Below are 288,358 nucleotides of genomic sequence, written 5' to 3' on the forward strand. Positions count from 1 at the left end.
TTTTGAGTTGTTGGCTGAAGTCTGCAGTCATATTCATAGTCAGCTTGTTGACATGGGATGTTTTCACTAGAAGGATGTGGGACTTTATGTTACTTGTTAATGTATTTTGCCTGTTGTGGTTTTTTTTTGTGTGTGTTTCAAGTTGTATAACTGATGAAAAATATTTGAAGGTTTTGAATCAGACAAATCTAGATTTCACATCTTTTAATAATTTAGGAGCCAACCAGAAATTACAGTTATTCAAGACTGTTGTGTTTTCACTTTTGTAGCTATATAAGTGAATGCCGAGTAAATCTGGCATACTCCCATCTATCTTTATCTGACTAATCACTATGAGAAAACATCCCCATCTGAGATGACAATGACAGATTAACTCTAGCCCTCTAGAAGAAGCTGGACAGTGGCACAGCTCCCTTCCTCATCCCACAGAAAAGAAACCAGAGTTTGTCTTTGTAAGCTCCTAGTGGCCAGGCAATAGGCGGTGGGAACAGAGACATTAATCCTACTCCTCCCTGAGGTTATAGGCAGAAAATAGAGCAAATCTCCATGCCTGAGCCCATGTTAGTTCATGCAGAGTAGTGATGGGAGCCAGTCCTAGTCCCCCATGCACGGGGTGGGGGGCTCACAGTTCTGTGCAACAGGGGTACCCTGTCCTGCCCTGGCTTCCCAAAAGGCTGGCTGCATGGCATGCTCCATCACTGAAACTGGACACAAGCTCAGAGCTTTATAGGGAGACATGGAAAGGACTTTATTCAAAAAGACACAGGGCTGAAGAGAGTACAGGAATGAGCTCCTTGACATTTAACTCAGTCATTAGAAGAGTGATTAAAATAAGAAACAGGGAGATATAAGGAGTCTTTACCTGTAAGAGTTACATTATACACTAATTTTACAGTGCAGCCATTCTATTTTTCAAATATTCAAAAATATTTCAGTACTCATTGTAGAATTTTTTTTTTATGTGTAAATTACCTCAGCATTTTAAATTTAGAATATTTTTAAAGTGTGCTTTAATACGAATTTTTTGATCTTGCAAATGTGTAGATGTTATACCTGAAGTAATGTATGTACAACATCCATTAATCGATCTTGTCCTATGCAGCTGATGGCAGAAACCATCAACCATGTCCTGCAAACAGTCAAGTAACAGTACAACTTTAACCACAGTACAATCTTGCTTGACTGCAGAAAGACTAGTCAATTAAAGTCACATTGCTGACATAAGATATATTGGAAAGCTCCTGGGCACTGAAGTGAGCAGTGCAGACTGTTTTCCTTTCCTGATATGTGATTTATAACGTCCCAGACTTTGCAAGAGGACCATGCAGTTTGGATGATAAAGAAGGGGAATTATGCAGCTTGCTCCTCACAACTTGAATAGTTTTGAATGACTGTTTCACATGATTTACTTGGAGCCTTTTTCTCATTCTCTTAATGAAGGAATTGAGACAGAAATGGATATATTTAAGTATCAAAAACATCTCCATGCTTTTCAGAAACAGAGAAACAAGGAAATCAGCAAAACCTATAATTTTCTCTGTCAACATTTAGAATGCACTGCAACTCAATAAACTGCAAACCGTATTAAAGGTATGACAAATTTTGTGCAAGGCCATTATTTTCCCTTAGTAAAATTTTTTGATCATCTCAGAATAAGTGGCATAATGTAGCTCTCAATATGTTTGGTGTTATATTTAAAAGATTTCATTTGTTAAAATTTTCATGTGTTACTAAAGTCAATGCTTGGATGTGGTATAGTTTGTATTAAAGGATAATATTTGAACTAAACATACAGCTTTTTAACAGATGTTTAATTACAGCAGCTTCTCAAACTCAGAAATCATTTGTGGATCCCAGTTATTTCAGAAGAAACTACTTATATACAAATGTGTGCTACTTTGCCCCATTATCTTTTCACTATCATGGGGCAAGACATAGTTGGTAGCATTTTTACCTAAAGAGAGTACCAATTCCTCTTTGCTGGTTCCAAGACAACCTGACCAAAAAACTCTAAAACAAACAAGTAACAGATAAGAAAACTTATTGTTCTTCTAAATTCTTTTAACAAAATACCATCAATAAAAATGGTAACTTCAGAACTCACCTCTTGCTTATATTGTAGTCTTAACTTTCTCACTGTTTGCATTCTCCAACAAGTTGCCTAAGTCTGATTTACTTTTTTATAAATATACAGGAATGCAGTTATTTATTGTCCAACTGCTGCTTTGTTACAGAAGAGTCTTGTTCTCACACTCATAACTATCCACTGGAAAGATTCAGGTTTGAATAGAGATAGAAGTCTTGATTAACAAATACAAAACTGGTTCCTATTAATAATCCTGTATGGACTGAAAGGCAGTTTTGTTATGTTATTAGAGCTCTGAAAGCAGACTTTGTACATTTTGACAATGTCACAATGTTGCAATACTAACTCTTCTCCATCTCCCTGAGAAAGGTGAAACCTGCTACTTTTTGAACCAATCAAGGTCATTCATGATGTAAAAGACAGATACACTGAATGCTTCTCTCACCCTTGGCAAAATTTGTCCCTTTGTGAGGAAGAACCCTATGATACTCGGCAGTACCTTAAGAAGCATGCTGGGCTGGTGCTGCCCCTCTGCAGAGGGACTAATTTAATTTCCACAGTGATACTTGTGCTGCCTTCACTGTGACTGAACACTAAACGTATATTTTACACCACCAACTTGCTTCTTGAAGTCCAGTTTCTGTAAAAAAAGTTAATAAAAGTGAAGATCAAGGAATGAGAAATAGACACATGAAAGGTTTCTAATAACACACACTAAAGATTTTAAATAAATATTTTAATTCTATTATTGGCATTTACAAGTAGAAAGCATACAGTATGTTACAAATTTTATCAAAATGTGAAAAATATGGATGTTACATAAGTAACAAATGTAAAAAAGGTATTTTTCTTACCTTCCCTGAAAGTAAGAAAACTATTCAGCATAGGAAAATATCGATATAAAAACACAGCTTAGGTAAAAAAAAAAAAATTGAAGTTTTTACACAGTACGATAGGTTCATCAGATCTGCATGAAGATGTAGGGACTTTGTGAAGTACTACTTATCCTAAAACCTTAGGGAATTTGGGTCAAACAGTAAGCTACATTAATGAGTCTACAAGTAGTTTTCCCTCATATCCGCTCCAAAATGCTAGAGTGCAGTAATTTTCTATACAATAAATAATTCTTCAAAGTTTTCATCATAGAAAATCATATAATGCAGAAAATGCCACTCCAAAGGTCACAAAGGCTAGGCAGTGCTTTAATAATAATTATGATAATACTTATTATAGTGCTTTATAATGTCTAAGCACTTCAGATGAGTTAACTAATTAGTCCTCACAACACCCCTGTGAGGTAGGTGAGTGTTACTACTACCTTTCCAGAGTACAGATGGGACAATGGGATCTGGGGAGGAGCGCAGGCTGCAGCAGCTGCACAGCTACAATGAGAGGTCAAGAGATGTGGAAATGGAGTTTCTTTCCTCGTTCCCCTTGATCATGATGCTGTGAGCCAGGCAACCTGGCTGTGCTGTGCTGACATATGCTGAGCACTGCCCTCCCACTGGAAGCACTGAGGGGGGGCAGGCAAGGAACAGGGTTGAGCATCCCCAAATATTTTACAGAGATTCAGAAGCTCTCACACAACTTTGTCAATTAAAAAAAATAAAAAACAAAATCCCCAAAAGAAGACAGAAAAGCCCCCAAACAAACAAATTAACAAGCTGAAAAGAACAATATCTCCTAAAGTGCTGACCAGCTTGAGCTGCTTCTAGCACCTCTTGTATGGAATAAGACTTACAGCACTGTTGCCAGCAATTACTCAAGCTGATTTCTTCCATAATCTTTACAGGTGAGCAACTGCAGGATACGGTAACTACGTTTTCTGAGACACCTTGCTACTGTAATTCCTTCATTCATCATCCTTCTTCCATGCACTTCTTAAGGAAAATTAAATCCTCAATACTTTTGCATTGTAAAACACGTTAGTAGCTGGAGACAATATGCACATCCTTCACAATTAAAAAAAATTTAGTTCATTTTCAGAACAAAGCATTATTAATTTAAGAATCACAAACCAAACAACGGTAAATAGGAAACCCTTTTAAAAAGCTGCATGCCAAATATCTTGTTTCGAAATATGCATGCAGGAGAAATAAATTCATCCGAGCATAATTAAATTAAAAATGTTTTAAGTCTCTTTCAGCAGCATAATGGTTATTATTTTCAAAGTCTCCTCCAACCAAACTGGCCTGGGGTGCGAATGCTGACCTTTCCTTTCCTACAACCATACAATGGTCTGATTGTTCCATGGCCTTGCCCTGTGGCAATACCCAGAGACAAAGCCTATACGTACTGTTCTGCTTCCCCCTCCTTGGAAACAGCCTTCGTTGTACCACCTTTGCTGTCTTCACTCGCTGCTGCTGCTGCTGTTTTTTCAGGAAGTGATGCCAAATCCTTGAAAACATCCACATAATGCCCGAAGCCCGGGCCCCAGTTCAAGAGGTTGTCCCAGTTGAAGCTTCCCGCCTGCTGCCCCAGCTTCATGGGCAAGGAGCTCTCCCCGGTGCTGGCCGCCTGTGCCCCCACAGGCCCTCCCTCCCCTCGGCGGCCGGGGTACCGCCGGGGCTTCAGCCTTGCACCATAGTTGTCCTCGTCATCCGCGTCAGACTCGTTGACCTGGGATAATTTGGGCATCCTGGAGGTGTAGGCTATGGGCTTATCCCTGTCGTACTCCATCTCGGAGCATGTGAAGGACTCGTGGGAGTCACTGTCGGAGGAGGATTCGGGTGCGGGAATGCCGTCGGCTGGGTTCCTCGTCCGGGACAGGGGCCTTCTGCAGTCCTCCTCGGAAGAGGACCGGCCGTGGTCGGCACTGCAGATGCTGGGGTTTCTGGGGCGAGGGGTGTTCAGTCTCTCCACCTCTTCGATGGACAGCCCCACCGGAGGAGCAGACTCCAGAGGGATCTGCCCGATGGGCTGCTTCAGGCGGCTGCCCGGTCGGGAGCCGTGGCTCGCCATGGTCTGTGGACTCTTACTTCTTCTCCCCAGCCGAGTGGCGTAGTTGAAAATGCCGGGCTGGCAGACGTCGTTGTGCATCTCCAGCGGGCTCCCTTCCCTTATGGCGAGGTGCAGCTCCCTGGCTGGGCTGTGCCTGTAGAAAGTCGATGACTTGGAGAAGGGTGCGGGGCTGTGCCGAGACAGGGGGTTGGGAGTAGGGCAGGCCGAGTGGCTTAAAGGCGTCGTCCTCAAGCCCTGCCCATAGGACGGCTGGTACGTCAGGCTGCTGGCTCCCAGGGGCATGGGGGACTGCCGGGCAAAGCCCAGCGGGCTGTGCCTCTGGATGGAGAACTTGGGCGTGTGGCTCCGAAACTGCTTGTAGTGCTGGATGATGTCCGCGTCCGAAGGGGCGATGCTGCTGGCATTGTCGATGTCGTAGTGCTCTATTTCGGGCTCGGGGGAGGCCAGAGGGGCGCTGGGGATGGTCTCTGTGGCGTGAGGGATGTCGGTCTCGTCGTAGATGAGATAGGGGTTTTCCCTTTCAATGATATCAGGTTTTGGGTTCCCTTCGGGCTGCTTCCTGACCGTCATGTCATCGCCGTAGGGCGGGATGTTGTCAGGGTCATCGAACGCCACGTTCTCACTCCCTTTTTTCTTCTTCTCCTTTGTTTTCTTCTCCTCCTTCGGGGCTTTTGACTTCTTCCCTCGGCACTGGTTGCAGAGGATGAGGCTGAGGACCAGCAGTGCCAGCACCGTTGCACAGCTGCCCACGATGGCTGGCACGGCCCAGAGGGGCAGGGACAGCTCAGCAGGGTGAGGGGATGGCAGGCACATGTGGCCACCACTGAGCCCCGCTCTGCAGACATGGCCAGGGCCGCAGGAGACCCCCAGGCACGCCACCACCGTCTCACACCTTCGCCCTGCATACGCCTCGGGGCAGCTGCAGGTGAAGCCAGCGTGCAGCCCAGGCTCGCAGCTGCCTCCATTTTGGCAGGGGTTGGAGGCGCAGGCGCCCGGTGGGACACACTGGTAGGCGTACCACTGGTTGATGCACATCAGCTCGCCCCAGCAGGGACTGCTGGCACAGACGTTGGGGCCGCGGCAGCCGATCTTAACTGAGGGGTCTGTTTTGGAGAGGGTGGCGAGGCTGTGCTTGCCAGCGAAGGGGAGGCTCTCCTCGCCATACTTGATGTAGGAAATGCAGCCATCGAAGCCTAGGAAAGAAAGCAGTAGTCACTTTGGGATCTGGAGACTGAGCATGCACTGTCAGAAGATGCAGAAGAAACTCTGAGCATTGATGCCATGCTAAAGGGAAAGCCTGCTATTGATCAGCAGATTAGAAGCTCTGCAGTATGTATTTTACCCCCCTGGAATGAAAGGTAAAACAAACACACAAGCAACAAACTGCAAAACTCAAGGCCATGATGGAGATGGCAGCTTTCTTTTGTGATGCTGTATTAAACAGAATGTGGTGCAAATTGTGCTGTTAGTTACTACATAAAGCCTCCTTATTTTCACAAACACATCTTGGGTGTACTAAGATTATGGTTGCTTCTCCACAGTTTTACCTTCCATTGTAATTAATGTAGAAATATCTGTGATATTAATGACATTGGTGTAATTTTGAGTAACTCCACTTGTTTCACCTGAAGGACGGATTGTTCAGATGTTTCACTATCTAACAACCTGTGTTGAATCATTTAGAGTATGGTGTACGAAATGTTTTCTTGCTTTCTTTAAATGTTTCCTCTTAGTTGTAATGGTTATTTTGTTCATAAACTTTTGACGGTTTTGGGGGGTACATATTAGACAGGAGCTGAAATCTGCTTCTAAGCAAGAGAAGGTTAAGTAAAGGCTGCTCATACCTGGAGCTTCTGATGTAACTTTTATACCTTACAAAAAACACTTTTACTTATTGTAAGTCTGCCAAATCAGAATTCAAAGACGTCAAGGCTTTTAACTTCAATACTAAGATTTCAAAGCAACAGAAGTATTCTTATGTGAATAAACAAAATGTATTCAAATCTGCAGTTAAGAAACTGAAATAAACAAATCATGTTTTCTAGAAGCCCTGCAAAACATTTTGCAATTCCACTGCTTTGAAAGAACAGGCAAATGTTAGCAGAAGCCTACATACAATTCAAAATGTTGCTCTGGCTTTTAAAAATTAGCTAAGCTGCACAGGAGAAGGAACTACTGCCTGAGTACTAAATATGTACCTCAAGTTTGGAAACTGGCAGTATAGTTCAAATGAAGGAAAAACATAATATGAAATTAAATGAAAAAATGTGTTTTGGGTGAAAACAATTTGCCCACGCATAAACTCAACTTTGTCACTTGCTGAGCAGATTAGATTTGAGCTTTGCAATGCAAATAGCTACTTTGGTGCCTGTAGCTTGCCTTTCTTACAAATAGGCTCATCAAAGGAAGTCTGAAGAACATTCTCAGATCTTTATTACAAAGTAGTTTCCTCTTAGAGCAAAATTATCTTGCTAAAATATTAAGTAACCATTTTGCCAAAATACTAAGCAATAAGATCTTTGGATTTTGCAGAAACGCTATATTTTCTAAAACTATATCATTAAAGTAACTCAATTAATTTTCAATTCATAGACCCATTTCATTCAAGCTAAATGAATGGCTCCACTTATTTCAGTAAATAAGCCAAGAATTCAAATGGTTACTATAGAAATATCTATTCTAATAGTATTTAATATCTTTCAAACGAATTTTAACAAATATTTCCTCTAATGACTTCATTCAATATATGTGAATGTTTTCCTTTTCTAATTTTCCCATATTTCTATAACTTCTTATCATCCACATGTAGAGAAACCTGTTCACAGCTGGCTTGGCTGTGCTAACAAAAAACATTAGGTATGATTTCCCTTGTGTTCTTTCCAATTTACCCTTTCAGAGCTGAAGTTGCCTGTTGTGCTTCAGCTAAGCCTCCTGTCTTACAGTGCTAAGGAAGGGCGCTGCTCATGGCAATACTTGTATGCCTCTGAATCAAAAGGGAGCTTTTCCCAAACTTCCCATAGCTTATTTGTAGTCCTACCCTGCCAGAGGTGACACAGAGTTTCAGCGCCGCAATAGCCCACAGAGATGGATTATCCCTGGCTTTTGTGCAGTTGTGTGTGAAGTCTTTTTCCAGCCTAATAATTCTCTGTGTTCCTAAGAGTTAATCCTTTCTGCAAGGGTTTTAGAATAGTACAACCTAACGCTGACCTCTGCTCAGAGCTGTGACAATATGGTATGCACAGATTTGACTGCAAATTATACTCCCAGGTATAACATGTGTGATTGCTGTAAGAAACATGTTTCTTTCTCCTTAACTGCTGAGGGATGGTCCTTGGGATACTATTCACAGTGCCAGGTTTACAGGTAAGTAATATTTAAGACCAAATTTATCAGCTATTATGCTTCAGAAATAATCTACAAGGAGCAGGAAAGTGCCGCTACTCAGTTCTGAAGCACTGCACTTGAGTGAAACAATAAAAAGGAGCAAATATTCCATGCATCATTAGTGTCAGAGGAAGTTTAATTTCTGCAAAAGTACTTCGTGAATGAGAGAATAGCCACTATGAATAGTAAGTTCATGAATAGTTGTGGAAATCTCCATAAAAATAGCTAATGCAGAGTTAAAAGTTATGAATATTGACTGTCTTGAAAAAGCAAATATACTCGAGTTGTATGAGGTGCTGTTATGGATTTACAAGCTTCAAAGGATGTTGTTTTAAAATTTGAACGCTTTCTGATGTCAGAAATGAAATATGAGTGGGTATCAACGTCAAATAAGTTTTGCTCAGAGATGCAAGTCATATAGTGTAAAGGGACATGAAAGTCCAAGGACTTTTTTGTAAGCAAGCGTGTTATTTCTGTATTATTTCCATTTTGAAAGAGCTGTATTTTCTTTCAGCATTACTTATATTTTCATTTTCTCCTGTTTTCACATTCCCAAATAAAGAGGAAATTGAGGATTTAGGTTCACTTTGAAGACCAAGCAAAATGGAGGATTAGCTTGCCTTGTGCTTGGTGGTCTCTTTCAGCAGTGATGTGACACACAGCAACTGAGATTTTGTCAGGTCTACCCAGGTTTGAAAACATTGGATATCCCAGCTTCACAGCCCTGGAATCGTCACCCATGTATGTTTTTGTCTGCCTTTAACAGTGCTTCAGATATTTTTGATCATCTGAGTTCATGCAGAGTTTTATGTCTCCCCCTTGTAAATCCTTGGTATGTCATACACATTGTAATCCAGTATTAAAAAAAACATCATATGAATATGAGATTTTGGATTATACTATCATAGTGGAAGGCAGACAATCATAACTTGTCTGCTGCTGCATTTGACAGTGAGAACTTAGTGTCCTCAATTTTCTTTGTTCCAGCTTTCTTAAAAGCCTCTTTGGCTTTTCCATGCATACACTGCTCATAAAACATACATGTAAAAAGGGTAAAGGTAAGCATAGCATTCATATGATTTCATACCACATTTCAAACCAGTTCACAATACACAAATGTGAAGTGTGAATTTGCAGCTTTCAAAGTTACTTTATCTGGTCGCATTTCTTATAGTCAGGACAATCTTTTAATATAAAAAACTTTGTGAAACCTATGTCTGCATTGTCTGGAATATCTCACAGTTTCTAGCTAAAATCACTTCCATCTTTACTTATTACTGGGGGAATAATATCAAATATATGTTATCTGCATCTTTTGCCAGGGTCTAAGACAGTTGCTTTAACTCTTAAGGGAGACTGATTTACTGATTTTACAGCTAAATGCTGGTCAGAGGGTGGTTCTTTATTGTCCTTGGTTTCTGTTGCTCAGAAATAAATCCTATTCTTCATCTGACAGCAGGATAAAGGAGGAGGAAGTTGGAGTTTCAGAAAATATTTTAATCATATTAATAACAGGGTAAATCCTGCAGTATTTACCAAACCCCTGCAGAGACAAAGTTCTCATTTAGAATTTTTGCCTCAGTAGGTTTGCCTTGATTTTCCAGATTCTGACCCAGGTAGAGAATAGGTCCTTTCTTCTCCATTAACATAACAAAATCATTACAACTCATTTGCAGACAAGCAAGCAAACCCTAACCCTGCCTCCAACAAGATCTGCAGATGGAATGCCGTCTTTTCAAAATAACAAGGCTGCAGTGTATATTAAAGGAACAAAAATTTGCAATCCTTACTCATTCAAATTGCAATTTTCCTGGCAAAGTGTGGAAGTATATTAGTTACTGATAAAGAATTACAGTACTTTCTGCAACCTTTAAGCAAACAGACACCCTTTGTCTGCTCATATGTGCTCATGTGCACTATATTTAAAAAAGAATTAAAAATAATAATACCTGCAACTGTGCTCTTGAAAGGTTGGCTTGGTGGGATTCCTCCCAAAGAAATTGTAAGAACATTTAGTCCACCAAAATCTTGTGTGGTATGGAGAATGTCTCGGCTATGAGTCTTGTCAACCGACAGGATAGTGATAGAGCCATTCTTCTCAATGAGTACAGAATGCCACTGGCCATCCGCAGTGTACACTTCTGGGATATTTCTCTCCACTTTCCCAGCAATTCCAGCATCAGATACGTAATGCACCTTCCCACTTTTTATCTGGTCAGAAAAAAAAGCAAAATGCATCATTTTAAAAGATAGTTACAGACTACTTTCTGCCCCCATATACACATAAGCAACATAATGCCTACTTAGTACAGTTACACATGGCTTTGGTTCTAGTAAGAAGCTCGGGTGTATTTTTCCCCAAACAACCGTTTTATATTAAAAATGCATTAGTTATTTAGCACTAAAAATTTGGCTGCAATTAATTTCATTACTGCATCTGTAGAAAACTTAGAATTGCCATCCACTCAGTCTTTAGCTACTCTCGTAAGAGGAGAACCTATTGAGAACCCAGCTGTAGGGCGTGCGCGTGACAAAACATTTTAATCAATAAAAGACAAACTCTTCCTTCTCCATCAATGCAAGTGGAGAAAATGCTCTGCAGAATGAACAGATGCTGTCCTTGTCCCAAAAGCTTGCATCTAGTTTTCATTATGACACAATAGGAATATGTATATCAGGATTCGAGCAAGATTCCAATTTCCTAACTGTTTGCTGCTAACTTGCATTTTGCAGAAAAATATTTGTGTTTTAAAAATATTTCTAAAGAGTTGTAAAGTATATTATTTTGTGTGCATTTTCAAATGGCTCTTTCTCAGGCAAACTGATTTTAAACTTGCGAGCTATTAGAAGAAAAAAACACATTATTATATCCATGATTTTTTTTTTTTTTGCTTTTTCTTTGCAAAAAAATCCACACTTGTGTGGCAGGATTTTAAACCTCTTATCAGTTCAGTACTAAACGATCCCAAAATGAGATTTAAGATAAAGGAGTGAAAAAACCCACAAGTTTCTCAAATACTGTCTAAGAGTTGGGCATGTCAGCTGACCTCCTAAGGGCTGTACAAGCTTGTAAGCTTTATGCAAGTTCATAAGATGGCTCTGCAACTTGTTGCAGATTTTCTTTCATACTCATCTCTGTTACTCTGCACATTGCTCGTAAGTGTTAAATAAGACAACTCCTTTCCCTTCTGCGTTCCTCACTGTGATCTGCAACAAGAGCGTGCAGAACGTGCACATGCATTGTCCAGGAGAGGTCAGAGACAGTGGTTTGTTGAAAGCTCTATAAGCCTTGCACGCTTTGTTCCAGGAAAAATAATGTTCACCTGGGAAGAACTGTGAGGTGACACACCAACTACAAGAATGCTCTTCTAGCTTCCAGAAACTGTTAAATGCTCTGGATTTAATTCTTTAGTGATGCAACCTTTGTTCATACAGATTAGCTTTAAGATGGATGTAAGACCACGCTCATGTCCTGGCCAAATGTATCTAGCACGTATTCCGTTTGGATCAAGAAAAGCAATGGTTAATATGTGCACGCACTGTGCTTATACCTGCCATAATTTGGTTTATTTGAAGATGGACTATTTGGGAACTCACTGATAAAATTCCCTTTCAAAGACAAGATGCTTTTTGGTATTAGCAAACAGAGGTGGCAGACATCTAAATTATCACACAGCCCAAAGAAAACCCTGTATTTGGAAATGCAGTCACACAGACGATCATTATATTTTAAATACCATTTGCCATAATCATAAGTATTTATAAAAAGACTAACTGGGAAGAATATATACATATATTTATGTTTGCAACAGTTAATTGGCTTGTTAGTTTTATTTTGTCTTTTTCGCTCCATAAAAGTACTGTCTTGTATCATATCAGACAATATCCTCTAAGCTTACGGAAGGACGAAGCACAGACTAATATCTTTTAATTCCATATTAGAGAAGAATTGTATTACTATTTACCTGCCACCAACTGATAATTTCCATACTGATTTATGACTTTAAAGTGCTATTTCTGTTTCTTTCAAACTGCATGTGACTAATGCTCATAAATATTATAGTAGTGGTTTTTACAAAATAAAATTTCCAGAGACAAGACTGGTCCATGTCTTCTTTGACAGGGAAAAAATAATGAATGTTCTTCTTGGTTCCTTGAAGTACAAAGTATTTCTAGATTTGAAACAAATTCTGATGCTGACAATATTGAATAACACTCATTTCTAGGTTTTATTTAAATGGCTGAGCAACTAGTAAGTAGGCTATAATGAAAAGAAGAGCCACTAAAGAGAACGTATTTCTAACTATAAGAATGATTCAACTTTACTAATATTCTGAAACTCCTGTACTGAGCAAATTGCTTCTTATTTGTCTTAAATCTGAGCCTTTACAGATTTATAGCCCACTGGATAAGATATTGTTGAAATGAGCTACGTTCTGATTTATTTCTGCAACTCAATATGTGCATATGGCATATTGCATGCATAGGCAATGTGTAATCCACATTCTCTATTCATACAATTCATAGATCTTAGAGGTACATTACGTGAATCCAGTCTGATTTTAGATGCGATTTTCAGCCAGGTAATTTCACTTTTAACCAGCTGTATTTTTGCCCTTATTTCTAATTGAATTAGTTGTAGCATGCATTATTTGTTAGAAAATATGCTGTGACAAAGAGCTTTACTAATAAAGAAACCCCTGCCTCTTTCCTTTTTGTGCTTTTTTGAGGGGCACTTTCCATCTGAATTTGACTATTGCTTAATTTAATCTGCTAGTTTTTTCATTTTTCCTAGATTAAGGAGCTCTTTATATCATAAATAAGACCCCTTTTCTCCAGGTTGAGGTTTTTTTAGAGGGAGGTTACATGCATCATTTAATGAATCAGTTGCTTGCAATCTCAGTGGTTCTAATTTATTACCATTTCTCTAATTTTATCCCAATCCCAGCTGTACCAAACTCAGCTGACTACAGATAAAAAACGTGAAGGCATGGAGGTAGTCACAGAGTGTATAGCTTTTCTCTAGCTCAATTTTATATTAAAACCACATGCAGGTTTTCTCTGAACGCTTAAACTTTGGATAACAAGCATATTAAAATACTCCAAAATCAGGTTAAGAAACTGTCTGTTTTGAAGCTGGACAAAAGAGTTATAAACAGAAGTTCCTAAAACTCATCTTCTGCACTGGGAGTATATTGAGATGCTAGGGAGACCTATGTATGGGCTGGCTTCGCTGACATCCTGGGCCACCACCACGGGAAGCCCTGGGTGTGAGCAGTGGTGCAGGAGCTGTACTGTACTAACTACAGTGAAACAGACCTTCTGTTTTATTAACTAGCATCATCTGGGAACTTTTTGGCAACAGGCGGTACACTGAAGTTACCTCTCCTTCCTTAAAGGACTGCATCTGTTACTAGGCGAACCTCTGCTCTTTGCCTTTGTGCAGCTGGGGCTAGGACTTGACACTCTCCACTTGCTTGTATAACTACACCAGTATTAACAATAATAAGAGTGTTTGCATAAACACACCAATAGCGCTTTTAGCCAGGAAAGGCAACTCTCTTTTTCTCTCTCTTGTTTTTTGTTTTGTTTTGTTTTTAATTAAAGCTTGAGAGCTGACATGGCAAAGTCTACTACAGAGAAAAAGGTAGTATTTGTGTTCTTTATTTTTAACTCCAGAACACAAAATAATTAGATATTATCAGCTAATATGACTGTGGCACAAACTTCCTATCAAATGACATGGTAAAAGCATATGCCATTGAACTACAGGAGACTTGCTTCTTAAAAGCAGACAGTGTGACAGAAAAGCTCTGTACCTCTGATCAGCACAAGATTTGGGCAGGTGGACAATATCAACGGGGCTGAAGCTTAGAAAGTGTGAATTTCTGTATGAGTTTCTTTAAAAGTCAGGGAAAAAAAAACTTGGAAAGCATTGCAGCAGTCAAGGAAACTTGGAGCTTACACCAACCCAATAAAGGGGCTTGCCAACATCACTGCTGTACTCATTTAGAGTTATGAGTAAATGGACTGAGTCATAGCCAGGAACTGAACCATCTCTTTCTCTTGAGAAAGGTAACTTCTGCAGCAATAAACTCTTGGGAAAGAAAACTGTGTGGCATTTGAAGCATTAATTCAGCTACGTATCTCAAAATAATTTGATATTGACATTGCTCTGTGGGTAACCTCATGAATTCGAGTTATCCCTTACTTCCTAGTTTGATAAGCATGAGCCACATTAGTAGGAATTCATGAAAACTTTTTGGCAATTGTTTGCTAGCTTAAGGAGGGTCCGAGTTTGAGGTTTGAAAAATCAGAAGATAAAAGGCCAATAATGAAACGATTTGATCTGTAGAGTGTAACTTAATGATGATAACAAATATGGCAATATGTAGCATTCCTGCTGCCTTAAAACAGTCACTATTTGGAGTCTGGACAAAACTGATTAGATACAAAGCCATCAAGATCTTCTGATACCTTGGCAAATAGCAAGGGAATTGTTGAGAAGATTAATGATACTGGAGCAGTGCCTAGCTTTAGTTAAAGACCTAGTATTTTAGAAAGGAAACAGCAAGAGTAATGGAAAAATGTGATTTTGATCACTATGCACGAGGCAGTCCAATCAAATCAAACTCAGCATTAGCTGTAATCTTACCTTCACGGTAGTGAAGTTGCTGCTTTCCTGGATGTGAACTAAAATCCCATTCTCGCTTCTTGTCCTGAATTTCACTTCCAAGCGGTCCACATTCAGGGGTTGTGGGCTGGCACCTCTAGCACTGTGTCTCATCATGTATTCACGCTTCTTATTTGGGCTCATGTGGTAGTCAAGCCGTCCTTTGCCTTCCAGCGATAAGGCAGTGTCGGCAGTAATATCTGGGACAAGGACAGGGAAACACTGAGTATGCAGCTCATTGCAGCTATAGTACAGTGATCATCTTCCTGATAACAACCATTTTCTTCAGGGAGGAGATCAAGTTCAGAGCAGGTCAGTGGGAAGAGCAGGAGTGAATGGCAATTTCACCCCCTCTATTCTTTGGCTTGAACCAGAATGTGTGTTTGAGAGTGGGAGTGTGCTAGTAATTTACTGCTGGTATCAGTCAATAGTAAATTAAAACTCACTAGGGAACAAGTGAGGGAGTAGGGAAAAAAATTTGGCTCTTGGAATTGTAATTCCTTCCCAGGGATGTTACTATTTCCATTATTGCAAGCAGGGTTTCATGATATATTGAACTCTAAGCTCTTCAGGGCAGAGATAATGACTTTCTATTTGTGGTGGCATAAAACAAATAAAAAATGGCAGAGCATTGACTACCAAATGCTGTTAAAATTATGGTAAAATTCTTTTGTAAACTGGCACAATAAAAGAACATAAATCAGCTAAACAATAATGGGACATGTGAGAAAACAAAGCCCAGCCATTATATTACAACTATACGGAAATAAATCACTTTGCTCTCCTAGACAATCCTGTACTGATTTACAGAGCTATCCATACTGAAGTTAATAATCCCATTGCATTTACTTACATTTGCCATACTTTCATGCACATAATCTGACAGTCATTTGATAAAAAGGCCTACAGTTCAGAGGAGCCATAAGCACATAGTGTTTATGCAAAGGTAAGACTTCTCCCTTACCCTCTTACCTCCCCACAAAACACAAATCCCTCCCTATGGGCTAGCTGTATTTTGGTTAGTGATTACACCCTATTGGAAGCAGTAGTTTTAAATGAGTGCAAGTTATCTGAAATGTGATATACAGACATGTACAGACATGGAAACATAATATATGCAACTTGATGCTATTTTTAACTCATGAAAGGACAATAGTTCGTTGTGGAATTTTCCTTCATAATTATTTAAGAGGCAGGCATGTTACTTGTTTTCATGATTTCATAAAATTCATTACCCTGTGCCCCTGAACAGAAACTCTTAACAGCAATCAGTTCAACCATATAGTTAGGTGTAGATTAAAAAGAAAGAGTGAAACCCTCTCCATACATTTTTCACAGTGCTTTCCCGTCAGTCCATCTTTGCAGTGGCACTGCTGCCATGACCAGTGATCAACGCAAGTGCCACCATGTTGGCAGGGGCTAGTTGTACAAGCACCTTCTAACCGGGGACATCTGAAACAAATCAGAGAAGAAGATACTGAAGTACATGCATACAAACAAGCAGAGCAAGTGTGCTGGAAAGGGTCATGTGTTTGAATGATATTCCCATTCTTTCCCCCAGAGGTGCAAAAACTGAGAGGCTTTTCTCCCCGGACAGCTGACGTTTCTAAACAGATCCCAACTTTCAGCATCAAGTTATAACAGCCTTATGAAAGAGAAAGGAATTTAGAGACAGTAAAATTCCTATCTTCCGTTATGCAAGAGATGAATAAACTCTTTTAGGTGCTTTTTACACTGCAGACTTCCGGAGACTTCATATCACAAAGAACAGTGCAAACTTGGGGGTCAAAAGAGGAAGGGTGAGCCAGTGAATTTGGATATAAGACTGACATTATTGCTACAACTGTGGCTTTGAATAGTGAGACGGAAAAACAATAGAATTGAATAGTTGATCATTTCCGAAAGACCACTCAGAGGATATGAGGGAAATTCAGTGATACTTGAGAGGCAAAGTGATAGAACAGACATTGTGAATTAAAAAGAAATAAGAGGGAGTAGAGGCTCAGTGAACTACATGAGTACTGTCAAACCCAGGTGGAATTTATAAAGAAATCCAATAACAGGGCTACTCGATTTCAGCCTGCAAAGCAACATTAATAATAATCAGCAACAGAAATGTAATTATGTTGCTTTTTTGAAGTTTCTATAATCTTTTGTGAATTTTTCATCCAAATTCAGTTTCTTCATAAACTTTTCACATTTTATAATAAATTCTACAGCCATTTTTTCACAAGAAATATCTGACGGTGTTTGAATGGAATAGGGCCTGACTTTCATGCTGGCTTCCTATATCGTAAATGCTGTCTATTTGATACCATATATAGCAGACGTACTGATCTAAGATTCCTTGAGCTGCCAAAGCCTGGCTGGGCTCCAGGGGACGTCCGTTGACTGCAAACTCCATTATACAGCCCACAAAATCATGGCTTTCCACCTGTCCTCTTCTTTGAAGGATGGGCTCAACTGACCTGATGCCACCAACGGTAACTCGATTTGGTTGTACATCAAGAGTCCTACAAAAGAGGCAAAAATAAAAGTTTGGCAATACCAGACATAAGACAACAATGACAACAAAGGAGCTGTAACTATTAGCTAAGGTCCGTGGCTAAAGTCCCACTTTTAAAATTTGCATTTTATCTTTAGAAGGGGAGACAGAGAGATGTCTCTATGACATTTAAATTCACAATCAGTTATTGAATGTCAAAATTTCTATTCACTTGACTAAGCAGTGTGCTTGAAAACAAAATGAATAACGATTTTCACTCAATTATGGTCTAAATTATAGATGATATCTAAACAGCTGGAAGATGGATTCATTATTTTACAAATATATAACTCTTTTGCTAGTGGGGAAGCCACCTGTGTCAGGAAATATGACTGTGACTACTGTAAGAAATTAGCAACAATGGTTGGGATTAAAGTTTTTGCTACCTGTAAAGAGGATCTAAAGAAGTGAAGTGCTTCTGAAAAAGGAGCTTTTGAGTTAGTTATGGTAAATAACAAAAAAAAAAAAGTTTGCTTTCTGTACTGGCTGATGTTTAAGAAATGAAAGTTGTAAAAAAAGAAATCTGGAAAGTACTAAAAAAAATTGTCAAAGCAATATATATATATATATTTTAAAGAAAACAGTAATCAGGTAATGCTATTTCTTACACCTTCATGAGAAATTATAGGTATATTTTTAAAAAAGAAGACCTAAAATGAACAACACCAGAGTGAAATATACATGCTACTACAGTAATAGCATTTTGAGTCTAAGACTGTTCTGGCAAGGTAGTTAGGGTTCCAAAAGTAAAAGTGGAGTAGGTTTTGTTAAATATTTGTAGCACTAAATATTGTAGAATTTCAAACTGTCTAAGAGCAGTAATGTATATTTAAAAGCAATTTCATTATAATGAATAAATTTATGTTTTACTCTCTAATTAAGATTTACAAGTTATCAGTAATTACACATGCCTGATATTCTGCTTTGTTAACTTTGTCTGGATTCTGATGTGAAATCTCATACCATTAGGCAAAATGTCTTACCCCCATTTATATCACAGCTTGGACTACCCACAGCTTCTTATGTGGGCTTTTTATGTGTGCCCACAGCCTGGGGACAGAGATGGAGTAGAGAATTGAGAATTTTTGATTAAACTCCTTGTGATGAATAAATCCCATGCACATGGGAATGTGTCCGAGTTGGCAACCAGCAGGACACATAGAAAATATAAATTGCTTCTACAATGATGGGAGACATTTCAGACCTTTGCACACCTCCTGAAGGTGTGAAGCTTAGGCATCTATCCCTTCCCACAGACTAAGCTAAGGGCATGTATATTATTCCAAACTTCTGATTTTAGAGTGTGATTTTTCATTTTACAGAACTAAACCCCACAAATTGAAGAATTATTTACCAGTCAGTGGAAACAGCCACATTGCTAACAGTGCAATAGCCTGGCTCCTGATCCTCAGAGCAGGAATCCACTGTCAGTGATGCTGCCTGCAAAAGCCACACACAAATATGTTGTTTATTGCAAGAGTGTAGTTCCCAATCACATTAAATATTTATGAATAAATATATTATATCAAGAACTTGGCTAGAATGAGCACTTGAGCACAAGAGCACTTGTATATTACCATGTCACTCAGGATCACAAGGTGCTTCAGAAACACTGACCAACTCCGTTCTGCATCACCACAGGGAATACTAAGACATGGATACTAGTGGAGAAGGAGTTAAGTGACTAGGTCATACAGAGAGAGTTAAACACAAAATTTTAGTTTTGGATTTCTTCTCATTTGCTTGTTTTACTCCTTGAAGCTGCAGTTATTTTGGCTCATCCAGTACCCTACTTCTGATCTTAACAGAGAGCTGCTCCCTGCAAACACAAAGGGCATTCTTTCAGGCGCTTGACCATGATACTATACATATTGATCCTGAACTTAACAAAAATGTGCCTTACAAGAGCTGGGAGTACAAATACTAAGATCACTGGTTAAAATAATAACCCAACTGGACCACACTGATAACAGTGAAACATGCAAATACTGCTTGGTGAGCGGGACCAAGCTGACATTCAAAAAAGTGCTGGACATCATTGCTACTGAGAGCAGTCTTCATCTTTAACTTATTATTGTCTCAAAGCTGTCAATCCCAAGAGAACGGCGTTGTTTTTTTTTACCAGTCATTTACACTAAAGCCAATCACAGCACTTTTAATTGTAATTTCTGTACTAAGAGCCTAACCAAAGCTTTCACTAAAATCATGAAGTAACGCCTGTTAATTTAAAAAGGAGTTTTTATTTTATTCCTTATTTAGCAAAGAATTTTCCTCATGGTGATTTATTAATAACAGATGCACTGCAAAAAAACCCTGAAGGTTAGTTATTCCTTAAATCAAATTTTTCAGAAAAATAAACATAATCTCCAAGTTGTACATATCAGCTTCTCACGTTTCCACTAGATGTGTGGTACAGTTTTATGGCAAATTTAAATCAAACATTACTTTTTAAAATGCCTGGGTTTCTATTTTGGTTTAGGTTACTCTACAGGAGCTGAGCAAACAGCAATAGCTATCAGTATGCCATTATTGTGCAATGCCTTCTTCTCCTGCCTGCAATGAAGTTCACAAACAACATCTTGCTGGAATCCCAACAGATTCTCCATGCTATTTCCAAATACATACCGCAAGCTGACGCACTGTATTGACCAAATGCATTTATAGCTCTCAGCCCTAAATAATGTTCTGCAGTATGCCTAAATTGTTCAATTTGCTTTTTTTAATGAAAGCTTATCTTGAATTTCTTTCCATACATAATAAGCAAACTGCTTCTGAGAAATGTCAGTCTGCAGTTCCAAAGCAGATTATGTGCCCTGTATAAATGAAACAATTCATAGGAAGAATAATAAGCTGACTGGTCTGTATGCCATCATATGCATACGTATTTTCCTTCAGAGTTTCAACAACAAAAAATGAAATGAGTTTTTTGTTCTTAGCTCAGTCAGTGTAATCTCCCTAACTTACATCGCTATGCACTGTGAAAGCCAAGCTGCAACCCCAGCTGAAGAGCTAGATATTTGAGAATATATTTTACTTGGACCAGAGTTCATACAATTTATTTTCTAATGTTAGTCAAATGTTCCTGCTTGTTACTTAAGCATTACTCTACGGTTACCGTGCTGCATTATGAGACTTTCTATCCTGTCACTCTGCAATATCTCAGGACTGACAACTTAATGATTTTACCAGTTTCCGATAAAATCCCACTGTGCTGTAGGAAATGACAGATCTGGAACACTGATGGGGGGCTATTTTATACTGTTTTGGACACCTGGGAGACATTTTTCCTGCAGCAGAAATATCTAAGACAAAGGTGATTCTACCTGCATATTGTGTTTGTAAACAGCTGACATTAATGGGATGGTTTAAACTTAAAACTCACACAGAAGTATAGGTTGTCTTAAATGCTTGCTTTCAGTCTGAAACATTCATAACTGAAATTTTCTTTAAACAGTCTTTTTCATGTTCTCTTTTCTTCTGTAGTCTAGCCCTCTGGCATATCCACAAGTAAAATATTTTTTCTGCTTGATTTTTTTTTCTTAAATGTATTTCATTTATTTGTTGCAATTTTTAAGGTGGGCTTCTATGCTTAGCCATGTCAATCATATTGATAGATATACCACATTAATGTAGTTGCTAAAAGGTGAATCTGGTGCCTTTCAAGATTTAAGTGCATCTTTGAGTATAACCATTTGGAAGCTGAGAGGCAAATTATTAAGTATCTGATATTAAGGTACATTAAAACAACATCATAACTCAACATCACAATTATCTTTCATCTTATTTGGATATATAATTCTGGCTTGACATATAAAACAAAACGTGAGCCCCAACCATATATTATTCTTATGTGACTTTAATTTCAAAGATGGGAAGAATATGAGATTCCATATATGTTGGCCATATCTGCTTGAAAAGGGAGCTGTTGGGCAAGAGCTACTGATTACGGATGGCAAATATATTTTGTTTCATTTCTAACTCAAACACTGTGGAGTCAAAAAGTTTGGCTTGAACTCAAGGAGCATTTGGTTTATGTTCTGCTTTGGAAATATTAAAAAATGAGAAAAGAAAAATAGAAAATATTTAATGGAAAAATACAAAGGCAGTCGAAGGGTCAAGGTGCCAGACATATGGCAATCGATTGTCCCTGTACAGTTTTGGGCAAAATTCATTCCCTCTGGGAGGACTGGAGTGAAGTAATTCCTTTATTTTCTCTCAGAAAAACCCTCACAATGTAACAACTTTGAAATCTTTGCATTTATTTTACAGGGTTTAAAGAAAGAAAAAAAAAAAAAGGCTTTTAGTCTGATGAGATTTGCAAAATTTCTGAACTAGCTTAAGGAGGTCAGAGATGGAATTTTATGTTCGCCTGTTTCTACTAACCAAATGTTAAGGTAATTTTGAGGGGTTTTGTAGTTACTATAGTTAATTAGCTTTCCCTAATATCATTCCTGTAATCTGCATCAGTTAATTAGCCTCATGTGCAGTAATTTACTTCATTAATTATTCCTGGTTCTCATTTTTCACATTTAGAATGCAGGGCATTGCACATGTTTTTTTAATTATTTTTTATTATCATGATACTAAACAAACCATTATAGGCCTTTGAGTCAGTTGGAGTAAGACAGAAATGAGGGATTTTTATTTTTTCCCCAAAGTTGGGGGTTCTGCTAGCAAATGCAACGTTACTAATTTTATGTTCCTCTGAGTTCATGTGGAAGCCAAAGTGACTTGGCTGAACCTGTCTTAAATACCCATTTTAGCATTTCTTACCATTCCTGCCCTCCGGGCAATAACTGTGTGAAATTGTCCATCAGACACCTTCTTAGTTGTGGTAAGCTTGTATGTGCCGCTGCCAAGATTGTAGGAGAATCTCATCCTTCCTTCTGTTATTTCCAGAGCCAGAAATTCTGCCCGCTCTCCAGTTTGGTTATCATAGTTATATAACATTAAGGCATTACTTTTTATAGTGGAAAACTTTATATAGATGTAATTATTGTTTGGATCCATACTGGGAAACTCCATATATGACAGCTCTTCAAATCCATAACTATTTAGCTCACAATGATTCCCAAAAACACCTGTAAAATAAAAAATAAAATCTGGTAGCAGGTAGCTTTTTTTTTTTTTTTTCCTTCCAAGCATACTCCCAGAAACAAAGTATTAATGTGCTCTAGACAGGATTATAATACACGGGCTCTTTAAAAAGCCTCTAATGTATAATTAAAAATATGCTACCTGAACAGAAGAGTCTTATTACCCATAGGTAGGTGTTGAAGTTTACTTGTTTAAACTTAATAATTAACTTACAAATGACAACTAAGTGTATTGAAAAACAAGATACACTACACTGAGCCTCTACGGTTTCTTAAGAAAGTAGAGGAAAAAAAGTTTGATAACTATATCAAAAAGAGTTATTAATTATCATCAGGCATTTGTTAACCCAAATACAGAAACAAATTTTCAACTTGCGCTGATTTTTCTCTGTGTAGATGTTATATGAACTATTTCTCAATCAACAATTCTAACTTAAGCCATCCATTTCTGATACTTATGATATAAACATATACGTGATAAAAACGTTATGCCTTCTCAGTATCTTTGTTGATCTGAATATTTATATATTTCTTTTCAGATCTCTCTGTCACAATTTCCCTTGACTTTTTTTTTTACTTCAGTGACAATGAGAAAACAATTTATGAATATTAGTTGTATTTACAATGGACTATGACTATAAATATAGGAAATGAATAAACTCCAAAAAATGTAAAACATGGAAAGTAGAATGAAGAATTTATTCTACATGTTAGTAGAAAACCATATTCAAAGCTATTTACAATGTGTATGCTTTTCTATACGAACAATGACAATTCTGGGTGAATTTGTATTCAGAACCAGTCTTGCTGCAATTACATCAAGATACCTTAAAATATCAATGTTGTTTTATGTCTTTATTGGGTTCATTCCACAAAACAAATCTGGGATAATTAAATTCTAATAATTATTGAACTATTTTGGCAGTACTACATGCTTCTCCAGTTCTCGGAATTGTATGCTTGTTTTGGAACTCAAAACTTTATTAACATGCAATAAAGTGAATGGGCAAGTACTTATGTGGACTAATAAAGCTGTTCTGACTGAGTCAAGTTCTCTTAATGTAAACAGGACAGGGATCCATATACACATATCCATCAGTTTCATATAGGTAAACATAAATAGCATGCTTGAGAATTATTAATAGGGGAAGGGAAGATAAAGAAGAGCAAGAGCATACTCACCAAAGGGGCAATGGCAGTAGTACCCCTCCACACTGCTCTGGCAGGACCCACCATTGAAACAGGGGTTGCATTCACAGTAATTGACAGTGGAGTCACACGTTTTCCCTGTGATCAAGGAACAAAAGCAATTTCCAGGTCAGAAGAATCAGGTCAATAGCAAAGCAAGGGTTGTATTAGAGTAACGAAAGGAGGGATCATTTGGGGTTTAGGGAGGGATGGAGAAATGGAAACACAGACATTGTCCCAGCCATGTCATGGGCATACTGACCAACCCAGAGAAATTTTCAAGTGTTTCACTGTAATTATCTCATATAGGTATTGTATTGCTTTTTATTAACTGGTGTCCATACAAGAGACATCATGAAATGAAAAGAGATGCTGTACTAAAACAAAAAGTGTTGTGTTTTTTTTCCCCCCTCATTGAATGCAATGTACTCAGCGTGAAGGGGATCGAGGGTAAGGACAGCCCTTGCTGGAACCTGTATGAACACAGCAGGGCAAACACAGGCTGCTATTGTACATTATATGATATTTCTTTTTCCTCATCAATTACAACCTCCTTCCTGACTTAGAGGGACCACAGTCCTCTGGAGCTAAAACATGTTACCCTGGATACACGTGCCTTTTCTAAGCAGGCATTGTCACATGTGGTAGATATTATTCACTAGAGAATATACTGAAATCACATAATTCATTTCAACAAGGAAGGGAACCAAGAGAAGAAGTGAAGATTTTAACAGATGCTGAATACTGACAAGGGGATTCTTTGTACAAAACTAAGATTTTCTTTGTCTGGAAACATTAACTACAAAAGTGTTTTGTCTTCACTTCTCAGTTTTTCATTGCTCAGCTTTTACCAGTTTGGCAGCACTTCCACTATATGCCACCCTTGGTACCTGCTTTGCTTTCTGCCTGCACTGCCAGCCTTCACCACCTATTCAGCAAAAACTTGAAAGTGTTGTCATGTTTTTCATTCATATTTCTCTGCAAAAATTTGTAAAATCAGATGTGCTTTTTTAAATCTCTCCTTGAACTTCATTTAGGCCCGCTTTACAAAGGGTAAGACTTCTGTATGCTTCTTCTTGCATAGGCAATTAATTATTTTATTCCTTGCACCATACAAGCATAAAGTATGTTTAAGTTAGAAGTACCACATGAACTTGCATAGAGGCTGTCCATCCTTTTGTGTCACATATATTTTATAATTCTTAAACGGCACATGACAGCAATGCACAGTATTATGCAGTCCTCAGGCTTTAGAAGATTGCTGGTCTCTAAAACTGAAGAAAAATAGGACTGTGCTATATTAACTCTGCTGGCGTTTTTAGCCTTATCTCCTAATTAGAAAACCTCCTTTTTCTGTACTTTTCTGTTTAAGCTAAAGAAGTTTAGAGACTGTTCTTTCGTGTGAACGGGAGCCCTCCCTGTGTGACTGCAAACAGGACGGAAACGGAGCATTGGAGGATTCCTGTGGTTAACATGTAACTCGTAGATTCACCATAAATCCGGGAAACATTTCCAGTGTCTGTATCTAATTATGCTCTGGGGGTATTTATTTGTATTTTATTGTCTAATGGGCATGACTGAAGGATGAGCTAACTTTTTATGTTAGATTTTGATATTTTCTTTATTTAAAATTCATGACACATAACATTGATCTTTGACTTAGCGAAGAGAACACTAGCAAGAATGAGACTGAGATGCTTAAATTAGCTCAATGACGTTTCTTAGTTTTCAGAAAAAAAATCTAAGATAGCTAATAGGGCTTACTCAGTCTTTTATAATTTGCCCTAAGTCCTCTTCTTTGTAACAGCTCTCTTAAAGCCAGCATATTTGCTGAGTCAGGAACATAGCATGGATGTTTATTTTATCTGCACATATTTTAACCAGTGAATAACAACATCTTTTTCATATTAAACAATTGTTTGAATAATTCATAAAACTAATAAAAGTGTGTTTGCATTTATTCCAACTGTTTTGACACAGGAGAAGACAAATACTCTGATTAAACAATTCATCAGAGCTATTAAAACTAATATTTATTTAAAATGAAGAAGAAATTTTGGCTATTCTCTGCCATTCACTGAAGTGCTAAAGACCTGGGAAAAAATGTATCTATTTATATTTGGAATAGTGATCCAGCAAAAGATGTCTCTGAAGCTCACTTTTTGTCTTTAAATGCATGTTAAACATGCTTATTCCAGGAAGCAAGAGTCCTTCAGCCAGATAGCACTATGGCTGTACCATACGAGGATTTAAACTAAATGTCTGATAAAGCAAGATTATTAGAAAAACATGGTAAATAGATTATGGGAGTTTTAAACTAGAAACTGATAAGTAAGTTAGTAGGTAAACAGTACGATATAATGCCACATATGTACCAGAAGAACAGCAACTTATTTCTATTCAGTATGCAACTCATTCTCATCCAAAAAGATCCTGATATGACCACCCAAAGCTCTTTAGACAGCTGTATTTTTTAATATGGCCTTAAGATAATTTTCAGTTATACTTTTTCTTTCAAAATCCCAACTCTCCTGAATTTCTTTTCCTATGTGCATCCCTCTCCAGGTTAACCTTATCAACCAACTGCCTTATGTCAGCTTCTTCTAAAGACAGCTGCTGCTAGAAGGCTTCATTTTCTCTTTTCTTCAAAATCCTGAACTTTATCAATTCATTCAAACTTCCTTCTACCTTCAGATCTTCAGTCAGTTCCTCCTCAGACTCCTCTGAGACAGAAACTCTGGTGCTTCCTTTAAGAAAAGGTCTCCATATGTCAAGCTATTATTGGCAGCCTGCATTGGTTAGTCTGCTGAGACTGAGAGTTTCTACCAATTTCTGGTTTTTGGATGGTCCACCAGTGTTCAAATTGCACCTTCTTACTCTTCCATTTTAATCTAAACTATGTTCCTCCTACATTTTTCCCACTGTTATCTTTGCCCAGACTTGATTGGTAGAAGTGGATCTTTCTGGACGTCTGAACAAGGACAAAAGCTCCAGAAATATGGAAAAGTTTAGGCTGGAGGGACCCCAGAGGTCATGATGTCCAACCCCTATTTAAAGCAAGGCAACCTTCCAAGTTAGATCAGGTTACTCAGGGCTTTACCCAGCAGGGTTTTTCGCTTGTTTGGCATTTATTCACTGTTGGGATTCCTCCAGGAAAGTTGCTGTGATACTAGTTAAATTGTACTTGGTCCTGCAAACGTCTACTAAATTTCTACTTTTTTCTTTTAACACCTTGTTCTTCTAGCTCGTACAGCCATCTAAGGTGGGAACATGTCCTACCACTTTCAGTTATCTCCCTTACTGCATGCTTTGTTGGCTTTCCAGTATCTTAGTACAAGCACTGTAGAAGATATTCCTGTTTAATATCCTAGAACTCCATTGAACACAACTGTGAACAGTTGATTTGAAAAGTATACTTATTCAAGTTTGACCTGGTTGCCTATTTCATGAGTTACAAACACAATAAGGTGTGTAATAAAGGTAAAGGTTTGGGGGGAAAAACTAGCTTGCGCATCTATTGCTTTTCCTGTTCTACCTAAGGTATTATGCTTCTATTTAGATATGATTTTTTCTGGAGAGGGAAACAAACAAACAAACAAAAAAACAAAAATGACTTTCAGAGAAATATGTTTTTCTTGAGAATTGACAGAAACACTAGTTAGTTTGAAGTTTCTCCCCCACAGATAAAGTAAATCATTCAAGAAACCGTGCTGTATTGAAGAGGATAAGAAACTGGCAGTATGCACAAAAGCATCTTCACTTGAACCCAAACTTGAAGTTTTACTACTTTGCAAAAAGATGAAGCCAATGATTTTTGTTAAAATCTCACACAACTAGAGCAGTTTTGGATTATGCAGGTCATTTTCCACAGCAGTCTGCTGATTTAAGGTTTACAACATGAATTTAAGAGTACTGTTCTGATAGACCTTTGTCTCACTAAAGCAACGTGCTTTGAAAAATTATGAGGTTTACAAGTTTTCATGGCTTATGTGAGTTAATTTTCTAGAAGTATTTTCACAGAGTTGGATTATTATGCACTTCTCAACTGGGGAATTGTTTCATTAGGACAGCATAAAGAACAAGGCTAATCATATAAGCTTTATTAGTATTTCAGGTTATTGAATCCAATGAGGGGAAGGAAACAGACAATGTTTTGTGAACCAGAGACTCCAAACCTGAGCCGTCTCTGGAACTCCAGTTCAGGTAAGTGATGTGGTTAGATGAGTGTGGAGATTTCTTCTCAAACAAAGTATCGAAAGATTCAGGGTATTCATCTTTGTGTCACAAAGGCCTTTCTTGAAGAACACGAATTTTAGGATAACACAGGATAATTGATAACGGACTATCACTTATCATCCATCACCTCAAACTGATGATATCACATGCACAAGCTTATACAAAAATCAAACTTCCTGAGAACAGGTTTTTTTTTTTTTTTTAATTGAAAAATGTAAGAGGAACAGATACCAACTGAATGCTCTGGGATTACATTTCAGCTGATTTGAGAGTTTTACTTTTTGTGGTTCTCTATGTCCATCTTTTAAAATGGTTCTGGTATTTTAATCTTGCATTTGAAACAATTTCACAAACCTAAATTCCTTCATCTTAATGAGTCCTGGAAAACAGGAAATGAAGTGTTCAAAGGAAGGGCAGACAACTACTGTAAATCACAAAGTATATTCCTTCTAGAAAGTGATTATTTTAAAAACAAAACCTGATCATGATTAAGAGATGTAATTATAACAGATTGTTCAAAACCCTAATGATGTTGCTCTGAGGTAATTGGTCTTCATAATCCTATTCAGTGAAATGAACTAAATTACCTTTGCAGTGTGATGAAGTGAAATGCAGCTGACAAAACATAATAAATCAAGTAAAGAAACTCTCAATTTTCAGGTAAGCCGTTATAAGGGTCTATAGCTCAGGTACTCAAATTTACAGTGAACAAAGTATATCTCAGAAAATACTAATTTCTAATTGTATGCAATATCATGTTTTGTTTTGTTTTTTACAGAACATGCAAATTCAATTATGAGACTATTTTCATTCCAAGAGAAGCAGCAAAACTATGTATATGATATACTGAATTAAAAATCTGCTATTTTGGCTGTCTCTTTTTTTGTTGAGGCACTCAGGGATTATATTCATAAAGAAACAGTTCCTAGCTTTATTATTACATTCACTATGGCTATCTTTAATCATATATGAATCATGATTAAAATCCCAAACAGCTGTGAAATTTTTCTGTTGGTAGTATAATAATGACATAACATTCTCTCTGACATTCTCAATCTGTATTCTGATATTTGCAGAACCCATTGAATATTAAATTTGCAGCATATCAAATACATTTCTGCAGACATAAGATGTCTAAATATACTGAATATTAATTGTGATCTTATTAGATAAGCTCTACTGATATTCAACTCCAAAGATATTTTGGTTTTTAATTACACACTTTGGCGCCATTTGTTTTCTGTCTTGACCAATTAATCCCAAGACACTTAAATAATTCTTGATTCTGCAATGACCAACTGATTTTAAAAAGATCTGACTCCCAAATATAAACAGCTGCCTCAGTCATACTCTATTTCAAAATTATTTGTGTTGACAAGTAGTTTAAGGAAGCTCATATCAGATGCCAGATTTAATTCATACCATGAAAGAAATCAAACACTTCAAATTGTAAGAGTCTCTCACCATATTTTCTTAGTTAAAACATCTTTTTTTTTTTTTCTTCAAGTGTTTGTCACATGTAGAGCTTTATTTTTAGCTGACATAAGGGGTGAACATTAAGCTTTAATACCAGAAAAAATGACCTGGACATTTCTTTAATGCTTCAAATTGTAGGCTAGAGGCATATATTACAGTATGCTGCTAGAGTTAATGAAGTGTTTTGCTTAGTTGCAATATCAAACATATGTCCATTTAACCTCTGGTCTTAATGACCTAAAGAGTTACAGGGGATAGGCACCCTAGAATTATTTTGCCATGCTCCTGGCAAAATAATTGGATGTACTAATACAACATAAAATAAACTCCTGGATCAGTAACTTAATTAGAACTGCTTGACGATTAACAACAATTGCTCCTGGCCTGAGGCTCAGTAGTACATTTGTAAGGTTCACACAAAAGATCACATCAGCATCCTCTATATCATGAGACCTTTTACATCGAACACGTATCAACTGCTGTAGTTGTGCCTTAAATGACATAGTCATGCCTTTGTTTGAAATAGATTAATATTCTTTGCAATGAAGTAGATGATATCTCCTGTTCTAATCTGGCTTAAGAAAAAAAACAAATCAAAACAAAAACAAAAAAAGCCAATCCCCCGATTGCTCCACTGGTTACAGACAAGTTTGGGGGGCAATAGTGGCGAGCCCAAATATCCACACTGTAATGAGCACAGCTGTTGTAACCTGGGCTGCCCCAGGGCATCTGAGATACAGAAATACACCTTAGAAGAGGTAATGGAAGCTTTATTGTATCTTCTCTAGTTAGGCTCTTTATTATGTCTCTAAAAATTGGCCATAAGCAACGATTAAAATTGTTCAGACCTTTCTTACAGAACGTACTCACACAAAAAATGTTTTAATTTCTTTTGCTGTTATTTGCTGAGGGTGCTCTAAGCACGATAGGAATGGCTGAATGAGATGACCCTCTACCTAAATAAAGTTTAATTGTAAATTGTGTTTTTTATTTGTGTTTGTTTTCTATGCACACAATGAACAGATGATAGAAAGACCATGCTACAACTTGCATTTTATCCAAAGGTTATGCACAAAAAGGCTGAAGCCTTGCAGTAGTACACCCATTTTGCAACTGGGGTGCTTTACTGCAGTAGTAAGGCTAGATGCAACCTTGCACCAAGATCCAATTGCAAAGTCACTGTCTCTTTTTGGTTTGAGAAACTGTCATTCAGAAATTATAATTACAGACTGGGAGTTCATCCCCTGATCAAATCTTTTTGAGGGTGATCTGAATTTCTCTTGAAGATCTGTTGACAGAAGAGAGATCTCCACCAACTATAGCGGGAACCTATGTGCCTCTCCCACAGCCATAGCCACCTACTAACGTGGCTCAGACACCTGAAGGCTGGTGAGGGGAATACCACCAGAATATATGACAGACTGTATCAGCCTATAAAGTGATGATTTTTCTAGAGAAAGTATATATGATTCACATACCGTAGTAAACACATTTGAGTTTTTTAATGTTTTTTTTTCTTGAATGTGCCTCGCATTCAATGCTAATAGCTAAAGTATTGCACAACTTTCTAATACACACAGGAACCGCAGATGGAGGAAGACCCAAGCAGACAAAGATTATGCCAGAAAAAAAAAAAAAAAAACAATTATGTATATGAACTTAAGTTTACAGGCTACTTGGCATAGGGCTGTTTTCCCAAATCTCACCCTGAGCAATAAATGAAGACTAAGGCTGGAAGGCAGTCATGCTAGAATAATTTCAAGCAGGCAAATTCAGCAGGCCAAAGTTCTGATGGTATAATTAGTCATGACAACCAAGTAGTTTTCTTCTGCTAGAAAAGGACTTCTCTGTATTTTCATCCAACCCCTAACACTATATATGTTACAGTGACTGTAGTGGTTTAAGAGAATTTGCAATCTCAATCTGTTGATACTTATCTTAAAATAACTGAAAGCATCCAGAACCCTTACATGAGGATCCAGAAATTTAATTTAATATAATTTAATTAATAAATGTGTCCTTTGATGACTGCAAATGAAATACACGTAGTTTCCACATGACACTATACACTAGAGCCTTGTTACCGTGAAAGCCAAGTCTACTTTTCTAGGAATAATATGTAACAAATATTAGAGAAAAATACTCAGAAGAGGTAGGAATGCTGAAGCCATTTCTGTTATATATATATACATGTTTGATCATTTTGCTTGAGTTTTGTTTTCTTTCCCATATTCTTCATCTGCTTTCTGTCCTGTACAACTGTAAACAATTTGGGGCAGAGGCTGATTTTCTTGCTTGGAACACTCTTAACAGACTCAAAATACTACTACAGTATGCATAACAATAACAAGAACAGAAAAAGTCATACTTAAGCACTGGAAATGATTTCTACATATTTAATAAATTAAAATAGCTCCTGAAAAATCCTTCTGCTCTAATACAAATCAGGTAAGTGAGATTTGCTGGAGGACAGAGCTAAAATGAAATAATCATAGAATCATTTCGATTGGAAAAGACCTCTAAGATCATCTGGTCCAACCTTTAACCTAGCACTACCTACTCCATCATTAAACCATGTCACTAAGCTTTACATCTACACATTTTTTGAAGACCTCTAGGGATGGTGACTCAACTTCTTCTCTGGGCAGCCTGTTCCAATACTTCACAACCCCTTTCAGTGAAGAAATAATACTGCAGGCACCTCGTCTTCTCAGTTTTCATAACTACAAATACTTTCTTCTGCATGACCTCTTCACCTACTGGAAATGCACGTATTCAGATAATTGCAGCTGGAATTTATCATGGGCTAAAAAGGAACGTTTCTGCCCTTTTTCTAATTCTTCTTCACTATAAGATGAAGAGAAGTGAAAGCGTACCTGTATATCCAGTTTTGCAAACGCAGTTGAAGCTTCCGGGGAAGTTCTGGCAGGCAGCACCGTTTTTGCACGGGTTGGAAAGGCACTCGTTGACATCCCTCTCGCAGGCCATGCCGGTGAAACCCTCTGGGCAACTGCACGAGAAGCCCCCCACCAAATTGTGGCAAGTCCCATCGTTGTGGCAGGGGGACGGGAGGCACTCGTCGATGTCAGTCCTCGCACAGGCTCCCCTCATATCCTGGCATGCACCTGCACACGAAGGACCGGAGGGGCTCGTTGGCTACGATGATGACGGGGACACTCTCGTGGGTCCTTAGAGCTGGGCTCACAGCCAGCCTCCTCGCGCAGCTCCCTCCATTCTGGCATGGGTTCTGCAGGCATGAGTCATGATCCACAGACTCGACTCGCACCCCGCTCTGGCGGAAGAGGATGTCTTTGATGCTCTCGAAGAAGGTGGCCACACCGTTGGGATTCACGTACTGGTTGCCGCTGCGTTTGAACGGCCGCCATGAGGAAGGTCTGGTTGCTCTCCTCGTACAGCCCATAGAGCTGCACAGCTGTGCCCAGCCCCGTCAGCTGCGAGCTGGCGATTCGCAGGAAGTGCAGATAGTGGTTCGTCAGGAAATCCCTCACGGTGTGGATGCTCAAGCGGAGGAGGATGCTGTTGTCAATGGTGGCGTTACTGAAGCCCGCAAAGAAAATCCGGACGCTGCTCGTGACAGCGCCGTGCAACCCATCGTTGCTGAGGACGGCCAGGTCAAACACTCCATCCGTGGACCTTGCCTGCGAGTGCAGCTCACAGGTGCCCCCAGGAATACTGAAGAGGCTGGTGACTCCTGAGGTGAGGGAGCACTGGAAGCTGTCTAACACATCCGGATCCTGCGGCTTTACGTTGCCCAAAATTCCACCTGGGAAGAGGTTGCCATAATAGTGAACAAAGATTTCTACCGTTCTGGGCTGAGACGGGTTGTCGTTTTGGTCTATTACCTTTATCTGCACAGTTCCCGTGGAAGACATCTGAGGAACCCCAGAGTCTCTCGTAATCACCGACAGGTAGAAATCGCTGATTTGCTCCCTGTCAATCTCCCTTGTTGTGGTCAGAACACCAGTGGTGCTAAGGCTGAAGTAACTGGTTGCAGGGCCAGTGCTGAGCAGGTAGTACGTGAAAGGACCTTGGTTTGGAGGGAGATCGGGATCTGACGATTGAAGCATCATCACGAGAGTTCCTGCACGATTATTCTCCATGACTTCTCCTTGGCTGGTGGACAAGGTGGGGCCATTATCGTTGATATCTTCCAAAGTTACCAATAAGAGGCGCTGCCTGTAGCAGACGGCGTTCCCGAATCAATGGCCAGCACGGAAAGATTGTACACAGGCAGCGTTTCTCGATCCAGTTCTGCAGTGACAGTGACCTGTCCTGTCTGAGGGTTGATGGAAAAGGCACTGTTGTCGTTGCCAGACCCAATGAAATAGGAAAACCTGCTCCAGCTAGGGACAGAATCTGAATCAAAGGCACTTACAAATGTGACATGGGTTCCCGGAGGAACACCCTCGCTGATTTGTATGTTGTAGGTTGCTAAAGTGAAAACAGGGGGATCATTGGCATCCAGTACAGTAATATTAACTGTTACTTCATCTATATCCGCACCACGAATGCTTCCAAAATTTTTTGCAAGAACTTTCAAAGAGATTCGTTCTTCTTTTTCTCTGTCAAGAGGTCCTGAAACATAGATCTGGCCACTTTTCTCATCTATCTGGAAGCCTTTCTTTCTGCTGTTGCCAAAGATAAGGTAATGGACTTCTCCATCAGTTCCCATATCACGATCACTTGCAAAAACTTCACCCACAATGGTACCTTTGGGGGCTGCCTCAGAAACTTCAAAATAATAAAGCTTGGACACAAAACGGGGTACATATTCATTCGTCCCTTCTAACTGGATGTTGACACTAGCAAAGCTGTACCTCTCTTCATCTGGAACATTAAAAGCCTTTACTGTTAAATGGTAACTTTGCTTTGTTTCATAATCTAAAAACCCCTGGGTGGTGATTGTCCCTGTGTTGGGGTCGATGACAAAGAGGTCACTATCTGAGGACTGAATAGCATATGCAATCACAGCATTAGGTCCAGAATCAGCATCAGTGGCATTTAAACGAATAACAGTTGTCCCACTCGGGGCATTTTCTAATACGTTGGGAAAGTAGTCCTCAGGGCTGAATGCTGGAGAATTATCATTCACATCAACGACATTAATGGTGACACTGCAGTAGCCTGTTCTGGACACCCATCCTCCATCTGTGGCAGTAACAACTAGCTCATGCTTTTGGTGTAACTCAAAATCGAGTGGTTTGGCTAGTGTCAGTGTACCAGTAGTTGTGTTAATAGCAAAGGTGCCAGCCTCATTTCCAGATGAAATGTTATATCTGATTAACCCATTCATGGCGGCATCTCTGTCCCTGGCTGAAACCGTCCTGACCACTGTTCCAACAGAGTGACTCTCCGGGATAGTGACACTCATGCGGCTCTGAGAAAACTCAGGTGTATGGTAGTTTTCCTCTGTTACAACTATTTCAACAGCTACCTCAGATGAGAGTGGAGGATTACCTTTATCCTTTGCTTTTACTTTAAGTAGAAAATTTTTGTTCAAATCAGCCATTAGTGAAGATGACACTGAAATCCAGCCTGTACTCCTGTCCAGTCTGAATTTATTAGTTTTGCTTTCATCAGAAACAAAGTATTCCACTTCAGAATTCAAACCAAAGTCTTTGTCATCCACTGCAGTAACTTTAATTAAATTTGTGCCAACTCTCACGTTCTTAGTAACAGGTGTAAAATATTTAGGAGCGAGGAACAGTGGTGCATTGTCATTACTGTCTACTATGTTAATCGTGACGGTTGTCTCACTCAGCAGCGGAGGACTGCCCCGGTCTGAAGAAGTAACTATGAAGCTGTGCCTATTAATGTTGACATTGCTTGAACCGCTTGAGTTTTGGTACCTTAAATATTGCTTGTTGAAAATTTCCCCTGTGGTTGCGTTGATCCGGAAGAACTCGGACTGGGATTTTATGAAATAGAAGACTTGACCGTTAGATCCTTCATCGGGATCAGTGGCTGAAACCTGGGTGACCTTCAACCCAATCCCAGGAAGCTCGGGACACTCCAAGTAATAGGATGGCTTTGTAAACCGTGGGGCATTGTCATTGACATCTGTGACAAATATGGTGACATCCGTGCTCACTGTCCAGCCAGAGTCATGTGCAGAGACTCTGATTCTGTAGCGATCTGTGTCCTCCCTGTTTAGTGGTCTGCTGACTGTAATATCCCCGGTGCTTGGATTTATGATAAATGGGAGACTTGTATCGCTTATGGAGTACCTGCTGATAGCGTTCACACCAATGTCTTCATCTGAAGTTGTGACTCGGGTTACAGTAAAACCCAGGGGTGCATTTTCAGGCACAGAAGCACTGAATATCTGGGAAAACCTCGGGCATTATCATTTTCATCCAAAATATTAACGATAACTTTGACGGTCGTGCTCTGGAGGGGGGTGCCTTTATCTGAAGCCTTTATGGTTAGTGTGTATTGAGACAATTTCTCCCTGTCCAAGGGCCTGACACTTCTGATCTCACCAGTGGCTCGATTGATACTGAAACTATTTTCCGTATTGCCCTCGATTATTTCATAATTTAACTGTCCATTAACACCACTGTCCCTGTCGACAGCAGCCACCGTCAGTATCTTCCGTGGGGACAGGTTCTCCACTACTTCAGCAATGAAGGGATCTTGCTCAAACTCTGGTGCGTTATCATTGACATCTACCACTGTTACTTCCAATTTCTTATACGAGGAAAAGGGAGGAAAGCCTGTATCTCTGGCCTCAATCCAAACCACGTATTTCTGTATGGCTTCAAAATCCAAAGCCTGACTGACAGAAAGCTGTCCTGTTACCTGATCGACCAGGAAGGTGTTGCCCAGGTTACCACTGGCGATGTAGTAGGACAAGGAGCCTCCTCTGGCTGAAGACCCAGAAACAGTGGTGACAAGTGTACCGACTGCTTGGTTTTCAGGAAACGTGAAAGTTTCCTGTTCAGCTTGGACTCGAGGAAATTCTTCTCTGTTCACAAATCTCACAGTGACAGTTGTTGAGTCTGTCTTGGGGTACCGGCCACCATCCCGCACGTGGACAGAAATGGTGACTTCAGACTCTCCTGCCAGTGCATTAGAAGTTAGGATTGCCCCTCTCTCTGGATCAATGTGGAATTTCTCAGAGTTTTTCCCCACAAGGGAATAATGGAGCTCAGCATTGGAGCCAGCATCAGCATCGGTGACAGTCACTGCAAACACAAATGAACCTGAAATGGAGAACAGAGGCAAGTCAGTTCATGAATAAATGCATGATTGTGGAAAATGAGATACCAGCTTTTCACTTGGAAAAACTTGTGAGGGTAACCCTTCTGATATTCTTCCCTGAGAAGCATGCTCTTTCTTAAACTGCTCTGAAAACGAACTGTTTCACAAAATCTGAAGTTCAACAAGCTGAGTTTGTGAGCCCACAAAACATGCATGTGGCCATAAAATGTGGGTCTGAAAACTAGGTCACTGCATTCAGGGAAATGTCAGTATGGATGTCAGTGTCTGTGCACACATCTGCACTGGCAACTGGACCTACAATTTTTTGGAAGTCTAGCATCCCATTTCTGGAACATTTACATTGCAAAAGCCATAAACCGAGTGAGACTGAATGGGATTTTGATTTTTTTGAGTTACTCATCATTTATTTATCCATGTAAAAAACAAAACAGAACAACAACAAAAAACTTTCTGTAATTCAACAACTATTAAGGTTTGTAAGTGAACGGGCATCACCAGTGGATATTTATTTACCCTAATGTCTCACCTTCCCTTGCAACCTTTTCTTCTTATTTCTCCGATATTCCTCCTTTGTCTCCAATAGTCTAATACTTCTGACTTTTAAGAGTATTGAGAGGACAAAAACTAATGGGACCACATTTTTAAACGCATGCTGATCATCTGAGATAGAAGTGCTGAGTCACACAGGAATGAGGGTGCTAAGTCACATAGAAATAATAATAATAAAAAAAACCCTAGTGCAATAACATCAATATATTATGTTTCAGGTCTTTCACATTTATATTTCCCAATAAGCTTCACTGTACAAGTACTCTATTAGCATTACTATTTGCAAGGAGAATACAGGGTTTTCTTTTTCACTGGATTTTATAGATTTAATACATGGCAAATCTTTTGAATTTAATACTGTCCAGCCAATTTGCAGAACACTCTGTTGATGTTTTACTAGTACTTAAATTTACAAAATACCAATTATGTATAAAAAACAATGTTGTTTTCAACCTCTTAAGGCAAAATCAGTTACACACAGGAATTACTTTGACAGTGTCCTCCTTAAAACTATGCTTGATGTCACTACCTGTCATGTGCAATGATACATACTCCACAGGGAGAAATATTTAGACAAATACAGTATTCAAATTCTTGTGAGAAATGAGATAGGAAATATTAGATTTTTGCTTCAGTTAAAAAAATTGTATTATTAATTACTATTATTAGTTTCTCTTCTTAGCCTTGATTAAAAAATGTTGACAGAAATTAAGCTTTGTTTTCTTTCAAATGATACACTACATATTCTGATTGGAATAAAAGAAAAATCTTGTACAAGTTGTGAGGGTTTGGTGGTGTGGTTTTATTCTTTTATTTTTTTTAAAGCTACATTGCAATAAAGTGTTTTTTTCTAATGCATGCCATGTCTGGTAGTAAAATCATTGTCAACAGCCTTTCAAAATAATTTGAAAAGACATTAACATTTCCTTTTAATGAAAGTAAGCTATCAAATAAGGAATTTGTAAACAAAAGGTGCCTGTATCTCAAGCTTTTTGCTAAGTTAAAAACAGTTAAAGTGGCTTAGGCTTTCTATGCACTTTTAGATATAAGGGGTCTCATACAAAAAGCGTCCAAAACCAGTATTGCCTGAATACATCAGTTAAACATATGTATGCTCCTCATAATCACATTTATGGAAACAACCCAGAAAGAACCATACAAAGGCACTGTGCCATAGTCCGGATACACAAAGACTCACCAATGCAATAATAATATACTTTCATTATGCTGTTCTGGAAACAGGGAAGAAATAAAAACAAATTCATTCTTCCATAAAAAGGAGAAGTATTTGCAATTGTTTAAAATTTAGAAAGACAACCCCAAGACACAGAAATAAGCCTTTTTTTTTTTTTCTTTTAAAGGAAAATTTGTTTTGTAAACCATTTGTCTTGGACTTCTCTCTGTAGGAATCACATATGTATGTATGCAAATGCATGTGAAAATGGACAGCGCTGCTGGCTTCAACAATCAACCACTACAACTGCAGTTTGGTGAATCTGTGGTAATACCATGATCATCTTTATAAATCTTTTACTCTTTTGGGATAGTAGAAGTTTCAATATCAGTCTATTTTAAATCTTGGAAAAATCTTAGTATTAGAATCATTTAATATATTCTCCCTATCTCCCTGCAAATGTGTATGCCAATCTCCTTGCAAATCTCCTTGTAATGCCAATTCTGTAAATAGAAAATATTAGCGTTTTAGACTTACCCATTTCTAATTTCTTTATTTATCAGGCTTGTTTAAACATAAACGGAAATTAATGTCTGCATTGAGTGAAGTAACTGTAACTTAGGTGCATGTTCAACAAAAGGAGGGTTGCTGCTTGGCTTTACTTTTACATTACTTCACCACTTGGCTCAATGAAAGGCAACATAATTAACATCCGAGAAAGAAGATATGGAAGCCTTTTCAGAAGATGTTGACAAAATCCTCTTTAAGAATTACTCAAGGCTGCCAAAAAATATCTACACGCAGAAGGAGACTTTAAGAGGAAAATGACGCTACTGCCTTCCTAACCCTGACAAAACAACTAAATTTGATCACCAGTTTGCCTATCAGATTGAAAGCTGGGTGCTCATTTATACTATGTCCTCTTTACACAACCACCGAGTATAAATGGGATTGGATGGAAGGAACAAACTAAAAAAATTGCTAAAATACAGGTCATATATTCTGCCTTGTATTCATTCCTATGCAACACAAAGATAACAAACCTAGAAAATAGCTGCAGAGGAATATCTCAGAAACGTTTCTTGTGGCATATCTTTGCATTTAGTAAGACATCTATGCAATCTAAGTAAGTATCCTAAGCACTGCCATCTATCAGGTTACCTGAAGTGGTAGGCGATGGGACATGGGTGACATAGGGATGGTGTTGAAATTTTGGAGGATTGTCATTCACGTCGGCAACAGCAACGAGCACGCTGGTGGAACTGGAGAGAGGCCTGGGGTAGCCCCCGTCACTCGCCACCACCACCAAAGTGTAGTTCTCTTTTGTCTCTCGATCGAGTAGAGCGCTGGTGATGATCTGTCCTGTTGATGGGTTGATTGTGAACTGTGAATTGCCACCAGTAAGCCTATAGCTGTTTGAAAGAAAAAATTAGAAAGAAAAATTCAATTAGTATTTCATAAGGCAGCCTACTGCCTTAGGATAACAACAATTTTTTATACTGTTCAGACCACCATGCTGATGGATATTGACATAAAGATGTTCTTCTGCCTATCCATCTGTCTTCACTTTTTTTCTCTTCCATATTTTGAGACCTCTCAGAAATGGCATTTCTGCGGACTTCCAAATGTACTTGCTTAACACTGATAGATTTCTAATAAATGAGGAGCAGACTGAGCCTTTGTACATTTGGAGACACAGCTGGGCATTCTCTCAAAATTGCAAGTGGCCTGCTAGAGGCAGCCTCTAGTACTGATTTCCTTGGGCTAATGCATTAAGTGTTGCTCCAAAGGACTGACATGTTCTTAACTGAAACTGCAGAATACAATTAGAAATAATACTACTTTCTGAAATAAAAGGATGACTTTACGAAATAATATGAGGGTTTATAATTTATAGTTTCCTGATACTGAGCTAAGTTTTGCTATTCAAGATTTCAATTATAATTCACAGCAATTCATAATAAATCAGAGTAAAACAGTAACTGCAGAACTATGCTAATAGCAACTAATTATGAGAAGAATTTGATGACTGATTCGTGTGTATGAATGTGCACATGCCTTTGTGTGAGTGTGCGAAAATGTGGTAAGAACTGATTATGTGCTTACTGTACCTCATTGTACTGTACTTCTGGCTTGTTAGCACAGTGAATTTGTCCTTGCTTTTTGAATGCTTACCCATCTTCTGTTAGTACAGAACAAATCTCAAAGACACCTGGAGCACTAGGTTGTCTTTTTAAAGGTAACTGGTTAACATTAGATTTGTGTTAATTCAGATAATGGGCTTTCTACAAAACACAGGAAACAAAAGCTGGCTAAAATGAACAATTCTCATATCCCATATTACAGCCCTTAAAAAATCAACTCACAATTGTGATTAGCATTGCTTCTTCAGAGAAGCCTGTTATGGCACAGTAGCAACTTTTCTGAAGTACACAATTATACAAAAGATTCAGAAGAAAACTACTGTTATGAAAGAGAGTAACATTCACATCTTCAACTTTTCAAAATCAAAACAGGCTATGACAGAAATAATAACACAGGCCAGAAGCTTTTCCTAGAGGATTGATAGCCAGCCTGTGTAATAGGCTGTGGCAACCTCTCATGCTCAGTCATTAATCTCTACAGAATGCCAGGAGCATATTTTAATTGCTTAATTATGATTCAATATGATGGCCATATGTAATTATTCTCCAGCCAAAGAAAAGTGCATCTAGGGTGGAAGGAATGTGCACAAAGCTTAAAGCACCACTTAAATCTCTCTAAATGCTGGCAGCACGGACACATTTCATCTGTGATTTGCAGTGTTTTAACATTGTGTGAGACAGTCTCTCGTGTACTTCCACGTACAAAGAATGGCTCAGGCATTACTGTTAGAAAGGCACTGTGAGAGACATTTAAAAAGAAATTACATTTGCCATGGGATATTCTGAGTTATAGCTGAGTACAACTTCATGCAACCAAGTGGACAATGCAAGTGTCTGTATTTACGAAAAAAAAAATTTCCAAATGAAGCCAAAAGATAAACACATGAACCTTTGTAATAGTGACAATATAAAAGGAAAGTGACTGAAGTGCTTAAAATCTGGCCTTTTGACTGTGCTGACCCTTCTTATTTATACTGCCTTCAACAATACTATTCAAGCATGCATTACCATCTACAACCTCATCAGCTCCCTGTAATGACTTCATAGGTTATTACCAGAAATAAGAGGAAAAAAGAGTTGGCATATATTGATATGTTACAGTTTTGCAGAAGATTAGCTACTTTTTGCATAATAAAGTTCATTTTTTGACTTTATATGAAAATCTTAACATGGAATTTTACATACCATCTATGGAAATCAAAGATTTTATTTTGGAATGGGGTCTAACAAGACTGAGAAGGAATTTTTGAGTGCTCAGCACCTCTGACAAGAAGGGCTTAAGTATTCTGGTTCCTCTAGCTTTTGTTAGTTCTTTAATACCAGTCATATTTTAAGATTTGCATTATTCTAAACGCTAAACCTGGACAAATTCTGTCAAAGAAAAACAAAGTATGTTTCTGAGTCTAAAAAGTGCAAAACAAAACCTCAAAACAATCTTAAAATAGCTTCTTATGAAAAAATATTTTAATCAACTATTCTACTATGAGGTATTGAGTGAGTGATAAAGACTAATAGCAGAAATATCAAAGCAATTCAAACATAGTAAAGAAATCTTAGAGCACCCTGATAATTTTTGGTTATGGGATGCAATCATTATAATCTTTCATGATTTGTATGGAATTCATTTTTTTTAAAGAAGCTTTCCAGAAATAGTTTCTCTGAGTGAGAGTGAAATGGATTAAAAGCTTCATTGTTTCACAATTTAATAAATGGAAATTTTGGACACTTTTCAAATATTTAAAGATGCCATGACATAAAGTTCCTATTTATGACTTGTAGGTATTTGAAAGAAAATATTACAGTATTTTATATACACTTGCTTCATTATAACATAATTCTGCTTTATTTCCTTTTTTTCTCTTATGAGCACAATGATATTCTTACACACTTTGAAGAATAAATAGAAACTGCAAATAAATAAGCTGCTTTCATATTCTGTGTTTTTTTTTTTTTAAGTTTGGAAACAGACATGGGTGTTTACATTAATAAAAGTTAATTTTGAAGAGATAACCTACATGTTCTTGTGATTTAATAACTAATTAGAATCTGACTTGTATTCCATTACCAATAAACCTGTCCTCAGTGGATAATCTTTGCCTTGTCACTGCCACTTAGCATCTTCATTACTCTTTCCTGTGAACTAGCAATGGCCAGTGTTCGGCCCAGTGGCCAGTTAAGACACAGGGTTGCATCAACTGAGCTGTGCAAACCAGTTGGAATTTAAAGGTAAAAATGTCAAATTTTAACTTTTTGTTGTTTTCCCAACTGGGATACATCTCACTTCTGGTCTTGTATAATTCTGTAAATTGGGCTCTAAACTCAAGACATTAATTGACTGTAGATTTACGTAGGGAACACGATGACTTTAAAAGAAAATTAACCATGTCCTTAATTACAAGTCCTCAGTTCTAAATGCTATGCTAAATATAACGCTAAAGCCTTTAAAAAGGCTAAAAAACCTGACGGTAGTCAATAACACAAAATATTCACAGCCTATGCCACATTTCTTTAGTCAGAGAATGTATATGTAAGGACTGCCAGCTTAATTTCTTAATCCATTTATTATATTTGAGTTGTTGTTTTTTTTGTCTATACTTAGCAAGAAATTTAGCCCATCAACAACAACGCTTAGGTGTGAGTTAGACTCCCATTTGCTTTTAATGTAGTAAAAAATTAAAAAACAGTACTGCAACTTTCCTTGACCTTAATACATTTCTAAAAGCTTACTTAAAAAAAATAAAAAAAAGTCAGATTTGCTGAAAGAATTGAGCTGCACACTGTCCTTTTGTGCCTTAAAGCTTTATATCTTGTTGATGATGGACACTATGAAAAAAAAATCTTCAGGCGAGGTACGAGACAGGACTGCACTCAGTGGTGCTAAACGACCTACCTAATAACGGCATTTGTAGAAGCATCAGCGTCCGAGGAGTTTACTAGCAAAATATCTGTCCCTGTAGGTGCATCCTCAGGAACAATGGCAGAATACACATTAAAGGCGAATGTGGGCACGTTGTCGTTGACATCATCCACTGTGACAGCGATGGTTCCAGTGCCAGTGAGGGCAGGAGATCCTGCGGGAAAGTGGGATAGAGAATGCCAGAGGTTACAAATACCACAGTGTTAATCTGAGGTCTGCCATCCCCGATTTAAAGCCTAATGATTGAATATGTCACAGCTCACAAAGCGAGAAAGCCAATTCAACATACGGGACAAGGTCAGATTTGTTTCAAAGGCATCTTGACATTAAGTACAAGCTGCAAAAGAAAAAGAAAAAACAAACAAAAAAACCTTTTTTTTTTTTACTCATTTCATCTAATTCCAGCAACATTTTGTAATACAAGCTCAGCGGAAAAAGATGGTCTTGGAACCACTCAGAAGCCTTCCTGTAACAATTAGGACCAATTTGAACATGTGGTTGCCTTTGAGAAGTCATTCAAAGGTGGCACACTGACAGCCGTGAAGACTCCAGCCTTCAATTTACTTATCCGCAGAACAAATAGAGTGGAAACAGTGGCAAACCCCAGCTTTCCGCACAGTACTTCCACTGCCGGTCACACCCTGACCTAGAGAAACCTTCCCTGAACGGGTGAGAAGGTTGCATTGTCTCCAGACTCACGCAGCTTTGATTTCCCCATAGAAGCAAGCATCTCTAGCGGCAAGGAACGCTGCAGCACACTGCTTGCCCTGATGGGATATTGCTGGCTTACAGGAAATCGGACTAATTTAACCTCCAGCTTTCCTTCTTATCCTGATACTTAACTCTGGAGAGCACAAACAAGTGAGAAATGGCATGCATATTCACGTGCAGTCTCTCAGTATTTATTCCCTTTAAACTTTTCCTTTGTCAAAACCAGAAAAAAAAAAAAGAAAAAAAACACCAAAAAATTTTACAAGTTCATGCTGTGTTTGATAGTTTATTGCTCTTGTTTTGAGCCAACAATCATCAAGACACCTTCTGCTAACCAAATTCTTCACTGAGGGTCCCTGAAAAAATGGGATCCTGTTATTCTTTTAATACCTAGCAAAAGTGTGTGTGTGGAGGTGGGGGGGAATAAGAGAGAGAGAAGAGCTCAAAACTCCCATCATACAGCACTTTTACTCAAAAGACAGATGATGACCATGCCTGGTTTACCCAAGATTGGATTCCTTTCCCCCTCAATCTCAAAGACACACAATAATTCACTATTGGCTGGACTGGGGAAAAAGCAATGCTAATGCAATGCTTTGGGCCAGCACCCCGGAGATCGGTTTGAGCTCTTGCTGAAAGGCAAGTTTATTACACTGAGCTGTCACTTGATAAAACACAGGCAGTCCCTGTGTGACTGCCCTAATCCCTCCGTCCCAGCAGATGATCAGGTCGCTGCTGCACAAGGTTACTGCTGGGCCTCAGCATCTCTGCACTTGGGTCTCACGCGGTCCTGGCAAAGGCTCCAGACATTGAGCTTTTGTAGGAAAGAGCAACTGATGACCCGTTTTTCCCAGTTTTAACCCCTGCAGGCTGAAGGAGCATCACACCATCTGAGGGAGGAGCTGGGAGCAGCTGCTGCTGCAGGGGAAGGAGGTTTCCCATCGCGAAATACTTTGAAGTAACTCAGCATAATGTGCAAACAAACCGAACGAATGAGTGTCCAGTGGAGACATGCTATAAATCTTGCAGGGCTCACTTCGAAGCCAGCTGATGGGACAGGCTGGACCACGATGCTGAGGAAAGAACATGAGAGCCAGAGAGGATAGGTTTCACGCCATGGCCGCGCACAATGGAGCCCTTTCTCTGCTCTGTTCTGAGGTAATTCATTCTGCCAATTAATATACTTTCAGCCACGAAGGTTACATTAAGTCACTGACTCATTTTTTTTTACTTTTTTTTTTCTTTTTTCTCTATTTTGTCATTTAGCCAAACACTTATAGATAGAAAGGGCTGCAAAAGCGTTCCTGATTGCTGAAATATTGCCCATGGAGCGTTTATTATTACTGCATTAAACGAAATGGAGTCCTCAGTGGTATTCGCTGCGTGTGTCATCAAGCTCTGGCCTTCCAAACACATTTAATCGACATCCATCTCACAGCTAATGAAATGAAAAGCCGAAAGTTGTTAAGTTTCACAGGTGATAAAACAAATTATGCATAATTCAGAGATTAATATTAGGTAAGTCCCATTCAAAGAGCATCAGTAATGCAATGCAGCCTGGAAAAGAAAGCTAACTTGCAGCTAAGCCCCAAAACTCATTGTTTTAGATGTAATTGCTGACTCAAAAAGCCAACGCTGGAAAATTCAATCTGTGAAGTTTCTTCACAAAATGAACCGCAGTGGCAGCTTCTCCAGAAGGTGCCATGAGATGTAACCCAACGCTAGGGAGGTGGGATGAGCTCAGGCACATACTGGCGGGGTGCTCTGCAGGCTGAAAGGGGCTGGGGCTCGGTGCCACGCCAGCTGCATTCACAAGACTTCCCATCAGCATGGGGAAAAGGAAGAGGATGCCTATGTCTGCTGGCACAGTACTGCAGGGACACACACACACAACAAGCAACATGCTGCGATGGGTTGTGTTTTTCTCCTGCATGGCTATTAAGTCCTTGATCCCGTAATGGAAAGAGATGCCAGATGTAGTATTTGCTTATGGGCTATGGATATTTTCCTGCTCAGAGTTACACTGATAACAGCAGCTTTTGATTCACCATTTGCCTCCAGCCAGCCTCAGTCCGCTATCCTCTGTGAGCAACATGAATTTGTAGGGTACACCAAGCAGGTGCTCCAAGGGTCAGATCCCAGTCCTGCTGAAAGCCATGGAAACTTAGCTGCAGACAACCATCAGGCCTGGTATTTCACTCTTCATCATACTTTTAAGTTTAGACATATCCAATAATCTTCAAAGTTTCTATTTGGCTACTTCACTGTTCTGTTGTTTTACATGGACCATTGAGAGCAGGCGATAATGCAATGCAGAGGAAGAAAAAGGACAGATTTTTTTTTTTTTAGCCCTGTACTCTCTTTTTGTTCATTTATGGCCTCACTCCACAAGTATTACCTGTCTATATATTCCTTACCAATGCAACACACTTGTCAAAAGCAGAGCACTTGCATGAATCTGAAGGGCAGTTGGCTCTTCATAAGGCACTTGATGGCCATTACTTCCCCATTGGATGCATCTACAAGGCATAGCACAGGATGGACACATTTGCATTAGCCTTAGAGAAGTGAATATACCAGCCAAGGTTGAGCACCATACTAATAAAATTAGCTAGGGTATTATAAGTAACCCAGATCTCATTCGGTGCTAGCTTGTGGCTCACAGAAGTATCCCAGAAGTCCAGTATTAATTCAGCTGTTTGCAACATCCTAAGTCACCATTCTTCAGTTCAAAACCAAAAATCTTTCTCATTTTACTTAGATGGAAAAACTCACACATCTACGCTGGTTTCCTGTCTATGTAGTTCTCCAAGTGTGCCTTTTTTCCCCTCTAAGTAAAACATCACGTCCACAAATTTACTCCTTTATTCTATTACACTGAAAGATAAAGTTGCAATTTCACAGAGTTCTTAAAGCTTGCATTCACTTGAAATTAAACGACCAGCTCACATTTCTGCAGTTACTGAGAAATATAAGAAGAGGAAATTACAAATGAAGTAATTTTCTATGGAAAAGAAATAGCTTGGGGCCAAACTCTACCGTCCTCAGTGAACTTCCAGTGAAAGTTCTGCTTGCATAAAGACCACAGAATTTGGCCCCTGGTAATAAGTAGGTTTCATAAAATGTAGATGTCATATTTGTGGTGAAAGAAGTACTTTCCATGGTCGGGCTGAGTTCCCAGATTTCTTAGTTTTGCTTCGATAGCAAATCTTCCTCAATCAGTTATTCCAATTATGTTAGAGCATCATCCTTTTTTTTTTTTCCAACTGTGTTTAACATTTTGCATAAATAAGTGTAGTAAATTTTGCGTAAATTCTGCTCTATTAGCCAAACACTCAGGATGCCCCCATTTTGATAAATCAGGCATGTTTACAATCTACGTAAAATTGTTGTACGCAGTCACACAAGACTTTGCATACCCCTACAGACAGCTTGGAGTGCCACAAATGTACTCTTTTCTTTTAGTGAGCTTGCATGAAAATTTCTACCAATTTTTCATAGTATTTTGGACTATTTTTCAGCAGTAGTAGTAATTATTTGTCAGACACCCACCTCTTACTTAGAGCATTTCCCTAGAGCTATACTACTAGCTCCTTCAGATTCCAAAACACAGTCTCTCACAAAGGCTTAAAACATTCATGTTGAAAAAGCATTTTCTAGACAGACGGAGGAATGAAACAGACATCAAATGATTAATAGCCAGAGAACATAAGTTAACTCAGGGAAATAAATGGGAGAGATCAAATTGTCTGTTCAGTGACCATCAGATCTTTAAAACCTAAAAGATGACATTAATATATCATTAATATTATTTTGATTTTCCAATATCTGTGTGCTGTGGTCTGTTTTTATGAACTGAACAGTTAATTTTCTAGGTGACAGCCGTACATATACATTAAGCAGAGAGCCCCGCAAATGTCCACACGTCATTGTTGAAATAAAGATTAACCTGGGATAGTGTCAAAATAGCAACGCTGAGTTCAGGAAGAAAATTGCTTCCCACGGATGTTCTTCCAAAAATTTAAGCTTTTTGCTTACATCTGCAAAGTAAACATGTGTCTGGGGACGGAGAGAAGGAGCAGACCTTGGGAGCCTGCTCCTTGGAGGCCCGCAGTGGAGGACAAGTTGCAGGACGAGGTTATGAGAGGCCACCTCGGGCTCGTCCAGCTGTGGGCCGCAGCTCCCCTCTCTGTAGGGAATGTTTGAGGAGGTGATGTGACAAAATGGCAGCAGGGGACCATGGGGTGGGCAGGGAGCAGCAGAGGGGCAGGAGCTCTCTTCTCTCTTACCCTCCACTTCTGCCTGCTTCAGCAAGGCAGGACTGGCAGGGATCGCCAAGCACGTCTTCCACCCCATCCACTAGTCCTCGTTTGTGGCTGTTGGCCACAAAAAGAGGATGATGCTGCAAATGTGTCAGTATAAAAGTTAGAACTGGCCCTAAAGAGAAGTTAGGGAATAACTAGAAGTTATTTGCTCCAAGAAATTTCAGGAAAAGATGATGTGCTTGGAAATCCTCTCGACAGTGGGGTAGGTACTGTATGGCCTACAGCAAAAATTAGAAATAGGAGACTGTGCTCATAACATTATCCACAAATTGTTTGAAGTTTTAATGGATCCTGGGTTTTGTCTGTGCCATAGTTAGCACAGCAGATAGTAAAACTATTATTCCTTTCAGAAACCAGGAAGTCGAAGTTTTTGCCAGCATTAAAATATCAAAATTAGGTGCTAGAAAACTAACAATAAACTTAGTAAAAAACTAGAGATACATTTTACTTAAAAAAAAAAAAGATTAAAATTAAATAAAATGAATGTAAACAACTAATCCAAACTCATACTGCAGGCAGTTTACCATGCTTTGTGGTAAATTAAACACATCATTATCCTGAAAATTGGAAAGCGATTTAACAGAAGTGGAATTTTTGCCTCACTGAAACGTGTTGCTTTGCAACAAAGCGGATTTCACTTCTGCAGTCAAACACTCAGTGAATGAGTCCCAGGGCTAGAAGCTGTATGTGTTATTACAGAGCACTAACTTTTTCACTCAAGTAAACAAGGCCTGTCTCATAATAAAGCAGCCAATCTTTCTAAATGCATTTAAATGCAGATAGAGTGTGCTGAGTCTCACACAAGCAAAGAATTTTAAAATAAACATGCAAATAAAGTAAGTTAAAATGCAACTAGTTGATTTTCAGTACACAAGGAGCTTGATTTGAAACATGGATAAGCTTAAATTAATTTACCTGGAATACAAAAGAGAGTGCATACGCAAATGAGCAAAATAAGTAGTTAGTTTTACAAGACTGCACCACAAATATTCACCCTGGCTGGATATACAGACTGTACTTTGCTTTCCTCTTACTCGTTTTTCATACATGCTTTCCTATTAAATCTTAAAAAGCAAAAGCTGAAATAAGTAGTTAATAAACATGTGTAATAAGAAGCTTAGAAGCTACCCCTACTTTCAGTCACTTCAACAGGTGAATGGCAAATGAAACCACGCATGTGCCCAGATTTCACAAATTTCTGAAAGTGTCAGATCTGAATTTTAAGACAGATAAGTTGGTACAAAGCAGCAGCACTCACACCTCAAGCTTCCCAAAGCTGATTTAACTGAACTTTCATTTCATGAGAACAAGGGAGTCCCTGGGATAGCTCTAGGATCACCTGATGAGAAAAAGAGACTTTCCTTTACTGCATCTGATATTAGAAACCTCAACATCTTCCTTCATCCTCCTAGACTAAAGAAGCTGTGAACAAACAGACCTAAATTTGTGAATACATCCATCATTTCAAGTCATCAAATACATATATTATATATATGTATATATATATGTATATATAATCTTCACAAGACAGAGCACAGGCTTTTTCAGGCAATTACAAGTCCAGCCCCACTTAGATATATGCATGTGCACACATCCTCATGAATGTTTTGACAACATCTTTATCTCTCTGCAAAAGAAATCTCTGTCCCAAATAGTGATGCATTACAGGCTCCCTCAACTGCTTTTATCTACCCAATTTTTACATTTTGATAATTCCCTATTTGAATGACTGCACTCTATGGATTCTCTAACCTTTGTAGTTTCACAAACGGGGCAACACTGAACTGCAATATGCTATTCAGCTACTCAATAGCTAATTATACTATCAAAAGAGTGGGACTTGCGTGCACACAGTTTTAAGTTCCTCGGTGTATACACACCTTCCCCTGTCCCTTCTCTTATCCTCTGACCTGCTCATCAGAACAAGTTACATGCAGCTGTTTACCAAGAGAGAAAAAATGCTATTACAGAAGCAGACCCAGCAGAACGGAAATAAAGACTGAAAATAAAACCTACACAATAAACCAAAAGTACAGTATACCCCGACTTCAAACTGTTCCATGTAACAACCTCTTTCTATACCCATCCACATTATTATAAATGTATCACTTATTCAGCTGAAAAACAGTAGCTGTTATATTCCTCCAGTTTAGCATTTTTCCCCCATTGCTACTTTTGTTTAGCAAACTTTAAAGTGATGAAGGAAAGGCTGAAAGATTCTGGCTGCAGAATGCAGATGGATGCTGGGCTTCTGATATAAGCAGATGTCAGCAACTCGTGGCTGTCAGGTTTTGCTTTCCTTTCACAAAAGCCACAACCATTTATCTCATGTGCTGTACAACCCTCGACAAACACTTGTAATCTGTTAACGTCTAAGTTACAGGTCACTCACTGGGGATGGTGCCTAGAAAAGATCCATGAAGCTACCACAGGTTTTTTTGCAAGAACTGCATTTAATTCCACAGCAAAAAATTGCCTTCTTCCAAGTAAGTTTCACAAGAAAAAGGCCAATTTCTCGCAACTTAATATAATGCTTGTAACAAAAACTGGTAAAAGACTGCTTTTAGGGTGCATCTCCATGTTTCCACGGTGCACGCAGTTCTCCAAGGGGAGGCATGATGGTACACACCACCAGGGCCTCTGGTGACTGTAGCTAGATTTAAAGAACAACTTAAAAGAAAGGCACCGAGATTTAAAAAAAGTATTTTCTTAAAACCGCCAAATTACTTATCCTTATTATAAGTTATTGCTGTAAACAGAAAAAACAGAGAAGCTGGCTCCTGCAGGGACTGCTGACTAAGTCAATTTTTGACTGCTTGTGACTCCTGAATATCCCACAGCAAAATTCCTGTAATGCATGATTTTGAATTATGCTTTAAAAACACCCTTTATAAATAGCAAAGATTAACCAGCAGGATAAGTGTTGAGGCCATATGTGAATGTTTTACTGATTTTATCCTTGTAATTAAGGCTTCCTGAAATTGTAGATTTGTTGTTGAAGAATCAGTTAGCAAACTTTCAATTTGTAAGGTGTTATATTTTATTTAGAAAACGGTTTAAGATAATTATGACTGGAAAAGTCTTACTATTTATCAAAGGCTGAAATTTTTTCCTTCCATGCCATAATGACTACTTTCGTTATCTTACTGTTTTGAAAAAAAAAAATTACATTCAGCAAACTGAGCACATTTGCAGTAGGATTTCATACAACAGTGATGTAAGCAGAAGGGCAAACATTTTACACTAACTTTCATTTAAGAGTTCCAAGCTAATCATAGAGAGATGGATGAATGCATAGATGAGAGGAGTGTAACAGCCTCAGAATTTCTGAACTAACAGTTCTTTTTTTCCTTGAAGTTTTTTATTGACTGCTAAATCCTACAAATTAAGCATTATATTCTTACTCGTTTTCCAGTTTATATAAATGAAACTTTTTTTTTTTTTTCAAACAGATATACCTACTTTTTTCCCCTCTAACTAGCAACAACATTTTAAGAAATAATAATAGTAAAGAAAAAATAGCCAGGAAAACACCGAACGCAGCTTAAATGTCTGACAGTCCTGTTCTCATTCATTTGGATCAATAATGCACAGTATTTTTGTTGTACTGCGCAAAACACAAAGAAAATTAAAATGCCTTGGCATATTTCTGAAGTCCAATTCTCACTTTTTCATCACTGCCCTTCTATACATCCACAACCATTTACTGGTAATCAGCAGACATATTGTATACATGACTGTCCAATATATATATATATAATAAAACTGTACTGCAGTGATGGTGGGGCTGAGAGAAATAGATCTTAAGATCCTACACATGAGATGACACTGAGGATCAGGACAATATCTGGGTTGTTTAATGTACTTCACGCTGATTTGAGCGGGACTGACTGCTGGTCAAGCTGGTAATCCAAAATCCATAAAGCATGGTGGTACTTTCTGTTTGACCAGTGGCAGAAGGAAACCATTGCCATTGGAACTAGATGTGAACTGGGAACATGGTCACAGTAGAAGCACAAATGTAGATGAAATATATTCATGACAGACAACAGCAGCATAAAGTGAGAAAGGGAAAAACAAAGAAATAGAAAGCAAATAAGGAACTGTAAAAAAAAAAAAGTGTATATTAATCTTCTTTGGCTTATGAATAAACATTTCATGCTTGAATCCCATTTGTATTTGCTACATATTACAGTAGGTGTCAATGAATCTTTTGTGAACATGGGCTGACATTCAAGAAACTAACACAAGACACAATTGTACAACTTGAGAAAATAACGGTGTTACAATGAAAGCAAGAAAAGTATTTCACAGCAGTGCGAGCTGTCTAAACAAAAGCATGGATGGAAATAAAGGAGAAGAAACATCCCTACTAAGTAGATAAGCTACCTGAAAAACTGAGTGGTGAGAGTTCTTTGAACTATGTCTTCCACACAATACAGTACATAGTACAGTCGATCCCAGCTTAGCGTAGTTCAACACTTTTATCATTAAAATTTTAAATATTTTGTCATTAATCAGATAAATTTGTAATACTGAGTTAAAGATGATGCTAATTGCTTTTATTAAATGAACCCTTTAAAAAGAAGCAGAAACCAGCTTCAACATTTCATGGCACACACATGCCTGGCAAAGCTGTTATTTGTAGCCATTTATTTCTTTTTTTTTCCTCTGTTACTTTTATTAATAAATATACAAATATTTTATAAATATTTTTGTGATAAGAAATCCTGTATAATGACAAACAACACTGAAATACAGAATATTCCTCTTTCCTTCATTTTTAATGCAATAACCTCATAGAGCAAGCAATAACGTCATCCACACTCATTATTCATTCTTTCTACATGGCATCAAATTATGTTCATTAAGAGATACGGGAATTCTCATCACTATTTTTGATGAACCAAAAGAAGAATATTAACTCTAACCCAACCAAAACCAGAAGACAATGAAATGGAAACCAGTTCATCCAGCAACCTTCAGCCAAAACCAGATTATCTCATTTGAACTAAGCTTGCCAGTGACTTGCTGGGTTCTCCACAATCTCAACACAAGAAATGTTTGAATGGAGAAGCACGTACTTAAACTGAGTATTTTTTCTAAAAGTAGCAAAAGTATGCCTGAACTAAAGAGGATAAAGATTTTAACATGCATTTCTAACTCTGCTTGCCTTGTCCAAATAAAATCCGCCATCAGCTGAAGTTGGTCTCAAAGCTGAAGTTCTGCCTGTGATTTTAACCTAAGTGAAAAAGTAACTTTCCTTCTTTTCATAGGTATTTTAGCTTGTGTTGACCAGCTTGAGCCGCTTGCCAATCCGAACACACACCTCTCCCGCACCCCACCCCAGGGAATACGTACACTTGGATTTAGCCCAGAGACTCTCGCTGAACTATTTTGAAAAAAGTGATCTAATAAGGAAGGTTTAACTCCAAATAAAAGACCGAATCCCTCAAATGGTATTCTGGGTCTGGATTACACATCTTGTAGGGCAGTCCTCTGAAGGGATGGGCTAAAGCCTCATCTCCTCTGGGGAGTAAATATGTCACATCATATAGACATGAATACACTCTCTTCCTTGACAATTACTCCCTGGGGGACATACAACTGACTTTGCCTTACTCCTGCTGCCTAAACATTTTTCTGAGCCTGTTGCCTTCTAGAGAGAAATTAAAACACTGCCAAGAGTTTCTAGGCTCTCAGAAAGGGTAGGATCCTGCTATTAGCCTTCCACAAGTAAAAAAAAGCTGCTATTGATTTCCCTCTCTCCTGATTTTAGATGATGGTAACACAAAATAAATGCTGTAAACTCCCTGATGAGACTGCTGCCAGTTTTCCTCCAGTGTGCTTCAGAAATAAATAAATAAATAAAAAGACATGCTAAACTACTAAAACAATAGCTTTAGTACCAGTAGCACAATAGTAAAAATAATACAACTAGTAAAATAGCAAAACTAGGCTCAAAGTAGATAGTATTGGCATGAGGAAGAGCTTCCCTAACAGCATGGAAATAAATGGGGCTGGGATAGAAACCAACATTCATTGTGGAACAGCTGTGGCATAAAACAGAGCAGAGAAGAGAGCATTCATTATGTAAACTGCTAAGCACCAAGGTAAGCATACGTCAACTTCATTTAGTTCACCAATGGCCGAAGTGATGTGCATATTTAGACATAACATATAAAACATGGAAAACAGGCCACTTCTAAAGGAGATTTTTGAGTTGTTTGTTTGTTTTGAGAGCACCAAGATTTAAAAATAGTTTAATTTGTTTTAAAAATACAACTCATTCTTTTAAGGCAACATCTTTTCACACTGCCTGTTAAGTAGAAACAGTGTATGCTAAGAAAACAGGATAAGTATAAATGTCCTTAAGCCCAGTCATATAAATCTTGCAAAATGTTAACCCTTGAGACTCTTTCTACTACTGGAAAATAAAGAGGCTGAAGTTTTTCTAATACAAAAATACAGTCCTTTACTTGTCACCCCAAACCAGGAAATACTTCAAAACGTGTCAAACGAAAGAGTGAGAAGAACAATACAACTGCATTGTCAGATTTAATTTGATTTTAAGATTGAAGTGAACCAAAAGCATATGTCAAATGAGAATTCCTGAGAAGGATATAACCTCTATGTTTGGTTGCCCTCCTGCATTCTTGAAGGAAAGAATGCGTAAGTTGAGGGCCAACATTTTGTAAAGAAAAAACATATGGTTGTTTTTTTTCCACAGGCCAGGGAGGTATACGACGATCAGCTAACTAAATATATTTATCAGTCCACTGATTCATTTCTTTCAGAACTATTCATCTAAATCAGTAAATAGGTTATTTAACAAAGTAATTAAAAAATGTACAGCAACACAGCTAATTAGAAACATCACATTGTGATTTTGGTTTTATTGTGGCAACATGTCGTTCTGTCCAACCAAAACAGATATGGTGGTTGCAGTTTATTTAAACAGTAGTCCTGGGCAGCTAGCAGGTTTCCAGATGTGCTACTCTACCTCCCTGTGACCAATAAATAAAAGGAGGAGGACTGCTGGAATGCTAACATTTTCTCCAGAAAATGGCTCAAAGAGTTAAAGCCCCCGGATGATAAAAGCGGCTGCACCAGTCCTTGTCACGCTGCCAGGACTGACTGTTTACCCATTGCTGGGTCCCCACCAGATGGGGTGAAAAAAATAATTTAGAAAGTCTCTTTTCTCAACCATTTTGCCATGAAGAAGGGTAGAGCTAAGCAAAACAAATGATTTATGTGGTAGAAACAGTCCTGTAAAGACACATTCAAATAGCTGCACGTAGGTTTCTTGGCGTTTATGTTAGCAGATATTTTGGGGGAGCATGTGCAATTTAAACACTATCATGTTATTCCACAGTCCATCATTTTGCTTGTCACTGTATTTATAATTCACACACTCTGGTCTACAGCTTGTGCTGCAAGAGGGGCTCTAAATTGGGATGGGTGAACTTTGGGGTTGAATTATGTTTTATATCTCAAACAAAGCCACAAGTGTACAGCTCCGGAAGATGCTTTGTAAAACCTTACTGCTTAGAGCAGAAGTCTCCTGAGACCAAACAGTAAGGTGGAAATGCAAAAGTGAGGGAAGAGGCTGAAATCATGAACCTTTGTGCAGGCTGTGTCATGGAAACTGGGCACGAAGCAGACTGCGTGGCCACAACTCACTGTGTCATCTGCCACACTCATCTAAGCACCAGAAAATGTTTTATCAGTTTTTGCCCTCCCCAGAGGAGAGGGAAAACTCTGTAGACCCAAGATCTACCTTGAGGACTAGGTGGAGGATAGCAGTTAAGGTCAAGGAATAGCTGGACCAGAGCCAGGACGATACACAGATCATGACACTCACTTCTGGTCTGAGAATAATCCTCGGGAAAACATTTTTCCGACAAGTGCCCAATTCCCATTGCTGGTGCAAGTTGTCCTGCCAGCAGTCCCTGTCTCACCTGCCCAGCACTCTTACGAGCAGCTCGGCTCAACTCTTAATACTCAGTAACTCATGAACTCTTCTCACATGTCCCTAAATCCAGGCTCCGGGAGAGCATGCCTGCAAGGCATTTTGAAGCCTAGAGGCTCCTCAGCTAGCATGAGCATCCGATCCCACGCAGCCCTGCTAGCTAGCTCATGCTTCACATATGAGGGCTGATGCTTTGCCATGTCGTAATCCTTCATCTGCTACAAATAGACTCAGGGTATGTCCTGCCAATATGTGTTACAAAACACATAAGGTACGGGGTGAAGCAATGTGCATGAGCAAAGTGTCTACGCCTTGTAGAGAGGCCATGGATTGTTTTCAGTATATTAGACTGACACCTCTAGATAAAAATAATTAATTTTTCCATCAACTTCTCAATAAACATTATAAAAGAACTATAAGAACCACAGTCACAAACTGATGAACTGATAATAAACATAAGTAAGAAATCCTTGATTATGTTTAGGGAGATCAGGAAGACATCCAAAAAGTTGAGAATCCCTCAGTCCTTATGTCTAAAGGTGCTTCTAAGCATGTATTGTGTCTGATTCTTTGAAACAAAGGGAAGAGTTGGCATAGACTTCTATAGGAGTAAGGTATCATCCTTGAATGTTTTAAATTAGTCAGTACAGCATATAAAAATTGAGATGTAGATCCTAAAAAGAATGGGAAATGGGCTGGACGCAGAATTTTGCCCTTGATGTACTACCCAGACATTTCCAGAGCTAACTGCATCTGGACGTCTACCATGATTTTTATCTGGAAAAAAAAAAAAAAAAAACTAAATAAGATGCACCATATATGGGCAAGCCTGCTGCTTGGGCTGCTAAAGGCAACCCGAAAGACTGTTTATTACAGCTAATAAAAGCCATACTCAAAGTGCAAAGTAGAATACCTTTCCCTTGATTTATTTTCGGAGATAATACGGATGTGGATGAATTCAGACACGCCTGCTTTCTTCAACATTTTGGCAGGCACTGCTTTCCTCCTGAGGAGCACAGTTCTGTATGTGTGTTTCTCACTGAATTTACTCTATGTAAGATCCTGCTGTCTAGGAACAGAAGCATTATCTAACAAATTCAAGCTAAGATACTAGAAAGAAATAATTACATGAGGCAAAGAACTAGACATGCCTGTGAGAATCTCTTCTATAAATGTTTATCAGCTGCTCAAGAATGTAATACTTGAAACACTTTTCTTACACGTTTCAAGATAGTGTCACTGCCATCATTTTGGTAGTACAGCCAGAACTACCTTATTTAATGAATGCACCAACTAGTAAAGGTCAGTATGTTGGCACCTGGATATCCATCACACACCCATACTGGTAGCTTTTAAAACATTTTGTATATTTTAAAGTAATACATTCTTCTTCTGATAAGCTACAATTTGTTTTAAAAGAGGCTTCCTCCTCCATAATATTTTTCTAACTTGGCTGCCAAATGTCTACGGTACTGCGTATACATTCAACATATGATAATGTAATATATAGTAATATAAAATTCGAGACACAGATAGACAGAGATCTCAGAGTCTGTAGCTTGGTCTGTTTGTTCCACCTTTTTGTGACAACCATCACTCCTTAAGAGGCCTCAAACAAATTATATGCCACAGTGTTCTTTACCACCTAGACTGCTGAACTCAGTATGACTAATTTAAACATAACAGGGATCCCATAGGATTTCCTCAGCATGTAATATATTTAGAGTACTCAGAGTACCTGTTATGACTGTGGTCCGCAACCTGCTTCCATGAAATCAAGGGAAGTTTTGGCATTGACTTCTGCAGGACCAGGAGATTTTCCTGTGGTACTTTAGTTTAGATAAATCATAACTAACAGTTTTAAATGCTTTCTTTGATAGTATGAATTTAGGGTAAGTCTCCAGTCTGATCAAAAGATACCGTCTAACTTTATCCACAGGGTTGGTAAAAACTATAGCAAATCATATGCCTATGCATTAGTCATGTTGTAAACTTTTGCTACTCTAGATAGCATACTATCCCATATTTAATTTTTAATTAATTAATTAAATTAATTAAAACATATTTAACTAAATAAAACAAATACTCTAGAACAGTTAAACTTAACTTTAAGTTACTATTTAGCATCTGGTTTTGAACACTTTTGCTAGCATCTTTTAATATTGACAAGAGGGAGTAATATCTTGTGATTTAGCATTATGATAACATAGCTATTATTTTATATAAAAAATCTTCAAATTATGCTTGATCAGCATAATATCTGTGTTTTTAAACATAGGAACTAATGAAATATGCTGCTATGATAACATAGCTATTATTTTATATAAAAAATCTTCAAATTATGCTTAATCAGCATAATATCTGCGTTTTTAAACATGGGAACTAATGAAATATGTTGCTATTCTTGTCAGCTACTTAAGGCAAAGGCCCCATGCACACTTCATGAACTAAAATCTCCTCTGGACTAGTTGAAAGTCAGAAGTCTCCCAACACAAATAAATATTTTCATTTGCTATGGTTGGGTTAATTTTGGGGGGGATTTCATATTTTTTTAGGAACCAGAGTTTAGGAAAAGATTATGCTATTGTCAAACTTTTGGCTTATACATGGTGCTAGGCACAGGGTGAAACAGATTTCTTGCTCCTTTTTCTGGGAAGAGTAATAATTGTTTTCCACTTGACACATCCCTTATCAGTTCAGACATCATGTATTTTTTGTGTAGGGCTATGTTCTATAGGGTCCTAATTGATGCCCAGTGCTGCTAACTTGGACTGGGACAGTAAACAGGCATCAAGGATCTGCTTTCTCTTATATCCAGCCTCACCTTCTGAAGGAACATAAGGATATTCAAGCCCAAGCACATCCAAGTCACAAGTGAGCACTTTGCAGCTATACTTTACACTGGAAAGCCAGTGTAAAAAAATACAATGCAATATAGTATATCTAGCCAAAGTACAAGACAAATGATACGTCAAGTCCTAAAACTGTTTCACAACTTCAGCTGTGCCCAGACTGTGAAATACCTGAGCACTGCTGCAATAGGAAAATATAAGCCATAGATATTGTCACTGACATAAGATCCTGCACACAATATGGCAGAAAACAAAATTGCATCAACTTGTCAACAAGTTGGGATTGCTTCTATTTTTATTAATAGAAAGTAAGAACAAATTCTGCAATAAATTACACCCCATCAGACTCTGGGGGACTGGAGATCAGTCCAGAATATGATGAAGAATGTCTTTGTTACTAATATTCATACCCAAATCTGCAACCAAATTTTATGCTCAGACACCTAAAGTAAAAATGTGATTAATCTTCATAACAAGAATTCATGTCTGTGTTTTAAACTGAGGGAACTTAGAATACATTCGGGATTTTGGAGCAAACGTAAGACTGGATGCTGAGCAAAGCAGAAAATTAAAATGCTGAAATATAAATTGTCATTACTTTTCACGGGTAACATTTCAGTAAGATTAATTGAGTAGTCCATAGCTGCTTTCTGGCCATTGATTTGACCTGTCTGCACATTTCCAATGACAACATTATACAGTTTTTCATTGCCGTTCATGAGGCTGTCATGACCCAGGTAGGATCACTTACTGCTATGGGGGAAAATAAACCAACCCGCCTAAAGCTGTAGTGAGTCCTAATATCGCACAACTAGACATAAGGATAAAATCCTGATTTCCAGAAACTGAACTCCCTTTGACATCACGCGAGCCCGGATTTCACCCCAGAGATCTAACTGAAACTTGGGTACAAATCTCCATGCAGTACAATTTCAGACCATCGTAAAAGTATTTCTTTTACACCCAGAATACAATGTTTTCAAGTGATACAAGATTTAACCAGAAGAGATTGTGCATTTTACCTGAATCAGCAGCGGTGATGAGTAAAACATACTGCTCCTTTGTCTCTCGGTCCAGGCTCTGCACCAAGCGGAGCTCTCCACTGGCTGAGAGAATAAAGGCTCCTTCTTCATTTCCACCCACGAGAACATACGTAAGCTTGCTGTTTAGGCCTTGATCATCGTCCCTTGCTACAACCTACAAAAGCAACACAAAGATATGGGGAGAAATATCAGTATCTGGTAAGTGCACGGTCTGCACAATTTTATTGGGAAGGAAAAAATATTCTCTATGACATTAATTCAAATTAATGGATTGAATTAAACCCAATGCCTTAAGGGCTATTATAAACTATCAGTAATTGTACAAAGACTTAACACAGTGGTGATGGACTCAAAAGCGTTGTTTGAAAATTTTTAAATAGTTAATTACTTATTTTTCTCAAGCATAAACATAGTAAAGACTGCATTGGGATGTAGTGAAAACCGCAGATGACTTGGTATAGGCTGAGCTGAGTATCAAAGAAAGCACTGCACGTCCTGCCGTCTGAATCCATTTAGTGCTCTTTCAACATTTGGATCAGAGCCTCATCCTATGTAGGCAATGATCAGATGGAGAGATTTGTTGCATCGAAGTTGAGACTGACCTGAGAGAATAGACCAAACTCTTAAAGTCCCAGTGTGCGTAGGAAGATAGGTCAGGTGAAAACAATGACAAAAAAAAGACACTTCAAAGCCTAATATAAAATTTTGGTAAAAAACAACTAAAAAAACAAAAAGGAAAACAAAACATCAACCAATGCATATTAGATTACAGCCAAAAGAGAACTTTTCAATTTTGTCTTTTTTTTTTTTTTTTTTCAATTGTGGAGGAAAGACACTACATATTAACAACATATCGTAAGGCACACTAATAGCTGTAGCAAATACATATTTATTTGCTGAACATACTCACCTGAAGAATGACCTTGGGAAGCATCTCTAAATTCTCAGGGACATTCACGGAGTAGGGAGAAAGCTCAAATGTGGGAACATAATCATTGACATCCTTCAGAATAATATTGACTGCCGTGGTGTCAGTCCTTGGGCTGCTTCCACGATCGGAGGACTGAACTGTCAATGTATAGGAGGGCTTCTTCTCTCTGTCCAAAGGCTTAGCAACTGTTATCACCCCCGTCACAGAGTCGATGCGAAACTCATTATTGGTATCTCCACTCACGATGGCATAGCGGACTTGCCCGTTTGTACCCTCATCTCCATCGGTAGCAAGTACCTGGATTAAATCTGTCCCCGTTAATGTATTTTCTCCCACCTCTACTTTATAAAGCTTTTGTGCAAAAAGGGGATTGTTATCATTAATGTCGAGGACTATAACTACCACATCTGTAGATGAAGAAAGAGATGGCTGACCCTTGTCGGTAGCCACCACGGTCAACGTGTAGTTGGACACAGCTTCTCTGTCGAGCTCCCCGGTTAGCCTGACTTCCCCATCGATAGTGCCAATGCTGAATTTGTTTCCCAGAGGCCTAAGCAGACTGTACTCGATGTAGCTGTTTGGACCGCTGTCGGGGTCAGTTGCCTGTGCTTTGAACACAACCGTATCTATCGGCGTGTTCTCTGGGATGTAGGTCAGCTTCGGAGAGATAAAGCTGGGAGGGCTGTCGTTCACGTCCAGCAGAATAATTGAAACTTGGGCTGTGCTTGTGTACCTGGAGGCCGGGAGAGGGGCCATGTCGTGGACTTGCACGACGAGGCTATAGAAAGATTGGCTTTCCCGATCCAAAGGCTGCTGGAGGCTCAGCACCCCGCTGCTGTCGATGCCAAAGTGTCCTGCACTGTCCCCAGAGGTGATGCTGAAGGACAGCTGCGAGTTGGGGCCTGGTCAGGCAGGAGAAAAAAGATAAGAGCATGACTTAATCTCACTGACCTAGATATAAATGTTTCTAGCCTCATTTCCTATCAAAATGAGGATTATATGATCGTGCTGCCTGTTCAGCTTCCCCATCATCATTTTTGAATCCATCAGCTAATTTCAGGCAAGTTTCATGGTGGAACAGAAGCCTTTGAAATAATTAAATTCTGACATGAGTTGAAGAGAGACAGGGAAGGATGTTGCTAATTAGAGGGAACTAATTAGGGCACTAATTAGTGCCCTACTAGTGCCCACTGAGGGAATGGCCATCAGAGCTTGTCTCTGTACTTCTTTCAGCAGGAGCCTCATGGTGAGAACATGTGTAATTTGTTCCATCTATGATGGTTACGGACAAAGGATTTAAAGCGTTTTCTTTCAGAAACCAAACCTCAAAAGTTCTGCTTCCTACAGAACAGCTTCTTTGTTCCTTTCTTCCCATTTCTAGGCTACAAAGTTATCATTGATTTAATTATTTTATGAATTCTTCCACCCAATTAAAAACAAAAAAAAAAAAACAGAAACTGCCATGCCTAGATGGAGCAGGCCAAGAGTGAATACACTGGAGAGGTATGCTTACCATACATGGAATAGTGTTCAAAAATACGAGATGAACAGCCTTCATCTTATGACTGAAACACAACTAGCAATTATGGTCAGGGAGTGATTTATAATTTTGGTAAGGGAAACGCATTGTGAGTCTTGACAAGGCTACAAAATGTCCCTAAATACGCCATACAGCAAAAAAAATATATTACATATATACACACTTTTAAATATAGTATACATTCATATTATTAATATTTTAATTAATTTTGATTTTTTCTTCTTGTTTTGGGTCATGAAGAATGTGTTTTATGATTAGCAGATTAACAAAGTGTTTGCTACTCATTTACCCCTCAAACTCACATTTTCATGCAAAGAAACCAAGCCGCCTGATTAAGCAGCTGATTACTTCATTGTGCATTTAGTCATTTTTACTCAGGAGCTCTTTTCCCTCCAGCTGAACTGTTTTGATATCAAAATTATCCCTGTATTCGATTTATTAATCAATGATGTTTATTAAGCTCAGACTTAGGAACTCTAGTCCTACTTGCCTTTTCCCCAGTGGCTACTCTAATTGGCATCTTTCTCTTTCTCTTCTTCTCTTGTAGAAACTTAATTAAAAAGTAAATAGAACCAAACATGAAAGACAAAATATTTTAATGCAATTAAAAAAAATAGATTTGTACACCAGATATCAGTGTTTCTATGTTACTTTGACCAAGTGAATTACTGTGAAAATGTAGTACTATTCTATTTTTTGTTCGGCTGTACTTTAAAATGATTAATTATACAGATAGAAGTCTTTGATTTCAGTAAAGTACTTTCTGGCAATTCAAGATTTTGGCGATTGACTTTGGAAATGGGTAGGAATTAGATCTTACAGAAGAAAATTATTTTTTATTATTTTTAAATACGATGTTTTCATTGTTTTCTATGGTGGTGTATTCCTATTAAATTTACTACTTATTCTTTATCTCACCTCTATGTAACTTCTCATTCCTTGTCCTGTATTCTCATAGGTCTTAACATTGCTAATGTTTATATAGATTAAATTGTGGTTCTCCTGAAGCAGAAGGAGATTTTCCTAAATATCACTGGAGCTGGGACTGCCTCTTAATGAACTATTCTGTTTCAAACAGCACACAAATCTGGAATTATGTATCTCATCCACCCTCTCTCTCCAGGTTAGGAGCTGGGTTTTTCTTACGGTGAATGTAGGGGCATCCTCTTTGCTTAGATTTGGGCTTATTTCATTCCAGTGTTAATACAGTAAAACTCTGAGTAACAGCTCAGACATGAAGCCACCGGTTTCCATGATGGTCTTTTAAAGATCTCATTCCTATTTTTCTTTATTTACTGAGACAAAAAAAAAAAATCCTACTTTTTTTTTCTTTTCCATAAATAAAAATACCTATAGTCTATAGGTATGCTATAGAGTCTAACTTCCTAGTCTAACAGGGAAATTTGGCAGGCTTTTGCCATCAGGAAAATTTTAACAAATTGACATATGTTTGCTTTGTCCCAAGAAAATACATTTATTTTTCTGTTAATTAGATATGTAAATATATATATATATATATGAATCTCAAAATGAACGTATTTAAGGAAACTGAGTCATTTATTGTTCTGTAGATGAGCTGATGTTTATTATGGATTTGTATGGTTCAAGCTGACATAAATCCCAGCGGTGCATCAAACAAGAAAATGACAGTGGGAGCTGTTTCACAATCACAGTGAATTTGTTCTTTATCAGTGTTTGTGTACCTAAAGCAACAGGTATACCTCATTAGAAAACAATGTCTTTTCAGAGCTATTTCAAATTTGGGGATCATGTAACGTAAATAATCAATTAAATTATATTTGTGTGCATTGTCTGAATCACATGCAGTGCAGTATAGTACTAGTTATTTCTGTACTCCAGATAAATTCAAGAAAACACAGGATAAAAGGTTTGGGGCTTCAAACAAAAATATAAATAGATGACCACATTTGCTGAAGTTGCAGATCTGTTGGGGAACTCAGCCTGGCATGTTCTTGGAATGAAATTTCTGCCCTATTAAATTTTAAATCCAGCCTGTTAGAAAAGTCAGTGTGACAGAAAATATAAGAGGCAAGATAGATATCTTACTTTTCATGGCATTGCTCCTCAAATGCTCATTTGCTTCCTTCCTAATTGAGTGCATGATGGATGTAAAATGATACGTCAGTGCTATGACAGATCACATCCATTGCATGCAGATGGAAATTAATGTATGAGGTGCAAGAAAAAAGGAAAACAGACCCATAATGGCTAAGTGAAATTAACTGTCAAAAATGTTTGAAGCCAAGCATCATAATCCTATTTTTTTAAAACTTGTTTTTTTTCCCCTTGTTTGGTTGTTAGGGTTTGCAGGTTTTTTTTCCTTCTTCATTTTCTACCCACTTTATATTGTGATGAAACCAAAATTATTTGGACAGGAAAAGACAAACTATAAGAGGGGATAGATGAGACACAAACCCATTTCTCTACATGCCTGAAGGAGCAATCACTTCCCTGGATATGTAGATGCAAGCACAAATTCCTCCTTCAATATATAGTTAGCTTACATAAAAATAGATCTTTGACAAGAGTGGTGAAGAAGAGATCCATACAAGAACAACCAATATCATGAAGGTCTAATTTCTAGCTTGTTGGCTTATCTTATGGAAACTTCTCTCTCTCACTTTCTCAGTTTGATCTCAAAAATAGTTGTACAATCCTTTATCACTGAAAGCACTATCCATCAGCACTTGAATGTTCCCACAAAAATGTCTGAGTTTGAACAAAGCATTTCCTGAGGGAAAAAATGTTTCACTGAACAATCTTGATGAGCTCTGTTGTTATACATACATGACCTGGGGTTCCTTGAAGCACATAGGTGCTTTGTGCTTGAAGCCCACATTTCAGAGTAAGACATTATGGGCTTTCCTGAGCCTCCAGTTGAGAGGAGATAAGTTTGCTTAATTTGTCACAAAATATCCCTCACCTGTAAAGTCAGTGTGAGTGCTATAAATAATTTTGTATTAAGTCACCCTGAGTAATGTCTGCGGACACTTAATGTGCAGTATGCTACGGAATCATTTTTATGTATTTTATGACCATATTCTACAATTATTCTTGTTTGGACATAAATTATATGGCAAAATGCTTAAGCAAGCTATAAAGATCGTATCTTTAGCACTCCAACACATTAACACCTTCTAGATGTCATAACTAATCCCAAGATTAAAGCTTATTTTAAAGAGAAAATTTCCCATGATCTCTTTTAGTCAGTTTTTTAACTCTGCTATCCATACCCTGTAGATCACAATCCTCTTAATGATATACTTAGAAGTTACGGTACAGTTCAGGATACGTGCTGTAATAGTTGCAGATTAAATATCTTATAGCAGAACCTTTCTGAGAATATATCATAAAATTAAAGAAAAAACAAACCTGAAAGTATGTTTAGGTCTAATTTAAATGTGCAACCTGAACACCATGATTTGTCTGCTGGTGCTTAACTCTTGAAACTAGCTCGAGATAAAATGCAGCTCCTCTGCAATTCATTGCCACAACAGCAATATGAAGCCACCCTCCTAAACCTAATGTGAATACGAGAAAAATTACCTCTACTTACACAGCATGCAGTAATTCTAAGCACACAATGGCATCCTAAGGATAGTCCTAATTTGCCCTTTCTACTTGATCTTCTAATACACTGCTAATGTGAAATATGCATTTATCATCAGAATATAAGGAAAAGCCTACCATCATCTGCATCTGTGACGCTGAAGTTGAGAATAGCATATCCTGGAGATAGGTTCTCCATCAAAGACGTGCTGTACGAAGCCATGCTGAATACTGGTGGGTTATCATTTATGTCCAATACATTGAAGTACACTCTGATGGTAGTAGATTGGCCTCCTCCATCTTCCGCACGGACGGTCAGAATATAATACTGCTGTGCTTCGTAGTCCAATGCGCGGGTCAGGTTGAAGACTCCGGTAACAGGGTTCAGGAAGAATGTACCCTCTTCGTCATCTTCACTCACAGTGTAAGTGATTTCTCCATTTATACCAGAGTCATCATCTGTGGCTAGGATGGCCGCCACTAACGAACCTGCACAGCATAAGAAGAGTGCAAAACAAGTCACTCATAAAAGGCACATCACCGATGTGGTCAGACGGTGCTCATTAACAAGCATCTCTGTAGAACAAAAGGTGTTGGCTGGTAAACATTCAAGCCTCAGAATTGTATGCCTAAATTTTGTGACAACTTCTTCAAAGCTGAGAGGAACAATATTCAATATGATGTTTATTTTCAATGGCAACTGAAAAAAATACACCAAGAAATGGTCAGCAATATTTGGTTTTATCTTTAAATAGGAGCATTTCCAGATACCAGCTGGGGCAAAAATAGCTGTTCTCCTTTTCTGTATTTTCTTTCTGCTATTCAAAGGACCTTTTTCTCTCCACAGACAAATACAAGTTCTGAAACCTTCTATATACTTCTAATTAAATGCAGAAACTGAAATGTCAGTACTCACACCAAAAATCCCATCTCTACTTTTTGAAAAAAAAAGTGCCTTAGCAGGGTAACTCTGGTTAGAAAGCCAGAAACCTTATAGGGGTTCATTCTTCAATGTTTTTTGAAATTCAACTCCTTATGAATTTGTGCCATTGTTTTCGTTTCTGCATAGCTGCATTCACATGACTGACCTATCTTACTAAAGTTTGGAAATTCAGTGTCAGTTTTTAGTATATTGAATGCTAATAATAATTGAATATAATTAAGATCAGCTCATTTCCAAGAAAGTTAATCATTTAACTTATTTTTCCTGGAACCAGATGAATTACATTTGCTCTAGCGCAGTTAATTATTTTCGAGCAATGTGACAACAAAAATTGCTTATCATCAGGATGAAGAATAGTGCTACAACTCTGTTTAATCCAGCTGAATATTCTGGTATCTTTTCCATACATTTGATTACCTAATGCTTTTCTGATTGCATGCTAATTGGCAAAAAGGGCTGTTCCAAAGCTGGATCGGATCACCAACCCTCCCGCGAGCCTGCAGCAAAGAAGGATCAGAGCGGTGCTGACCTCTGTGCAGCATGCAGGGGTAGGGAAATGCAGCAAGGAGCCTCTCTGAAGCCTCGGGAAGGTGCAACTTGCAACCACAGCTGCTGGGCTGCAAGGGGAAGGGGGATACTCAGTGTGCATACCCTCTGGGATAGAAAGCAGACCCTCAGAGGGGAAATCTCACACTGTTTCTTCCTTCTGCATCACTTCTAATACAAAGCTGGCCTGTTTCTTCCTTCTGCATCTGCCACCACTGAGCCTGGTATAAGGCACAAATTCACACCCCATACACAATTAAGGAGAGAAGCCTTGTCTCAAGAGGGAGGGGACTATGCTCACCATTTACAGCGTTATTCCTGCTAAAACAAACTGAGCCTCAGGACTAGGAATGGCAAGAGAGAATAGCATAGCTGGGGATCAGCAACCAAACTGCCCAATGCTACACAGATGTCTTGCCTCCATTACTTCCAAATTCCTGAAGCACAGCTGACTGCAGTATACTGCTTTAACACAAAACACCACTGAATTTTGGAACTGTCACTGTGGGACAGAGCGCAGAAGCTGGAGGCATGGGGGTAATCTCCGTTGTCCCAAGCTGAGCCTCCCACGCTCATGAGTCTAAGCCCTAATAAAAGCTTCAAAGCTATCACTATGTCATTTACATCTCCTTTGTTTGTTTATGTTTTAGAAAAAGTTTCTAAGATGCTTCAGTTACTAATAAAGCAGATACTGCTTTTATGCAAGCACTTTGTATAAAATACTGGAAACTATTTATTGAGAGAAATATTAATTTCTCATCTTGAGCCACAATATATAGCACAATTTTGAAAAGTTTTTGTTGTTGTTTGGTTAGTTGGTCTAAATAGTTTCTAGCTTAAAACCTAACTTGTAAACATCAAACCACTATTACAAATGAAACAAGTTTTAAAAGAGGAAAAGAGCAACTCAAAAGGTCTGCAATTAATTCAAGGAATCTAGGAATTAATTATCTAAAGGTTAAATTTTGTACAAAAAGTTGTCAAAACTAGAAGTCAAAGATGATATCATGAAAATATGATGTTAGGGTTAGTAACTGAGTGTGTGTCTGAAATACTATTAAGAAATCAATGTATAAATTATCAGCAGCTCAATGGTAACCAATTTTGTGATCCTACCCTCAATGCATTAAGTATTATAAGTCATATTCACTGAAGATGACTAGCATCACCACTGCATCTTTTCCATAAGAGTACAGTGTTTCCATTCTGTAAGTTTTTCCTTCTATTACTTTCCTGTTTTTATTTATTTATTTATTTCTCTTTGTTTGTTTTAATAGTAACACTCAGAGGTTTCCATTCTGATACAGGCATAATTCCTGTTCTGCATCTAGGAACTAAGGTTTGTTTTTGTGTTTTTGTTTTGATTTGTTTTTTGAGTGGCAACTATTTCTCTCTTTCCCAAAAAGAAATATTACCCTATTGTACTGCACCAGTGATACTGATTTGCTAGCAAGCAGACTTTCAGCATGACATGATTCCCTCTGTCTCTCCATCCCACCTGAGAGATGCCTTTGACCACTGCTGCCTCCTGGACAAGTTAGAGAGGTTTTCTCTCTCCTCCTCAAATCCCTCTGGATTGACAAAAAGAAAATTTCAGTCAGTTTTAGGGTCATTTCCTATTTACCTGGCGTGGTATCTTCTGGGACGTCGAAGGAATACACTGGTTTGGAGAACTTGGGGATATGATCATTAACGTCACTGACAGTGATGTTTATTCTCATGTCTGAGGACTGCAGGCCATCATCAGCACGAACCAGCAAGGAGTACTTGGAGCGGCGCTCTCGGTCCAGGCGCTTGGTGGCTATCAGGTCTCCTGACTCAGGGTCAATGTGGAAGCTATCATCTGCACCGCTGATAATAGTGTATGTGACAAGGGCATTGGCTCCCTAAGCAAAAACAGAAGTGGTCAAATCAAGTTATTTGCCAGGAAAACCACATCATAACTTTCAGTAAGGTAAGAACCGTTCCAGTAACTGCACTTGGCGAAAATTTTCAGAACGGTTTCCTTTAATAAACAGCCTTCCTGCCCAGTCTCAGCGTCAGTCCCCCAATACAGATGCCTACACACAGAGTTTTTATTTATGAGACGTGAAATGACGAGATTGTTCAGATAGTTTTTGCTCCGCTGTTCATAAAAGGGTTGCATCCAACCAAGACCACAAAGCCCTAATACCTGTTTTAATCTCAAGCCAGCATCACCAGGCAATGCAACACCTTCCCTCTACCAGTGATTAATGTTTATTCTTCTTTTAAATTGGAAGGTGAAATTAAACGAGCCTGCTGCCCGTGGGCACAGCTCTTCCCTCCCTCTGTCACAGGAGGTGGGGTGGAAGGAGGAAGACAGGGAGGCATGCAAAGAGGGAGCCAAGCACCAGCTCCAGCAGCTCCTGGTCAGGAGAAACTCATGGGAGCAATGAGTGCGCAGGTGTCATACAGCAGCCCCCAAAAGGTCAATTTATGCAAGGAAATGCATTCATCCCCATGAATAAGCAGCCCCGAAGTGACAAGTCATGTGTCACTGAAATCACAGTTCTGATCTCTTGGGTAGTGCTGCCAGTCCCTGGAAGTCAAAAACATTTGCTTTGGGTTGAACAAAATATCTCATTTGACCGTGTGGAAAAAAAAAAAGAAATGAAATAAAGGGGAAAAAAAAAAGGGATACATGTGCACTTTGAGCATTTTGGTTAAAAAGAAAATGAAGGAAAAGTAATTTTACACAGAAAAATATTTTTTTTCTTTTTCTTTAAGGGTTGAAATTAAAACTTTGGGAAAAAAAAAAAAAACTCTAACTCAAATAGTGACACGATGTGTTTTGCCTTAGCCCTGCCCCATCACAAATGGGCACTGAAGGTTTGGCAGCCTCCAGAATGGCACACTTATGTTCCACGTGCTGGTGATGCCCAGCAGTGTGTTTTGGTGAGCAACGCATGCTGCAGCTGGCCGTTTCCCCCATGCCTTCTGTTTGGGCACCACATACCACCCCAATCAAAGAGATCAGGGAAAAAGAAATTACAGCTGTTTCAAACATGCTTGCCTAAAAAAGCAAATCAACGGAGATAAATACTCACTCGTACCTGTGAGTTGAGAGAAAAGCATTAGTTATCTGGCCTTATGATAGCACCTTGTGCCAAACCTTTTCTCTGGAGTTTTGTTTCAAAGAGCTGGATTGAGCTAACTGATAAAATGAAATTTCAAAAGAAAACACCCTTCTCCAGGTGCCCAGCCTCCAACAGCTGCACGCAGAGCTTCAGTGTACACAGACTCTGTGTGCTCAGGTGTACCTGGGGTATGTAATACGTTTTCCTGTTATTGTGTGGCTTAACAAAAACAGCTGATAATAATTTAAGATTTCAGAACTGACCAAGTTTCTCCACCACTTGTTTTACTAGGCAGCCTTCTCCTAACAGAGCACAGCTAAAACAGCAGCTACACGTGATGCTGGCCTAATCAAATTAGTAACTTTACATCAATTAGGTGAGAAGCAAAGCAAAATAAAAGATTTGTGAAACCTATTACAAAGCTGTATAGAAACTTCCCATCAACAACTGTCTGAAACGAATTTGCAAAGCACTAGAAGCTGTTGTAATTGTTAAAGCCTTTAGTAACATCTATCAGCTAGAGTCTGTCTTTACATCTTCTTTCAGATCTCTACGAAGACTTTATTATTATCGACAAGGGGCTGCAATTTGCTGCCATAATACTATCATTGAAAAATAGTTATGAGGGATTCGTGTACACCGTTCAACCATAATTTTTAAGCATTGTGTCACCCTTTTAAAGTTAAACCTTTGATTCTGAAAGCAGCTGTGCATGTAATAAAGGCAGCATGCTCAGGCACCCGCAATTTACTGAGCTACATACATGGGTTGCACATGTGAAAAAAGAAAACAGAAATGCATAACACAGCAGGAATGGTCACAAAAGAGGCTTGAGCATAATACATTGCTAAAATCTTAGATATCAGTTTGCTGTATCTCAGCAGAAATTGGCCATTTAAGATTTACTTCTTCCTAATCTTAAGATATATAATGTTACAACTTTTGTTACGGTTGCGCACCTTTCCAAAATCCTGCTTTCTGTCTGTACATCAGACTGCTCCCAGAAAACAAAGGAAAGAAGCAGCTCTTATCATTCATACCATTCCTAGGTGTGTTTTAGTGCATCCCTATGTAGAAGCAAGATTCAGTACATCAATTAACAATCACAGAAGGAATAACCAAGCTAACACATAAAAAAAAAAAAAAATCCTCCTGAGGGGGTTGAATTACGTTATTATTTGAATGCAAGAATTACTTGTTGCTGTTAAGTGTAACACTATATTTTAATGACAACACAAGCTTCTTGAATGCTCATACTGACTTTATAGGTCTTTCCCCAGTGTAAAGAAAATCAGTTCAAGTGAAAGAAACAATATGATTAACTTTCTCATAACTTACTTTCCAAAAGTAATGAATACATTAAATTATATTTGGATATACTTGCCTGACACATACAAGAGACTAAAATATCCCACACTAAGCTGACTGGCTGTTTAATATCAGTAGCTCAGCAGGTTTTTGCCGGTTTCTTAACAGCTCCTTAGTTGCAGTGTCCTCAAAGAAATGCATTTCCAGAATTGCATTTTTAGTACAGTTCTTCAAATATGAAACCATGCTCCTACCTCATCAGCATCCATGGCTGTCAGCTGCATTATCTTAGATCCATCTCCTATATTCTCCTCTACAGTCAGATCAAGCATATCTGTGGGGAAAACTGGTGGGTTGTCATTGATATCCTGAAGCGTTATTTCCACCTATAAAGAGGAAGAATCAGAAAAAGTTGTGTGAGCACTGCAAGTTAGATGTTGATTAGACCTGAATGTTACAAATCACATAATTTTGAAAGAAATCAGGTAAATTGTGCCTAATCACATGAATTAGAACATTCCCAAATAACACTGACAACAGGAACAGCCCCTCTGGATGTTAAAATTCCACATTGTTAGAAAATACTCATAGGAAAGCCTCTAGCATAAATAAAGATAATTTGACTTGTTGATAGCGACTGATTTTAAATGGTCCTAGCCTAGTTTATATTGGAAAAGATCCACTGATAGACTGTCATTGTAATCCCCAAAGTTGGCCCCTGGAGGATAGCTGCCAAGTCCCGGGGCAGGGGATCATTCAACCATTAAATGCTGCTTGACATAAAGATGAGGTGGTATAAAATTCTCTCTGAAATGTTTATGCACTGGTAACTCTCAGTTCTGAGGGAGGAAAAAACACCCTTGCACTTTATATTAAAATATCTATATATATATATATATGTTTTTCCCTCTCTCAAAGCTCTCCTCTAATTGCAAACACAAATGTTACTTTAGGAGCAGCCACTAGCATCCACTCTCTTATGTACACCTAAACATACTGTTTTCACATGCTGTATGTGTTTGCCTTCCCAAGTAGTAACAATGGTTTCTGAAAGATTGTGTTATTTATTCAGTTTTTTCATAAGCAGGATTGTTGAATTCTCATAGCTCTGCTGATGGCAATTCAAAAAGCTGTAGGGCTTGATTTTCCTTGATTGCTGGGTATGACATGCAATATTCCAAATATTTTATTGGAATATTTGGCTTTTTTTTTTTTGGGGGGGGGGGAGAAGGGGCTAGTATTGGACTCAAAATATTAAATGGCCACCAAACTCTGAAGAACCTCTAAAGAGAAAATTGAGTAGCTGAAGGAAGCCAATTTGTCTTCCAATTGTTCATCAAGGAATAAAGAAAGGCAGACAGGGCCATGGCACAGGAAGGGTGGCAAAGACATGGATGACTTAAAGAAGATACCTAGATTGACAGGCCAAATATTATTTTGTACTTGCATGTAGTTGCTATGCCATTGTCCAAACCACAAGGTTTTCCTTGTACTTGGTTGAAAACATACAGGCCTGCTCTGGATATGATCAATGCAGATATCCCTGGTGATATGAAGTGTATGATTTTTACTACTTCTAGTCATCTGCCATAGTTGTTTTCCCCATTCAGTTTTCAAGCAGACCAGTAATTGCCAAACCATACTGACAATCACCGGGACGATCCCAAAAAGAAGTGTTAGTGACAGAGGCTCGGTTGTCTGCAGAACAACCGAGTCAGCCAGGCTTGCTGGCAGCATCTCTCCCCAAGATCCCAGTGGCTGCAGCCCAAAGCCATCGACCCTCTGAGGGCTTCCCAAGCCAGGGATCTCAACTTGCTTCTCTGAGGCAGTTTCTAAAGAAGGTTCAGGCATACAGCCTGCCACAGCATTAAAGAGAACTGACACATCTTAAAAAAAAAGAGGATATATTAAATGAATATTAGAGAAATCTGCTGAAAGTGCAGGCGAAACAACAGGCCTACATGCCTTAAATGGCCTTTTATAGGAGGCCATTATTTATTTACACCGTATATAATTCTTTTGATCATTCACAAATGGTACTGTGCTTCATAGACTGAGAAAAATTAACCCAGACGTTTTATTGTGAAATTCACATCTGTGACAACAGAAGTACAAGAAGTGCTAACCATAGCATCACAAACAATGATTCAAACAATCAAATAACCAGACACAAACTTTCAGAGAGTACTGATGGTTTTCATAGTGACTGCTGCACCAGGGTGACGATTAATCACTGAACGGGGAGAAACACAGCAGAAGTGACAGATGAAGGATTTTGTCACCTGCCAAGGACGTCCTCCCCTGGAACTGGCACAACAAACCACACTCCTTGGTGAAAGTATTGCATTTCACCAGGTACAGTTTCAAGCTAAAGCAGCTGCACAGCTATGCAATTTATTTATTAATACCACTGTATGTCATGCACAACTACAATGTTACAGCTATTGGTGATATATCACCACTGGAACCCAATTTCACAATGAGAGATTGCTCTTTGTAAAAAACATATGAAAAATGTATGAGAACTTCTGGGGTTTTGGGTTAGGAGCTCTGCATTGCCTACAGCTTGCATAATGTAAAATAATAAGAATCCAAGGATACAGATGGCTAGGTATGGTTTGTGAGATAAATGAATTAATTATAAAGTCAGATTCTGAAGGACTGTAAGTAAAAAGTAAAAATGATTGATTTTATAGAAGTAGTTTTATTCCGGAAAATCACCTGGCAAGTAAACAAAGACACTATTTATATTAAAGACATGCTTTAAATGTCAGAAAAAATAAAAAATTCTCATATAAGGAGATAAATTTTTAGACAGAGACCGCTATTTTTAAGAGGGCTTACACCATGATTGCTGCTTATTCACAGGCCTTTGATAATACATATTGCTTCATAATTCACTGTTGGCTTGGTCTCATCACCAACCCTGTGTAAAACTTCTTTTTTACTTCTTCAATGCCTTATCACTTCAGTTTACATGTGGCACTGGCAAAACTAAAGAATAAAATCCTAGGATGTGACCATTTACAGAAATTTCATGTAAATAATAGGTTTCTTAGAAAGACTTGAGAAAAATCTTCACAGTCTCCACAAGATAAAAGAGTGAATTGCTGCATTGTAGGCCCAAGGCCTTATTTAAGAAAGGTTAGATCTAAAGCCTAATTTAAGGATGCCAAGATTAAAGGGCAGTCTTCCATTCAGGAGATCGGATATTAATTTCAGTTTGAAATTATTTCAAAAATTCAGACCCCTGGTAGAAGCTCATAGGACAACCATGACCACAAAGTCTTTCAGTGCCACAGGACACTGGAAGGTTTCAGTAAATCTTACCACATCTTTGCCAGGGAAGAATTAAAAAATCCAAAAAGCTTTAAACAAACACCCAAGCCATCTCTCTGCAGCCAAATGCCTCTATCTTTCTAGTCCCACATTACATTTGCATAAAGATACTAGCGTGCATCACTCTGACTCTTGAAATACATGTTTTGATTAATATCATATGCTACCAATTAATAACTGTGTGCAGTTATTAATCTACGTCAGACTTAATCAAGGCAAGACAAGAAGGTCATCTGTACCATCTGTACTGCAGGCGTCATGTTCAGAAAGGTCTACAGAATGCATGCTGTGCTCTCATCTTGCACCCACGGCAGAACACCCTCCAGTGAGAACAGCCAAGTGCAAGAATAAATATCCACTTCAGAAGACCAAAGGCCTCAAACACTGAAATATGCCACAGGAAGAAAGACAGGGAGCTCAAGGGATTTGTCCAACTCTTGGACCCTGAAACAGGAAGCAAATGTGCTGTGAAAGACTGTAGGAAGTGACGTGCCCAGGCTACATGGAAAGTGATCAGCACCCCTCTCCTTCTCTCCTCCTCCAAATCTATCCAACACAGGGAATGTCTCTGCATGACCTCACACCCATAAATCAATGCCTCTGAGGACGCAAGCCAGGCACCGAACAGTCACCTGAGAGCAGCCCTTGGACTTCTCAAAGTAGTGTACTCTGGACAGTCTCTGACCAAACAACTCTTGCAACTTCCCATCCTTCTGACAAATCCTTCATTTCCATTTATACCTATGGTACATTTAGTATAGGAACCAAAGTTTCTTACTCTCTCAGATAAAATAAGGACTCAAATATAATAAAATACAGCAGCAGTAAAAGGAGTGAAGCCTGTTTGCTTGCACCTTTCAGCTCTCTAATGGCTTCTCCTGTTGATGCAGGTTTTGCTCCCCTAAACAGCCTTTAATTTCTGCTGAAGCCATGGAATCACTATGACTATTTAGTCACAGTGACTTCTAAATCGTTCATGAATGTGATGGAAAACTGATGAATAGATTCAAAATATTGCCTTGCTTTATTTGTTCGGGGGGAAGTGGAAAAATCAGACAAGCTTTGTTCTATCCACATGTATGTGTGTAAATCTCCAGAAAATTACTCTGCTTTTCTATAAATTCTAGTGTAATGCTTCCCCTCACACATTTAATGCATCTAGAGAAAAGCCTGAAAATTAAAGCTTTCCCTCGGTTTATTTAGTAAAATAAATAGGTTGCTTATTTGCAAACTATTGCAAAGGTGCATTGTAAAATAAACACAATAATTTTATATATCAAATTCCATGCAAACTACCTTTGGGTTTTGTTTGTGTTTTAATCTAAAATGCAAAAACACAGACATAACACAAACCACAGAGATTAGCAGAAGCAGTGAGTCCTTGCAACAGTGCAATGCCCCTGCCACTATTACAGATGGCCAACCCATCCTCATCTGTGACATCCTGATTGCTGCAGCCTGCTGTCTCATTTTCAAAGCAGAGGAAGTATTAATTACCTTAATCTTGTTGGGATTCTTATTTGCTGCTCAAATTGGTGCTTTTGTGGTTTTTTTCTAAATAAATGCAGAACAAATCGTGCCTTGTGGGAGTGTGCAGCAGTAAGTTTTTGTCAGTACGAGATCAGGCAGCATTCACCTCATATAGATTTTAATAAATTTACCTATTTAAACGTAGATATAAGAATAGTAAGAGTTGTTTTCTCCATTCAGACAAACCTCAGGTGTTAATACATGTAAAGAATCAAACAAGGACCTCAATTCATAAAACATACAGTATTTAAGCGTTTAAGGCATGAACCTGAACACAAGGAAGTAGTAGGAAACTCATTGATTTTGTTGTTTCAAAGGTGGTCTTTACTTTGAATAAAGTAGGTAACACACTCTTTGAATTAACTGAGGGTGTTTATGAAGAGTCTATGTGAACGAGACTACAAAGAGTGATAATGCAGTGTAGTCTTCACACTTTGTGCACAGATCAAGAAATAATACTGGGCCCAAGAAGAAACTCAGTTATGATGGAAAAAAACAAAAATTATTTTTTGTTAACCAAAATGACTGTCTGGGTGCTATAAATAGAGTTTGCATTCAAATAGTCTATTCTGACACTTACTCAAAATAATGTGTTGAATTAAGAAACAGTTACTAGAAGACCAAGTTTAATTTCTTAGACCAAAAGACCCAATCCACTTCAAAAATACTAGTACTCCAGAGAATTACTACTGAACAGGCTAGACAAATTCCATACTCAACATAAAAAGCTTAATATTAGAGTTTTATTTTGGAACAAGAAATTATTCTAGTGACCAAACTTGCTGGGTTTATGAGCTACAAAGGTATGTAAAATAAAACATTGCACTGGGAGGCAACGTGCCAAATTCTATCTGGTTGTAACGCCTTCTATAAACCAATGGATTCATTTGGCCAGAATCTATCCCTCTGTTTTATTGCACATATTAACATTTGTTTTTCTTTTATTTCAAGGTGAGTAGGGTTTATAGACAGAATATTTTTTTTTCTAAAGTTCTTCCATCTAATCAACAAAAATGAGGGAAAAAAGATGCCACAGAAAACTTGAATTAGCTCATGTGGCAGCAGCAAGTTTCACTGGTAGCCCAAAACCACGTGCAGTCATTCCTGCTTGCAGCCACCCTGTCCGTGTTCCACGCTTCATCAGATCTCTCTAGAAGATGATCTAAGAAGAAAGGAAGTCCCAGATGTCTCACACGTTCAATACTCCTTCAAATGTTACAGCTATTTGATTAAAGATCAAACAGAGTGGGAAGGCAACAGCTTTTCTTTCAATTTATATATTGAGTCATTCTTTCCTTTGCTTGCTGCCCTGATATACACTGCATCTCCCGAGAGATACCATCTAATCTAACGGCAGTATTGGCACACACTGCCTGAAGGCTTGTGTTTATGCTTAAGCCATTATATGATCCTTCATATTAAAAAACATAAGGACGTTGTTCTCCTTTGCTGGAGACTGTGGTAGTGCATTATCATAAATAATTTTAGCAGAACAAAAGTGAAAGGATTCTGTTCCCAATCTCCTGTCAAATATTCTAAATAATATTCTTCTAAATAACAAAAAAGAGAAATTCAACTATTAATTTATCACATACATGAAGCTAACACAAGAACGTGGCCAACACTAGTTATTTTTCTCCTGTCTCCATGACTTTAGCCCTGTTGTTCATCTAGCAAGCAATGGTTCACTAATCCTGAACAACACATGTATGTGTACATTCCTTTTTTTTTTTATTGACATGAGTAATCTTATTGGCTACTCACATCAGTGAAGTTAAGGCTGTACTAAGTGTTTGCAGGAGCAGTGCATTTGCTTCCTCCAAACTGTGAAGGCAAAGGAACGGATTAAGAATCAGAGTACTAGCAAGCAAAAATGGGTTTCCAGAGAGAAAAGGAGAAAGAGTAATTTTCTAAAAAACAAAAACCAAAAAAAGCCCACAATCCAATCTTCCTAGGTAATCTCTAAAAAAAAAGAAGAAAAAAATGGCTCTAAGAATAATAAAAACCCATTGGCCGTAGTGAACCAGTATCCCAGCTTGCTCTAATTAAAGGTGACGGTGGATGAGTGGAGCTCTTACTAATACAGATGTATCCATCCAGCTAGGAATCACAGAGAGGTGGCACATAACTCACCTCTGCAGGAGACACGCTAGAGCCTGCAGAGAGGGAAAATACTGGGAAACAGTAAGCCTGGGGGAGAAAAATAAACACATTTTAAATTTACTTGAATAACTACCGATACCAAAGCTCAGGAAGGTGGGAAACGTGAACCACAGACCCTGTATATTTACAATTTCCACAACAGGATGGAAAGCCTACTTCTAAAGAAAATGCCCTGGGACAAGATGATAGCTTTTGCTTAGACAGAGGATGAATGGAGCATCTGAATATTCCATTTTCCAGGAGACAAACAATCCCAGTACATGCTAGTACAATAAAAATCACATTAGGCTATTGTACTGCAGGCCAGCAAACCTGTTATATAGAAATGCAAAGTTGTTACGAATCCCACTATTAACGGTGGGAAGATTGTGGCTGGGAATAAATTAAAAGAAAAAAAATCAAACTAAACAGGCAGTTCTGGAAAAAAGACAAGTTAAAATGTCCAGGGGGCGGCAGCAGCAACCACTTGATTTTTCAGTCTTGGGGTAGCATCTCTGAAAAAAAAAAAATGGTGTACTGAATGTAATCTAAACTCCTCCTAGTAAATTTCAGGCAAAGTCCCTGATTTTAGGTGATGGTGACTCATGCAATAAATGGATGTGTCAAGCCATATACTTGGGATCTCCCCAGAAGGATACCAAGGCACGAGACTTAATTTAGATGTCAAAGCCCTAAGGTCCATTTTCAAAGAGTACCTTAAGGAAAGAGAGGATGTGAAAGCAGTCACAGGGTATGCGATCACCCATTCCAATCACCCCAATGCAGAGTGTGGAAATCAAACATGGACCCAGCAAAAGACAACATTTTGAGCCCATCTCTACCAGGATTTTCTCTTCCCTCACAAAATTAGGAGTTACTATTGATTACCAGCCTTGAAATCATTTGGAAACATAGGTCTCAACACATTTTATCAACATTTCATTTTCTCCTTTAAATAAATGTGCACATAAACATGATGAATAGGATTTATAAGCAATGCTGTAATTTCCCAGGTAATTTTAATCCATGGGCTGCAATTCCAGTATATTAACATTGCATAACTTTCCTGGAGGTGAAATCATACTGTAAAGTACAGTTTAGTAAGGCAATTTGAAGGTTTACAACTAACTCATTTTTATAAAGCATCAATATCTTCTAAAAAACACTGGGAGATCAGAGTGCTTTCACAAACCCAATGATTTAACTGACACTATTGGAAAAATTAGGCGTAAATCTGCTTACATTATTATTTAAAGCTAAAAAAGTCACCTTCTTGTGATGTCCCTAACAAACACTAACCTTAACGCTGCAAAGAAAAGGTGCCATAATTCGTTTCTTCTCTCTCTCTTTTTTTTTTTTTTTTTTTTTTTTTTTTAAGGTGACCACTGGGAGTTGCTCTGCCTGGAGTCTTGATTAAATGTTTCACTGCATCCAGAACACTTCATCATGCGGCATAGCCAAAATCTATTACGGCTTGCAAGTGACTCATACTTTAGCTATGAGAAGACCATAATAAAGAACATTTTACATAAAAATGCCAAAAAGGTTGGTAATTTAATCTTGATTCTAAGTAGGTATGCAAGGTCTCCGACTCCAGCATGTGGCTGCCTATGCAGACAATAAGGCATTGTCTGGAAGCGCGTTACCTGCTGTGGTTACATCTACAAAGCCCAGATGGTACCACCACTGAAAAGAAGTGGCTCATTCTTGTGAGAGAGCTGCAAATACTGCCTTTAGCAGACATGCAGTATGACTGCAGCCCAGAAAGCCAGCCACATCCTGGACTGCATCAACAGAGGTGAGGCCAGCAGGGCAAGGGAGGTGACTGTCCCCCTCTGCTCTGCCCTCGTGAGGCCCCACTTGGAGTCCTGCACACAGCTCTGGGACTCACAGCACAAGGAGGACGTGGAGCTGTTGGAGTGGGTCTAGAGGAGGCCACAAGGATGATCAGAGGGCACCTCTCCTATGAAGACAGGCTGAGAAAGCTGGAGATGTTCAGCCTGGAGAAGCGAAGGCTCTGGGGTGACCTCATTGTGGCCTTCCAGTACCTAGAGGGGGCTTACAAAAAAGATGGAGAGCGACTTTTTACTCAGATAATGATAGTACAAGGGGGAATGGTTTTAAACTTAAAGATGGGAGAGTTAGATTAGATGTTAGGAGCAAGTTCTTCACTCAGAGGGTGGTGAGGCACTGGCACAGGCTGCCCAGAGAAGCTGTGGATGCCCCATCCCTGGAGGTGTTCAAAGCCAGGCTGCATGGGGCCCCGGGCAACCTGGTCTGGTGGGAGGCGTCCCTGCCTATGGCAGGGGAGTTGGAACTGGGTGACCTTCAAGGTCCCTTCCACCCTGAGCCATTCTGTAATTTATCTTTTCATGCTAGGGGTCTGCCGGTACCTGGGCAGGGCATTCATTAAAACCAGAGACATGGGAAACTGCATTATTAGCCCATGAGTAAACATATGTGGCCGATAAATTGTATCCCTCCACATGTTCACGGAAACAGATGAATAAACACTAAGGCAGTATACAGAAATTAACTTCAGAAACTATTATTTGTAGCACTTAATCCTAGCGTGCATACCATAAATCACTGAGGACAAGACAAATCGTATTCTGATACCCCAGTTAATGAAATAAACACTGGATCCAGGCACTCGTCCCAGTCGCTCAGCGACAACACTGGCTTCCTACTCAGAAACTGCAAACAAAGATGCATTCTGTGCTGCCCAAACTTACTGCCTCAACCTCGACCAAGCCACTCGTGTTTGGATACCCTGCCAGGTCAGTCCAGGCAAAGATTTGTCATGATGTGTTCAGCAGCCCAAGGCACAGGGAAAGAAAGTTATATACTCAAATCTAAGCATCACTGCAGCTTTACTCTGGAAAGGGCAAGTAAAGCAAACAGTTAAGGCTATGATTCAATTATTTATTGCTTGGGCGTGCTGTATGCACGCAACCATGACTGATGTTATTCCTCAAGCAAAAGCTACTACTCCCGTCAACCTTGTGCCACACGACATCCTCAGCAGTCAGTGGCCCACGACAGACCCGCGGGAACGGCCACAAGCGAGGACAGGAGCTGAGTGCCTCCGCTCCCCTCCCCAAAATGCCTCGCCGAGTGCAGGGGGATCACACTGAAGAGCAGGGCTTTGGGGGCTGACTCTGCTGTCTGAAAAGCTGGAACAGAAAAAATGTTTTGCTAAAGGCAAAGCAAGCTGTGTTGCCGTTCCCGCTCCCCCTGAAATCAATATTGTTTAAGTAATTGTTTAAGTGCTGCATAATTTACTGCTCTCCAAAAAGAGGCACAGTCTTGCATGTAGCAGAGGGAATTAAGACTGGGCTAAGGAATGCAATACTCAAACCTTGGCTAATTTCAGAAAGCAACAGCACGCTGATTTTAAAACACACATCAAAACACGCATAATTGTATACATGGAAAATCGAAATAATCCAACTTCACAATAAATGAGAGATAAACATCAAAGTGGTACAAGGAATAAAAACGATAAGGAATGCCACAAGCATCCATGTTTTTTTCCCCCTTCACCACCAAGGCCGTAATGAAATACAGGTTATTTTGTCAGTACTGCTAAATGAGTAACTTGTGTAACTCAGTTAATATTCCTATAGTTAAAAAAAATAATAAATTGATTGTTCAAAAAACATTTTTTTGAACATTTCAATAGGATTAGCAAATACACTAGGACCTCTGGATCTGCCCAGAAATGGCAAGATGCTGGAACCAACAGATAGCTGGGCTGGCACTAAGGACCATAAGTGCGAGCGTATGTATGTATGTATATGTAGACACCATATATATCTGTTGAACTGAGAGTCCTGCAGTGCACAGGGCACAGCTTGTAATCTGCTCACTATGGGAAGGCCCAGCCCTGGGGAGCATCACAGGGTTATTCACCTCAGGGACTGCTACCTGTGTAAGAAAGAGCAGTTTGCTACAAAGTGTGTTGAGAGGTGCGACTGCTCTGGGGCACGGTGCATGGGGAGGAGGGCAGCGAGGGCAGAGCCACTCCATCCCTCCCAGCATAGAGGCAGAGGAGAAGCTCCTGCACCCATCCTTTCACTGTCTACCCACTGATGCTGGGACACACACACACATGTGGTCCCATGTCATTTCCCCAGGTAAAACTGGTGATTTTCTTGTAAAGACATTAATTCTTTTGCATCTAGCACTGCCTCTGGTTACAAAACCCATTCCAAATACCTGCCAAACCAATACAAACACTTGGCAAACACTTTCTAGTGAGCTTTTTTTTTTTTTCTTAAATTCTCAAAACATTATACATTTGGGAACCATTTAGTTTATAACTTTGCATTTGATTAAATGAGGTCTACTGCCATTTAATAATAAATGGATTGAATTGGTAAGAGCATTTCAGCCCATGCCAGAAAAAAAAAAAAAAAAAAGAAAAAAAAAAAAACAAACCAACAACATAAAGATAGAAAAAGCAAGCATTAGCAATTCAAGGATGGGAATGTCACACCTCTAAATTAAACAAATCACCTAATTAAACTTGCAGGTGTGACATTTGATAATAATGAGACACATTCAATCATTAGGACAATAGGATAAATCCACCCCATCACTGAAGGTTGCCGAAAGAGTAGAAGAAAAGCTCCCTACCAAGGGCAATGGTAGAAAAAACATTGCTGTAGTCACTTAAGAAACCACAGTTTGATGGTGGGATATTTTTTTTTCTGAGAGTGCAAAGGAATTAAAGCTATAGGACTGAATGCTGACTGATGTCATGCAGAGTTACCAGAGTTTAATAGTGACACTTTTCAGAGAAGAAACACTACAGAAATCTAAATAGATTTTGGTAAATAAAATACAAGTCTGAAGTGCTACTTGGTGGCTTCACATTCAGAAGAACAGGGCCATTTTTCAGAAAGGCCTAAAAGCTTTTCAACCACAACATCAAGAGGCTGCTAATAAGCAACTGCAGGGCTAGAAACTCCAAATATTTTCACGTTCTCCATGTAGGTACACTCTACAAGTTTCAGGGAAATGCCCTCCTCGCCTCACTCCTTGTTCGCAGACTGCCGTTTTCTGAAGCAGCTCACCATCTGCTCCCACTGTGCCTGGGAGGTTCCCTCGCCATGGCCATGGGCCGCTTGTGGCCGGGAAGGCCTCGTTATGTGGCCGCAGATGAACCTTCTCCCTGTGGCTGCCCTCAGCAGATCCAGCTGACCATCAAGGGACAACTGTGTGGTCTCCCCTGCCAGCAGGGCAAGTTACCAGGTGCTCAGAGGATCCCAAAGAAGGCTGTTTGGATGGGTTTGCTTAGTGACAGGAAACCCGCACCTCCTCGCTTGACACTGCAAGTTGGTATGTCCCTGCCTTTCCTCTCTTCTTCAGGGCTGCAACAGCCACTGCTGGTCTTCTCAAACAAACCTACATCACATACAAATGCATCCTTAATCTGAGATCACCTGTCCATGTGAATCGGGCTCTTAAGGGACACTTCTGACTTAAACTCAATTAAAACTTGGGCATTATTAAAAAGGAAAAAAGCAGACAGTTATTTCGCTTCATTTATGGTACTATTTATTCTCTGGAACATTTTGGGGGCAAACTCTCGTCCTGGGAAGGCTAAAACAGATTCATCTTAGATTCATCCAGCTTCATCCCTATTCTCAGGGAAATTTGCCAAGGAGAGAGACAAGGCATCAGCCTAATCAGATTAGGAGAAGTTTAGAAACATGTGGTTTTTATTTGTAGGACCAAGACAACCGTCTCCAACCATCTGTGATGGGGAGCTTTACAACAGCTATAACAGCAAGTAAACCAGAGCTGTTCGGCTCTTCCAAAATGGGAACACATGCACTCAACCAGGGTCCCCTGGCTGCTTTCAATGCAGTGCAACAGGGCCGTGTCCCGAGTCACCACAAACAACGTGAGCATCACTCCACCATGCGGTCAGGCAGCTGAGCACTGGTTGGAAAGGTCCCCTCCTCCTCCCATAGGAAACAACAGGTCCGTGAACACTGTCATCTTGGGAAAAGGACATCAAAATGCAAATCCACGGGATGAGTGCTCGAGAAGGTAAGCCCTTGGACTCCACTGCCATTCCTTGCCCCCTGCTCATCTTGCCCCTTGCCCCCTGGAGGTCTGCCAGGCTCATCAAGGGCTTGCAAATGATGAAAAAGGCTAATCCCTGGGGCTGCAGGTTTGGGGAAACTATCTGCAGCAGTATGTCCTTGTTTCCAAATCTTTGTTTCCAAATCTGCACCTTAAAAGCACACAGTTAGGCTGTTTTCCCTGGCTGACCTCATCAGAATTGAATGAAACAGCCAGGAACTTCAATCTTTTGGACACATCAGCCCTCCTTATTCACTTTTCTCCCATATATCAGTATATTTGTTTAAACAGCTGTATCTTCATGCAAATCTTGTCCCAGTTATCTTCTTGGACAATCATGACCTCTATTTCTAAGTCCTTGCTAACAGCAAACCACTGCAGCACATATTAGATGTACTTGGACAACAAATAAAAGAAAAAAAGCAAAGTCCTGTATGCCTCAGCTTTGTTTTTCTGCACAATAACATTCAACTCATCTACATTACCTCTCCTTAAGAATTTGCTGGTTTTAGTGATGAGGTTTTGTGATAAGAGCCTTCCTGAAGCTGAATAAAGACAACTGTTTTGGATCTTTAGCAAACTGTGAAGATTCAAGTTTATATAACTGCACATTCTGATCTCCAGAATTGTTCAGAACAGCTTAATGACAGATTTTTGTCCCGACAATGCAGAAGGTGGCTGAAACTCACTATATTTTTTTTTCAGGTCAACTACAAATTTCATTTCCTATTCTGATCTTTTGAATTTTCTTACTCACTTTTGAGTTCAGATTTGATATGGAAAAAAATAGAAAACTAATCATTAAGAACCAGTTTCAGTACCCCCGGAAATATACATATGTGAGCTTACACACTGAAGAAAAATAAAGCAAAAGAAAACAGGCATTCACAGAAATAGCTGGAAAAGTGTGTTTGTGTGTGATTCTTACAGTCACCTCAATAAAGAATATGAAGTGTTTTGTGCAAGCATAAATTCAGAGATTTGACTTTTATTGGTTTCTGTAGGTCTGCTACATCTTTCCTTATAGGTAGAAACTACTTTAACCTATGAAGTTACACTCTGTGGCCTCCAGAGTCAATATTGGGAACGTTTAATAGTCCACATCCTATACCAATATTCAAGTGCTATATTACAGCTTTCTCTCCCAGTACCAATAAGTTTGCACCTCTTATTGACTTCAACACGTTCAAAGGTGACAACTTACAGAAAGAGAAAAGAGAAACTGTAGGCATATGTATATACAACACAAGAATAGAATGAACTTATTCAACAGTTTTTGTGGTTAATTCCCCTCTCAAAGGGTTGATTGACATGTATTTCTCTTTTCTAGCTTCAGTGTAGCACAGTTCTGTGCTGTTTGGGTGGAGATGACAGGTTGCATGCGGAGATGACAGGTTGAAGTTACGTGCTGCCCTGCAGCCCTCCTGTGGGACATTCCATGAGTAACCTGGGGATGCTGCACAACCACTTGCTCCCAAAGGATGTTACAAGAACGTGCTTTTATTGTGGCACAGTTCTAAGCAAGCCCTGATTACTGAGTCAGAAATATCATCAGCACTTAACAATTATGCATCAAACACAGCTGCTAGGAGGGCTAGTCAGGCTACTCCAGACAAAGAATGACCAAATCAAAGCCTCCCTTCAATCAAGTCAAAACTAACTTTGAAGTTTGATAATCTTAGTATGCTTTAAAGGAGAAAAAAAAATAAAGAAATATACTGGTATTTCTGCATATCTTAATTTTAGTGTGGCAGGAAGCAGAAATACCACAAAAGAACTGTTCTCATGGTATTTACTGCACAAGTCAAACCAAAGAAGCTTTTCTTGCTCAGGTTCCAGTCGGATGTCCCAACTACAGCAACTCAACTATTCCTTGCATTATAGCACTCGGGTTTTTCAATTGTTATCTCGACTGTGCCAAATCTTTGATCCTCTGAAAGTTCCCCACCACTGGTCATTACTACAAGCCTCCAGGTTTTTAACACAATGTATGGGAAGAATTTTAGCGGTACTGAGAAACAGCTGTTCCCTTCTTAGGACACAACAGATCCTCCAATATATTCAGAAAAAAAAGTCAGAATGGATGTTCAAGTATAACTATGGTATATGGTATATTTAAGCACCCTTATGAATACACGACTAAAAAATATAATTCTGTGAAAGATTTAACCTAAGTTCAATTTATTCATGTTTATCCTTTGTTTTGTTTTGCCATTACTGACAATAAATGTCATGTCTTTAATAAGCTGTTTATGCTGTGGTATACTATAAGTTTTTAAAAATGCATTCATTTTAGTTTTTCTAAGTGAACTTGTAGGTTAAACTGCAACAGCATCAGTCTTGGTGGTTTCTAACTGAATAAAGAAGTTCTACGCTCTGGATGTACAAACTCGCCCACTATCCATGTGGAACAGATTAGAGAATGATCATTCATTGTACTTCTACAATTGGAGCATTTCAATAGTTTTACAAACAATAAGAAAAAAAGTATTTTGAGAACAAAAAATGGAATGACTTACAGTTAAATGACTGCCTTATATTAAAGGGTAGGAGAACAGAGAGAATGTGACCAAAATTAATAAATGAAACCAAAGAAAGTCTTACATTGACTCTTAGTAGGAAAATTACAATGAACCTGGGCATCATGAAGAGGTCTAACAAATAACGCTGCATTACTCCCCCTTTTTGCATTCTTTCCCCAACACCAAAAATCCCAAGTCTCAGCCCAGTTTAATTTGTATGACATTGCTTATTTTTTCTCAGCATAATGTAGAAGAATGCCAGAGCTAAACTTTTATGTGAAAATCAGTTTCCAGCTACAAATGTAATAACCCTTAAAAATTTCTGAGAAAGTCATCAATCAGTGGAGAGAAAGAAAACAAGGCAAGCAAAGAGTTCTGAATAATTAAATGATGGCAGTGACTCAAAGCCTAGGCTACCTCACACAGTTAATGGTGACAACAGCATAATTACCAGTGTAACTTCATAATGAACATTTGCTGAGAGGGAAACTGGGAAAGCATCATGCCTCAAAGACATCCTAGTGTGTTTTATAGGGATTTATTTCTCTTCCTACAAGCAAATACATGGGAGGTAGAGACGGGGATACTCTGTTTTAAAATATTCTATAGCTAAAAATATAAATATATAACTAGGAACATACTGCTTGAAAAACAATATTAGCATTCATAAATGTTTAACATCAATTTTTGAGTTTATCAATAGCCATCTACCACAGACTTTCAGCAGATTTCTCAAACATGATTAAAGGCATCTGTAACAGTAAGATTATTATTGTAGTATTTGTCTTGCAGGAAGAAAACATTAGGAACAAAGAAATAAGGTGATATGATCGGTATCATGCAGTTTATGGCAGACCTGGCTGCTGGCCTAAGCCCTAATCATTCTTCATTTTCACAGTCAGAATGTGACATTATCCAAAAGCTGTATGGACACTGACCACAAACAGAGGAAGGAAGCCTCTCGCAAGAAGTCTGTCCTGTTCTAAGCTGCCCCAAAAGCATGTGTGTAATGCAGCCATTCCTCCTGTGGTGCCCGTGACTGAGTTACAGCCCAGAGAAGCAGAAGCTCCTTTGGAGTTGCCACCAGGGCAGTGGGTAACAAGGTGGGCATGGCTGCAGGATGCTCCTCACCATGCAGGTGGCACCGCCCTGGTGAGGGGCACCCAGGGAGCGGGGCTGGCTCAGGATGCACTCTTCCCCCCCCAGAAAACCATCCTTGCTGTCACCATGGCAAGCAAAAAGGTGCTTGGGGAGAGAGACCCAGGGCTCAACTCTTAGTTGCTGGATGTCCTCTGGTTATTTCCACTGCCAAGCTCTGATGCCGCTACTTTGCAAGCATGCTGATGGGACAAAGCCTAAGTGTCCACCAAGTGCAGTAGCAGAACACTGTACATGCAGGAGTACAGAATTTATTGCAAACTTCTCAGTCTCCTATTTGGAAAAAAGAAATCACTATGTGTATGAAATGTACTTTCTTCTTAACTCCTATAACAAGCTCTTATGAGGAATTTAGCAGGCCAAATCCCATTTCACCATTGCTAACACAAGCCAGCTCCATTAGCCCTCCACATAACAATCCGCATTCACAAAGGGAGAAAAATGCAACAATGACTGATTAGAAGTCTCCAGGTTGCCTTTTTTTTTTTTTTTTTAATATGAAATAAAATTATACACCATGCTTCATTCCAGACATGGGCACAGGAATTAATTAGCGTAACTCAAAGGCCAGATGTTGTGGCCATTAGTGTCAGTGCAAACATTGCTATTGAAGATGAATGAAAATAGAAGACCATAGCAGGGGATGGAAACAGCCCAACGAGGATGAAGTTAACTGGCTAAAGCAGCTCCTGATAAGGCTCCGGAAAGAGCTAAAGATGCAATGCCACTCTAAGTATAATATTTCATTTTTCTTTTCTTACTCCATTTTTACTGCACTCTAACCAGAACTGATATAGCTGACTGCGTTCTGACAGTAATAGCACCTCCTGTAGTGTAGTTATTGTATTTATGACTGAAGGTCAGTTCTATTCTGATTGATAGTTTAAGATTCTAAATAAAATGAAGAAAAAGCATGATTTTTCTCAGGACTTTAATGCTTAACAGAATGGATGTGTCAAATCAGTTGCAGCCCTGAAAATAGTAATACAGAAAATACTTCAAAGGATGGTGAGCTGAACTGTATCCCTATTTTGGATTCCTAAGGTATACCACTGAAAAAAAGACGTGCCACAATTAAAAAAAAAAAAAAGGTTTGCCATCAGCAGAAAGATGAGAAAATAATCATTATTCTTTAATAAGCAATCAATAACTTCAGATCTGTAAAACTACCATGGAAATGTACTGCCACATGCTCAAAGTTTATTCATTGCCTATTGCTACACTGATGACCATCACAGTGAAATAAGCTTAGATATAGGTCTTCCACTCCTCAAGTATACATAAAACTGAACAGACAGCATTTTGTCACGATTTTCTATTCATAGGGAAAAATATTATTCTACTTGTATATGTAATATCTGTCTATTAAACTTATATGCCATTTATTAAACAAATATGTATCATACAGGCGTGCACAACCTCTAATAGACTAAATGTTTTGCAGAGCTTCTCCATTATTTGTTCAGTTCTTATGTGGTCAAATGTCATTTGAAGTCAATGTTAATAAGTCAAGGCAAGAACTCACTAAGTCAAGGCAAGAACTCACTGAGAACTGGCTCAGTTAATCCACTAGCAAAGCTATTTGTACTTTCCTGAACAACATCCAGCATCTTAACAAATCCTACCACCAAGCAAATAACAGTTGGCTTAAACCAGTATACCCCCACTCATAACGGATCTGAATCATTCTATTTTATAGCAATCATTAAAAACAGATACCACTACTTCTACCCATTGCAACTGCATTATGGAAGAAAAACAAAGTGGAGAAGATAATTAATGTTTTTGAAAATTCCTTCTGAATTCAGCATTAAGTGCATTACAACCACTGCTGTGTAACATGACCTGTATTGCAAGCCTAGCTATCAAAACCAGATGAATTAAGGACTGAAGCATTTGAATGAAATAAACTCTTCAATGAGTAAAGGAAAAAGCAGAGCATCTGTTGCCTTTCATTTATTCTTGGATATCTAACTGACATTTAAACCCATAAATCCTGAATAATAGATATCAATAATAATAAAAGCCTTGAAATCAGTAGAAGAATTAGTCCTGTGTAGCAAGATGTAATTTGAAATTTTAACTTATACAGTCAGTGTTGGATTTGCTTTCTTCAACAACAACAAAAAAAAATCAAATAAATTCAAAGCCTAAAAGACAACTTATATGATATTGAATTAAAATGCATTTGATTTTTATTTCAAGTTATTGAATAATAAATTCAGAAGAAAAAAGTGTATCCAGCAACTATTTCACAATCTGCTAATATCGGAAAAGTCTCATTTTTGTTGCTTATCACAGACTTCTGAGCAACTTTAGATGTTGTCTTAAATTAGTAGAAAAACAAGCAAAATCAGACAGCAGAATTTTATTTCAGTTTGGCTTTTAATAATCAAACTGCATCTTATCTTAGATACTCCAGGAGAGTTCTGACAAAAATCATCATGTTTGTGAACTCACCACATCTTGGACAACCTTTTAGCATAATTTTGTTTGCTGCTTATCTCAGGTATCATAAACATTCCTAAATTTGATTGAGTCACCAGTATTTCTACTTGAGATAGGGTCAGTTGCAGTCCTTAGGAGAGGTATAGTAATTTGCTCAAACCTAATGGGCACGATGAAAATCCAAAGTTGTAAATATCTCTGCAAATGTAGCGTGGCAAAAGTTAAGTATATGCCCAGCTGGGGAAAAACTGTGCCTCATCCCCACTATATGATAGTTATATTCATAACTGTTAATGTCTTTATCTTCCAGGTCAATTTGACTTAAAATAACTTGCCCTGGGGATTTTTCAATAGCTACAGATAATGGAGCTAAGAAATGCTGCTCTCTTCCTGAAGTACTGTAGAAATATGAACATCTATTACATTTGCTAGCATGCAGTAAATGCTAGCTGACTATTAAGCAGGCAAGAAATGGAAGGCTTTGAAACTGGAATACACATGGTAAATTTGCCATATGTAGTCTGATCTTGATCCCTCTCATCATTAGCTTTGGGATAGGCTTAATGTGCAATTGACTAGAAACTCATTAGAATGAGACTTAATGATGCAGAAATTAAAAATAGCCAGGAAATTATTTTCTGCAACAGAAGCAAATACTTAAAAGTTGTTTTCATGTATCTGCTGAGGGTGGTGCTTTTAACATCAAAAATGCATTTGTGTTGCCATCTAGGCTTAAAAATATTAATCATAATGCACATTTCTCAACTTCAGATACATTATCTTGCTTTGTGGCTTCTAGCTGCTTATTCTCAGGGGTTTCAGCACATTATCCAAATGCCTTTTCAAAGGCATCAGTGTTTGACGGTGCGATGACTTACCAAAACAACATACAAACACATTTCCAATTACATAATAAAGTACTCTGTGCTCAAATTCAATGAAAAGGTATCCAAAATTAAGTTTTATGAGGAACAAAGCATTTCCATCGTATTTCTTTCCCCTGCCCCATCATCTCACAAGATTCCTAATCAGACTAACCCCATCGTCTGGCTATCAAGGTGAGCTGTGATTCACTCTAAGGAAAAATATCCTTTATGTTGCATGAATCAATGACATGCCTTGCTGTGTGCCATTTGCTGATTTATTTTTTTTTTTCTCAAAATAAGAAGACATTTCTTAAAGTGATTACTTAATGGATTGCTGATATATTCAGAACATCTTTGTGATGTCTATTACCTCTGCATTTATTCCTTTTTTTTCCAAACATCTCTCTTACATAAGCATCACCAAATGGCAAACAACAGCTTTCTTGCTTCTGAAAGTCCAGTATTTCATGAATGCTCTCCAACTAGGCTTGGTAACTCCCCAGTGTCACACATTGTGCCCATCTGCAAAATGCAGCCAGTATTCATAGCGTGTGTCAGGGAGAAAGTTACAGATCATGCATAAAGTAATTCAGGTCAAAGGAATAACAGTAAAAAGAAATGAAGAGAAAACGTTTGTAGCGATGCTAACTGATGACTGGATTCATGTTTTCAGTTACCCCAAAACAAACCCTGAGAGACTCCAGCAAAGTGAATGCCTTTCTTTTCTCATGTTGTGCAGACTCATGTACTTGCTAAATGCTGATGAATTAGTTAAAGTGAGCCTACAACACAGGACAGTTAAAAGGGTTAACTGAAACCTGTTTGTGCATAAATCCAAACCCCTCAAATCTGTCAAAGCTAATGAGAAGGGCAAGAAGAACCACTGCAGCTCTCCTGTCTACCCTGCCAGAACCGACTGCCTGCCTCATGTCAATACATGCTATAGAGAATACATTCCCTTCTCCTAGCTATGGTATTTGTATTTTATAGTCTTGCTTTTTCTAATGCAATAGCGAGGACTTCATTTAACAATGCAGTCTACCACCATTTCAATGATCTTTGCTAACTGACATCCTTTAGGCCACAGCAGAACTCCAAACTTGTTAACTGCTTTGCACAGAAATATGCACAGAAGAGAAATGAACATCCCAATTGGGGCCCAGCCCGCAAATAGGCAACACAACCTCGTGCTCACATTCAAAAGCGGGGCAGAGAGGCTGGGCGACTTCATCCAGCCATACCCTTCTGTTTGCTAGCAAACAGTCACGGGTATTCATTTCAAAACAATGAAACCATGGAAAAAGTTCTCACAGTAAGGAAAGAATGTGCTAACTTGAGAAATTAAAGCTAAGTGGTGCAGTCTTGTTCCCTACGAAGCTCAGTCCTCTTAGGGCCCTTTCTGTCAGTCAGGCCCGAGGCCTCCACTTCCAGGAGGTGGCTTTAAGAAAGCCATTTGTTCCTCTGGGGGTTGATTCAGCTGCGCACCTCTGAGCAAACACAAGATATCCACTACCATACACTGCAGATTTACCCGAGTCAACTGCACATGGACGTCGCCTTGCCTCTTGGCCTTTCCAGCCGCCAGGAAAAGCCAGCTGACATGGAGGCTGCTCCAGCTCAGGGAGCAGGCAGCAGGCAGACAGTACATGAACAATTTTCCACCATTTGGGTCACAACAATGTAACCCTCTGACCTCCTGCATCTTTAGTCTACTGAGGAGTTGGCAAGCACCCTCAGATAACAACGCTCATGTAGGCAGCTGCACTTTTCACAATATGTTTGTCAGAAATGAAGGCTTGGCTCAGAAGTTGTGTTACTCTAATCTCCTATGTTGATGATCAAGAAATTTCAGAACCAGAAAAATATCCCCACTCATACCATATTTAAACTTGCTTAACCTCTCTGCTGAAAGAGTTTGGTACTCTTCTCTGGCATTTCCTACTGACAGCCAGGCTGAGAAATGTGGTTTCCACAGGAGGTTTTCATGACAAGTTACTGTTCTGCCAGCCTCCTCCACCACTCAAAATGAGATGCCACTCACTGATACATTGGGGTGACAATCCAATTTTAATCACACAAATGTTCAGTGTCGTGAATTTTCCAGCCTATTTTATATACTGAAAATGACAAAGTGAATTGAATTGAGAAGAACCAGCCACTTACGACACGTATGAACATGTATCTACTTCACACACAGAGCCACGACGTAAGGCAGCTTCTGCTTCATCCACTGAGAGTTCAAATTCCCTAGGAATTAAATCTGGACTATTAATTATCCTTCTTTTTCACACTACCACCTCTCCCATCTCCTATGACAGCCATCTCCTCATGCACAACATGAACGCAAGTCAATTAACAAGATACACCAGCTTCTTGCAGCCTGTAGTCAATGTAGCCAGCCTCTCCTATTTGAGCCAGTGCTACACTTCCCAAACTTAACAGCTGCCTTTCTAGAGCCCATGGTACCGTAAAGATTCAGGACTGGAATCTGGACAGTTAAAAGCCAAACTCCACAGGAAAAGCTGCATGTTTAGTCAAGATTTTTCCATCTGCACAGAGAAATACTCCGTGCTACTTTTGTTTGTTTGTTTTCTCTTGGGGAAGGAAACTTTAGCTTTCTCCTCCAATTTATGAAGACGACTTCCTGGGAAGGGCTATGGCAAAAGGTTTTTGCAAATTAAAAGCTGCTTAATACCCCTGTAAGTGACATACGTGCACTTGGGTTATTTATTAGAGAAAAAAATTTAGCTACTGTAGCTAACTTTGAAAGAAGGATACATGCAGGACCTAGAAACAAGTCATGCAGAAATACATCTGGTCATAATTAGTTAAATGAGGTAATAAACACTGAAAAGTATAGCTAAATGTGGCCTCTTCTGCTCTCTCCATTTCAAGGAAAATTTGTAGAAAAAAAGGAAAACGTGCATCTACTGAGTTAATGAGAAACTGCTGAATCTTGGATGCCTTGGGTGAGACTGAAAAAAAAATACCCAAAGAACCATATTTTGTGCAAACAATATATAAATGAAACTAAACAAGAAGTAAATCTGGCTTACGAACAGTCATAATAAGTCTCAAAGTCTGTCGAATTACTGCTGGATAAATGTGGAAAAGATTAGGAGCAAATCTATCTCGCTAACTAATCATCACCAAAATAGCCGCATTTGCAGACAAGAGAGCACATAGCAACCTAAACTATTAGAGCTACATGGAAGCTGACATTATAGAAAGGCAAACAAGAAAAAGTTTTGTAAACAGTTTGCTTTCTTGAGATGAATTGAAACCAATAAATACTTGAAATATGCTTTTGTTTAATAGTTTATGCTTTAAGCAATTCACATAGTGTCCACCCACCCACTTCAGTATTTTTTGTAATATCAGGAGTACGTGCTTTGTTAAACATTAAGAAGTAAATTCATAGTAATCACAATAGGTTTTATGAATTCAGAACAACGACTTTCTGTCCTTACTTATTTTGGGGAGTTGAATACCCAATGAAATTAACTTTTATTCCCATCTAAAATTGTTAAAGATGGGTAAGAAGTAGGAGCTTTACTATTTTTTCAGTATTCATTCTGTCCAGTTACTTTTAGCTTTGGTAACCACTGGTGACATTAATCTTGCTGATTTTGTGCAAGAGTTTCAAATCACAGCAAGGAAGGTGGTTTCCAACCAGCTTTTCTGTATGTATTGAAGTGATGCCACAACACCTCTGCGAGCACTCTGTTTAATGTATGGCAGAAAACATTATGTTTCTGAGCCTGCTCTGCTGTGCTGCTGCACAGAGCCATAAAAGCATAGGGAATCCTTGTATTTCTCTGTGCTGGATACTGACATTACCCTCAGACGGGAGGGTGGCTCCAAGCTGCCATCTCGTGCAGGTGGCATAGCCACAAAGCTGCTTTCATCTTCCTGACCCCATCCAGGCCAAAAAGGCCCAACTGCAAGAAAATGACCCCTTCCTTGGCCCTGCAGAGTAGGTCTGACCCACAGCAAAGTAAACTTATTTACCCCACGATCTGCAGACTTCAGAGAGCACTACCTTTCATGTAGAGCCGTGGCAAAGCCACAATTGAGACCTATGATAATTACACCCTACGTTAGTTTTAAAGTTTTTCCCATCTCGGCCCTTAACCACTACAAAGAGTAAAACAAGGGAACAGGGAAAAAAAAAAAAGGGGGGGGGGGGGGGGGGAAAAAGTTCTCCAGACCAAACAAAACCTCACAGAGTGGAACAAGCCTTCCAATGGGACATGACCTCCCGCCAGGCCCAGCAGCACAAGGACAGCAGGCAACTTCAGTGGTGGGCAGCCACGCACAGGACAGGGGACCACGACTACAGAGTCGTTTCTTTTTTTTTTTTCTTTCTTTTTTTTATATTAGTCCCTGGTAAAATACCACTTATGAAGCATGTTACTGTAACTTACTTTGCATGAAAAAAATCTGTAAGAATATGGAATTAGCTTCAAAATTACACATATCTACCAGATTTCACTAAGAGTTGGATGAACTTTCAACTTTTTGTTCTTGTGCTTAGCATATAGTGTTATTTCAATAAATTAGTAATTTGTAGATTCAGAAGGTATACTGCAAAACACAACTTCCAGTACTTAAAGCTATTTAACTCAGGACAAGATACAGCTACAACATTACAAATACATTTCGGAACTAATGAAATCATCAGAGAAATCATATCAAATTCTGCCCAATTTTTTGTACTGAACCATCATTGACCTCACTGGTATTGCATAATTAAGCTTTCTGTACCACACATCCTTCATCCATACTAGCTTATCAGATTTGCTAATTTATGTACAAAGTCAACTCAGATCCTCTGCTTTGTCGGTACATTTACGTGTGCATCTTATTAAGAGCAACTCTGTTAACACCGTAAATTTGATAATCATTTTCACAAATAATATTAACAGGCAACAGAGAAACAGAGCAGCACTTTAATATTTTTTCCAAACTTGAGCTTATTTCCTGGTATTGAAATCATAATTAAATTATACCAAAATTCCTTCTGGTGTAAATGCTCTTGCCTCCAATAGCTAGGCCAGAAAGTGGCCATTACGTTAGTCATCTGCTACAAAACAGAAAACAGCAACCATCTAACAAAATAAGGCCAACTGAAAAGATTTATTTTACTGTTACTACAGGCCCATTTGAATTGTGTAACTCTGTACAATAGCCATGATACAATCTTGTTTCTCTAAAATATGATTCCGAAAAGGTGACTAAGAATTTCAGTCAATGTATTTTTTCCTGTCGGCATAAAACCTTCTTATTTGAACAACTCACACTCCACAGCAACAAAATTTGTGTGTATCTTTTGACATACTGCCAGATAATGCTTGCCAAGTGCCAAATGCTCCAGTAACCTAAATAACTTTCACAGGGCTGATGCACAAGAGAAAAATATGTTGTTACTGCATTGGCCAGCAAATACAGCCTTAAAATCCAGTTGATTCAGGACAGTGCTTCAGAGAGACCCACTGTCACAGCAGACACTGTTGGAAAATGCTTGCATTTTCAAATGTACACTTAAAAAATAATAATAATAATAAAAGGAAAAATCAATTGCCAAAAATTTATCAATGTGTGTATTAAAACCAAGAACAAATTACACCTGTAACTCTGATCACGGTATCTGCAGTTAAACCTGTGCATGCACTTGTACATACCTGCTCAGCAACAACCTTGAAGATAGGGATCTTACAACTTGCTCAAGTCAAGTGAAAAAGCAATCATTATTAAGTTCATGTGGTGGGTATGAATCCAATGCATGGGCTAAGCTACCAATCCACTAGATAAAAGTGCAGCTCAAAAAAAAAAAAAGATTTGGGTAGTAAAACTGGGCTTTATTTTTTCAAAGACAAAAAGATTTGTGTGCAACCAGCAGGACCATCTTCCAGGAACTTACTATCAAAAGAAAATATTCATTGGAGAGCTTCATAAGAAATATTCATTGCGTAGTAATGCTGTTCTACAAATGAAGACCTTAATAAAAATGTTCAGTTAAACATACTTTAGCAAGAAGTCTGCTCAAAACAAAAATTTTATGCTCAGGAAAAGAAAAGCCACAGACTTTAAACCTAACAGAGCTGCTAGCATTAACTCTCTCCAACATTTTAGGGAAGAAAGTTTCAGAGGGTGTAAAATTGACACTTGGTTCAGGGTGAACGTTGACTAGCTGCAGGGGATGTCAGTAGGAGGGATGGACACCTGAGTCATTTCAGTGGGAGTATTGAAAATTGACATACCTCAAAGCTGAAAGCTACAGAAAGTCCTCAAAGCCTAACAAAAACTCTCAGCAAGATCATGTCAAAGAGGGTAAAATACGTTCAGTATTTAAGAGAGACCGCATGTTTATTCTCTGTTGCCAGCTTCACACAGAGCAGTATCCTGCGAGAGTTGCTGCTCCCCTCTGGGTGCCCACTACTGAGATTTATTTCAGGGCTGGCAAATGAGAGCTTTTATCTCAGTTTCAGTCTTGGCTTTGCCAAGAACATGTGAACCAAGTGGAGGAGGTTCAAATATTTTGGTAGACGTGCAATTCGTACCATCTGTGTCCTCATCCTACTGAAGCAGGGGTGGTACATACCCTTGTGGTGTAACTGCTACTTGCTAACCTAACCTTTTTTTTTTTTTTTTTTTTCAAAAATGCCATGAGAGCTCTTCTGTTATTTGTAGCTTGCTCAAAATGCAGCTGCACAGTTGATAAATGGGTTAACATGACTGTGGGTCAGTCTAATACTGCTTTCCTTGGCTGAGCATCCACGTACTTCCACACTGGAATGTGGGATCTGCAGGGCCTACTGCTTCCTCATGGAAGAGAAAAGAAGTGATCACCCAAACCATCGCTTCCAACCTCATCCATGATTCAACCCCTGCTCTCCTAGATGCTACAGGCATTGGTGGTGTCACAGATGGTACATTTTTCCAAAAATCTACCTGCCTACTTCCTTCTGTTGAATCAAGGCACTGCCCCTTCCTAGCCCCACCACTTTTATTTATTTCAATGCCATTAATAGGTATGTCTGTCTCTGTATGGAAAAAGTCTGATTAAATACTAGCGCATCTGCCTTCTAACCATTAAAAAATTAACTAGCTCCCTTAGGCTTTCTTCACTGGCCTTGTTCTCTACCTGCACTCTTTTCATAATTTTCATTGCTCTTCTTCACATGCTTTAACATCTTTCATGAGCTAGCAGGACCAATACAGCAGACGATACTGTGGGCAAAGTCACGTGAAAGCTCTGCCCAGTCAATATAATTTACAGGTGACCTTTCAACATAGGACTCCGACATAGGAGGTCCCTTCCTGAGAGCAGTTATTTCGGCATTGTTTCCATGTCATGACTGAGCACTCCTGGAGAAGAACTGAGGGAGGAAGAAGGAAGGATTACCTGCCCAAGCCACTGGCATAACATTTTACAAAGAAGACTTTTTTTTCTAGAGGAAAGCAAAAGGAGAGATGACAGCTAATCAACCAAAGAAAGGGTTGGTAGCCACCTAAAAGACATGGAGATAAAGAGCAGAAAGCCAACTGTGTCAGACCTAATTTCCTGCAGTGCTGGAACAACAGACCATCCATACTGAGGAAAAGCCACAGATGTCACATCTTTTTTCACATCCGAACATAAGCCAATAACGTGCCTGAGCTGTAGAAAAGGCAAACAACATACCAAGACATAAAAACAGGAGTGCTGGACATGTGGCATGGGAAATGGTCCTTCCACTCTGCTAGTCAGAGACTCACCTTAGCTAGAACACTCTGATCCAAGCTCGGTTCAATAGTGATGTGGATCTGAGATTCAATAGTGGTGTGGGTCCAAAGGAAAGAGCTCAGAAAAGGGGAGCGCCGATGAATACAGTCATTAAATATGACCCACAAACTGCATGGAACTGAAAGAACTGAGGTTTAGTCTAGAAAAAGAAAAAGAAGACTGGGGGAAATGATATGGAAATAGCCTCAGAGCATGAAGAGAAAGAATAAACTGTTCTGCAAGTCTGAAAAACAGAGGACTTAAATAGTAATAAAAGGAATTTTGGTTAGAAACTGGAGGAAACGCTGCAGTGCTGGGAGGGAGAGGCTGGGAAGACCGAACATCGCAGGACAAACCTCTGCCAGGAACAACAAAGGTACACCAGGGCCTGCCTCCGTGCTGGAAAACATGCATGCTCCCCCTCACGGCTCCTCCCAAGCCTTTCTCCTGTGACACCCTAACAGCCCAGGGAACAGTTTAGTTGAAGGGTTGCTACAAACGGTTGATAAGACCATCCTGGTGGCGACCAGAGTGAGAAAACTGAAGGATTTTGAATGGAAATGAAGCTCTGCACTGCTGCATGGCGCTACCTGTGATGGGCAGGATCTTTGTCTACATCCATTCTAAACGCTATTAACACGAGTCTTTATTTAGCGCTGTTTCAGTGTCAACACCACCTTGAGCACTATCACCAATAAAAGTCAAGACTTCATCCAAAAAAACATCTGCATTTGATTTGCTCTTCCTGCTGCTCTGCACATCACCACCACAATTACAAACAGAAGTATTTGGCTCCACGCCTTGCCCTTTTATTACTTTACTATGCTTCACTGCCAATCCTTATGGCAACAGAACTTGCAAAGTCATGGACTCTTATAAAATCGTATAATAGTAGAGCCCTGTACAGTAAGATTCCTCCTACTTTTGGACACTGTGGGGTTTCCAGGTATTGTTTTTGTTCTCATCTCATTTCATATTTAATAGAATAGCCAGAAATATGAGTCAACAATAATAATTTAAAGATTTTTCCCCCAATCGTAGGTATTTCCTTTTTGCTTTCCCCAGTACACTCTGATGATCTTATTTATACTGCAAACTCTGTGGGGCAGAGGCAGCCTGTATTGTGTGTTCTTAATCTCAGTTTGCAGAAAAAAAGTACAATGCTGAACTGTGATTTTAGCTAGACGCCAAACAGGTTTCATCATTTCAGCTAAGGCTGATCCTACAGCCTACCCGAGTCACCAGGTGTCTCTACAACCAACACAGGGCACTTCCCACAGCACCCTACACATACCAGCCAGTTGCCTCTGTCTGCTCAGCACCACCCTTGTGAGCTGCCTGCATGTTGTTTAGCATAAGGTGATGGGAGTAATAACAGCAGTACTTTAACAGATTATAACCACGTTACAAAGTCAAGGGAAAAAAAATAGCTCAAGAGCAAATAGCATCACAATTTAAAAGCTTTCCTTTAAAAGTTTTCCCAGTGCTGCTAAATGAAGAGGGTTGCACTGTATGGTGCTTTCCAGCTCTTCTAATTCTGTGCCATATGTTGTTTACTTTTCAAAACTGTATCTTATTTGTGCAGAAACTGGACTTTGTGGAAAGATTTTTTTTTGTCCTAATTCTTCTATACACAATTACTTAAAATGCTTTTAAATAAATAACAAAAATCCTACAGACAGATCTGTAAGAATTCCAATATTATTCACATTTGTTATTCATGTTAAAGTTCAAAGCTTTTGAGAAATAAGCCATTTAATAAAAAAAAAATCCAACCTCAAATACATGAAAACATCTTGGAGAGCACCCATATTATTATTATTCTTTTTTTCCCTTTCTGTGAACAACAACAGAGGCATAGCTGAGATACAAACCAGCAGTGGTTCTGGGAAAGCCAAGCCACCAGGCTGGACAGGATGGCTGAGAGGAGAGGTCCCAGGGCAAAGTTTCTTATCAGGGCCCACGAACACTCAGCGCTGCCCTTTTCTAGCCCAAATAACCAAACCCTCAAAGGCAGCCATCACTTTTAGCTTTTTCCCTGTAGATAAAATACCATCCCCACAGAGCAGGATTGTTGTCTTTCTGGCCAACATAGAAAGAGGCCTTCAAAAGCGCATACATGTTCCTTCACCCCCCTCATCTACCCTATTTATTTTAGTCATTCTGCTGACTTACGAAAAACGAGCAGGGTTTGGACAAAATTATTTTTACCCCTATTGTTTTTTTGAGACGCAATTTATTTCAGCACTGAGAAACTAATCATCCCTGTTGCCTGAAGTAATTTAAGAAGAAAGTCCGGTAGGTAAATGCTGCCATCTACACATGGCCAACTGAAGGCTTCTGTGCCAGGCCTGGCCATCAAACAGCAGCCTTGAAACAGGCTTTTGATGAAGCTGAAACTGCTGTTACAGGGCAGGAAGATTTAAGTCCCATAAGAAAAGGCACGTATTATCTAAATTTGTGAGCAAAAAGCATCCATAAAATTTGGATTTGTGACTTGTGTCAAAAACACTTGTCCCTGAATTATCACTTTCTTTTCCTGACCTACACACACAGATTACATTCTGCAATATCTCAGCTGTCAATTAGACATTTATATGACGTTCACAATATATTTTAAAATAACATTTCATACAGCAGCTGTGTTTACAGAAGGAAATATTTTTATAGGGCTCTTAGTAACAAATCTCTCCCATTTCTGTAAGTCTGTCCTTCATTCTGATTACCCCCATCACTTTTCTCATGAAATCCGTCCCTGGTAGACAGATTATCATCTGTAAAGTTCAGATAATAGTATTTATCTATTTTGGCATGCCACCTGTAAAGGACATTAAAAAAAAAAATCAGTAAGCTTGAAATCCTAAGGAGTTACATCCATGACAAAACGGTCAAAAAAAAATACAAACCTCCCATATTACAAAAGAACAAAACTATTAAAACTATTTTACATGACAAAGCCTATGAAGGAATATAGCTTTTTCCACTTCTAATCAAAGAAACAGATATTAAAATACAAATAAAAAAAAATACAACCTATTCTCAGTGATTTTTTGAGGCGTTTAAATCTATTTAATGTTTTTACCTAGTATATGTATACATACCTGTACATATTCCAAAAACTCATACGCTTGAGTAGCAAGTATTAAGACTACACAGTAAAAATGTTAACCTATGCATTTGTATAAGGCCAAGTAATGCTGACCAAACCCTGACACCAAAAGAACAGAGATATCCCACCCCAGACTCTACAGATTTTACAAGCAACTTCGTGTTAGCTGAAGGAAGTCTGTGGTTCTCTCAACCTTTACTTAACGGCTACTGCTTCTGGGTGTCTGTCATTTATTTATCCTCACTTTGACCTCTTCAGATGACGTGCCCTCCTTCCTATAGTTACTCCAGTACATCAATATTTTAGCAGCCCTGGGTGTGTATTTACATTGAAGGAGATGACCTGAGAAAGGTAGCCAGCTAGCTGGCTTCTGCCCACTTTTCTGAAATGGTGCCCTTTGGCTATAGCCCCACAGAGCACCACAAATCACAACCCCTTTTTTTCATTGACACTCAGCAGCAGCTGAAGAATTGCAAATGAACACCGAAATATTTATTTGTGCGAAGCTTTCATCATTAACAAAAATTCTGACAAAAAAAAAAGATTCAGAACAGAGGCGCCGGAAAAACACTGCCCTTCCTGACACTGTGAAACACATCCTCTTAGTTGAAAATGGGATGCACAACAAGAAGGCAACTGTGGATAAGAAATGAATCTGAAAACTGAGCACAGTATTGTTTCTGGCAGCCCTTGTTCTTACCAGAACAATGCAATGCCCTGCTCTGCTGAGAAATCACGCTTCTTGGGAGATCACCAGAACATCTTGGGTGAGTTTTTGCTGGAGAAAAACAAATGGTTGAAAGCTAGGGATTGTTTCTTGTCAAATCCAGTCAAGAAAAGGAATGGGGAAAAAAAATCTTCCAACTGCTCCCCCTTAAACATACCGGAAAACTTTACAGGATTAATAGTAGATAGAAAAGGTAAGAAGCCATATAAAACCTTCCTACCACTGACAGCAATATAAGCTCCTTAATGCATTTGCCACTTCAGAATACATTTGTCCTATTTTGGGGCACTGCTGTTTGAATTGCTACTTATTAATTTCACTGTATTTTGGCTTGGCCTAAAATTTTGGTACATCTGAGTTATCCAACCATACTAGGATTAGCAGTTCTAAAAACAGTGCCAAGTTCTTCTGTCCCATGTTACAAATGCAAAAAAATAAGGCTGGAAAAATCTGGAAAACAACTAGCTAGTTCATCCCCATGCCCAAAGAGAGGATCAACTGTACCTGTGGTATTCCAGACAGACACTTCTGTAACCACTCTAAGAAATGCATACTAAAAAACGTTTTACAGAAATCCCTGGACATGCCCTTACAAGGCAGTACTAACTTTGCTATTAAAAAGCTGTCCTAGTGAGTAAGTGATCCCTCCCCTGGTGTGGTAAGCCGATAGCCACTTATTTTGTTGTCCAATAAAGCAATGGAGCTGCAGGAACCACCCGTGTTTCCAAGGGCTGGCACATCTTCCTTCTGTCTTCCCTTCTTCATCATGTAGGTGATGAGCACAGAAATGGTCTCCTCTCCACTAACACGTGTGAAAGTCATTTCTGTTACAACGCAAACAGTCCAGCAAATCTGAACATCGTATTTGAGAAGCACTGATGTGGCTCTTATTTTTAATAGCTGCAAAGATCAAAAGCTCTTCAGCCTGGAGAATAATCAGAGAACAATCATACTGGGTCAGGCCAAAGGTTCGCCAGCTCAGGCCTCCAACAGTGCTGTAAGCAAGAGCCCAGATTCAATTCCATACAGATACTATTTTTGAAATATATGATTTATGAAAAGCATGTATAAAACATTTCTTTAGTAAAAAGTATTTAATTGCTGTTTTTTTGTTTGTTTGTTTGTTTGTTTTGGGTGGGGTTGGTTGGTTGGATTTTTTTTACTCCATAATTTGGGGCTGAAAAAGCAAGTCTAAAACCAAGAAAATAAAAAAAGCACGGGCTTACATATAAGAATAATTGCCTTCACACTTCTCCAGCTTTCAGCCAGCTTCAGTCCAAGCACTTCTCGAGCAGGATGTGGTTTCTATATATTGTCCAATCTCCCCTTGAACCCATGTCAACTGTTAGCTGCACGGTGCTTTTTTGGGGGGAGCTCTGTTGTGTAGCTCCATCAGTTGTGCAGAGAACTACCTCCTCCTACGCCTTTCAGAGATGAAGCAAGTTGCCAGCTCCTTACACCACTTTTTTTTTTTTCTTTAACCCCTGATAATAATAACGTGCTGTTGCAAGCACTGTTCTGACTAACCAAGTAGGCCTACACTTGTCTTGTCCTGAGTCTCAAGACCCGAGAAAATGATTTTGGAAACGGGATCAGTACCTTCACAGACAGTTTGCCAACTCAATACTGGGTTAGGATAACGCAAGACACTCTCTGGGTCTAAGAAGAATGGGTCTGCTAGGTGTGTGACTGTTCATTTCTTATTTCTTGCAATAGCTAACTACCCACTTTCTGACAGGAACCTGACAAAGACACAAACCTACCCAAACTTAGCACGAGTGGAGCAGCACAAGGTGGACGTTGCTCACACTGACCATTAATCAGAGGTCTGGAGGGCAAACCTGGCTCCTCATGGTGGGGAGGACAAAAAGCAATGAAATGGGACAAACCTGATTGCGTTTGCCTCATAATTTGTAGACAGAGCTTTCAATTGCACAGACATCTGTGCAAATCTAGCCCCAAAGCTCTGAATTTTTGTACATCTGCACAGACAGATATGCTCATATCCTTTTTTTTTTTTTTATTGCCTACCTCAAAAAAAAACCCACACTTATTCACAAATTACAATGATTTTAGTTTTCCATTACGAACATACATTTTTCTCTCCCCACACAGGATATTGGTAAGACAGAGGCATACATGAAGAGAACTACTTTCACAGCTCTCTCACACAAAAATGCCACAGATCAATATTCAACTTTTATTTTAAACAAACAGGAAAGGTTAGAAGTGATAACAGCCAGAGCTGGACATATACAAACGACACTAGGCTTTATATTTGGTTGCACTTTGGGTGCTACTTATATCACCTCTGAGCTCTCCTGCTAGTGAAACAAGATCAGCTCTTCAATAAAAAACAGCTGGCTGAAGCCTAACCAAAGCATGTGATAAATTATATTCATATCCATGGCAGAAATATAGCCAACATCATTATAAGGAAAAAATCTACCTCTCCAGAATTAGCATCTAGAGGTTTTCCTTAAAACTATAACCATTTAATGCTCTTAAAATGTGAAAGTACCAGCACTGCATAAAGCCAACTTTTCATCCGCCATTAGTAACTGGGGTGGCCATGCTGATCCTTGTTTGTGGCTTCTGATCTCTGTTTTCCTGCTTCTGACAAAGAAGAGTTATTTTAAAGACACGCTACAATAGGCAACCACGTTTTGTATCAGATACTTGGCGTCAAAGGCCTCACATTATTAGACACTAGCCTTTTTTATCATCAGATTCTTCATGAGTCAGTAACTGCGTCTCACCTTTTTTCCTATGAGACTCTACATTAAAAAAAAAAAAAAAAACACTGAAAGGAGTAAAAATAGGCAAAGTATTTCTATTTATGCTGGAGTTACAGCATTTTAGAAAAGATTAGATATCTTTGGGAGATGCATTTGAATAAGCATCCATAGAAGAACCCTGTGAATGCCAGGGATCAGGCTAGGCATCACAGTGGTCTCTTTGGTCTTGAAGCCTCAAGCTTCAAGCTTCATCGACTAATCTCCTCTCGGTGGCCATGGGAGCAGCAGACCAGAGCTCTGACACTCAGACCCTGCAGAGGTTTGGAAAGCATGGGTACATGCTCGGAGTCCAGCTGACGCTTGGAAAAATTCAAGGGAAAACTCTGAATAAGATACACTGGGGAAGCTTCTCAGAAACACAAGCCGCAACACCAAGGAGAATAAATAGCTGCTTCCAGAAGTTGTTTCAAAGCAGCTATCAAGTAAATTACATTAAAAATCTATGGAGTTGGTAATTAATTTCATAGGTGATGAATAATAAAGGCTACCATCTGTGCATCGAACTTCTGTGCCGCAGCTCTGAGCATTACACAATTCAATGTTTAAAAAGTGTTCCTGGAAAACAATGAATTCGCCGCCTGACCTGCCCAGATAACCTTTTATTTCTTAGCAGCCTGTGCCTATCTCCGTTACACACAGTCAGCAGTGCCCTCAGAAACAAAGTTGACCATTGAATAAAACAGCAAGGTGGGAAGGGTGAATTAGTGAAAGTACACAAGCGGTCTATTTTTTCCGCACAAACAAATTTCTATTCTTTCTATTCTCTGAGACCAAAAATGGTTGCTGCCCCCAGTGCTTTTTAAAGTTATAGCTCTGGGTCTCCAGCCATCAGTCTGCATGTTTCAACAGCCTTTACTTCTGCTTAATAAGTCAACAAAGATTTGCTATTGGCAATCTCTAATTTGAAGGGAAAACTTAGAGCCTGAATTTTATTAAAACTCCGGGGGTGGAATCTCTACTCTTTGACCTTATTGGGGACTTTGCTTTAGGGACAGAAAGTTGGAGATTCAGCTCTGTCCAAAGTTCTGCTCACATGGAAAACAGGCAGTGAAATTGCTGGCCTAAGGGCAGAGATGATGACAAATGCCACGCAGTGACACTGGTCACAGCAGCCTGCCCCACGTGCGTGCCACAATGGGTGGCAAGGGCTGCGCGGATGAAGGGAGCCCACGTTTCCCAGGGCTGAAAGGCCAGAGCAAACTCCAAGGAAAAAATATTTTTGTATGTGATTGCAGATGAGGCTGCGCTTTAAATGTTATCTGGAGGCCAGGTCACGCTGCTTTGTGCTTCAGCAGCTCGTGGCTCTGATCTCACCCACCAAAGATGAACTTGGCCAGTTGCTTGCCGTCATCATTTTCCTTTTCAATACCTACAATTACTAATTTGCTGCTTCAGGTCCAGCAGGAAAATACTGAGAGGCAGGAGGGCAGGCACCACGGCGCTCCGAAACCACACAGCGTGAATCTGCCACTGGCCACAGCCTGGCACAAAACCATGCTGCCCTCCTGCAACCCACATCACCGTCTGACATAAGGGTAAGCCTGCCTTTGCTGCCCCTGCAGCTTTAATGCCAGGGACATTATCCTCCTTTCCTCTGGAAAACTCACTAGATTGGGTCTTTTTTGTTTCTCATTTTTAACCATTAAGCAAAATGTCAACAGTGATGACAGCAGAGCTCTTGGTAAAGAAATCATGCGTTAACTTGTGCTCCCTCTGCTGCTCCTGCTGCAGTATAGCAAACTATAGCGTGATCAAACCTAAAGATCACTGGGTTTCCTTCCAATTACTTTGTTTCAACATTTTTTTTTCCATTCTATTACAAGGAGTACGTTTATAAAAAGTGTGATGAAGTATGCAAACATGAAGGATTTCAACCGAATTTTAAGCAGCTCCAAGTGGAAGCCTCGGCAGCTGGAGACCCCAAAGTACTTCTGGCCCCACGGGAGGGCAGACAGGGGAGGAGGGCAAGCACAGGGGTGTGAGGTGTCCCCTTCCTGGGACAAGGCATAGCCAGTCAGAGGATGCACGAGGGACCTGCACACGCAAACACCCGCTGCTTATCCTTCTCGTGCTGCTGATGCGCCTCAGCTGTCCACAGGCACGGTCCTGCTGGGGCAGTGATGGGGAGCCCAGCGAGCAGTGGGGCAGATGGGAGGGAAAGAGTTGTTTAAAATCTTTAGACTAACGGGAACAATAAAACTAATTACGGTTGTCCAACAAATTGTAAGAATCAGTAACAAAGTCTAAAGAAAGAAACATTTCTTTGGAATTACGGATCATCCAATGCAGCTATAAACAAAGCCCTTCAGGAGATGGTTTGGTCATTTATGGTTAAGCATGCCCTCGGTTTCTACAGCTTAAACAGCACCAAGTAAAACAAGTGGTACTAATTAATTGCTACCAGCATCTCTCAGACCCACAGCAAGACGACTGAAACCAGTAACATTTTCCCCCTATATAATATTTAAAAGTACCCAATTGTGTTTACTGCAAGAAAGAAACTAATTTTAGGAGAAACACTGAAACGGAAACAGGAAGAACGTCCCTGAAGAAGGAAGGCTATGCAAGCATATATACACATTTATTTGCTTTGAAACCTACATCCTGACTGTCTTGGCAAGTTCAAAATTATAAATAGCGTGTGTCTAGTAGGTCTAGCAATGAAGTGTGAACTCTTTATGTGTATAGTTTTGCTTGGTCTGGGGAAAATAATTTACTCACTATCCAGAGTTTTAGGACTGCAGGTTATGCAATTTCCCTTTTTCTGTATTTGTTTGTATTAAAAAAGAAAAAAAAAAAGTAACTCTAAGCTATCTGCATAATTTGTATTTGGGAAGAGTGTTTGTAGGACTCAACACACATTAAAATAAGCAGCAAGAAAAAGATGCACAAGCTATCGATAATGAAATGTTTAATTCATATTCTGCTCCTTCCCGTCCCGGCAAGAAACTGTGCTGGCAGGAAAGCCTGGAGGTTGAGTCTGAAGTTCCCTCATCACCCACTTCTAACTGGACACTGAGGCCTCGCACTGACCTGGTGGTGCTTTATACTTTTAAAAGGGATGTGTATATAAATAATTTCGTTAGAAATCTACTTGACATTCAAAAACAAGGGAAGGAAGCCTATCATTTACTGACCATAGCTTTAAAAAAAGTGGGTGTGTGAACGTATGCTTCTTTGATAAATCTTCCTCCTATGTATACACCCATATCAGCATTTCCTCCTCCTGCCGATTTCAGAACAAAAATGTGCAGTCTAAATGAACTTCTATTTTATGCCACAATAACCTGTAATTTAGTGGTTAACAAAGCCCACTCGGAATTTATTTTTCTAAGAGACAGCCAGCCGATCCCTGCAATTTCAAAAGACTTTCTCCTCATCAAAGCACCACAGGATCACCGATGAGACATTTCAGAGCTCAGCACCCAAGCTGTGGGCATTACTTGCGACACAAAAGTGTTCTGGAAAAGTTAAGTCTCCACTACGACACAGTAGCAGTGATTCAACTTTTTGGCACGCTGCGGTTCTGTGATCATCTGAAAACCATCTGAGATGACCTCCAAAGGAAATGTGCACAAAAGTCTCCACTTCCCTGCTCCTGTTTCTAGTGGCTACCTATCAGACAGGACCACAATACCCAGCAAAGAAAAACAAAGCCTGTTTGACCACAAGAAGGCCAGACACACAAGCACAAGCTCCTCGTTCAAGCCTGAGGGACTCTCACAGCTGGTCGCTGCAACGTCTCCGGAAGGCTGTGATTTCCATCTGCTTTTACCATCTTCATCTTCTGGCTTAGACAATAGCAACAGGTGCAACAATAGCGAGACCTGAGCGGAACAGCCTAAGGAATCTGCCTCTAGGATTTAGGCAATCATAGGGAAGCACTTAATGGGTATTACAGGTCAAAGCCACAGGATGACACACTGCATTCCAACACAGCAATACGTAAAAACAAAAACGTGAACAATAACAGGAATTAAATGCAATTAATGAGTAGCTGAGTTAATGAAGTTCCAGCCACCCTGAAAGGCACTCATTTACCATACGAAGGTCCATGTTGCTCACCAACACCAGTATACCATTCCTGGTTAATTTGTGGATGAATTTGCCTCATCTAGAAGAAAATTGTGTTATTTGCACCAAGCAGCATCTTATTCTGGGAAGACCTCCTTTGACACAAAGGCATTACTCAATAGGAACAAGACTTCTTATCTGTGGTCTTTGGCAAGCAACCAAAATATCATGTTCAGGGTCTGATACTGACCACAGGAAAAATATCTGGGGTGTAGGACCCCACTTGCTGCAGAGTGCTAAGCACTGCTAAAGAAAAACACAGTCTTCAGCTATTTTCCTGCTAGGGGTATCCCACTGCAGGGTAATTTCTCTCCTGCTGTTTTACTTTAGATCTGTAAAATGTCACCTGTTGTCACCACTCTTTCCCCGCTGAAACATCCCTGCCAGAGGACAGGACACTGCTGGCAGCTGGGGCTGGGGTGGCACAACCTTCCACCTTCAGGTTACAACCTGGAGACACTTGCCAGGTGTCAGGTCACTGGGAACACCCCTGACAGCTGGGGACGGGGGACAGCTGTGCCACACCTGGACTTGTGCCCACACAGCATCAAGGGCCAAGAAGGGCAGATGCTGGATCACCCACAATCACTAGGGGTATTTTAATTAAAAAAAAAAATAAAATCAGCTGTGATGAATGTACTGCTCACAAAGCATAGTGAAACATTAAAAAAAAAAAAAAAAGAACGAAAGAAATCAAAACCACATTTTCAAATACAATAAGCTGTCCAAAGACTGCACATGTATGTTTTGCCTCCTTTCTTTTAGGAGGAAAAACCCATCAGGTTCAGCAATAACTCAGTTTCTTTTCAGGAAATAACACTCACGAGAGCAGATACTCGGATACAAGCTCCTTTCTCTGAAATGCAGCAAGTAAAGTTGTTTACACAAATCTAGCTAAGTAAACGACTGTAAAATGTCACCCCAAGCCTTTCCACCACAGAGCCTCTGATGGTCACAGCCACGCTCAGCCCTACACTTCCCCAAAGGGGCCGTGTGGGTTGGGGTCTGCAGGGACCACACTAAGTCCTTGCTTTGTTAGGGTTGTAAGGAACTCTGCTGTACTCGGGGGAACAGCAGAAGACAATGCTTATTTTTCCATAATTCGGTTGGCTAGTTTCTGACGAGCGTTTGTTGCCTCCTCCTGCACCCCGGGCAGAAGGAACGCTTGGGACCCGAACTGAGAGAAGGGCTAGAAAAGCAAACAAAGAGTCATGCTTTGTAATTAAAAACGACGTGATTTCATTCGTATACACACAAGGCTGTTTAGTTATTACTACAACTTTTTCCTCATGCTGAACTTACTTCTTTGTACTTTTTCTTGATTTAGCATATTTCCAAAGGGTATCTAATGAAGAATCTTGCTGAATATTTTCTGTCTCGAATTCCTGAAAGCACACGTTTCTGGTCTTTCCAAACTTTGGTCCCTCCTTAAAAAATGACCTGTACTGAAGGGAGCAGATGCATAAAAGCATGCAGCAATCCAAAGAGAAAAAAGCGCTAATTACCTTAAAAACGACCACACACAAAACACGACACATGGCTTAGAAATCTAGAAGGGATAGCGCTGCCACTCCACTGCGAACTATGAAGAGGACAGTAATTTATCCTACTGGTGATAACGCAGCATCAGACAGAGTAACGACGTCAGGTCCCGACCTCTCATTCCTGACATAGATCTTAATTTGGCAACAGGAACTCGTCCCGTGGTATTGTCCTGCCGACAAAGCTCAGCTTTACACAGGAGGTCTCTGCATTTTTGGCAACCGTTATGAAGACATCATGATTTTTCATTTTTTTAAGTACACTTCCTGGAAACAAACCCAAGCATCAAGCCTTGCTCAGCGACGCCTGCACGCAGACTGGCGTAGGAAAGCTGTCTCTCATCAAACCATCATCCCCTCCAATAGGACTTAACGTGCTCGGTGTGCTTTGTAGGCACGGCTGAACTTCACTTTAACCCCAGAGGGTGTGCTTCGAACTTAAAAGCCAAGTATTCTCTCTGCTGAGTCACAGCCTAAATGACTTCAAAAGAAGCTAATGCTAGCAGATGAAAGGAAACAATCTTACAGATATTCGAGGGGACTAGCTGTTTCTTTGATTACTGCAGGGAAGGAGGTCCCTAGCCCCACCACTTCATTAACATGTGCAATTTAACTGTGTCTAAAGGCCCCCAAAGCACATTCACACCCATCCGACAACAAACTCGGTAGTAAATGACAGCCCCCCCAGGAGGAAGATATATGCCTTTCGAAACCCAAGATGCAAACATATCCACAGGACATAAGCCCTTGGTCTTCTACCGTTTATGTTTTATTTATCGCACCTTCAAATCCCAGCTGCAAAGCTGGAGAGAGAGAGAGATGTAGTTTCTCATTAGTGAGAGCAGTAAAACCTGTGAGAAGGAGCTATAAAATAATGTCCTACATACCTGTGTGTAAAACCCCCAGGACACCACATAAACTAAGACTGGCTGGTATTTCTCATTTAGGTAAATATGAATATGAGTTCTCCTGATCCATCTCACTTGTGCCCTTTTGTTTTACTATCCTGAGTTCATTCCTGTCTCCAAATTCTTTCCCCCTGGGGAAGGTTATAAAACTTAATCCTGGAGTTTGCTTCACACATCATTTGCAGCTTGTCAATGGGTTTTTGAATGTCACCATGTGAGGAATAACATTAGATGGGGGAACGGTCTCAGCATTTCATTTTACTGATGGGAAGAAGAATGACAGTAGTGCTGCAATGCTGCTCAGTATTGCAAGTGGTTGTTGTTTTTTGTTTTTGTTTTTTTTTAACAAATTAATAAAAATATTGTATGATCATATGGTTTTTTTTGCTGCAATGTGACTATAAAAAAACTTTTTCTTCCATGTTTAGTCAATTAGTTTGTTAGTACTTTCGGCCTGTGAGCTGGAGGATAAAAAGTCATTCTTTAAACTAGCTTTTTCCCCCTATTTCTGTCTCAGTCATATGGTAGATTTCCTTCTGGACAAATTACCTTGTAGCTCTGTTAATCACAGATAAAATCAGCAGTGCAGTCTGCAGATACAATCTACCATACTGTGGAAGCCAGCTTCCTTGGAGCTTCAGGTCTCAGGATGTTGTCTGAGGATATCCCTGACTGCAGGCAAACCATTCGCTGGAAGAACTGGGCTCAAGAAACTGATTCTTGCCTAAATCGTCTTCTAGCTACATGATTTAGGTGTTTTTTTCCTGATTTGATTTGAGGACTTTTCTGTGAGCAGCTCAACAGTATATACTATTAAGAAATTTTCATTACAACAATCTGTTCTTTACAAGCATTAAATGCTCAAAGCTGTAATTTCTACATCACAAATGCTTCCTATCAAACAATCATTATTACTATTTTTTTTGCATGCTCTCAGGAACACTTTCATTTATGGGGAGAAATAGAAGTGTCTTCTCAATGCCCTCGACACAAGAATTTAAGGCAGCACACACCAAATCACACAGACCAAAACCACACTGAGCAGCATTCAGCAAAGCTTTGCAATCGCCCAAAGCCAGACACAGCAGCAAAGAGGCTTGTAATCAGCTCACCGCTCAGTGCCCGCCAAGGAGAGCACACAGGGACCTGCTGGGGACAGAAAACCCAGCATGTCGAAAACAGCACGACTACTGCCATCCGGATGCAGCAGTGTCAATCACAGGATGCAGCTGGGATCCAGGCAGCTCTTTACAAAAGCAGCTCGACTGATACCTGCATGCCTCTGCCAATTTTATACAAGTTTACCTTTGCAGGAATAACAAGACCCAAAAATCATTTTGTGCAAAATCTAAAACCTACTTTAATTCCTAAGGAAAGCTATAGCCTGCCGTTATGGGCTAGCCCGGCCTACCTGGCGAGGGTAAAGACCAGGCCAACCGCTACAAATGCTGGTGGCACAGCCACTGCCACGCCAGCAGCTATGCTTTTTTTTTTTTTTTTTTTAAAGTTGTATACACTTTAAAGTAAGCTCATATACTTATTTAAAGCACGCAAATCTTTAGACTGTTGCATGCTGATGCATGCCTCCGGATAGTAGCATCTAAGAGATGAGTTACATGACTTGCTCAGCTTTTCTGTGAAGAAAACTAGGACAAGCCATAGTTTGTTAGCTTCCCCTTATCAATTTTCAAGAAAACAAATTCCCTATGATACAGATTTGTGTGCAGCTTACAGGCAAACTCTGCAGTTACTGCATCAGGACCAAACAGAATCATGTGCAAGCCTGACAGTGACTCATTTTAATCTTGAAAATGAACAGTAAGCAACCGGAACAGTACAGCCTAACTGCAAGGTGACTTTTTTTTTTAAGCTAGAACAGGAATTCTCCAACTAATACTGGACTACACTGTGCCATGGGTCTGCACTGTGTCTTTAGTAAAAAATTAGCCTAAATACAAAACAACAAAATCTAGGTGACAGCAGAGGAGCGAGACTCAGAAGACTCACTTCACTGTGCCTGTATCTTCCCATGTTATGCTTATCTTGTCTACAGTCTGCTCTACCTGAATGGTAGGGCTTCCTGGATGACGGTCTGCACTGTTTTTGACAGGTGGAGAGAAATATCAACACTGGCAAGCCAAAGTTGCCAGTTAGCTTCCTGATGACCAAGTCAAAGCAAATGTAAACGAGCTCTTCCCTATTAAAATACCCAGAGAGCTTGTTTTTTCTTCTTGAAGAGATAACAGCAACCACTTATTCCAATTAACAAAGCACAAAACACGAGTTTGCAATTTTAGGGTGGATGAACTCTAACATTTTATATGGGTTTAGCAAAAGTAAAGTTTGCACTAGATTAAAGGAAACACTTGACATTCATTTTTGCTTAACATGGAACAAAGCAGCATATAGGAATGTATGAAACAGCAGTGGCCGAAAGAAGGGGTGACGTCTATCCCTTGTGAACAAAGTCTTTGCTTGTTTTGAAAGAATGTTATGTTTCTCAATGATATCACTAAATTACTGGCTGTTTTTCCATTTTAAAATTGCTGTGAAGTTGTAGTACTTAAGTAATCACTCTGACTGGCTGCCAAGCCACTTAATCAGTTACATGCATTTTAAATAAAAGCTAACTTACAAGAACTACACCATCTAAATTGTCTATCCCACATTGCAAGTATAAATGTGCCATTATTCTAACTAATGCACACATAAAAAAATAAGAAACTGCTTAGTGAATCAGCCTCCTCTTCAAGATGATGAATTCCTAGTCCGACTAATGGCAACGAGACACTAAAGTTAGGAACACATCAAGTTACATCGTCTGCAATATCCAATCCTGCCACTGCTTGAAGTGCCAAACAACTTGGGAAAACTATCATTAAGAAAAGCTGAAGACAGACAATAGATCTACTCAGGGCTAGATTAATGCAAACAATGGAAGTGATAAATCAGAGATTGCACCCTGTCAGTGGGCAAGAGGTTAGAAAGGGGTTGAGATATGAAATTCTCAGCCTTTCTAAATAGAAAGTTTGGGGTGCGGAAAGGCCCCCAGTAAAGTCTGAAGCCTAGGGGTTGGTAATGAAAATGCTTTTGTGCTTGCTTTTTTGTATTTGTACAGAAATGAATGTGCTATAATACAAGAAATGCACTAAGTAGCAGCTATAGAGCAGCTTTGGAATTAAAATGGTATTTCTGCAGGCACCTGTCACTTAGCAAGAATGATTTTTTTCCTTTTATTGTGCCTTTAGTTCTATACAGATATTGCTGTATTTTAATGCAATATTGCTACACCACATTTGTTCATCTGCAACATACTGCACCATGAGTTGACATGTTAATACAACAGCTCTGAATTCAATGAAAGCAGATTTTTTTGCTTGAACGCATAGCAATAATATGTAGCTCTCCCTGAATCCTCACACACCACCTTCTCACGACCTGATGTTCCTTTTGCAGTCCATTCTTTCCCCTGGTTTAGAGGGGCACTAAGCTTTTTCAGGCAGGAAAAAAGCAGCTACAGAAGTGCTGCAGGCAGCAGTGACCTGACAGCACAGGTTTGCTGGGATGTGCAAGTTGCTGGCCCACAAATCAGCTAAAAACGGATCATCTCCCAGGCATGGTGTAAGACCCCAGATCAGACCAATTACAGTTGGAAGTGCTTTGCAGGACAAACAGATTAAGGCATGGCAGGTCTAAACTGAGGACAGCCATTCGTGGTTAAAAAATAAAGCACTTTAACTTATCCAAACCAATTGCCTACCTCTGCTTTCCCCCCAACCACTTAACACAAAGATAATCTGAAATAAGTATCTTTCCACACAGGCATCCTCAAGGCAATTATTTTGCTGTAGGAATACAGCCAGGAAGAATAATCTCCCTGCTTTCTCTTTGGGAAGGCAGGAACTGAGTGAAGCCTTAAGAAAGCCCATCTTTAAGCTTCCATTCTTCCCACACACATCTCAAATTATCTGCTGCATTTCTTCTGCTCATTTGACTTCTAAAGCTCAAGCAAAGCAGGGATTCAGATAAAAGCCAGTGGTAAAAAAAAAACCAGCCACTTCCTATGGTGATCTTTGTGCAGCACTAACCCCAGGGTTTTTTGGAGGTGGGGGAGCGTGGGTTGGTTTGCTTTCAGTCAGCATCAGAAACTGAGGACTTTACTTTGGATAACTGATATATTCCATTGCAAAGAACAGCTCAAACCAGAGTAACTATGTAAATTGTTTTAGTTACATGTGTAAACAGTACTTCCAGCTTTTTTAAAAGGAAAATACAGTTACTGAATTTTAGAAAAGCTTTTTGTTTTTTTTTTAATAAAAAATAGTTGTACAAGACCAGCTAGTAATTCATGGAAAAACAGATAAAATAATGAAACAGCAATAAGTGTGGCAGTGAGAGAAAAATGAGGCAGCACATTCCAGATGGAATAACTTCTTTAACAAAGTCACAGTTTACGGAAACATCATATATACACCTTAATTAACAAATAAATTTCATATGTTTTCATATCTCGATGCATATACATAAGTCCTCTATGTAGGATTCAAAAGAAGTTGTGAAAATTTGGCTAAGATGTACTTAACTGCTGTCACCTATGAAGTTGCAGCCACTGACAGCGTGGTGATCCTGCAAGGCACACAGAGAAAGGGTCTGATGAATACAGAGAAATATACAAAAATCCAGTTATTCACTTATAAGTCAGACAAAAGTTGATAGCATTGAGCTAGCTATCTGGTTCCCTTCCCTCTGGCCTGAGATGGGAAGGAAAATGCCAGCCACCACCTCTGTGTTTCTGGCCACCCCGCACTCCAGAAGCCCAAAAACAAGTAGACCCCATTCTCTCACAATTTCATCAGTATTTTGGTTTTGAACTTTTGGGAGGTGATTTTTCCACACACAGTGGTGAAACCTTCTGGACTGGGCTCCATGAGCAGGCCTGGGACCCTGGGCAGGGCAAGGGGTCAGTTTGGCTGCTACAAGGGGCATCTATCTTGTAGAGCCCAGATGGCAGCCTGGGCTCAGTACTAACTGGCTCCCTTGGGCTGAAGTACCAAGGTAAATGCCTGAAAAATAGCAAAAGCCTCCCAGGCAGCTCTTAAGTGTAAGACTTGTTTGATTTGGCCCTTGTCATGTTTCCTCTACCTGCAAAATCACATACAATCTGCATATTTGTTTGGTTTAAGCTATTTTACTAGTTCGTGAGATTAGGCTGTGATATATTTTGTCCTAACTGCACCTTCACTGTAAGAGTGGGCCTCTTATCAGAAAAAAAAAAATATTTACTTTGAATAACAATTGTGTATCCCGCATGTAACACTCAAAATGGACCAAAACCTTCCTGGGGAGGAAGTTGGAAAACCCTCTGCATTAGAAGGAAACTTGGCTGGAGGTAGAGCTGCTGGCACTCCGTGAGAGTAGGAAACGACGGATTAAGAGGTAGAGATGAGAAACCAAGAGATTAATTGGGTAAAAGGAGACAAACGATGACCTGAAATAATTGGACCAATCTATGTGAGCACACCTCAGTGTCCAGACAAATTTTAAACACAGTCTACTCACAAAACAGATGCCAGAAAAGCAATCTTTAAAATAATAATTAAAAACCACTTCAGATATTACTCTTTTCTTAATATGTATTAGAGGCTATCTTGGGAAAACACACCTGGATTTCCAGTATCTTTTGCATGAGCTATTCTTCAGCAATGAAGGCAACAGGACTGAAGGAGCATTCCATGCAGTCTCTCATTGTATACAGTGGAGGAACATGGTACAACTTCTTCAGCTTAAGAGCAAGCTCTTCCTCACTTAAGGACAGCCTCTTTAGTTAATACTAATATTTCTCTACCCCAGCTTCTCGAGTCAAAGAGCAACTCTTAGCCAGCACTGACAAGAAGCTGCTCATCAGCCCTGGGACACTGCAACCACTGTTCCCTTTCTGCGCTTTGTTTTACATCTTCCCTTGTTTTTCCCCAACAAGCCATGGCACAATCAATGATCCCCTCCCCACGCTGCAGCTGTCAATACCAGCTCGCTCCGCTTCTGAATCTGCGAGCGCTCCAGAGTCAATCTTCCCATGAAAATCAAGTCAATGACTTGCCTTCCCTGGTTCTTGTGAACCAAAGAGACGACCATAATTTTTCTTCCCCTCAATTCTCACGTGTTGTAAATGTTCACTCGAGTTGTTAGGCAATACAAAATGCATTAATTCCTCCAAAGTGAGTTCGCCATGAAAGATTTAATTGTGGCTGATTAGGCATAGTTCTCTTTTTTTCTTTTTTCCCCCTTCTCTTTTTTTGGGGGGGGTTGGAAGAAAGAGAAGAGGAGAATGCAAAGATATTTTTCACTCAAAGCCTACGTTAGCCTTATTATCTAATCAAGTGGAAAGGCCTTTGTCTGTCCTGGCCCAGCCAAAAAAGTGCAGCAATAAAAACCTTTAAGATTTTTCTCAATCCTTTGTTACCCTAAAAGACCCAAGTTTAGTCAATTGCTGTCACATAGAAGAAAGAAAGAGCAGAGGAAAACAGAAAAGAAAGAGAAAAGACATTGCTGTAGCTGTTTTAAAAAGGCACTTTTTGTAACCCATGAAGAAGTCCGGTATACAAATTTGCACAGTAACTTTTCAAAGATTTGCATTTAAAAGATTGAATACAGGTCGCTTCCCTGTGACCATAGAAACATTAGAAAAGGTGGAAAATTCAGTCTACAGAACTTCAAATGACTTTATTAAAGTGTCACTAATCAGAACCCAAGAACACAAGGTTTTAGTGTTTGGGCTAACAAAGTGAACAACCCCCAAAAGTCAAATGATCTTCTACGAGCATTACTTCTGTACCTTGCCTATTCTTTACATAATAGTACTGCATGCTGCTATGCCTAAGACATTCTGCAGTTGACATTACTATTAGGGTTGAAATTTTCAACATATCTACAAAAAAAGAATGTCTCAAAAATCCATCAGTATGAAAATTCATAAATGCATGAAGCCCGTAAGCAAAGAAATAATTCCTTTCCCTTTACTTATGTATTATGGCATATGTTTAGCTGATACAGGGACACAACAGACCCAGCTGCAATGTTCTGATCTAGGTTCAACCCTTACAATTACACAATACGGTTTAATATTTTCTTCTTTCCACACATGCATGTTCTTATGTTGCTAGGAATGCACACCAAACCATGGTGAAGAAAGAAGTCTAATAAAATGTTGCACATAAGGAATTAATCCGAACACAAATAATTCCGTGCACTTCGCCTTGCTTTATTACACTTGTCATCCCTTTACTGAGTGACTGGATCCATATTCTACACAATTCTCACAAACCTCCATTGCCTTGCAGGTAAAATTTTGTAGGTGGACAAATTTTTAACAAAATATTATACCGTATTATATAGGGAAATTATATGGTTTTATTATGTGAAGTATGACTCCATTTTTTTTTAACTTTCTGTTAATAACCATTTAGCTGCGCAATTAACTAGGTCTCGAATATCAAAACAGCTATCATATGTAACTTCTCCAGAATTAATCTTATGTATTAGAGAGGTATCTGCCACTAATTAAACAAGTCTTAAGTAACTGCAACATAATGAGTAGCTCCAAGCTACTTAATTTCTTAAATGTCAGTGAACAAAGGTGAGTTTTTTCAAACTGACTCGTGTATGCAATCTCAATGGAGATGAAAGCCCTTTGAACACAATTTTTTTATTAGATCACTTTCTTCCTGGTTTGACTTGATGAATATCCTTAATTTGAAGCATTCAGTAATTAGTCCAGACAAGGACAGTACTGCATTCATTATTAACCTTTACTCAGTATGAACTATTTTGATCTAGGAAGGTTTACATTTAAATATTTCTTTTGAAAAGGTAGTATGTTTGTCCCATAAATTGTCCACGTAGAAAAACTAGATACTAAAACTGTTTAACGCTATAATGCTAATTCTAAATTCAGTCCTAAGTAGAACCTCAACAGTGGGATTAATTTAGGAAAATGAAACAAAATAAAAATACAACATATTGTAGGAAAAGAAGTGTAGCTGTTATTGCAACTTGACCGTGCTCACCACCCACCCTCCGAGCGGCCCCAGCAGAGCTCTGCACCAGTATTGCAAGGCTTCAACCCACTCACCGCTGTAGCCAGGCTCCTTGGGCTCACTCTAGGAAATGACTTCTTTTCACAAAACAGAGCTGGATCTGCTTCTTTGATAACCTTAGAGAAACTCTGCCATTTCTAACCCTTGTTTTCATCACACTTACAGCACAGAAACACTACTGTAAGATCAGGCAGAGCCTTCAGGAGCAAAAATTATTCCCTGGTTGGGTTAGGTCAGATATGACAGGCAAAATGAAAGAGGGGAGATGTCTGCCTAAGGACAGAAGTCAGGCAGACATCTCCCAGACAGAAAACAAGAAAAATGTTGAACAAATTTAAAGAGAAATCTTTGGTTCATTATTTGTCCTCCCAGTAGCCAAACACGCTTTTTTTTTTCCTGACTGTACTCTTTTCATGTTAGCAGGACTATACACTGTCCCAACCTGGTTACTTCAGAACTTGAACAGAGCAGTTATGAATGTACCATATAATGGGATAACAGCTAATGCACATAATCCGCAAGTAACAAAATAGGCAGAGTAAGGGAGATCTTTCTGTTCAGCCTCTAAGAAACCGCAGGGATGCATTGCACTGCTTGCGTACCAAAGAGATGCCAGTGAAGTCTTTCTAAGAAAAGATCTTTGATTCTTAAAAAAATTGCACTACTTCAGCAGTATACTCACAATGAAAAGAGAACACTAATTTGCATCAGCTTTAAACATCTATGTTCTAGTACTACAAAGCCTATGGCTGATAAAGTACTCTTTCTCCTTAGCAATAATTGTAATGAAAATGCAAAGATCTGGCAAGATATTTGCTTCTGAAATACTTCTCTATTACCATGGAGAATTTGGAATATCCACCACTGCACTGGAACAAAATGAAGATAAAGGAGCTTGAATGCTACTATTATTGTTAAGATTTCTTTCTTCTTTTAAAAAAGCTCCGTGGATTTAAAAGGGATAAGAATTAATCACAGAAATAAATCAAATACTGCTGCCAGTAACAGAGCAGGAAGAAGTGTTAAATAAAAACAATAAATACAAATGACTACACACTAAAATAAACACACACACATATATGTATGTAAACATATGTATGAAATTTACATTTGGAAATTAACAGAAGAGGAAAGCACCCGTGGGTGCAGACAATGACAGAAAACTGGAGTACAATAGCAAGAAAAAAAACGCATCTTTCTTCTAAACTGAAGGTTTATCTTCGTATTTTTCAGTGATCCTCTTGAGACAAAGCCCGGATTCCTACAGTAGGAATTACCTTACAATGAGTTCACTTTGGGCAAGCGCTCAAGTAAAAAGTTCACAAGACCAAAAAAGTGAGGCAGGCAACATGGGAGTCCGTGGGACAAGCCTCCATCACACCACAGCATCATTGCACACACATGCAGCAAGTCCACTGCCTGCCTGCCTTACCTCCAAAGATTATGCTTTGGAGATGTGGACTGCACGACTTGGAGCAGGGCAAAGAAGGTGGCAAAAAAAAATAGAGGCTGCAATGATGGTTATTTGGAGAAGGGGCTAAACTTCACCTATTCCCCTTGGGAAGGTGATGCGCACAATACATCAACGCATTTTCTAACAGCATGCCATGACCACCCCTCTGCAGCTCTCCTGCCTGATACTGCAAAGGTTCTGTACTCTGAAAGAGGGACACGTGCACTCATCTTCCCCTGCCAGAGGCTCAATAACCAGGAACCCTCTGTGCCTAGGGAAGATCATTTTGCAATTTGTTACGTGCTTCTCCTCATTGACCACTGAAGCCCTGGCTTTGGATGACCTCGACTTAAATGCTGGGCTAGAAGATCTTGGAGCTCTTTTCCAACCTAGATGATTGATTCCACGATTCTGTGACTTCTCCTGGGGCTGCAGCATCCAGCTGCATTCCTTCATTCCACTCATTCCTGTATGCCATTATTCACCCAGGACTGCCTGCATTTGAGATGAGGAAACAGTTGTACTAGTAACTAAATCCTTAGATAGCTTTGTTATTTTCTTTAGCAGACTTGTTGTAAGCCATCGTTAAAACCTGACTTCTACAGCATTTTCAGCTTCAAAATAATAGCAATCAAATCCAAAAGCTAACTATGTTCTGCTTTATTTTTAAAAACTTGTCTATTTGCTAAAGCCAGAAAAAAAGATAAGCCTCAATTAAACATATACATATATATATATATATAAGGACAGAAAATAGGATTTTATAGAAAACAACAAAAAAGAAAATGAACTGAAAACTTAGAACAGAGAAGATTCTGGAGAAAATGATGTTCTCTTCTAAGGCTCCAGTTATCTCAAGTCTATTCAATGCATCCTATCCCATCCAGCGGAGGCACACAAGATATAGGAACCAAGTCCCAGGAGATGCTCCAGAACCCCAAATGCTCCAAACCTATTAAATGCCTGGATGTCAGGACTTAGACGTGAAACTTTCAGCAGTATCAAAATATTCTGTGAGGGGAAAAAATAGCCTATATGATAATATTTTTGGAAACTATCCTGGCTTAAGCCACTGCTAATCCCCCTGCTCTATTGCTAGCCTTTCATCCCCAGTCCCTCACTGCCCCTTACTGTCAGCCAGCACAGGCTCTTGCATCACTAGGCTGTAAAATGGGTTAGGAAAATTGACCTGGCTGAAAAAATAATTATTCTGGGGCTATTTTTCAGCTGGATCAGTTTCCTAAGCCTCTTTATAGCATGCTGAGAACAGCTGTTGGTGCCAAGGCAGCGAGCAAGGGCAGCACTGAGCAGCTGGGGGCAGGAGGTGAGCTGGGGTAGTCACCACGCAGCCCCCACCAGATACCTCCTCAAACTGCCTCTCTGGAGAGCAACATGTAGGCTCTTTTCAAAGGACCCTTAAAAATGCAGTGAAGGCCACTTTCAGAAAAGAATGCCACCGTCATGATAAAAACAAACGAGCCTGGACGAGAATTTATGTCCCTCAAAAGAAATTAAATCGTTGAGATGAGACCAGCCGACCATCGCACCAGTGTGCCACAATCCCACCCATCTTTTAGACAGCAAGCGGAGCCAGGCAAAACTTACCAGCCTGTAACGCAAACAGCACTCCCTCAAAAGTATATATATTAGGCTTGGACTGGAAGTTGTAAATTTTTTAGGCGGCACAATTCACATGCCATAAGAGGCCTAAATCCACCATCCATAAAGGCAAAACTGAATTTCAGATGCTTAGGTGTGTGAAAGCTAGCACCTATGAAACTACCACTGATTGACTATTAGAGGGAAAATGACTTTTAGAGGGCTCATAAAGTAAGGATATTTAGCTGCAAGCTACTGACAGACATCTCTTACGTAAATCCACAATGCCACATTTATAAGGTAGTTTTATGAAGGATGTAACTTTAAAAATATATAAATTAAAGTAACCACATTGAAACTACCCTGCTGTAATTTTCACTTCGATCTATACATAACATGTTAGATTACCAAAACATTACATAAACTTTTGTATTTTAATGATTGTGGTGAATCATATAGCTCAATACTACAATTATTCTCCACATGACTAGGAAAAGAACAAATAAAACCTGCCATTTACAAAGTGCTTTCAGCTAATACAAAGAAAATTCCTCCCCAGAAGAGCAGACTACTTCTCAGTAAGTAAAACAGGGGTCTTGACAAAGATTAAGAACAGAGAAATGCAACTGATCTCACTGAACAGGAGATAAAAATGCGGTGCCCTATGTAACACAGTATCTCAAAAAGTTTCACATCTATTACATACTTCGGGCTGAATCCAATTTGTACAAGATCCTTTGTACCTCTCACTGTCCCATTGCCTCCTGAGTGCACCTCTATTCTAACAGCCCTGTTACATGAAGGAGCTATTCTTATGTAATTTGGAAGAAGATTTGTACAACGTAAAAGCAAACTATTTCCAAAAACATGACAGAATCTCAGCTGCCCTCTCACTATCCTAATGTATCCCTAAAATAATGCCAAATGCCAGTTCAGAGAGTCAAAAAAGAAAGGAAATATTTCAAAATAACAAATATAAATAATATATTTTGCAAAAGCACATGCACAGATCTAATACATTTGTTTGAAAATGTAATTACAAGCGAGTTGAATTTGATGCAAGTAAAAGAACACTGAATATTATGTAGACATCATTCAAGAGATGCTTAATTCTATGTTTCGGCATGCTACCATCATGTCTGGCAGTCACCAACCACCTGGAATTTCAAGTGGAAGATGACAGTCATTGCCAATTGCATTACGATCCCCTTGTTTGTAGAACAAATTCTTTTTCTCCCCAGATGACACCAAAAAAAAATTTACACGTTCACAGCAGGCACATTTCAAGTCTCATTACCTTTCACTAGGTATTTAGAAACGTCAAGCCAGAGCAATGTCATTTGGTTTCGAATTGGTAATAATTTACCAAATTGCCATTTTCAATCGCAATTTTGCAACACACGTAGAGACTACATTGCATAAATTGTTCAATATAGGTGTTACTTTATCTACACCCCAGGGAGAAGGTCAGCTTTGTTCTCTCCAGAAAATATTCAGTGACTCGGAGCATACATTATTATATTCAGAACTTGACAACTATCACATGGAAATTCATGTTTCTGGTTATATAAAATATATTATGAAATATTCAGCTGTGTTTCTATTGTGCACAACAAAAACAACTAAGTGCCTCATTTCTACATTCTTTTATAAGCATTTTATATGCTCAGTGGGAGGGACAGAAAAAGAACTTAGTTAATCATTAAGCTTTTTCTTTTTAAGAGAAAGCCACGCTGACTGTCCCAATTAATCGTCTGTTGGTGTCACGGAGGAAATCTTAAGGCAATGTTTCCCTGTTTCAGAGTCCTTTATTCTAAACCCTAGACTTTTTTTTTTTTAAATGGAGAAGTATAAAGCTACACTGTATAATCATATTAAAATATGCTTTGAATAGTGGAGAAAGATAGTATCTTTCAGCCTACTAATGCAGTTCTTTCTTTCCAATACAACTTTCTCGGCTGAAAATTAAAAAAAACAACAACAACAAAAACTATTAATGAACTGAGCTCCTTCTAAAGAGAAGATTGCCATGTAAGCTTTATTAAACGTTTTTGAGCAATTGAACGCACCGCCCATTTCACACATTTCCATTTGCAGTTGAACATGGGGGCCACAGGAGGTGTGGAAGAAGGAAGAACTGCTACCACCAACCTATTCTCAAATATGCTATAAGTATTTGCTGGTTGCTATTCCCCATGTGAGCAGAAACCTGCACCTGCGATGGGACTCACTACCCAAATTTAGCCACCTTGAATGTAGCGGCCTAGTTCAAGCAAGGCATGCAGATCCCGGCCACACAGGATGGACACTTTGGAAGGAGTCTCCCAGTCATGATAGGTGGGTGCATTCACTCTCTTCATTGCCTCTCACTTTGCTGAGGAGATACCGGAAGCCTCAACGAATGGCTTATTAGTGATGCTATTACAGATCCTAGATGCATCTGGGGAGCCAAACAATGAGATACCTAAACCACGATGTTATAGTTCCCCTGGTAAGCAAATACTGAGAGAGAAAACTTGCAGGGCGCAAGAGCTTGCAGGTGACCCCAAAGCCCACCATCTCCTGAACCAAAAGGACTGCTGGTCCCAATTGCAGTAAAAGAGGAAAACAGCTCAATTCAAGCTTTCTTTAGTGAAGACATCTCTGCAGAGAACAGATGATCATTCCTCAAGGAATTCCCATTTTAGTAAGCAGCCCATTTTATTTAACATAGGAAATACTTTTCTGTAAATTAGGAGATGGCCTATGTCTTGGCACTACCAGAAGGTCAAGCTGCTAGCCCTACACTAGTAGCCCTAGTCTGCAAGAGGAGTGAAGAGAACAGGATTTTATAGCTGGGTCTTGAGTGTGTACACGCATAAAGTTTCTCAATAACTACTTTTTTAAAATCTGAATCTTTCCCCTCTCATAAGAAAGCTATTTTTTCTCCCTTTAACCCTGGCTGGAATAGATCTGATAACGTGTTGGTAATACAATTTTTAGGCTGCCAACATTCCCCTACCAAACTACTTTAGACTTGCCATTCTTTTTACCAGCCTATGTAGATATCCCCATACCAAAATTCGAACTTAGGTCAGAGAAGATATTTTTTGTCTTTTTAAAAACTACGCCACAACAGAAAGCACTCTAATACTAGATAAAGCTCAATTTTATTTTTAAAATTATATGAACAATGACCAAGACACATGTCTAAAAACGTCAATCTAAATTTAAAAATGTCTAAATATCTAAAAATTTCTAGAGTTTGTGTTCTTGACAGTTTCTACAGAACTGTGCTCCATTAAGTTGTCCTGTAACCTTCTTCATACTATAACTGATTGGTAGTTCTTTTCATGGGAGCAATGTGTTAATAGCATTGTCTTATACTCCTCTTTACTACGTTACATCCACGTAAAGTGCCTAATTACAGATTGCAGAATGTCTTGTTTCCCTTATTTCTTTGGTAAAGGCAAGATTTTCCTAGTTGTTTGGTGTTTACCCTGTGTCACTTTCAATATAGATTTTAAATTACACAAATAGGTCTTTCAGATTTACTCAGGGCCTCATTTTCTGCTTGGTTGTACCAATGTAAATGAAGAGGAATTTAATTAAATAAAAATATAATTATAGTGATGGAAAAATTAACATAACTAAATGAAAGAAAAGCCAGTTCACTTTTTTTTTTTTTAAAGGATTCCTTTTATAAATTCCAGATTCCTATGCTCATAAGTCCTTCAGACAGCCAAAGCTGTAATAACAATGATACATTTGCATGGAAAAAAGCAGTTTTTTAATGCTCACAACATATGGCCTTTTTTTTTTTTGTCCTCCCAGGAAGAATGTATCTGCGCTGCATTTATTTTTCTATTTGTATAGTAGTAGCCATAATTAATATTCATAATATTATCCTGTATTTATAGAAGAGACTGTTTGCACATGTGAGACCTCAAGGAATCATAAAAGCTCATTCATTTTATAGCAGCAAATCTTAGAATGAAACACTGTCTCCCTCCAGCAGTTTTGGACGGTGTTACACAACCAAAAAATGTATTTCATTGTTTTAAAAATACAGGTATAGGGGGTGATCAAAGAAGTAGAGAGAGCATTTAGAAGTCAACAGACAAAAACAAAGATGGTTTGGACAAGTTTGGCCTTTTCCTCTGAAAAAAACTGCAATGTTAATTTATTGATAGCAACTGATAAAGACGTTCAAAATGAAATTAAATTGCTCTAGCATGAAGTCTTACTTTCATGCTCACCAGTAGGAACATCCTGTGGCTTTCCAGCTGTCATGAGCAGGAAAACATTACACTTACAAAACAAGAATCTTTCTTAAGGCCTCTTACTGAAGATGCTTGTTCAAGACTGCTTTAAATATATGGAGTGAAAAAAAGGCCTTGTTTCTAGTCCCTCCTCCTCAGCTCTGCACTGATGGATGTTGTTGCTTAAGGGTGTAACGGATCCAATGACTTGGAACAACCACTATGTCTGGTGAAAATGACTCATTTCTGCAAGCAACTTTAAAGTTCAAACAAAGTACTACCTAGATAATGGCGGCTGATTGATTTCTACAACAATAAATAGCAGAAATGCTAAAAAACCTGAACTTTGCTCAGATGAGCAGTGTGTGCGGCTCACTCTTCCCTTACAAGCTCCTCTACACATCCCTGTGCTGCAGTAGATCGTCTTCCTCCTGTGCCAAACAAACTGCAGACAGACTTATGCACTACCTTCCTGCAGGCAAGATATTATTTATACACTCACACATACGCATACAAACACACAGATTGCATACAATAAATGATTGTGATAATGAGTGGTCTGAGCAACAAGGAGGCATGGAGGGTCCGCGCAAGAGGAGCACTAGCATTCGGGCTGGTTACGAGCAGGCCAGGGCGGCCAACGCATTCAGTTCAGTTCTTAGGAGCTGCTTCCAGCACTGCATTGTAATTTTCCTATGAGGAGACAAGAACCAAAGGTCAGACAACAGGACTTGGTAGAACTGCAGTGCAAATCCCTAAGGGCTCGTTATTGTTCATTTGTTACCGAAACCTAAAAGAAAGGCTTAGCTCCAGCATACGGCGTCCTACTGAGCACAGACATACAGGATTATTGAATTTATGCAACTTCTTCTCTATGCTGTAAAATGTATTAAAATAAACATATTCATGTAGTCTTCTTCCTCCCCTCTTACCTCTTTCTCTCACACAAACTCAAAACAGTACTGAGCAGAAAAAACAATAAGAGACACCTTTATCAGCCTCAGCCATCTGTGTTCCTTTAGTCTGATCCAAGTATTTTGGCAGGCATGTGTGCAGCTTTCTCCTACCCAATATCATCCTGCCCTGCAAAGAAAATGTTCACTCCCACTTCCTCCTCTTTCCACCAGCGCACGGCTCAAGCAGCCGTCTAAATCTGTCGATTGCAGGACTTGAAATTAGAAGGCACCGTTGCTTACGTTTAATTAATTACGATCTGAACACGATCACTTAGCCATATTCTGAGTAACTGCAACCCCACTCAATAACACAACGTAGAGAAATAAACAGGTGATAAAAAACTGCAACTTACGGCGCTGATCATAGGACTTATTTGGTGTTAAGAAATGTATATGTAAAAATAAAATAAAAGCTGACTCCTGGAAAGCTAGAAGTACATGAGTTAAGAGGGGTGTTAGAGAGGGAAAAAAACATGGGAAGAAAACCTCTACTTCTTTTAAGATCATCGCTACCATAAATTAGTTTCCAGACAATCTGACATGACCCTGCTGGGGTTAAAATCTGGATTTTCATTAATTTGTTCACTGAAATCATAAAGGCTCAAATTCTTTTCTCAAACCAGACAGACATAAAAATTTTATTTAGCACCTTTCAAAGGGAATAGAAACATGCTCACAAAAAAGTCATTTAAATAAATGCACAAACAAAAATACAGGTCTCTGAAGAATAAGAGTGCAATAAACTACTGAGTTTGTCTTCTGTTTCTAAACAGCCTTGTAATTGCAACATGTCTCCATATTTCAGACAGTGTGACATTTTGATGGATTAAAAAGATTTGTTGTATTGAAAAGCATAAAGAATGTGGAATGGGGAAAAGCCCCAGGAATCCCAGAGTGTAATATGATACAAGAAAACCCCTATGGAAAATACAAGCTTTAAGCACATACACTGCAGACATGTGCCATTGTTCAGGCATTTTATTTTTTCCTCCAAACTATTTCAGCAGAATTCTCTTAATTTATCAAAAACGATCCAAAAGGAGTTGACATGAAAAGCCCTCACCTCAGTTTTCTCTCTAGTTCTCAAAGGAACAATTTACCTCCTGGTACACTGTAAGGGAAACATAATCACATATTTCCCCATATACAGTGCTTGTTGCAAACCTACACCTCTAGCTTGAAATTCCAAGTAGTAAACTTTTTTTTTTCCTATATCCTATGATATGAACTTGGTATTTTCTTTCTCCAGGTGCTATTGGATGCTACACATCAAATTATTGTTTTGATAACCAATTGCTATAGCTGAGTTAAGTTTAGCACTATGTAGATCTGGATGCTATATAAATTAATTTGGCATAACCAGGTTATCAACTCTGTGTACAGGTTAAAAAGGAGACTACAGATTTGGGTAGGTGAAACATCATGTATGCATTCTTTGAATTAACAGCTTTCTCCTGAATTCTATTTCAAGAAATGTTGCAACTACCAAAACCCAAACTTGTATACTGTTCAGTTAAAAACCCAAAGATGAGTAGATGTGTTTGCTTAAAATTGTAAATTACTCAACATTGTAAACTAATATTTTACCTGTGCATATTTTAGACAAAAACACATCTTGAAAATGCTTCAAAGGCTTTAAAAATGAATTTACCTGCAAATGAATCCTGAAGGGAAAAGCCTGAAATGATTTTAAAACTAAAATTACCACTCATTAGCACAACTCACTAAACGAGAATTATCCTTTGTTCATTCCTCGCTTCACAGTAGACATTAAAAGCACATGAGCAGAAGTATCAAAGCAGAGCTGTGCATCAGCTTGGAGCAGCTTCCCCCCTGACACCTGGCAAAAGACCCTTGGCATGATTCCTAACCCAGCTCCCGAGGGCAGGAGGTGCGCCAGGGTACTGCCATGCCCAGCTCTGGTCCTGCTCTGCTCTCCCAAAGTAGGGTCAGGAACGAATCACTCTTCCTTCCCATTAGTGAGGGCAATTGTTACTCTCTGTACTAATAAGCTGTCCCATAAAGCATAGATATCCACCTAAGAATCTGGAAATGAGTCAAAACTCACTTGTAAGACACTGAAAGTTTTCAGCTTATCGGTTTCCTCAATGCTAAATAGAATCAAGCAAGAAGTAGATGGCATCCTTAATCCTCAAAAGTTAAATATAACATAGCAGTGAAAGAGAAAGATTACAGATGTGCAGTATTAAACTACATAGAAACTTTTCAGAAAAACAGTATAGCAGCAAGAAGATACAGGGCCCAGCAGGCTGCGCACTCCAGTAGAGCTTCCACAGGAGGCAGGAGCACTTGACCTCCGGCCAGGCTGGAGCAGTAGGCCCCAAAGGCCCAGAAAGACACCTACCAACATCAACCCTTGAAGCCGGAGCTTTACTGTTCTCTCTCATGCCTTCCATTTATCAAAAACTACCTGAGTTCAGGTTTCTGGGGACGTACTGCACTGCAACGCAGGCCCACATGTGCCTCACCAAAGACAACATACGACAACCTTGGTCTGAACCTTCGTTGTGTATCTTGTACCAGAGGTACTATTACTGAAAAATGTGTCCTTGATTTTTAGGAAATTCAGAAGGTTAGTAATACAAAGATGAGAAACTGGAATATAACCAAGTTGCACTGCCATGTTCCCCTTACCTATTAGACACTTCTGTATTTGTGATGGCAACTTGGGGCTTGACTCTTGCTTGACAGAGGTCTGAAAACAGTACAGGTGGATGATACAGAGAAGACTACAGTGTTGCTTGAGCCAGTTTAGTTGTTTTCTAAGCACCTCCAACTGAGCAGCTGATGAGAGAATTATTTTGACACATGCATGTACATGCATATTTATAGGGGAGTATAGTTAGCTAAGAGACTAGAAAATGTGGATATCTGAAGTCAAGGATGTTAGTTTTGTGTTAATGCTGATGATACTTCACTTACTGGTCATATGGCACATCTCAAATTATTCTCATTTGTTTACTCAATACAGATCCGTGAGAAAAATCCTTTCAGGTTTTATCTTTATAAAAGGATGCTAAACACACCACCCACAAGGAGATAGACACAACCCACCTCTCAGAGATGATCCCACTGTGGCAATCACAGGGGACAGACAGTGAATGCCTTCCATCACATGAGCAACCTGCAGGTGGTAGCCAGTAGACCTTGCTCATTTCCTGGGCACCATCAAAAGGCAACCTTTATATGGACCCCTCTGCCATCAAGTTATCTCCAAGATGCTCTTTGATTTTCCCTCTCCAGACCAACTTCATGGGGGTCTTAGGAGTTAGTTTCCCTCACTTGGCTGCTGCAGGGAACCCAGACTTGGCTGGGGATGCCACCTCCAGGCTAGAGGGTAGAAAGAGGGGGAAGGTGATACACCATTAGAAGATGGTCCACCAGCAGCAGCCCACAAAGCTCCTTCCATTTGTCTGAACCTCATGGGCTGCTGAATGTTTGCAACAGATAACACAAGCACAGTAACCTGTTTGTAGAGCTGGATGTCTCCAGTAAACATAGTAGAACCATGGTATACCAATTCAAGATCGTTATGTCAATACAACAATAAATAGCCTACTAACAGTGTGTACACACATGAAGATTGCAGAATATGAAATATTAAGGCAAATGCTTGTTCTCAATACTTTTTGCATAGCTGTTGGCACATAAATTACCACTTCATAACAGACTCTTTGAAATTCCTTTGCATTAACTAATGTAGCTATATGTATTTTTACAGTATAATCAGAGCTATCAGTTTCCATCTGTTCTACTATCCTTTTGGTATGCTATTGCTCTGAGGAGGTAAACAAAAATAGATCACTACAAAAACAAACCTGGGTGACAGTCTAGACTAAGTGATCTAATTAAATACAAGATTTATTAGAATAGAGAGAAACATCATAGTAAAACAAAGACACAGTTTCCCAACATATCTAGTATTATTCTTGGCAAAGTGAAGTAAGGCTATAAATTTACTGAAACAAATCATACGATGTACCATACTGATCTGGCACCACTTTTCCTGACTAAATGTTAAGAAAAGTCTTTGTTTTACTTCAATTTTCTTCGCAGTAAATTTTGTTTCTAATTAGAACCCTAGAGTATTAGGGCTTGTCCGCACACAGGTTTTGCACAGACATAATTACATGGGTAACAAACCAAACTGAGTTAACGGTAATGCTACTCCCTAGTCTAGACACAGCTAAAACAAACTATACTAGTATAACTATGTCATGCTCCAGAGTTGCTTTGATATACACAAAACAGGCACTTTGTTATGGGGAGGGAAAGAATAGCCCTTGGAGTGGTGTTTTAACAACATTTGGTCCCGACCTATAAAAAAAAAAAAAAAAAAGAGAGAGAGAGAGACCACAAAAACATCTGAAGCCTCTTTCCACCAGTCAAAAGGGTAAAAACCATCCTCTGATGAGGTGCGGCACTTGCTGCTGCTTCAAAGTTCAAGATACACTCAGGAAACAGGCAGAGACAGTAACAAAGATTTAAGGAGCCAACAACAACGTAGTCTTACTGCAGCAAAGCTGGGGATGAGAGCTGGAGACACCAAGAGGGCAGGCATGCTGAGGTGCCTAAATTCTGAAGTTCTCCAAAATGAACAGCCACGGATTGTTTCACAGAACACTAGCATATAGAAAGAAACCTGCACTACATCATGTTGGGGGGTATCATTTTACATGGAAAAGGACTTGCTAATTACCATCACTAGAACCTAAGAATCATTCAGAGATTTGTATGAAGAATTTAACACTTTGCAAAAATAAGCACACGAACGTTTCACACTGGTTGTGAGCCATTATTTCTAATGTTTGCATTAGAGACACATGAAAAATATTTTCCATAATAAAGAATGTTGTTTTTAAAGTCTAGTGATTTTTAACATAAAAATTATGAAGTGACCTCACATGCAAAAACGCCCCAAAGCTGCAAAAATAGCAAAGAAATTAGAAACTCTAGATATTAAGAAAATGTAGAAAGGCAGAATCATTAAAGAAATGAGAGAAGATTAAAAGCTTTGAACTGAAACCCACTAATTGGTTTGGAACAGTTTTCAACATAAGTCACATCCATCTCACACTAGTTCAAGGAGAACTTATAGATCCCTTTTTTAAGATCACTGCAAGTGACAGCAATACCTTTAGTTACAGATTTCTCAGCATCAGTAATACCAGCACTAGGGAAAAAAAAAGGGGGGGGGGGGTTGGAACTTGGACAAGAAGGCAGATTTTCATTGTTTACTCAAATGTTTCATAAGTAGTTTCCTTTGTCAAGCTACAATTAACATGCCACGTATCATTAAAGAATAAAATGACTTATAAATAGTATGAATACAAGGAGTACTCCATTGTTCCCATTTGCACTGGTAACTACAGAGACATGCCAGATAAGACTTATGTAAAATGGTTCAAATTCTCTAAGTTTAAAGCCCTCCATCCTTGGCCAGCTCAGTTATAGAAGTAACACCTTCAATGTTTTGCTTGCCCTACCAATTCACACCTTTCCCTGCCTGGAAGAGAGATTAGGTCTAGGCCACAAGCAACCCTGGCAGTTCCTACACATCTCTGAAGCAGCCCCGAGTCCAAACAGGAGGGAGACAAGAATGTTCCTATGGCTCTGCCTGCATCTTCTCCAATGTATCCTGTCATTCCTGCTTAGCATCACTTTCCTTTCCACTGGGTTTCTGGAGCTCTGCACAAGATGCATGAAACAGAGGAGATGCTTTTGAAGCCCTCCATCTCACTCGAGCAAGGACCCACGTGGTGCTGCAGTGACCCAGAGCTAGCTAAGCCACAGCACCTAGTCTGGGCCGAGTCAAAAGCCGCACAAACTAATTACACTATGCAGCTAGGGTTTTATGGCTGTAGCTGCAGTTCAGAGTCATGGTAAAATGTGCTATGATTTTCTTTCCAGGGGGAGATGGCTACGCATTCTGCCTGCCTCCATTAGTTTCCAGACCTTTACCATGCCAGCAGTCTGCCTTGGCTGAAATCCCCATATCTTGCCTGATAAAAGGACTGAACTAGTTCAACACCCCAACTGTTACCCTCTCACTTGTAACACACATGACAGACACGTTAGCACCACTGGTCCCTAGCCAGCTCATTACTCCTCTCAAGGAAACTGCCCACTTAAGGGTTAACCATGCAAACTAAGATTCTGTCTAATTCTGCTTAATCCTGAGTAACATGGCACAGATAACAGTATTGTCCATAGGTTCCTAACATACACCACACAACTGTTTTGGAAGGCAAAACTCAATATAATCACGTGCTTTTCCAGTGATACCCATATACATTAGTCACTCTGTAACATATATAGGATCATGATGGTGAAACCCTCATCCCCGCTGGAAGAGGTTAAAAGAGATTTTATGTTGGAAAGCCAGGAGAAAGGAGCTAAGCAATTGTTTTTTTCTTTGTTTTTCCAGCACGAGTATGTTAAAAGACATAAAATAGCAAACAGAAGGGCTCCCTTCAGGACACCTACATTATTTTTCTCTCAGAGAAGAGCAATGCACACCTAATAACTAATACAAGTGGGGCAAAAAATAAGATTGACCACAGCATGCTTTCATACAATGTCAAATAATCTGGTTTGTCACTGTAGATTACACAGAAATAGGCTAAGTCAAAATAATAAAGCAGCTTTCAAATTTAATAACTATCCAAAATTACACAAATTGGCTGTAAAATACAATGGAATGAGCATTTGTTTTCCTTGCAAATCTCAAACTATTTAGTACTTTGAACATAAATGTTACCTCATGACCTGCATTTTCCAAAAAACTCACACTTCTCTTTCCATATGGCAATAATGAGCACAGAATTATACACAAATATGAAACCTAAGTGCTAAAAAATCCACAAACTGTAAATCATAGAATCATACAGGTTGGAAAAGACCCTTAAGATCATCAAGTCCAGCCATCAGCTAGCACAACCAAGTCCACCACTAAACCACGTTCCTAAGCGCCACGTCCACATGGCTCTTAAATACCTCCAGAGATGGTGACTCCACCACCTCCCTGGGCAGCCCGTTCCAATGCCTGACCACCCCTCCCGTGAAAAAATTCTTCTCAATATCCAATCTAAACCTCCCCTTGTACAGTTTGACACCATTACTGTATGTCCTGTCACCTCAGAAAAGAAACTGAGATAAACAGTTCTTAGCTTTTTTTAACTGGTTTACTGAAAAGAATGCAAGTCTACACTTTCAGCTGCTTTGTGTTCAGAAGGGGATTCAGCCAATGCATAGCTCTTACCTTGGACCCTCTCTTCAGAAAGGGGTAGAGTACAAACCGGATAGCTATGCAATGAATGGCTCTATAGTGAGATCCTATAGGGAAAACCCCAGGGATGGATGTGAAAGGTGGGAGAGACTTTTTCAGCTGGAGCACTGGGTAAATAATTTCAATATAGTTGATACTACAAAAAAAGAAAGAGATTAATGATAGAACCTAAAAAAAAAAAATCATACCATTTCCCAAGGACAAGGATTCAGTTATAAAATAAGCAGTTTCATGCAGGCCTGCTCTTCTTAGATGATGCCTAGTCACTGCTTTGAAGCTGCAAAAATCTCTATTTCACACCAGGTGTCTGCCACCCAAAACCATTCCTAAAGCCTAAGTTAGAAAAAAGACTGAATAACAACTTGCTGCTGCTGCTTTCTTCCCAGATCTCAACAGGGACGTTCAACACTGAGTGGCTCCAAGTGCTCTCTGGTTCACTCAGATGCCACACTCTAATTAGGATGATGTCTGGCACTGGGGCAAAAGGTGCCACAGGCAGGAAGAATGGGAAGTTGTTAAGCATAACCTATTGCTGCTCCTTCCCTCCTTCTTAACCAGATCCAGCAGCAAAACAACATGCTGTAAGAGAAGGAAGAAAGATAATGCACAACACTCAAGGTTTTTCTCATAACAGCTATCTGCTTAAAAACCGTCAGGTATTGTGATACCAGCCAGACCTATTATGCTTTGTCTATGTGTGTAGAAAAATGCTTTATAACCTGCTTCTCACAGGGGAATCCAAAATTGGTCAGTCCTCATTTTGTCATGTAAATGTCAAAAAAGTTGAAGACATTATGTGTGAAAGAACACTTAGGTTTTGTGGCTTTATAACTTCTACAGGTTCATGCATGTTCAATATCCCTCATCTGTGTTCTGTGAGCCATCACCATAAAAATCAGAACTGAAGGAAAACATTAAAGCTTCTGGATTATAGAACTGATGCATAAAGACTGTAGCATGAGTGCATTTTAAGGTGGGTTTTTAAAGGTAAAAGATACTGGTCATGTACTTGGGTATCGGCTGTTTCTTATAAAAGACTGGCACTAAACTCTAAGACTGTATCGAGCACACCCATTTCATCAAACCACTGTTCCAGTGAGCAAAAAAATTAACATCCATAAGCAACATGGAAAAAAGCTGCGTTGCTTATTCAGCACCCACTGACAGGCAGCTTATGCAAGGAATTTTACTGTAGTAGTGCTTGTTCAAGTGCAGGACAGCAAAAACCACTGCAGAGAAATGAAATCAGTCAAGAGAAATACTGCATATGGTTATGCTTTTTAAGGTTGATAGCTGATTATAATTTATAATATATTTCTAAAGAAGCACTGTACGCTAATTATGTTTGGGAAAAGACGCATTTAAGAAGCTATAAACATGTAAGTAATAATATGAAATCCTAGCTCCCAACCATTGCTTTCAATATTCTTTACAGAATAAAACATTTGTTTTTGATTTCAGGAGTGGTTTGTATTCAACAATGTAAAATTTGTTTAAAGTTTCAATAGTTGTTCTTTTCGCTGCTCACCAAATATTCATATTAAATACTTTTACAATGTGTGAGCCTATTGCAACCATAGGGTCTCCTGTGAGTCCCCCTTCAGTCAAGAAACTCTTTAGTCATGTGGGCAGACTCCAAACTGCAGGATCGCGATCCAAATGCTCACTGACAAAGGCTTAACCCTTAAAATAACTGTCCATCAAGACAAAATATAACTTACTAATAACTCAATTTTTATCGGTTTTTGCTTTTATCTTTTACAAATTGCTAGCAGGGATGCAGGCACCAGTGTGACAGGAATCTTCCCATAAAAACAGCATACTATATAAACCAGCAGCAGCAGTCAAACAGGTCATGTTCAGATACACTTCAAAACAATAATCAACAGCAAACAGCACACATGCTGCTGAGATAAACTCACTCATACACACTGAGAAATCTTTGAGTTCTGCTCAGATTCCCGGTCTGACAACAGTGCTTTACAGAGCATCAATCACTGTCAGGACAGGATAATCAGGTTACGTACCTATACAGACCATACTTATAGTGCAGTAAAAACAACAACAAAGTGACAATTAAGATAAAAAGCTACAGCTGTCAAGCAAGAATTAGAAATATCCCATCTGCTAAAATCAAAAAAAAAACACCTTGGTGGCTCAAGACAAAGACATAATTCTGAAGTGGAAATATAGATGGGATAACACCTGGGACACACGAGGCTATGCAATACTGAGGTAATGGGCTTAGTTGGCGGGGGAAATGGTTGAACCACCGTACTTCCAGCATCCCCCGCTGGCTGACACACTCAGTGGTGCCAGACCCAAACTTCCAGCGAGTGCAAGTTAAATGACTCATAACAAAGCACAGAAGGCATCTCCATAACATGGTGCAAGCTAAACCAAACACAAGGCTCCCTTTCACAACAGGCCTCCCAGTCTTCATGTGCAAGACGGCAAGAATGGTGTAAAATTTCAGCTCTGTGACCCAATTGCCATACTCCGTGGCAATTAAAATACTTGTACTTCACTGCTGATGTCTCAAACCCATTTGCTGTTCAAGCTAGTGATATAGAGCACATCTAAAGACCCTCGAGTCAAGGCCAAAGCAAATTGCTTTCTGATAAGTAAAGGTGCCTGCTAAACTGTTACTCTTTTCAGTCTGTCACACCAGAGAAGAGAAACAAGAGCATTTTCATGCTCATCTGTGCAGGTAAAGAAGTAACGGTAGATTAGAGATGCATGTGGAGATCTGTCTGAGGGGCTTCACCAGGAAAACCACAAGGCAGGGGGAGAATAAGCACATCCAGGCTGGAGACACTAAATGAACTGTTCAGAGAGCAATCCCCTCCTGGCCAATCCTCAACATCTTTCATTACTGTAATCATGACAGTATTTCGGCTGTAACTCACATAGGAATAGAAAGACTTAGAATAATTAATGATTGCTAAAATGAGAAGGCGTGCAAAACTCACAATATGCCTGCAATTAAAGCTTTCAGGACCTAAACCATTCAGTACCCGAAATGTATTTGGCCAATGCTGTGCCCATGGTAGCCAAATTTGAGCACTATGGCAAATCCTCTTTGAAATTCCTAGAGAAGCAACTTCGAGGAAAAAAAAATAAAGTTTGAAGTATACAGGCTGAAAGGTTCTCTCTAATTAATGAATCAGTAGACTTAGCATTCAGGTGTTCTGCTGTGCACTAATATTCATAAAATACTCAACTAAAACCAAATCCATTAAACAGCTTATTTAGAAAGCAAACACATAAATAATAACTGAATAGAAGCTATACCTCTGCTCGCTGTGTGCGGGGCAAAACAGACGATTTTTCAATGGCATAAACATCCACCAAGTAGAGACGTGCTCCTTGCTCCCTGTCCAAAATGGCAGCAGTCTGGATGACACCGGTATGGCGCCCAATGGTGAAGAGGCGCCCCAGGCTCTTGTCTTCGCACCGGACGGACACGATGTAATATTCCACCTGGGCCTCAGAACCCCGCGGACTAGCCGCTTCTATAGATATCACGTTTGTCCCAATAGGCTCGCCTTCTTTTAAGATAGTTATGTATTTTGGCTGTGTGAAAATAGGCCCATCAACCCCTTGCAGAATTATAGTCATTTCAGTGGTAGATTTCCTCCTTTCGGGGCCAAGATCCGTGGCAGAAACTATAAGATTGTATATGAGCTGAGAGGGCACCAAAGCTGATGCTACTCTTAGGTCTCCGCTATAGCGATCCACAATGAAGGTTTCAGTATCTCCATTGATTATTTCATATTCCACCTCTCCATTGGCGCCCTCATCAGGATCTGCAGCAATAATTGTCGTTAGGATTGAACCGATCACAACCGAAGGGTCGGCTGCAAGAGCGTTTTGCGATATGAACACAGGAACATTGTCATTTTGATCCGTCACTAAAATGGTCACGTTCTTCAAGGCAAATCGCCTGGACTCCACAGGAACAGCCTGATCAGTGGCTTTGACTGTTAATTCAAAGAGATTAGCAAACTCCCGATCTATTTCAGCATTGGTAAATATCGTCCCTCTGACTTCATCTATACGGAAATGATTACCTCTTGGCATCTGTTGAATGATTGCATATGTCAACTGCCCATTAATATCCGCATCTGGGTCATGAGCAGTCACAGAAATGACAGAGCTACCAACAGGAATGTTCTCAATAATAGATTTAAAAATGTCCCCTGGAGGAAAATTAGGAGGGTTGTCGTTAAAATCCCTAACATGTATTACCACTGACATCGTAGATGACCGTGGTGGCCTTCCGTGGTCTTTTGCTGTTATATTTAGCTTATACAATGACTGCGTCTCAAAGTCCAATTTCTTTGCAAGAAAAATACTACCAGTGTTGGGACTGATACTAAAGGTCCCGTGATTGTTTGTCCCTGTAATGCTATAATGGAGGTCAGCATTGTCACCAGAATCAGAGTCAGTGGCAGTGACAGAGGAAACAAGTTCACCAACTCTCATGTTTTCCAAGACATCCACTAGCAAAGTTGATTTAGGGAAGGAAGGACTGTTGTCATTCTCATCCAATACATCAATGCTCAACGTGCAAGTTGAACTTAGGGAAACTGCTCCAGAGTCTACTGCTTGGATGACGAGAGAATATGATGCAGTAGCTTCATGATCTAGCTTGCCTACTAAGGTCACCTGGCCTGTGCTACTATCTATTGCAAACTGTTTTTCTTCATTTCCCTTGATTACAGAATAGTGAATCAATCCATTATTCCCTTCATCAACATCTGAGGCGGAAACCCTCAGAACCTGTGTTAGATTTGCTGCCAATTCTGATATAGTAGCTTGGTAGAGATCTTTCAGAAATTTGGGGGCATTATCATTGATATCTTTCATGTAGATTTGTACAGTTGCCTGATCCTTTAGAGGCTTTGGCAACCCCTGATCTGTTGCTATTACTGTAAGACTAAATACCGCAGCTCCCCGCTGTCTCATAAGAGCTTCCCTGTCAAACTGGTGAGTGCTTCTTATTTCTCCAGTTACCGTGTTCAGCTCAAAATCTGGTTGCATATGCTCAAATGAATACCTGACTTCACCATTTGGCCCAAAGTCTTTGTCTACAGCATTTATTTTACCCACATATGAACCACCTCTCTGCTCCTCTTCAAAGTAAAACACATAGTTGGTACTGTTGAACAATGGCCTGTTATCATTTACATCCTCCAGAATTACCGTAACATTCACGGTAGCATTGAGCGGTTCTACCGCCCTATCAGAGGCAACAACCAGTAACACGTATCTTTCCTGAAGCTCACGGTCCAGTTCACTCTTTATGTACAGCTGTCCATCTGGGAAAATGCCAAAGGCATCCCCAGTATTTCCTTCAATTATACTATAAGCTATCTCACCATTCACTCCCGAGTCTTTGTCAGAAGCCTGCACCTTGAAAAACCGGGAATTCACAGGCTCTGACTCCAAAATAGTAATTTCATAGGAAAGCTGGTCAAACACAGGAGGGTTATCATTCACATCATGGACAGAGACAGTCAGGATAAAGTTAGAGGACAGCTGTGGCACTCCCATATCCGAGGCCAGGATTTCAACCTGGTAAGACCCAGCATTTATGTCCAGTGGTCCTATTAAGCTTATGGCACCTGTTTGTTCATTGATTGAAAACAAGCCCTTTGGGTTTTGCTTAAGGCTGTAAAGAACCATGCCATTAACACCTTCATCAGGATCAAGAGCTTTAGCCTGGAATACGGTATGCCCAGCTTTCCAGTTTTCAACCACATTTACACTTTCCACCGCGTGAATGAAATGCGGAGAATTGTCATTTAAATCTTTGACTGTTATATTGACCAGGGTGTCTCCAGTTATCGCCCCACCACTAGCCACCACTTTCAGCTGGTAAAACGCTTGCTCTTCTCTATCAATAATACTGGCTGTGGTGATCTGCCCCGTCACTCTGTTGATGGTGAACATGCCCCTTTGGTCACCTGTTGTAATAAGGTAACTGATATTGGTGTTGAGGTCCATGGTGGAAGCAAAAACAGTACCTACGTGGTAACCCAGGGCAACATTTTCAAATACAACAAAACTGTACATGCCCTGGCTGAAAACAGGTGGATTGTCCTGAGTGTCCAACACAGTGATGGTGACAATGGCCTGGTTCTGTGACTGCAGATGACCACCATCAGTGGCCACAATCTGCAACTGGTACGCAGTTTTCTCCTCCCTGTCAAGAGCTATTTTAGTTGTGATGACCCCTGTCTGGCCATGGACCTGAAACCTGGAAGTATCTCCAGCTGAGATACTGTACTTGACAGTCCCATTGGGTCCCAGATCAGGGTCAGTGGCAGACACTGTGGTTACATAGGTTCCAGCTGGCTCATTTTCCTGGATATGGGCAAAATACTGGACAGGATAAAATACAGGGCTGTTGTCATTCACATCCAGGAGGCTCACGTTAACCCGAGCTACTGAAGAAAGGGGAGGAGAACCCAAATCAGTAGCCAGGACCTGCAGGGAAAAGTGAGCCTGCTCCTCCCTGTCCAGCTGTGAGATGGTGCTGAGCTTGCCCGACACCGGGTCCAAGCGAAAGATCCTGCGAGGGGACACCAGGGGCGGGCCAACCGCTGCCACTGCTGGCTCAGCTTCCTGCAGGGAGAAGCGGACAGTCCCATTATCCCCCAGGTCCCCATCTGTGGCGCTCAGGACCAGCAGCTCAGTTCCTGACGGGGAGTTTTCAGCCAGGGACACCTGGTAGCCCTCAGGCTGGCTGAAGCGAGGCTTGTTGTCATTGACATCCAGGATGGTCACCACCAGCTGCGCGTAGGAGAACTTGGGCTGCACCCCCTGGTCACGCGCACTGATGTTGAGCACCACCTCAGAAGCAGTCTCCCGGTCCAGCCCGACGGAGGGGGACACACCTACAGTGTGCCCAGCGGTGCCACCCTCGGGGCCAGCCGTGGTGACCAGCCCGCTGTGCTCGCTGATGCGGAACCAGCCGAGCTCGTTGCCCGAGACAATGCTGTACTTGAGGTTGGCATTGAGGCCCGAGTCGCGGTCTGTGGCGCTCAGGCCCCGCACGTAGCTGCCCAGCGGCACCTCCTCACTGATGTTCACCCTGTACACCGACTGCCCGAAGACAGGGGGGTGGTCATTAATGTCATTCACAAAGATCACCAGGCTCGCCACCGACGAGCGGCTCACAGGAGCCGCCACCACCCCATCGGAGGAAAGGGAAGAAGTGGGGGACCCCAGGGGTGGCGGCGGGGCCCCGTAGTTATCAGCCACCGCCACCGTCAGGTTATAGGCAGGGATGCGCTCCCGGTCCAGCGCGGCTGCTACCTTGATAAGGCTGAGGTTGGGTACCTTGCTGCTGTGCACCTCAAAGTGCTGCTGCTCGTTGCCCGCCAGGATGGACACGGAGATGTTCCCGTTGGCAGCAGGAGAGTCGGCGTCACTCACCGTCAACAGGGCCACCACAGTGCCAGGGGCTGCATTCTCGTCCACAGAAGCAAAGCGGGAGGTGGCCGGGAAGTAGCGGAACTTCACCCGGGGCTCGTTGTCATTGACGTCCAGCAGGCGGATGAGTGCCTCGGCACGGCCACTCAGCGCGGGCACCCCCCGGTCCGTGGCCTGCACCGTCAGTGAGTACTGCTGGCGTGTCTCGTAATCCAGGCGCTCCCGGATGCGGATCACCCCGCTCTCGGGGTCCACCTCGAACGGGAGGCTGCCAGCCCCCTCCCCACCACCGCCGCCGCCATCACCTCCTTCCAGGCGGTAGCGGATGTCAGCATTGGTGCCTTCATCAGCATCAGTTGCTGCCACCTGGAGAACGCTGGCCCCCACTGGTGCATCCTCAGGAACACGTGCCTGGTAAAGGGTCTGGCTGAAGATGGGCGGGTTGTCATTGATGTCCTGGACGGTGACGTTGACCTGCAGGTACCCACGGCGCCGGGGCTCGCCCTTGTCCTCCACCTGCACCAGCAGTTGGTAGGTGGGGGTGGCCTCACGGTCCAGCCCACCCCTGGAAACCAGGTGCAAGAAAGCTCCTTCGCCGCTGGGGTTGAGGGTGACGTTGAGCCGGAACCGTCCCTCCTCGTTGCCAGCCACGATGCGGTAGGAGCTGTGGTCCACGCCGTTGGTGCCGCTGTCAGCATCAGTGGCCGTGTCGAGGATGAGCTGCCGCCCGCTGCCCGTGTCCTCCTTGAACGTCACCACGATGGAGGGGTCGGGGAAGACGGGCGCGTTGTCGTTGAGGTCGAGCACCAGCACGCGCACCTCGCTGGGGTAGGTGGGCTGGCTGGAGAGCACCACCAGGTCCACCACGGCGCTGGCCAGGCTCTCGCGGTCGATGGTGGCGCGGGTGTGCAGGGCGCCCGACGTGGCGTTGATGGCGAAGAGGGCATGGCGCTCGCTCAGCCGGTAGGTGAAGCCGGGCCGGGTGGCGATAGTGCCCACCCAGGTGCCCGCCGGCTGCTCCTCCAGCACCTGGAAGACCTGCCGGGGCTCGGCGGCGGCGCCCAGCGGCAGCAGCGGCAGCAGCAGCGGCAGCAGCAGCGGCGGGGCCCCGCGGCCGGCGGCGGGGCGGCCCATGGCGACCGGGGGGGCGCCGCTCGGGGCGCCTTCCCTCGCTCCCTCCCCGCGAGGCTCCGCTCGCCCTGCCCGCCCGGCGCCGCGCTCAGGGGCCGCGCCGCTCCTCCTGCGCCCGCCGCCGCCGCTCGGGGGCCGGGGGCCGGCCGGGGGCTGCGCTCCGCATCGCCGCTCAGCAGCGGCCGCCGAAGCTCCTCAGCAGCGGCCGCCCCGCCGCCTCTTCCTCCATGCCCGGCCCGGGCGCCCAGCGGCGGCCCAGGAGACGCTGCCGAGCCCCCGCCGCCCCCCGTCGGCTCCGCAACCCGCGGCCGCGCCGCCCGCTGCCGCTGCCCGGCCCCAACTTTGCGGCGCGTTCATGGACCCCTTCCCTCTTGACGCCCGGGACCGCTCCCCCCCGGCCGCCCATTGGCCGCCAGGCGCCGAGCAACGCCTCCATCCCCGCCCGCTGCCCGCCCGCTGCCCGCCCACCGCACGGCACCTGGGGCAGGCGGGCACCGGCGGGGGGGGGCACGGCACGGGCAGACCCGCCGGGATGGGGAACGGGGGGACCCCGGGACACGGGTGGCGGGGCGGCCGGAAGCGCTCCGGGGCTGCTCGGGGGTCATTTAACTTTGTTTTGCTTTGGGTTTATTTTGTTTTGTTTTATCTTATTTTACTTTATTTTATTTCATTTTGCTTTGTTTTATTTTATTTTTTATTGTTTGTTATTTTTTCTTATTTTTTCTTCTTATTATTTTTTCTTATTATTGTTTTTATTATTATTATTTCCCTTCCCTTCCCTTCCCTTCCCTTCCCTTCCCTTCCCTTCCCTTCCCTTCCCTTCCCTTCCCTTCCCTTCCCTTCCCTTCCCTTCCCTTCCCTTCCCTTCCCTTCCCTTCCCTTCCCTTCCCTTCCCTTCCCTTTCCCCTCTTTCCCCGTCCCACCCCGGTCCCGTCCCGTCTCGGCGGAGCTGGGGGGCGGCGCGGGGGCCGCGCACAACCGCGTTCCCCGAGCGCCCTCTGCTGCCCGCCGGCCGCCCCTGCCCGAAGCAAGGGGAAAGGAAAGGAGAAGGAAAGACAATATACGGGGAGCTAGTTCAAAGCACCAGGTTTATGCTATTCCACACTCTTGCAAATAATGCCCGTCAATGCCAGGTGCTGGAGTAATGGAAGGTGCCTCTTCCATTGCATAAGCACAAACAATAAATGCAAGCTTCTGCAATTATGCACGATATTAAACTAAACAATATCCACGCAGTATTACAGGCCATGCAGTTTAATAGTTGCAATTATGTTGCTGATCTCACATGATGACTTTAAATATCAGCACGTTGTTTCAGAAACGGAATTTGCTTAGGCCTTTTGTGCCTGTGGATGTAAAACTATCCTTGGTGTATCTCTAGATACAAGCCACCCACAACCATTAAAAAAAAAAAAATCTTAAAACATTTCAGCACATCTAAATTTCATAGGATTCAGAAAGTGTTTTTGCAATCAAAATGCTTACAGAAAAAATGGATTAAATTCTGCAGCTGAGTTTTAATTACCAAAACAACTTCAGGCAGAAAACGTTGATAAAGTTCTTATAACAGCTGTATTAGATTTTTAGGAATAGTTTATGTATCCAAAGATTTGAAATGGTTTAAGGGCAATTATTATTATTATTTATTTATTTTTTTAGTTTTAGCAAAAAGTTATTTTAAGGGATAGGAAAAAAAAAGAACTGTTGAAATCGGAGCAGCTATGCTAGATATAAAGCAAAACAAAACTTTCTGTGCTGCCACTGGTACTGTCAGCAGGATGTGTTTTAAAGGAGTTAATGGACCAGCGCAATAAATTCCTTTGGCTCAGTTCTCTCCTCTGTCATTACCCCTAATTTTGCCTCCTGAAAAATGAACAATTTGTTTATACGAAGACTCGGATGTGAATGTTACACACACGCTGTTAATTCTACATGCCATCGGTCGAAAAGACAGCCTGTGACAGAAGGGAAAAGCCGGTGAGAAAAGCTTGTTTGCCAGCCGCAGGATCACAGCCAGCACCTCCCCTGAATGCAGGTCGTGCCGAGCAGCTCGGATGACAACAGTCCCGACAGCACCGAGGACCCCCCAGCTTGCCTTGAGAAAGAGTGGCTATGAGGAACTCGCCAAGGTAGGAAGCAATATAGCAGGAGAGAAATCATTTATTGCCCCTGGTAGCTTTTGTCCCTGTTATTGAGTCTGAAACTAAAACAAACCTATGATTTTGTTGGCATACGAAAGGCGCTAAATAACTGAAGCTCGTGGAAATCACGACCATCTCCTGTGCTACCTGAGCTACTTCAACCAACTCTGCAGTTCTGAGCACTTCAAGAGAGTTTTTTGCTTAACTTGAATAAAGTTGGAGAGAGAAAAAAAAAAAAAAAGTCTTAAATCTCAGCAAAAAATAATAAAAAAACCTTCCCTGAAGCCCAATGCAAGCATTGACCCCTTTTAGATTAAAAAAATAATAATAATTTTAGACACCATTAAGGCTATACTAGGAAGTGTTTCACCACTCATAACCTTGTAAATACAGAAATAAAGTGAAGAAAAGGTCATTTTGCACTTTTCATGTTGCCTACAATACTGTTGATAACACAGCCCAACACTTCATCAGGGTTTCACCTCCAGATGCAGAAAAGCAATCTAATCCCCACACCATCCTGCTCACACTCCCCTGCAAAACCTTAATAGTGCCCTCACAGAGTCCAGTGTCAACAGATCAGCACATCTGGCTGTCACATTTCATGTGTTGCCAATGCTGTGCTGCTGAAAGTGGCCGGTGATACTGCTGAAACGTTGTGCAAGGAGGCACCAAAAGCACGGAAGCTGATGAATGAAATAAAAAGCACTCATATTTTGGAGCAACACATTATAGGGAAGATAGAAAATTAATTTAAATTAAATTTAAAAAATGAAGCATGTTTCCTTCCTGTGTAAGCTAAATGCAAATTGGATCTGCACCTCTTATCACACACAGTCCTAAGAGGCCTCAGGCTTATGATCAGATATTACAGTAAAGACAATTTTATCGTGCAGGCAGAGTAGAAACCAGCTTTGAACTCAGCAGATCTGGTGGATCTGTCTCTGTGTTTTGCACTTGCCGTGCTGAAGACAAGACCACAAAAGGTCTGCCTGTTTGATGCACTGTACTCCTCAGTAACAGGGGACTCGGCACTGGGCATTTCCCCTATTCCTTGCAGGCAGCTGGAATCCCCCCACATTTCCATCCTCTGCATGCCGCAGCTTCATTTATGGCAGGAGGTGTCAGAGATCTTTTCGGAAGGACTCGATCTTCATGCCTGCCTAATGGCATTCCTGCGAGGGTGGGTGACAGAGCTGGAAGCTGTTCAGAGGACGGCCTGGGTCTTCCCAGGAAGCAGTTTCTAGTTTCACTAGTTTCACTCGTATGATATATAAAGGAAAGTTCACCTCACGGCTCCGGGAGGGTATTCCTGTACTCCTACATACAGCAACTGAATCCATTTTCTTATCATCAGCCCTGCACCGGGGACCTTTGTAGTCAGGAAGTGAGGCCGATATCTTTTCCAGCCTTAGTGTGTCCCAGCGATGCACCCACGGCTGTCCTGCCGGTGTGATCGACGCTCCCTGTCCGTATACGTACAGAGTTACACCACACTGAAATGCATGCTGCTCTGAGTTCAGCTCCCCGGTCAGTGAGCATAACCGATAAAGCATCTCATGTGGGGACGCTACCATTCCTTTTATATTTTCGTATGATGTAGGCTATATCTCAGTCAAAAAAACATTCCAGATTGGTCGGAATAACTTACGTAACTGACTTACCATTTGGCTATACCACATATTTTTCTGACATTTTTATCAAAAATAATTCCATTTTCTCACAGACCATTCATAAAGATCTAGAATAGTATTTGACCAAGACTAGATGGTTCCTGACAGAGCTGCCACAAACACCCTAGCAGAACAAGGATACCTTTCTTTTTTTTTTTTTTTTTTTTCTATCCGATCAGTCCACTTAAGTTAGCCTATTGAACACAGTCTGCTCTCTGAGCAGAGCTATTTTATCAGGAGTCATATGGGATTGAGTTAAATGCTGTAAAGAATGCTAGTATCACTACTCACAAAACTAGTATCACACTAAATATTTATGTGATTTTGTTTGTTTGTTTTTTCCTTAGATAAAGTCTATTTCAAAATGTGTCACAAAGCAGCTTGGCATTCATTGCTCAGATTCTGCCCTTGCCCAGCTAAAGAGCCTTCCATGATTATGACAGACAACAGACTAACCAGCTTGTCCTTTCCAGCCTGTCTGAATGTACATTATTGACTGTTTAACTGTCTCTTAGTATTTTACCGATATGTTCAAGGACTTCCTTAAAATGAGCAGTCCAGGTCCTGCATGCCAATACTTATTCTAATATTTTTTTCCCTTTTTTTTTTTTTTTTTAATGCAGCTTTACTGACGTTTGTGTACCTAGTCAAAAGATGCCAGGAAAAGAGACAAGTTATATATATATTGAGTGTACATCAGCTGCCAGGAATGGACACTATCTTTCAGACCATTGAAAGCAGTTAGCAAAAAGATATATATATTTTTTTTTTTCTCAGTATGTATCAGTCATTTCTCCAAGCCATGCTGTCCTATAGGCTTAGTGCTATGTAGGAATTCAATAAGCTTAATTTTATGACCTTGAAATATGGTATAGGCTTCTAAACTAGCACTGGATGTGGGGGTTAAGATTCAAGCTGCATTTGCTGGTCCACATTTGAGGTCGATTGCCTAAGCTCCGTTTATTCTGGGGATGGACCAGGGGAGCGCAGCCTCAGCCACCGTTCACCTGACGCAGTGGTGGGGGTGGTGGCACCTTGCTGGCATCGTGCCCTGGCACCACCACACATGGCCACCGAGCACCATCCTTGCATCATGCTGGCAATTTGGCCTGGCCAGTGAAGACGTCTGCAGGCTTTCTTTAACAATGACCACTCCCTGCAAGAATTAATTTAATTTTGATTTTGTCATGTTGTGGGAGGGAAAGTTTTCAGGCAGTGAAGGGTAGATTTCCAGTTGTAACTCACTAGAGTTTCGTATGTTTTGTCAAGCATTCTGCAGAAGCCAAGCTTACAGTTCTTGACTTGTACTGTAAATATTGTTCTTGTTGTATGTCTCTCTTTTTTTTCTGTGTTTGAAGCAAACAAATGTTTTCTTCATCAGTGTTCCAGAGTGTGTTTTTCCAGAAGCTTTTACCACAGGACCAGCCTTGCCATTACTCACATAAACCAACATTTGATAATTTGTTGTTGTTGTTGTTGAAGCCTATGTTCCACGTCTTAATGACAGTCCAAGACAGCTTGTTTTATTATCCCATAAAACCCCTCCCTCAGAGGTGATATTTCAATGTTCTGGCAGAGCTTTATGGAAGGTGCTATGACAACCAGGTTGCTTGAGAATTGGGAGCATCCTCAAAGGAGCCCAAGAGATCAGTTTTCAGACAGTTTTATCACAGGCACATTTTGGAATCTGTTCCCCCCCCCCCCCCCCCCCCCCCCCCCCTCCCCCGGTGTTATTTCAGGCCCAAGACCAGCATGGTGATAGCAAGTTCTAGGTCTTATAATAAAATTGTGAATTTCCCACTACAGAACTTGATGGCAAAGCTGGGTTCTATTAACTGTGTTGGGATTTTTGTTGTTGTTGTTATTTTAATACACAGTTGCAAAGGACGGTTTCCCACATTCTCTCACCCACTTCTTGTTTAGTTTCATGATTTCCTACCTTTTTATCTGAAACCTTGACACCTTTTTCTTAAGAGGGTGAAGCATCTGCTGATGAATGGGTGAATCTAATCTTCTTCAGTTTTGCTGAGCTTTTTCTTTTGCTTCCTTTGATTAACTGCATGAGAAATTGAAATACCCTTTTGTATTTCAGTCAGGGGCAGATACAGGGGAAAACAGCTTTGCTCCATTGCTTTTGGTTGTGACATAATGTTTTCCTCAGGAAGAAGTTTATCACTAACTGAGGCGGAACAATATTGATTTAAACCAATTGCTATTGATTACAACCTTCTCATTATTACCATTTTGCCAAAAAACAGGAGGAGTCAAAGGTCTGCACACAAATGGCCAAATGTGGACAACAATCTAGGTAGAATTAGCACAAGCCAGCCCGTAGACACGAGCAAGTGAGGAAGAGGTGTCATTGTAGGTAATTTAAACCTCCTGACAAGAGGGTTGTTTCTTCCCTTGCCTTTCATAAGGACTTTCAGATGGCATTCATGGATCTCCTGAGGTCCACTCATTGTTGATTGAAAGAATTAATTAAAATCCATGGATGTGAGTATATGTGATTACTATTACGCCTAGAAAACCCTTGGCTCCTGGGGACTTAGATTGGCATAATCAGCTCCACTCAGACCCTTTTGTAAACACTTTCATGGGGCTCAAAGCTATGACCTCAATGCAGAAAATCTTTCTGGAAACTGATGCAATGTAGGAAATATGGGAAACCCTATCTTCAGTCGTGGGCAAGGTTATTATTCTTGACATGCACACGCGCTTTTCACTGGTTACAAAAACAACTGACAGAAGTCTGCTTTTTCTTCATTTCCTTACCCAGCCACTGCTGTCTTCTCTGCCTTACAAAAAAGGGAAGAATGGCACTTGTGTCCTACCAAGGCTGTAGGGGAGCTTGCAATGGCTCACTTGACACTGTCAGCAGTATGTCCTTAATAAATAAATAAATAAATAAATAAAGGGAAATAGATAATTCATCACAGAGCCTTGTTATTGATGTCCCTGTTTAGTCTCCACAAAACTCAAGTTCTCCTTGCTCTGACACTGAAAATTTTAGGCTGGCGTAGTTCATAATGTGTTTCTGAGGATCATGTCATCTTTGGTGGGGACAGCAGAATCAGCTCTTTTGAGTGATTCAATTCTCAGTTGCCTTCCCAGTCACACTAATGAGAGGTGAATTGGCCTTTTTGATATTTAGCACTTAATAGACCAGCAGTGTTTGGAAAAAAACATTAAAATGTTTTTCCAGCCATGTTTTATAGCCTAGGAATATACTGGTTTGAACCCAGTAGATTTATTTTGCAACATCTGTCTGCAACAGTATATTTTCTTTTTCTTTTAACAGCCAGAGTGCTCAGCAGTGTTCTTAACTGTATATGGTGGCTGTGGCACTGTTGTTTCAAAATTATGTCTTCTTTTTTAATTGCTCATGGCCTGGTTGTTGGTGAAATCTTACTGAAGTCAGCAGCTGCCCCATTTTTAAAGGTTTTTAAAGAGATTCTTACAATCCAGATGCAGAATTCAACACTATTCCTCTCAAAGCCACATTCCCATCAATTGTACCTTCTGACCAGGAAAACAAAACACAAAGCAAAATAAAAGCCATAGAAAAGCCCCAAACGAATAGAAATCCTCTGCTTCCCAGACAGGACACTGGCACTTCCTAAGGACATCTGATTTGGCCAGGAGACAGAAAGGAGTTATCCAGGGTATTACTAATGTTTCTTTACTGTTTTTGTTTTTGTTGTTTTCCTTTAAGTTTTATTGTTCTGATTTCCTTGACACACCATTTTAAAAGTCTAAATAGCAGCTGAAGGTTTGTATCACTCTCTTTTTCTGTTTTCACTGTAAAACTTCCACAGATCAAATTAGAAGTTTGAAAGAGAACGGGAAGATACTGGAATATGTGGGATATGGATGCATCATTGGGTCTCAGAATGTCACAAATGGAAAGCACAAATTACAGAAACGCTTTAGTAGTGTTCTATTCATAGTATGCTGCTTATAAGAAATGGCAATGCTCTCATCAATTTTAGACTGAAAAACTTACTAATGATTTTGATACTGAAACTGTAATTTCCTGGATACCCACCAGATGGTATAGTTCAGCTGTGAAGTAGCATAATCTCCGAGTTACCGTTGCCTATGCCATGAACAGACACTATTGCTAACTAATTAAATAACTAATAATTAATTTTGATAATATCCCAGAAGCTCAATTTCAACTTTTTTTTTTCATAATTTGTGTGAACTTTTGGAGAACTTTTCATTGCTTGTTTAGCCTTGTTATCTATTTTAAAGAAAGAGAATGAGAGCATCTTGTTACTCCTTCAAACAGCTGTATACCACACTGTTTGGATATGGTTCTCTTGTCCGATCTGTTTAGTAACCACTGACAGTTGGACATTGAGAAAACCAACTATTTGTCTTGCATCCAGCAAACCTGCAATCTGTAATACGGTTTAGTGTATCAATTACTGTGAAGCTGCTGGGCTTTTACTCTGTCTTCATAAGAAAAAGCTGCCTTTAAATCAGAAATACAGCCCATCATCCAGTACAACAGCTGTGCAAATCAACAAATCTGAAAGTTAAATCTGTCCTTTGGAGTCCAGCAGCTTTACTCATACTCTTCCTGATGATATGTGGTGCTTTACGGACTCTTCTCATGAAGCCATTTGTTCAAGGAAGAGCAGTAATATACCCATGTTTCAAATACAGTGTTTGAAACAACAAATCTATTCATCTAAAATTGACTTGGAGTTCAGAAGAAGAAAAAAATTGTTATAAATTTGGCATATAAGGGCAGCTATTTCAGTATGGATGTAATTAGAGAATAAAGAAAAAAAAGGGGGGGGGGAGAGGAGCAGTAAAAAAATAAAGGTTTTTCACATATGTTACTGTAATTTATACATTTTCAAGAGCTATCTCCACTGGCCATTGTATTGCTGATCTGCAGAGCTGATAGCAGTGTCCAAAAAGCAGCTCCCAGTTACCACCACCCTGCAATCTCCCAGTCAGGCACTGAAGTCCTAGAGCAGTCTGAGCCTCTGAGCCCTCTCTTCAGGGCATCTCTTGCAGCTGCTTATAAACCTGAATAAATGAGCTTCTGTTAAGCTATTGATACAGTGACTGATAACAGCTGTACAAGGCTCAGTCCATGCTAATTAAATTCTTAGACTCATCATTGGAATACTTTGTTGTTATCTGCCCAACCCAAGTTGCTAATAGGTAATAATCTTTGAAGAAACAGCAGGGGGTAAATTTATATAAGAAAGAGAATCGGCATAACATTCAAAAATGCGTACAGTCTATAGGGAGAAAAAAAAAAAAAGCAGACATCCTTCATCATTATTTTTTTAAACACCTTAGAAAACCTGTGATGTGTTCAAGGGTGCAAAACAGCATACAGGCTCTGTACTGAGTTGTATGAGATGTAAGTGTTGCATAGGTTTTACCTTACATCTCCTTAAAGCAAATGACTCTATTTCACACTCAATAAAAAATAAAGATCTCAGAATTAAACCAGGCTCAAAATAACATGGAACAAGATATTTATGTCTTTGCTTCTAGAATGACATGGAGATTCACTATGAAGGCTTTTTTTTTTTTAAATTTTTTTTTTTTTTTTTTTTTTTTTTTCTAAAAGGTAAAACTTTGGAGCCTTCAGGCTGTACAGAAGGTGAAATATGTTGTAGTCTATCATAATTCATTCATTTCATATTTTATTGATTAAGGTGATATTTTATTTTTTACCAAAAAAAAACAGTAATATTAATATTCTAACATATTCTGAATGTTAGGATAAGGCACAGCTACTTTATATCACTGCTTAATCTCATCCTAAAGTACACGTGTATTACACTAAGGTAAAATACAACAAACTAAGTGCTAAATGGGGATTGAAAGTGGGTGTTGGGAATTTACATAAGTTGACAATGAATGAGGAATGGTTACTTATCACTTGAAAAGCAGCTGTGTGGGTGCACCCCGTGAACTTTGCTCCCCATGGACAGGGCAGTGATGCAGACCAGGGAGGCAAGCGCCAGTGATGCTGCCAACAGCGCAGTGGCCACACATCCCTTGGTACACCAGGTCCCTCGTCTCCCTACAGGGCTGCAGGCAGTTCCAGAGAACAGGTGTCTGCAGAGAAAGAGCAATGCTTTGCTGTTTCTAACCTCACCATACAGGACTGCCCTCTGCAGCACAAGCAGAATTTGATGACACCAAGATGATGGGTTACTTCAATGTTGGGTAAAACAAGAACTTTGTCCTGAAATGTGTTCAAGATGTTCATATACATGTCTGCAAATGCATATGAGCACTTCAGTACACACAATATAACGTGAACTTAATGGAATTGAAGTTACTTACCATTACTTGATGCAGATAGGCTACTCTTGCCTTAACTTTAAGACCTCAAACAGAAAAGTTACTTTTCAATAAGTCACATCTATTTGGGTGTAGAGACACAGTTATGCAAATATATATATATATATATACATTAGAAACTGCTTACCCCTCCATCATAGTGAGTAGTATCTGGGGCACGTAAAGCCTGTCCAATACACTTAGGATATTTTTACTTAGTTGACTTTGACCTGATTAACTAAGCCTCACAAGAGCTTTATGCCACACCATTTGGATGCACAATGTTATAAAATAGACTATGAAGCAGAAATGTATTTCATAGTGAGGTTAGTGAACTACAGGAAGAGAGAAAGCTTTAGCAAACACAGTCATATGTAAAATCTGCAGATAGTACTTCTTAGAGAAAAAATATCTAGACGTTGTTGGTAACTACAAAACTGATTATAAAATACTTCTTTTTTCCTCCCAAGTTCTATAAAATTGCTAACATCTTTTGTGGTTTGGAAATGTATATCATTATTATTTTTTTTTAATGAATGTAAGATAAGAATAGATTACATGAGTTATGGTAGATCTAAAACATTAGAAATTAAGCCCAATAATATAGAGGCACTGATATCAAATATATATTTATTTTTTTTACACTAAAACTTTATTTATGTACAACCTTCATTTACTTGTGTCACATTTTTTTCCATGAATATTATTTTCGGATTTGTTTTCTCCTGCTCATTTTTTTTTTCTGGGATCTCTTTGCTAGGATCAAAAAGAAAGTTTCCTATCTGCATTGTTTTGAAAGTTTACAGGAGCTGAATACATCCAACAAAGCTTTAAAGCAATCCATTTGGTCTCACAAAGATACTGGGCCAAATTAGTACTATGGTTATGCAGTGGTGTAGATGGAAGGAGCACCCTGACTTTGCTTCGGCCCAGTACATCTGTGATACTACTTGAGCTACAGGAATAATAGCAGTCTGGGGGTGCATCCTTGCTCTCAAATTAATTCATAAAGGTATATTTTGCCCCATTTTATGGTTAGTCACTCAGAAGCATGGCTAGCTGGTCACTAGGTTCAAGAGCAGTATTTGTTGCAAACAAGGCTTTCCTTCAAAACATTGGGTTTTAATATAATCTTTGCCATTGAAACATCATAAAGAAGTAAAGAAATGTCAGACATAACAAGTCCCCTATTTTTACAAATATTGCCGTACTACTGGAAGAGCCACGTCAGCTAAAAATTATTGATTGTCAGTGTGTTGTCTGCTAAGTATAGGATAGATCATCATCTACTGAAGCAGCTTCTGCTTCCCACATAGTTAGATTTGAATTTCCTGTGAAATAAAGGCTTCTCCAGCATAGCAGTCAATAGTGTTGATATTAGATCAGCTCTATTGTCACACTCTATTGTCATGTAATTTTTAAAACAGGAAATAAATTCTTGACTGATACTGAATGCAAAACTCAGGTGGATGTTGTTAATTTGCCCCCCTGTGAGTGTTGCTGGATCCAGCAATTTTGCATCCAGTGACAAGCATTCAGACTAAGTCATTAACACCGAGGAAAAGCCACTAGCTGAGTCTTGAAATCCTCCAAGGATTTCAGAACTGAATCCAGGGCAGTGGCCCCAGCACCCAGCTAGTGACCAAGGGAGCTGGGATTCACCGCTCATCCCCGCTACCATCAAGCATAACCAAACAATACGTGGGCTGATACATATATGCATGTCTTTTTTTTTTTTTTTTTTTTTTTTCCCCAGGCTAGTCAGCATTGCCTTTGGCAATCAGTGACGGTGAAATTGCAGTGTTTCGATGTGGGCTCACATCACATCTGTGTGTTAATTGTGTTTTTTGAACATTTCCTATTTCTTGAAGTGTGAGCTGAGGTTTTTCCCATTGGAGCAACCAAAACACAGAAGCTGAGGTTGGGTGGTCTCTGTCAAAGAATGAAATAGCAACAGAAACAGAAAACCAGAAGAGGGAGAGTGAGCACAGCAAGTAATTCTTTTGCCCCTCTTCATTTGAAATGCTCTTGTAGTAGTAATTACTGATATTTCTCCTTCGATTAACCTTAGGAAATACTTTGCTTACATACTGCAGTATACATTCTTTGCGTTATTCCAGAAGAAATGCTGTCTTGAATCATTTGCAATTTTACAGGATCACTTACTTATATTAGTAAAGTGGTTTTTTGTTTGTTTGGGTTTTTTTTCTTAATTTTTTGTATGCAAGTTGTATTTGAGGCTAAGCTGTTTCTATTTCTCAAGGGCTCATTATCCATATGGAAGAGACACTTTCCATTACACTTGATCCATCCCCTGTTTTACAGTTGGCTGCTTCAATTTAATTTTGAGGTAATGAGAATGAAAATTCCCACTTACAGTGTAACTTGCTGTTTCTGTTATTCTTATTTTTTCCTTTGCTCCCCATTATGCTTCCTGAATATACCAGCTTCAGGAACCAGTAGGAACTGTGACACAGAGCTCACTGCACTCAGGTCAGACAGAGAAGACGAAGGCTGTCTCCATGTCCTGCTGAGCGCTGGCAAAAGCCAGCAGAAGCCTGTGTGTAGGCCATTTATTTCATACAGAGTGTACCCAAAAGCAGAGGGTTGCAGTCAGTGGAGTCTTCTCCCAGAGCATGAACAGCACATGCTTAACCATGGGGAGGCACTCTGGGTATCAAAGTTTGACTATTTCTTATTTGGCAGGGGTGTTCTTTCATTTCATGACCATTTATTAGAAAAACGCTTATAATTATATGTTCTACAAATGTTATTATGAAGCTAACCTGGTGTGCAAACTTAATTAAACTATTATTTTCTCTGAAAACATGTAAGTCGTCTTCCTCTATAATCTCAGCCACATTTTGAAACCAGTAGTTAGATACGCACTAAATATTAGGAAAGCTTATATTTTCACACTAAAATATATATTTCCGTCACTGCAGTTTTGGTGCCTCCTGAAAACGACACTGTTTATATCATGGTACCATTGTGCATCAGGTTGGATTCGGGGTTTATGTTTAAATAGGAAGCAGAATCCCAGTTTCAGGAAGGAAGGTTGGTCTCCTCGTTTATAAGAACAATCTTCTTCCTAACCAGGCTTCTGCTCTCTTTGTGGTTGCTCCCACCTGCCCAGGTCATGTTTGCAGGCATTGAGCACAACCATACTGCAGAACATACTCTGTCCTGCATGGTGGGCATACCCAAACATTAATAATCTTATCTTCTACCTTCAAATTTACTTTATATATAACTTCCCTGATGGGCTTGTGTACAGAGAATTGCACTGGTTTTGACAAATTAGAAACAGCAGAACACTCGTTTCCTGATATTGTGCCATGAGTACAGGGATTTACTTTTTTTAAATAATAAAAAAAAAGATATGTCATAAGAGGTGACATTTTCCTCTTACACTGTAGATATTCCAAGGGTTTAAAATTTGACAGGTCAGAATTTTTCAAGCATCCTTTCTGTGATAGGAGCTCCATCCATCACATGCTTTCATCCCAAGTTGAAGGAGTGCATATTTCCCATGGTGTACTTTTATCGCTACCTCCATTTATCAGGGTGAACCAAAACACTCCCAAAATCACTGTGTGAAAAGCACCCACCTGCTGTTTGTCCCCAGAGGCAGTGGAGTTCCCTCCTGTGCCATGTCCAGGGGTGCAGGCTGGCAGGTGGACGCAAGGAGGGAGAACCCCAGCTAACCTGTTTGTTCTCTTAGGAACCTGAAATTGCTGGTGGTGATTTCCCAGAACTTAATGTAGCTTGTTAAACGTATGAGCTTGTGTTTCTACAGAATGGTTTGTGCACTGGGAAAAGTACAGTGATTAACACTGTTAATACACAGCCCTGGGTCAGAATAATTTCAACAGAAGCATTTTCCCTCAGAAAGTGACATTAAAATGGTATCTGCGATTGTGTCTTTTTCAGTCCTCTTCCTTTTGCAGAGCTATTCATTTGAGTTTCCTCACTTACCTTGCTTATTTAGGCTTTAAGCCCTTCAGAGCAGGGACTGAATTTACCTTTAAATTACCCACAACACACTGGCACCCGTCCTTCCTTGGAGACCCCTTCATACTATAATCTCAGGTATAAATTTAAATTGCAGAAATATTCTGTGCCATTTGCCCTACCCTAGCTAAATGATTGAAGAGGTTAAAGAAAATGAAAGACATTTTGAGGAGATAACAGAATCCTGTATAACGAGCTTGTGGTGTCATATCATTGTGAAGCAAGTTTCGAGAAATTATTTCCTGTGAAATGTGGAGATCAAAACTCAAGGATTTGTTCAACTGCTTATTCTGTCACCTTAGATCTGGCTCCCTTCCAAAGGAGGTACACAACAAAGATGTCAGAGCTGCATTTCAGACCCAAGTGCCAATATCAGTAAGTATTTTTCAGAAAATAAATCTTCATTGTTAACCAAATTTATTTAAAAACAAATCAGCAGGACCTCTTTGTAATTATGTATGTGCCCATCTATTTGCAAAATCTTTTATTTATCTGTAATCCTTCAGAGGATGTAGTAGAAAAGGGCCAGTTCCTCTGAGTTTCCCCTGCTCAGGGTCTAAAAGGGTTTAATTGTCTGCACAGATGTTGGTCTCAGCAGGGTACAGTAGCTCTCTGTTATTTTCTAAGAAGGGGGGAAAAAAAGTTAAAGATTTTGCAAAAACTAATACCCTTAGTATTTTCTTGGAGCATCTATGTGAGTTCCTTTGAGCTGTCTGCCCAGATCCAGGCATCTGAAAAGCTGGACTCTATTTCCAATCCGTGCTGGACACAAAGCCATCTTTCTGCATTCCCCTGCAGAGCAGTGCAGGGGGGATGCTGCCCCCAGCCTGGCCATCACGATGGGGCTGCCTGCACCCTCCCACTTGCCACAGGAGAAGGGGAACAGGGCTGGGACCCACTTGGATCTGGTGCGGATGTGTCTTGCATAGTCACTCTTAAGTCTGCCTGACATTAAAAAAAAAAAAAAAAAGGCAATAAATTCTCATTAGAGTCACGACCATGTGCCTGTACCTCATTTTAAAAATGCAAGTTATACTGTTAGGAAGAAAGTATCCTACTTCTGCTATGCTCATGGGAAGGAGCCTTGAACAAAATGATAATGGCCTCCACACAAATAAAAAAGGAAGAAAGATATTATTAAATGATGAAATACATTTGGCAGCTGCCTTCATAAAGCTAATATGGCATTTACTTTTTTTTTTTTCAGTTTTGTCAGCATGATCTTCTATTTATAGTTTCTGTTAAATTTAACACATAATGTGGCTGCAAGTCTTCTTCTAATACACCTGAGTAACACCCTCAAAAATGAATGATAACTTCATATTTCTTCATTAATTGTTATTTCACATAATCCCCCACTAATTTCATGTTAGCTCTTGTGAGTTGTACCACTGTTTTCTGAACTTCACTTACCACAGTCTCCCTGTTTTTCTAAATAATCATATCCCCAGAAAGCTATTAATTACATTTAGAAGCACTACCATTAGCCAAGGCCTTAATTATGCAAACATATTCAGTGTCCCCATGACATTTGGATAATCAAGGTTGTGCTGTCTAAACTGCAGCCCTATGATTAGGCCTTTCTGCCCTAGGCTGAATAATCTCCCCTGCACCTGTTGTACCCCACAAAAATAATGGGATGTATTGTAAAAAAAGAAACAACTGAGGAAACTCTTTGTTTTAGTGAGCTCAACGAGTGGTGTGATTTCAGGCGGTGGTTGGAAAAACCTGGTGGCCACCATGGCACCTCAGCACGTTCCCCGACCACCACATAAACGGAGGTTCCCCATATCCCCTGCTCACACAGAAAAGCTGTGTTTGACTTGCACCCAGAAGCCCCGTAGCACCTGACATTTAAGTGATGTGTCCAAATATCGCACAGGTGGATTTGCTGTGTGAATACAGCTGAGAGCAGTTTCTGTCCCACAGCTGAGGGCTGTCTCCTCTGCTCCGACGGCCAGTCCCCACCAGCTGCTGATTTCTGCACCATGTGCTGTGCAAGTACCTTAGCTGCAAGGGAAATTATGACCCTGGCTCCAGTTCATTCCCTGAAATAATATTCTATTTTGCCTGTGAGTAAAAGACATGGTCCAAGGTATCTACAGATTGTTAGCAGGCTTTCTAATAGCTGAATTTGGAAAGATGAAAGTGTTCCCTTCCTAGTGTCTTTTCTTTCAAGTATCTGTTTATAGATCAATTATAAATAAATAAATAAATAAATACAAAATAAAAAGGTCCTCTAGTTACATGGATCAATATCCAACTAATCACTGGCAGAAGGGAATCCCCATAAGGCACAATTAAATCCTGCAGCAAGCACAATCCATACACACCAGCTTTCTCACCACCATTAAATGCAATGTTCTGGAGGAAACATAATATATATGAAGTGATGACTAAATGTAAAAGAAAAAACAACAATTTGTAACTGATTACTGGAACAATAGTTTATAATTCTTGTTTAAGATCCTCCTGTTATCTTTGGATTATAATGCTTTGATTTTTTTTTTTTTTTTTCCTAGGAAGTGCAGATTTAACCTGCATGCATTGCTTCCTTGTAAAATAAATTTGTGACATATACGGGATATGCTGCAAAGCCAAACAGTGTTTTGCTGAGTGGTGGTTGCTGCAGGTTGGCTTGTGCTGGTGGCTGCCCCCTCTGCCACCGAAGCAGGCAGCAGTGGTTCCAGCACGGTGGCTTGTGTTTGTGGCTGGTCCCCAGTGGAGGCAGCTGCAGGTCCAGGTACCACTCTGGCCTTCTTTTGTTTCCAGGCAAAGAAGTCTCAAGGTAATAAAATTGATCCTGATTCAGTTATCAAAGGGGCTATTATATATTTCAAAATCTATTCATGCTAGTAAGCAAACACTGTAAGAATTGCTTCTACTGGGGTTCCTCTTGTTTATCAACCAACCGTGCTACTCATTCCTTTCCTATTATGTTTTAAAGACAGTGTTTGGTGCCCTCGCTACATTTTGATTCCTGTTTTTTTTTTTTTTTCTAAGCAGGTGTATTTCCTTAGAGCCCTGTTAGTACCATGTAATAACCCTGTTTGTTTGTTTGTTTGTTTTAGAAAAAATGAAGCCAGTGATTGTCAAACACCCTGTGGACACTGCTTTGTGCACATCAGACCTGCAGCACCCTGCCAGTATGTCTTGCAGACAGCTTTGGTGCCAGTGGAACAGCCGCATTTTTATTTTATGCAGCTATCTCCTCTGCAGGTCTGCTAATTGGACATTGGCGTCTTCCCTTCATTTTCATTTAGAGTTAATCCTGTTGAGCCAAATTTCATCCCGAATTCTAATATTCTTGGAAATGCTGCATCGCAGAAATGAAAAGCCCTGTTATGCTCACTTCTAGCTACACATTAACAGGTATTTTAGAGCAGAGTTTCCTGATCATTCCTCTTGGAGCCTGAAATTATACTTGAAAGCTTGTGCTGCCATATGCACAGCATAGACAACAAATACTTTGCTCAGTATAGCCTGCAGTATACCAATCTATCTTTGCTCAGTGGATGCCTGGCAAAACTGATTTTTTTTTTCTGTCTTCCAAAGAATATCATTTTATGATTCTTATTATGAAAAGTGTGATTCAGATTATGAGAGGAAGATCATGCTATTATTAATATTGATGACCTTTTCTCCCTCCTCGGGCAAAACTAATTTTCTTAATTAGCAAAATCTTGTCAATGCTGCCCTGGAACACAGGAACCCATGAAGTGTTTTATAGAATTGGCTGTTACACTTATGTACATCAACTGCTTTTCAAGATAATAGCATCTGGCTTCAGAATCTGAAAAACAAATTATATTTGGTAATAAAGGCTGTAAGGATAACATGAAATCAGTCTGTACTGTGAGTAGAGAGGAACAACAGTATCACATTTTTTAATGTAACAGAATACCAGATATGATTTAAACATGGATTTAAACATGAAACATCTATACCACCCTTTCTTAAGTGAAGATAATTTGAAGCAGCACTGACCTTAGGCAAATTCATCAATTTCCAAGCACTTCCATAAGTCTAGTTATTGAAAATTAAAAGATGTATATATGATTAAACAAGCCAAGGGCTTACCATAAAATTTTGTATTTATTCATATGTGAAATACTACAAGTTAGAGGAAAGGTTTCAAAAGATAGAGAAATGACTAAGAAGATAAAAGGTTTATGTTCTTTCTTCCAAATCAAGGGCAATCTTGTCTGTATTTAAATTACTGGAAAAAATCCCAGGATTTCACCTTGTGCATGTGTCCAATAGGTTCTTGTAATTACCAAAATGTATTTGTAAACCAGTAGACCACTCCATATTAAATTTCTATGACAGTTCCTAAAAAAAATATTAAAAAAAAGTAAAAAAAAAAAAAAAAGGCATCATGCTTAACTCTGAAGCAAATACTAGACAAAATTTGCTGTACTTTAGCTCATAGGTCATACATAGAAGAGAGATGCAACCTGGAGTACAGAAAGCAATGTGTACTGCCCTGCCTCCTGAGTAGGGGGATTGAAAGAAATATTTATCTTTGGATGAGATCAAGCTCTTGTTAGTTGCCCTCACTCTTAAGTTGTTCGTTTCAACTAACACCTTCATGTATGTTTCTCCTGCAATGTTTTCCCTCACTGTCCATGATGAGTTAGTGATAGATAATAATAAAATTCAGCCATTTTCATCAGTCCTGCAGACAGAGACTGGTACAAGCTTATTTGGATTTATTCTCTTATTTCTTCTCATGGTTCTTGTAGGACAGCCTGCTGTATCTAATGTGTGTTTTCCTTAAGAGATTCTGATGTTGCAGATTCTTTCTGTTACGGGCACTCAGATACCTTGATTTCTCCAGTTCCAAAGCCTTGTTGACGTTTGTCCAAAAGCCAAACAAAATGCAGTGATTATGTTCAGTCACCAAGTCTAACAAGTCAAATGTTGAAGCTGAAGAGTGGGCTATCTAAAGAACTCCTCCTATCATCTCCTTCTGCCACAGATACCATACAAGTTACTGGGCTGCATGTCCTCACCTCCTTTCTTGTGACTAAAAGTGATTTAAGAAATTATCTGTTCTCATTTAAAAGTGCAAGAATATTGTACAGTCAAGATTAGATTTATTTATGACCAGTGAGGATGGGTAAAAGCCATCAACAAAGACGAGAAATCCTGCATGGTTACACTCCTGGATACTAGATTAACCCTATCAAAATTTACAGTTTCCTTTGGATCCAGACAGAGGGCAGAAATTGAAATGAAAGGAGTTGGCTGCTGTCACAACACTTTCAGCTCTGTAATGTCTATTGTACTGCAGTAGCTTGTGTTTATCCAGTGAGCTCTTCAATAATGCATGGTCAGCTGAGGTATATGTTGTAAATCTGGCAGGCAAGATGACCATCTCAGCTATCAGGGTAAAAGAGTCTGAAACAGCAGGGATAGGAGGTGCTTTAATATCCAGATTTGCTGAGAAACTCATGATGTCAGGGTTTCCCAGTGCAGCCTTACCATCACAATAATCATTCCTTTTTGTACCCATCAACAGTCGCAGAGAAGGAAAAAATAAGATAAAATCTTAAGTTTTCATGGGAGAGTTGAAAGAAGACTGAGGAATCAATCAGTCTTACATTTTAACTTCTACGTTATCAGCTATGAGTTTGCGCAGCTTCATGAGCTTTTGACTCCCATTGGCATTGCAATACTTACCAAGGGACTGAAAATGGTGGAAAGAGTCACTTTCATGTCATTGTTTTTACAGTTCAATTTTTCCTTGTGTTCTATGGGGTAGTCTCACAGTGAAATGTCTTGCTCGAGGTGGCAGGTAGGTGAGGCTCAGCAGCTGGGGGAAGCCCCATACCCACCACTCAGCTGGTAAGAGCCTGGGCAAGCTATCTTTCCCCAGCCTGCCACCTGAGATGGCACCACACAGTGACCTTTCCAATGGATTCATCTGGGCAATCAGTGGGGGAGAGTACCTACTTTTCCCTCTGTTTGCTTTTTATTTCATAAAGGGGAGTTTAATTGTCTACAGCAGTCCATAAATTCCATAATTAACAGAAAGAAAGCTGAAAGAATACATTTTTTTTTTTTTTTTCCCAAGGCATCTGGAAAGATCTAGCCATCCCCGAATTAAATTTCACTGTTCAGGCTGGCTTTGTAAGGAAGTGACATGGCACATGCTCCAACAACTGCAGAGGAAAACATCGCCCCTGTACAGCACAGACAGCACAACTCTCCAACCAAGAACTGAAAAGTGCCATCTCAGATACAAACTTTTTCTTTAAATAATTTATTCTGTGTCACAAGGATTACATTAAAAGTAAAGGATGGAATAAAATAATTCCCTGTTGTGTTTTCTTTTTTCTTTTGTTTTCTGTCTTTATTTATTTGTTTGTTCGTTTGTTTTGTTTCTCATTTCAGAACAGTCATTGAAAAATCCCCAGGGACAAAACATATAATATAATATATTTTCTTTTCATATTTGAACTTATTTATAGCTCTGGCATAAAAACAAAAAACATACACCTTAATTCTACCTCTCTGGTCATCAAGTGTTAAGCATACTGGAATTACTGACACACAAACACTGGCTATCAAAAAATTTTCTTCTCTATATCATTTCTTGATGACAGGGAAACATGGGTTTACCTAAAAAAAACCATAATTTTAAAACTAAAAATTATGTTGGTTCCACAATAGCACTAACTCGTCTTCACTTTGCAATTTGAAATATTCAGCAGTTCTCTTTTACTTCTGTCCTTTCATTTTTGTTCATAATATACATGTGTGTTACAGAGAGAGGGAGGGAGAAGGGAAGGGAACTCTTGAAAGTGAGAGAAAGGGAAGGAGAGAGAAAAAGGGGAAAAACAGAAATATTATGAATATCCTTGGGTCTATTTAAAACTCACATTTTTTATTTTTTTTTCATTTGATAAGAAAATTCAGCTTCACCTTAACTAAAAGAACATGAAGCAGACATACATAAATGTGCACCCTGTATATATGTGTATATGTATATATATATACATATATGTATAATATATACTAACTGTATATATTGTACAGTTAGATATACTGATGTTATAACTCTAGCTCTAATAACAATTGGGCTCATCTGCATGTAAAGAGATTTTGTTTACCTTGATATTTCTCAGCATGGAATTTCATGTAGCATTCATACAAATATCACAGGCAATTTCTGATGTTGATGGAAACTTCATAAGCAAGAGGTGAGAAATAAGGGAAGAAGATTGCCCTACTAAATCAGCAAGAACAATGGAGGAAATGAAATTTGTGGTGAAGGGGCTGCCTTGCTCTGTGTGCTCACAGGTGGCATATTACCTAAGTTATGTTACTGAAAAAGTCAGTGGTATGAAAGTCCACAAGAAGAATTACGTTAGCTATTCAGCAAGTGCAGGATATGGCCCAAAGAACTGTGATCTCCGCTGTTGCATTGGAAAGAATAATTGTTAATAAAAATGATATCTCTGACGTATTTTTGTTTAGCTTGCAGGTTTTTCAGACTGTTTTTAGATTTAAAATGAAGAGCTCTTGAGTAAGGATTACCTATCTGTGTCTGTATATTACATATACTTGTCTGTATGTCAGTCATTCAGTGCTGGGTAGATGTTCTTTAAATAAATGCCTTCATTTTGCGCCTATAAAATTTTAAGGATCTGAGAGACATATGATGAGAATGAGATTTCAAATAAACATTTCCATTTCATCCTAAATAGAATTATTTTGAAGTGAAAAGATACCATGGCATTCTGCAACACAGCCGTTGCTGAAAAATATTTCTACTGCCCTGGCCGTGACTGACGTCTGATATTTGCCAAGATATTTTAGCACACATCTATTGGAGGAGGAGAAAACATCTAGAAAGAAACCCACGTCATTCACATTAATGTCTTTAGAAACATAAACCTGTTTTATGTACAGAGGAAGGTACAGTTGCTGAATCTCTGTCAACTCAGTTTGGAGCAGAAGGACAAGGCATTTGTAATATTTTTCTCTTGGTGTTAAATAGATTTTTGTTTGCAGACGTCACTGGCTTCTAAACAAAGCCACCATTGTAAACGCCCGCCCTCTACATTGCAGCTGCCTGCGGTGGCTTTCCTTTCTAGGAAACCACTTCCAATTATCTTCCACATTAATGAGCATTCCTTATTTCTGAGAAGTTGTAACCTAGAGGCTGAGGTAGCTGTTGTATTGTTATGGTGGAGCGACTGTGTATTGATGTCAAGCTTGTAGGTCCCTTATCAGTTGTCTGCCCCAGCGCACTCAGTCTAGGACAAACATTGTTGAGGCGACTTCATTTACAAAAGTCCCTGTAGTGCTCAGAAATCCCAGATGCTATCAGCGAGTATCAATAGACAGGAGTATAACATAACCAACTGAAACCTCATAGCCCCATGTGCACCGTGGGTGCTTTTGTGGCACTTAGACCTGAACGCCCCCATTGCACAGCACTGTAGTGCTGCCAGCAGCGGGGGACCCTTCCCCATCCTTCTTAGGGGGCCCTTAACTAAACTAACGCCCTTCTTACAAAATTCATTTCCAAATTTAAACCCTTGCTGGCTACTGCTGCAAAGCTGTGTGCTGATTCAATGGCCAAGGGCAGTTTACCAAGACCTCATCGGCAACAATTCTCTATCTAGCATGCAGACACAAGGCTGCAAATATGACCATGATGAACACTACTCTGAAAGTATACTTTCTGCATTTCTCCAGAATATTTTTCATTACTAGTGAGAAGAACAGACTAGAACTTCCATGTACTTTGTGAAATAAAATAATAACAAAGTTTAATTTCATCAATCTTCTTTATATTTTGATTTCATGTGTTTTATAACACCGCATACAAATACACTTCCAAATGAAAAGTGAGAGAATGTCAGAATCTTGCCTTTCAAAAAATGCAGGCATGAATGATGACATCTTGAAAAGAAGACATTTCTATTTTTTACCCTAAATATATCACTGCTGAAACTAATAGCTTCAGATAGAAAATAAATAAATAAAAACGCCTTGACTCTGAATGACACAGAGGTATCCTCAGTTCCTGAGAGAGAACTGAAAGATCTTTTTTTTCTTACTGCCTCTAAATGCATGAATTTACATACAACCATACTATACTAGGTTTATAAGGCTGTTAAAAATGATCTATGAGGGTCACATTACATTTTGAAAAGACCACAAGTGGAAAAAAAGGACACAGAATGGGAAAGAGACAAAAAAATGAGGTCATTATCTGTGAAAACAGGCCCAGATTTGGCAAACAAAACTCAGCCCAGAAAAACATGTACTTCTGCCTACACAGAAGCATGCAGCTTAATGGGGCTCATGTGGGCATTAGGCTGGCTTGGCGAGGAACGTGGCCAACAGACTGAAACTGGAGCAAAAAAGGAGGGAGATCTAAATCAACTTCAGAAATGGAGTTGAGAGAAATAGTAAAGAAAGACGTGTTTGTTTTGTACAGAACTGAAAACTAGCATTCAGGAAACATTCCCTTATATCTTTGGTACGTGTTACTCCACACCCCAAGCTGAGTCAGTGGGCTTGGGAACCCCCAGAATTACACATAAAAATCACATATGCCATCCCAAGTTAAATACAAGAAGGCAGCATAGGAGCAGTTTAACACAATATTCATTCAGCTATTCCATGGGCTTTCTGCCGGGCCGTCGCTGAGCTGGGGTGTGCGAGCTGGAGTACCTACATCACACCCAAAGTGCAGCCAGGTGGGGACACTCATCGTTTCCCACACCTTTGGGAGCCTGAGCCTCATCCCTCATCAGCAGGAGCTTGCTAAAGCACAGCCTGCACTTAGTGGTGCTTTTTTTCCACTTCTTTCCATGTCAGATCCCACCATACCACCCAGTTCTCCGTGCCGTGCCTGTAGTGGGGTGCCCCCTTCTCATGCAGCAGATGGAGTCCCTGCATCTCCAGCAAGCGTGGATGGATAAGGGGAGGCGCAGGGGTGTGCTTTTTCCTACAGCCCTGTTTTATCCCTGTGGGCCTGTAGCAGGGTGAAGTGCTTTGCAAGCACAGAAAAGTGCAAGCGCCCTGCAGTGTTTTAGTACCGCGTCCTGTTGCTTGGCTTTACTGGCTACAGCCGGCAAGTGACAGCTGCGTTTGCAAGTAAATCAATAGGGCTTTTCTTCATACAGTCGCAGCTGGCATATTTTTCCTCCTCTGCACTTTTTGGTACAAAGAAACTGTGCCACTACCTGCACACTGCAATCAGGCCTTCTAGAAGAAAGAGGAGATGTGCTAAAAGTTTACGCCCCTGCAAAACACTTCAGAAGTTGTTTGCTTTCCAGACACACGACTCCCATGCAAACCTCACGCTAAACCTTAAGGTTCAGCTCCTCTTGTTGTTTTATAACATTTGTATGTTTTGGCTCCTCCGTAAACTTCAGAAACTGCAATCAAAGGTGTTGCAAGATGTACTTCCCTTCTGAAAGGGGAGCCTGCAAGCAGGAACACGACCTCCTGCCCTTGTGGCTGCTGCACTGCCTGGCAGGTGGAGACATGTGGTCTGATCCCTGTCTCAAGGACTCAGCACAGTTTAGTTTCCAGGCCAGGGAGCTTTCTGTTCTCCTTTGAGATGTGTAACAGCTACCACAGGAGCTGGGAAAAGTGGCCAGCACAGTGCCAGAGCTCCTCTCTCTTGGGAGTGTTAGCTAGCAGTCACTGCTGAGAGGCATGTCTAGTTGAACCTTCTGTCTAGTTCGAATCAAGGAGAGACAAAACAAGGTGCAGGAGATACAGCAAGCTCAGGCATAGCTAGAAAAGAATATCTAGAAGTATGAACAGGGAGGTGGGAAATCTGCCTTAGCCTGAAAAAAAACATCCCAAAGAACATCTCTATGAATGTGTGTTATTCCATCCTCTGCAGTAAACTTTTGCTCATACGTCCCCTACCTGTCACTGTTTCACTCCTTACACAACATCCTTTTTTGTTGTTTTTTTTTCCCCCCCTTTACATATCCGGTCCATCAGCAGCTCTCAGCCGCAATTCCCTGATGTCAGTGCTGGCTGCCGGGGCTGGGGACAGGTCCTGGGATGGAGGGAATTGAACACCACTGATTCAATTAGCCTCCTGTGACTCACGGCGCGGAGTAGTGCCAGGAATTGATGGGCTTGGGAAAGTACTTAGTTGTTCTAATCAGGAAGGAGCAAATCCCAGGAAGCCCAGCAGAGCATATGAACATCAAAGAGGCCAAGAAAGCCAGGCTGGCCAAATCCCAGTACTGTGGAGGCGAGCCCAAGCAGCCTCTCAGGACTCCGTGGAACCAAAAAAAAACTCACGGTATTTTCAACATCTGCATAATCCAGTCAGACAATAAATTATTTGTCACCTAGTTGCAAGGAGCTGATTTTAAAAATGAAGTCTGGGAAGCCATTGGACAGCTTCTTTCTAGTTTACTTCTCTTCTTTGTTTTTAGATGTGCATGGCTCTGAATATTGAAGGAACTTTTTTAGAAAAATACAGAAGTATCTGAATAAATACAGTTCTTCTTTTAACACAACTGTTTTGTTTTGCAAATCATAGACAAAACATCAAGTATTTGTATGCAGTAAGTGTAATATTTTGTAAAGTTGCTAGTATATATATTATTTCCAGACTAAGGGTATTTGTTTGTCTTTCAACAAACATATCTGTTATTGTAATAGAAGCTATGGATCTTTTATTCATGCTGCAGAAGACAATATAAAAAAGAAGCCACTATTAGAAATTTTCTTCTTTGTAGCTACAGATATGCCACCAAAATTCAGGTCACCAAATCCTGCAGTTCCCCCAGAAAAGGAAAACCAGCTGTCCTGGGCCTGAGAAAAATGTTTTCTTCTACACTTTCATAAAGAAGAAAAAAAAATGAAAAAAAAAAAAAAAGAGTAAGCCTGATGCATAAAGGTGAATAGCATGGAAAATTGAATAGTGATAGGATATGTTGCAGAGCCAGAAGTTTTGACCTGGTGGTGGTGAATTTCCTTCTTCCTTGGTGTTTCAATTAAGGTCAAATATAGTACAGATGAATTTAAGTCAGCACAAAAATATGAGCTCACAGGTGGTCTACCACACCATTTGACTTTGACATGTACGTTAGCTGTTAAGGAAGCTATGCAAAAGTCAGAATCTATGACTATTTGTATCAGCTAAAGAATTGGTTCACCACCATTAAATACTATTATCATTTTATTTTTGGTACAAACTCACGTGACAGATAAGTAAATAAAGATTTATAGGGGTGGTTTGCGTTTTCCAGTTCCTTGCCTCACAAAATAGTAAATACAGCTCCAGCAAAGATTTCACCAGGAGCACTGTAGTTCCAGAGCATTCATTTTCCCCAGGTATTCTGACAGCTTGTTTTGTGTTCTTTGAGAGGTAAACATGAGGTTACTTGTGATAATGAATGAATCTGAGGAAACAAGTAAATATAATAAACCCAATGGACTGGAACAGCAAAGCTGTCTCATTGAGTAAGAAGATAGCAGCTGTGAAGGAAAAATTGTTAATTTCCCTTTGGCTTGAACTGATGTTTTTTGGGTTAAGAAGTAGAAAGTATTTGTTTTCTGTATTCTAACCAAGGTTCAAAAAGAACTGGGACTGGAAAGAGGATTTTCTAATCTTGAGATGATTTCTGTCTTCAAACAACTTCACTGTGAAATTGCAGGGCATAAAATGCAAGGATCATAAACCAGAAGCAAGGTGGGAGCAATCCTGCCCAGCTCAGGGCTGGTCATTGACGCTGTTGTTAAAATGACACCCTGGATGAGCCAGGCAGGCACTTCCTCTCTATCACCCCTCCCCACCAGGCTCAGTTCTGGCAATCTCCACCCACAGCCCTACTTTTGTAACCGGTTATTACCCCAATAAACATCGCCTCACCATCGTCTATTGCTAACAGCCCTCACTCATGGACATTTCACTGACATCAGCGTAAACTTCAGCCAAATATTTTTTAATTCCAAAGACAGCTCTAAAGTTGATTTTGCTGTACCAGTTATTCTTAGGAGAAACAGCTATTCTTATGCACTTTATAAAGGCTACCAGTGCATGTTAGTGTCAGCAGTTGCATTTTTAACCATCATCAGGATCAGGGGGTTTATGAACTGAAAAGACAGTGGTCTGAACTTCACCTAAACTCTAGAAGTCAGAGGAGGAAGGCTCCTTGTCACTGTGCTGGTACTTGTGCAGCTTGCCTGTGCTGGTTGACTTATTTCATGCTCGGTTACACCCTGAAGTTCAATTTCTTGGATGACTCCGGATGCAGTGGCTTGTATTTGACATATTTTGATATATCAGACATGCTATAAATAAATGATGCATGTATGCCTTCATGGATGAAAAGCCACTGCAGTCACTATCATGTTGAAGAGGGGGAGGAGAGATCAGCGTATGGCTTTATTTCTGCAACATGTGCCGTCCTGACCACACTGGCTCCTCCACCAGCTGATGCATGTGCACCGCGGAAGGGACACAAATGCGGGCTTTGGTGGGCTTCCAGGAGTCAAGCTGGTTATTCTCCATCCAGCAGACATTTGAATCAGTCTCTCATATGAGCCTGATGCAGTATCAAGGTCTGACTAATAGCATGCTACCAATTAGCCCTGTTATTTATTATGTGAAACAAACAAAACTCAGGACTGCAAATTGAGAGAGTAGAGTAAGGAGGAGATGTGAATGGAAGCAAATACTCTTCAAAAGGCTCTTAGATGTTGCTAGATTTATTAACTTATTCCCTAAGTTTTCCTGCCAAAATAATGTTTGGCAAAAGAGGATTGTTCTTTAAAAGGTTACTGAATGAGCACAATGTGGCAATATTGGTTTTGAAATGGCTTTTGAAGAGCAGCCCGCTACTGCTTCAGTTGTGTTGCCATGGCTTTCTTGTTTGTTTTCTGCTGTCAGTATGGATTTGTTCTGTTTTCTTTGGGTTGTTCAGTTTATGACATAATGATAAATATTTATGCTAGCAAAGCCCATTATCAGGAGGAAGTATGATCAAAAGATTAGGTACAAAATTAGGAGCCTGGAAATGGCATCTTCTTCCTCGCAGAGATGATAATGAAGTCTGAATAACATCACATCTTCTTACCTGTGTCCTCATCTGGTTTGTCTGCAAATCTTTTCATGGAGGACACCGTGGATACAGTGAACAACACCTACAATGGGTCCCAGCTCCAGCTGGAATTTCTACATGTTCCTGTTGTTACTTCTCTTAATACTGTCCTGACAGCATCCTTTTCCCAGCTGTGGAGGCAGAATCACATCTCAACTGTACCACAAAGACAGGAATATAAGCCCTTAAGTATAAGGAATAATAAATTCAATTATACAGCTGTTTGGATCAGAAGCTGCTAGTTAAGACAAGGCTACCCACACTACTTAGCAAATTCAGGTATGTGGGAAATAAACCAAATGAAACAAGATGTTCAAATGCAAATATCTCACCAATTGGGAAGAATCGATGAAATAGTAAGATCTGTATTGAAGGTACTTGAAATTGAAGGTAGAGAAACAATCAAAATGCCATGCTCTCCTGACATTCATTAAAAGTATATCTATAAAACCTCAAATGAACAAGTTGAAGTAAACAAGTGGGAAAAAACGGAAAACAAGGGAAGCCGTTGGCAGGGAAGGGAAGGGAAGGGAAGGGAAGGGAAGGGAAGGGAAGGGAAGGGAAGGGAAGGGAAGGGAAGGGAAGGGAAGGGAAGGGAAGGGAAGGGAAGGGAAGGGAAGGGAAGGAAAGGAATTTGAAGTGCAGCAAGATGAGCCCTAAATTCTCTTGAAGCCACTGATATTTTTTTCAGTATAATCTGGGAATGAGACAATCTCCTCCACAAGTGGAACAAAGATTAATTTCCTGGAGGAAGGAGACCTTATAAAGTGCAAGGAGAATTAGACTGACTTCAAGGAAGAGAAAACATTATTCTGCTTGTGGTATCAAGGTTGAGCATAGTACTGAATAACAGCCAATGCTTTTAATATGGTTAAAAAAATTTTGGAATTTCATGATGTCTCAGAGATAATTTTCAAATAACATTATTTGTACTATTATTCAATTTTTCAAAGTATTATTGACATCTCAAATTATTTTTTTTCTAATGCATTAGGTAAGTATATGGAAAGAACAGTGAGAGAGAGGCAAAGAAAGGACAGCTTCCACTTGTGCCAAGTACAGGCAGCAAGAAGAGAGGAGTCTGTAGATTCCAATTATCCTTGTTCTTCTAATGCCCATAATTATTTTGATATAGACAGAGAACAGCAAATGACTTCTAAAGGTACATTTTTTTAAAAAGTCTGAAAAAATATATAAAAAATGCAGATCCAGATAGACTCCAAGTGACCTGAATAAGCAGTGGGGTTTGCACATACATCACCTGCCCAGCCTTGTGGTGGAAGGTCTCCAACCTTCAGGCTACTTGTCCAGACCATGTGCCCTGTAGTCAGTGGGATCCCCTTGTATGGTAGGGTGCCATCATCTGCTGGGATTTCCTTACTTATTTCTGTGACTGAAATGCTCAAAGTTTCAGACTTTTTTTAGATGCTACCATCTTACTCTGGCTTTGTGGAAAATACTTAGAAGTGCCTGTTTAAAACCTAAAAATCTATTGCGTAAAAACAATATTTAAATAACTGGGTAGTTTCTTCAGATTATCTTTCCCATCTTCTTTTGGACATATTTAGCCTTGTTTTTACTACTTACTGAATAATGTAATGGATATAATAGGAGCTGGTAGATTTTTGGTTGCCATCTGCGATCCAAATCTGGCCTTTTGCAGCAGCGGAGTGTTTGGTATTGTTTGGTGCAGGCGAAGGCTGGTGGACAAAACACTATAGCCAGGGGAGGACAGCAGCAGGATTTCCTGCCAGACGAGGAAAAAGGAGGGAATCAGGAGAGCAGCATTCTCTAGAACTGATTCTTGCATTTCCTCTTTAAAAGTATGACTGGGTCTATTACTGTAAAGGGAACAATGTGCAATGGAGAGTGGGGTTCAGTGCCTGGATGGGCAGAGAGCTGGCCTGCCTCTCCATCCCCCAAATTTCCAGGATGTGAACTGGCTAATGTGCACCCACACCAGGACATTTCCCTGTTCAGTGCTGCTTGGCTTGCTCTTTTGTATGGTCAGCTGTGGGGGCCAGTGGAGTGGCTGGGTGACTGCTCTCTCTTGCCCACTTCCTACAGGCACCTGGTCTCCGCTTCTGAGGCCATCTGGGTTCGCCAATGCTGCAACAGCAGAGCGCAGGCAAAGAATTTAACAATTGGATCTCTTCCTACTCAGTGCAATGAGTATACATCAATGGCATGAGTTAGCTTTATACCCTGCGGGTATAACACAATGAGATATTATTCCCCTTGTAGATAACATCTGGGGCAATGTTAAAATCTGTTAATTGTCATAGAGTCACGCGCTAGCAAGGTGATTCAACTGTTTCCCTACTGGAGACTGCTGCCTAGTCCAAGGTCACTGCAGCTCTTTCAAAACAACTCATCTGTTGGCTTAATCATATTGTTGTTTCCCCTCTTTTCGGAAAGCAGTTGCTTCATTTGGCTTCACGGGAAAACATGGTTTCAGCAGTGAATGAGCCCCAAGACAAAAAGTGTGGAGAGTTGTTATTTTCATAGTCTTAATTGTGGCAGACGTTAAAATCTTTGCCCAGAAGAACTTTTTTCAATTCAACGATGCTTTTTGTAGAGGAGTTCTTCGGACATGAAAAGATAGCAAGTAAGAGCCTGGTAACAGCAACTTTCTGCTGCATATTTCCCCAAATGGAAAGCTGTAGCAAAGGGCTCTTCTAACATATACATGCACATTCTTCCATTTCCCTTAAGTCCAGTTGCAGAGTGCTGCCAGCAGCTGCTGTGTTTGGATGGAAGCTAAGGCTGTGGAAAGAAGTAAATCAGAAACAATACCCCGCTCTGGTGAATGAAGACAAGTTTTTACTTTGAAAAGCATTCTTTTTTTTTTTTCCTTTTTTTTTTTTTTTTGAATTGATGCTTTAGTGAATAGAAATCCAAACACATTCCTTTTGCCCTGCAGAAGTTAGGTTAGGTAATGAACACCAGAGCGTTTTCATTGATGGCCTTCCCATACTGTCTTACACTCTTTGAATATTGTAGTAGTTATTCCAAGGTTTTCTTTCCAAGGGCAAATGGCATATGAACAACAGACCAGTATCTAAAGAAAAGACACTTGAGCTAGCATGAAGTTTGTGCAGTGTTTTCCTCAGAAAAATAAGTTTTTCTGCTGACAAAGGGAGCAAAATAAATATGCAAGTTCCAGGCAGTTGAGATTGCTTTGTAGAGCCTAAAGAAAGCTTGCTCGAGGGAAGAACCTTCTGTTACAGACAAAAGAGTTAATTCACCAAAGCTATGGAAAGAACTCTCTTCCCCAAATAAAAGACCTAATGACCCCTATAAAGAGAGCCATATTGTGATGCTGTAACCTGATTATAGGGAAAGAGTGTCTTTGTGTCTTTTAGTCTTTGCACTAACAGGAAAACAAGGTGTTCTGCAATAAATAGGAAAACTTCTTCTAAAGCTTTATGGTCTTCTGTGCTATTTTACAAAATAACCTATCTGCTACTCACCACAAAAAGCCGCAATTAAAGTGAAGTGATTCATCCCTTTTCAAATGTCAGGCTGGCAACAGGGTTAGAAACAAGGCAGCCAAGAAATTGCTCCTTTGAAGCAAGCAAATGCAAGGCTCTTATTTTAAAGCAGTTGCTGTATGTTCAAGGAGATGGGAACATATCTTCCAGCAGGATGAGTGGCTTCAGGCCAGCCCACAGATGGCCCTCGCATGGGTGTGCATGGGTAGGGACAGCTGCCCTGAGTGACAGAGAAGATTGGCCTCTGTACTTTAGAGAAGAGATGACTAAAAGAAAACATGCAACCAAGCAGAATAAAGAAGGAAATTAAGGAAGTAAACTAGGCTTGCCTGTTCTTAGAAATTCAAAAATGATGGGAAGGGGTGTTCAGTGGGTGTGTGGTTTGTGTTTGCCATGTTTCAGAGGAGACAGGTATTCACACAGTGACTGGTGGAACTCATTACCCCAAGACATTTCGAGAAGATTAGCATGACTTAAAAAAAAAAAAAAAGCATTTATTTTTATTGAAAGAATGATCAGAACTTTTCAAAAATAGGCAACCCCTCCCTACCCAAGAGAGTAACAGGAACGGAAGGGAACTGTTGTATTTCAGAGCATAAACCTAGGAAAAAAATGCCCATTGGGTGAGCAGGTCAAGCAAATAGCTGCGATGCAGAATTTTTAACTCCCTCCTCTAATGCATTTCATACCGGCCACATTTTAGGAAAATTAGAGTTGATGGACCATTACGTTTAGTTCCTGTGACTCTTGGGAGCCAATTTGTGTTATACTGTAGAAGCTTTTTTACAATTACTGACAGCAGTAAGGCTGTCCCTGGTAGCTGCCTGTTGTTTAAATGAAGGGGGGTGAGATCTATTAAAGATTTGGTTTGACTTTATAAAGAGGTGCTATATTTGCTTGAAAGTAAAAATTCCCTATACCTGTCTTTCTCACTTGCTGTTAGGATGAAAATGGAAAATTGGATGCTGTAAGTAAAGAGACAAAACTCCATGAGATTGCTAGGCTGCTCTATGGCCTGGGCTATGCTTGCACACTTGTTACAGACTCACTGCAGAAGACAGTGTAAAAGAAGTCCCTACATTTTGTGGGGACTTAGACAGGAACACCTCCAAGTCTTCTTCTTGGTGGCTTTCCTGTATGAGCATTTGGGGACCACCTCTGGGCTAAGCAGGTGCCTTGAAAGGGCGGAGACAAAGAGCAGGAGTGAGGTTAAGGCATCAGAGACACCTCTCTGCTCTTCTTTTATGAATGTGTGTACACACCATGTTTCTTGAGAAACCTTGTAAGAAACCATGAACCTTATTGCAGTGGGGCTGTCAAAAAATCAACAGTTACAATTTTGTGTGAGTCTCTATGTGCACTTTTCTGCAGGTACTGCCTAGCAGTGGCATATGATCATGAAAAACTGAAGGGGAGGTGAGATTCACCCGTGAATCCTCAGGGTGTGTGCCCTGTGCCCTGCCCCTGGCTATCAGCACCCAGCCATCCATGCACAGGACACCTCTGGGACCCCAGGACAAGAAAAACTAATGCCCAGTTCCTCATGAGGTTTTTGTTGTTGTTTTTCGTGTTGTTTTTTTTTTGTTGTTAGCTCACTTCTGATTTGGCAGTAAAAAATATCCTTTAGATCAACTAGACTTTCCCTCAGTGCATTTCTGCCTTGTTCATCACTATGTCTATTTCCTGGTAAAATTCTTGCTATCCAGCACTAAAGCGATCCTTCACAGGATGAATTTATCTGGTGTGGGAGTGAATGTCTGTCTATTGCTATGACAATCTGTCCCTGTCTGTATTTGCAGAGAGGGATATTTTTCCACTGCCTAGACATCAAAGCTAGCAATCCGCCTATTTCCAGCTGGTGACAGGGGAGTGAGAAGAATAAAGTTTGGAAGTGGGATGGGTTTTGTTGTCTTTTGGAGTCTTGAATGCTTGCAATACCTGTATGATGCCCGAGGATGTGAAAAGGGCTTCACTGGAAGGAGACACATCCTTGAGTGTTTGTCTGCAATCATCACATCTAACGACCCCACTTCCTCCTTTGTTTTTCAAGAACAGTTTGAAAAGCTGAATTTAGCGTGTTAAATTCTCTTCCCTTGAGAATCAAAGGGTATAGGAAAAAATGCAGTGCATCATCCTTGACTTGCAAACATGGCTTTTTTTCCCCTGGGATCAAACAAGGAGAGTGGTCTGGATCGATGTGCTGTCTCCACCATTCACCTTCTGCATCTTCTGTAAGGCAGCATCAAAAGGGCAGGGTACATCGGGTCCCAGAGAGTTATCTGTTACCACTAACCAACTTTTGTATCTTGGTAGGGCTAAACCAGAGAGTTGGTTTCATATGTTTCCCTTGCTTTGCTACACCATCCGTATTACCAAAGTATAGGCCTATGCTAAGCCTCTGGGTATGACTATAAACACAGCTACTAGATTATTAAAGTTATGTATCATTTACTTGTATTAAATGAGTCTTGGTAAGTATTCAAGGCTGCTCACAGAGATGATATAAAACTCTCAAACTTAATGCCATCCTCAGTCAGTCTCTCCAAAGCATGGTAGGGAAAGAAGAGGGCAAGCAGTAGGGGCAACTGGGGGAATATCAGAAAGGAACATCTTGAAGAAAGCAAGGACATTCAACTGTATTTACAGTAAAATGGATGTTGATTGTTTTGTGAGTGTTTTCCACAGATAATGAATAGAGAAATTTTGACACAAACTTAACGACAAAAAATAGGACTGCACTCTAACGGCTAATTACTACCATGTAATCTGACAAATGGCAAAGCCTCCCAGTTTTGCTACTAATGAGCTGCATCCAAAAGCCTGAATTGAGATGCCAGTCTAGAGAATGAAACATGCAAATATCCTCACACTTTGGGAAGCCCTCTCAGCACCCAGGTTTAGCTCTTGTGACTAATCTGCCTGCACATCCCCACATCAACGGGCAGCTCATTAATCAAATCTCCCGCTTTGTTTTCTTCTCCTTTGGTATCACAGCAGGGCATTTCTCCCAGCAAAATAATCTGAATAAACAAGAATGCAGCCCAGACTGGGAAGCTCTGCCCTTGGATTGAGCTCCTGGCAAGCACTGTCAGCTGAAAAAGAAACCAAAAAGGAAGGTGGGAACGGATGAGCATGACAACTCCTCCTCACGTGGAAGTGCTCTCACTTGGGAGTGGGGACAGAGGATAAAAGGAAATGCAATGCTCGTTATAAAGATCAACAAGAAAGACAACAAATAGTCATTCCAGCACTAAGGTAAGGAGCCATGGCATTCACACTCCATAACATAGAGGTGTGAATGTAAAAACCACAAAGCAATTACTCTCAAGGAAAGATGGTATTTGCTGTTTTAGGCTCTGAATCTCTCCTCCAAAGTCAAAGTGATCAGCTGCTCTTGATGCTGTATGGTCTTAAGATAACATCCCTGATAACACTATAAATATGTGACACAGCAAAAAGCACACGCTGCTACCAGTACTGGTACTGTAGGGATCATCTCCTTTCCTCTGTTTCTTGTGCTTGCCAGATATGAGCAGCAAATACACACTGTCATGCAGTGAGACTAAGAAGAGGGGATGAAACACAAGTCCTAAAAACACCCATTTGAATTCCATGTGCTTCAGACACACCAGTGCGTCAGCTACGTGTCTTACAAGAACTAAAAATCTTCCCCAAATAGTCCATTGAAGGTCATTGCCACATCCTTAACCAGCAGAAACTTCCCACCAGCATATCAGCTACATGGTACCTCTGGAAACTGTCAGAAAACAGTCAGAAAGACAGGCAGGTCCTATCAGGCACTGTGACTTGCAGCAGCAGTGATCCTAATCTAACATACATGGCTGTATTTTGGATTAAATTGTGAGAAACAGCTGCTTTTCTTGGGCTCAGACAATGCAAGCATTACTACTGCACCTTTAAGCTCTGAAAATGAGCATTGCAGTACTTCTCAGTTGTAGAAACCAATGATTTTCCCAGCAGTTTGGGGATTCCCTATGCCCACTATGGCTTTTAAATTGAAGGAGATTCTTACTCCGAGCAGCATCAACAGCTTTAAATCCTACTTTTACCCTGGCTTGCAAAAACTTGATTTTTTTAATAGAGTGGAAACTGGGGAAAGAAAGGAGGAAAAAGAAAAAGACTGCACTGATAATTTCTGGGTAATTAAACTGACACGGTCGAGAACTGGAGATCTGGCTAATTCTAACTCTAAACCATTACCAATGTCTATTTTCCACAGCAGCAGGAAGTCAATGATGTAAGTGGAATTTCCTAAAGCATAAGAAAAAGGATAATGGAGGTTGGAGGTTGACATGTGAATATCTGAAATTGCCTTAAAAGCGATCAGGATTTTTCTTGGGTTTAGTGATGGGTTTATAAGTACGGCTCTTTTTTTTATTATTATTTTCTTTTTCTTCCTTTTTTTTTTTTTTTTTTTTTTTATAAATGTAGCTATCATGCTATCTCGGAAGTAATAAAACCTTTTACATCACATTTTGTTTTATATTAACTGTTAATGTTGCTGTTTGATCTGGTCAGATCTCAAAATAACACATTAATTTTGTAAAGGCTCTTGTGATTAAAGTGGCAAGACAAAAAAGGTATCTTAACATTTTTAGCTGTTAAGTCTAACACATTCTATGTCTATTTTAGTGTCTAACCATGTCCATCTGCTATTGTAGTAGTCTAATAGACTGAATTTTTACCCAATATTTTCTTCTTTCGTTGCAACAGAAATAGGGTCAGTAAGCTTATGCTACGCAAAGGTAGGACTCTTACCCTCACCAGCAAGTGCAACAGAATGCGGTCGTCTGTTGGTGCACCATAGCACATCACAGCTATGGAGTCAATACAGTTTATCAAGGCAACAAGATGAGCATTTGGCCTCTGCTCCTGGGGCAACATAGTAAAATGTTGTTTGTACCTTGGGTTTCTGGCAAAGACACAGCTGATGCCATACATGCATCTCAAAATATCATCACAGTTTTGCATTGTGACTGAGGGCACTAAACTGCATGATTTTCAAATGTGTATCTCAGCCGAAGCGTTTCGTGTGCATGCTTTATCATACATCTTTCCTCAGGAATAGCTATGACATATGGAGGCAAGCTCATTTTTGGAAAAAGAAGTAGAAGTTTCAGAAAGAAAATGTGTTAAAACAGAAGGAGGGCATATTCTTTTCTTTTTCCTTTCTTTCCCTTTTCTTTCCTCTCCTCTTTTGTTTTTTAGCAGCACTGTTTAAAACCTCTTCTTCAGCCACATTAAAAAGCACAGAAGTTGCAAACTTAATTGCTGTGTCTCCATTTTATGCGGACTGCGTTTATATATAACAGTTGTGATTACTGCCTGCTGATTGATTAATCCTCGCTGAAGCTCTACTTTTCTTTTTCTTTTCTTTATTTATTTAAATCTTGCAGCTGCCTCTGCAAGTGCTCCTCATCCTGACCTGCTTTGCTCTGTGCTCGTAGTCCACAGCTCAGTGAATCCCTCATGCTGGATGAAGTCTCTGAAATAGACACAAAGACCCCAGTCCACGGTGGTTTTATACCTTAAGGTTTTCTTCACTACAGGGTTTTGGACTTCTAGCCCAGAGGAAGCGATGATTTCCAAGGCTGGAAGACAGTTGGTCATTTGTAACTAGAGGGAGAGAAAGCAATCTCAAAAACATCCCCTGACCTTCAAGTGCCAAGAAGACAGATGAGTTTTGAGTGAGATCTTGGCTAGTCTATAAGCATCTGGGATATGGTACAGCTGATCTTCATCACAGAGAGGTGTTGATGTAGTAGAGGGAATACACAGGACAATGTGAAGTCCAACAGGAGATATTCTATCAAATCCAGTATGTACTTGGGGGAGTGGGGGAATACTGAAAATATGACCATGTGAGATTTTACGGAACAGACGGAAATGAGGGTGAACTTGGTGTTTACCTGATTCTGTCATCCCATATTTTCCAGTAGTACACATTGTTCTTTGGGATGGGAAAGAAATATTTGGCTCATAACTACCTTTATTTCTCACACTGTCAGTATCCCTTCACCACAATCAATTAGGACCTCTTGCTGTTTCCCACATCTGTATCTTATAGATACCACCAACAGGGAGCCATTATTAGACTCCTTATGCAAGTGCCTGTTTGTGTTTTTTCCCAGCCATTCATTATCTGTCTCTAGATAAACACAGTGTGCTAGGATGCATTCCCGGGCAGACCCATCAGGTGCAGTTTGGAACAGTGGTTCAATAAGACAATGCAATGTCAAGTCCAAATAATACTGGCAAGAATAAGTACCTACTTGCATTCAGAATCACGGCATGCACATACAAATAATTTTGCCAAATAACACAGCAGCTAAGGTTTGAAACTTCAGCTCGCTAGATGAAACATAGGGCTAGATGAAACAAGAGCTCTCGGATACATACTAGTTGTCTTCTGCAAGTTAGTCTTACTGACATTTCTCCCTGTTTCATCGAAGACCACCAAGAGGCAGTAGCCATAACCCACATTCAGTAAGTATGAGATACTGTAAGAAAATAACATTGTTCTAATGCGCTTCAGAGACCTAACACAAGTACAAAACATATTGTTGCAGGAATACAATTGTGTCTAAGCTGCCTTTTAAGGAATGGAACTTCCACATAGGGTATCATACAATAACAGAAAATAAAGACATGAGCAACAGCTCACCATTTTACATCTCCTTCAAAGCATAACACCTCTAGAAACATAATTTTCTTTAGCATCATATTGGGACATTAGCTTAAGATTAATGCAGAGAAGAAAGTGTCACCTCTTAAATCACCACCGTCACTCATTATAACACTTAGGTTTTCTTAGGAAATTTCCCAGATGTAGACCAGGCCTGAATGTTACATTACTTTAAGATGTGGCAAGATTACAGCCTGAGACACCATGGCTGCAACATACATTAGCATCTGCAGCTATCACCACTCTTTAGATGACATACACAGTATAGCATGTAGGGGTGTGCCCACCTTCTGTATGTTTTTTCTGTTAGTTCATCCAGATTTAAAACAAAAGCTAATCTTTGACCACAGACTCCTTTCTCAATTTGAATACCATGAAGTAACTTCCGACAGTAACTTGTTTCCTATGATGCAGAGGTAATACAGGAAGCACTGTGCTAGCTAATTTTAAAGTAGGAGAGGCTCCGAGGAATGAAACTTTACAAGTCCTGGTCAAATCTAGGTTTTAAAAAGGTTAATGCTCAGTGCTTAGGGGACTTTAACATTCAAATGAGTAAAGAAACCAGAGTTCCAAGTGTGAGAAATAAAAAAGGGCAATGCAAATGGAGGAATTCTTGCTCAGAATAAAACAGAGTAGACTGGGATGTTGGCTTTTTTTCCCCCCCTTTTTTTTTTTTTTCTGTGGGATAAAACACAGACATGCCAGTAATATCATTGTAATGCAAAACAAAGTTCTGGAAGTTTAGTGCACTGAAAACAAACAAACCAGCAAGAAACAGTGTGCTTCATTTCATAATCCCTAGTATCTTCCTCCTCTAGGGATCAAATCCACATCTGGTATCAAATATTTTATTATTGCAACTGAGCTACATGAATTTACAGAAATGATACATCTGTCCTTTTATCCTCAGATACGTGTTTTTTGAGATATATGGCACCCAACATCTGATACGGTCTTCACTGGCACCCATACTTTGATCACCAGAAGCCGTGTAATTGAAGAGCAATGAGGCAAACACCACTGTCATTTTCTTCATCTTTCAGTATTTGGCCTTGTTAAAAGACTTTCATAGCACAATTACTGTATTTTGGGTTTGGCAGGAAAACAGCTCTGGGCAGGTGTAAAGGAAGCTTGGAATGGGTCAGGAGAAATATGGCCAAGAAAGGAAATGAGTTCAGTCTGGAAAAGAAATTAGGACAAGGACGTCGGGATCAGTAGGCCCAGGAGTGGGGCTGAAGCAAAAAAACAAATGGAGGGGGAAACCCAGAAAGGATGCAGCAGGGAGATGGTGGAAGGGTGAAGAGGAAACACACATGGACAGGGAGTAATTAGGTGACCGTGGTAATGAAAAGGAAGCAGAGAGAATCCAAAACAACATGGGGAAGATGTAAAACTTTTTTTTTTTTTTAAATCTCCTCAGCCATAAACTGGAAGCTCTCCTTATAAAGAAAAAGAATAAGCTGCATCTAGGCCAGACTATCTGAAACTTCCAGTGCACATGATATATATAAGAGCCTTCATTTGCTGCCTCTAGTCTCAGACATTTTTTCTTTAATAACACAGAGGTGAGCATCGTAGCGGATTTAGGTTTATAATACGTTGTTAGTAAGTATCTCCAAAACACTACACAGATGCTGTTCTCCCACATGAAGAATTGAGGAACTGCTCCTCAAGCACCCAGAGGAAGGGTTGTTTTTAATTTGAAAATAACCTTTTTCACTGAGGTGTGCTTTTTCCCTCCGAGTGATACATTTGACACTGAAATATCTTCCTTCTGGAATCATTACGGTGTACTAAATGTTATCATCTTACATGACTATGTTCATAAAAAACAGGAGGTAGTCGGGAAAAAAATGGGAAAAAGAGACCAGAGTTTAAAGACTTTAAATTAAATTCAGAGTTTTATAAACTGACTCTCCCTCATTTCTCAGTAACATGAGGATTGTCTTGCGTTTCCAATTCCAGCTCAAAATGAACCTCAAAATAAAGTTAATGCAATCGTCCTCCTGGTTCTGCTCAATTATGCCATGTCTCTGATGGGAGATGGAGGTGCAGAAAAACCTACAACAGGCAATTCTGAAATGCCTGCAAGGCAGTTTCTGATTTATAGGGAACTCCTGAAGCAAAATAGTAATGTCTTTTGGAAACTTTTTTTTTTTTTTAATTATTTTATCCTTACTGTTGTTGCACTGTTAACAATTTGCAAAGGGAAGAAGTGGGATGAAACCTGAGTATGAGGCTGAAATTTAGAAAGTCACGTTTAAATCAATGCCTTACAGCAAGGACTTTTTTACAATTTACAGTTCTTATATGCCATGCTGCCCTGCATCTCTTTGTCCATAGGGGACTGAAATGAGAGAAGAGAAACAGCCTGAATGGAAATGAGGTAATACTATTTATTGCACTGTTGTAAATGATGTTACATGAAAAATAATAGTGTAATACTATTATGTTGTCATGTCAAAAAAGTTTACCATATCAGGAAACTCCTGTGATACAGATATCACCCATTCCATAAATACATTTTTATTGCCTCAAAATGGAAATTTAGTCTTTTTTTTTAAGAGCATCAGCAAAATTATTTAATAATTAAATACAGTAAAAGTATTTTCTCTTGCTTAAAATTACGAAACAGTTTCTACTGGAAGAAATTGTAAATAAGAGCACCAGAAAGCTGACATCCAGCATGGAAAATTTCAGCTCAGCATTTAGCATTAGCATTTATTTTTGGAACAAATTAAAACTGTAAGAATGGAGGCACTTGGCAAACCTAAGAAGAGGAAGGCCAACCATCCATCATCCTTTTTTGCCCTGCCTAAAACAGCTTCCCAAGACGCAGTTTCTGATTATGTCAGTTCATAGACTCACCTGGTGAAAGAGTACATAGCTGCACTGGAGGCAAGGAGTCTACATCGTTTTTTACGTACAAGAGCTGGCTGTTCCACTAATTTTCATGATACCGGTAGGCAAGTACTTATTTGTGGGTGTTCTTCTGCAGTAGGAACTGCAGATCATTTATAATATGGGGGCTGGTCTAACAGAATATTCCCGAAGATTACCTGCCTCAAAAGGTACTATTTTATCCAGGCATTTCCTCTGAACAAGGCTGCCATTCTTCTCACAGACCACTCATAGGAAGCCTGCAGATGGTTATCTCGTACACAGAAGTATTTTGACATTTTATCAGATTAACTGGATACGTCTAGCCCAGCTTTTTTTTTTTTTTTTTTTTTTTCTCAACTCACAGCCCCAAGACACGATCACAAATAAAGTAACATGAGAAGCCAGTGGCTTGTCCCCAGTAAAGGTGCTCGCCTGGAAACCTGGGACTTGTCCCTAATGTGAGGGATGGGTGCTGTGGTCCCCAGAAGTCCCCACCAGCCAGAGCCCTGGGGACAGGGCAGCTGTGGGGAGCCCTGCAGCTGCAGTCAGGGCTGCCTCACCTGCACCTGCCTGGTTTTTCTGTCTCTATTTATGTTGTACACTTCCAGTTTGGGAAAGGTTTTGTTGTTTAAAGGAACACGGCCTGTGGTTTTAAAACAACCTCCCACTGCATGCCCAAGTGATAAACTCTCATAAGTAAACCCATTACACAGACATAAATAATGTTTTTTGTAATTGTTCATGCACTGTTCTCCCTGAAACAAGTGCAGTACAAGCTGCAAGTATCCAAGTACTTCAAAACCTGTCTGGACAGTCCTGGGCAACCTGCTCTAGGTGACCCTGCTTGAGCAGGTGTTTGGACCAAACAGCCTCCAGAGGTCCCTTCCAACCACAACCGTTCTGTGATTCTGTCAGTAGCAGATGAAGCAGCTGACCTGAGACAGGAGCACTGCACAGCACCTTGAGGACCAGCAGGAATATATAGCTCCTCATTTCTAGGGATGGAGACACTGTAGGCAGATGTGACTTCCCAAGCTATGGTACAGTTAGCACATTTTGGCCAACCCCTTCCTACTCCTAAGACAAATACCACAGTCTCCCTTAGTACAGGGTTCAAGTGACAGTCCAGAAACCAAATTTTGACATGTGAGGCAAAATTAAATGCCTTGCCAAATAGGCTCAGAGGAGCAGGAGCACACAGGAGCAGTGAAGATATTGCAGCAGCTAGTGGAGGTGGATTGCTACTTGCATGTGGCAGAAGAAACCTCAGCCGCTGGGAAGAGGAGGTGCAGGCAAGTAGCACCTCTTGGAAAGAGTACTCAGTGAGGATAAGCAGCGGTGCAGAGCACACTGCAGCCCGTGGGGTGCTGCAGATGAGCCAGAGGCTTCTCTGGTGGAAAACTGCAAGGTCAAGAGGGCACTGCAGTCACCTAAAAATAATTTGATGCTTGCTATCTTGGAAAGCAGGCACCGCACTGGGCAGATTAACTCCTAATTGAGTTTTCTGTTATGAGTGTGTAAGAAGAAAGGAAGTGGATGTGGCTTTATTGCACATGAATATACTCAAGGTATAAACAGAAGGCTTGGTTTGTGAACCTGTATAGCACAAATATGAAGTAGCTTTTGGAAGAATAACTTTTTGGACAGAAATACATTCACAGATATTTGTGCACCTAGAAACTGGCACATCAGGGCAGAGTGTGCAGGTCCAACCCAGAGGTGTGCAGGTACCTGGGGAAGGGTTTGTAAGACGGACCAAAGCCTGGATGTTAGCTGTCACATACAGACCTACCTATGGTCAAGCTGTTTTGCTGAAGCTGACAGAGTTACACATACAAACACACACAAAAAGTCATAGTTGAGCTACCTTGCTGAATTTACCCACAAGCAAGGTTGTAGGGCTGCAAAAGTAGATCTGCAGCAGAGCAGAAAAGGGGTTCCACAAAGAGCCCAGCTCACTGGGGATGTAGGCTTCTTGCCAGCTCTTAAAAGGCTGCCTTTGAGGGGAGATTTGAGGGAAAGACCCTTTGTGTTTATGCAAAACAATTAGCTGGGAAAGGCTTCTTCATGGGTGCAAAAAGCTAACAACTGCCCTGCCAGCCCAGGGGCTGAAGCAGCAGACACAAAGTGGCCATAACTGCATCCCTGAAGCCTGCCTTTGGGCTTTCAGGAAGGATTTTGTCTCTTCAGTGCTACACACGCAACAGTGACATAAAGCCAATTATTAGTTGGGCTCCTTTGTTATTTTTCTTGTATGCTTTTACAAAAAAAAAGATCCAATTATTAAGACTACCATCTTTCCAGCTGAGGAGCTTTACCTAGCACAGACTGCATGGCTTTGTTTCCATTTCCCTTTTGTGGCTTTCTTTATTAGAGAAACTAATTGGAAATCATTAGTAGGAAATGCTAATGGTTTTAGTCATTCATCAGTCACAAGATATTTCAAAAGCTGCTACCTGGAGTAGCGTTAATGCAATCTGCAATACTCCTTGATATTGTTGGCCTCCTTGGGTTGGCACAACAGGGTGAACAGAGGCAGATCCAGAGGCACTGACTGGCAAGCGAGGGCTGTGCATTCAGCCTCCCCCCTCCCAAGAAAGCCACCTCGCTCCTCTCTGACAAAACACTGCCAAAGGGAGGATGGAGATAATCATCTCCGTGAGGGAATGAAAGACTCACTTTGAGCACGCTGATGTATGATACTATTTCCAAAGCAATTCATCCATCAAAACTAATCAGCCTGAGCAGCGTGTAGAAGAGTAGCGGCAGATTGACAACCTTGCAGCAGGGAGTGTTTGGAGACCCAGCCACTGGAGCAGTGTTGCCCCTCCAGAGTGGCTGGGGGACCTTGTCACAAGCAGTGCTGCCAATTTAAACATGGCTGAGATATGACAGATCTCCTCGCAAAAGCACAGAGTCTCTGCTGGAATAAGTCATGCAGCTGCGATCATGGAGAGGTTTGCTCCTTCTCCAAGACTGCCTCTGAAAAATGATGCTCTCGCTATGCGTATGGATATTCATAGAAAGATTTGATCACTTTTTCATTCTGATATACTTAACGTGTTTTCTTAATTCTATGATGAATATAATCAGAAGAATTTTGATGAAAAAAGTCTTCAAGCACGTGACCTCAGTGCCACTTCCACAGGGCAGGGGAAGAGTTTGCACATGAGGCAGTTTTCCTGCTGTTGGTCCTATTTCAATCTTCCAGGAATTATACCTGGATCTTGCCTCTAATGATATGTCCACATGGGAATAAATGGCTTTGCCAGAAATAAATAAGTAAACACTCTGCATCGCATTTCTCCTAGATGTAATTTTCATGAAAATTTAAAAGTTAATCCTGAGCAGTTGACTCATTCGAGAACTTTAATCCCCCCACAACACACCACCTGCCCACAGATGTTAAAGAGCCTGGGTCCTTCTTGAGTCATCAAGGGATTATTTTCTCTGAAGTGACGGTGACTGGCCTACTTTCATGCATATTATTTAATCTGGTCCTGCACCACACGAGATTTAAAGTGTAATGAACACCAGAGAGCCCCATTTTATTGCTACGGAATACAAAATCTATAACATAGGTATAGTTGCTTTCTTATTACTGTGCTTTAGAATACCACAGGCATATAAAGAAAATGTAAAGTACTTTACCTCCCTAGAGCATAACAGGCTTCCACATGCATTTCAGTCTGCATTGATCAGCACAATTAAAATTGATGCAAAAAGCAGAAAATCCAGTTTCATCACTGGAACAAAGGTATATGAAACATGCTTTTCAAAGAATACATTTCCTGTTTTATTGCATGCATTCTGTACGTATCTGTATTCAAGACAGGATAATTTTCTATACCTCAGGATGCATTTGAAGTATTTTTAAGGTAATAATGCATTATTATGGGATAGGAAATGGCAGTTTCCTCTCACAGCTCTCTGGAATTCTAGTTTGTAACAATACAGTATGTCTAAATTACTAATAGTCTGATCTGAAATATCATCCATGTCCCTCAACAGTAGAGGCTCAAATACTATCCCAAAGGTGTTTTATTTTCCCCTGAAGCAAAAAAAAAAAAAAAAAAAAAAAAAAAAAAAAAAAAAAACCTCTTTGTGATTACAAGTCATCTTCATTGAGTTAAGGGGGTATGTCTTTTCCTACAATGGCCAATCAATTATACACTGAAAGCATAATTAAGTTTCCAATGCACAAGCTATCATAGTACATCACTGTTACCTCACTAACAAAAAGCTGGTGTAGAGCATTATACAACAAACTGCAGGGTAAGAGAACAACCACACACTGTCATAGAGAGAGCAATAGTCCTAGTGTGTCCTGGAGCTGGACAGGAGTTGGAGAGGTTATAAACTCACATAGCTGGAGCCAGCTGCCCTGGTTAAGTGTCTGACACAGAAGGCAGGTGAGGAAATGGAGGGATGTATTTTCAGCATTGTTTGGGGACCACAGTCTGCATGATCTGTGTGACAGAGCAGACAGGAAGCTTGCTTTGCTGGATAAGCATTTTAAATCCAGATGGACTGTTATCCCAATTACACGCATTTTTAAAAATCCATAGACTTCTCATAGGCAATTTCATGGGGGGAGAGGAAGGGAGGGAAAATATTCAAGCTAATAAAATACATTAATTGTGACGATTTCAGCAAGCATTACTAATTAATCCACGCAACAGCCCCACGGGATAAATTACTTTGTGATATCCTGTGGGTAATTTGCCTGTTTATCTATGCATTTCTTCAGTTATTGTCCAGTTAGCTGAAACAGTTTGACTTGAGCTCAGAGATACCGCTTCCCCAAAGTGATTGATAGGTCACTAGTACCTATTGAATTATCAATAACAAAAGGTGTCCAAAAGCTCCAGTTAAGAAATATCTTTATTCCTTCAAGTTCACAGCTCTAAGGTCCTTTCTTCATTATACTGAGAACAGAAATGAGGGAGAATGGCCTTGAAATTCTGTAAGAGACTTTTTAGTTTAAAAAAAAAACAAAACACAAAGACTGATGTCTTGTAGCATGGAAAGTGACTTAAACGCAAGAGTAGGATCACAACTTTAGAATAGCAATGTCAAAAAACTGTTTCACTAAAACTCTCCTGAATTCATCATGACAAGTTTGCAGGAATGAGTGCAAAGTATGCCTAAATTGTAATCTGGAAGCTTGCCAGGGCTCCCATAGCAAACCTGTATTTGCCTTGTGGATCTCATGCCACATGTACCATCCAATTATTGTAGCTCATGTAAACATACTTGCATCAAGTTTCTAATTCAGACATGGCATGGGTCAGCAATGTGAGACTTTACCTAGTTCCTTTAATGGAGATCTTTGTACCAAACTCCATTCTCTTTGGAGGACACTGATAACAGTATCCCAGACAACAAGCTTAAGCAAACAAGCTAAAGCTCTCTTAGTCAATTATGATTAGAATAACAAATGAATTTCATTTAAGCTTTTGAACACTAGCAAATTTTAATTTATAGATAAAAACATTCTTAATCTAGTATGTGTGAGATTAGTGATCAGAGGAACATCAGTGGCATTAAGCATTAGGCTACCTCAGCAGTCAGGAACCCTGTTTGCATCTCCCGCATTCAATTGGAGCACAAGTGAGTGCACCCCTTCCTGGGCTCACTGTCTCTAGCAGAAGCATGGTTTTGCAAGAGTCAGAAATTTCCATTGCATTGCTTCTAGATTGCCTCCAAGTTCTTTGGAAATCAGATTTCAGCTTTATTGAAATGCCCTCTATAAGCCATATTTGAAGAACTAGCTTGAAGACTTCATTAACCAAGAGGGAGACTGGGTTTTGCATCAACATCTTTTGGTACTGATCCCACCAGCAGTTCCATAAGTAATGAATAAGTAACCACTTCATAGGAAAACTATGAAAAGAGGAAGTGGGGGGTGGAAATGAAGTGGAGTAGGACTGTATTGCACAAAAATCTTGCTTTGGAGGAGGATCATGGAGGAGCTGGGAAGCAGTTTACAATTTAAGTGTGACCTCCCAACCCTTTGCTGTGCTGGCTACATCAAAGAGAGATGCTGTATCTACGATGATTTACACAAATAATCAAATCCCTAAATTTACCGTTTTTCTCCCTTTCATGTGTTGCCTTTGATGTCTCAGCCTCCCCATGCAGGTGCAATAACAGCCTTGGTCAAAAACTGGTCTAAGAGCACTGCATTACAACTGAATGTTCCAGCTCTGATTGGGCTCTGCAGGAAGACATGACAAATATACATATGAAAACCTACCCAGAATCCAGGAAATGCTTTTAGACATGGACAGGAGGCTAAGTATTTACATTTGTCTGTTCCTTGTGTTTTTTGGAGGTTCATATACCAGAGGGAATAAAGCTCATGGTTTGAATTGAGTTCATAAACTGGCCTCATGAGTTCTCTTCCCTTCCCTTCATTTCTTTTTTCTACCAAACTGATAATGACATAATTGAATGTTTTAATATTATGCTGAGTATTCAACATAGGAAAACACTGTGCTAACTTTGGAAGATAGTTTCTATTCAAGTAAAGATATATTGCCTTTCTACTTCTGCTTAAAAATTGTCAAAAGGGTTAAAAAGTACAGCACTTAGGGATCTTGTTTAGATGTCTAAGCAGACTTTAACTGGGATAAGTTTTTTTTTTATTATTATTATTAAATTTCTATCTGCCAACAGTCTATCAGGAGCTCATCTTTGTTTGGGGGTTTCATCAACTGAAATTAGTTGGAATATGCATTATTTATTAGACATGCAAATCATGCATAATCTCAATGAGCTATAGAAATATGTTTGAGGCAAACACTATATTGTATTAAAAATTGGTCAATCTCCATATTTCACACTGAAGAACAGCATCAAGTTTCCTTATTCATATACAATAGTAAGGAGGATTAGAAAAGTCAGTTCAGTGTATATTTAAATAACATTCTCAGGTTAATATTAAGCAGCCTTAAACACATCTAATAATGGATAATATGCAGATTTAGCATTGCTGTAGCAAAAGAAACAACATACACGGGACTCACTCTATACTCTCAGTCCTGTGAAATATTTATTCAAAAAAAGGATAATTTCAGTGTTTTCCCTCACTTAATTATCTCTAAATGTATACAAAAGGATGAATCATTAGGTGCAGTTAATAAAAATAAACTACCCAAACCATACACCCTCCTGACACACTATTCCAGAAGTGGGAAACGATAACTGTTATATTGCTTTCCACAATTTATGTCTATGTAACTTGTTGTTTTGACTATAAGAAGTTATCTACCTGGGCTTTTCAGTACAACTGTACATCAAACTTTCTCCGTAAGGCACACGTGTGGATTACAAAGCCACTCCAAAAATATTCTTCAGGTACCTCCTCATCTTAAGGATCAGTGTCACTATGTGGGCACAGAGGTTCATGGCCCTCGACTAACGCTGACAACAGGAATTCCCTCAGAGTGAGTAATAATGGAATTACCTATTGTCAGGTCCCCATGACACAGACTAGAAATTCATTACTGTTAAGGCATTTTGTAGACCTGCAATACTTTATAGTAATTTTCTTGTTCAGTAAGATTCTGCTCATGACCAATTTTGCTCAGTATACTCAGAACTTAGTGGAAGAAAGCTGGCTAGTGTATCATTTATCTTTTGCAGAGGTTTTGAATGGAGATCAAGTTTTGATTCAGATGCAGTGTGCACAGCTGAAGGGGAACCAGTCACCCAGGATTGCCATCACAGCTCTGGTGTTAAATTACTTGTTTCCTCAGGACTTCCCTGTAACTCTACTGCATAAGACACATACTTGATCCAGTATCTAAGTTCTACACCAGCTTCCATTGTTTTCAATATTTTCCAAAAAACATTTAGCTTTATGGATTTCCACATGGAGCCTGTAAAATCTTTCCTTTCTCCCTTTTGGGAAGGGACAGAAGGAAGATAACTTCTGGTGGACATGACAACAGGGACCTCTGAGTACTTTGGTGTAATTTGGATGGGAGTGACTGAAAGTTGTTATATCCTCATACAGAACAGTTTGAATTTGTTAGATTTAAAGGTAACGTAGTCCTGAAAAAAGTTTACTAGCAGTAACTTTTTTCTAAGCAATATTGAACAAAAAATTCTTCTCACTCCTGTGCAAGCTAGCTGAGTTTCCTATAGTGTCCTGCTGTGAAATGTTCTATAGTTACGACTGTTTTATTTTTTTAAACTAAGGTGGCATCAGTTATTTAAGTGAAGCCAACTCTTCATTCTTGCTTTTATTTTAGCCTTGCAACAGCTTTTTCCTAGAAAAAAAACCATCCATCCTCACTCCCCCTCCTCCTAACTTTTTATACTACCACTTATTTAATTCTACAAAAGCATGCAGTGACAAATTCAATTCTAGATGTACTCAGTTTTTCAGGAATCTGAGAGCTAAAATAAACACGTAGTTCATGTTTGTTTTTTTATTTCCTCATTACAGTCCAGGAAGAAACATTATTCCTCCAGGAAGCTCACACCTCTAAACCACATACAATACAAAACAATCAAGAGTTTCCCTGCCTTTATCTTGGTCAGTAAAGATGCTGAAATCTTCCTACAGTCACTCTTAAAGGGGAAATGCAGCAGAGAGAAATTGCATCAACCTATCCTGCTAAGTACCAATTTAAGTCTGCATTTCTAGTTTAATAAGATTTGCATCAGCATAGCTCAGAACGTTTAAATTAGTTCTACCTTTTCTCCTGTTTTCTTAGAACATAAGAGTCATTTTCCCCCAATTATGGCTTCTTAATCATTCCTTTCAGAGAGTGCTCCCATTTAGTATAATCTCCCTTTCCACTAGAGCCCCTGATGATCCTTTGGTTCACCTCCCCTCTACCCCAACCTCCTCAAATTAGCTTGAAACTCTGTTGAAAGCCATCAGCTGTGCAAATTGCAGCAGAATCAAATGGTAGCAGGAGGCCACCTTATAGCATTGCCTGGCAACATGCTACTGGACCCCCATTACATTAAGTCTCAGTCCTCTATCCTTGCACCAAGTAAAACCCAGAAGAGAAGCCTCTCCAAAAGGCTGTGGACAGAGGGCAAGAGCACATAGTCTTTCCTGGTCACTTCTGAAATACAGTCTCTGGGAGGAGGGGTCCACAACAGCATCCACAACATAAACTCCCAACAGCCACTCCTAATCTCACTGATCTTCACAGGGGTTTTGGTCTTGAAGTCAGCACAAACAGAAGTGTTGTTGTATGTTGGTTTTAATAGGTAAGAGAATTACCATTTCTTCTGTTTAAGCAAACCACAGCAGATGAGATGAAATCATCTATTGGATTAAACACTCAGCTATCTTTTCCTGGTGTATTTCCTATGCCTTTCTCTCAAGGTCAAAAGAGATTTAAAGTCAAAGTACCAGAGACATCTCCAAGACACTAAGTTCAGCTGCTACACTTTCATATATTTGATACAAGCATGAAAATGAGAACAGTAGGAAAATGTGTTTGCTTTGAATAGCCTCCAGCCTGCTTTAATTTCTCCATTTGAAACTCTCCTACACATTTACCTAGCTCTGTCTTTCACATTCTTTTAAATTTGGCTATGAACTTAGAGAATGCATACGTAGGATAAAATGCATTAGAACCCACTTTTGTAAGGCCTTGGAAGCAATTATGGAGCCATGCAAGTGTAACACTCTAATAAGAGTTCAACAAGGCCAAGGGGAATGCTCTACTAATAGCAAGTGTTGAAGGGACTGAAAAATAGGCAGAGCTTTGGTAGATTTTATTATACTACATAAAACAAAATTCATCATCAGTTTTCCCAGTGTAGTACTAAGATCCACATAGCACTGCAGATGGTTCACATATTTTAAATTGTAATTTAATTACTCTGCTCATGATCGTACTGCATTTGAACTCTACTGAATTTCTGGCATGTTTATGCTTATGCAAATACTCCATTACAAAAATATGGCTTTAATAGTGTAGCCTTTCATCACAATTATTTCTTTATTCCATACATGTTTCAGAACAGAGGAAAAGTACTGTTTGTGCACAAAACTCAGATATTTACATATACAGTAAGGGCTTTGTTCTCATGTATTTCTTTGAGTCTATGTTCTGGTTTACAGAAGCTTTTCTTTCCACTTAATATCATAGCACCAATACACAGAGAGAAATAAGTAATAAAACAATGAAAAAATAGTATAGCTTTTCTCTACATCAATGAAAACCCAAATTTAACTGCTTACATTTTAGCTATAACCTTAAAAATAATTGCATAGCCTAAGAACTGTCATGGGAGGTTAAACAAACATTGAATGAATCCACACAGCAACCTTCAGGTCCTGTACCAGGCTATGCTCACCTCTTAACACAGATCAATATGAAAATTTAGAGAGTTATATAAGTTAGCCTTACCTTGCTTTCGCTACTACTATTCCTTATCTCTTTATTTTTCCTCAAATGCAATCACAAGAGAAACCTGCAGTATATAAAACAGATTTCACTTTCACTAAAGAATTAGTGATGATAAAACTCTAAGAAATAAAAGATACTTTTTTCAGCTTATAAAAATCACTGCTACAAGAAAGAGGAGCAGAAAAAAAAATATGTCTTCACCTTAGCCTTATTTTTCTTAGCTTTCTTACTAAGGCAAAAGAAATACACCTTTATAACTAGCCTCTATAATCATTCCTACGTACTAGAGCTTCTCTATTCCTTCTACTGCTACCTCATCCTCAGAAGTTAGCATTATCTTTTTCTCACCTGTCCCAGATGCATTATATATATCACCCCACCTGCATCATGATTCCAGACCATATGCCCTTCACCTGGGATGGTGGGTGGAGCATGGGAATTAAAATTCTTAAAAGGACAATCTAGGGGGGAATTGGCTTCTTGTTTTCTTACCTCTCTCCTCTATTAATAGTAAGTGAGGAGTTTATCAGGCAGTGGGGCTGTATTGCTTCTTAAGATATAGTAGCCTTATTTATAACACAGTAATTCTCCTTTACTTGTTTCTGTTTAATAGATTTTATGATACCGCTGTAATAAAGCTTGATATTGCCGCTGAGAGAGCTAAGAAAGAGTAGCTCTTGTAATTATGTCTTTGCTTTGACTTTCTGTTTATAATGAAGTATCTCTTATTTTATTTGCAGTTGGGATCTGAGGCAGACCTAGAAGCTATCCCTGATGCCCAGCTGTACCTGGATGCAGTCAGAGGCAGCAATTAAGCTAGTCTGTCAAAAACTTGAATTCAAATCTGAAATCTTGTGGAGCACGGACTGGGAGGCTTCTTCTCGGTCTCTTTCAGGAGAGTACTACCTCACAAGTTATGGTCATATTTCTTGTGTTGTAACAAATATCTGAAAGCAGCACATATTTTCCAGGTGCCAGTAAACTCCTTGACCTAACCTAACAACCTTTCCAGAATTTTAATTTTGGCCTTTCTATTATTTAGCTTTAAACTGTTAGCTCAGGCTTACTTTAAAGGATTTCTGCTTATCAATGCATGTCAGATTTTAAAGTTTTCCCGAGTCTTTTAAAAACAATGTTGCTGATTGGCATGTTACTGGATTAAAGGAAGGTCAAAATATAAAATACTGTGTTTAATTGGTTTGTTTTGTTGTTCCTTTCCTATGCTCTTGCTCATGCTGTTATTTTAACACCACTTCCAGCCATGCAGTACTTTATACGTTCTCCCCTTTTTGAAGTGAATTAATCGCTTCACAAGATTGACTTCTGTCTCCACAAGCTTGTTTTTCATTTTCACTCTTCCTTCATACTTAACCATTGTTTGCCCTTTCATATGGTGGTGATGGCTCAGTGCTTAAGGAGTTAAAAACCTGTTTCCTTTTCTCTGTAGTAGTACACACCAAAGGGTGCCAAGGTTATTACATATGAGTGACCATGGAGTTGATATTTATTTTATGACAGTTATATAGGAAATAGGAAACCAAAAGTTAAAAGTTGATTAAGGAGCTGTGAAGAACGTGCTTCTGACTGCAGTCACCATATGGAACATACATGGGTCTAAGCAGAGTTATAGATCACTCCAGACAAATAACCAGCGGATACCATGATACAATGAAATATTTATTACACAAAAAGGCTGTATACACTAAAAATATTAAATACTTTTACCCTGTATTCTATTCCTGTATTCACTTAACAATGCCATTGTGCAGGCAGAATAATGACTGGTGTGTGCAGTCCCAAAGTGCACTTGTCTCAGGTCACTCAGCACCTGCACTGTTTCTATGCTTGTAGCACTCCTGAGTCATGTACCATGTATCTCTACCAATGTATACTCCTTTGGTTTACCTTAATTTCTCTTATTTGCCCATTAATGAATATTTTAATGCAGTGACTCCAAAATGGAAATACTGTTTTCTGCTACATACTTTCCTCTTTGGTAGTTGGAAGCCATGGAGAACCCTGTTGCAATAAAAGCCTCCACTTGGTTCAAGGAGGTCTAGACTGTGGGTTTATAGGGGGCTTTAGTATCCACTGGTTATGAATTACATTAACTAATACTATTTGAGATGCCTTATTTCTGTGAGTACTCCCTTGAAGGCCACTATAATTGCAAATGAGCCTTTATGTCAATAGGTAGATTGAACACCCTTGTCCTCGTAGCTGAGCCCTATCTAAAGGGCAGCCAGTGGCACCATGCCCGTTGATTCCAGCCAAAGCAAGGCTTTATCATGGTTCCTCGGGCCCATTTATGTAGGTGCTTTGCCACTTTTATTTTTCTTCTTTCTGAAGGCACACTTCACTGTTTCTCTGGGGTTAGCAAAAAGCCCATGCTCAGTAGCATTCAGTTTGGCACCCTGAATCAGAATCATTTTGGTGAGAACAGAGTGAGAACTAAGATTTCTCACTTCTCCAGCAGCTGATCTTTTTTTCCTCACTGTTGAAGCATCTATAGAAACTGATGGGAGTTTTAATAGCATGAGGGCTTGGGGAAAACGTGTCCATGTGGGAAGATTTAGCTGACACAGTACAAATGCCTCCAGAAGTCCCTGGCACTTTCTGAAACCTACATCTGCAGCTTTCTGAGTCCAGCATGCAGCCCTGTCTCAATGCACACAGTTTGGTTTTTTTTTCCCATTTCTGTGTGCTTCTTGTCCTGTTTGGCACACTTCAGTCCTAGTTTTTTTGTTTGCTTTTTGAAACATTCTTAACTTTTCTTGTATACTTTGCTTTTGCATTGAATGATTACTCAGAAGTCCATTTTGAGGATGGGTTATCTGAAAGGTGGCAGCTTTTATACTGAAAATTCAATGCAAAGGGTCAGAGGTAATTGCTGGGTAAGCAACACCCACTGAACTGAAATTCAGCTCATGATCCTTTTTTTTCTTGTGTCAGATACATCCATGACCTCTCCCAGTTTTATATTTTCCTCTGATGTTATGTACTTAGTTTCCTGTGCTATTTGTTCTTTGGGGATGACAGATGACAGATTTATATGGGTGGCACAATAACAAAACTGCATATAAACAAAACAGAAGCCAAACAAACAGTTGAAGGGCACACATTACTTAGGACTCTTAACTAATGGTAGGCATTTGGGAAGCTTTTCAAATACCATAGGGGAAAGATTATTGATTATAGTGAAAAATAAAAAATAATTAGCTTTAACAACTTGTGTGCATTCACTTCAATGTTTTTAAAGCAATGTACGTATATAAGATCAAACCCAGATGTCTCTAGCTTTACTCAGGCAAATAGTCTAAAGATTGTTCAGTCAGGCAAATAGTCTAAAGATTGTTTCCCATACGTAATTTTTTCATATCTTTCATTTCATCCCACATCAATATGCTAACTTGTGTCTCTGCTTTTTATTGAAAGACAAAAGTACTAGTGGATACAGAATAAATAACATCTGCAATAAAGAACATTTACCACTTGAAAGTCTATGTGCAATAATTCCTTGAATTGCAGCATTTATGTATATTTCAGTATGCTTTCTTTCCTTGTAAGGGTGATATGCTAGAAACCCCAATTTGCTGTACTTTCTGTATTTTCCAAAGATAAAAATGCACCATCTTACTGCAAGGAGCCATGGGGTGATAATTGCTCTTCTCCACTGCTCAGTCTAATTAATTTTTTTGTATTTTTTTATTTATTTGATACCATTCACTGGGTTCAAACTGAATTCACAAATAAACAGAGATTATGCAAAACATCAAATATTTTTTTTTCTCAGGGAGCCAGAATCACTGCCATAGTTTGATAGAAGAGTATAATAATTGACTTTGATTGGACCAATATTCAGACTTCTACTTCATAAGACAATACAGCTGCTCTAGACTTTACGTGGGTTTTCTGGAGCTGGGAGGACAGAGGGAAGTATGGTATTTTCTCATATGGTTTTTAGGATTCTTTTTTGGCAGTGGCTGATACATTCTAACATAACCTGAATTGTTACAATCCAATCCAAAATTAAAGAAACACAGATGAGTTTGAAAATGCTACTGTATATATAATATGCTATGTACCAAGTTTGCAAAACTTTCTTCCTTTCAGACTTTTGAATTGTGGTTTAAGGAACAAAACAAACAACAACAACAACAAAAAGAGGGATAAACTATAGGGACAAAAAAAAAAGTTTTCTTAATTTATTGAATGTCCAATTAGGTAGCTAGATGAGTAATTTTACCAATTTATATTCTAATGCAGAGTTCTGTTTTCTAGTTACAAGTGCTATACAGCTATTAGAATATCACCTCTAATTTCTTCCATTTAAAATATTTCATACAAAAAAAAAAACAAACAATCATTTGGCCTTCAATCATGTAAGCAACAGAGACTTTTTTTTGATCAATAGAATACTGTAAATTAAAATTTGTGAGGGTGTAAATTTTGTGAATAACATGGTCATTGATAAAGCTGCAAATTAATTAAGTCTAAAAGATCAGAAAGCATGTTCATTTAGAAAGCTAAATGAATTTTCATCAAATACATAGGCTGTGCTCTAAGAGGTATTTTCAAATTTGCAATGAAAATATTAGGGGTACCTTTACTGATTGAAGATTCTGTATGGCAGTGTATAGAGATGAGAAAAAATAAAACAAACAAACAAACAAACCAAAAAAAAAAACCAAACAAGCAAACAAAACCCACTCATCTTCCAAGAAGGCTCTCTGCAGTACCATTCACTACCCTCAGCCCATCTGTATTGCCTTGCTATTACTCCTAGATCTCAAATCAAGACCTCAGTGTCTCCATAGCACAGCTCATCCTGATGAATTCTTCATCACTGATTACTTTCAAAGTGTTTTTTTTTTTTTTTTTTTCCCTCATTCATTGACATTATAATGTCAATCCAGACCACCAACCTAGCCAGCCATCTGGAAGGAGGAAATATCTAGGTACACCGATTGCAGCCATGCAGGACAGTAAACTTAGACTACAGCACTGATTCACTTTTGCCTCCGAAAAGGAACGCACGACTCATTTTCTGCCTCTGCTATTATTCCATATGGTGGGGATACCAACTGAATATTTTCATATTGTTTTAGTGATATCACAGATTGGGAAAGTAAATCCTCACCCATGGAACAATCAACAAAAGTGTGCATTATCACTGATAACTTCCATTTGTTGTCATATAGTCATATTTGCTACTGACAATGAATTTCATCTTGAATTTACAAGATACTCATATGAGTAATTTCTTGTAGACAAACCCTACCAGCAAGTTTTGTGGGATTACTTCTACATGGAAAAGTAGCTGCCCTCTTCCCCCAGTGCTGAAGTCTGTGCTGGGATTGTGCCTCGTACTGCTAGTACTCTGTTTCTCTCGCTGAGTATTATACAATTCTAATTGTTTCATGCATGGATAGCTGTAGAATGTAAAGTTCCTAGTCTCTTTACTTAAACCATACAAAATAAATAAAACACGTTTTTCACCTTAGCATTCCCTTAGGACTTAACATGTTGTGAGAAACACATACTTATGTGAAGTGTGCTTCCAGACAAATTATCTGGGTTTAGTTTGAAAGTCACCTCTGGAAAGAATATATTTATTTTCTTATTCATTCCACTTCTTACATTTTTATTTTTATTTTCAGATCTTGATAAGTTAGGATAAAATTGTCATATCAAACTCTAAAGATCCAAAACACTATAGTTTTATATAGACATTTTTTTGAGCACATGCAAATGATTTTTCTGTGCTATTAAAAAGGCACACTTCCAGTTGGTGGAAGAAAATAAGGAAAAATTCCTCCCTATGGCAGTATACAGATGGAGACATCCTTTTGCCCTTTCTTTCCTTGATTCTTTCTCCTGTGTCAGCACAGGAGTTAAACTTAAACCTCATAGTTTGATGTTTGTGAATGGCAATATAAACCGGGGTTAGAGTCTCCTACCTTGCCTGTTTTGCCAGAGTTCTTAAAACAGCAGTCCACTAAAACTTGCATAGTTGTTTCATTGTTGGCTTGATGCACCACATGAAGCAGTGTATAGACCGCAGTGCCCAGCAGGCAGCTGGAGAGGAGCAAGCAGGAGCTGCTTGAAGGAGTAGTCGGGGCTGACCTGTCCAGAAGAAAAATTCTTCCATTTTATGTTGTCTTTTGCTCTGAAGCATGTCAGCCTGTTGTGCTGTGTGATTGTGTACTGGGCGTACATGGCAAGGTTTTGGTAGCAGGGGCTTCAGGGTGGCCTCTGTGAGAAGATTCCAGAAGCTGCCCCATGTCAGATAATCATAGAATCATAGAATCATAGAATACTCTGAGTTGGAAGGGCCAGTTTCAGCCAGCTCCAAAGGGACCTCCCACTGCCCAGAGCCAAACCAATAAGTGATGTTGTTTGCCCCTCTGTGAGAGCAGATTTAAGAAAGGAAAAAAATAAATAAACGAAGAAACAAAAAAACCTGCTGCACAACAGCAGCTGGGAGAGCGTGGAGTAAGATCTAGGTCTGCAGCCCCCACGGTCTGTGCAGAAGGGCAGGAGGTGCTCCAGGTGCCTGAGCAGAAGTTCCCCTGCAGCCTGTGGAGAGGCCCCTGGTGGAGCAGGCTGTCCCCCTGCAGCCCATGGGTCCCACATGGAGCAGATCTCCACGCTGCAGCCTGTGGAGGAGCCCCCGGTGGAGCAGGTGGATGTGGCCTGGAGGAGGCTGCGGCCCATGGAGAGCCCCCGCAGGAGCAGGCCCCGGGCCGGAGCTGCAGCCCGTGGAGAGGAGCCCACGCAGGAGCAGGGGGGTCTGGGGGGAGCTGCCGCCCGTGGCGGACCCGTGCTGGAGGAGTTTGCTCCTGGGGGATGGACCCCATGGTACAGAGCCATGTGGGAGCAGTTCTTGAAGAAGGATTAGTTCAGGAAGGACGGCATCCCATGGGAGGGACCCCACGTGGAGCAGGGACAGAGAGTGACTGAGAAGGAGCAGTGGAGACGAAGCGCTAGGGACTGACCACAGCCCCCTTTCCCCTGGGCCGCTTGGGAGGAGGATGTAGAAGAGGGTGAGTGGGAGGAATGCGCTTTTAGTTTGTTTTCAATTTTTTAGCTTCTCATCTCTCTAGCCTGTAAGTAATAGCTAATAAATTGCATTAATCTCGCTATGCTGAGTCTGTTTTGCCTGTGATGATAACTAGGGTGATCTTCCTGTCCTTATCTCAGTCCTTGAGCCCTTTGCATCATATTTTCTCCCCCTTTCCCTTTGAGGAGACAGAGTGAGAGAGAGGCTGTGGTGGATCTCAGCTGCCCAGCTGAGTAAAACCACCATAGATTGCTATGGGTGTGCCTTCAGGGCTGGCTTGTCTTAAGCCCTCTTCCTTCAGCAAGGAGCACCGCATCGCATCCTGCCCTGCCTGTTGCCAGCAGTGCTGCTCCTCTGGGGCAGTACCAGACCTTGCTCCCCAGCTTTCTGCTGGCTCTTGCTGTATGCCCAAGGGTGAACACAGAGCTCCTGCAGTATCTGCTGGGTCTCCCAGGAGTCACGGCCAGCAGATGGGTAGGTCAGGCTTGCCTCCCCTGAACAAGCCTACCCAAGCAGAGGCTCAGTTTGTCAGTGCCGTGTTGTCCAGCCTCATAATATTTATCCAACACTTATAAAAGAAGGCACCAGGAAATAAAGCACAGCTAATAATCATAAATCTCCTTAGCATTCTAAAATATGACCTAAAGACATAGACTGTTTTTCTAACACACGGCTGTAAATTCTGTCACCACCATTTTCTCTGATTTTCTGTTTATTTTGCCAAGTGTTATTCAATTAAAGCAAGAGTATTGCCATTCAGTCCTGAGAAACAACTGTATGTTCTCACAAGTCAGGAGAGGCAAGGTATTTCCATGCAAAATATAACAGCCGCTTAATGAAGCAGTATGTTAATTTTGATATACAAACATAAAATACCACAGAAAACTATTTTTATTTGTAAAATGTTCTCATGTTTCCTAGAAATATTGGTTCAAAACAAGGTGTCATTTGCTCTTATAGAATGGAACAGGGCAGTTCTTCCAAATGAACTCAGGAAAGGCCTGTGGTATATCTTTCAATAAGTTAAACAAGATACTATTAGAGAGAATAGATCTCTCTGACTGAGAGTTCCCATACCTGTGTTTATAAATTCCCCCAGCTGAATTCTTTCATCAGGTACATGCATATGAGCCCCAATCATGGCACATTTAATTTCATGGAAATGCATCAGACTCCCCAGTTCCCAAAAAGCTTTATGAGAGTTTTGTATAGTTATAAGTACAGAAAATTACTCTAATGAGGAATCTACTTAAACTTAATTACCTCATTTAATTAGACTGTTTAAATTGCTAATCATTTTATAAGTATTACATTCTAAGTTGTTTTTAGTGTATAGTTTGCCTTTTTTGTTGTTGCTGGAGGAATTTAGTAATAATTAACTGACCTAGTGTGCAATTACACTGCTGAAAATAAGCTATGAGACATTTAATAAAGAGAGACTATTAACAGGATTTGAATTTATGACCTTCAAAATATGAATCAAACACTTTATCCATGAGGTCACACAAGTTTTCATTATGGTCTGAGAATTTATGGTCACTAGATTAACCACAGAAAGACTTTGCTCTTGTTTTTGGATGCACTAGGAACATACTGAGAAATAGATTAAAAATTCTATGAGAAGAAATATAACAGCAGAAGAATGCTTGACAAAACCTTTTACTTCTAAACATGCAGACCTATATACATATTATGGGGTCATGGAAGTCAAATCTGATGTATAAAAATCTGTCAAATTGATGTGATGTGTAATCTGATGATGTAAAAAGAAATCTAGGACCATACCTCTCTCCATATGAACTTACAGGTATTCATTTTTCAATACGTTTGTTACTGATGGCTCAAGTAGCAAACCAGCACAGTCATGGGCATCCTGCCATTGCTTGGAGACCGTGTGGATAATATGTCAGTGGTCAGGGTATGCTCAACCTGGTGAAAGTCTGCAGTTGTATATTTTCAGATATTCTTTCACATTTGGGGAGTTTGCCTTCTCCATTCCCATGACTGGTCCAAGGGAGCTGGAGATTTGTGAACATCAACACCCCTAGCAAAGCCAAAGACGTTGGGAATTGCTGAGTATAGTAAGGCAGTGGTTGTGACACTGAGCGTGTTTTAGGACATGAGAATTTCACCCTCACATTCCTATGAAACAATAGCCTGTAATGCCCTCTCCTTTGCTACAATAAATGGTGGTAGCATTTTAAGCAGCAAACTCCGGGGATGTCAACGTCCTTTTTACACCTAACATACAGGACCCAGTTTTGGATAAGAAAATTACTAAACACGTTGGCTTCCTGGCAGCTAAATGATTTGTGCCATGTTTTCTTTAGCCTTTAGGACATAATATATGTCACTGCTTCTCTCATATATAGAGTTATAAAACCTTTGCTTCTTTTTCTGTGAAATACTTGGCTATGCGGAACACTGTGTTACAGATAGGGGGTTTAGAAGTGGGTGCTTCAGCAGCACTGATGTCAGGAACATCAGGCTGTTGTAGTTTCTATCTACCGGGAATCCTGGCAGTTTCCTCTTAAGCTATCAGCTGCTTTGTGTTTCAGACAGCAAAGCAGAACATGGTGCAATTATGGTCAGCTTACAAGATTTGAAAAAGTATTGCCATGCTTATTTCTGAAATCAAATGCATCTTCCTCCAAACTCAAGATGATCACCGCTGTCTGTTTTGCACTTCAAATATTTTGAGAACTTGTATATTTTAAAGTGAAGCCATGCACTTTATGTGTGTCATACAAGGAAGAGGCTTTGCAGCAAACCCCACCTGTGAAAATACTATAGCGCAAAGCAGAGGTTGGCACTCATTCAATGCTTTTTGCTGGCAAGAGAGTTTTTGCAATACCAGGTAATTAAGATCCCATAGGAAATGGTCTAATATTTGGGTAGAAAGCTCAGAAAGCAAAGGTGAGTAGAAATGCACTGAATCAATTGGTGATAACTGTTTTCAGTACTTCTCAGGATTGTTCTCCTTTTTTCAGCCAAGACACATGCACAATAAAACTGAATGTGCCTAAACATACCATAAGAAACAGAGGAATATGTGAATGATTTCTTCTCCATAGACAAAATAGTGTCTTCAAGATGAATCAAGTGGGAAGGTATGTTACTGAAACTCTTTTGGACCATTAGTGAGGAGCATGGCATTGTGGCATGGCTTTAAGCTGCCAAGTGTTGTTTTTTCTCCACCTAAAGGGGAAGTGGCTCTGGGTGCTGCAATCAGCATTACTTTCTGGAAACAGTTGTGAGTGGTGGACTGGGACAGAGAGGCAATGCTAACTGACCAGATTATTAAAGAGAATAAGGACCATGTCATTAGATTTTGGTAATAAACCTGAGTAATAACAGTTCCTGGTTGTTTGCTGATGTAGGGGATGAAAAAGCCTGTGTGCAAACCGATTTGCCAGCTCCAACTTCTAAAACCAGCAAAGCCAATTTTCAGCTGTAAGTGGGAGGAATGAGCTGCATTGTCAGATACAAGTCCACTTCAGGCGAGGCTGGTTACCTCAGTCAAATATTTATTAAAGGGGAAAGAAGTATTTGTGGTGACTTGTTTATTCTAGCTCTTGCTCACACTGATAGGATTTCCTCCTCTGGGTTATCACGCCGAAACCTTCCTTATGACTAACTTTGTCTTTTGGAAAAGTTTCCAGTCCACATCCGACTTTTCCTGCTTTGTAGCCATATGAAAACAAGCAGTCCATTTCTCTGGGGTGTGTGTGGCTTGCACAGCCCCCAGCATGGGGCAGGGTGCTGGTGGGGTGGGCAGAAGACTTCTCCAGGGAAGGTGCAACATCCCAGCAGCTCGTGGCCAATCTGCAGTCTGAGGGGATGGCTGCAAGTTCATTTTAGCAGCATTTGAACCATCAGGCTAAGGATGAAGCTGCTAAATACTTTTATCAGTCTCGCTCATCTCTTGAGCTATCCCATGGAACTAATTACAAAATTGCATCTAGTACAAAAGAATTGCGTGTTTCAGTTTTATTACAGAGATATTATTGCCAGTGTAATATGAATAGGATGCAATAAAAATTACATTCAGGTTTGGAAACATTTCCTCCGTGCAAGATTTGAAGTAATTTTTCATGTACTTGCCACTAGTAAGATAATAATTAATGCTTTTACAGTACTTTCAACGCTGGATCTGAAAGTACTGCGCAGAGGGGGGCAAATACACTTATTTCTGCAATTGTAAGAGATTAACAGACAGACAACCTGCAAAACATGCCCAAAATGATTATATAAATGAGTGACAGGCTTGGTAGAGATGTTCGCCTTTACCAGCTTTTCAGTGCTGCAGAAGAGCAGCTACTTGTGACAATAATAATGAGTAATGGAAAGGAAAGTGTTTTAAATTGATTCTGTCTATATAAATTAAGCATCACTTTCATTAAAAGAAATGGCTTTGGGCTTTTAAAGAACAGAATTCCTCACATGCTGGTGTAATCTAAGGAGAATTAGTTCCTTTTTAACACACTTTATAAATAACTTAAAAAGCTTTCAGTGAGCAGTATGTTCTTCTCAGGTCCTGAAATACCACCAAGGACCTCATTAACCTCCTGTTCTTTTAAGCACAGTGCTCTCAATGAGGCATGGTCCTGATGTGAGTTTTCTGTTTCTTCTGACCAGTTTCCATCACAGAGCACTGCCAGACAGTTCCCTGCTCACTGGGCTCTGCATAAAGCTTATGCATATCATGCTTCCACCATACTTCATGTTATTTTAATTGGAATATTTATTTTAACAACTAAACAGCTATCCAATGTAAGTTAATGCAGCTTATCTTGTGTTTACCAGAACCTGTTCCAAAAATACCCAAACACATTTATAACCAGTCTTCATTTCAACTGAAATTATCATTTCCCTCTTCGTGGGGTTCTTTCTCCTAATGAGAGTTCAGTGAATAATTAATCTTAATTTTCTTGATAAACGTTGTTTTATTTTCTGTTAACTGCTAGCAATCCTGTTTATTTATTATTTAGTTATTTTAATTGCGTGAAAAGTGACTTAATGAAAGGATGCGAGCAGGTCATTTTGGTGTGACCTGTGTTCCGCTGGGGAATTATTTCAACTAGATTATTTTGTTCCTGTTACTGGCAAGGGGGGGAAGTCTCAAGCCTGGCGTTACGATCCAGGCTATTCACCCTGGCTCGGCACCAGCTGGTGCTGAGGTGGTTCCCTCTGAGCAGCCACACGTGTGAGATACCAGCTAGCGTACGTGCTGAAGGGTGTACAGCCTGCTCCTATGTACTCATGAGAGTGCACATCCATATCAGTGAGCACACTGAGTCTATGCCAGTATTTAGGGGTAATCAAGAAGAGGGATGTACAACCTCAAAAACTTTCCTGGCCTCACAAACAGCCACGGGGTGGGGGAATGTGCACTGCCACGGCATCTCCCTGCAGAACCAGCACAGCCACAGGGAGGACAGGGGCATGGGTCCCCAAAATGGCACTCTTCCCCCCAGCTTGCACCAGGGATGGGCAGGCAGTGCCCTTTATCCCCCAGTGCACCACTTCACGCATGTGCAGGATGGGCTTTCCCCAGATGAGCCAAGAGGACGTGTGCATAAGTCAACCCAAGTACTACACACAGCACTGACAATGATTTGTGAAATTGATTGCTTTCCATGCGTATTCAACTATTCAGTTTTACTGGGGAAAAATATTTTGGGTCATGGAAAACAATGTTTAGCCTTGGGAGCTGGGGAGCAGGGTGGAAAACTCTAGGAGATCTTAAAGTGTATGTTTTGTGTCTGAGGCAGCAGCTTGGTCCACACAGCTAGACCTCACTGGAAGAAACAGCAATGGCAACGTCCTAATAGCAAGGAGTGGTGACGTGGGGTTATTGCAGTATTCTATTATATTGTAATATTGTGTTATATTGTAATTTCCTTTCTAATATTAATCTGTGATGGCTTCATTGGCTTCCAGGCAGATTTTAGTACTGACATTTTCAAACATGTGAGGGAACATAGATCCTGGATTATGAACCACTGCTCATCCATCAAAGACAATCTCATCTAGCCTCTCAAGTGACAGCACAGAAACAACCAGAATATAATAAGAGGCTTTGGAAATAGCATTACTTTGAGTAACATTTTCTATCCAATCATGAAAATCAAGTTTGCAAGACATCTGGCTAGACTTGGCCAGATGGTCTGCTTGAGGTGAGCAGTTGAGCTTTTAGTGGCAATGGAAACAAGTGCTCCGGTGCTAGCTAGGAGATACAGGATGGAGGGCCAAGGCTATTATATCTCCAGGACCCTCTGTCTTAAATGAAGTGCATTCTCTGCAGAGTATGCCTCACAATGAAAACTGAGCTTTTACATTCCATCCTATTTTAAAATGGATATTAAAATTTTAAAATGCATATTGAAAATTATTAAGCTACCTCAGCATACAACAGAAAGATGTCACACTTAGAAAGAAATTTTCCCATTCTCCTCTATTCCAGTCTTCAAAAAATGTCTTTTCTCACCTAACCCATTAGAGGCAAAGTTCCTGCCTACCAAAGTATGCTAAATGCATCTTTTTTGTGCTCAGACAAGAAACATAAAGCAGACCAGCACACCTCCAGTTATGACAATACTTGCCCTCTAAGATGTAGACAAATACGAAGGTGAATATGCCTTCTCCGGATCTGAACATAAAACTAGCAAGTTTCAAAGCTGTATGTAAGTGGAGAAAAATTATTTAGGACTGAGTCTGATGAGTGTATTAGACCATTTATGTAAGAGAAGATAGCGGATGTCTGCAAGATTCCCTTCTATACCAGCTGACCTCATAGACTCTTGTTCCCCTCCCTATGTTACCTCCGGTGTCCTTAGGACATCACGATCCATCACAGCTCCACCAGACGTTCATCATTCGTCACTCCTGCAAAGGACAATGCTGTCTTCCTTTCTCTTGCTTAGTCTTAGTATAACATAACAGACTTTTTTAGGAAGAAACGTGGCTTTTGTTTTGTTTTGTTTTGGTCATGGATAGCTTACAGGTTCAGTAAATATTTTTTTAAGTGCTATGGAGAAACGATTAGGAAAATTTGTGGCTAGTCAAAAATTTGATCTTGATGCAGTGATTATATATTTTAGTAACCTGAAGGGAATAAAAACCGTTTACAAAAGAGAAAGTGTACAAAAATACATTTATTTATTTATTTATTTATTGAATTAGAAGATGCAGCCAGAGCTCTCAGTTTTAAGACAAAGAGAGAAAAAAATGAAGGGTGTTACTGACAGGATGATACAAACTCACCAACACGTGTGTGGGATCAGGACCAGTTCGGTGCCCAGTGACCAGCTGGGAGGAGGATGCTGAGATGTGGGGGTCAGATGGCAGCAATGTACTCGTTCCTAGCACCACCATGATAACAGGGACCTCATCAGCATCCACAAAAGGCAGTTCCTGCCCCAAAAGAATTCCTCTGGCAGAGACACCAGAGCAGGCAGGAACAGGTTCTTGTTCCAATAAGTAAACAGGGAACTGGGGTGTTTGTTTCCAGTGGTTTGCCCAGCGTCAGAGACCTGCAAGGGCCCAGACTGCAGTAGTCTAGGGTAGGGCTGCTCTTTCTTCTTGGCAACCTCTTTTCACTTAATCCCACTGATTCGGGGGGTTCAGCTTTAATTTTAAGGTATCATTCCCATTTCAGCATTGTTTACAGAAAAAAGGGACAGGGGGATTCTGGAGCTGATTTAATCTAAACACAGAAAGCTCAAGGCTGTCCAGACCTATAAAAGGAAATAAATAAACTCCTTTGAAGATCAGAATTGTAACAAGAACAGTTTTGTTTGGTCTTTATTTAGCTTGAAGGAAATGAAATTCATGTTGTAGGAGCTAGTTGTGCTGTGGGTGTGTTTGTTCTTAATTAACTAGAAAAACTTTGCATGTGCAACACAGAAAATAAAATCTTGGCACTACTAAGACTCAGTTTCTTATGTAACTTGTTTTGGTTTATTTCTCAGTAGCATTTATAAGATTGTGTTAATGAAATGAATTACTAGGGCAACTTAAAAAATTAATGAAATCAAAATCTATGTGGAAAAATAAATCATTCTATGGATATGTACAATTAAGGTATGTGAAAAGTACAAAGCACAAGTACATGACACAAGATAAAGGACAAGCTTGGTGATAAACCTTTGAATCAAATCTGATGTATTCACTATTCAGGAATGGAAATAAAGATTTTGGGTTTTAATGCTTAAGAAAAATGAAATAATTGACATCTTTTAAATGACTAACTAAACATTAATAGTAGTGCAGTACAGGGAATCCCCAGCAAGGGAAGCAGATCCTCGTTTTGCTCCTGGTCATTGTGCCTCTAAATGCACAATCCCTACGAGCTGAGCATCTTCCTCACCATGCGAACATGGCCAAAACAGTGCCGAAACTTCCAGTAGTTTTGTTTTAGGGACCAGACTAATGACCTAGGAAGAGGTTGAGGAAAACGCTAAGTATTCCTTTTGTAGCTGTGCTGGAACGGTGTGTATAATTTTCCCCTATAGCAAGGCAGGTGATCAAAGCAGTTGGCCATCACTGCCAGCAATAACTGGCAGTTTCTGTGGCAGCAGAGGAATGACTGCACAGGAGATGTGAGGAATGCCACAGAGTCACAGGTCAAGCTTTAATGGCTAGCGGAGCCGGGAGTGGGATTCCTGCGATTCCTCCTGCGTGCTGATTTGGTCTGATAAAAAGGCACAGAGGGGGCATGCTCTCAGATATACCGACAGCCCTTTTAAAGTTAAAGTTTAAATACGGTAGATGGAGTTGCAAATGAATGCGTGTTCATCAGGAAAGACAAGATATGGTCAAGTCAAAGCATAAAAAAGCTACACAGAGGATCTGTGGAAAGTGTTCATTATATACATATGCAGTAGCAAAAATAAATAGACTTAAATGGTGGTTTTGCATAATTACATTACTAGTACAATAGTTTCATTATTATCTATGATTAGCACAATAGTTTCACTATCTAAACCTTGTTGGTTTTAAAACATATTATGTCACAGTCTCCTTTGAATAATAGCAAATAACTGATCATTATTTATTTAAACTGTCTTCCCAGGTCATTTTCTTTGATAGTGGCAAGCCTGAATTTCAAAACAGAGCACTGAGTATGTTAAAATAGAGTCAGGTGGACAGCTCAAAGTAGAAAGCATCTCGAAATCATTCATATTGCATCTCAAAATCCCAGCCCAAGGTGTTTCACACACAGTTTTGCTATGAGCAATAAGATAACTACCGACTTCTATGGAATTAAGAACTGCATGTTAGCCTAATTAATTTTTTAACCACCTGTCAGATTTATTACTGGTCTAGTCAAAATGCTATGCCCTTGGAGTCCACATTGCATAATGAAAAAATGAAAAAAATCCTTTTCAATAAAAATGGTTAAAATAGTTGGTTCCCCAGAGATGGCCCCGCAGCTTGCATGCCACACCTCAGCAAACCCAGCTCACACAAGCCCCGAGCCCCAGAGGTGCCAGTCCACTACAACACATATGGGCTCTTAACAGTAGTGGCAAAAACCTTATGATTTGGACTCTGAATGGTAAGACATATCACTGGGAAATGTGATTTACAGCTTGTAATTGAGGGAACCACAGGGGTAAGAAATGCATTTGTGCTAAACACATGGCTGGCTGGCAAGAGCTTCAGTCATGACTGTCAGTTGTCTTTACTGTGTGGTGATTTTTTCTTTCAGAGGATCATATTTAATTTGTGATTTATGAAAAAGAATGGAAGTTCCTTTGGGATTTCATTTATAAATTATGGCTAAGAAAACTTCTGCAAACTTTGGAGTTACTGTATCCGCCGATCCCTGTATTGCTGACAGAATAAGAAAATAAAATAAAAGGTGACATTGGATCTCTAGTTACCAGCTTATCAGATAGTTGGGTACTGACAGATCTTATCAAAGAATTGTTATCCAAAGAAAATAACTTCTTTCTATTGTGGATTAGGTAGAGAGACTAAATTTAAAAGGACCTTTTCCATTTCACCATTTAATATCACACCCCAACTTGTAGTTGTTTAGAAATTGTTACTACATAACAGGCATAAACTACATAACAGGCAGCAATACTTCAATACATTTCAATTTCTTTCAGTAAAATCATTTAACATGCATAGCATGTAGTACGTTGAGGTAGGTACTGTCAGCAACTCAGAAGTGACAAACTTCACGCATGACTCTAACCCATTTGGCAGTCTTCAATGGGATCCAAAGCAGCTGAGGTGGAGAGAAAAGTAGGGTTTTTTTGTTCTTTGTCCAGATACCTGCTTGGTAAAGTCTTACTCATTAGAAATTGATGTAAGATTTCGGTGATTCTTGAGTAAATGCTTCAGTGACAGACAAAGAAAAAACATAGACACATGCAGTCAAGCAGCAACAGAACTGCACTTTGAAGAAATTTTCTTACAAACTCTATTGGGCTAACACTGTCAATGACAGTGGAAACAAAAGCAGAGAAAAAAAAAAAAAACGTGGTTCAGAGCCTGGTGGGTCCACGTCTCCCTGCTTATGTGGCCCTTAGATGCCCCTTTTATATTTCACTAACAGCAACATTGAGATGCAAAGCACTAGGCCAGCACAAAATAAATTAAAAAAAAAAAAAAAAGAAAAGAAAACAAAAGAAAATAAAACTAAAAACCCATACAGCAAATAAATGGGTATAATGGGTAATTCTTACAGCTGACTAAGTGCTTTAGAAGTATAGGTTTAATTTTATGGTCGATTGTGTGGAAAGCTGATGAAACAGAAACATAGTATGTCAGTCAAGTGCTAGATCAATTGCAGCTGAGCTCCCCCCAGCCCCAGCAGGACAGCAGAACCCCCCTGTCCCAAACAAGTCGAAAACTAAAGACAACAATAAACAGAAGGAAACTGGGATTCAGTCCCAGAAAGAAAATGTCTACATTTGAGAACGAGAAAAAAAAAATTGTATGGAAGGCTGTGACACAACCGTCTTAGGATGTAAATTTGCCGGCAAGCATACGCAGAGCACGACACATGAAGAATGAGAATTACTTGGGTGAAATCAAGCTAACTGTAGTGAAAAAAAAAAAAAAAAAAAAAAAAAAGAGAGAACAAGGGCTTTGTCCGAACAACCCAGTCATGTGTAACCTTGAGGAGGAGAATAGCTTTAGCTAGTATACAACCATGCACATATTAACAACAAGCTCTAATCTCCCAGTCAATGCTTTGGTAAAATTATTCCCTATGCTGCCTTGAATCCCAGAGCTCAGATAAATGTGCCCTGTAATTTTCTTTGGCAAGTCGAACAACATAGCCCTCCATGCAGCCTGCCTCACATGCGTGCAGCTGCACTGGCCTCCTGCTTGGCTCAGCAGCTGCCTGCTTTTGGAGTGCTCAGGCTGGGAGAGGGTGGAAAAACCTGGCCCCTGAAGTAGCCTGGGAAATGATAACCTTAACTGTTAGGTGCTCTGCTCCTTGTCCCTCCTCCTCTGTGGCTACATTCACTGCCTGTCACCAGGCTGTTCAGCAGAGAGCAAAGCAAGCCCCTCGCAGGCCTAATGGATGTGTGTCTGAGCCTGGTGGGTTTATCCGTGGTGGCTCAGATATATGTGTCAAGAGATAGGGGAGCAAAGCCAGGGATTTAACTGGCATGTAGCAATGAGAGGAAAAAAAAAATGCAGTCTCCTATCAACAACTTTCATCTGCTGCAACTGGTTGAGGAAATAGCTGGTTTCGAAACAAATTAGTGGAGGTTTAGAGGGCTGCATTTCAATTAATCACAGGAGGAAATGGGAGGATTTGGTGTGGGGGGGTGTCTCTTTCATTATACTCTATACAAAAAAAAAAAAAAAAAAAAGTTGTGAACTTGCTATGTTTCTGTTCTGAGGTTAACAAAGGTGCAAAAGAAACTTAAAGTTTGAGCCTATTAAGATTAGAAATGATAACTGCAGTGAAGTGCTCTTCATCTAGGGTTGTGTGCTAAGAGGCTGCTGGCAGATGAGGGAAGAATGTTTTCCCTTCCACCAAAGTCTCTAGTGGGAGGGGATTTGTGGCATTCAACTGGCAATAATAAATAACAATAACAACAACAATAATTATAATAATAATAATAAATTGTCAATGTACAGAGAGATTTGAAATGTGAGCCACCAGAAAATAAAGATAAGAATTAAATCATGGACATGGCATTTGTTTGTGCAGACCAAAAGGCACATACATCAAAAATGCAAATGATATTGCCTTAATTACACAACTGAAATTAGGCACTGAAGCGGAAGCAAAGCTGTTCCTGTAAGATATATTCTGGATCAATTGATCGAATGATGCAGGCATTGTGCTTTTATTTCCTGAAAAGATTGGGCATCAGGCTACAAAACAAATGAAAGGCTAACTATGTTACTCATTACCCTTGCTGGAGGATTTACAGCCAAAGTGGTAGCTTTTTACAGCAGTGCAAAAATGTTATTATCCACAGAATTTGTCACAGTGGGAAATCCTTTTAAGTGGTCCGTCTTTCCCCTTGTTTTTTAATTATAGGGTAGCGTATGAACTTTGCCACCCTATTAACTGAGTGTCATCTTTTCTATAAAGACAAGTGACATTATTTATGATTCAAAGTCCTGTTTGAAGGAGACTAGTCTCCTTGGCTTGAAAAGAATGCATTTTCAAGCTGCAGTGTTATATTAAACAATTCCCCTCTGCTGTGCTGCGATGCCAGCACCGAGCAGCTGGTTGTGACAGGAAGATCAGCTGGGGATGGTTTAAACCCCAGAAGCATTTGCGTGTTGGGGTAGGTCCAGGCTGGGACATTGAAGGAGCTATCGTGCAAGTATGTGATGTTTCTGCTCAAATGGTCGGAGTGATACCTGGGCAGAGACCCAGATCAGTGTTAAAAATCTGCAATAGCTGGCTTGAAACACTTGAGACTAGCAAAAAGATTGCTGAAATCACTTATTTAAAGCAGAGATAACAGTGAACTAAAGCTTCTCACTCAAATGAGATGGGAGGACAGGTGGGTACAGTACCAGCAGGGAAACTGGGCTCTCCCATAAAGATAGACCTCAGCTCTCAACCCGATGGACCTCGGTTCTCAGCCACAACATTGCTTTAGCCCTGCTGCTGTGCAAAGACAGCTGTAGCCATGCTGGCCATCTTATAAACTAGCTCTGCCATGCTCAGGGGTGCCCTTTTCGTGCTGAAAACCAAAAGCATTGGTGGAGCTGTGTGTATGAGAATCTTTCCAGGCTGCCTCTTCTTCCAGTTGGCAAGAAGACAATAACCTCCAGGATGCTGGATTTTAACATCCACTATGTTCATTTGTATGGCAGGAAAAAAAACATTCAGAGCTTCTAGGATAATACTTTTCTCTGTTGAGGGATCTCTCTTGTCTTTTACCTTACCTAGTGCTTGAAAACTTTAAGGGATTTTATTCTGTAGTGTAAACTCATTCAAATCAGTGGAGCAGGAGTAATAATAGGTTTCATGGCAGAAGAAATGATATCGCTAAGAGATATCTCTCTTCATGAGGACTTCTAAGATGAAGAAGGTGGCTTAAACTTTCAGAGATAATAAGGAGAATTTTGTTGGCTGTCCACTAAAGGTCTGCCCAATAATCTAGCACATCAGCAGCCTTGAGCCCTCATGATTTAGTGTATCGTAGGTGGGGCTGGAACCATGCCACATTCTCTAAGTGTCTCTTTCCCCTTGTGTGAATGTTGAGGCATCAGGCTGTTTGATTTCTCTTTAGTTCCAAATCAAGAGAAATGGAAGGAAAAAAAAAGGGGGGGGGGGGGGGGGGGGGGGGGGGGGGGGGGGGGGGGGGGGGGGGGGGGGGGGGGGGCGTGTCTCCTTACAGGCACTCATAGCTGTTAGTTGAAGCCTTATCACCCTTTGGCTTATACTTGTACTGTCAGAAGTAGCAGTAAAAGCATCTTCTCTTTGTTATATTTCAGCTGTCAAATAGGAAAACCTGAGAAGACAGTATGGCAGGACAGGGAGAGTGAAGGGAAAGGGTGAGACTAATGAGCTGAGGGACTGAAAAAGAAAGCAGAGAAAAGCCAAACTGAGAGGGAAAAAATTATGTGCAAAAGTCTGATGGTCCTGAAAATCAGAAGAAAATTTAGCAAGAGTGTACTTGTTATTCCAATATGATCTTCTGGTGAGAAATGAATCTACTCAAACCTTTCTCACACACAGATTGCACAAAGGCAAAATACAGCTTTTTCACATATAAAACTATGTCTAATCATGATTAAATGTGGCAGAAACACCTAGTAATCAGCTACATAACACAAGAGGCAATTTCTTTAACATTTGAAACTAGACAAATGATTGAGTTAAAAGTGATTTAGATCTGGAATGACGTTGATGCATTTTCATCTTCTTTCTTTGAACCTTTAAGATCCTCTCTTTGCAGTGAGGTTCCAGCTTTGTGGTCCTGCGTGCATGTATTTGCTAAGGAATGACATAGAATTTCTGATCTACGGCTCAGTTCTTAAATAATACAACAATACAAACAAATGCTAATTTATAGATAGGAGTGATACTTTATGTTTAGATGAAAAGCCAGAAAAATGGAGACTTACCTCATATTAAAAGCTCTATCTTGCCCTGAAAGCAATATTTTAATCAGACAACTATATTACTTTTTTTTTCTTTTTTCTTTTTTCTTTTTTTTTCCCAATGCCAATATTGCTCAATACATCTAACCAATAGTTTTTCCACTTTATTTTCTTCTTTTTTTGACCCCAGCAACAAAGGTTTGAATACCTTGAAGAGGCTTGAAGTGACCGTGTCCTGTTAGATGAAGAAGGATCTGTCTCAACATATGAGGTAGACCAAAGGTCTACTGAGTAAGGAGGTATACAAAATGTATCCCCTGAAAAGACTTCTCTAAGCGCAAAGGGAGTTTAGGGTTAGTAAAATGCTTTTCCAGGCAGGTTTTGTTACTTCTTCCTAATTTGCATAAGCCTTGTGACTTTGATAGAAATACGCATATGTTGAAAACCCTTTGGAGAGTCTGTCCTATTTCCTTGCACTGTCAGATAGCTCTCAAATGGGAAGCAGCAAACCCGTAAAATAGTGAAGTCCATTATTTAGTGAAACCCAGGGAGAGGTGATCTTCACAAGCAGAACCAGTTTTAGGGCCTGGTAAATTGGAGAGGGAGCTCTTCCCTGTTGGGGAGGTGGACCCTGCCTGAGAGCCCTGGGCACAGGCACTGGGGTCAGTGCAGCCCCAACGCTCACGATGGGAACAGCTGAGGATGGTGGCTGTTCTAACTGAACTTTGGGAGGCTTCCCACCTTGCAGGAACACACACAGATGAAAAAAAAATTTCCAAATGAATGCAGTGTTACATTTTCTGTCTTTCCTGACACTCTGATCCCAGTAACTACTTTGCTGCCTGGCAGGGAAGCTGTGTTGACTAAACAGCTTTTGTACAACCACAAAACCACTTCAAAGTCTGAGAAAGAAGAAAGATCATGTATCTGGCTGACAAAGTTCCTGTAACAAGGGGTTTGTATCCTGTATATCCAGCCTGGGGTTAGTGACTCAGAAGGGCCTAGCTGCACTAACACACCGCATCAGCTGCGACAGGTCCCACCACCAGCAGCCGACCCCCAGAAAGTGCCACAGATGTCAGCCCAGCTCTCTGCTAAGGGAACAATATTCCCCTGGGTAAAGACGTGATTTTGGGGGGATAAACTTCAGATCCATGCAGTGGAGAGCAAGGCTGAGCTGAAGAGTGGGTGGCAGTCACAGCAAGTGTGTACCCATGGAGGGTGGTGCCCACCAAGCTTGGCGTCACGGAGAGGCCCCGTGGGGGGTCAGGACTCATTTTAGAAGAGCTGGGCATGGAAAGAAGGTTCTGTCCTAAGGGTCCTGGTCTGTGGTAAGACTTTTCTTTCCCTTTCCTCCTTCCCCAACATGCCTGCTTCACTGGTAGTGTGGCAACTGGTGTAGAAATTCCCTTTAGCAGTGAAACAGTGGCAGAAGCTCCAAACATGAGCTCATTCCTGTATTTGCAGCCTAACTATAGAGCCTGCCAATGGACAATAAATACACAGAGATCCTCAAAGACCTAGTCAGATTTGTATTAGCAATGGCTGATTTGGACTGCTGCATGTAAATACCTCAAAACTATGTAGAAGCTGCTATCCTGGTCATTCTCTAAGAAACAAAACAAAATTTTCCCAGGCAGTTATAAATGCATCTGGCAGCCTTTGGCAATAGACCTCAAATTGCCTTTGTGAGGGCAAGCATTATTACCTCTGTTTACATGGAGAAAGCAAGGCACCCAGGGAAGCAATGACTCCCTCAGGTCACGGAGCGAGCCGTTGCCAGACATGAGAATATAAGTTAGTTCTTGTCATTCCAGAGCCCTGTCTTCTGATTCATGTCTCTCCAGATTAAGATCTGAGGTCAAGCATATCATTATTATGCAAACATTTTTCCCCTTGGAGGAAACTCAGGTCAGGATTATGGATTTGGGTCAGGAGCTTGAGCACAGATGTAATTTTTACCCACATATGAAAGGCATTATCGTGAAACACTTAGCAATCAAAATGCATGCCGTGTACCTAATATCAGCGTACAGAAGTGAAGGGATGAAAAATCAAGCAACAGAACAGAAAACAGCACCTTGGCATTGCCGTTATGGCCACACAGCACAGTTTCTTGGGTCTGTCCCTATAGAGTGTGCTTGAAATGAGCATAGGATTTCAAACAGAAAAGAAGAAAAGATGACATCAAGTTAGGTGCGTGTGTCGATCTGCTCGAGGGAAGGAAGGCTCTGCAGGAGGATCTGGATAGGCTGGACCGATGGGCTGAGGTCAACTGTATGAAGTTCAACAAGGCCAAGTGCCGGGTCCTGCACCTGGGGTGCAACAACCCCAAGCAGCGCTACAGGCTGGGAGATGAGTGGTTGGAAAGCTGCCTGGCAGAGAAGGACCTGGGAGTACTGGTTGATAGGCAGCTGAATATGAGCCAGCAGTGTGCTCAGGTGGCCAAGAAGGCCAAGAGCATCCTGGCTTGTATAAGAAGCAGTGTGGCCAGCAGGTCTAGGGAGGTGATTGTCCCCCTGTACTCAGCTCTGGTGAGGCCGCACCTCGAGTACTGTGTTCAGTTTTGGGCCCCTCGCTACAAGAAGGACATGGAGATGCTCGAGAGAGTCCAGAGAAGGGCAACGAGGCTGGTGTGGGGTCTGGAGAACAAGTCTTACGAGAAGCGGCTAAGGGAGCTGGGGTTGTTCAGCCTGGAGAAGAGGAGGCTCAGGGGAGACCTCATCGCTCTCTATAGGTACCTTAAAGGAGGCCGTAGAGAGGTGGGGGTTGGTCTATTCTCCCACGTGCCTGGTGACAGGACGAGGGGGAATGGGCTAAAGTTGCGCCAGGGGAGGTTTAGGTTGGATATTAGGAAGAACTTCTTTACTGAAAGGGTTGTCAGGCATTGGAATGGACTGCCCAGGGAAGTGGTTGAGTCGCCATCCCTGGAGGTCTTTAAAAGACGTTTAGATGTAGTCCTTAGTGATATGGTTTAGTGGAGGTCTTGTTAGTGTTAGGACAGAGGTTGGACTAGATGATCTTGGAGGTCTCTTCCAACCTAGACGATTCTGTGATTCTGTGATTCTGTGAAGCAAGAAATGCCTTCAAAGAGCCCGGATGATGGTGATGAGGTTATGAGAAGCAGTATCTTGCCTTTCTCAGAGGAAGTGGTGCATGGGCTTTTTGCTGATTTTTGCTTGCTTTGGTTTGGCATATAGGTGCTCCTGTTGCATTAAAAATATCATTTTTTTGGACAAGTGAAGCTATTCAAAATAAATAAGTGATTTTATGACATTTCAGCACATCACTCCAAACAGTACTTACAAGCTGGCCACTTCAAACAGAGCCCTTGGCAGAACTGAATCTTCCAAGGGAATCTCAGCCTTCACTTTCCCCCTGTTTTCTTCTTCAGCACACAATGTTTTCCTTGCAATAGCTACATTCAGTATTTTGGGTAGTGGTTTGTCCACTACTACCACCTTACAGATGAGCTATCTTGAACATATGTGTGCAAGTTTTTGCCATTTACTTGGAAAATCCTTGCTATTACATTTTCCAACTGCCTCAACCTCAGCAACTGCAAGCAAATGAGCTAATTTGTCACAATCAGCATAACTGTTGCTTGCACATGTCCACCTGTATGGAACAAATTGCAGACTGAATGTCTGAGTTCAGCAGTGAAGGGAGTGAACTGAGGACACCTGGAATATAAACCACACCATATTGCTATAGACCAGGACCAGATACTTTGGTAGCTCTAGGAAAAAAATTGTGTTTGTTCTTTTCAAGGTAATGTGTAATTCTGGCTGGCATTTCCCTTCAGATTTTTGCTAAGATCAGTGTTTGGAGTTCCAGTTAGTTGATATTTTCCAGGTCAGTTTTTACTTCTGCCTCTCTGCACTGAATTTTTTGACTTCTTTTCTTGAGATTTAAACAAAACGCAACAAACAAACAAAAAACCAGCCAGCTTAATTGTACAGTATACTGAAAAAGTCACCTAAAACAAAATAATACCAAAAGCACCTGCCTTTTGTGGTTGTCTTACTTGAAAAGGTTATGCAGGTATAGTCAGTAGATGTACTGAGATGAAAACAGCTTCTTTTCAATGCGTGAGTGTTTATTCCAAATAATATCACAGATAAGTGTGATTTTTTTTTTCATCATATTAATATACATGTTTAAAAGAAGAAGAGAAAAGAGGAGTTTGTTTTCAGTCTGCAGCTTTCCCAGGGTAGCTGATCAGAACAGAAGAGATCCAGCAGTAGGTGTACAGCAACGTCTCTTAAAGCTCAGCATTACAGAAATGCTGTCACACAATGAAATGTGGTAATGAGGGCTACCCAGAAAGTTAATCTACTCCAGAGCAATGCAAAGTGGAAGCAGAGACATCACCAATGCAGAGCAGAGAAAGTGCCATAAGTGCTGCCAGAAAAAGGTACATTTTTTTTTTTTTTTTTTTTTTTTCCAGGAAATCTCAATTCTGTTAAAATTAATTTACAGCTTAGTTTATCTACAGTTCATGTGCATGCTTCCCTTCCCTGCCAACAAAGTCAGTATGTCATATGGGACTTTGTCTTCTCCTATGCATTGTTTTCGCAGTTGTAAAAATCAAGGCTGTTTTGAATTGGAGAGTCATGATAAAATGGATGGCAATTATACAGCACAGAGAGTAATCAGAGAGATGGCTTTCTGCTGTAGGGTATTTTGTTTCTATTTGATAGAAATCCCATTTAAAGTTCCATGGTATTTATTCAGACCTGACTTCCTTTAATCTTACCAACTACTTTCAAAGTAGAAGCTCTAGTTTTATCTTAATATGGAAAGTTTCCATCTTATTAATTAATTAATTAATTTTAACATAACGAGGCAAGGGGCTTGGGAAAGGAGAGGAAACTGCTGTTTTTTTTTTTGTTTGTTTGTTTTTTTCTGTGTCAGACTCCCTGATGGCCCAGCAGTTCCCTATTTACCTTATTACAGAGTAGTTAGCAGGCTGTAAATCTCACTGATGAGCCAGCAACCTTTCTGTGGGCAACTTGGGTTAGCTTCAGAGTCCCATAAATTCTCCAAAAAACAAGGCAGCCTTCAAGGATGGTAGGAAAAATACTGTTCATAACTGAGACATACAGTTATAAAAAGCTGAAGGTATTAATAGTGAGTAGGCTTATTAGATTTGTAGACTTCAGCAACCAGGAAAGGGCTGGAAACATTTTAGGAGATGGGATTTTAATCCAAAATGTTCTTCCTAAAGTATAGGTATGGTCTGCAGCAAATAAAAGGAGGCTCAGCAGGGAGAAGTGGTAGTTAAGCCACTTCAGCAAGTTAGTGGCCAGCTCTGCAAATGCAAGACGGGAGCATGCTGGCAAGCAGCAGCTCAGCAGAAGTGGTTTGTGTTTGATGGTGAATCAGACAGTAAATGGCATGTTGTTTCATGAGAAGCAAATGCCATTCTGGGTTGCATAAATGGGAGTAGAGGCTGTAGACAGGCAATTTTTCCTCTCCTCTGGTGAGGTATTAGCTAGAAACCACTATGTCTGCAGCACTGGTTTGGAGAGAGACAGGAACCAAGGGGGAATCCAGAGGGGAACAGGAGCCAGGGGAGACCCCAAAACGAGCCTGAGAGAAGAGGTGTAGCAAATTAAAGGAAGAGGAAACTGAAGGTGGGATAGGGTGGCAGCGTTTAAATGTACAGAGGGCAAAGAGGAAAGGGTTTATTGCAGATAAGGCACAAAGTAATGATTTCCAATTACCGCCAGGAAGATTTCATTTAGCTACTTGAAAGCCATCTAACAATAAAGGATAATAATGCACTAAAGCAACTTTTGGGGAGAAGATGCCAAGCCCTGATGAAGAAGACAGAACAGCACCAGTCAGGACTGGCCCAAACGTGACTGATTTCTGCCTTGGGACAGCCGTTTGATTCACCTGCTAGTGGTGTGAGCCTGCACACTGAAAGGGCTATATCAGCCCTGGGTTGCACCTCCAATTAGTCCGTACCCTTCACGCTTCAACAGATATGGTCATTACTCCGTTTTTTCTCCTTTTCAAAAAATTGGATTCTTCACTTCTGTTAAAAAACCACTCAGCCAACGTTTCTGCTATACCAAAAGTACTAGGATGAAATAAGCAAATATTCATTTCCAAGATACTTGTGCTATTCATGTCTCACAACTACTAATTACAGAAAAGAAAGAAAGGAATGATGAGATGCTTTTTTTATTTTTTTTTTATTTTTAATAAAATTAGAACATTTATCTTTTACGGTCATCCTACACAGACACAGATTATTTTCAGGACTTTTCTGAGATTGTTTGTTTCATTTGGGCTTGTTTCCTTATCTCAGTGATGTATTGAAGACTAAATGAAACCTATTTCCTTCATGTCTTTCTAACAGCTTGTCACAAAGCATCGTTGTGCAACAGTGTCATCCACAATTTTAATGATGACATCTCATTTCAGGAGGGCGTGAGCTGAATCCCAATGAATAAATTCATGAAGTTTAACCTCTCCATGACCCCATTTCTACTGTGTTTTCTTTATGCCCTCCCCAACTCATTAGCTCTCCTGACAAAAGCAGCTGAGATGAAACGTGAGTTTTTATAACTGTGCTTGAAACAGGAAGAAAACACGGGAAGAAGAAAGGTGGAGAGAAACATTGTGTTTGGTCTGGAAGTGATTTGCTGTGTGTTTGGAAACAAGACATTTTTTTCCCAAGTATGGCACGGTTCTTAACTGGAACGATGGATCTTGGAGCAGAAAATACCCTGACATTATGATTATGTTCAACCCTAACTAATTTCTTTCTAATGTACTGTGAATGAAATCAAGTTCATTGAGATGCAGCCTCTGTTCCAAGGACATCCTGTGGCTATCGAAAAAACCTCTGTCTCACACTCCATTTTCAACAATGTTTTCACTGTCAGCTGTCAATATTAACACAATGTTTAGGTTCTCTTAAAATAAGTCAAGCCATTTTGTCACCCCCTTATTGCTCTGACAACTGTTGATCCTGGTCTCAAGCCACTTTAATGTAGCACCAGTTTGGTGCCCAAGTTACTGTTGACATTTGTCTTTGAGCAACTACTATGTTTGCTTTTTACCCCTTGGTAGGACTACAGAGAAGCCTAAAAATCTGTTCCTGGTAGTATTTCACTTGAAATAGCAGCTTATGAATTAAGAAAACATACATATTAATCTGCATTATGCAAATGCCTAGTGAGACTCATTTGTATGTCCCAACCTTATACAGTGTTATATCTGTTGGGTGAAGATTTTTTTTACTGTTTTTATCAATTCCTTATCCTGTTATTATTGTTAACTTCAGCACTGAAAACTATCAGGTATGAATTTCAATATGCGTAAAATTGGAAATTGCCTTTTTTTTTTTTTATCTTTTGCTTACTATTGTACCGTCAATCTTTCTGACAATCTTTTCTATAACCTGTAATAAAAGTCTATTTTCTGTACTCTATTAATGTATTCCAGTAAGAGTATCTTCTGTGAAATTCTTGTTTATGCCAAGTAGTGGACTTCTGAAACTTTTCCTACTTCAATTTTCTGCAATGCTACACTTACTAAATCCAATCAATTCCAATTTTAATTCCATTCATTATTTTGCATTTAAAATGAAAATAATGTAGTTGACTACCAAAGTACTGTCATTATTGGTAGAGAGTATAATTAACTTAAATACTTCAATGTGTAGACAAAATAGCTATTATTTTTTCTTGTTGTTCTACATCAAGAAAAAGATATTAGAAGAACACGAGGGAAAATAGTTTGTTGATGCTAGCTGAATTTAGAGTGAATCGTTACTGGATGAAAACTGTTTAGAGCAAACTTATCCTGTTTACTGAATGATTTTATGGGAAGCTCTCAAATTTGCAAGTTGATTCATAAAATGTAGGAAGTCCCTCCCATCCATACAATAGGAAAAGAGGATTGTTAAAATATGAAATCATCTCTCAGACATGTAGCAAAGGAGGCAGCTACTTGCAGTAGGAGAGCAATCTGCAACACTAGGAATAGTACTGTCCAACCTGTGCAAAATTTTCATTGCATACATGAATTTTCCATATCTGTAACTCACATATACAGAGAAATATAAGGATTCTTCTTGTCTTAACTTTCTGGACTATTTCTCTTCAAGCTTCCACAACCTGAATGTGATCAATAAATACAATGGAGTGATATTTATCTTCTTTTCCCCACATGGCAAGCATTTCAATCCCTCTTACAACCTCTTCCAGTGCAGGCACAGAGCTTGGCTGTTGCACAGCTTGCCAGTGGTGCTGGTGTCCCCAGGGACCAAGGCATGAGTTTCTCTTGATCTAGATGCATGGCAAAAGGCTCACATCCACACCCAGGGCAGAGCCTTGCTCCCTCAGTTTCTTTCTCATGCAGTTGCAAACTATCCGAGTTGAACTGTGTGAGCAACTGCTTGCTTTCTAACTGCTAATGATTGTAAAACTGAAGAGTGCAACGAAAAGAGGAGAAGAAATTTATCTGAGATGGCCAGGAACCAAAACTGTTCAGGTCAAGCAAAATGTGTCACTGTATATCTCAGGTTTTCAGCATCAGAACTGAAACAGATCTTTTAAAAAGAAACGTAATTTTACATTTAACCATTAACAAGTGAAGCACATACAAGTGTGGTGATACTGCTTTAAGGGAGACATTTTTCCAAGTTTTGAATATTTTTATCTTTCTTTTTGAAGGAGCACAATATCAAGTACAAGGTCACTGTATATTTTATTGTGGCTATAGATGTCTTTTTTTTTTTTTTTTCCCTAAAAAAACTTGACCAAAACAGTTTCTCCCCCTTGTTCTAAGCTCTGTGACACAAATGATCGTGTTTGTTGATGTATAAATTACAGCTGCCTGTTCTTCACCGCTCAGCGAAGAAGTAACTGACATAGCAGCTAGAGTGCATGGAGATAATGCTCAGTGACTGCTGTCAGCCCCGAGGAATGCGGTCAGACTGCGTGAATATATTTTGTGAGACTCTCCCTGCTAACCCAAAGCTTCTTGCCCACCCAGGACTCCATAACCTCAAGTTCTCCAAGGCAAAGCATGCTGTTAAAATATAGGCCCGGATCTGCCACTGATACCAGATGTTGGCTGTGTGGGCTCAGCTCAGATTTGGTCACGGTGGCTTGGCAGCTTCTTAGACTAAAAGTTTCCTTTTCTTCCATGTGGATGCAAATGGTGAAGGAGGTGATGGTGTGAGAGCTGGCTGGTGAGGGGCAAAAGGTTTCTCACTATCAGGCACAAAACAAGTCTGAGAGTGAGTCAGAAAGAACTGGTAAGTGGGAATCAAACAGGAAAACTGGGGAGAAGGGAAGAGGGAGGGGAAAAGGTACGGGTAAGGGGAAAATAATGTATGGGTGTGGAGGTAGCCATCACACAGGAAGGATATGTGAATAACAGAGTTATCTCAGATGCTTAACTCTTAAATACACTGTCCCATCCTGATAAGTAGGACATCAGTGGGAGTAATGTGTAGACTAAATGGCAGAGTATGACCCTCATCTAAAAAAAGTAGCAGGAGGGAAAAAAAAAAAAAAGGCAGAAACAATGAATATAAGATGAAAATCAAAACAATGAAGTGACAAAGAGCTTTGTAAAATTTCATGCTGTATGCTCCGCAAGCTACGCAGTGGCGAACCTTTTACTCTCTGCCACCTAAATGTAACCATAGTCTCCAATCTTTGTCTCATACTAGAAATGTATGTGCCTGTGAAGAGTTTTATACCAGCCAAAATTTACAAATGTGACTGTTCATAAATGAACTGAAGATGCAGTTTTTCTAAGACACGACTGCACTTTTAAAGACATTAAAGGATCTTTAAACTTTCTTTAAACATTAAGAAAGCAAAATTCGACATACACACACACAAATGTGTATGCGTGTTCTGCCATTTTCACACAGCTTGAGAATGAAATTTTCTTCTGTACTGGTCCTAAAACATCTGTCAACACATTGTTGTCATTTACCCAATGAAGTGCCTTTAGTTCAGCTGCTAGAAAGAACACGTATGTTTTCAGCTCCTGTACCAATGGCATAGGTGATGTCCCTCAGGCACCAAAGAGCTTGACAGCTCATCTTCTAGAAGTGTCACTGCATGAACTGTAAGCCGATGTCAGGCTCAAGTGTCCCCCTGTGACTGGTATTATAAAGGCCAGATGCCCAAAGGCGTCCAGTTCCAAGCAACCACAGTGACAGTATTGATAGAAAAGCAGCAGATACCACAAGTGTGCTTTTAAGAGATATAAGGGGTTAAATGTTTTAAAGAGTGGGACCTGAGGAAGTAATAATTTCACCATCATCAGTCAAAAGATTAAGTGTTGACTTAACAAAGTGGTACTTTGGAAGAACTGAACTTGAATAGCAAGTTTAGGTTTAGGTGTTGTGGAATGTTTTGTTGGTCCCATATTTTTTTCTGTTAAATTGAGTTTATTGCCCACAGATGTGGAAAACTTAGTACCGTTAATAGTTACAATTACTCTGTTCTCATGCTTGCATAGTGGCCTTACCATCATTGCATAGGCAACAATATTTATGGCAGACAGCATCAAGACAAATGAAAAGAGTTCTAATCCCCAAACCTCTCTTTCCTGCTGTCAGCAACATTTGGTAGATACAAATTCAAAGGAATCCAAGAACAAAATTCATTCCCCGAGGATGTAGGTCAGTTTGAGGGGCTGCTGTAAGACTACAGGCACATTTTTCCTGGATAAATTATGGCTCACAGTGTCAAACACAGACTCTAATTGAGTAAAATGTAGTGATCTTCCTCAGTGGGGCTTTGTTTTCAATTAGGACACAGTTCCCCTTGGCCTTGAATTTTTCAGGGGTCATTTCTGGATGAGATGAAGAAGTCCTGGGGATTGGGAGGGCAACAGACTAAGGAAGCCTGAGGACCCTCATTAACACTGATTTGTGCAATACAGACTCACTGCTCAGCATAGATGTGGCTGTCCATCCCTGTATGTTAAGATAGCATCACGTGGTCCTAATTATAGGCTTTGCTCCAGGAGGCTCTCAAAGTGCTTCATAAACTGCTTACTAAATCTGAGAATATCTAGCAATGGTATTTTAGTAGCAGAAAAGACCATTTTGATCACATAATGTGACCTGCTGCATAGCACAGGCTGCTTCCACCCTATAATTTCTGCTGCAAGCCCTAGTCCTTAAATGGAAAGAGGTTTCCTATGAAAGGAAGCTGTAAGAAAAGAATGGGTAGACCTTTATAGATATTGAAGCAATCTTCAAAAAACAAAATTGATCTTGTCTTTCAGCAAGGTAGAGAGACTACATCCTTTAACTCTTCTTGGCCCCCTGCCCACTCCTTTGTCCTCTAAAACTGAGTCTGATTTCTGTTGTCTTGATAATTATCAGCCTAGTTTAATTGCTGTTGTCTTTCTTTTCATGGCAGCATGACTTGATGAGACTGTGAACAATGCCTCTTGTCTGACTTTTCTTAACAACAGACATAAAAGGAAAAGATATAAAACTTTCCACTGGCACTGAATGACACATGCATTCTCTACTAACGCAGAATGAAATTATATTTCTACTAGCTGCAAGCAATTTCCAGTATTTTCTCATTCTGCGCATTTTCAAATGTTGCACAACCAATAAATGACGGGAGAACTTTGCAACTATATCAAATTAAATCACAAACATAATTGCGTGGCCTGACTGAAAAAGCCTGTTATTGCTTGAATTAAGGAATTCATTTCTTTTGCTTCCACCTAGATAAGGCTATATTTTTCCTCAGGCTAATGAAGATGGTATAACACAAACAGGAAAGTTTCGAGTCCACTTCTGATTAATATAAAACTGTATTTTGAAAACTTGTATGTCAATGTCCTAACACTTTGAACCTCAGTGAGCTCTCCAGGGCACAGGGACAGCTCACTTCCCCTGTTAGCCACTATTAAATACTCAGCCAAGGGCATGTACATATCTCTTCTCCACCAAAGCCGGCCTAACACACCCACTGATTTTCAGCACAGGCTTTGCAAGGAAGGGCAGGCTTGGCGACAGGGCAATGAAGGACTTTGTGGAGAGTGGCTGCTGTTGTGGCCAGGGCTGCTCCTGGGCACTGCCCTCGCACATTGCTCATGTTTCTTCTCACCATGGCTAATGGCACTGTCCTGTGTCCTGGACATGGCTTGGGAATCAAGAAACCAAACCCCGCAGTCTGGATACAGACATGTTATTTGGGAGCTTAAAGGGATTTAAGCGTTTCCAGAAAGTTTCTGAACATGTTTAATTTGTTCGAATGGATAAAGAGTTCCTCCGTGCTTTTTTAAATGACCAAATTAATCTGTGAAATAAACACTTGGGTATGTGTGACAACTCCAGGAGCCAGTGCATCTATACAAGCCAGCCTCCTTACCACTGAATTGGGTTTAAGTAGGCTGAACCCTAGGCCCCAGGCCATGCCTACTTCCCTGTCCCCAGCAGCCACTGCTCCAAATTGAGCTTGGGACTGAAGAGGCGTGTAGGCCTGAGAATTTCTAGTGTAAACAGATTGGCCAAAACCGTGTTTGTATTAGCTATGCAGATTTCTTAGAAACACAAGGAAATAATAAATAAATCCCAGCTGAAAGATACTGATGGCAGTGGGCATATGCCAAACTGATATTCAGTAAAAGTAAAATTTAATTTTCTGTGGCCAGCTCCTCAGCCAGCATAAATGCTGACTCTCAGAACTTGCACCACAGTTTCTGCAAGCAGGCTTTGCCCCGAAGCATCCATGAAAATGGGAACTACAGTTTCTGAAATCAGACTTGGAAACTTATTGATTCAACTAATTAATGATGATGATTTACTGCAGCAGCTTTGCTCCTGACTGAAATAACATTCTGCTAGATAAGAAACTATAGAATTGGAGATAATTTGGGGTTATAGACTTATTCACCAGTATATGGATCCCATAAAAATTAACAGTATGACTCACATAAAAATTAATAGTATATAACTTACCACTTTTTAAAACATTTAGATCTTTAAAACATAAAAATGCTGACTAAAATTTAAATTTCTTTCCTCTGAAGACACGTCCTCTGTATCTTGTTGCTTTTCTGACAAGGCTTTCTAATGCTGAATAAAATGGACTCAAAAAACTCAGCTTGAGTCTGGGAAGGAAAAGAAAAAAAAAAAAAAAAAAAAAAAAAAAAACAGCATGCAGCATACAAATCACTTTCCCCTATGTAAATACTACATTATCTAAGCCCTGTCTGGGGCAAGAGGTGGGCAGCCCAAGTGCCCAGCTGCCAGTTGGAGGATGGTCCACCTCTCTCTCATGGGCTGTGTGCCTCACAAAAGCTTTGCTGTCATGCTTTGCTCCAGGTTATAGGTTTTCAAAATTCAAAATTTTCAAATTTCCATCTGCCCGTTGGGGTATTGGCATCTTGCAGGGCGCTTCGTGCTTTGGGGATTTCTTTGGGCTTGGCTCTGAATCAGTCAACACCTTTAGAAGAACAAGATTGCTGGGAGTAAATACCTTGTTGGGAGTGGTTTTCAGTTTTGAACAGGCAAATTGGAGTTTGGAGGGAAGGTGATAAAATATTAAATGATACAATTTTCCTGCAAGAAGTGAATTTCAAACTCTCTTCAGAAAACATTGTGAATTACATGTAATGGTGGTAATGCTGATCAGTTAAACATTAAACAGCAATAACAGCCAGATTTCCCTCAACTTCTATAAATGATGAAAACTGTGTACCAAGTTGTCTTAATTGCTACAAAGTGATGAATACCCTTCTGCCACTGCAACACAGAGCATTTAATTTACTTCAATTTACATGTTCATATACATTTTCTGTGATGTTTTCTTTTGGTGCAGCGATTGGGAAATCATTTTAACCTTGAATTTTTATTTTAGGACATAAACTGTAATGACAGAGAAATATTGCTTCTTTAATTTATGCTTTTGGGAAATGGTAGACAATTCTCTGAATATTAAACAAGAGTATATATATAGTATTTAGGGAAAGATGCATACAGTATGTTGAGCCAAAATCATGTCAAAAATGTTTCAGTGAACATATGTCACAAATTTATGCATTTGTAGGTTGTTTTACACTGACAAGCCAACAGCTGCTTTACTTTGTTTCAGATTTTCTAATACCATATTGATCTTGTTAGAAAAGGAAAAAAATAAAGTCAAGGAAATTCTCTACAATGACAGTATATTCATACCAGTCTTTGAGAAAGAAGACTGTGAAATTATGAATTAGAAATGTATGTAAAAATTTGTAAATGTGTATTTATTATAACACACTTTGTTAGCAACTAAACAATTGGGATTTAAAAAAAAAAATCTTGCAAACAACCTTTGTAATGTTTAGGTAATTTTAATAGAAATAAATAAATATATTGCATAGATTTATCCATAGGAAGTCATTTTAATCTTGTAGCAAATATTTATATGACACCCTTTAGTTTCATATTTCGGAGTATTGCTAAGGACTGTTTTTGTAGCACCCTTTCTCTACCTACCTACACACGCATGCACACAAAATCATTCTGGCATAGCTAGAATTACATAGCCATGCTGTCCACAAAAAAAAAAAAAAAAAAAAAAAAAAAAAGACTGTATCTCTAGTTACTTTAATCCAGCTGTGTTCTTCCTGCAGCAGCTTCTCTCTTTTGTAGGTAGAAACTGGAATGAACTTTATCCGATAAATAATAACTCCATCTACACTGGACTCTTCAGCTCCTAAGACTGTAAATCACAGACCACAGCTTTGCATACTCCTAAAGGAGATAGATTTGATGGCAGAAATTTATACAGTGGCTTTGGCTTAAGTGGGGTCAGTACTGACAGCTAGGATAGAACACATTAATTACCCACGAGGAGTCATCACTGGCAGCAGGGTTTCTTGTGGGTCCTCACAGTGGGCAGCCAGAGCACGGCCAGAAAGTTTGGCTGTGCACTGCTTAGCACTCATATCAGTGGTTTGGAGAGAAAACCTTAAAAGCATAGCAAATCTAGTTTCCAGGTGGCCCAAAGGCTGACGAGGCAGATAATGGAGAGGACAGACCGGTCCCTGGTGTGATTTTGACTACAGCACAGACCAGGTGCAGCAGGTTGTGTTCTGGTGCAGCCAGGGTGTTCAGGGTGAAGCAATGGGACTGGCACTGGGAAGACAATGAAGCGTCACCTCCAGGAGGGCCTCTTCTGCTGTGGAAGCTGTCCCATTTCTCTTCCTCTGGCCAGATCATTTACATCAATATGCCCAGTGAAACTGTCAACCTCCCAAAACTCACGTGACATGTGCCATTTGTAAAAGCTATTCCAACTCCTTCCCAATTTTTTTTTTGTGCTAATTTTTCTTTTAATGATCCTTTCACTAGTTTTCGCCTACCCGTTAGGAACAGCATTGACATTTTAAACAGGGAAAGAATATTGTTTCTCCGTATCATTGTGGTGGTTTTACTTTATGTACCCCTTATGTTTTGGTGTCATTTCAAGGAGATTTACTAAAACAGAAATACTGTGTGCCTCCATGCTGTTCCTCGCTTCCTGTCTCGTACTTTCTCACTGGAATGGAGATCATAAGCCAACATCTTAAAGGGTAGGAAGAAATAAATCAAGATGATGATACCAATGCTTGCACTTACCAGGACAAGTTGATTTAATGTTATCTCATTTCCTTCTAACTTGCATTTTATTCCAAACTTGTTTAGTGTGAAGAGACGATGAAACTGTTCCACAATCATCCAAAATGGAAATTGTGACAGATGGTAATAAAAAAATAAATAAATAAATCCATAATAGGTCCTATTTTGTTTTATACTATTAGGGCAAGGTTATTGCTACAGTTACGATCTTAAGCTTGGTTTTATTTTTATAGTTATGATACTAGTTAACATTGCCTTTTTCTAGCCAGATGCCTTTACTGAGTAAAATGTCTGTAACAGCTTCGTGCAGCCAATTGTTGGAACAAATAATACATTTATTGCTCCAAACTGCTGGTTTAAAATCCCAATGGGAAATAAACAGAAGTTCCTATAATACAAAGGTAAACTGCCTGCAAAAGAACTGTCAAAGAGAAGGAGACACTGTTTTGCAAAGCAAATTGAACCAATGGATTTACACCTACTAGGTCATCAGTAGTGGTAACTGGTGAGCAGCAGCCCCAAACTGTCTCTGACAAAAAGTCTGTGAGCAAAAAGATTTTTGAAAGGTCAGACTATCCTTTTTTCCCTTTTCTTTTTTCTTTTCTTTTCTTTTCTTTTCTTTTCTTTTCTTTTCTTTTCTTTTCTTTTCTTTTCTTTTCTTTTCTTTTCTTTTTTCTTTTCTTTTTTCTTTTCTTTTTTCTTTTCTTTTTCCTTTCCTTTCCTTTCCTTTCCTTTCCTTTCCTTTCCTTTCCTTTCCTTTCCTTTCCTTTCCTGTCCTGTCCTTTCCTTTCCTTTCCTTTCCTTTCCTTTCCTTTCCTTTCCTTTCCCTTTCCCTTCCCTTCCCTTCCCTTCCCTTCCCTTCCCTTCCCTTCCCTTCCCTTCCCTTCTGTTTCCTTTCCTTTCCTTCCCTTCCCTTCTGTTTCCTTTCCTTCCCTTTCCTTTCCTTCCCTTTCCCTTCCTTTCTTTTTTTCTTTTCTTTTCTTTTCTTTTCTTTTCTTTTCTTTTCTTTTCTTTTCTTTTCTTTTCTTTTCTTTTCTTTTCTTTTCTTTTCTTTTCTTTTCTTTTCTTTTCTCTTTTCTTTTCTTTTCTTTTCTTCTTTTTTCTTTTTTTTTCTTTTCTTTTTTCTTTTTCCTTTTTTTTCTTTTTTCTTTTCTCTTCTTTTCTTTTCTCTTTTCTCTTCTTTTCTCTTCTTTTCTCTTCTTTTTTCTCTTCTTTTTCCTTTCCTTTCCTTTCCTTTCCTTTCCTTTCCTTTCCTTTCCTTTCCTTTCCTTTCCTTTCCTTTCCTTTCCTTTCCTATTCCTTTCCTTTCCTTTCCTTTCCTTTCCTTTCCTTTCCTTTCCTTTCCTTCCCTTCCCTTCCCTTCCCTTCCCTTCCCTTCCCTTCCCTTCCCTTCCCTTCCCTTCCCTTCCCTTCCCTTCCCTTCCCTTCTGTTTCCTTTCCTTTCCTTCCCTTTCCTTTCCTTCCCTTTCCCTTCCTTTCTTTTCTTTTCTTTTCTTTTCTTTTCTTTTCTTTTCTTTTCTTTTCTTTACTTTACTTTACTTTACTTTACTTTACTTTCTTTTTCTTTTTTTTTTTTTTAACAGAAAGCATATCTTTTCAAATATTTGCTTTCTGAATAAAACTATTATTATTAATTGTAAATAAGCTTTGGTACATTTAGGAGTAACATCAAAAGTGTATAGTCAGACTGACTGGTTTCTCCTAGGTTTAATTGACTTGCTTTTCAATTACAAGGTTATTTTTTGGGGTTAATTTATGAAATTCTTTAAAAATGCTAATATGATTTATGGCTTTAAAAGTCTAAAAAAATATGAATTGTTAAATAATTTATTTTGAAGTGAGACCATCATGTATCATAGTTACAAGTATCTTCAATGCAGTCATAAACTTTTCATAAGCCAGATCCAGATGTTTTACCTATTCCACTCTGTTAATGTAGGACAAATTATCTATTTCAGGCAAAAGAAAGATGCTGTTGCTTAGAGCAGCCTGAAATTTCATATATGAAGTATGACTTTTTAGGATGGGTAAAATAAGAGAGAAGTGTTTGTTACATGAAGCAAAGTTATAGCTATGCTCGATAGAAATCCCCATTCAACAGATTTGATGGGGCTCAGTTCTGTGGTAGGGCATTTCACGTAGGTTATTACAGTCACCATACGTAATGGAACCACTACAAAGTGCACACACAAATATGGGAAGTTCCTTTTAATTTCAAATTAAGTGTATCACCATGAAGAGATGTAACACAAAGGCGTACTTCAAATAAGAGGAGCCCATTGGCAGCAGCAGACTCAGCTTTGGGTAGGGAAGTGGTGGAGTCCCCACCCCTGAAGCTATTTAAGAGAAGTGGGGACATGGCTCTAAGGGACATGGTTTAGTGATGGGACTCAGTAGTAAGGCTGATGGTTAGGCTTGATAATCTTGAAGGTTTTTTTCCAACCTAAATGATTCCATAATTCTATGAAATGCTCCCCAGTATCCCAGCATCATCAGCGGCTCATTGCCCTAAAGATCCTGGCACTGGCCCTGCACTATGGGGGTCTGTTGCAAGCCCTGCTAAGCAGCTGGAAGATTTAATCCTGACATTGGAGGGGTCTCCACAGTCCTGGAAAAGTTGTTATGCTGTCTTTGAAAGGTACGCATTTTGCCAGCTGAAATTCACTGCAAACTTTAAGGAGATGATGGGAAAAAGAGCTGCTTGAAGAGCTACTTTACAGTGTAGAATCAATTAATCCCTTCAGATAATTTTCTTTCAATGAGTGTTGCTCAGCCTAGATTTTAATTTCTGTTCAGCAGCTCCTAATAGCCAAATTGCCAGCAGAATTATCTTTCTGAGAGAAGTAGCAACCCCATAAACTGATGATTTGTTTCTAAGAACACAGTAATTTCGAAACATTAAATAGTAATACCTGTAATTGCATTGTTCCTTTAGGTAAAGGAAAATAAATCAAATTTCAGTGTCACCTCTAATCACTTTTACCTTTTTCCATAATCAGTTGAACAAAATGCTTAGCACCTGTCTGATATAAGCCAGATGTGATTATATTAGAAATAGAACACTAAAAGTAATAAAATAGGTAATTTTAATTGCAGATCTCTACATACACTCAAGATGGGAAAGCAGAACTATCATTCAAGCTAGATCACCTTTTATACCAATTCAGAATAAGTGAGCATATGGTGAATTAGGATGCAACTCTTCCCTATGGATGGAAGAGCAAAATGGACCTGTCGAAGCCATCCCAAATTTGTGTCTCTGTTTCCATGGTGCAATGTCCACCTCTGTTGTAGGGGATGCTCTGCAAGCAATGAAAAATCTGGAAGGAAACTGGCAGTGTGGAGTGGCCAAGAGTTTCAAAAGCTCTTGTCATGTGATGGTTTCTGTGCAATTACCTGAGGGCAGGTCTGAAAACTGCCCTGCTCTCCATTGGGCTCTTGCAAGGCCGGGAGAGCTTTCAGACATACATGGACCCAGAACCCTGAATTAAACACAATTTTGGTAACTGCTCTCAGAAAGCAGGTCACTAACATAAACAATTCTAAGGCTCTCATGGCTGTAAAGGGAGGTAAGATATTATTGATACTAAAACAAAAACAAAAAAACAACTTAAGGGAAAAAAAAAAAAAAAAACAAACTTGAAGCTGCATTTTAGCAGATTATACTGGCTTAAGAATCTCTCTTCATATTACCATGAAAAATATAACTGGAAACTAGCAGTATATTTCAAAACAGAGCAAACTCAAAATTCTTGCTATTATCACACACTTTCTTCAATAAATCATTCCATGGTTCTCTTTCCTTTGGCAAAGTTCTCTCCCATGCAGAAATACAAAGGACAACAAAACACCTTCTGAAAAGAGATGAAAAGAGAGAGGCCCAAAGCATCTATTTCCTTACTTGTCTCCACTCAGGGAGCACAGCGATGGAGATGAGTGTTGCAGCTTGTGTGATGAGAACAGTTTCATGATGCCTGCAGTCACTGCCAGGAGATTGCTGTGCTGTGGTGTAAGGACAAATCACACTCAATCAAGCACCGGTTGAAGGAGACTTTGGAGATGATGCCTCTTGAAAAGATGTCTTAATCAACTGATAGAGCAGAAATGTGGTGAAACTCATCAAGCCCGTCTTTCAGCATAAAGGAACAGACATATCCGTGACTGCACTTCGTGCTCAGCTATGCTTCTACCCTGATCCGATCAAGCTACCCATATATCCACACGGAGTCACTGGAACCCAAAATAACTTCAGTAAATGGAGATTTATTTCAATGTGCCTACTGTATGTTTTAGGTTTATAGCAAGAAACTCAGAGTAGTTTAACATTTGCAAAGCCATTGCTTTTTTCTTTCAATATATTTACCCATCTTTCAATGTTTTTCTATGTCTTTTTGCATCTGATTTAATCCTTCCCTCTCTTTCTTCTCCTTTTCCTTTCTGTTGCCATCTCTCTCCTGCTGTGAAATGTGTCTAAAACGTTATTTTCTTGAAACTGTACATTTCTGTCTCTCAATAGCACTTTGTCAATTTTTATTCCAAAAACTGTACTCACACTAGTGCACATAGCATATCTTACACAAATTTGAATAAATGTCTATATTTCAATAATACATTTGCTATGAAAAATAAAGTAAATTAACATTCAGATCTCTTAGTAATCATAATATGCTAAAACTTCAAGTGTTACATATGCAAGCGGGGTTCATTTTTAGTGAGTGTAATTTTAATTTAGAGGACCCAGGTATAATCTTTTGGTTCTTTAGCTATTCAAAACACAAGCAAAATTATTCCAAGTGTGTCTGAATAGAGTAATGTCTGGATTTTAAAATATGACTTAAAAATACCTCAAATTAGAGAGATTTTATTAATTGAAAGTTAATTAAGTTCGTTGATTAGTATTTTTTTTTCTGATAAATGCAGGTAGCTGAAATGACTTAAAGTACTATATTATTCTCTGTCTCTGTTTCCTGATGCAATTCACCTTGCCTTCTGTATTGATCTATGTGCAAATGTATCCCTCAAAGTCAGAAGAACAAAGCCCTTATCCACCATGAAATCAGTGGGCAGATAGCGGGATTCACGCTCTTCGTGATTGAGCAGTGGCAATATCATCTGACAATAAATGAAGGAATTAGAGCTGCAGAAGAACATTGTATGCTTTGAGACTTCTGAGTGCAACTGGCATGCTTGGTTCTAAAGGGCCTGACACGGATATTATATTTTACATGACTTTACTAAAATGTTAAAAATGTGACTTTTTGATCTTTGTCTTGTTATCTAACATAGTATTATAACTGATTCCCTCTGTAAAATAAAGTGATTTTGGTTTCCCACCAGCCATGAATTAAACACAACACAGATTGGAAAGAAAGTGCTAACTTAAGCAACATGATAATATATAACATTCCTACGACTTCCTTTACTCTTGCTAATCACTCTTATTTGAAAGTGAAAAATGCACAACATGCCTAATTCCAGAGGGTCATGTGAGTTTTGTACCTTGAGCTTCAGTGGTCTTTTATGTGGGCTATGACTTTCTAGCTTTTGATGAATCTATGCTTTGCTTTCTCTTTGGCTTCTAATATGCCATTTGTGTGTTATTTATAATCTGGTCTGCTGCATTATGGAAGACACTTTGCATACTACAGACATCCTTAAAAAATCAATAAAACTTTAGTCCTTTAAAAGGTTACATTGCTTTTGTCTGTATTTGTCCCTTGAAAAATAAGATCTTGGGCCACAACCAGAACTTCTATATCCTACCACAGTACAAATAATAAATAATAGCAATAACAGGGAGACAGCACATTCAGCTGTGTGCATTGGCCTTTCCAACACAAAAGACACGGGCACCAGGGATGTGAACCAGGTACAAATCCAAGCTATGTTCCTGGGTGAGGTATAAGTACATAAGAGATATTACATCTCCTCAGGAAACATAAAAGTGCTTGAAGGGATCTGTGATACCTTTGGACAGATCCCCAGTCTTGGCAGGAAGGGGATAAAGGAGATAGTAGAAATCACCAGCCTCTTGTTTTAGTTGCTGCTGATGAAAAATTGGCAACTTTTAAGTAGATAAGCTATTTTTTCTGGAGAAGAATATCTTTTCTCCTTCCAGTGTGCGTATTGTTTCTCCCTTTGGATCTGACACAGAAGATGTGCTCTGCTCTGTTCATTGACCCATGACAGCACTTCATCCTTTCACTCCAAGGTCCTTCTCTGCTTTGACCATCCCTGCTTCTGCACGTCCTCATCCTCTGCCTTTCTCATTCTGCCACTGATGCAAGCTCCTACACCTGAATTTCCTGTAGATACTTTCACAGTCTGACAATTAGACCCCATTGCATAGGAATGATTTTTCCAAATTCACCATTAACCTCCATCACATCAACCCCTCCAAATCCTTCATCATACTATCTTGGAAACAGCATGGTTTTTTTGTTGTTGTTTGCTTGTTTTTTTACTTTTTTTTTTTTTCCATAAAACAAAATTGTGTATGCTACTCAGAGGAATTGTCTCAAAATGAGCATGGACCTCACCTGGCCCAGTTTCTTCACTTATCCTTGCTCTGCCACTTCCCGTTCTCTTACTGAACAAACCAAGAGGAGCAGGGGAAATTGAAAGGGGAAACATTAAAAACCACAGCCTTAATAAACAGGCCTTAGTAATGCTGCTGTGGTCTCTGTCTCTCTTTGAACCCTTCCCCCTTCATTCTTCTTACACAAAGCAAACAGCAGTGACATGCTGCAGCCACTTCAATAGCAGAACAGACTGCAGCTGTGGATATTTAGTAGACAATTTGTATTCCTAGGCATCAGTTAAAAGAAGGGTTGCTCAGCGTCATTCAAACAAAAAGCCCGAAATCATGTAGCAGATTGCATGTCTCCTCTTTTTTTCTAAAAATTTTAAGTCTTTATGCTCCCTCTAGAGTTATTTCCCTCATCTGTGTGCTTCCTGTAATACAGAAATGTTATTTTTTCCATCGTTTGATTTTTGCTCAGGCACTTGTCTGATATTGTTGATGTTTTTGTTTTTAATGCCATGGGTACCACATTAACAAATCGCTTCCTCCCATTGCCTTGATTGTTTGGATCCATTGCAGTGGAAATAGCGTTTGAGCATGAGGAGAGGGTAGGGGCAGAAAGCACGGCAGGTGACACTGAAGAACTATCTGTATTTAGCCAGGTTAGTGACTAGCAGTGAAAGAGATAGTTAGGGCCAGACTAGAGCTCTAGTAATTTTTGAAAGATGTGCAAGAATTAGACTTTCTGCGAACGTTTGCAGTCATATTTTTTAGAGGGCAGTCCAACAAAAGGTGGCATTGCTGAAGAATATGTAGCCAGCCTGCAGGAGCCACAAATGCCATTCTGGCAAATCTGAGAGTCCCATTTCTTGCAGGCTCAGAAGCTGGGGTAAGCTTTATATGCTTATCCAGACATACCCTTTAAACTCTCTGGCCATCCCATTAGGTAAGTTAACCAATTTAATTGCTCCTGAAAAGCCCGGCGAGGTGCTGGCTGCCTAGTGTACGACACAGTGTTCTCTTTGAAATTTGTGGCTCTAAATTGGTTTTATAAATGGCGGAAGCATGCAAGTGGGATTTGGGCATTTCAGGGAGCCAGCACACTCGCTGTGTCCCCCTGCCCTTGTGCAGAGGGAGCTACCTGCTCCTGGGAGCCTGCAGTCACTTCTCGCAGTTTGCACGCCAATCTGCCTGACTTTTCTGGTATGAGCTCCAGGCAGCAGGGACTGCCTGGCAAGAGGGAAGCTCCCGTTGGGTGCTACCATGAATAATAATAATGAAATATTATACATAAGAAAAGAGAAGCAGGGGATATTTTAAAGCAGGTTGTTATGAGTATAAATCAGAGGAAGCTACATGTATGCTTGGGAATGGTACACCTCGGAAGGTTCAGCTCAGGGAAACAACTGGTTCGCTCAGTCCCTCCTTCCTGTTAATCCTTAATTTTTCAGCTAAAATAGACACCAAGGGAAAAAGAGCATGCTGACTTCTGTGGGAAGTTTCAGCTGAAGGCCCCTTTTTTATGTCAGACAGCGAAGGCCACGTATTTTGAAGTCCTCAGCTGCTGACAGTACCCACTTGCTGCTGTGAAGATCAGCTTACTACAAGACTTGTAAGGACTGGACAAACACCAAGTCACTTTGGTTTCCTCAGGCATGCTGTGTGGCCCTGGTCCTCCCATACATGATGTGATGGCTTGGGCAGCTGTGGCTATGCTCTGTGCACTTGCTCCGTGCTGCCCTGCTCAGAGGAGCTGCACGATGTTCTGCCTGGTCTCCCATCACGTGCAGACCCCAGCAAGCAGCCTCTGTCAGCTCCAGCTGTAAATATCACAACACATGGACGTATGTAAGCATATACAAAGGCATTATTATAGTTCTTCAAAGCATGAAATTCCTGGGTTTTGCAATCAGCAGGATGGGGTTAGAAGTTGTTCCCATGAAGAAATATAAAACAGTTAACGTGAGCCCCCGCACTGCCGGACTTTCCATGCTGCTGCTGTGAGCAGCTACTTCTTCCTGGCTAATAAACCATGTCTGCCTGTGTGGCTGCAGCCAACACCAGCATTTCTTCCCATTTTCCTCTCCTGCGTGTTTTGTTTTTCATAAGACTGAGCTCCTCAGAGCTGATAACCTTGCTGCTGCCCTCCCACCCCCTGTCCAAGAACAAAACAGCTCACCTCAGAAATAAGCAACATCCCAGCTTGTCTGGGAATAGGGCACATAAATCATAAACTTTTCTCCAGAGAGGCAAGGAAAAGAAATCTTCGTTCTTGGAGAGGAGCCGTGAGCTTTCAATAACAGTTCCTTCATGGGCAATATTTTCTATGGTATATAACTCACAGAGATATAACTCACACTCTCTAATGCAAACTGCACTACTGCCTTTAATCTTCTCCAAAACCAAGAGTAGATCTTTAGTAAATGGTGTAACTTTCCTTGGAGTTTAGCTTGAAAATGTTCAACATTTAGTTTGCAAAAATATTTCCTTTTCTGAAATTTCAGAGCAAGCAGCTTTTTTTTTTTTCTTTTTCCTTGACATGTTGTGCTTTTGAAAATTTTCAGCATGCTCTGAGCCAGAAGAGCTGAGAATCAGATCCAGGGCGTATTCTCCTAAAATACTTGTGAAGCAGTACTGAATTCTGGGGTTTACACAGTGCTCAGCATTAAAAGTCTTCCTGCCTTTGGCGGCTCCCTCCTGTTTCATCCTTTTTTATTTTCTTCTCCTGAGAGCTTTTGAGCCCTGGTCGTTTGCTCAGATCCTCCTGCTGAAGATGGGGGTTTTGTGTCCAGTGAGGAAGCTCCGTGTCCCTGGACCAAGAATAACCAGCTCAGGCTTCAGCAAGACAGCACCTGCAAAGGGCTGCTCTCTGCCTGGCAGCCAATCTGTGCACAAAGCACTCCCCAGAGCAGAGACAGTCAAGAGACTCCTGAACTGCTAGCAGGATTACCGTGGGCAGGGGAAGAAACGTTATCCATTGAATTACTTGCCGTGAGTTGCTCCGTTTCTGACAGTGAAATCAATTATCCTGTGAAATACACCTCCACCAGAGCCTCACTACTTGACACATTTGAAGTTAGACCAGAAGGAAATACACTTGTTTGTCAGTAGGGAACGAGCCTGCATTAGCAGGGCCGGGGATTAGAGGAGCTGGTGCAGAGTGCCCATTTCCACATCCACGATGCCATTTAGTGTGTCATGAGGAGAACAGGGGGCAGTAGGGCAATACCAGACAGCAGGCGGCACAGCCTGCAGCCTGCAAATCCATTTTGTTCATTAGCTGGCAGCAGTTCTTGGGTTCTGTGCAGACCTCGGTATTGTTTTCAATGTTCATCCAGCATGGATGGATTCAAAGGCAGCTTATACACAGAAAAGTGCACATACACAAGGACACAAGCGAGCTGTGAATTCATCACAAGTGAAAATGAATTTGGTGTGCTATCTTTATCTTTTGGATTATCTTATCTTTTATCTTATCTTGCCACCTATTAAAATAAATGTCCCATTTTTTCTGCACTTACTCATTTGATCAGGAACAAGTGGTTTCTCATTTACAGTCTTCCTTCACAGATTAATGATCATTTTCTGCATGCACTGAGGACAAGAATACTTGGCAGACTTAAAAAGTACGCTGCTACTTGAGCAGCACTTGCTCCTGAGTGGACGCTGCCCATTGCAGCATCACAGTGGGCACTAATGTAATTTGGCCTTCCTGACTCCATCTTCTCTGTAATCATTTAGTTGTGATGATTCTTAGAGAGCTATACGCTTTTTTATTATTATTATTTTTTTCCCCTGAACTTTAGAAAAATGTTGATTACTTCCTTTAGGCTGCTTTATTCCAGAGATGTGCTAACGTGGGCAGGCATCCTGCTGCTGCCTGCTGCTGTGCAGAGTGAAGTCTCTTGCAGTACTACCGTGTTTTTCGGTACAAAGTGCAGAGAACAAGCCACTATCTATGATTTCAAAGGTTTTCACAGGAAAGGGTTCGAACTAGGGCATCCTCACCCCCTTTCAACTTCTGGGATTTGCCCGGAGCAGGGAGAGGCCTCTTGAAGCCTTGAATCAGGAGGAGTGGTCAGGCCTCAGGGGATCAGTATGGGTGCAGTGACCAAAGAGTACTGTAAAGTCCTCTAAACTGCAAAAGTCTCAACCTTGGAGAGGTGATAGTCCCAAGGTGGGAACAACACAACGTGCTCTAACCCATGCGGCAAGCAGTGATGGGAAATTCCACGACACTCGCAGAGGGGTGAGAGCCAGGCTCTGCCTCTTGTCTGCAGTGGTGCCGAGCAGGACCAGTTCATATCACCATTTAATCCAAGTAGCTTACTTCTCTGAGCGGGTACTTTATTTAGAGAAGAGCTATTGTTTTGATTTATATGGCAGCTGGAAGTTGCTGTTAATTTGTAACAGCTTTCCCATGTGCCTCAAAATTTCCAAGTGATGAAATATTTGCATATATATTAGGGAGGATACTGTGATGGCTCTTTTATGAGTACATCCTAGCATTTTATTGCATATTGCAGGTGATCATTTTGAGAGGAAAAAAATGAGCGTGCTGCCACATTTCTTATGATATCTCACAGAATGCATTACAGATCCTAATTGAGACCATTATTTCCAAATGTCCACAGACTCGGGTTGTTTTATAGGCTTATAAAGCCAATTCATTATTCTCCTCTGCTGAAGTTAAGAAAATTTTATTTGTATCTGATAAACTGGTTTGCAGCTACATCTTGGAAACGAAAACATAAGAGTGTCAATGTTCACAGGAAAAGAAAATTTTTTAAAAATGCAGATATTACTTGGATCCTGCTTGCCAACTCTCTTTCTCTCTCTCTTTTTTCTTTTTTTTCTTTTTCCAAGTTTAGATAAATACCTGTTGCACTTGGGGAATGTTAGAAACATCACCAGCGTAAAGACAAAGAACAGAATTGCTCATTATCTGTTTTTTGTTTGCCTGTTCGCTTTGGACAATAACAATACAGGAATTATTTTCAGTTATTATGTAGGACCTTTGTATCTAAGACTATTTGCATAGTTAAAGCCAGCATATGCACATGGTTGAAAATAATAAATATTTTGTCAATTGTTTTTCAGTAGTGCTTTTGGCAGCTCTTCTCCCCAGGCTCCTATAAAAGTGCCGGGACACAGTCATTATTCCTAATTCCCATGTGCATTATAACTAAAGGAAAGTACCTTTGACTTAGTACCTGCTTTCATCTCCTGCAACTGTTTGCCCATTATAAACATGCCTGTTTACACGACATATGCACTCTTGCATTTTAGAATAGGCTGTGGATCTATAAATAATGAGTTCTGCTGTCACTTAAGCCTCCCTTGAATTCATGCAGTAATTACTATTGCATGAAGATGAAATACGTGGCTACAGCAGCTAACGAAGTAGCCAGGATTATTCCAAGCCAGAAGTACGCTGCAGTGCAGTCCAGCGTACATGCAAAGCAAAGCTGAGCCTGTTGCAGTGACTAGCCCAGGGCACAGCCCTGCTCACAGGCCTGTACGGAAGAAGGCCTTTCTCATGTTGTGTCAAGATAAAACTTAGGCAGCTGTAATATACAACATAGCTACAAGTTAGTGCCTCTTCTTTGCAGTCCCTGTGGCAGGGATATTTGCATCCTGTTGCTTTTTCCTGACACAATTGCTTCATCACAGCTCACTGACCACTTCCCACAGCCTCTGAAACACCAGGGATCCATTTCCCTGTGCAGCTGTGGGCTCGCAGCCTTTTTACTGAAAGCCACACGCTGATTCCCCTGCCTTCAGGATGATTATCAACCATTTGGCAGCATCTTACCTAAACTACTGAGTGCTCAGCATGTGCCTTTCCCTGCCTGGATGCTGCAGCCTGTTGGTGAGCAGTGCTCCTCTGCGTGGTGTCCAGGCCCTCTCCTCACATGCTGGTAACTGAAGCAGGGCTTGCAAGGAAGAGCTATGGCAATTCAGTTGAACTCCAAAGTTTTTTTGTTTGTTTGTTTGTTTTGTTCTGTTTTGGTTTTGTTTTCCAAGTTTTAATGAACTCTTCTGGTCAAAGTAACACAAAAGTTCAAATTCTTGTTTCATAAAAAGGTGACTTGTACAACCAAAGTGGAAATAAATAACTCTTCTGAAGAATAAACCTCAGGATGTGTACTGCACTGTATAATTAGCAAGCCTCAGTGAAATTAATTCTGCCAGTTAGCTGGATTTCTCATTCAGCCAGCTACAGGAGATACCACAAAGACTTGATGCAGGATCAGTAACGGCCAAGCACCACTTTCTCTTTGGCTCCGTATCTTCCTTGAGAAAAACCATTCAGGGAGCTCTTATTTTGAAAATAAATAAATAAATAAATAAATAAATAAATAAATAAATAAGGGGTTATTTTTATCAGCTAAGACTGATAATAAACTATATAAATAATGTAAAAAAAAATGAGACTTCATCTGCTGCAACTGCAGATTTCACTCAGAAGCTAAAGGTCAAGTACTTTCCTCTATTTCCAAGTATTTTGCTAATTTTTGACCCATTTCTCTCCAAAATAAATAAATAAATGGAAAGCCAAAACAGAAAATGCTGGAGATGACAACCAGAACTCCCCATTCTAATATTTGGTAACTTGAGTTGGTTCTCAAAAACTTTATTTTCTTGTCTTTCCCAATAAAAGCATGGTTCTCTTTTTGTCAGAACACCACGGTAATCAAATCATGCTTGTGCTCTGCTAACAGCAAACACATTTAAACATGACAGATTGCTGCAGTTTAGCAAAGGTCTGTCTGTGCTCCAAATCTATACACGCCAATTTTGCATAGCAAAGAGTCTGCAGTTTTTCCAGCTGTTGAGAGCACTTAAAACCATTGGTCTGAGGAAATGCTTTAGATGTTATTTGATTTATACTTGCAATTTTGCAAGTACATTGAATTTTCAGTTTTGGTATCCATGCCCAGAAATACTCTCAAAACTATGCGTTAATATATTTAATGCAGTGGCCCAAACCTCTCTCTGTCATTTAAATTAATACCCAAAGAAAGAATATAAATCATTAAAAAGTGTTTTATGAAAATCAGCCCCAACAAGCCAGGTTCTGTTCCCACACTAGAGTGCCAATGTCGGGGCCCGTAACAGAGCTGGCCTGACTTCCACCAGACCAACAGACACATACGTTTCTGCTCTGTGCTTGCAGACTGCATTTTGTATTCACCCAGTGACAGGCTGAAGCAAAATATGCAAGTCCTCTCCAGCTGGAGATAAGTGCAGAGCAGCTGACATCCATACGAGCAGGGAAAGGTCACGGCTGACCCAGAAATAAGCTGCTGTCTATAGGACTTGCAAGCTCTTTGAGTTGGCTGCTGCAGAGACAAATGATTGGGGCTGATCCCTGCTGCCAGCAGAGAGCTGTGATGTGCTCACATCGAGCACCGCGAGGCCTGTGCAGTTCTCTGAAAAAATCCCACATCCACGATGCTGCAGATTGCAACTGCTGCAAAACGAGTAAAATTTTGTGGCTCCCGACAGTCCTGCAGGACCTTCATGGGGAGCAGAAGCCACCACACATCTCCCAGGCTTCGCTCCTCGTGGTCATAAGCGCTGCAGTGCATCCTGCTTCAGTATTGGCAGACCTTGTCTTTGGGCCAACTATGTGGCTGCGCTTCTTTCTCCTGAGTCATCCCACTCTCCTTCTTGGGAATTTTGTATTACATAAGATCCCAAAGTTACTTGCCTGTCACGTTGTGTAAGGTTGTATGTGCTGGTACATGAGCAGTGGAGCTGGGAAACAATGTACGGTAGTGCCAAAAGCAATAAAATACCACATTTCTGATAGCTTCATGAAACAAAATCCTAAACACTTTTGTCTCGTGTTTCGACTTTTTCCCACAGAAATGAAACATTGGGTTTTTCCTCCCCTGGAGAGGTAAAATTACTTCTGAGAAAATAATCTTTTCTTAGTAATGCCATCAAATATTTGCCTGGACTTAATATTTCTAAGAAAAATAAAACAAAGCAACAACTGTATTCTTGTCCATAAGGAAGCTCCTATGCAATAATACATAGAAACAAAGCCATCTGACCTGCATTAAAACATTGGCTCCTTTGAAATCTCAGAAACCTTTCAGCAAAATACAAAATTAAGATTTTTGGCTGTGGGGCACTCTGACAGGAGTTTGGGTTTTTTTTGTGCTTTTTTCCATTTTCCAGTGAGATGATTTTTACTAGGAACCAAAATGGCACAGATCATGAAAACAGCATCAGTGCCTGAGCAGCTGGAGAGCCTGGAAAGCTCTGTGTCTGGCTGGGCTGGGCTCAAGCTGCAAGGTGTTTCAAACATGCTTGGCCTGTATCAATCTGTAACTATAAACTGGTGATTTTGAGCTTTTTTTTTTTTTTTTTTTGTTATCTGAAAGGGAAAACAAATAAGCAAATGATAAATTGGTTTAAATTTTAAACATAATTCATACAGTCTCAGTCCCTGTCGACTGTAAATATTTCCTTCATTTGGTTTATTCGATTGAAATCCAGGATCCAGGTCACTGAAATATCAAGTAGCAACAGTCTGTGTATTTGGAAGTATATTTTGCAAGTATATTGGAAGTATATGTGGGAGTATATTTTTATAATAGTTTGAAGTAAAATTCAACAGGTGAAAATTCCTCAGAGATATTCAACTTGACATCTACACTTATGGCTTAGGTCTGTCATTAAAAACTAATTTAAAAAAATCTTTGTTTTTACTCTCCATAAAAAAGGATTGCAAACAAATGCTTTTATTACTTTTCTACTGCTGGTGATGAATGTTTAATTCACAGTTAATTATTTATTGGATGAGCCTCTCCAGTTTTCCTAACCATGAGCTTGTCCACAAGCAGATTGCAAAATCCTCATTTATTTGTTATGCAAAATATTACTGTAAATAAATGAACCATGAATCATGAATAATTGTACTTTGCTGGTTATTCTTACAGTATTACAGGACTAGATACAACAGTGCCACTATGTCCCTTTTGTTTAACTGCATGGACTATGCATGTAGCCATGCAGGGCCAGATCCACCTCTAATGCAAGTTAATTAATGCAAGTAAGTCCCCTTACCCCAATGAAAAGCAAATTTATCTATTAAACATTTTTTTAAAAAAAGTATATAACTGTTGCTGCTTGGACTGAATAAGGGACCTTCAAAGCCACAAGAAGATTGTTTTTTTATTACTGTTCTCACTAATAACTGGGATAGCTACTGCTGCTGCAGTCTTGAGACGGGGCTCAGGGAGTGACAAGGCTGCTCCCCTGCCACAGCAAATAATCCTTGCTGATTGAAGAGGGACGAAGGTGCTCTGCAATGTGTACCTATAAAGATGCTCTGTATAGACTAGTAAAGCCAGGGCTGTAGTGCAACTTGATTAATCAAACATTTGAGAAAAAGGCGAGAGAAAATACCACACATGGAGGAAAGTATGAGAGGAGGCTTAATGAATCCTTTTCTCATTATCAGCTGAGCTGCAGAGCGACCTTGACAGTGCCACCATCTTTGTACTTCAATTTCACCCTCTCTATATAAAATGGAGATGGCAATGCTTCTCTTTGTGCTGTTTCAGTGAATTCATGACTGCTCCTTTCAATATGCACACATGCACATACAGCAGCTTGCATAATAGGTATACCTATTTTAAGTAGGCATGTTACTGTAGATCTCATTTTTCTGTTTTCCTTCATTGATATCAAACCAATTCAGTTGATACTAATTATTAGATTTCATGAGCCTCAAAATAACATAGATGAACACTTCCCGTATTTATATGTTGGCCATGTAAAAAGAAAGCTGATGTTTTCTACCTTAGAAATATTGTTTTATTCAGCTGCTGTTTTGTTCAGCAAAAATGATGTTTGTGTCATCTAATTTGCTGGAGCTGTACTGCCACAGATGTCTTATTCCACTGGTATTTCCTTTCTACACAAGGTTTTGGGTTTGTTGTTATGAACAGCCAAGTGGTAAAGCAGAAATAATGAAACATACCCAAATAAGAAATATTTGACTACTTGTTAATGAAATATATCCAAAATAAGAAAATAAGAGTAGATAAGATTGGATCTTATATTTCAGTCATTTGACTTTGCAAACTGTAAGAGGCAGAAGGAGGGGATAAAGCTTACATTCTTGGAAACCTGAAGGAGACCTATAACTTTAAAACTTACTTTCTGACTGTGCTATGCCATTTTATGACTCTACTTTTTCTCATTCTCTTCAGCTGTCTAATCGGAATGACATTTTACAGCAGGATAGGAAAGATTTGAGTGATGATCCAGGGAAGAAGGATGGATAGCAATAAATTCACCGAGTCAGCCAGTGGGGTATGCAATTTCTCAGCGCTGCAAAAGGCACTCTGTTGTGCTCCTGGTCTGCTCCAGATACGGAGGATTGATAGGCAGCACTCTGTAAGCAGGGCTTTCATATCAGGCCATGCTCTCTGCTGGCTATGGTATGCCCTAAAACGTTTGAGCTGTATGGGGTCTGAACACCAAAATGCTGCAGAAATTGTGACCTCCATTTAGTTCTGCACACTTCAAACCAAAAAGGGAATGGGAAGAAGAAGTTGATGAAGCTGTCCAAACTTTTAAATTTCTCTGAGAAAGGATAGAAACTCTAACTTAGAAAGCCTTCCTGAGTGCTGTCTCCAGGTGTCTGAGGGCTGCGGGGCCTGGCTGGCTGATGTCTTGTTTAGTCACCTAACCTAGAGCCATAAAGGGATTATATTTTACCCTTCCTGGCTCCTGACTTCTAAGAAAGATGTTGCCTTCTTCTGATGGCCATGTGGTGTTACTGCTAGTTATAACGGTGGTGCTGCCAGTTTGCCCATCATTGACCAGCACCACACATGCTGGTTGGGCCCCACAGGAGGCCCCACAATATTTATTGGTGTCAGCATCTGCCGGCATTACCCCACAGCAGCTCTCACTCATGCAAGGGCTCCCTCACCTGCATCTGAGCAATCTAGGTTTGGGTAACCCCGTATGCAGAGGGGAAGAGGGATGAAGAGGGGCGGTGGGAACAGCTGGGCACAAGGATGGGGGCTGCAGTGGTGGACAGATGGAGTTGTTATAAGAAAGCTCTCTTATCTCACTTTGTATAGGGCTAAATCAAGCTAAAACAAGTTACATGCAATCAAGGGATTTGCAGGACTGGCTTTCTGAGCCTATACAACAGAAAAAAAAAAAAAGAAAAAAAAAAAGATTAAATGCTGCCATTACACCCAAGTGATTGATGGTAGCGTATCTACATGAGACAAAGACACACAGAACATCCACTCAGAACAGGCTCACATTTGCAGAGACAAAACCACAGGCAAAATCTGAAGGAAAGGGATAAAAATATAGGGAGCATGATCAGGATAAACAGTCTCCAGTATGTGTATATGGAGATGATTTCTGTGCTTCAGGGTGTGAAGAGAGAATGAGGTTTGCTAGCCCTTTTTGGCAATGGCAAGGAATGTTTTATGGTGAGTTTTAGTTAGCAATGACCACTCATAAATAAAGGTATGAGACTCAGGCCAGAGACTCCTTTTCTATTTTAAACTTTCCAGATTTTATTCATATTTTATTAGCCCTAGTGGCCCATGAGTTATTGGTCTCTCAGCTTGCTCTTCATATTACTTGGACATACTGCGCTCTCCTCAGAGGTGCCCCCAAGGACCTCGGTCTGGTCTTGTTCTTGGCACAGCTGAGGGCTGGTGACCTCCCTACACATCACAGCCTAGGCAGCACTGGTAGCAACCTGCCCACGCTGCCAGTGGTGAGGCTTTCCTAAAACATTTGGCCATTTCAGGTCTGTCAGCTCATTCCTGACTCATGAGAGAACCTAACCATGAGAGACCTCATGGCTACGGTCTCAGCTCACAACCTAGCTGTAGCCTCGCTCTCCTGATCTTCCTCCAGACATGTCTTCCTACAACGTGTCTTTTCCCACTTTATTTAGATCCCTAATAATTTGTTTAAATATAATACCTCCCACAGAGCAAACCCCCTCAGAGATGGGGTCTTGCCTTGGTGTTTGCATGAAATGTCTTCCCAAGCAGCTCGTGTTGACTGGGGGTTGTATCAACAATTTGTCTTGGTGGTGGTGTGTGATAGAGCACGCTTCCCTCTGCCAGTGATGGGTACTTATAGCACCTACGATAAGTAAATTTCTTGCTCTTCTGCAACGCCACTCTCCCATTTTTCTTCATTTGGCATAGCCTTTTCCTTTTGCATATTAATGCCCACCGTGACTAGTGGAACACAAAGGGGCTCCATTTTTCTTACCGCCAGCATACTGTACATATGCTTGATATGTTCCCCGGGATGAAATATGTCACTGCACTCTGTGATGCTGCTCTGCTGCCAAAGAAAGCCATAAGGTATGGCAGTAATTTGAATTTACAACCCCAACAAGCAACTTTTGAGACAGAAAACACTTCCCAGAATTTCAGAGCAGCAGGAAAAAAATGCCATTTTCTCTCAGAACAGCTTCACATTACCTAGGAGAGACACAGCAGAGAGAAGGTGCACATAGAAGTGTTTCAGAAAAATAAAGTTCAAGAGGACTTTACCACTAAAAATTTACTTCCTTGGCAAGATGCATGTCTTTTCTGAAAGTTGAAGTGTTCTTGCACCTCAGAGGTGCAATATGGTAGGCAGAAACACTGCCTTTCTTTTCCAGCTGCGCGGAAGCCAAGACCACGTCAGTAGCAGTATATGTGTCATCTATTTTTTACAATGGTTTGGCAAAACGTCGGGTCCCCATCAACAGTGCTGCCTGCACGGCTGTTACAGTCTGAGCAGCTGCACTATGGCTGGTGAATAGAGGCACTGGAGGGACTGTGTTGTTTTTGTCTTTTGTCCTAATCTAGTTATTTATGGACCTCAGAGCTGGACTGTGGGGAATGTTTGCCAAAGGGAAACATCTTCAGTTCGTGGTTAGATATTGCGGTGGTAGGGCTTCCAGCACCAGCTCTGGTATCCGCTGTGGTAGGGATAGATGTCCAGTGGAGATCCTCTTTTCTCCAAGGTCACTCAGTAACCATCAGACGGGCACTGCAGTTGGGCTCTGGTCTGCATTCATGAAGTCAGGCTCCCCTCATCTCTCATTCACCCACCACTTAAACTCAATTACGTACGGAGCCATGTCGAATGTCTACGCCTACACAAGAAGTTGTAATTGTGTTCCTCTAGCTGGCTCCCATTTAAACAACAGTGTAATATTAGATTAAGAATAATTTCACAGATTCCCTCTGCTAGCAGACGAGCTCCTTTTTGAATTCTCCACTGGTTAAGGAAAAGCTCATTACCAGGCTGAGCTTCTCAAGCCTTAGTGCTTATGCCCTAGCTTCTGGCTTGCAGTGGCTTCTCGCTCCAATGTATTCCCTGTTTTGGTTGCTGGGACTGTTTACCTTCATTTCCACAGAAAAATAAACAGGAAAGGGAAAAGAGAAATAGAAAATGACAAAATGAGAAATCGTAGTCTGTAACAAAACCATTATCATCTCTAGTTTTCTGGCTAATTATTAATTTTCAGAAAATGACAGGACTGACAAAAAAAATAATAATAATAATTGCAGAAGGCTGAAGATTGTACCTAATTTTACTTGTGTTGATGAATCAATTGGTATCATCAACATGCTGATTTACTTAAACTACGTTCTGGAGTGCTTGTCTTTCCTGGAAATCAATTTCTGCCTCTTTGCTTTAATTCTGCATACCAAAGATTGGTATAAATTGTTCTTGCTGCCCATCTGAGTCCTGATCAAGCACACTAGCTGCTTTTGGGGCATACAAATACTGATCTGTGATTGACGGTAGTTCCCCAACATCAGGGCTACGAAGATGGTTTCTACATTTCTTCTGCAAGAAATACTCCAGCTATTCCGACTGTAATTTAATTCACAGTGGGTAGGAGTGCAGTCACCAGACAGACAGCCCAAATCTTTCTAAAGACATTACAAACTGGGCTGTGGCAATAGCTGGAGTGATTGCACTGAGTTAATGCAGGATTTCTCCTCCTTAAGTTGGTGATAGCTTTTTACCAAACCCTCTCCTCAAGACAGGCTTTTTAAATTGTTTTCCAGAGTGGAAATTGCTAAATCTCTGTTCAAAGCCAAATAAAATCTAGGGTGAGATTAGTAGCTGGAATTGTCATAGGCAAAATGAGTTAGCAAATTAATTATTTTGATTGTCGTAAAGATTAGAAGGAGTTTGATACTTGTCTGACACTGAACTCTTTATGCCCGGTTCTTATGTTACCGGGAAATCCACAAAAAAAAAACTCTAAATAATACTTGACTTTAATACGGAAAGCTGACAATAATTTAAGCTATTTTTATTCACAGAGTGCCTATCGAATGTAATGATATTCCTAGGATTCTTAATGGCCTCGTTAATTGTATTAAAATCTTTTCATGGGTCTGCTGCTGTACAAAATATTGTCAGAACATATGCTGTGGGTATTTTGGAGTCTAACGTCATATTCCACAAGTTTTATGATGGTTATTGTTGCTGGTATAAAAGCCTTGAAATGTTCCATAAGTCACTTCTTATAAGAAGCTTCTGGGTACAAAGCAGCTAGAAAATAATAACTGGGTTTTGGCAGGTCTTAAATTTAACAAATGCATACTTAAACTAGTCAGGGACTCAGGGAATACTGTATTTCTCTCTCTGTTTTCAAAGCAGAACTTAGGTCAGTCAGAAGTTCTTTTTAATCCTTCCAAGGCAGTATAATTAATAGTTCAAGGGCATAAAAATGTTCAGTTGTTTGCGCTCTCTTGCTATTAGAGCAGCTTTAGTTTTTGTCAGTATTTCTGTTAGCTATTCTTTAAGCTGGAGGCTTATAATTTTAAGTAACACTCGTTCTGGCCTTAAACTCAGCAATATATGCATATTAATCAGAGGACTTCACATATTTGTCTGCTTCTTTGCCATATAGCTAGAGTTATGACCCCTTAGTTCCACTAAAAAAAATTTGGATATCTTAAGGGAAAAAGGTAGGGATAACTCTGCAGAAAGAGGTAACAGAATGATTTGCAAAACGAGAACAGCAAGAGACCTTGTGAATATCTATAAAGCATTGCATTTATTTCTTGAGGCCAAAATAATCTCCAGTCTCTTTTTTTTCTTTTTCTTTTTTTTTCTTTTTCCTTCTACAAAGGAATTACAGGAAAAAACTGCTGTCAAATCAGTAACTTGCAGTGCTCTGTGAATTTAGGAAATCCGTGTTATTTCCTGTGGTGCAGACCAGTGTTTTGGGCTGTTCTGGGCACTTCTGACTTGGAGGTAAGGGGGTGGCTGAGGAGGCGCTGGGCAGGGCTCAGTCCTCTGGGGCGCAGGGAATGAGGCCAGAAAGCCACTGAGTAGGGCTCAAGGATGCCTGGATTCCCCACAGGCTTCCTCTTCAACCTGTAAGGTGATCAACTCTATGTATCCAATGAAGAAGCAGAAATAAAGTCAGGAAGAGTGTGTTAAGTAATATAAACTCACTGATTAAGGAGCCAGAGTCTTGTTACAGGGTATCTGTGTATTTAAATACACCCACATGCACACACGTGTGTATATGTATGTACGTATACACATACATAAACATGTACACATACTGAGTTGCTTTGGGGTGAAGTGTGACCTGCCCAGCCCAGGCATCTGAGAGGCAGCCATTTATGAAACTTTTCATTCACCAGGATATATTTTGATTTTCTATGGTATGATTAAATAGCTTTCTTGCACAGAATCAAATTATTTACCACAGTATTGTTTTAAAACTTTATTTCATCATGATAGCTGGTTTTTGTTTCTTTGTTTGTTTGTTTTAATAGATATTTATTCCTTCTGTTTCTTTAGTTTCTTGACAAAGATGTTTGATTGACAGACAGGGATGACACTTGTTACTGTGATCAATTGGTGGCAATACTCTTCCTTCACTATTGCAGTACACTTCCCACAATAAAAGATATTTCAACATATACCAGAAAAGAAGCACAAAGTATTATAACTGCTTTGTAGTTTTCCTCTGTAAAACATACCTGTAAGATGTATTATATGCCATTTATTATTTAGCTTTCATATTTCAGACTTACAGTTAGATCAAAGCATCTTCCTGAACAAGGGGTGACAGAAGTTAGTCCTTAATTAATAAAGCAGTGAAATTAACTTAGGGCTACTCTACTCAGAGATATTCAACTATTTCTAACTTTGATGTTGCTCATTTACAGAACATATGCTTCTTGCTGGTAAAAAATATTTTGGACCCTCTTAGAGTGATGTCACACCCCTTTATGTAGAAGGGGATAGTGGAGGTTCTCAGTTCTGGCACATATAATGTCATTTCCTATTAGCATGTAAATCTCCCTCTCTCTCTCTCTCTCTCTTTTTTTTTTTTTCTCTCGTTGAAATCAGCTTTGTCATGCATACAAGAAATGAACCCTCCAAAACTAGCACACTATAAAGGTGATAAATTATTAGATGCAATTCCCATGATTGAATATAAGTAGTTTTTGAGAAGTTCCAGATGAATGGTGTTTTTGAAAGGGAAAAGACAAGTTACTGGTAAGACAGACCGAAAAAGGAATAGGAGAGCCAAAGTGCTGGAGAGCAGAGAAATATGGAGAAAGGTACATGTATACAGACTATGAAGGAAAATAATAATAATCTTTACCTTAATGAAACTGCCACCAAAACTAATCCAAATCTCATTTGCAAAAACTTTAGATAATTAAAACTCCCTGTTCACATTTCTAATGTGTGAAGAAAAGAAAAGCTGTCTTTGCCCTGGTATTCTGTTAGCCCTATCTTTTCCTATATTTGCTCCATGTAGCATGTCAAATGCTTGTCACTGAAAGCATTGTCTTTTTTATGTAAGATGCAATGTACCATGACTAAGGTGGTAAACTGCTGAGCAAACAGAAAAGGCATAAAACGGGTAAGGGGGAAAAAAAAAGAGAGGGAACCTGCTGTTAAATAATCCTTTAAACTGTGTTCTTAACAATTTGACAAGATTAATAAGCTTTTCTCATAATAATCCGTTATAAAATGTGATGTGTAGGGACTGGGAACATCCATTTGTCCTGTGTTAAGCAAAAGGACAGTGGCAGATGATGAACTGATTTTGGACTCACTGACCAACAATTTTTTTTCAAAAAGTTTGGCCCATACTCAACCAGCCATGAGGAAAGACTTCATTTCCTACTTCAGAAATGTAGTGCCACCAAAAAACGAAGGGGACAATTAGCTATACAGATACACATGGACCCGTTCTTTACAACTCTTCCTGATGCTGTCCTTTTTCTGTGATTCTAAGAGATTTTACCAACACCTGAAAATATTCTCCAAAATTTTATAGCAAGGTTCTTTCTTTCATTCTTTTGCTCTCTCTAGTTTTTTTTTTGTTTGTTTTGTTTTGTTTTGTTTTCCCTTTAAGATGTACATTTGAAGGCAGAGATGGATTTCTAGGATATAAACTGAGTAAATGTTTCACATATAAAATATGTTTTCCAAGACAGCACAAAAAAGCACTTCTTGCAGTTATGCACTGATTAGCAAGGACATCCCTAAAGTGGTATATTGCACCTTACAAGAATGGAGGGTGCAGGCACACAGATCTTAGTTGGAGCACAGAGGAAACATTTCCTCACTGAATTGAAGGGCAATTGTTATTTCTGTCATGGGCAAAGTTCTCTGTTGCTAGGAAATTTAAACTCTTGAAGTTGGTCAAGGACAAAAAGCTCATGTTGACTTTATTTCTACCCCCCACCCCTCCCGAGAAAAGGCATATATCTTTCCATGGATGCAGGGGTCCCTCAGAGCCCTCATATCGAGATTTAAGTTGTGGAAAGTTCTCAGCTTACAGACGGTGTCTGTGATCAATGGTAACAGAAAACCTGCTTTAAAATAACAGCACAGGAAGCTACTGTGCTGTTCTCCAAAGAACCTACAGTATTGCAAAGCAAGTGATAAATCTGCCAACAGGTCTAAGCACACATCTAGCTTTCCTAGCAAAATACGGTGTACAACCATGTAACATGAGGGGCAGACACACACATCTCTCCTTTCATCGCTTGAAACACCGACAGCTGTTGGGCTCACAAAGCCTGGGCTGTGAGCGGGGCCTTGTTCTCCAAGGGATCTGAGGTGATGGCTGGCACTGAGCAGCAGCGCTGAATTCAATACAGAAACGCTCGACCCAGGCCTTGTGCCTTTCATAGTTGTGGCAAGCAGGCCAACAGCGTTCAGAAAGAGTCATGCCTGCCATTTGATAGCTGAAGAATGTGTCCTGTAATTGCTTGAGGACTGAGATGATCTGGCAAACAGGATGGCTGTGCCCGTTACCAGACCAGGAACCAGAGGCACAACCTCTCTTCCTTATCCCCAAAACACCAGAAGGTGCCCCTCCAGCACAAGAATATATGGCTGTGGAGGTGTTTCTGACACAAGGACACATGGATGGTTTCTCTCCAAGCCTTGGTGGTGTCATGGAAGGAAGGAAGAACAAGCCCAGAATGGGCTGGGCCTCTGAAATGTGCCCCTCAAGGCCCTGCCCACCTTGGGCCTGCCACACATACCACCCAGTACCCAGGCTGTTCTTCAGAACATAAATGTATTTTTCTTCAGATGGAGAGAGCTTTCATGCCCGTGTGATTCCTTTGCTATTTCCATAGGCATTTGCAGTGTTTATTTCTCCACGACAGCTTGGGGAAAGAAAGGACAGCTGAGGCCCATGAGGCCCTAGGCCTTCCTACCCAACCTGGCATCGTGTTTCTGACTGAATTTAAATAGGTGAAGCTGAAGGGGAGATCACAAGTCACATGGCTGTATTAAATGAGGTAAAATCCACTATTAGAACAGCCTGGCCTTTATTAATAGTAAGGCCTTAGGTTTTAATGACCAGGAACCTCAGTTACAGACGTCACACAAAAGCTGCAGCTACTTTCCCCAACTCAGCTTTCACCCATGTCAGTGGATGTGCCCCCCACACAGACACAAAAAACAGTTTTTGAGAAGGTCCCAGGCATGTGCTAAAGGCTCGATGGGGTCATAAATAAACAGTAATCGTGGCTGAGCATGTCCAAGGCGAGCCAGCAATGTGGTGATGCCGGCCTAATACTGCATGTTAGATGTGTTGGGATTCATAGATAAAATGTGAAGCAAAACACCTTTCAGTTTAATGTTTTTCAACTCCGCTCTGCTTGCTAGCAGGGTGTTAGGAATTTATGTAAGTTGCTAGACTAAATTCTCCTGTGTTAAAGTCACCAAAGCTGAATCCCCAAGTTTCATTATGTGAGAATATCAAACATGCCTATGTAAGGTTTCTTGTTCTTTTTTTCCCCTCACTTTTGTGATGTTTTCTCTCAGCTCTCCATCAAAATCAGCAAGAGATAATGAGCATTCACTGCATTCACTGTCATACTAAAATCAGTGTCCTTGGCCCATTTTCATGGAAAGCCTGAGCTTGCACTTGCATTGCTGCTAACAGTGCCTTTAATTGGGAATGCATTCAGATAGCTCTGAGCAACGGATGTGGGACTCAGCAGCTTCCAGCCCAGGGAAATGTCTATTTTTAAGCATGTTTAGGATTCCTGTTAAGCATGTGGTTGTCTTCTGAAGTTTACAGATTTTCAGTTCTTTACACCTAATTTTTGGTAACTTGCCCGCTGAGTTTGTTTGTGTGATGTGAGCTCATCCTATTAAATACATCCGATATGTTGTGCATTTCTGAGACATATGCAGGGCCACTCCGATCTGTGATGTACAGTTTCCATTTTCTCTGACAATTAATAAAGCAGTTTTTCCACTTAGCTATGGAGGTATTGAATCCTGAAATAAGAAACCAGACCTTTAATTTGAATTCTTGAAAAAAATCAGTCTGATAAATGCTGAGTGATTAAAGTTCTAGAGATAATGGCAGTTTGATTTGCCTAGTGTGCAAAGCAGTTCTGCATCCCATTTCTCTCTTTATTTGTACAATTCTCCTCTTGTAATCATTCATCCGTATGTATTAGAGCTTGCAGTTTCTCTGCATTGTGATAAACACGGTATGAGTGTTGGTAGTTCTACATACTTTGTCTGGTATTAAATCAAACTAAGGGGAAAGAAAATCAACTTTTCTTCACCTGGGCAGAAAGATGTCAAAACCATTACAGTGAAAGTGTAAGGTAATTTTCACGGGGGCACTGGATAACTTCACACCCTGCTGAGCAACAGAAAGATACTATTTCTGAGGCTCTCACACTCTGGATTCTGGCTTTGATTTTCTTTGAAAGAAAACCGTGCCAGTCATTTCCCATTCAGGCCTTGCTTTTTCAAGAAGATGGACACCTTTTGTTGCTGCATATTGCCCATGTATGTACTGCACATGTTTGTTGAAGCTGAACATGAGTGCATGTGAGAAATCTTACTTCACTAGACTGTTCTTCCTGGAGAAGATCCATTTAACAATCAATACCTATGGTAAGATGTCCCTATTTATGAAGCTAATTATTTATTTAAATGTGATTTCAGAAACTGAAATGCATTGAGGTGCACATTATTCTGATGGGAGTCAAGGTTAAGCATTGGCTGCAGTACGCCAACAAAACAGATGTTTAATTGAAGTCATATAAAATATTTACAGCAAAGTTGCAGCTGTTCATGAAGGGCCGCACATGACATGCCATTTGATACGACAGGTTTAACAAAAATCCTGGGATGTGGCCTGGCAACGGCTTAAGATAAATAAACTGTCATTAAGGTAGTTTTTCTCCTTTTTAAAGTGAGGTTGAATTCCACCTGTCTACATTACATCTCACTTTGTCAGGCTGCTGGGTGCTTCTGCCACAAACAGGAATGATGGTAGCTCCCCCAAAGACTGTTTTGATCTAAGTTTCATAAACTACCTGAAGCTAAAGGCATTGCATCTCTGCCAGTTTCCATGTTTGTATTCATCTGGGGAAGCAGAACACAGATGGATGGAACTGGTTTTAATGCTGCATGTGCTTAAGTCAATGTCTGCTCTTTTTCCTGACACGGAGCGTGAGTGATAAAGATGTGGGAGGAAATATAACTTGAACTTCACTTGAAAGCAGACTGCTAACTTCGTGATTTTTCCCTCCTGCCTCTGCAAGGTATTTATTACCTGCTTACTATGGAAGAACACCCAATTGCCTTCCAACGTAAACTGGAAAACATTCAAGAAATCCTCTTCCTTTTGTTGTCAACATTTCAGCCAAGAACTGGCTCAAAGTTTCACACCAGGAGATTGCTACATAGCTCTGTGCTGAGAACTCCAAGCTGACTGCCACACCATCCTCTGCTCCTTTCAGAGAACTTAATCGCTTCAAAGGATGTTCAGCGTTTTGCCTGGTTTGAGCCTTTTTCAAAATGAGTGGTGCTTACATTATTATGTGCCCAGCTGGCATGGGGAATCACGCACAGACAAATTAGCAAAATAATACAATTGACACTTAGAAATAATTAATCTTTAATTTAGGAGAGAATTAAAAACGTGGGCACAATCCCCTACAAATCTTGGAGTAGCTGATTATGCACAGTTCTCATTTAATCTGACTGCTCACAGGCTAAACCAGTGACCGTGTTGGAGCTGAGGGCAGAAATCCCACTGACTTTCATTGGGTCAGGATCTTACTCTCCACATGTAAGTGCAGGTGCAGGTATTTACAGACTTATAGGCTTGCATCAAGTTTTTGATGCACTGATATTACATTTTTTTCCCCCCAGGAGACTAATAAGCAGGGCAAAAAAACACTTTCACAGCCAAGTCTTTATTCTTTGTGTAGGATTAACTCCTAGTTAACAAGGAATATGTTTAAAGTTATTTTATTTTGAAAACGGGTGAATAAAGAAACATTGGGGTAGGCCCTCAAGCTTTGTTATTTGAAATGCCAAATGAAAAACAAGGTCTGTACTGGGGATTTTGGAAAACCTTGAATGGTGATTCTCTCTCTTATTACCTCACTTTTATGTTTTAAAGTCAAGTAGAGGTTGATTGTGCTTTATTTTGTAAGGCATTTGTATGAGAGAACCTGCATCTTTTCAGTTCAGAATGAGATAAACATCATACATAAGCAAATACAGGCAGTGTCAGTTCTGTCTTTTGATACCCATCTTCACCATATCTTACAAAAATATAGAAATGATGCTACTGCTCAACACTGAAAAGAATTCCCCTGCCTCCAGGCACCCTCCAAAACTGTAGGAACAGGAACAAAATTCATATTTAAGAAGAGCAAAAAGACTTAATTCCTGCTGAAATCTCTATTCCTCTTGGTGGTCTGACCATGAGTGAACTTGGCCTGGTTGCAGCAGGGTGTAGAGCCCTGCATGCTGATTTTACTCAGGAGTACCAGTCAGGCAGATGCATGTGGAGAAGTATATTTGCTTTGGACTGAGCTGAAATGACACATACAAACAACGTCAATTTGACAGGGATATAGTACACAGCAGTTACCTGCAACTTTGTTTTCGTCAGTTGTGTTCACACCACACTAAAAATAAAATGTAAGTCTAATAAGCCATGTCATGATTAAATCTGACTGATTTGGGCTTTGGATGATTGGATGATTATCAACACATGTTGGTTCAGGGGACACCCCAGACACCTTTTTGCATTATCGATGCATTATTGATTAAATAGGTGTGGGCATGTTGAGCTTACACATTTTCCGTGTTAGCACTGGGCAAAATAGTTATATCTAGGATGTTCATGAGATGGCTTTACAACATCTCCTGTGCTGCAAGTTGTGCCTAGGGGAATGGAGCTGGGACTCTTCCTTGCAGCCTCTGTCCCTCTGTCCCTGCCATGGAGTCGAGGGAGATGGAGCGCAGCCACCCAGCCGGAGGTCCTGGCGTGTCTGACACCAGGACCTCAACCTACGGTGCTCTTCCAGTTGCCCTAGTGTAGACCTAGCTGGAGAACCAGCTTGTTGCTGCTAGGCTATACATCTCCTAAGGGTCTGCTTAGAGTTGCTTTTATCCTTGCTTTTATTAAGATTTCATGATCCTATAGCTTTACAACAGTAAGCTGTCAGATCAGTGTTTTTCACTGAGGTTGCCAGCATCCCCAGTGCCAATGGCTTCCTCCTCACTCTTGAAGAATTTTATTTAGCCATGCTATCGGTAGCAGAATGGAGAGTGGCTGGGATACACAGCACTTTAAAGCAAGAATCCTACAGGGAGTAGCGAACAAATAACACCTGGTCTCTTCTTTCACTTTCTCCCAGCCAGTGGCCTGGGTGAAAGGAAATATTTGTATTCTGTAGCCCACACCTATTTCATTAAAGTTCAAAGCTTGAAAAACATGCCTTGCTTTTCCACACTTCTGAAGGGAGAGACAAAATAGTGCTAGTGGGAGGGGAGAGTGCCGGGCTGGGTGTGGAAGCAGAGGTTAGGGTGGAAGGAGGTGATGCAGGCCTGTGCATCATGCACATCTCTTCTGCGTTCCTGATCTGACCAGCTTATCTCTTCTTGTCCCTGCAGCAACTAGTGACAGGAGGAGGTCTTAACTCAGGGCTGGGCAGCTCCAGAGATGGGAGATGGACTTTTTCCAGTGCTTTGTTGGCATAGTGGTGGCAACTCCCTGTCTGGCACAGGCAGCAGAGACTCGTCACAGCCCTGAGCCAGAGCGCTTTCTCAAAACAGTTGTTTTATACAGAAACAAAGCCAAAATCAACTAAACCAAAACAAAATGCTGCTGTATTTCCAGGAGATATGAACTGACTGCAATAATTTATAACTTAGCTGAGGTTTTGCACTGTTGAATTTCTAGCAGACCTCTTGAGTTTAGGAGGTAGGATGCTAAAGAAACTCTGCAACTCCCTTCAACGGAGTAAAACAGACACATTTTCATGAAAAAAACAAAGTTGAACTGAACCTAGGCTACATTTTGCTAGCCAAGAAAATTGACTTGTACACTGTATGAAGAGTATAGCTCCTCAGAAAATAAGAATGACTACTTGTGATTAGAAAAGAGAGAAAAACACCCTAGAAGATGGTAAAAAGGAAGAAAATGGCAGTGGTCATTTCAGAGACAGATCCAAAAGGTGATTGGTATAGTCTTGAAAGAATTCTGGCTTACAAAAGTAGATCACATAGATTTCTAAGGAGATTTGCAATTTAATTAAGTTCCTCTTATTTCCTGCTTCTGCATTTCCTTGTGGTAATGGAGCATGCTGAATAGCAGGGACAAGAAAAACAGGAGGGCAAAAGAGTGAAAAGTCATTGAATTAATAAAAAATAATCATATATTTTAAAAGATCTAGCTTAGCTAAATTTAACTTTGGGGCAAAATTCCATTGTATTATGAAAGTCTTACCATTTCTAGGAGAAACCAAAGGAAAATTAAATTAAACCTTGAATTGCTTTGATTTCCCTTTATTTTGAACTCTTCACACAGTTCTGACCGTTTTATTTCCTGTCTCCTCTCACAAAAGCAACAGTACTATCCAAGCTCTTAGCAGCTTTTAGAGAACACAGCTGTTCCACTCAGTTTTTTTTTTTCTTTTGTTTTGTTTCATTTTGCCAAGTTGTCTGCTTCAGGCAAGAGAATAATTTTTCTGCATTTATGTATTAAAATGTATTCAAGGAAATATAAAGTCCATTTATAGAACCCACAGAAATAGAAAAATGGCTTAGGCGGTCTGGGTTGTAATATAGTATCCTTTTTCTCCTAGTAAATATAATTCTTTCTCAATGTAGGGAGGTGCATAATAAGACTTTATTAGCTAAAAGCTAGAGTTGAAGAAATAATAAAGAAAATAAACCCATCAGTACAGCAATCTGCAACTTTTTTTGACTGTGCTGCATGTATTTTAATGTGTTCTTGTCTGAGTGCCTATGTGAATGATGTTGTATGCATGACTTGTTACAGAAAATTTATTTTCTCTTTTATAATATTGTTTGTACCTGAATGTGTTGCTTGCAAGCAAATGTGCAGTTGTTAAGAGAAATAATGAAGTACTATCTCTTATGGGAGAAGAAACCATGGTTGGTTAAACTTGTGCATCACGACCCTGGCTCTCACAGTCGGAAAGACAAGGTGATGAAACCACGGGCTTCCTGAGCGTGAAAGCATGTAAATGCAAATTCCTTTGTGTGGATGTAAAAAGGGACTTTTAATAGAAAACTTTCTGTAGGCTTTTATTGAAAGGCTAGGGAAAAAAAAAAAAAAAAAAAGAAAGATCTTAATTCTCCCTCTTACTTTCACACTGTGAAGAGTTTAGTCCCTTTTAAAAATCAAGAGTTTGTTAAGATGTCTGGAGAGCGCTCTTCTCACTTCACAAAGGGAATCCACTGAGCAGTTCCCCAGCATACAGAAACAACAGTATACAGACCTCACCTGCCAAAACAGAGAGCCACCTGCTCCTCGTTTCTAAACGGTGAAAGCCCTTGAATTAGCCAAAAGAAACCAGTGTGTGACTTCAAGTCGCAAAGGTCAGGTGCCCCAGTAAGAGTGTGGGAAGCTTGGAGCCGTCCTTGGGCAGGTCCCACCACGGAGCTATGGGAGGAGGTCCTGGTATAAGATGCCTGGCGGGGAAGTGTGAGCCCCCAGAGGTTCCTGGGCTGCAGGAGGTGTTGGAAGGCAATTGCCCAACAGAGGAAAGGCTATCAGTGAGTCACATTAGGTTTGCTATTCAGCGGCTCTCACTAGCAAACAATTAACTTCAAAGGAGAGACTGAAATTGGAAAACAGGATGGCCAGCATGGGCTGCAGCCAGTAGGAAATGGAGCAGAATTGTATTTTATTTCATGCCACTGCTGCCTTTGAAAACATTTTCTGTTCTAATTTTTATGCAAATTGGGAATATAAATTCATTTTATCCCAAGTTGTTTGGGCTGGGTGAGTAACCGTGGTTTGGGCAATGGGTGTTGACTTAAGGAATTTCATTTTAGACAACGTGAATGTTGAAGAGATCAGCCATCTCTGGACCAGGAGCTGAAACTTGTATGGGTGGTTCAGTGCAGAGCTGATGTGTGCATGGTGTGGTGGCTGTGCGTGTCTGCCTTCAAAGAGCATTTGAAATCAGCAGCCAATTTTCAACTATCTTTGACAGAAGTACTCTTGAAGAGAATTTTGTTTTTACATTAGTCTAAATAACTGCAGAGAAGCAAGGGATCTGAATGAGAGAGAAACCAGGGTGTAGGGGAATCCTTTTAGAACTCTCTCATGGTCAGGATTCCCATTTTTTTCACCCAGGTCATCCGGTTTTGACTCCTGTGTATGGAAATCCAGAGAATATGTTACCAATTTTCAGCTGTATGCTTGGCAGTGCAGCAGCAGCCATGGACCTCCCTTCCACCTCCTAATGACCCTACTGCAAAAAGCTCATGCTAATGATACAAAAAGCTCAAACCAAAGTTTGGTTTCAGCTATATGACAAGTCTGCAGGAACCCAGTGATCCACAGCTGTAGTGGTAATAAAGCTGATAATTTATTATTTTTTTTTTTTAATAAATATTGGCTTTTGTAAAGCTATGGGCTTGGTTCCAAAGTTACACGGTGAAATTCCCAGGTGTTTTCTGTATCACGTCTGTTCTGGCCTGCAGCATCCGCTGGGCCCAAGATGCGTAGCACAATATGAGCTCCTGTCAAGTTAATTTAGCTTTCCGTGTCTGTTTCAGGAAGCAGCCACCCGAAGCAGACTGCTGACTCTCCATCCCTTTCCACCTGCACTCTCCCACCTCCACCTGCGTGTTCGCACTGAATATTGTGCGTTTGATCATGCAGCTGTGCAGTGAACGCAGTCAGCCCATTGATCCTGCTGAAGTCCACTGCTATCCTACAGAATTTATTTTTGGCAGGATCTCTGAGCTGATCCATTTTGCCATGTGAGTGCACCAGCTGAGATACAAGGCTGGTGATGGAAAGGTATGGCTGGGGTTAAATTTAATTAAAAATGTATATCTCATATCGTACGGATCCTTTCTGCGTCTGTATTGGATTTCTCGACCCGTCTTACAAATGGATCAGGGCTATAGGTTTTTTTTTGAAGGGAAAATGTCAAAGCCCAGGGGATCTGGCCTGAGCCGGAGGGTTGTTGAAGAAACAAAGGAAGGATGGAGTGGGTAGATCATTACCAAATGGTCCAGCTACACGGGGCCTGCTTCCCTAATGAGCCTGACAGCATGCAGTGCCACCTCCCTCTTCATATGTAAAGCTAATCCCTTGCCCTCTCTGACAGCCGGTATTTACATTTGCAAATGAATCCGTCTTCCCACATCGCCTGAGCAGGGGCAGGGAGAGAGCAGAGGCGAGCAGCATCCAGGGGCCCAACAGCATGGTCCTCCCCGGGCAGCAGGTTGGGGTGTCCGACATGCCGAGAGGTGCGGGGAGAAGTGCCTGGGTGACAGGAATACCAACGGGGCTGTCTCTGATGGTACTGATCCCAAGCAGACAAGTTAGCCAAAGTCCCTCGCTGAACTCAGGCAAGTGCTGCTTAGGAACTGGAAACTCAGGTGGTGGGGTGGTGAAAGCAGTTATTTTTCTTCCTGTTTTTTTCACCCTACCGCCCACTTTTTACATGGCATTACTATTTATTCCAAGCCGTAACACCCAGACTTTAAATGCACTAAGGAACCACATGCCCTAAGACTTTATGTGTGTGTAGTACGACAGCAAAGTAAGTGGGAGGCTCCCCGTCAGGAGGGTTGTGCGAGTGGGAAGCTGCCAAACTGCTGTGTGATGTTTGTCGTGATGGCAGGAGCCTCCTCCTGAACTTCATGAGGGCCACCAGAAGCAAAGCAAAGCAGAGCAAAGCTTCTGCTGTCCCAATCTCCCCTCCCAGGTCCCTTGGCCACCCATCCTCACAGCTCACATGGATGGGTTTGAGGCAGGCTAAGTAGCCAAAAAGTAATCTTTTTCAAAGAGGGACACAAGATTTGAGGCTGGTTTCAGTGTCTGAGTATCCACGAGGGAGCGGGCACTTGTGGACAGGGAAGGGAGAGACCAGTTGTGGGAGATAAGGGTCAGTGTGAAGTGCCACCAGGCCTCACCCTCGGGTACTGCTTGGTGGAAAGCATTTTCATCAAGCAGTTGGTGCTTCTGGGAGGCCAGTGTGGAAAGTAATGAGAGTTTGTGTTACATTCTCATCTAATGACAACCGAGTCATTGATTGGACTAATTTGCTGGGAATGATCCTGTAAATGCATTTCTGACAGGAGAGTGAAGGCGAGAAGTCATCTCTCCAGCGTAGGGTCTCGTGGTGATTGCTAAATATGCTGAAGCAGGGGAGAAAAAGGTGGGACCATATGCACTGTATTTCTTCTTTTGTTTTACGTGAATAAGCAGTAATACCCCTGCAAATGCAGAGAAACCAAGAAGGGAAATCACAGCCCTTCCTGCACAACACAGCAGGGAGCCCTGCGCCTGCAGCTTGGCCATTGTGTGCCTCCCAAAGAGGGGCTTGTTCTGCTGAAATGCCAGGCGTTTCTGGAGCTAAGGTTATCCCCTGAGCAGAATATATAAATAAGAGATTACTTGCAAGCTCTGCAGCCAGGCTTGGGTTGTAGGAAATGTTTGTTTTCGTTTCTGTCACTAGGCAGCAGGGAACCCGTCGCCTTTGTTCTGGGGGTCATGCTGCTGGAGATGGCAAATATTGACATACATGGAGGTAGTTTTCATTTTCATGTGTTTCTTGTTACTTCTTACTGCTATGTGATTTTGCTTCTCTGTTCTCTTGTTTTCCAACACTTTTTTTTTTTTTCCCTTCTTGGATGTTTCCCTGCACTGACTATATTGTCCTGGGCTGCAAACATGACAGGGCTGTAGGGGATATTACAGCCTCATAGCCCTTATGGTGACTTGCCCCAAATGAGCTGACAGCTTCAGTTTCAGCCCAGTGTGATAGGGACAGGGGGTTCACGTGCCGGAGGCATTAATTAGCGGGCATGACAGGGATTCTCTTGTAGAAATTGCACTTCCCTTCTGGTTCTTTCACAGTTGTCATTTCAGCTCAGGGTTCAGAAATGTTGCCAGGTGCTGCACACTTCATCCTGTATCTGCTTATGCTGTACCTGGCTGGTGCCTAGACAGAGAAACAATTTTTCAGGGTTATGAAGCATGAAAATGATAGGAAGGAGACACAGAGACAAGCAACTTGCCCAATATGCCTTTTCTTCTCTCTCATTGCACTTCTTCAGACAATTTTCCTTTGTGCACTCTACATTCAGCCAATGATTTCTACTTATTACTGGTCACAGAAAATACCTGTTTCATTACTGATCAGTTCTGAAATGCAGGAACACTGTCGTGCAACTCAACTGACTGAGGTACAAAGATCTTTCCAGGAAGAAAAACAGCTATGTTAGGAAAATCTGGAAAGGTCTGCACAAAACCTGTAATATGAAACAATAAAATGCGAGAATAAACAACAAAAATTGTCCTGGTACTACAAGCTCAAATTTGTAAAATCCTAGTTTATTTTCAGTTAATCACAATGGATAAGCAGGAAATAATGTTTTAGCGCTGAAGTAAATATTTGCAGTAGTACTCCTTATAAGCACATACAATGGGAATTTCTTTAACATCGGATGCTATCCAAAGAAAACGATTAATTTTTAAATTAAATATAGATTCACAAATAGAAGGGCTGATAGGGACCACAAAAAGTCACCTAGATCTTTGCAGCAATGTCTCAGTTTTTGAGGTACTTGTAAGTTTGATAAGGATTGCTAAGAGGCATCATATTAATGCATTACAGCAACTAAATGGCTCTGTAGTTCATATTGAAATATTACCAAGTATTACCACCCATGGATTAGAGTTTCCCATTTCATGCGTTCCTTGTTAACCATTTCTGCTACATAATGTCGTTTTCCTGATGATAATACGTGTGGACATATATTCCCTGCACTGATACATCCTGGGTAGTTAATCCACTCTTCTGAAGACTCCCAATTCTTCGTGTCTATGCGCAGTATTTCTGAAGCATCTTGGTAACTATGATGCTTTTTCAAAAGAGTTGTCTTGGAAATAATCGCATAGCAACAGTCATTTAAAGTTTGCTGTGAACAAAAGATAGGGCATTTGGCTGACCTGCTCGTGATTTAGCTCCTCAGCCTTCCTACATGAATATCCAATTACTCCTTAAAGCTCCCATGGTGGCGAGGGAGGGAAAGGGAGGAGATGCTCATAATCATGTTGCAATTACGATTCTGCCGCTGTCCTTTCCCTTTCATCTGAAAATTATCCAGATTCGAAGTGAATGAATAATTCTTCGGTGTTAAAGGATTCTTTGGATTGTCTCATAGGTGGCTGTGTGATTAGCCATTGACCTTGTGTGTTGTTTCTGTCCCACCTGGGTGAATGAAGTATCTGAGGAAGGAACAGAGAGCTCTGATTATAAATTACACTTTCTGATGCAAAATGTTGGACTGATAATAACTCATCGTTCAATCCATGAAACATTCAGCATTCACAAACCCCTCATGATTAGAGTCCTCACAGAGAAATGGCAACATGCCTACCCTGAATCATTCACAATTTTAATTTGTGAACATAATCATAAATCAAGGCTTGCTCTGTAGGAGGGCCTTACCCTTTTGCTAGTTGTATGGGTGTAGTTTTGTTCAGTGAGAAGTAAGACTCAGCACTGGGTTAGGGGGAGATCTTCCTTGACAGGGAAAGGGATGTTGCTCTTCACAGACTCAATACAGAAGGTCAATATCCCCCATCTGCAAGCAGCACCCAGGGGCAGCTCTCTGATGTCAAAACCCATCTGGTTTGACAGCATCCACTTCTGCTTGTGCTTTGAAGGCTGGGGGTTTATAGACCCGATGAAATGCTGCCCCAGCTGCCTGTCTGATGGCACTCTAAATTTACCATGTCTAGCACAAGAGGTAAATCTCTGTGTGCCAGGGGAAAGCAAAGCTATTACGTATCCTCAAAAGTCTTCAGGATGCTGCCCTGATTTATGTAACCCTCCTGCACTGCAAGGTACTTCAGTAAATGGTGATACCACCCTCATCAGCCAATGCTGAAGAATATTTATCCATTATGGGGGGCAAAGGACAACCTCCCTCTTTCAGTCCCGAGCAGAGGAGAGGACTCCCCATCTGCCCCAGCCCTGCCTTCTCCCCTGCCAAGATGGCTACAGGAGGCAGCCAGCCGGTGTCACCCTGTGCCTTTCCTAATGTCATACAATGAAGTCTGTAGCTTGGATGGGGGAAATACTCCTCACAGCGCAACAAGGAACAAGGTCCCGTACCACCCCCACCAGTTTGAAGGACTTAAAACCTGTTAAACTTTAATCTGATAGACACTTCTGGACCATATGTAACAGAGGGATGAACCAGCAGTTACCATGGGATGGTTTGCATTTCATAAAGGCATAAACAATGTTTTTGAGGCAATTTACCTTAGTTTTCTTTATTTTATATATATTATTATATATATCTTTATTATAGATATATATATGGGTGAAAAATAGAAAAGATAAAGGTTGGTGTAAATAGAGGAATGAAGCTAAATATAATATACAATGCATTACCAAATCTGTGCTTAGCGCCCTATTTTTTCAGTGGCATTATAGCACTGAATTATTTATCAAACATTAACAGTATGTACATGTATATTTAATGTAGAAATAATCATCCATTTGCAGAGGGGTTTTAAATTAGCACATGGGAGAGGCTGCTTCCTTGGGTGTTTGCACAACTTTATAGAAGATGCTCTCCCCCAGCCTGTGAACCCCATTCTATTTTTGAACATATTTCTCCAAGTTTTGATGCTCTTTGACAGAGGTCTAATAGAAATGCTACTGATTCCTCAGGCATATGCGGTCTTTGATACCTTGAGGAACAGAAGAGAAAGAATATGAGCAGAGATGGGGACACCAGTACACCCAGCAGGGCCATGTCAGAGGTATGGGGAGGAGGCAGGGGGAACAGGCAAACCAGGAGCTCAGTGGGCACGTCACCAGTAAGCCTAAAACAGCCTGATCCCACTACCTAAAAGTCTTTTGCAGGGGGTGAGATACACTTGTCATTATATGACAAAGCACCATAGGCAACCAAGCCATTGCTTAGCCATCCTCCAAAGCAGTCCAGCTTTTCCAAGTTTTCCAACATCTCCCCACCCAGCTGAATTCTTTCCACATCCCAAGGGTATACACCACAGTGTAATTTCACTGACCTATGGGTGCAGACCCCAAGATGTTTTCAAATCCTTGAGCTGATGTTCAGATGTACTTCTTAAAATGAGGGACCTGTTAAGATGTCAGGAGAACGTTTTTGTATCTTTTTTTCCCTCTCCCACAAACACATGCAGCCCCTTTGAAAATCCCACTGCCTTTCAGTTGAAGGTTGGCATCAAACGTAAGCCACACCAGCTTAATTGTCTGGCAACAAAATTTGAAGCTTCAGCTCAGTTTTTGAGTGCATTGTTTGCAGTTTGAGAAAGATCAGGCCTTTGGTAATTTAATTTATTAGATTCCCAAAGCTGAAAAGTGACTGTTTTGCTAATCCTACAAACTACAGCTTAATTATCAGCCTCTGGCTTCCTTCTCTACCTGGCATAAAAGTTATGGTATTCTGCGTAGGTAGTGAGATGATCATTTCTCCAAAAAGACTCTGTTTGAGTTATTCTGGGCAGCTCTCAAGAGAGGGAAAAAATAACAATAACAGAAGATTACCTACAGCTTGCAACACTCTAGCTGGGGAAAGAATTGCAGTGGTACAACTAAATATTTATAGCAAAACACTTACTAAAAAGCTCTGTACAGTAAATAATTACCATATTGCTTTAGTCAGGACTTCTCTGATGCAAGCCAGGCAGGGCCCATTCCTGTTGGTATTTCTGGATGGAAAGAAGCCATTACACATATCTCAGGTGCGTGCTCTGGGGTCGTAGGGGAGGATAAAGCACCTGGGAGACACCTGCAACGTCTTCTGCCACCACCACAAATGCTTGAATGCAGGACACTGACTGGAAAGCTGTGGCAGAGGCTGTTTCCCAGGACATCCCATGGTCTGCATGAAGACACACACTCAAATCCAGCCGGGCACCGTGTCCCACGTAGCACCATGCTGCTCTCTCCCAGCAGTGGCCAAGAGACCTTCCACCCAAGACCTTCTTGGGTCTGGATCTCCAAAAGAAATAGATGTTGGGCTGAGATGATTTGCATTTGGCTTTTTGTTTTGTTTTCCTTGGTGATCTGTGTGTGCTTGCTTTTTTTGTTTTGTTTTGTTTTGTTTTTGTCTGTGTGGACAAATCTGCTTTTAATTTTTCTGAGATCCAAAATGATCTACTTCTTTAACCCCACAAAACTTTCATCTGAGGATCAAAAATTTCTTGGCGTGTTAAGAATATTGTATTTTCCTTGTAGGATAATATATTTTGATCCTCTTGTGAACGAGCTCTCCTGCCAGTTTTAAACCAGGGAGGCCCCTTAGGAATCTAAAAGACTTGAAAGACTTGATCCTCCTCTGCATTAATGCACACATGTATTGTCACTGATTGTTTATTCTCTCTTTAATCTATTTAAATGTATAATATGGACTTCAAACATATTATTTTATTTCCATTTCAAATTGCACATGAGCCATTAAGCAGAGAGATTTGTTCCCTGCTAGCTTTTAAATGTTGGTACAACAACCAGAATTTTCTGTGGCCTTAGCCTTAGAATAAGTCTGTAAATCTATACAACTTAGAATATCGGTTTTATTTCTTACAAAATCCCAGGGCATATAAACAAGGCAATCTGAAATGGTTGACAGCTCAGAGGTGGTGGATTGAGTAAGCCCTCTTTGTGATAGATGAACATGGAAGCTATTAAAAGCTCTCCTTACAATGAAGAGTTTTCATTTTTAAGAGGTTTGGAAATAAAAAGTTATAGGATAAGGTTGCCTTTGAATGTGTTTGCTTGTGTTTACAATACACATCAGCATAGTGAAATATGTCTTAGTGTCCACGGGAGGCAGGACAAATAAAAGACCATATTTCAACCATCAGTTGCCCCAGGAGCATTTACATCGTTAATGAGGATGATAGCTGGAATTTTTCTCTTGAGAGACATTGAAAGAAACTGATTGATGTCACTGGACAACAGTGACAAGTAACTTCTGTAATTCAACCACTAAACTGTGTTTCACCCCCTAAAGCTCGGGGTACTGTGGTAAATTTGGTGAGAATTCTCTGGTTTGTCCTGTGAAATAATGCCATTCAATTAAATGGCAAAGATAGGGAAAAATGAAGATACCAAACATATCGTGAAGAGCTCAGTGTGCCCACAGCCACTGGGCATCCTCACAAGGTACTGCCAGAAGAAGGCCAGAGCTTGCTGGATGCACTATGTGGGAAGGCAAGGCTCACCCTGCTGTCTCTAATAGGAGATGTGTCCCTCGAAAATATGTGCCTCCCAGAAGCTGATTGCTCCTGTAGGGCTGTGGCAAGTGAGCAGAAATTAATACATCACTGAGGTTGTCTGGACGCCTTGGAGACCAGAGAGGAAAAAGCCAAAGACAAAACTCCTGTGGTTTTTTTTTAGGCTTCATATGATAGAACTGGATTTTTTATTATTATTATTATTCTAATCCTTAACACATTGCCATCAGGGCAAGTGCTATACATCATCAGGAGATCTGGACAACATCTTTTATACAGATGGAGCAGCTAGACATTACTTGCACAGTCAAAATTGCAATGGATGGTTGTTTTTATTGGTAGCCATCAGGAGAATCTTTCCAAGCTGCTTAGAAAGATGGCTGTGTGGAAAATGTATTAGGGTGGAATGAGGCCATGCTATTTATAGAGTGAATCTGCTGAAATAGTTCTTTGTGTGATAATTCTTTGTCAAAATTATCTGAGTCAACACAGCACCTCTTTACCTCTTTTGGAAGATGGAGCATTAGAGCAATTTGGTATGTAGAAACAGAAAAATATCATTCACGATCACATATCAGCTTAGTGATGCAGTTTGGTCTTCAATCCAGATCTCACAGCTCTCATAGCCGGTTGCTATTAGGCTATAGGATAAAACCCAAAAAAGGAAATTATTCAGCACAAGTAAGAGAACATTTGCGAAACAGTCCATTCACTTTGGTACCAGCTTTAGTGTTAGCTTCAATTCAGTAAATTTCAAAGATCATCAGGAGTTATGGCCGCAGATCAGTTTTGGTAATAAAATCTCAATGCTCCACTTTCTTGACATATCCCAGCTTCTTGCTGTGACTGCTTCAGTTCCTAAGGGAGAGTAACGAAGAAAAGCTGGGCACAAGTAGTGTTGATTCAATGAATTTGCAGCTTGCTTAAAGATCACCACTCTGCCCTAACAGGATTTTATGGGAAACAAAAGAAGAGAGGGGAAACGGCTTCTCTGACGGAACAGAAATCTTCTGGCTCTGCTAATAGCAAACTTGCTGCCACGTGATGATACAACCCAGCAACACATAAGTAAGCACTGAGATCAGATTGGTTCCACATTCAGTGGAAAAGAAAAAACAAAACAAAACACAAAGACATAACCATCGAGCACCATTAAATCACTGCAATGACCTCCAAATGAAAAGATTTCATGCGGGCGTCACTGGACAAAAATCCCGTAACGAGTTTTATCTTGGCAATGGTAAGCTTGTTCCAAATGCCTTTTAAGTGGAAACACTGGGCAGGGGCCATTCCAGGGACATCTGGAGCAGGGAGCACCCAGGGGTGGGTTTAGACATCCCCTGTCTCGGCCAGGTCCTGCCCAGCTCCTGACAGCACCAGGGAGCCCCTGCGGCCATGAGACTTTCCTTCTGAGTGGGGAACCAGGCAGAATCCAAATTTCTGTCTTCCTCTTCCTCCCCTCAGATCAGGAAACAGGGAAGGACCAGGCTGGGGCCAGGGAGTGGGAGTGCATCTCCAAACCCTCCATCCTTAGCAGGACAAAAGGCCCTGAAGATGCCAAGCACTTATCCCATCTTGGCCAGAGCAGAGCTGTGACCGCTAGTAGCAGATGGACGTTTATTCATTTTTTATCTTTAGACTTGTCTGAAGGAAAACTGAGGGAAAAACCTCTGGGATCGCACTCCTCTGGGGCCTCATTGTGTTCTGCTGGTTCAAAGCAAGACTTATGAAATATCGAATTTAGAGTAATAAATAAAAGGCTAGTTATGGATTGGCTATATAGTTATATTTTGACTAGAAAACCATGCAATGCACTCTTCCCTGGAGTCAACTCAAGTGAGAGCCATTGAATTTCCTTCTTGATTAAGCAATACTGTTGTAAAGTAGGAAACAACAAAGCTTAAGACTGCTGAACATGACATATTGTGTTGTATTGCTTGACTGAAGCAAGGACACATGGCTGAATATAATTTCTGTATTGGAATGACTTTTGTATTATTATTATTAATTGCCAGCATGATGCTATTTCACTGCTGAACGCTGAAAGCCAAAGCCAAAGCTAATCTTCAGTTTTTTCTTGTTTTCTTTTCCTCACACCTAATCAGCTGTACCCAGGACTTATGAAGGGCAGGTCTCTTTTGCAGTCTGGTGGTACGACTACAGTTTGTGTCCACATACCCAGCTACCTCTAAACTTGCTCCCTGGGGTACAGCAACAGAGCAACGTAGCACAGATTTCGAAGCAGGCAGCTTGCCCGGCTATTTTGAAGCCAATTCCGAATCCTGTGTTACTGTGTGCAATCCAGTTTGGTTGTTTGAATCTGATTGGGAAACACCTCAGTCCACAGCAATTAGGCTCCCAGAGCACTGTGTGCATGTCTCCTGAGCTGGATGCCCAGTGTGCTGCAGGAGCCCCGCACTGATGGAGCAGGGGTGAGTGGCTGGCCGCTGCTTCATAGGGGAGGGCACATCACTGCTGAGTAATGAGCAATTCTGTGCAGAGTTTACAGCGTCAGTCCACTTCTAATTCTGGTGAAATCTATGTTAAATCCATGAGAACAATGTTAGTTTTTTCTTGGACAGACTGGTTTTGGGGATATAAGTCCTGTCTATAATATCCTGTCTGGAAGAAAAACAAGTAATATGAGCCTCAGCATGATCTCTCCTAGCGTAGTTCTTTTTATTTATTTATTTATTATTATTATTTCTGTTCATCCAACCAATTGTTCTGAATGTAGACGAATTTGGCAAAACCTAAGGAATCCAGAGCAAAAAGGGAGAGGTGGCAGGCATCACCGCTGGTCTCTGAGCAGGGAACATCAAATCTTTCTGCAAGTAAATGACTGAAGTAAACACTTCCAGCTCTGTTAATCAACATCCTTGTTTATTTTTATTTTTTCCATAAGGAGAAAATTACTCCTGACTTTCACTGTGTGAGAACCAGTGAGTGAAGTCCACTGCTGGCATGTGCAGTGGGAACATCAATGAGGGTCGGGGGGTTTTGTGTGCTTGAGGGGTTGGAAGGTCCCTTGTATGGCTTTCCTTGTGTTCCCAGTGGCTCCAAGGCACAAACCAGGGCTACTGGGACTCAATTACTCTCCCTCTGAAATAGAAAGGCTCAGACATGATGTTTTCTTGTCATTTTCATTAATTATGATTTACAGTTAAGAGGACCGATTCAAGCGAGCTGTCAGCACAGGAGGAATGGTGGCAGAGCTGTTCAGTCCTTTCTCCAGGGATATGATGGCATTAATAATATCATCATTTTCATTTTTTTTAATCTTTTATACAATCCATAAGAAAAAGCCTTTGAAACACCTCCTCCTATAGCATGTCTCTGCCAGTAGCTGGTAGCAGTTGCTGAGGGAAGGGGCTAATTATGTACTCTCAGATAGGCAACTGCTCTAACTAACAGGCAATTATTTGCTGGATTCTTGTATTTAAAAGTAGAGAATTTAAATAGTAAATGCAACACACAATTACTGAGGCAAATTGTGAAATGTTCAGGCAAAATGACACATGGCATCTCAGTGGGATAAGTCTGTCAGGGTTTGGGAATGGATTTATTTATTTGGAGTAGCTTTCATTTTCCCTGCTTCTTTTTTTCCATCTGGCCATCCCAGACTTTCACTAGCTTGACCAGTAGCCATTCACCTGTGACAGGATGGTTGGCCTGCATTTCACAAATGTTTTTCCCAGCATTTATTTGTGCAGCAGGGGTGTCTCAGCCATACAGCCAGATAAGCAATTGCATTGCTTCTGTTGATACTGTGCTTCAAAGTATTTTTTTCTTCAACAAGATGGTGTTTCCCACACTTCCCATCCAACAAACAGGCAGCCCACTGGCTGCTGACTCCTCAGTGCTAAGAGCCCAACCACTGCTGTTTCCCTTTTATCATCCTCTGCCCTACAGGTTGTTGGGGAGGGGACAGAAGAGGCTCTTTCCCCCTGCACCAGTAAATGAGATAGCAGCCAGCAAGGTCAGCATCAGTGCCTCGATTACAATCAGCTGGGTTATCTGCTCACCACCATCAGGAACTGTCTTTATTAACAAAAGGCCTTCAGTGCAGCAGCAGATAGCTACTGGGGCAGTGTTAATAGAGAAAGAAGCTACTTTTACAACCTGCTATTTCAAGATAAAAAATTACCTGGAGCATTCCTGATATTTGGGGTAAAATCCTATTCTGTTTCTCATCTGCACCCCTCCTTGTTTCTTTTTTTGTGCTTTCTCTCTTTTTTTTTCCTAACCACAGTGTATCATATCTATAAAAGATATGTATTTTTATATTCTGTACAGATTAAAAATACTAGGGATTTTCAGAGAAAATGCATTATCAAACCTCAACTTAGTTTTGTAGGGTCAGTTTTGTTATTATGAATTCAGAAATATCAGAACAGATCCTCTGTTATGATAAAACAGCGTAGCTATGGCAGTTAATATAAAGTGAAAACATGCTCTCCGTAGCTAAATGTTTATTTAAACAACATTATTGTTTGTTTATATATATATATATAAACAATGTATAAATAGGTCTAGTCATCTGAATTACTGTTGAAGAAAAATCTTGTTTTATTCCAAATAAAAGTTAAATTTTAGGCAAATTTAGTCAGCTCTTTATTGTTGGTAGCTGCCTCTTGTCACCTAAACTGATCTGGTTTCACTAAGCTGGAACTTCTTCAGTTCTGTTCTTTTCAAGAATGAGTGGCCAATGGGCAGGAAAAGGATCTTAACTATGGATCTCTTCTTCATAAATAAACAAACTTGCTGGTTATTCAGTACTTGTTTTACCTGTTTGACATTACATCACTCATAGCATTGACTAATAAGGCATCACAGAAGTACAACTACATTATATTAACATTCCAGTAATGTACTATTGCTTATGTATCCTGAAATATTGCATGTTTTCAAAGTATACAGCACAGCAGAGGCACTAATCTTCCTGCAAGTCCATGAATGAATGAATGTGTTCCAGCACCATGTACCGTTCTCATAAATCAGCTCATTATCTCTTAGGCTTCAGTACATATAATTGAAATTGATGTCATGTTTATAACCCCTGCTCACAGAGCACGTGTATGGAAATGGGCTCAAATCTATTGAATAGATGTTTTGACCTTAGGTGACCTTCATTTAATTGTTTTTCATACAACATGGAAGAAAATAGCAGTGTCACAGAAGAAATTAATATAATTGTAGTGAGTTTTCTCTAGCAGTCTCATAAGGTCAATTATGAAGTTCAGTAATCATGATGGATGTTCTTTTGATGCAGACTAATTGAGAGTTCAATATCGGGATTTTTTACCTATTTTCAGAGCTTCACATGAGTTGCTGAACAATATTCCAAAAAGACGTACTTCACTGGAGTGTAGCTTACCGGGATATGAGAAATGGAAATTTATGTCAGGAGTTTAGCAAAGGAGTGAGCATTGGTGTTAGACCACCTACCAGATAAAATTACACACACAGTGTCGCATCACAAAAATGCAGTGAGTGAAGAATAGAAATGCCGTGGCTCGCCCTCACTGCTGGGGGAGGCTCTCCTGTTTTGTGTCCACTCAGGAGTCAAAAGAAGGCCCTGAGATGAAAGCCCAAACCCCTCATCGCTCCCAGCCACAGTGAGGGGTGGCCATGTTGGAGGAAGCGGACAGACAACACCTCAGTGTGGGCCACACAGCCTGTTGATATGATCATGCAGGCTGCACAGCCTGCTCTCCATCGGCGCCCCGGGGCAAGGGCAGCCCGTCCAACCTGGGGGACACAGAGGAGCAGGGACAGGCACCCATCATGGGTGCCACAGCCCACCCCGTGCACGCCAGCCCCTGTGGTCGGCCCTCTGGAGCCTCCAGCAAAGAAAGGATTGCAGAGGCAAACAGGGTCATGCGCTTGATGGGAAGGAAAGAGGGAGAGGGTGGAGCCAAGATTTGAAGTCGCTTGTGTGACCTCCTGGGAAGCGATTGTAATGTACACAGTTTTGTAGTTAACACTCACGTTGTTTAATTTTCTCAGTAGGGAGAAGTGCCATGAGCCTTTCCAAGGTAAATAAACCATGGCTACTTTGCACTCTGCGTAAATGCCAGATCCAAAGCCCACCGCTTCTTCCCCCACAGCCTTTCTTTTCAACACCTGGCCTTCCCATTCTGCTCAGACAACAACAATCCCTCACAGCCCGCTCCTCGCCTCCCTCAGGCATTTCCCATCGCAGCTCCTGTAACTTCCCTTGCTCAGCTTTGCAAAGTTGCCCACTTCCCACTCAGGTCCCTTCCAAAAATGCCCACCAGGGCTCTGCCCTCCACCTCTCCACCCCTCGATCCCTGCTATGGCTGGATGTTTAGCTCTTCCAGTGCCTCAGATGTGAACACCATCCTCCGCTATATTGGGGGAGACTTCCCAGCCCCCTGCCCACGAGCAGGTCTGCAAACATCATCCCCTCTGCCCACCGTCTCCTCCCAGCCGTCAGCCCTGGGACTCCCACCAGCCCCCTAGTCTCAGTTTCTGCTACCCTCCAGTGCCTTTCTAGTCACTTTGTGTTTCCAGTAGCACACTGTCCCTGATAACTTCCAGGTCAGGGACGAGTTAAAAGAATGAGCACTTTGATATTCAGAAAAATATTTCAATTATGGGCTCTCTGTGGTGTGTCCAGATTGAACCCCTGCCTGCACTAGACTCCCCAGCTTGTCTTCACTCTTCGGGAGAGCTGTGCTGCTGGCAGTAAGCCCCTTCTCGTCCTCTTGAATCGAAGCTGTTGATGCCACTGATAAGGCCAACCATAAGTGTAGGCAGATGGGCAAGGAGCATGACGTTCTGTGTCCAGCTGCAGAATAAAAGTCTTTATGTCCATGCAATGTGCAAAGGGGGTACAGATGATATATCCACACAATGACAAAAACCAAACACCTTCTTGAATTACTACCAGGCTTGAACATGTTAAGACAGATCAATTACGTATAATCTTATAAACCAGGATATCTTTTTAAAATGAGTAAAGCTGTTGAGTGCCTCTGCCAGAACTGACACTCAAAAATAAGACACAGAGATTTTCCAATATTCTTCTTAGGTAATTTGTTTAAGCAAAGATTTTTCTATTTTCATCATTTAATAATTCCTTTGGCAAAGCTGTAGGAGTTGAATTTTGAATTTCAATTCAACAGGAAAAAAATGTTGGCTCATTTGACGAGACTGACTTAGTGCCTCTCATTGACTTGAAACTATAACTACAAGCTGTGTCATAACTACCACTACTTCTGCTGAATATATAATGCCAGGCACTGGCCAATTACACATCCAAAGTTGTGTACATATCAGCATCTAATTTCTTGTTCCCGGTACAAAAGCTGAGGTAAAATCCAGATCTAATGAACTCTATAACTAAAATTCCAATTTCTTCAGGTGGAGCTAAAAATCTCCTCCCAGATTTCCACAAACCACATGCATAAGAAGATATTTTCCATGCTGGCAAATGTATGGCTTTTCACATCTCATATTTAAACCCTCAAATAAGAACCTGCAATTTCATTCATGCCACCATATACATTAATCTCTCGCTATCTTATTTGATGTGAATTACTACTCAGATATTTTATGGCACTCTCCACTGCAGTTTCCAAACCCCTCACAAATTGTAATATTTTACCTCTGTCAAGTACAGAAGGAAACCTGCAAGTATTTAAGCGCAGATTAGATGCAGCTCTGTAAAAACTGATTAACTAACTTGGCCAGGACAGATGCGAACCACGGAAAGTCATGGGCCTGGTCCAGCAGCAAGCAAGTGTAGAGCTCAGAGTGTGCAGCAACGCTGCAAACAGGACCTGGGTCTGCAGGGTCCCGGTGATTTCACAGGGCAGCCACCTCTTCTCTACCCACTTGCATTGGTCTCGGATGCCCACCACTTTGAAAATGTGAGATGTGAGCAGCTTTTCTGGACCCATGACAGTAACCCATGTTCCCGTGTGTGTCAGAACTGACTCATGGATTGCCTCCCTCCTACCCAAGGGTTTTCCTCATCTGTGCTGAAACCACACTGAGGGGAACATTAATCATTGCTTTAATTCCTTGCAAAAAGCAACAACCCTGAAATCCCAACTAACACAGATGGAAGTTTTAAAAGAACCTTACGTCTGATCCTGATCTCCTTTAGCTCAGCATCCAGCAAGTGGGAAGTGATGAATGTGCTATTTGCATTCAAGTCAGATGAAGGAGAAGTGGTCAGGGAAACCCATTCTAAAAATTCAGCATCACATGTATGGCATAATGTCAGAGCATGAAAATGCAAACAACACTGATGTCTTTTTTTTTTTTTTTTTTTTTGCCTTTGACTCAGGGTGGGAAGGAGGCATTAAAGTCTCCCTGTAAAGAGGCATCAAAGAGAAGAACGTGATGACCTCAGTGAAATTGCAAATTATGCCACAAATCTCAGAAATATGACCACTGCAGATCTCACAGGAAGCCTTTTGAAAAGGGGTTTTACTGTACGTAAGAGCTGCAGATCAGGAAAGCCGAGATTAGCAATCAGAGCAGGGCTTTTAAACACCAGCCTGAGAGGTGAGTCAGGTGGCCGCTTTAGAGAGGGCAACCTGCTCTAATAAGCCGCTGCATTAATAAGGAGAAAGCTCATTTCATCCACCATTAAATATCCATTAAGGACTTTAATTCTTGCCAGCTCACTTGTGTGAAGTGCAGTCAGCGGAGATCTATGTTTATTAAGCTTCACTATTCATTTTGCCCAAAATGGCCTTGTACCCTGACAGGGAAAAGCCAGCAATTCAATAGATGAATCCCATGAAAACTGTTTCCAACCATTTTCGTACTAATAACATACATGTAAATGGAAATAGGCTTTGGTTGCCTTAAGGAAGCAGATGCTTTTCAAGCTGTACTTAAAAAGACTGAATGTCAGGCTTTTCAAAGCTGCTCATGAGATGCAGCCCCCGCCAACTTACATAGGGTCTTGTGCTCCTAAGCATAGCTAAATGGTGTCAAAAAGTATGAGAGTGTTGTGTCTAAGCTCTTGTAAATATGTTAGATGACTGATAATAGTCCAAATCACTCTTCCCCTGCAACCCATAGGTGCAACTTTGCATCAGAGGTGATATTCATGGTGTTGAACTATGGGGAGCCCATTGGCATTGCAGGGTGGTCCAAGCAAGGCAGCAAAAGGTTATATATTTTCAATTGTCTTTAGAAACAAGGAGTTGTACGTCTTTAAAAATAGTAATCGCAAAGGGAGTGCTCAAAAAAGGCCATTAATAAATGGTCAAAATCAGTTGTTTCTTCCTCTGGTTCTAGTTGTATCTCTCTTGGATTTCGAGGTGCTCCATGAACTGTAGCATTCAGTTCGCCATAAGCTCACCTGGGGAGAGAATAGGGCAGCTGGAACTGCAGGCCACAGGATCACAGAATCATTTCCATTGAGTCCAAATGTCAACCAAATCCAACTGAACCATGCTTTGTTCTGTGTTTCCTAGTATTGATGCTCCAGGTGCTTCTGGATTTGGTGCTGTACTTCACTTCTTTTCAGCCTCATTCTTTCCTTTTGAAGCTTACATCTCAGAGACTTCTCCTTCACACTGTTCAGCTGTCCAGTAAGAAACTAGATAAACCTTCCTTGGCCACCATGAATGATCATTTGCCCATGATCCATTAGCACTTGCTATGGCAGTTAATCAATTTTTGCCTGCTAAAGCGCAGACACTCAGAACAGATGAGGAGGCTGGACCTCCACTGGGAGAATGAATCTGGAGAAGAAAAAGTGGGAAAGCAAGGGTGAAACAGAAGGCTGATGTCGATGAAGTGCCTCAGATGTAAAGCAGGAACTTGGCAATTATGGTGTGTGCTACTGCCCAGCTGCACACAGCTCTTCACACAATTGCAAATCTCATTCAAGCCTTTACTTTCCATCTCCAATAGTTTCTTAGGTTGAATATTTTCTTCTTTAAAATAGAATTTGGAAATAAAAATTCCCACACGTGTGTTTTCTAAAAAACACTTTTACTTGTAATTTAAAACTTCTCTGTCAAATCTAGCTTGATGTGCTTTGTTTTGCAGAGTGCCATACCACAAGAGGCTTCTGTTCTTGTTCAGCTGAAGGCTAAAGGCTGTCTTTCATGGTGTTCACAAAAACTTCAATATCCTTCTGTATAATCCATCCTCAGGGTGTTTATGTCTGATCAGACTCGGGAGAAACACAAGCCCTCTGGAACACGCAGTCCTATTTCTTAACTTACAGGAGTTGAGATTAACGTCAGATATTTCTGGGATCTCATAGAAAATGAAACCCCTAAGACATTTCAGATTTGTCACCTTCTAATTTTGGAAAAAATACTTTACACAAACTTAGATACTGTATCTTTAATTCATATTTCCTGTTCCTACATCAAAAACAACTAATTAAGTTTCTGAAAATGTTTGAAAATATCAGCACTGCTACAGTTTCTTCTTCTTCTTCTGATCAAAAAGCATGACAAATAAATCCTCTACAATAGCTTTCATTTAACTACTGGCACTGCATATCACTCTACTTGCAACTGCTACCAGTTTAACAGACTTTTTTCCTATGGGAGAAAGTCTAGCCAGCCTCAACTAAATATTTGGGGTTACAAGCTGTTAAGAGCACTGTATTAGATTTATTTTTATAGCCCTAAAAGTGATCATGGCTGCTCCTCAGCACAAACTTGGTATTAGAGCCCCTGCTTCAAAGAGCCTATAAATATAAACCACAGAAGATCAAAAGAAAACGAGTTGCCATGGTGGAGGAGAAGTCTCATAGACCCATACATGGCTACTTGCAGTATGGTAGTAAAATTTGTCATGGAAGAACCTATTTTGTGATAGAGCTGGTCAGAACAAGTCTGATTTTACTTTCTTATATCAAAAATATTTAACAATATCATCAACAACAACAACAACAAAAAAGCAACTAAAAATATTCTGAGTCACGTTAAAAAGCAACCTGGAAAAACAGAATGTTCCACAATATCAATATTGTGGTCCCCATGGACCTCCAGAATTTTTTTCTTTAGTGCAAACATTTATGTGTTTTTAAATATACAGCACTAACATGAAAATGCCACTTAGATTTTCATCTAAGTCCAAACACCTCCTAAAGATTAAAGCTTCGGTCTATAAAGAAAAATGCAGCTTCTCATAATCTTTCAAAAAATGGACAAAAAGATAGGTAATTCTAGTTATTTTCCTTGGTCTCTCAGAAAGCAGAATACAGAGACATAAACTCACTTGAGATGGGAAAAAATAAAAAAGAAAACAATAGGTTATTTTTAAAATGCTCTCTGAATTGATTAGCTTCAGAGAAGGAGACTGTGTCCATGATGATGCACTTTAGCTCTGGCACAAGTACATAGATGAAGAGGTAAAATCTACTGACCATCTCTGAAGTAGAAGCTGGTTTTTGTCTGTTTGCTCACTTGTTTGTTGCCCTTTCTCTGTTTTAAATCCTCCTGATGTAAGATGTCAAATGCTGTTGACTTTTGCAGGTTTCCTGGGAGCTGTGTATCCTCAGCTCCCAGAAGATGGCCTCCATAATTACCATTGTTGCTGTGATCAGCATATTGATCTGCAATAAAACAGCACAACATCACCTACTTGAATGTTTCTTTTATCTTTGGGTTGAAGACTTGGAGAGCTTATTTTCATGTGAGAATATATCCTTCTTTTTTTTTTTTTTCATGCAAACTATTGAAAATATTAACAAATTAGTAAGGTTTTATCAGAAAGAGAATTTTATAGACAGCAAATATCTCAGAGATGGATCATTTTTATTTATCAGGTAAAGTGTCTAATAAATAAATCAGGCAGAGTCAAGTCAATGCTTTATTTAAAAAAGGAAAATGACAAACATGAGAATGCCAAATTATTTAGATTTTTTTGCAATCTTTTGCCTACCTTCTTAATGCAGCTAACACAAGCTACTTCCAAGATAGGTCTATGGCTTGCTGTAGATTAAACTACAAGGGCTAACTTCTCCTTTCATTAATATGACAACACCAACCGATTAAAGAATAGGCTGTGTTGTTCTCTTCTTAGGCACATGGGTCTGAATTCTGCACCTAGTGTTGCTCCTTTATATGCTGTATTCGTTTGCTTTTTGCTCTGGGCAGATAAGCTGAGTGCTATTAATATGCATTTCCTTGTATTAATATGTTAATACGCAATGGCTAAATGCAGATAAGTAAGGAGGTGGAATGAAAAATAGTCCTCTAGCCATCCAGATTTTCAGACACGTTCTGGTTTTCACTGTTTCTTTTTCAAGCACTTTGTTAAGATTTTGACTTTCCAAACTGATAAAAAACAGCACCTGAAGAAAAGCCAAGAAAAACATAAAATGAGGAAGGAAACCCCCACCTGCATTCATATGGGTCCCAGTATCATTTGTGAGATCACAGCCATCACAAGCTTCCTTTCTGAAGTCAGATTAAGCCAAGATGTTATTACTCTACTGGGTGCTGTCTGTGTTTTTTAAGTAACTTTCCTTTGAAGCCCTGTTTTTCAACACTGTCACTCCACCATTGCTCTTCTGTGAATTGTATGCTGTTGCTGCAACTGGGCCAAGCAGACTAGCTGCTTAACCAAATTCTCCTCTTACTTCTTACATGTATATAAACTCAACACTAAGGAGTGTTGATATGCACCTTTGGAGGGAGGGAGGGAGAAGAGTCACTGCATTGCCAGTTTTTCTTTTTTATTAGGAGGATCATATCATACAACCAATTTTCATCAGTTGCAATTAGAATAAAAAATAGGAGTCATTCAATGGCAAGAGACAGATTATTTGCTTAGAAAA

The 288,358-nt window shown here is 40.2% G+C and overlaps 1 protein-coding gene and 2 long non-coding RNA genes across 3 annotated transcripts; 1 reads left to right on the plus strand and 2 right to left on the minus strand.

Annotated features, from left to right (window-relative positions):
* Nucleotides 1–2,810: 2,810 nt before the first annotated feature.
* Nucleotides 2,811–145,773, minus strand: FAT4 (FAT atypical cadherin 4). The gene is given in 21 exon segments (XM_040555450.1): nucleotides 2,811–6,240; nucleotides 10,381–10,642; nucleotides 15,087–15,304; nucleotides 16,432–16,556; nucleotides 17,438–17,617; nucleotides 19,004–19,089; nucleotides 22,423–22,730; nucleotides 23,928–24,032; nucleotides 32,522–32,735; nucleotides 32,737–33,018; nucleotides 33,020–33,834; nucleotides 33,837–36,008; nucleotides 36,011–36,871; nucleotides 39,775–40,025; nucleotides 43,648–43,828; nucleotides 60,557–60,731; nucleotides 61,488–62,410; nucleotides 66,757–67,107; nucleotides 69,732–69,993; nucleotides 72,768–72,899; nucleotides 140,488–145,773. Coding segments are annotated over 21 exon segments (15,054 nt in total). The 5' UTR covers nucleotides 145,771–145,773; the 3' UTR covers nucleotides 2,811–4,372.
* LOC121069347 lies at nucleotides 43,828–45,946 on the plus strand. The gene is made up of 3 exons (XR_005819388.1): nucleotides 43,828–43,887; nucleotides 45,415–45,543; nucleotides 45,652–45,946. It is a non-coding gene; the product is annotated as an uncharacterized LOC121069347 (long non-coding RNA).
* A 124,164-nt stretch (nucleotides 145,774–269,937) lies between the features above and the next one.
* On the minus strand, nucleotides 269,938–271,207 carry LOC121069551. Its single transcript, XR_005819485.1, has 3 exons — nucleotides 271,032–271,207; nucleotides 270,448–270,575; nucleotides 269,938–270,265 (listed from the first exon to the last, which is right to left on the minus strand). It is a non-coding gene; the product is annotated as an uncharacterized LOC121069551 (long non-coding RNA).
* Between the last annotated feature and the right edge of the window lie 17,151 nt (nucleotides 271,208–288,358).

The sequence above is a fragment of the Cygnus olor genome, chromosome 4 (genome assembly GCF_009769625.2).
Source record: "Cygnus olor isolate bCygOlo1 chromosome 4, bCygOlo1.pri.v2, whole genome shotgun sequence".
In the NCBI taxonomy this organism is placed as follows: domain Eukaryota; kingdom Metazoa; phylum Chordata; class Aves; order Anseriformes; family Anatidae; genus Cygnus; species Cygnus olor.